At 39.7% G+C, this 288,358-nt stretch overlaps 2 protein-coding genes across 7 annotated transcripts; one reads left to right on the forward strand and one right to left on the reverse strand.

The window, feature by feature from the left end:
• Positions 1-14,965: 14,965 nt before the first annotated feature.
• JMJD1C (jumonji domain containing 1C) lies at positions 14,966-190,316 on the forward strand. 6 transcript variants are annotated; one of them, XM_058842034.1, is made up of 27 exons: positions 14,970-15,414; positions 79,596-79,760; positions 133,170-133,283; positions 150,225-150,330; positions 155,047-155,171; positions 156,434-156,577; positions 156,695-156,887; positions 156,975-157,924; positions 158,540-158,638; positions 161,688-161,860; positions 162,178-164,354; positions 167,071-167,272; positions 169,023-169,237; positions 170,177-170,329; positions 173,114-173,203; positions 174,494-174,621; positions 174,793-175,006; positions 176,364-176,578; positions 176,851-177,129; positions 177,484-177,652; positions 178,047-178,137; positions 178,245-178,375; positions 179,465-179,587; positions 180,618-180,757; positions 182,979-183,155; positions 188,930-189,061; positions 189,416-190,316. In XM_058842034.1, exons 1-27 carry the CDS (start codon positions 15,274-15,276, stop codon positions 189,503-189,505), a joined length of 6,936 nt encoding a protein of 2,311 aa, XP_058698017.1. In that variant the 5' UTR covers positions 14,970-15,273; the 3' UTR covers positions 189,506-190,316. The 6 variants fall into 6 exon arrangements, with proteins under 6 accessions (XP_058698016.1, XP_058698017.1, XP_058698018.1 ...); XM_058842033.1 differs by having other exon boundaries at positions 14,966-15,414; positions 156,975-158,638; XM_058842037.1 differs by lacking the exons at positions 14,970-15,414; positions 79,596-79,760 and adding an exon at positions 127,936-128,041 and having other exon boundaries at positions 156,975-158,638.
• Positions 190,317-190,413: 97 nt separating this feature from the next.
• Positions 190,414-218,018, reverse strand: NRBF2 (nuclear receptor binding factor 2). The gene is made up of 4 exons (XM_058842040.1): positions 217,873-218,018; positions 207,030-207,114; positions 199,150-199,190; positions 190,414-198,078 (listed from the first exon to the last, which is right to left on the reverse strand). Exons 1-4 carry the CDS (start codon positions 217,924-217,926, stop codon positions 197,362-197,364), a joined length of 897 nt encoding a protein of 298 aa, XP_058698023.1. The 5' UTR covers positions 217,927-218,018; the 3' UTR covers positions 190,414-197,361.
• Positions 218,019-288,358: the final 70,340 nt, after the last annotated feature.

Below are 288,358 nucleotides of genomic sequence, written 5' to 3' on the forward strand. Positions count from 1 at the left end.
CAACCTATTAGGATTTTTTTTCTTAACGGAAATGTGACCTAAAGCGGAAGGGGAAAGTTTAGAACAGCTCAATCTGCGACTTTCTCCTGGCATCAGTCATATGTCCATCTTACTTTATTGCTTCCATTTGGAGTTGAAAGGATATAAAATGCGGTCCCCACAAGGGCAAGCTGCGGCAACAGAGGAGCTCATTTCCAGGCCAAGAGACTCCTATGAAGCTGCTCTGCTGTACCTGACACTTCCTTGCTTCTGTATTGATAAGCTAGAGACAGAAATGTCTGACATGTATTACATATGGCCCTTCAAACATTACTCTGTAGATAAGTGTAACCATAGCAGTACATCCCACTAAGGCAGTCCAGTGGAGAGATTTATATAGTTATTTCTCCCATGTTCCCAAGTAGAGTGGCATTATAGCCATTAACTTGTTCAAAAGCTTCACCTGAATGATTCAGTAAATATACACCTCCCTCATGACAGAAGACCCATTTTAAATTATGAGCTACACATAATCTGGCATCTGATGATCCACTCTCTGGGATTTCAAATCTCTATACAGAGATGGACACCAAAGTCATATTATGCCTTCCTGTCTGGGTAGTATCATCTTAGCTATATTCCATCACTACTTGTGATGCGTCACATTTAATAATTATAGCAATCTGTTGGAGATTGTTTTTAAATACACTTTCTGCTTTTGATGTTTCTGATCCCTATGGAAAGCTTATGTTACTTTATTGTCTGCTGACTAAGCTCATGTGCACACCAGCTGCATTTTATCAGGGAACAATGATTGCCTTTTGAACCAGCTAATAGATTTTACTTAAAATGAAGAGGAGATATACCTTCTTTGGCAACACATAGAATGTTGTTCAGCTCAACATCTATTTGTAGAATGTCATAATCTCCAGCTAAACAATGCTTGTTCAACATTGCCACCAGCCCAAAGCAGGTGGAAAAAATATGTCTTAGAAACAGAAAGGATGCCAAGCTTTTCTGCTGCATAAGGAAACAGGGATCACCCTGTGTCATTTGGACAGATGTCTTGTCCTATCTGTTCCTGAAGCTTTTCAATAGCAATTACACACCTTTTCTTAGCTACGTTTGCTAGTCCTTCATTATCCTACTGGGAAGCTTTTCCTTGTATCAAAGTTAACCTGAGTCAGGGAGCATTCGGCTGTTTTTATCCTGCCTCCCCAAGTATGGAAGGAAAAGTGTTAATTTCCTTTGCAGCAACTTCAAAAACTAAACCCAGTATTTAAGTTATCAAAACTTCCATTGGATAAAGAATTCCTTATGAGATATTTTCGTGTCCTTTTGATTTCTTGTCTTACCCAGCTTTCTTGAAATGCAAAGCCCAAACCCATACACAGAGCTTGAGAGGAGCATAATCAGCACCAAGAGCTGAAAGACTACATTGTACATTATCCGTCAAATCAAAAGGCTGCCAGAAAAGGACACTAGGCTATCAGGTGTCCCTTTTCTCCTTTCAGGGCAGCACAACACAATTAGCTGGGAGATATATTCAGGGGAACCTCTGCTGTGAGGCAGGATGACAATTCCTATGTACAACCCCAAATTAGCCTTTATCCAGCTGATCCCACTATGCCTTCCTTTCTCATTCCAAGACGGTTGTAGTCAAAACTGCTGACCAACAGTTAATGCATTTAAGGAAGCTGTTTTATTAAACAATATCCTGATTTGTTTTTCCCTTGGAGCTATGCTTTCTGTCTTCTCATTACTTGGGTTCTTTTATTCCCAAGAAATGTCATTTCTCTGCATTCTCCCCTGAATTGGGGAAAATCTCTAGATTTTAAAACTGGAAAGGAATATCAAATCATTTCATCCAACATAAACCCAAGACACAGAATCATTAATTCATGTATCATGTCAGATAACCTTTGTTTCCTAGAAGCAGTGCTGCCTACAAAAGATAATGATTTGAGGGCATCAGAACATTGAAATTTTTTTAAAATTTTCATCAGTAAATTGTTTTCCCCTCTAGAAAACTAGGCCCATGCTTCTAAACTTTGAATTTGCCTTTAGTTTCCAGTTTAGCCATAGTTTCCTCCTATGCTTTAAGTGATAGAGATGCCTTTCACGCTTAGTAGGTCTCCACGAGGATTTATGCATGCATAAGTCACATTTCAACCTCTTGATAAATTAAACTGCAAGTTTCTTTGAATGTTTTTTTTTTCAGTCCCTAAATGCTGTATGGTTGATTTCTAGCTCTAACCCCAAATTTGTCCAGCATTTTCATATACTGAATTTTGTAACCAGATTTCTGTTAACTTTACAAACTGTCTATTTGAGCGGTATAAGATAATAAATCTGCAACCCTCTTTTGTTCTCATTAACAGAGAAAACAAAATTTTCTTGGGTGCTCATATTCAGTTGTTTGTCCTCTGATCCAGTCACTTTCCTTGCATGCTGCTTCTCAAACTGCTGGCTATCAGTCTGAATGTTTTGTTGATGTCTGTTCTTGGAGGGCTCACCTAACACAGGAAAAATTACTTTCCTTTCAAAAAGCTCAGGTTATTAAACACTTCCACAAGGATGCTGTTCTCCCTTACTGGAAGTTAAGAGAGTTAGCACAAAGTTTCCCAAGATTCTTCAGGCAAAGGGGAAGGGGAATGGACCACAAAGGCATGGCTGCATAGGAACACCCATGTCTCCTCACTCCTGCAAGCAGAAGGACATCTCCTGTTGTGCTGGCTGCCCTCCCTTCCTTCCCATCTCTGACAAAGCCTCCCAGGCTTGTCCTGAGGTGCAAAATAAAAGCAGGTTTCTATAATATATATCACAATCATACAGAGTGTGGATTAGATCAACAGTGACAGGATCAACAGCCCTTATATGGTATCTAACTTTCAATTTGCAAAGCTTCTAGAGTCAGCATTCATTTCCACCCTGCAAGAAACAAGCACTTGCTTCTTGCTGTAAAGAGTGAGTCAAAAGGGAACTGAAGAAAATAAAGATTACATAGAAAAAGAAGTTGTCACTTCTATTTGCTTTCTTGTTCAACATTGCCAAAACCAGCAGATCAAAATTTCTCTTAGTCCATAGGTCCCTACACAGAAACCATTTGTTTCTGCCTCAAAAGTATTTTTCCCATATTCTGTGGCAAGGAAGTCACTCTTTAGTTTTCTCCTGTTATTTGAGTAGAACATTGTAAGCTAACAGAATACATTTCTGTGTAGTCTGGTATCCTTAGAATACAAGTGCAAGCTGTTTAATACATCAGCAGTAATTGTCAAAGGTTTGAAGCCTCTCTGGGGAGCATCAGGCTTTTTTGCACACAAATTTTGTGCACTGCTAGAAATCTCTATCAATGTGTATTACTACCCACTCAGAAGGCAGCCTGAAGAAGTGTCTCTCATACTCAAAACTCTACCACCTTTGCTTTCCAATAGCTTTTTAGTTCTTGGGAAAGTTAAATGTGAGAAAAATAGCACAGACAGTCCTTCAGCCTGTTTAGACATTCTGGATACTCCATGTTTAATAGCCTGGTATAGCATAGTTGGACTATAGCAGTGGAAAGTGATGAAGGCAGGAAAAACAATAGGCAGAGCTTCTGGTTTAACAGGCATAAATAAGCTGTGTCTGTAGCTGCTCTGAGGTGATAGTCTGGAGGAGGCTAGGAAACAATCATCCACTTTATGTCAAGGATATTCTGTCTAAGCAAGTCAGAGCTTTGCTTTTTTGCGTATCCCTTGTCTCCCAGAAGTTGCTAGAAATAACTGTTAGACACAAAAATTTACACAAAAAGCACTGTCCTGCAAGTCAAAAATGAGAATCAGTAGCTGGTTTGTTCTGGCTTCCTTTCACACAATATTTATGTAAGGACACAATTCTTCCACATATTCTTTTTTCATCCTCTCTCACATGTTTTAGAAATTAATCCATCAAGATACATGAAACCTGAATTTTAAAAATACTGACAAAACTAAAGTGCCATCTAAAATTCAGGAACCTCAGAAGCTGATCTCTGGAGTACTTAGAACCACAAATTGCACAAATGATGGATGCTTCTCAATTAAATGATCACCAATTGTTGATCAGCTGAATTAAAAAACCAAGTCGCCTTTATGGTCTTGAGTGGCTTTAGTGTTTGTGGTTGACCCACTGGGTTCATAGGCATAAACAAGTACTCAAGTTTCACCATCCTTTGCATGGAACAAGTCTTGTAGCTTATGCAAATGCTGTAAGACATGAATACCTTCCCTCACTTGATTTCCCTGCAGATGAGTTGCATCACAGCTGTGAGCACCACTAAATTTCTCTTGAATCAATTAGTTCAGTCTTCAGTTGGTTCAGCAGTTATCAAATTCAGACCCCTTTTTTGTGTAAAGAAAATTAACTTAAGCAACATGAAACACAAGTGTTAAATTGCTGGGTTGTAACTTAAGAGAGCTTAAAGCAGTTTAGGATGCAAGAAAGTTGGAGTCAACACAAGGCTCTGAGGTGGTGCTTATTGCAATCATTTGCTTGAAATTCCAATCCATCTTTCCACTGACATTAAGTGCAAACAAGAAAGACAGTGGATTTGCATTACATTTGTGCATAAGAGAGTCACAAATTACAGATTTAATAGTCGTTTAAGGCCTCCTTCTGGAAAGGGAACAGCTCTCACCAGCCCAGCCATGCAGGCTGGCTTACCACCTGCCTTGGACCTTGACCCTTCTGAATCATGCCAGCATTGTGTGCAGTCAAGTCTGGTTTAAGTAAATAACCACTAGGATTACAGAGCCATCAGACATGGCTTGATGGCCATTTCTGACATCCATGTTAATGCAGTGCTTTTAAATACAGACCAGACCATGCTGGGGAATATTCTGCATAAAACATTCTCATTAAAATTACAATTGCAGCTTGATGTTTTGTAATTTGGGGTCATCTTTTTAAGATATGGTCAAATAATTAATATTTACAGGTAGCTATTGCTGCAACTAAGCAATACCAAAACAAAGTTCTGGGAACATTGTTTTGATTAAAAGTGAAAAGATGAAAGGGAGGGGGGAAATAGAGGACCAAGAGAAGAAGATGTATCTTCAGTTACTTTAATTTTGCCTTTCAGTTACTTTAATTTACTTTCAGCTACTTTAATTTTGCCTTATTTAAGTTATTTCTAATATTTAAGCTAATAATTATTTTGGTCTCATACTCTGAAAGTAAGATCAGTATCTAAATATAGAAAGGGTGGCACAGTACTCCTGCTGGGACCCAGTACGTTCTTGGTTTAGGACTCAACAGCAAGAGCAAGCCCATCTTCAGAGCAGTTACTGAGAGGCAGGTCTTCTGCAGACTTGAACAGTGTGTTCCATAGTGCATGGAACCACCTGCACATACCTTTCTAAAATTTCGTCAGCAGGTCTTGTATTATGAGCATTTTTTAATATTAAAAAACTGCACATGCTAAAGTGGACTGTTCCTTTGGATTCCTGCATATTATCCTACAAAACAGTATGGGACAGGATCAGATAAGTTCCTGTATAGGTAAAAATTCAAAAATACTAATTTCTCTGAGTAGAAGCTTCAGGTGCAAAAGTCATATGCAACAGGAAAATAATGATACGAAGTGTGATTGAGCATCAATTGCCCTGGGAACAACAGCAGTGCAGATACCTGCAACTACTGAGGACTAAGCACATCTTTCTCCACTAATCCTTTTCAAAATTTTTTTCCTAATTCAGTCATGTTTACTGTCAGTGGTGCTTCAGCTGCAGAGTACATGCTTTTTTGAGTTTTATCTGTAATTAGGACTTGCCTCAGTAAGAAAAACATCTCCCTGATTTGTACACTAGAGTAGTTGGTGCTTGCATTCAGAGAGTCTATTTACTGAAGACAAAAGAGTTTCCTGTTGGCTGAACTTCAGCCAACTGGGAAAGAAGAACCAATTTCTGCTTCTACCTTTTCCAGTAGGCACTACAGGAGCAATAGCAAGGATACAAATGTAGGAAGCAAGTCCCAGCACTTCTGGGATGGGAATCCATGGACGATAACTTAGGGAGATAGAGGACAGAGAATTGGATTCCTTTGGTGCCACAAAGTCAATAATGAATGTGTAGTATATACTGGGTACTAATCAGGGTGTTATTTATACAAATAGCAGTGATTACTAGAATATTTTTTCAAAGACAAAATAGAGGAGCCGTCTTTTCGCAGTGGTGCCTAGGGAAAGGACAAGAGGCAATGACCACAAGCTGAAGTACAGGAAAATCCACTTGAACTTAAAACCTTCTTCCACTAAGATGGATTGCCCAAAGAGACTCAAGTCTCCAGCCTTGAAGAAATGTTTAAAACTTGGCTGGACATGTCCCTGAGAAGCCTGCTGTAAGTAGCCTTGCTCTGAGTGGGGAGGGGTCAGACTAGACAATGTCCCGAGGTTCCTTCCAGCCTCAACTAGTTCATGACTCCAAGACAACCTTCTAATTCAATTAAATGACATAACAGCCAAACACAATCTTAAATCCAAGAAGATACACAAGTCCCTTCTCATCTTTATGTTTGTGCTTTTTCAGATTGTCATTATAAGATGCAATATTTCATTACAGTTCTTGCAGTAAGGGCAGACTTAAATCAATTCCCTTTATAGGGCAAATTTTGAATGTAGCCTGAACAAATGTGACAGATAAACCCTGGAACACTTCTAATGAGAACAGTAAATTAATCAAAGAATTTACTGAGTAGAAAATTTGTGATAGTTTTAATTCAGATAGCAGTGCCAGGAAAAATACAAAAGTACCACTGCTTGATCATCACAGAATCAGTAACATAATTTGTTTACACTCTGTGCCAGGCAACACTATAAAATATTAGGACCTAACCCTTACCAAAGAGATCAATATAAGCTAAAATAATAGCTATTACTGAATGGCAGAACACAGTTGACACTAATTTGTTAGATTTTCCTGATACAGAAATTCAACAAGACAGGCAGCTGGAATACAGGAAAGAAACCTGTGTGTCAATTTTGAGCCAATTGGCAGACAATTTGCTGGCAGGAAGAAAGAACTAGCATCACATAAAAATATTAATCAGACAAGTTTGTTGAAGAGTGCTTACCACATGATAAGAAGTGTTACTGTTTTAGACAAAACTGGCAAACAATGATACTTGGTGAGATAAAGATATAGGGGAAATAATACAGTTGCATTAATAAAACACAAAGCAATTAGGAAAGCAGAGTAGTAAGTGAGGTTGAGAAAGGATGTTACAGAAATTTCAAAAAGAAAAGGTAACTAATTTTTTTTTCCTAAGCCATTAAGAACTTTTCTTTCTACTTCAGTTTCAGAAAGGCCCAATCATCTTCCTGTTAATATTTTTTCTTCCCCAGACAGGCATAAGTAATGTTGTCATATTCCCCACCTACACTTTAATGGTAGCTGAAGTCAGCTGTTTCTTACCCCAGCTTTAGACCTTTCCTAAACCCCAGAGTCTCCCATTTTCTTTTTATTATGCATATTGTAGAGCAGCATTGTGAACTATTTCCTTACCATAAGCATCACCTGTTTTAGTTATGTCAGGATAAGCAATACCAACATCCAAGTAATTTCAGTCCAAAGCTGCTGTTAGCAGGAGCCCCTGCTTTTGAAGAGGGCACACCCCAGCACAAATGATAGAGAAGCCAAAGGTTCCGATGGAAGAAGCTTCCTGCTCTGCAGCACCTTTAATAGGTTTTTTTAAAAAAATATGTAAGAGGGTTTTTTTAAAAAATTAAGAAATTTAGATACAAAATATTAATAAGATTATAGAACTTCTGGTCCAAGTACTTCAGTACACTATGTGTGGGGTGTTATGAAGACCTTTAACAACTCAGGACGCAGAAGACTCTATCCAGATGCATTTTCCCTTCTTTTATCTTTACTACACAGTATCCTAGTGATCTCCAGTGAGGATAAGAGCTCAACCCACCTCCCCGTTAATTCAAAGAAGATCTGTAAGTTTATTTCAGCATTGAATATATCCTGCTCTTTTTATCAGTAAGAGTATCTACTCATAAAACAGTCTACTTAAACACCTTTCATCCAACACAGAAATTCCTCTACAATATTCTGGGAAAGTTTAGTACATGTTAAAACTAAGACAGAAGTCTGACATAGAAGCACTAACTGCCTTCACATAGCTGTTTGGGTTTCCAGGGATTTTCTTTTTAGTGTTATCTTCTAGCCTTCAAAAGCCACTTATTGTAAAAACACAGAGATAGCAACAGCTAAGTATTTAGCATTAGGTAAAAATTCTCACACACTAGAGAACCCACAAAGCTGGCATGTCAGGAGCCGACATGAGAGAAGCCTATATTTCTATACACTCAGATATCTCTCTAGTCAATGCTACCCCAGCAGCAGAAAATATCTTATTGACTGGCCTTTATACAGCTTAGGTGGTGTGAGTGGGAAAGATGCACCACTGGACATAAAGGTTCATGGGAATGTGATTAATTAATTTTAAGGGTGATTGATTTCAGGTTTTATGTGTGAGTGATTGACAGGAGAAAGGAGCATTGTAGCTGGGAGCAGCTTAAAGGCAGGCCCTTTCAGGAGAACCATCAGCACTGCTGAGGCTACTCAGGCTCAGGTAAGCTCGATCTCTTCTGGTGTTTTGTTCTGTAGGTGGATCCCCTCAACTAAACAAAAAAAAGTTGTTCTCAGTTCTTGTGCTCTCATCTAGGCATTACAGTGTATGTTGTGGGAGAGCTGTTGTGGGCTGACTGATATGCCTAAAGCTCAGTCTGATTTTTGAGAAGTACCAAGCCTCAAGCTCACATCAGCTGCTGGCATCAGCACCAAGATTAAAAGCAGGAAAGAAACTTGAGTGGAAAACTAACACTGCTAGAAGCGCCACAAAATCGTTACACCACTGCTGCTGTGCATTATCCTTGCTCTTAATGCTTTCACCTGGGTTGAGTGACCAATAGAAATGGCATCTTCCATTTGTGTCTTGAAGTTTTCCTCCAAGTAAAGTTGTCTCACCTGTTTTCCTCCAAATAAATTCAAAGAAGTTGTTTTACATGGAGACATTATCTGATAAGGCCAAAGCAGATCCATGCAGTTTCACCTTAGGAATTAGGTCCATAAGTATTCAAGGAAAGGTGAAGACTGAGAACCTTATTATCTCTATTCCCCCACCCTCTGAATTTGACCTCTACAGGGTGTAAACCCATCAGGAGTGGGACAGACTGTTTGATACCAAGGTCTAGTGCTGGTCTAATGATGCTTTACCTTCAGGCTGCACTTAAACACTTACTGCAGAAAACAGTGGCAGCTGTTGAAGGTGGTGCCATCCCCAGCTGGAGGGAGGTGGCCAACCCCAGAGCAGGGTCAAGAGGTGAGCACATCTCAGCAGCTCCAGGTCTCAGCAGAACCTGCCCCTGCAGCTTCACTGGGCTGAGCTGGCCGACTGTGTATTTAAAGCAGATGTGGGGTACCCAGGAGTTCTGTTTGCTGACTCAGGTGTAAGGCAGTGGTTAAGAGTGGCAGGAAATGGGGACCAGGGGTTGTATAGGGATGGTTTGATATCTTAAGATGTCAGCAACTTCTGAGGAAGAGAACATACTGAAGGTGCTATCTCAGCTGGAACAGAAAGAAATGTTGGAATTGGGATATGTTGCAGTCAGCAACCTCAGGATCTCGTCCAGGGAAGCCGCAGGATTCTGGGGACCAGCATGAAACACCAACGAGACGGGCTCCCGGTTCACGAAACCATTTATTCAGCATGGGAACAAACTCAGGTCCAGAACAGAGAGCTCTGAACAGAGGCACAGCAGGGGTTTTTGAGGGACAGAACCGAGGGTTTACACCTTTGAGGGTGGAGTTCAGGGTCAGGGACCATTAGAAACACACCAAGGGAGAACCCCCCAGGGACTCAAACCCAATCAGAACTCCTGGGCCGCCCTTCACAAGGGGTTTGGGGTGGGACAATGTAACTCTTTGTCTCCTTGCTGCCACAGGGATATGCTGTATTCATCTGTTCTAGGCTATAAATTGACTGTGAAACATCACATGGAGGCTCAGTAGTGGTCCTTGCTGTTGTCAGCATTGATGGGGTGGCACCTTGTGAATGACAATATTTTCTTTTGCGGATATGGTTGGAGTGATTCACAAATGCAGTAAGCTTAAATCTTCCTCCTTTGTGTGCTGTAGCAACAGCTAGGATGGAATTAAAGAAGTCCTGAAGTGGAGGTGCTATATTCACCTACAGTGTAAATAGAGCAGTAAATTTGCAGCCTTTTTACAGCTGTGAAAGCCAAGACACAGGAGAAGATTAGGAATTGACAGACCCGGACAGAGAGTAACTGTAGACAGTTGGAGATCCAATAAATCATCATACAGGATGTTAGTGGTAGAGCTGAGGAGGTAATGCCCCAAACCACAACTTTTACTCTTATGCATCTTTGCACTTCCAGGTGTTTAATGCAGCTTTTGCATCTACATAAAATAGCTGTCTTTAAAGAATCATACTTTCCCACTGATTCTATGTCCCATTCAGTGTTGAATGACTGCCTCACCACTCAAATAATTGTGCTTTCAAGGAGGATGCATTAAAAAAAGTCCATGGACTCTCTGTAGAAGATAGACAATTGGAAATCAAAAGCTGGCTTTTTATGTTTGATGAAAAATTTGTTTTCTGTTGGCTATGAATTTTAAAGTTACGAAACTCTTATATCGGTGATGGAGAGAGATGGGGACAACTGAGTAGTGATCAGAATCCGAATTTACTGTGAGCTACATATGCTTATACACCATTCTAGGAAGGCTAATAAGTTTTTACTACAATGATTGGGTTAAACATCATACAAACATACATTTTTGCAGCATCTCGTCTGTTTGATTCAATCTTCTTCTCTGTCACCAGACTGATCCAATCTTCTTGCAGTCTTCCAAGCTCTGTTTGTTTTTGCCAAGGCATCCTGATTATCATATCTCTTATGCTAATCAGGTCCAAAGTCCTTTCTGACTTTGCCGTACTCTTAAACCAACCTGTTAAATGTAAATTCTTAATTTTCTGCTGCTGAACATTGGAAAACACTAAATGAGACTTTCCAGATTTCCAAGGAATTATGAATTTGATAATTTGATTTGGAAACTGATGCTACCTCCAAAGGAAAGATAAGATAGATTTTGAAGTATATAGCACATATTTTAGAAAGAATTAGTTCAATATTAATTCTGCTTAAGAGCTGTGACACTGAAAAGTCCTTTTGTCTTTCTCAATTTTTCTTCCTGTAAAATGGAAATTATAATTTCTAAATGTTGCATTTATCTGTATGGAGAAGGTGAAATTACAACTAGTACAGGCTGTGCTTCATTTCAATCTGGAAGTTAGAAAAAGCTGTCAGTAGATATCTTGATTTTGCACTTAACCAATGTGTATATGTTCAGGGAGTAAAAAGTGTGTTTATCCACAATTTCCCAAGAGAAGTTCTCCTTCCCTGGGGCTTAGTCTACAGCTCTTTTGCTTTATTTATTTATTTATTTATTTATTTATTTATTTATTTATTTAGGGGGGGGTGGGGGGCACTTCTCCAGCCTGAAGATGTCAGCTCTATTTTGTTGTTGCCTGTTGTTGCTCTATTTTGTTGTTGCATACGGCTCTGAGCGTTGCTCCTGAGCTTGAACAGGATGATTCTTCTGGTGTTTTCAGAGTAGTAATCTACAAGAGGCTTCCTTATGCCACTTTCTTCAGAAGATGCATCAGTTAATAACATCCCTAATTTTTCAATCCTGTGAATTTTGGTGCTTCGAATTTTCAGTTCAAATATTCCTTAATATTTATCAAAGAAATAAGGGAGGTGTTGCTTTGAAAGGGGAGTTAATATATTTGAGTTAATATATCTGCAAAGACTTCTGAAAAAGAAGTCTTTGTGGAGTGTGATAAGACACAGACTGTTTAAAAAGTTAGTGTCCAAGCTATTTTCAGGCCTTGGTGCACAGCATGTAATGGTTTGACAAGACAGGTGTCTGCTTAAGGAAGGCAGAAACCTCCCTTGAAATGGAAAAAAACCCCAAAATAATTGTAACCCCCCCTGTTGCACTATATTAGGAACGGTGAAAGTAATGACACAGACTCTCTGGCCTGGTTGCACAAGAGAGCAAGTTTTGTTTTTCCAGATCTCCTTTTATAGACAGTTACGAGAGAGTCTGACAAGGCAAAACTCTCATTGGTCATTAAACCAACATATCACCATCACTGGACAATTAGGAACAACACCCCTTGACTGTTTCTTACAAGTAAACAAAATGACAAACAACACCTGCAAGGGTTGTTTTCCTTTTCTAAGGATTGTTTGAATTCTTCCTTATGATTTCCCAGGCCAGAGTTGAGAAAGTTGTGTGACTTAGTTTCACACAGGCTCAAGCTAATGCCTGAAGCTAAAAATCTCTTATTTGACCACTGTCAGTTCCCACACCCCCACCCTTCCAAATTATTATAATCTTGAAATCAAGGTGCTCGCAGGCAAAGATATGGGAATAGGAATAACAGTTCTTTACTAAGGAAATTAAAATAAAAATGCAGTGGAACAAACAAATTAAAAAAAAAAACCAACAAAACAACCCAACAAAAAACCCCAAAAACCACCACTGACAGAGTCAGAATACAACCTGACATCCTGTTGGTCAGGGTGTTGGTAGAAGTCCGATTAAATGGTGGCTGCAGTCCTCCTGGAGTGACATATGTGGTTCTGTTGAAATAATGATCTTGCAGAAGGATGCAGTCCTCCTCCAAGGTCCAGTAGTGTAGATGGGTCCAGTCTCTCCTCTGGGAATTAAGTGGAGAACTTCCTGTGGTGTTCTGAGTATCTGATGATATACAGGTATAAACGCTTGGTTCCTCCCTCTGGCTGGAGCATTTCACAATGGGATGATGTAATTTCATCAGTCCTGCAGTGAGACTGAATGGCCCATTAACAGAAGATATCCTCCTGGAGGGAGGATGGGTTGTGGAAGAGATAAAGAACACTGCCCCACCTGGTTTTAACAGATGGTAATAGAATACATACCTTTGGTTACAGCTTGCATTGCAACTCAAAACCCAGCACCATGACTTTGTTTTGTTGAAGACAGAGATTCTGAGTTGATTTATCCCTATCTTGAGCCATATTTCTACCATTTCACAGAGAAACAAGGAGAGAAGGAAGCAGCAAAGAAGAAATGGATAAGTGGAGAGGCCAAGAAAATAGATTGCTGGGGGTGGAAAATGTTCAGCAACCTGTGGGTCTTGTATACTGATCCACCTGAATATAGTCATGCTGTGGTAATGCCATGTTTACATTTTAAGAGTTTTTCCTTCACGATACAGTTAATATTTATTTAGCTAGTTTTGTAACTTCTCCTGATACTCTTTATGGAAAACTGCCCTGTACTTCCATAATTTTTATTCTTTCTGCGAGACTGCAGTACACTTTTGTTGGTTGTAGCATTATCTTAGAACTTGAATGAAAATCTCATTTAGTTCAAATGCACTATGATTGTTTCTGCAGCTTCTAAAGAGCACACCTCCATCCATTCCAGCCTGGGATGCCAGGCATCTATACAGGTTCTAGTATAATTGTTATGTCTTGTAAATTATTCTAATCCTGTGAACAAACTTGCCATGGTGAATGATGAATTGATTTTTTTGTTTGTTTGTTTTCTGTTAATTAACTTCTCTTGTACCAGAAGTTATTTGTTCCACTAAAATATACAGGAATGTGGGAAGTTAGCACTCTTGATTTATGGCTTTTGCCTCATAATCTGTTTTTCAAAAATGCACTATTCAAATTTGCTTTTAGTGCTAGATGAGAGATCATTAACCCACTCTCTTGAGGGCAAGCATATCAGTAAAGGCAGGCAGTTCAGGAAAGCTACACCTCCAGATAACATGAAGGAAAAACTCTTAAAATGCAAACATGGCATTACCACAGCATGACTATGGGATCCATGGAAAGAACAGCAAACCAATAGCAGCTGCTACAGAATATGGTTGCATGGCTTCATCAGGTGTTGCAGCCCAAGCTCTCAGCTGAAGCCCCTGTGAGTCTCTGAGCTGACTTCTTAGATATCCACTGTTTGCTAGCCTTCAACAGAATTCAAGTGTCTTCTAGGTCGGAAGTGTTTTGTCTCTAAAAGTCTCTGAGAGACTAAACTGAAATTACATTCCCAGGGATTTCTGTAGTCTTTGCAGTAGGGAAAGGTGGATGGGTTGGATGGGTAGTGCTGTTGTCGAACTCCCCAACAAACTGACTTTAGGAGTGAAGGCGCTGCAGATGGCAGACCTGGTCCTGGCTCTCCCAAACCCTGGAGGGCTGGGACATCTGCATGCTGGTGCCTGGCTCTTGGGATACCCTTGCCAGCCTGGGCTCTCAGAGAATCACGGAATGGGTCAGGCTCGAAGGGACCACAGGGGGGAATCTGGTCCAACCTCCCTGCTCAGCAGGGTTGTCCTAAACGACATGGCACAGGGTTTTGTCCAGACAGTTCTTCAGTATCTCTAGTGAGAGAGACTCTGCACCCTCTCTGGGCAATCTGTTCCAGTGTCATTCGCAGGGTGAAGAAGTTCTTTCTCTTCTTCTAGTGGAACTTCCAGTGCATCACAACACCTTGCTTCGTGTCCTATTGTCTGGTGCAGCCGGGAAGAGCCTGGTTCCATCTTACCGGTACCCCGCTTTCACACATTTATATACATTAATGAGCTCTCGGAGTGGTGCGCCTTAAGTAGGGTGTGGGCGAACCCGCTGAGAACGGACAGCTGCTTCTCCCACCGAGGGGAAACACCCCGGAGAGGCTGTGCCCGAACTCCCGCAGTGGCAGCGGAGGCAGGGAGTGGGTACCCCGCCAGTGTCAGATCATCGCGGAGCTGCTCTCGGGAGGCGCAGGGGCGGCAGAGGTCGACGGGACGAGCCCCCTCGGGGTCCCGATGCCAGCCCAGCGGCCGCGGACTCTTTGCCAGAGGACGCGAGCCCCGCTCTTCCTGGCGGAGGGAGACGTCGCGCGGCGTCGGTCTCCATGGCAGTGGGGCTGCGTGGGCGGAGTGGTCGGGGCCGCAGCGCGGCGGGCGGGCGCGCGAGCGAGAGAGGGAGGGAGAAGGTGAGGGAGGGAGCGCTCGCCCCCGGCCCGCCCCTACCCCTCGTTCAGTGTTTCTGTCGGGCGGCGGCGGCGCGGCTGAGGGGATCCCACCCTCCCGCCACTGTGAGTCCGAGAGCCCCGCGCCCGTCCCCGCCCCACGCCCGCCATGCGCGGCCCCTAGAGCAGCAGGCTCAGCGGCTGGTGCGGTGCCTGCGCGGCGGCGGCGGCAATGGCGGTGGAGACTCGGCCGGAGCTGGTGGGGAAGCGGTTCCTGTGCCTCGGCGGCGAGGAACCGCCGGAGAGCGGGCGCTGGCGGGCTGGGGTCATCCGCGCCGTGTCCCAGCGGGACTCGCACAGCCCCGACCTGGCGGTAAGAGCCGCGGCTCGGGCCGGGCCGGGGGCTGCGGCGGGGGGCGGCGGGCCCGGCGCGACATAGCCCCGTGCCCGGCCGGGCACAATGACGTAGAGCCGAGGGTCACGGCTGGTGCCAGGCGCGGTTCCTCGCGGCGTGTGCGGCCGCGGTGAGAGAAGGCCGGTGCCTGGCCTGGCCGACGAGGGACAATCAGGCTGCCCCTGGAGTAGCAGGGGAGAATGCGGCTGATCCAGAGGAATGCAGAAACTGCTGCCGCGTAGCACTGTCCGACTGGATCCAACGCGGTGATGGTGAACGTTGTTATTAAAAGAATGTCATTGTTTCCCTTCCTTTCATGCCTGCTGTCACTGTTTTCCTAAGGGGTGTTGGAATGTGCGTGTAGGTTAGCGAAGGAGCCAGGATATGCTCTGTCGTGCTCAGACACACTCTCTATGTAGGGGGGGAAACACGGCCAGGATTTCCTTGGGTTGGTGTTCTGAATGCATAATCTGTAAAATGGAGTTTTATTGTGCTGCTCGGATTTGGTTGTTATATTGTTCGTGAATTCCGCAGTGAAAGGAGTGCTGTGCTACCTCCGTGGTTGTCTCCTTCCATGTTTTTATGTTACTTAATGCTTCTGAAAGCACATTTAAAAATATCACGACTGTGTAAATGGGCATTACGTAGGCTGAAAAAAGGAATCACCGGACTGCGCTGGGCAATCCATATTGCTGCTGGGAAGGGGGAGACGTTCACAGCTCGACACTGATCTGGGTGGAATGTTGTCTTTTTTACAAACTCATCAGGCAAACAATTGTCTGGTACTAGAGACTGTAGATTGCTTAGTTTGAGAAGTGTGAATCACAGAATTAAGTACTCTTGTTTTCATTCATCCCAGACTTCAAGCTTTGTTTCAAAAACAGAAAGTGGACTTGAGATGCGACTTTTTTTTCTATATTCTGGGTTAATTTTCTTGGTGGATCTTAAAAAAAATTATTTATTTATTTATTTAGAGCATGTTGTTCTGGATTTTTTTCCATTCTCCAGCTATAATTCAAGAAGCTCTTGAATTCAAGTTCATAATTCAAGTTCATGCTCTTCTTTATGAAATGTTTTGTGTTTTCAGCCTTTGACTGTATGTCAAAATTGTCTAGAATGCTTTATTTTTATTTGAATGTTGTTTTGGATGTTATTCTTGCAGGGTAGACTCTAGAATCTGTATACAATTATGGAAGCCCTGTGTAAGGTTTAAGGAGGTATTTACTAACATTTACAAGTCAGAGCCATAATTTGTAAACTTTAGGGGCAGAGCTGACATAAAGAAAGGCATTTCAGGGGCTGTGTCTGTTATGTTAAATGAAAGATGCATGCTGCTAATTGTAAAAACTTGCTCCTCTTCTTGACTTTGGTGCCTGTTTTTCTCTTCAGATGCTCTTTAGTTACAATTCTTGATAATTTAAGGAAGAACTGTCATGTTACAGATGTTTTCTGAGGCAGGATGACTAAGGGTGTGCTTATGTGTCATATTGAAGCACCATTTGGATAGATCCAAACTACCTGAGAAGCAGGATGGATGCTTCAGCTGCACTTCAGCCTGGGTGCAGTGCAGTGCTAACGTGGCCATATTTCTTCTGGTGTTCAAGATAGCTGCACAGCAGCTGCATTATGCTATGTACATGCACTTCTAGTCACCTATGAGTGCTGGAAGCCTGGGAAGGTTTTGAAAATAATTTCTAGGTCTGAAGAGTTCCGCAGTAGTACTTTACTGGAACATCATTGCCGTCTTTAAAGTGCAGCATTTAGGGTTTGTGTTATGTATTCTCTGGCCCCAAAGCACAAAGAAGTGGATTGAGGAAAAAAATGATAAGGTTTCTTTAAGCAACAGGTAGTTTCTGTAGGTTAGACTCTCTTTCTGCATTTATAATTAACATTAACTTCTTGTTAGTCAGTATTTGCTAATGTGATTATCCTTCCCCCTGCCCCCAGGAAAATACAAGGACATTTTTCTGTTAGCCCTGTTCTATGTGTGCTATTCTAGCTGGAGTAACTACTGCTCTTATCCTTCCATGGCTTTTGTTTTGAGGTGTGCCATCCCTATAAATATCTCCAGACCCTTCTGCTCCCTGTCACTTGAGTGAAGTGGAATTCTTGTTGACAGTTTAATTGCTGCCCACAGAGTGCAGTATAAAAATGTTGAAATTGACTTTTTGTCAATTTTGTGTTTTCCTGGTCCCACAAGAGTGGGATGGAAGAGTGGGAAATGGAAAATCTGCCCTGAACCACAGGACAGGAGGAGGGCAGCAGTGGGCATTTTCAATGTGAATTGCAGCTGGTTGTAACTGAGTTACCTCCTAATCTTGGTTTCAAAGGAAGTACTATTTGCATTGACTTTGTGTCGTTTCTTCCTGAGTAAGTGTGAACCCCCCAGTCAATTTCAACCAGTTTAAGAACAGAGAGGGGTTTGAGAAAGACTTCCTTCCCCTAGTCTGTGAAAGTTGACATCTGAGAACCCTCTCCCCAAAAAACCATAAAGGCAAGGAGGTCATGGCATTTGGTGTTCTCCTGGAAGTGAAGAGGCGATCTCCAGCTGGCCAGCCAGCATGCACCCAGCTTCAAACCAGCTACAGCATATGCTGTCTTTTGTAGCACCATTCAGAGATAGGTGGTGGAACAAGAAGACGTGACAAAGAGCTGGGTGTTAATGAACGTGTGAGAGCAAGCCTCTGTGTGAGTATGGGAATATATGGACAAATGGGGAGTTTTATGTGGTGCATGAGTTCAAGGAGACATGGGTAAAGTTAGAGGCAACTGATGTAATTAAAGTTAAGTGGTCACAGGGCTTATAGGAGCAGATCTGGAGGAAACTGAGTTTCATTAGTTCTGCTGTAAACAGAACTAGTCATTAAATCAGGAACTCTGGACTTGAAGGCTGGACTAGCTGCTCTCCACCTTTGAGCAGGGAAATCAAGAGGCCAGTTTTTGTATGCTGCTAAATTTGTTTAATGACGGTATTTTTATAGCTAAATTATTGGTTATTTTCATAGCTAAAATTATTGTCCTGTTAGGAAAGTGTAGGAAAGAACTCAATTGTATGATATTTTCTTCCTGCTATGTCTCCCCTATTCCATGAAAGTATATTTAATATACTTTTATATTTTATATTTTTTGGTATACTTTTTCAGCTTCACACCAAGTGTTGTTAGAGGAAACTGGGAGATCTATTTTTCCTTCCTTCTAACTGCCTGGAAAAGCTTGCCTGCTGATCTGATTACAGTGATAACTGGGCAAATAAAGAAATGGCCAGGAGGAGAGAGGTGGAGTCAATGCCATATGATCTCCCTGGTCTTTACTGTCCCATAAGAATTGATTACTGGGCCACAGGTTGCAAAACTTTGACATGGTGATGAAAGAGAAAATGGAAGTAGACTTTTAAACGTACAATGTGCAACTCATAATAAAGAAATCTCATTAATTTTAAAATACTGAAATCTGTAATTTGTAAGTATTGATGCGTTAATTTTTCCATCATAAAGCACATGGTTTAGAAGACAGGATAAAAATTGAGTTCGTAGTCTAATGCATTATGATAGGCAGACTAACATCTAATAATTGTGCATAGGGAAATATACTGTGACAATAAATCACCATATCAGATACTCTTCATAAAAGCCTAAATACTAATGATAGTTTGAAGCAGTTGTGTGATTTTTATTTACAATAAAATCAGTAAGATATAGTGGTGTAAACAATATATTAATACTTTTGGCGAATTGGAGTTTTTGGTATTTCATATTTGGTAGTTTACAAACAGGGAATTGTTAAAAATTCAGTAAGTCTGGTAAAACCATTTGAAGAGAATATCAGGAGATTGTGTATCTGTTTTAATTGAGTTTGCCTCCACTTAAAAGTAAAATGGAAATTCGCAAAATGTAATGAAAACTTACCACTACTGTGTTACATTTAATATAAAAATAATTTTAAATAACTTTTGATAATTAGAAAACAAAAGATATTTTAGACAAGTGCTCCATACACTGATTAGTTTCTCACTAAATTATGAAGTTAAATTTGCATTCATTGTGTGTGGAGCTGCTTTTACCTAGTCTTTTTAGAAATTGTAATTATTTTCATGCTTCTGCATTCTCAAAGTTTCTGAATGTAATCTGGCTTTGTCATAGAGGCACAGAATTGCACTTCTGTAGGTTGCATTTGGTTTCTGCCATATACTGATTTTTAGTGCTGTCTGTTGCATGTTCTCTATTCTCCTTTAGCTAAGATAGTATTATAAGGAGAAAGTGCATGGGTTAATCTTTTGAACACATTTGATCTGGTCTGTTTAAAAACCAAATTTCTATTTTTATTCCTTATTTTAGAAGTACATGCTCTGCAGCTTTGACTTGTTAGCCTTGACATAAACTGGAAGACACAGAAAAATTTTCAGTGAAATTATTGTAGAAAGCAAATAAATATGCTTTAGACTAGTTGTGCACAGCTTGTTGGTGGTTAATGGAATTTAAAAATTCAATATGTTTCTGTACTAGCATCTGGATTAATGATGAAGAGCATGTTGTTGGTGAGGATCCTGTCATGTTATTTACTTCAGCTATTTCAGATGACACTAAAGACATGCCAGAGTTTATCACATCACTGTCACCTTTGAATGAAGGAATTTTGTAGGATGTGTTTTATGTATGTTTTGAATCTGGTTTGAAAGGAGTGGGAGAAGCTCAGTGTGACAGGGATTTGGACAATTTTCAGTTGTTTCTGGTATTCTGTATCAGTACTGATGCTAACAAGAGTCCCGTAAGTTTGGTGCATGTCAGCTGGGCAGTGTTTTCTTGGCTAAGCAGTAAAGAAAACTTCCTCTTTCCTTTGGTGTTTCTAGTAAGGTTAAGCTTGTCATGCTGTGTCTGTGAATGTCACCCCATCTGTCTTCCAGAGATAGTTCAGGAAGGAGTATCTCTCTTTCATAGTAATTTGACAAAAAGTTCAAACAGAGGAGTGTTCCTATGAAATTGACTGCAAGGATCCAGTGCTTTATACTCTGCCCTTCCCTCTTCACTTCTTTTACTAAAAGAAACCTGTCTATGATGTAGATCAATAAGTCAATGTACCTGCACTGATGGATTTTGAGTAAAGTTTGTTTGAATGTCAAGATTGGAAAGAGTTCAGGTGTCCTGAGCTAGGGATGAATCATTTAATTAATTTACTACCTAGTTGCCAAGTAAGCAACAGTGAGCAAAGTATGAAAAAATAAAGGGTTTGTCCTATAGTTAAATGTTCCAGGATGCTCTTAGGAAGAGGTAGGAGATATTTTCTTAATAAAAAAAAATTGCTTTTGCCTTTTATATGTTTTGCATATAAATACTGTATTATTCCACATTTGTGTTACCTCAGATTTTTCTTTTTCTGGAACTTTGTGTGAATCTTGGGAGCTGTCTCAAAGCATGGTATAGCCATCATAAAAAGTTGTAAAGAATGAGCAACTCTTTTATAAGAAGATATTTTTCTTGTGCACCTTCCAGGATCTCTAAACTTGCTTGAGAACAGCAGAACTGTTATTTAATATCAAATGGAATGAATTTTAAAAGTGGTACTTGGGAAATTTGGTCAAAAAATCAACTCAGCCTTCTTCTAATACTACTGTCAGTGAATAGAGATAGAACTATAGAGATGCTTCATTCCATCAGTGATCTTGAATCTCTGCTGGGGTTAGGCTTGACTTTACCATTCAGCTGGACTTGGTAAACTGCTTTTGCTTATGCTGAAAAGAAGTAATCATCTGAGAAGTTCATCTGAAGTTGGCAGCATGTGTTTGTCTCTGAAGAGACACCTCTGTGACATGCTGCTAATGCCCACTTTTGGGCTCTGAGCATTGACATCCCATGTTGCTTCAGGGGAGGGTTTCCCTCCTCACCCTGCTAGGTAGGGACTGAGACCTACACTGCATGTAACCAGCTTGTTCTTGGAAACTGGTGGAGAATTCTAAGCTGAATTAATGCTATATTGCATCATTATATTGATTCCTCCAGAAAATTACTATTGTTAGTTGATATTATACCTGTGCACCACTGATTTTCATGTTATAAGGCAAAATCAGAGCAGGGGATCCAGAGAAATCTCCAGGATTTTGCTGTGTTTTGCTTTCTTGTAATTTTCTTTAAAATATTATTTTACTTAAAACAGCTGTTGCTACGCTTGAGAATTAAGTGGAATTAAGCAACTCGATTTGCTCCTGAAGAATTTACTTTCATGTGCATACAGCAACTGGCTTTGAGCTAATTCATGTACTCTGTCCAGAGCTTCATGGGCACAAAAGATGTAGGATGAGCATTAAAAGCATCTAGCTTGATCCTCCAGTAGCAACATTTTTAGAAGTTTTGGAGACTGTGGTTCCACAGACATTTCTCTTGGTGGCACTGCTGGCTTAATTTTTTTTTAACCCAGAGCAGTTTCCTGATCCATTCACCGTATGGCACTTCACGCAGTTGTACTGAGACTGAGGAGGTGATATGGGATCAGTCTGAGGGTAGGAGCAGCTTAAGGTGCAACTGTGTCCAGGAGAAATGTCTCCTGAATGAAGTTGAAAACTGACTTAAATACCTCTGAGTATTACTTATTCACATAGTATGACTAATTTCTTCTTTCAGCTGAATAAAGAAATAAATGTTCACAATAACGCATGACATGATCATTTGGTGTCTGCTGATGCAAGACTTACTTACAAAAGCAAGTTTTGGAAGAATAGATGTGAAACTAAATGCTCTGAGGGAAACCTAAGCATCTCTGTGTTAAAATGCATAAACCTCTGATGACTCAGTAAAGTTTACTTGTAGTACTTCTGCATCAACGAAGATCTTTTGGGTGTTCTGAACAGCATTATAACTGATGCAGATGTTGAAATGATTGCAGCCAGGTTTCACTGCAGGTAACTCAAGTAGACACTGCTGACTTATTATTTGGGTTGGGTCACTATGGTTTTAGTTTTTTGCTAATGGAACAGGGCTCTTCAATCAAATGATGGTTTAAAATCTGAATTTTGATTGCTCTGTGAAAAAGGGAGCACTTGCTGAGTCATTGCCAGGTGGTCCAAGTCAAATTTCTTCAGTCTTTCCTGTCTGGTGAGGAGGGACTGGAAAAGCTGTGTTTTGGAGGAGTGTTGATAAGGACAATTAATTTTGAAACATTCCTCCAGTTGATTTCCTTATTTTTTTTTTCTTTTCTTGGCTTCTCTTCTTTCCTGAAACATGGAATGTAAATTTACTACCTATCAAAAACAAAGCAAGCAGCCCAAAAGCGAAAGTCAAGCAGACAGAGAAACTTGTTGGAGTAATAATAGAAAATATGTGATCTAAACTGTTCAGTCAATATAGAAAATCTTGGAGAAGGAAAATTAGGAAACAGTATTGAAGTCTTTGCCTGGAGTTTGTCATTAATCTGTACTTTTAATTGCACCTTAATTCTTCCTACAACATAACTTGAAGACTTCAGTTTTTCAGCCTTGGTCTTCTTGACCAGGAGAAAAACTCCCATCAGCCTCCAGCAGCTTTAACTTCCTTAGGTGTTTCCCTTTGTTCTTTAAATGCCAATCCATCACAATCACAGACAGGATCAAGTATGGACAATCAAGACATGGTGCAAGTAGCTTTTAGAGGGGAGGTTAATGAGTTTTAGGCTGTAGACCCATGGTGAGATTTAAAGAGTTAGAAACTAACAGTGGTCTAGCTGCCAACATTTTAGTTAAAAATACAAAAGCTGATATAGTTGAGGCCTGAACGGAATGAGGTACTGTGGTCTTCAGAGCAGTTGTGATGCTTTGCTGTGACACCTCTACAATTCTGGCTTATGGCTGCACTTCTTCCGTGTTTTGTTTATAGCTCTTCATAGGGACTTCATCCAGCAGAGTTCATTGAGATTTGTAGCCCTTCCTGGATTTCTCATAAAGAAATTAGTGGGAAATAATTTTGAATCTTTGTGAACTTCTCAAAATTCTGTGACAAAGAAGGGTCAGGCTTTAGCTGTGCATCATATTCAGGATTCCCTTCTGCAGTTTCAGATATGCTTTGGTCCCTGCGTTGTGCAGTACAAGTCCACAGTCACCCCTTGTTTGCCATTCATGATTTTTTTCTTTATTTTCATTATTTTTGCTTGGCACTCAAGATTTTATTAGCTCTGCTCTGTGACTTCATATTTGTCTCCTGGAGCTTATAAATGTGTCAATTGTCCTTCACTGTTTCTTAACCCAAGGGAAAGGGACGTATCTGTTCTGTCAATCCCCTTCCAACCCAGTCCAAATAAAAGTTTCTTTCAACTACATTATTCCAAAGAGTGCAGTTGTTTGCTTGTCTTAAATGGCTATCTACACCAAGATGTGTATCTTCACAAGATTCCCTTTCTGCAGGTTGCTCTGAACAGATTTAATTTAATACTGTTGAGTTATTTTTTATTTCCTTCAGGAGATAAGGTAACATTATGAGTTTTAAATAAAAAAAGAATAATTTATTTCTTCACTGGAGTATACAGTTGATTTTTCTTTTCAGTTTTGGTAACAAAATTGTCTATTGCAGATGTATTTACGTTTAGTATCCCGAGATGTTGGTCAAACCTTGGTGGTAATCTATTTATTAGCAATTAAGCAGTGAGTAAGGGTTAAAAAAATGTGGAGGTGATAATGAAATATTTCTGGCTTGCTAATGGCTAATTCAGGTTTGCTGTCCTAAATACACCTGAACCTCCTGTATTTGTCGTATTTTAAAATTTGTATGTAGGTCAGAATGTGATATGTGAATATTTTTAGAGAATGTCTTGGTCACTTCTCAGTTAAATAGATAGGTTTGTTTTAATTATCAGGGTACTTGTCTTCTGCGTGATCTTTTAAAAGATTTGAGTCAACATTTAAAAGGAATGAGTCAACATTTTGTCTAACTTAAAGGAAGTTCAACTTTTTTTATAAATAGAAAATGTTTCAAGTGCTTTGTTACTTTGTAGTATTTTTTCCTTTAAAGTTTGTAGTGGAAATTAATCCATTTATTTTGTTACTGATTGCTTTTAACAAGATTTCAATTTAGTGAGTCAGGCCTAAGACTATAGAAAATGAAAATCTTGTTTAATAAGTAATTCAGTGACTAACTTTATAATTCCATCAGATGGTTTATTTTAAAACTGAATGTACTATTTTAGTAGATGATTGTAAAGATTTTTGTATTTAAAATTAAAAGATTTAGCTTTCTGTTGATGCTGAGAAAAATGGCTCACTGATACTGCTTAATTTGGTTTGTTTTTTGTTTTCTTTTTTTTTTTTTAGTTCTGTAATATTGCCTTTTTAGGTAAAGTGAGATGTCTGTGTATACTTTGGCATATTTTTCCCTGTCAAAGTTTTTTTAACAGGAAGTTTTCTGATATATGGGTTTTTTTAATTTTTTTTTTTATTTTAACATTTCAATGCATTTGAGGATGGCTCATGTTTCAATAACATGGCAAAATTGATTGCAGCTCAATGGCTTATTTTCAAATGTGATACATAGAATACAAGTGTTAAGTTCTCCCACGTATCACTTTTCTGCTAGAATAATTACAGAACTTACCAGGGCTCTGCACTTGGTTCCTCTTAAATGGAGGAAGTTGGTATATCCAGAGGGTTCTTAGGTTTGCTGGCTGAGGTAAAAGGACTGCCATTCAGTACCCTCTTAGGTTCTTTTCTAAGATGTGTTTTGTATTATGGTAACTACCCATTTCCAGGTACTTGGAATCTGTGTTCCAAGAATGTTTAGTGGTGTAGTTGAAAGTGTTTAAGCCTTCAGTTGACATAACCAGTTAGTTCTGTGTCTGTGTTTTTCCTTTATTTTATACAGAAGTCTGGTTTTGGTCTTGGTCTGCACTTTAGGAGCTGTCTTTAGTTAAGAGGACAATGTAAAGTCATACAGAATGGCCCTTGGAAATCTTAGGATTGAGTTAGCTAGTGTTTGGAGGCATGAAATAATGGAAAATAACATCTTTTTCCTTCCCTTTTTTTTTTTTTTTTCCCTGAAAACTTTTTTATCAGTTCTTGAGTTTTCTTTAATAAGGACTTTATGAAAAGACTGGACAAGCACATACAGAAACTAGAAGTAGAAGGTATGGGTCAGTCAACAGAGGAGGCAAGGAAAGAAGAGAGGACTCTGATTATTTGAATGCAGATACCCATGTGTAGTTTGATGTAAATTGACAAAAGGAAGGCATCTGTTCCTGGAGGGCTTCTGGCTGCTCTGGGTCCATTCTCTAGCACAAAGAAATATTAAGGAATTTGTAAATAAGGAAAGTCTAAATGTTAAAGTTTAGTACCTGAATTGATAGCTTTACTCAAACCTAGCTCAGGAAAGAAGGAAGTCTCAAAAAGCATTGATTATTTAAGGTCAGAGCAGAGACATGAAACTGGTTTTGCTGTGTAATTAATTACAGCTTGGGCCAGTTCTTGTTCCTAAAGCTGTCAGTTTGGTATTTCTTATGTCAGTTGTGGAATTGAGAGTTTTTTTGTGGCTGTTCTTAATTGCTTTGTTTACTTCTCTTTCCAGGACTTTGCTGTATCTGCTTGCTATTTGTCAGCTCTTGGATGCAAAGGGAGACTCAGTTGTAACATAGCAGTCATGTACTATACTTCCTTGGCACTGCATGTATAAGACAGAGAGCCTGAGCTCAAACCTCACTTAGAGTTGCAGGGTTTCTGGGATAGAGAACTGCAGGCTGGTATCTAAGTACCATGGATAATAACATAGCAGCATAATTCTGGGGGTTAGGAAAGTTTCTGGAAACTTAGGTCTTGGAAACTGCTTCCCGAAAACACATTGTGATGGAGGAAGATAGTGCCTGATACTGTGGTAGGTTTTGACTACCTGTGGCGCACAGAAAAGCGGTTCTGAGTGTGTCTGTGCTAATGCACACAAATTTTCTGTGAATATGTGCTGCTGCTTGATTGACTTTCCTTTCAGCTGATTTTTTTAATCTCAGATTTTAAGTAAAGCTGCTGTTGAATTCTATTAGTTATTAGTATGAGAGCTCAAACAGGCAGGTAGCCTTGAAAGGGATTAATTTATCAGATGTCTGGTAAAGTGGAAACTCTTTCTGAAGCTTTATCCAGCTTCATACTATTCAACTGTGATTTTATTGTCTGAACCAGTGGGGCTAGAGAATTAAGCTTTTTCTTCAGTGTGGAGAAGTTGGTGGTTTTTTCCCTTTAGGTCTTAGAGGACAGTGATGTCTAACTTAAATATGTGTTTTGCTGAAAGCTACTTTTAATTAATGCTAGGTGTTTATTTCCCCACATCAGTATTCCATACCTTTCATTATTGCGCCTGTCAGCTGGGCAGTGGCAGCATGAGGTTTGGAACTGCAGGCCTGCCTATCGGGCAAGGAGCCAGCTCACAATCGGTAGTGTATGGATTTGCAATCACTGGTTTTGCAAGCCTCATAAGAAATTCATTTGTGGGCAGAAACATCTAGATCCTCTGAAATTTGTCAGCAGCTGAAAGTTAATAAGTAAATCTTGACTGGAAAACATGCTTAAATATATATATATATATATATATGAAACAATAGTAGAAAGTAATAAATTTGTGTGGTAATGATATATTGCCTACTAATATTGACATTTATGGTGATAAAAATGAGGTATATAATAAGAAAATAGATATATCCACTTTGCAACAGAATTTGGAAATTGCTGCTCTACTACTTGTGCAATGGACTGTGTAGGCCTTTGCTGTGTTTTATTTGCATTGCTGATTGGGAGAGGAGAGCTAAGGGGTGGGGTTTGTGGTCTATGACACTTGTACTGGTGAAAGGTGGTGTGGGGAGCAGTAATGATAGACTAGGGGCGGTAGTGCTGTTAAGTTGTGCTTTGAAGTCTATTTCTCTATTGGTTGGTTGCTTCTGTGTAATCCTTTTATCTGTTTTCCAACACTACTGACATTATTTAAAATGGAAAGTACTTACTCAGATACTCTAATAAAAGATTTTACTAACAATCTGAAAGAAAATTAAGTCCTGCTTTAGCAGTCATGCTAAACAGGTTAGCACTTTGAAAGGAGGTTGGTCTGTGATACTGGTTGGAGCTTGCCATGATCTATAACTTAAAGTGTATGTGCATTATGGGAAATGCACTCCTGGGGAAAAGAATACAATTAAAATTTTTCTACAGGTTGTAATGTATAAAAGTAATTTGCAAAGAAATATTTAAACACTTTCATAGAACACTTAATATCACAGTCGTTGCAACTAGAAGGCATTGTTGATGTGCTTTGAAATGAGCGCTGTTTAATAATGTCCGCATGCATCTTGCTGTGTTCTCTGTTTTTTTCTTACCTTCTAATTTTAGAAATATCAAATCAAGGTAGCCAGCATGAGAAAATTGACAATGGAAAGTGTTATTGTAGTGGTTTAGATTTGCCAATTTCGTTTCCTGGCCAACGCACGAAATAAATGTCGTGGTTTTAAAGCAGTAACTAAAAAATCACTAGAAAACTTACTTATTTCTTGCTGTGAGATATGGATTAGAACAAGAGCAAAACAGGCTTAAAACTTAAAAGGAATAAAGAAAGTCTATTAACAAAAACTGTAAGAATAAGAAAACTAGAATAAAACCTCCAGAAAACCCTTTTCTCCCCCACTACCCAACTATTTCCTTGTTCACATGACAACATAGGGACAAAAAAACTTTGGTGTTTAAAGCAGTCCCAATTTGTGCTAGAGTCTTTTCATCAGTCTTTGTAGAGAAACAGAAGTCTTCTTCTGCTAATCTATGGAGTTTTTCACAAAAAAACTATTTTTCTTCATAGCTTTCTATTTCTCTGATGCCAGCTGCCCGAAAATTCTGCCATCAGTTCTCTCCTCCCATTTCACACCACTCTGAGGTGTGTATGGGTCAAATGAGTCTAGGGATGTCATTTTTAAGGATGAGTTATTCAAAGGCAAAAGTTCTCTTCATCTGTTTTTGTGAGCCCCCCTGGAAACAGGAGTGTTCTCTTTGCCTCTCAAAGGCCACAAATCTTCAACTATTACTTCTCCCTCTCTGTTCCACTATCTCACAGTATCACAACCACTTCACCATTTGCTTAAATCTACACTTTGAAATACCCTATTCTCCCCAATATACTCTGTCATGAATTAACGGAGTTTTTTTTTTTTCAGAACACTATTGTCCATCTCCATAGCTTTAACAGAAAAATATTTCAGCTTATTAAAGCATCTCCTTATTCTCTACCTCTTCTGAGGCTTAATTCCTTTCTTCACTATCTTTGATAGTTTATAGGGTCTCTTTACATGTTGATTACTCTCTCTTTCTCTCTCTGGAAAAAAGGATTAATCTGCAAGTCTCGTCTTGGTAATGAAAGGGTTAAAATCTTGCCCAGGCCTGGTAGCTGCTTCTGTTATCTCTGCCAGAGCAGTGGCTGGAGCTGTCTGCGATGGCCTCTCCTTACTTGGCAGTCTCTGGTAAAACTCAGCAGCGGCAGAAACTGCAGCCGAGCCGGGGGAACCGGCCTGACCCGGCCTGGGCCTGCTCGCCTCCCCCCCGACTCCCCTCCGCAGCCTTGTCTGGTCTGGTGGAGGGGAGGAGGAGGCTGAGCCAGAGCCTGTTACCTCTTCAAAAGCCGGAAACCAAAGAGAACAAGAAATTCCTGGACTTTTATCTTAAAGTAGGTGTTCACAGGTTGATCTCACTTTTCAATGGTTAAAACTGCCACCAGTTCTCAGAAATGGCCAGTCATTGGTCAAGAGAAAAAACTCCCATCAGCCTCCAGCAGTTTCAACTTCCCTAGCTCCCAAAGCTATCTTAAAGGTAAAGTCACCTCAGGACAGTTATGGCAGGAGAAGGTGTCTTAAAATAGAATATTAGAGTGAGATATTTCTGAATACATGAGTGAAAATTGACACTGCTTTTAATCTTCTTTCATCCTGTGCAAAGCACTCAATCTTGTTTAGCACCAAAGCACCAAGTCCTGTTTAGCATTTCTTGTACCCTACCTACCCCAATGATGAGCTATATTTTAATTTCTCCTTAGACCATATCTCTTCATTGCATCTTTCTATGGTTGGAGTACTTCAGGATTCTTATAATCATCTTGGCCTGTCCTCACAGTTGGAAGACTCCAGTAAACCTCCCTTCCCTCAGGAAATAAGATATAGTTAGCTAACAAATAACTTTTATTGTGAATATCAAACTTACTGAAATTACTGATTTCTTGTCGTCCTAATTAGGAACGGCAGAAAGAACGACACGGACTCTCAAGGGAGTCAGAACAGGAGAGAATCTCTAGTTTATTGCTTCAGCCATGTTATATAGACTAGTTCGTGGAATGTACAGAAAGGAAACTCTTATTGGTTAGTAAAGTGCTACATTACCATCATTGGTCAGTGGGGTTCACCACCCCTCTGACCCTCTCCTGCAAGGAAAACACGGGAACAGACAAACAGCACCTGCAGGCTGTTTTCTGTCTTTGAGGATTGTTTTGAATCCTCCCATGAATTTCCCAGGCTAGCTTCTCAGGCAGGGCTGGCAGGCCATGGGGCCTGCAGCTTGCTCCAAAGCTAGCCTGCACAGATTTCTCATTAAAAAGTAAAAGACATAAAAGTTGCTTCTGGTAATGGTAGATGGTTACACAGGACTGTTGGCTCTTTGCTTCTGTGGGCAGTAAATTGATTTAGTAGTGGCATATTTTTGCTGAAGATGACCTGGTGGGTTGGGGGTGGTTAACTTCAAAAATGGACTTCTGCATATGTCATTTTGTTTGTCTGAAGATAAGATTGAGATGTTCCAGGGTAAATAGACTGTGTATCACATGACAAAACTTTGGCCAAGTGTCAGTTTTGGAATTGCTGAGATTACAGTTTCTGTATCCATGTATGTCTGTTTACTTTGTAGGACACTCTTTGACAAGACCTTACTGTGGTAGATGCTGTGCAAAGGCAGAGCTAGAATTGTCACTGCTACAGAGTTTCTGAAATACGAAATGACAAGGAGCTGAGATGAGGTTATAATGATGTATTGTTTGCATCCTGCAGCCTAATCTTTGGGAAATCTTTTGACAGAGGAGAGTAGGAGACATTTTTGAGGTGTATAGCAAAGTAGCTCTACTGGAGTTTCTCAGCTGTCTGTCAAACATGAAGGATAGCCAGGGATAAAACTCCAATATGGCAGATTGGAATGGAATTTTCCTTTTTTCCTTTCCCTTTCTCTTTCCCTCTCCTCTTTCTATTGAGAAACCACTCAGACTATTCAGCCTAGTCTTCATAGAAGTATGGTGAACGTCATATATTTCTATCTTTAGCACACTTTTATAGGGTTTTACAGGGTCCACGGGCTAAGCAAGTTACTATTGGCCAATACATATTGGTTTACATTCTTCCTGCTGTACACAAGGGTACTGTTTTTCTTTCATTCTCTCTGCTTCAGAAGAGTTTCAAGGACTTTAGCCTTTAATATCACCACTTATACCAAAGGCTGGTTTGTGCAGACAGGCTTTTACTAAAATATAAAATATTCACTACAATTCCCCCTTTCTCTTTTTGCACAAGCCAGGCTTTGGATGCGACTCGTTCTACACCTCTATGAAGACAAGATACCATACAACTTAAAACCACTATCTCAATTAACATCATAAGTAAAATCCGTCCCCTTTCTAGCACAAGAGACCCTAACCATCCAGTGATGCCCCAGCTGGTGAACCAACTTTCAGTGGGGTCACTGTCTTCTTTCAGGGCATGTAACCCATTCTGTAGCTGTTGTAGTTGCTTGTGGATGGAAACTGAATGATCAGTAAGATTCAAACAGCACATGCCTTCAAACTCCTCACAACCATGTTCTTGTGCTAAGAGCAAGAAGTCAATTGCAGCTCGATTTTGTAATACTGCATGGCATACACTACTCACATCAGCTGAAAGTTCACTTAACATTGTTGATGTTAAGTTCAATTCTTTCTTGGTCCAACAATTGAGCCTTTTTAGAGTTGACAAGCTTTTAGCCACAGCTACTCCTGGAGTAAAAAGGGAGGCTAGCCATACTATACCACGACTCCAAAAGTTTGGGTCTCTAACATCATCACATTGTCATTCATCTAGGCTTCGCTTTGAACGTTTGATGTTTTTCACTTTATCAGCTATATTCAGCAATTGATGTAAGTTTGGATGGAACAAAGTAAGTTTCCCAAGATAACAGGGTCCTCCATGTGGACTAGCAGGAGTTCCATTCCATGCTCTATCTCCACAGATTAGGAATATTGAACTAGGTAATCGCCTTGGTAATCGTTTTATGAGATTGCAACGTTAATAAAAAGCTATACTTTCAGTGTTAGTAATGAGATCAAGGATAGGGTTAACTGTAGCCCAGTGTTGCATTACTTTGTTGGAGTGGCTTTTTGTCAGGGGTTCAAATATTATCCATCCACCTGAGGTGTTGGTGGAACCTAACAAATCTAATTCTTCTGGGGGCCCTATGGTAACATTAAGAACTTGGATAATTTTTGCTTGCCAGCAGGCTTCAAGTTGTCTTGACGTCAAGCCAACAGTGCGATTGCACTCTCATAACATTGCCAACTGATTCAATTGAATTTCATTGCTATGCTAACTAAACTTTTAGATGTTTGAGGATCCCATTCAGGGACCCCTATGAGACAGGTGCAAAAAGGATCTCCAGCTGTGGCTAGGCTTAGACACATTGATTTTTGGCCTGTCAAGTGTGCCAGAGTGACCCATATGTTCTGTCACTTTTGGATGTTAGTCAGCAGACAGTTCGTAGGAACTATACCCAGTAAAATTACCATAAGCAGTTTGTTCCATGCAAATGACACCATGCTTGCAGAATCACAGTTAAGGTTTTAACGTTAAATGAACTTTCAAATATGCTTACACTAACTCTTGAAGGGGGAATACTTACACCTTATACTAATGTCTTTACTAAAGTTACCAATAACCTACAAATAACAATTACTACACAAACTAAAACTCTTTATCTTAAACTATTATCTAACTACTTTTAACATACGTGCTCTGGTATATATGCAATCTAAGCGTGAAAGCAATTTGCTTAAAGGGTAAAATACAGTTACAATTTGCTTTTATATACAGTTAGATCGAGTCTCTATACTCTCTTGATCTTCTACAAAATTCTTCTTACAAACAGACTATGATTTAATGCGATTCAGTCTTAGAACGTTCGCTGCTCCTGTGATGTAAACTGGCAGCTGATCAGTGACTGATAGAAGGCATCAATGTTTAGGTTATTCTTCACATACTTCTAATTCTTAAAACAGAAGATAACTGAAAAAAAATTGGTAGAGACACAACATCATAATAACAACATAAAATTTCTGTTGGGAAACTGTCTGTATAGTTTTCAGACACAACTGTGTCCTGACAGCTCCATTTCTGATCTTGTCTGGAGTACCAAGGTTGTGTGGCGACTTCTCTGTTCACTGGATCTCATGTTTTCAGAGAGTCTGGTCAGATGAACAGGCGACCTTTTTGAACCTGTCAACAAAACATAGACACTTCTCCCCTTGAAGTTAATGAATCATTTTGGCTTAGCTGTGGTACATTGCACTAATCAAATGCTTTTAGGGCATCAATTTCCCCTTTTTTTAAAAAAAAAAAAATAAAATGAGATGTACTTCTGTCATACACATCAATATCAACAGAAAACCATACACACAATGAATAGAAACCCTATGGCAGTTAAAAATCAATCAAATAATAACCATTATTAACAACATATGTAATATAGAACTGCCATTAACCACTAAAACACTGCACCAGCATCCCATAGTTTGCAAACAAACAAAAAAAAAAAAATCAGTGAAGGATTGGATAACCACCTCTGGAAATGATTCTCCAAGTCCACTTCAAAATTGATCCAGCTGTCATATTAATAGCATCAAATTGCTAAGCCAAAAAGTGACTCAAATACTGATTTGGTGCAAAAACCATCTGGATCTGTTGGCAAACATTCCGTCCAGGTAAAGTCAAGGCTTGGCCAGGGCCTTAGGCTTTAAACTGGAAAGATGCCTCTTAACTAATTTTCAAAGCAAGGTTCTCAATAGTAGCAGCTATGAGATGCTTACAGCACAGCAAACTGTTGAAATGCATTTGTACAAGCAAATGATCAGAAGCCTTAGGCAAGTGACCAATTAAACCATTCAGCAGTTGGTGCTGAAGCCTCTCCCATGGCAGCTGACCCTCAGCAATGGTACATTTTCTTGGAATTCTGGAAACACTGAAAAATAATAAAGGTATAAAAACCAAAAACTGCAGAGATTGCAACAAACAATAGAATTCCTGGTGAAATTAAGGGTGTCACAGACTGCTTTCACCTCTATCCACAAGCAGGTTCATCAGTGTTCTATCACAGCTGTTTCAGTTGTAGTTATCTTCAGCTCTCTAGGAAAAATAACTATACTTTACAGTTTCCAGTAAAACAAAACAATTTAAACAATATTTAAACCTGATAAAAATTATAACAAAAGGAAATAACAAAACTTAACATTAAAAGAATATCAATTATAAAACTTAACTTAAAAACATTCAAACTTGAACATAATAAAACTTAACTTTGCTTAATTCTATTAACACTTAATCTATATCAAATAAAAGCATAACTTAGTCTTACTCTATTATTACAAAAAGGCAATTGAAAGTTTGGCATATACTTTTTAAACACAATATAACAGTAACATGGATTCACTATAAAGATTATAAAAATATAACAAATACATCACAATTCTATGTCATCTGGCTTTGAGAATAACCCACAATAACTGCAAATGTTACTAAAAATACTTATTCATAACAGGAATTTGCCTAGTATATGCCTAAATTGGTTAGAATTTTAAAGTGCAGTTTTTCTAGAGAAAAACCACAACAACACACAGTTTGGCAAGTTGTCATTCAGCATTTGTATCACTTTTCAGAAACATCAAGTCCAATTTTTAATTAAAATCTGAAGTCTAAATTGGTATATATATGCTGTTATACATGTTTTTTGTAACAAAAGGAGTCACATTGTAATTATCTTGTTAAAATTGTGGAAAAAACAAGAAAATAGGCAATATATGCTTTAACTTAACTTTGTCTTGTACAGTAAAGTTCTCCTAGCTAATTATTTTTTAAACCTTAAATCTCTTTTGTAGATAACATTAATTGGAAGGTTGTTTTCTTAGTAGCTGTAAATTATTCAATATTTTAACATTAAGTTTTAAAACTAATTATTGCAAGGTAACTTTTACTTCTGTTAATATTCACCTTAAACACCTCTTAAAAAGGGGCTTTTTGAACTTTCAAAGAATTGCAATAATTTCTCTACTAAAACTCTAAAGAACTGCAACTACATAAATTCATAATTACTTAAGACACAAAATTATCCCTAAAAGGGTGTATAAAAACATTTTAGAAAACAAATAAATCATGACTATAACAAACTGGGTACTATCCTGGTGCTTTTCCTTAGAGAGGGAGTGAACTGCCCACTTTGCTGCTGCTCTCTGCTGCTGTTATCTCTAGAAGGTTTGAGTAATGTCTCCGTCATCCCCCACATACTCTAGCAGAGAGGAAAAACGGAGAGAAAAAAACCTCACAAAGTTAACTTTAACAAATGCAGTTCTTTCTCTCAATATTTCTCTCGTTGTTCACAGATAGAGGAAAAAGGGCACGATTTTACAAAAGCAGGTGATGTTACACGAAAAGTCTCTCAGGGCCAGGTGGTAACAACGGTGACCATTGCAGCTTGTCAACTTTTAATTACAGTGATGAATTTTAAACTAGATACCATATAGTTAGCAATTTCGTGGCCATTTTGTCTCTCTTTGAAGCAGTCTGAGCCTCCTGTTTCTGCTCAGCTGCTTCTGTAATTGCTGATATTTGTCCAGCATGGCGCCTTGGAGCTTCTGCACTGCCTCTGCCCTGGGGGTGCCTTTGTTCTCTGGGCACACCTCAGTGCTCCCCCATGTGCCCCTGGTTCGGGTGGAAACCAGTCTGGCTTCTCTTCTTCCAGGGCAGTAAAGTTGGAACTTAGATAAGATTGTAGTGTTAAAAGTGTCTCCAAAGGTGGAGCAGATGGTTCAGGACGCATCATGTCCTGCAGCTGTTGAACTGACTCTGCTTGCTGCTTCGGTGTTTGCTGCAGAGCTGCTTTCTTCTTTTTTTCTTCTCTCTGACTCTCCCTCCCTCTCTCCAAGGGTGGCATAGGCAGGAATGCTCACCCAGCAGTGGGAGATAGAGACGGCTGCTTTGACGCAGGTAGAATTACGGGGCTCACAGCCTCAGCATATCTCGCTTTCCTGTTCTTTAAGGTATTAATTACAATCTGCCAAGTTGGACTGAGAGACAGTGTCCTTGATTCTCCCTGTAATCGTTTTCTTCCACAAATCCCCCATATCTTTCAATTCTTCATCTGCAAAAAGCAGTGGGGGCACTGCAAGGTGCCCGTGTTCTTTAGCCCATACAACGAGCCTTTCCAGGTCCTTTTCCCTGATTGCTTCACCTCGTTTAACAGTAATACTCAGAAGCAGTTTTTTTGCCACTGCAAATTCAACCTCCATGTTGGCGGCGCACGGTGGGGGGAGGGTTGCGACCCCTCACTTACTCCTCCACAGTCGGTCTCCCCCAGCAACCTGACTCCTTTTTCCGCGTCTCACCGCGCCACGTCTCACCACACTCAGGTCGCCTACCTGGTACTGATCTGTGTCCGCGGCTTCCCACGCCCAGATCCGCTCCACCGGCTCCACCACTGAATCCCCTCAGCCTGTGAGAGGTCCCTGTTCGGGCAGCAGATATTGATAAATCACTCAGACTAGCCTAGTCTTCATAGAAGTATGGCAAATGTCGTTTATTTCTATCTTTAGCACACTTTTATAGGGTTTTACAGGGTCTGCGGGCTAAGCAAGTTACTATTGGCCAATACATATTGGTTTACATTCTTCCTGGTGTACACAAGGGTATTGTTTTTCTTTCATTCTCTCTTCTTCAGAAGAGTTTCAAGGACTTTAGCCTATTTTCCCTCAGCACAGAGAATTTATTTTTCATTTCTAATACATTTCTTTTGTTTCTGTGGTATCAGCTCAGGAAATAACTTTTGAAATGGATTAAACTTGTGACTTTTGAACTGTATGCACATAATTTGTGGTCTAGGAAACTAAGTGGTAAGTGGAGCAAGGTATTTCTAATGAAAATTTAAGTGAATACTGATCTCAAAGTTTGAATGCTGAATGCTACCTTTTCAATCCTAAAGGCTTTGGAATCACTTTATTTGAATTTTTTTCTGATAATTTAGTAGGCCCACCATCATTGACATCTTGATGACAGAGGTTGGTGGCTACTAGAGTTGCCAGCAGACTTTTTCATATATCACTTGTGATGCTAGTTTTATGTGTTTTATGTTATAGATTAAGCCCTTGGTTTTGACTTTATTGTAGAGATTTTAATAATTGGGAGTGACAGAGGAGTTGAGTAATAATCAAATTAACCTGGATTGCCTAAACATGTAACAGCTGAGATCCTTTTTCTGTGATGAGCTGACTTGATTTGTCAAGATGTCAAATTGGTCACAAGCCAAGCTAATCAGGTTGGTGGTTGCATTAAGAAAAGTAGAAGTGCTCCATATGTTCTGATCTGTATTCATTCAGTTTTGCCTAACAAAATTTTAGGTGTCAAGTAGGGTTTGTGACACCCCCTTGTTTTAACATTTCTAACCTGTAAAAGTTGTAAAATACGTGAAATCTGGACTGTGCTGTTATTGAATGCCCTCATGATCTAGTTCTTAATTCTTCCACAAGAGGACAGGCTTAGGGAGATGCTACAGGAAGAAGAAACACTGATGTGCTTGCAGTTCTCTGTGACTTTATGCTTCTTGAATTGAGAGTATTTATCCTAATTTGATAAATTTGGAACTACTATGAATATTTTATATTGACCAAGTTATTGGAACACTTTACTCTGTGAACATATTGGTTTAGTTTAATGGGAAGGAGGAGGTGGAGGTGTCTAGGGAAAATAGGCAGGAACAGAAAGAATTTTGTGTCTTGGCAAAAAATTTGAGTGCTGTTAAGCCAGTGACTTTGTCATCCATCATCCATCCCTTGTGTTTTGTTTTTTTTTTCCTTACTTTGCTTTTTTTGGGCTTCTTTATTTTAATTAAGCCTATAGGACCTCTGTTGTAAAAGATTTTTAAATTCTTCCTCCCCCCCCCCCCCCCCCCTTTTCAGGTCCCACTTACAAGTGTGGCTTGTAATAATTCAAGCATTCGGACTGAGATGTAGGAGTCCTGAAAATTGGTGTGCCTCAGAAAATCAACATAGCCTTAAGTATCACCACAGTATGTTAAAATAGACATTCTCTAGACTTTTTTCTCTATCTTTTTCTCATTGTGCTTAAAGAAAAATAGGAAATCAATGTTGTTACAGATTCCATAAAAAATAATCTAAAGTATCAGTCAGTAAACAAGGTAAAGCCAGTAGGTGATGAACAGTACTTATGATGGGTCACAGGGCTTTGTCAAAGAGCACAGTCAGAGGAATTGCATGTATGAATAAGTACTGTTGCAGCATCTAGAGGTAGATGTGCTGAACTGTGAGAGCAAAACTTAGTTCTGTAACTAAACTAAATTTCTACTTCAGTGCTCAGACATTTGGTTAAGTTTTTGTGCCTTATGATGGGAGGGAGACTGCCTTTTTAAGGTAAAACCTTGGTGCATGTGCAGCTTATCCTGTGCTTATGGTATGTATATATATAGTAGGCTGTCAGTTAAAAGGGCTAGTGAGAAGGGAGGTCATCTAGATTTAGCAAACATGTTAAGAAAAAATAGGAACTCTGGAAAGATAGGCCTTATTGTGTGACTGTATTATATAGGCAAACCAAGTTTCAAAGATAGAGATACCATTATTAAATGTTTTGCTGTAGGTGATGAGTGAAAAAACTAGATGTGCTTTTCATCATCTGAGTCTTTGAAATAAAAGCAGTGGGGTTGAGGGGATGGGGGGAGGGAGTGAAAGAAGTGCTAAAATAAGTTTATTCTGGAGACGAAAAAAAAAAGTTGGTTGTTTGGAACATGAGGAGTGGAGTAAAATTACTGGATTTATGGCACTTTACTGAGTTTATGATTTTTGATGTTCACTGAAGTTTCTCCCTAGGCTCAGTTCTCCAAATAAGTTTTGTAGGCTTCCCTTGTGGATAAAAGCAGAGAGGGCCGAGTTTGTTACTTGCTGAAGGATGTCTTGCTCTGGCAGCTGAATATTTCTGTCCTTTGTAAATGTCTCTTTAATGAGCTCCACTACTGCTGCAGCTATTTAGCTTCCACTTCCATTAGGCATTTAGTGCATTGGATGCGGAATGTTACATTCTGGAAAGTGCAGGTGCAAGATCCCAGGATTTGGATACCTGTGTTGCAGAATGTGTTTACTGTGGTGGCATTAGATGTGCTGGCAAGCCATTGTCTGGTGCTAATGTAGCTGCTAAGCATTGAGACGGAAGTCAGCTTAGTATTTTGTGTAAAAGACAACCCTCTAAAACAAAACTGTAAACTGATTCAGGATCTTCTGTTCTAAATAGTAATCTGTTTATTCACCATGGGTCTTCCTCACAGTTTAACCTGTTGTGCATTGGGTGGGAATCCTAACAAACCATAGGTTGCACTAACTTGTAGGTTTGAATGTTCAGGTGTTGCTTGTGTTTGCATTCACAGATCACTCTGACCAACTTGTGTCTAATGTTTGCTTAGCTGGTCTTTGCCCACCTTTCTTCCAGAGTCGGTTTTGCTAATGTGACAATGAGCTAATGAATCTGTTGCCAGTTAAGTACCAAGACTCTTGAGTTTACTTAGGCAAATGAACTGCTGCACTCCAGATACAAGGCAGCTGCAGATCCTGTATAATTGGCAATTGCTGGTAAATACTGTTCTGGTCTATTGATGAACCTAATCACAGAAAGGAAAACACAGGTTTCTTACATTAGAAATGGCTATTTACCTGTCAGTTCAGTATATAGCACAGCAAAATTCTGAACTGCGGTGTTCAGGACTCCTGGCAATAAAAAGTAATCCATTTAGATAATCTAGTAATAATCATCTCTTGAATAATTGAGGCTGTGAAGCTTTGTTGTAGGTTGTCTAGCTGGGTTTTCGAAGCACATTTAATGCAAGCATATTTTCCAGAAAGGACATTTAGGCTTGATTTGAAGGTTCTGAGTAGAGAGTCCATTGTCCTTTGTTAGTGGTTAATCATTGTTGTTAAAATACTATTGAATTTCCTATTCAGAGAAGCACAACAGGGTGAATTTCAAGTCCTGTGATTCCCCTCGCACTGCTCTGCCACCTGATACTAAAATTGTCTAACACTTTTGTCATTCTCACATTTAGTTCTTGAGCAGAAGCCTTAACAGACTGAAAAGTCCATGAGATCTTGGAATCCTCTAGTGGTGTCCAGAGGCAAGCTTTGAATGCAAACCAGCTGAATTTTCAAGTGAATAATGTGGCACATTTGTTTAAGTACAAAGTTTTTTGAAAGATACAAAGCGTCTATGATCATTGCTTGGCTTGGTTTTCAATCAGCAGTGTTTAGCATAGCTGAGAACTAATGGAAAAGATCTGTAGCCAGTTGGAAAGAAACTCAGTTCCCCTGTTCATCTGGGCACTGTATTCCCCAAACTAGAGCTTATACATGAGGCAGAACAACTTTATGAAGATAAAATGTACATTTTTGCTGTGAAACTTCCTGTTGCCCAGTCTGCATAATTAATTACTTGGGGATATAAATTTATTGGCATTCTGCTAATGAGAAGCTGTCTGGTGTAGCATTAGGTTTTTATCATGCAAGAAAGTCTCAGATCCTGCCAGCACAGACAGCATTATCACTGTCTTCTCAGCAGATGATTTGTTTGGGTTATGCAAATATGCTTTGCCTTCACAAACAGCAAAGGAGAAGAGAATCACATACCAAAGCAGTTTCTATGAAACTTCAGTACCTACCTATTACCTATGTAAAAAACTTGGGAGCTGCTGACTGTGCAGACACTTTAATGATAAGAAATATTTGTTCATTATTTTAGGCAGAGAATAAAAAGAAGTAAATATAAAATTTTGCAGAAACCCTAGTTGTGACTTTGTCATAGTGGCCTATTAGTATCTAGCATTTTTCTGTGAAGTATTTCCTGATAATATTTGCAAGTTAGAGTCAGATTCTTCTGTCTTTGTTAGTAATTTGATTATATGTGACTAAACGGATTGTCCTGCCTCTTTTCAGTAGCTTTTCAGCACTTTTCTGCATCCTCCTTTCTTTTTTAGCATGCTTCTAAAAATATAAATCTCTGAGATAGATGCAGTACTTAACTTCAGTCCCAGAAAATGCTGGGTAAAATGATTTTCTTGTTTTTGATCTCAGATGTTCTTCATAGTTTCACTGAAGGAGTAAGCATTCACTGTCTCTTGCTATGGCAAGGTGCTGTAAATCATTGATGTCTTCTGGTCTCCTGTCTCTCTGAAAGTTGGGCCTAGGATTCCTGATGGGTTTTAGACTCGTTGGGAATGTTTACCAGCATGCTCAACTCCAAGTGTAAGGGAAAAAACAGTACTATCTTAAGCACTTTGAGAAGTTGCAGTTTTTCTTCTGGAAAAAGAAATTATAGTAAGCTGTGCTGGTTCCTTAGCCTGAGAAAGAACTTTGTGGGAGTTTTTGATTTGTTTGGGATTTTGTATTTTTTTAATATATATTTATTAACACTTACTTTGTTCCTAGGATTTTCACTTTTGTTTCCAGAGATAGTTAATTTCTACATCCAAATCCACAAAATTTTTGACATATTAATTTAATTAATAATTTAAATTAAATAAAAATTTAACATAAATAAGCAAGCTAAAATTGTTAGTATCTTTTTTATGTGGTTGTGACTCCAGATTTATTATCTTTCTTGATCTACTTCTGTTCTAGAAAGTGGACCATCTGTTGCAGTTTTTGTTGTAGAACTGCCCTGATTGGCTGTCCATCCTGACTTTTCATATAATTGCTTCTCTACATGTGCTTTATTTCTGTATCTTCAACATATTTCTTATATGAGTTACTTTGAAACCATTGTAAATTTGTGAATGAATTGTGAATTTAAGAACTTCAGAAAAAATCTTATGTTAATGGTTATTTACCTCATTTTTTTCCATCTTTGTGGAAACACCTATTTGTCTGGGCAGCTTTCTCCACTTTGAGAGGCTTGACAGACCAAGATCAGCTGTGATCAAATAGACACTTTTTCTAAAATACATTCCAAACTACAAAATCCACCTCACTTGAGAAAGGAGAGAATGTAACTGGTGAGGTCCAGAACTAGGGCTGGATTTCTTCCTTAGCTCCTTGTTGCTCTGTGGAGCCTGAGTGGGGTGACAGCAGGGTCACAGGACTGCACAACTTCAGTGCTGTGAACCAACTGCAGGAAGGATGGATGTGGTGAGGTGAATAGGGGAGCTTGAGTACTAAAATGGCTGCATCTCCCCTTCCTGGAGCATCCTCACTTTGCTTCAGCACAGATGTTTTCATCCCAATTTGCTCTTTCCTCATCTCACAGCTCTGATACCCCTGGCATTGCTTATCCTATACTCTGACAGTAGCACTAGTGTGATCCAGCCTTTCACCCTGGAGATGGTCTTCCCTGTTTTCCTTTAGCCTTTTGTCCTCCTGTCAGTCTGAAAAACAGCAGTGACTCTGTATTTCAGCAAGGAAGAATGCACCTGAAAGGTCACATCAATACACTTTGAAATGTCTGGATGGGAAAAAAGTAGGATTAGCTGAATTGATTTGTTTAGATGTGCATAGAGGGTTCCACCTAAGCCACTAGGGTACTGAAAGTAAAAAAAATAACAAAGCAAACCGTCCCCAGCCCCAGTTGGTACTCAGTCTCTCTGCTGTACCTTGCTTATTAATTATAGTATGAACTGCTTACTGGTTGCCAGTTCTCTGAAGTGAGGTGCAAAGAAGTTGCATTGTCTTGGCATAAGAGGCTGGCTTTCACAGGACTCCTCCCAGAGGAAACTTAATCATAAATTCACTTCCTCCTAGTGAAGGAACTTTGTTAGGTATGTATGATGTGCATTTCTTCTCTCTCCCCAGTGGTATTGCACACTCAGATCTTATGCTTTATTAAATAGCATCTGTAAATCGTTTGGCATAAAACATCCTCCTTTAGAAATAACTACTTTTAAAATGAAATGTTTAACTAGAAGAAATCTTTATAAATTTTTGAACTGCTATCAGCATTAGAAGTATAGTATTGCTGGAACCGTGTGCTCTGATCTTCATATAAATGTATGAATTTCTTACTGAAAGAGAACTGTGGCTGGTATAATATACCATTATACTGCAGTATAATGGTCTCAAATGCAGTTGTGATTTAGTAGGCTGTACCAGATTTCAAGCTGTCTGCATTGCAGCCTTTTTGTTATTAATAGTTAATAGCCCTCTGTCTGTAAGCAGATCCTTGCTTTCAGCCTTCCCTCCCCCCTCTATCCTTAGGATCTGATGTTTTTTCCTCTTAACTTGGAGTGGGGAATGGGTACAATTGCTGTCAGAGCTATCAGGGCTGTTTTGTAGGTAGTCTGGACAGATTTTGCTGGAGAACAATGCGAGGTGCCCTGTCTCAGGTTTGCTAGGCTTGCCTTGGCTGTAGGCATGCTTATCATCCACACACTGATTGTCTTGCATGGCAGTGCAGTACACTGGCTTTAGCCTGCTGATGACCCTGGATTATGTTCTTGTTCGTGACATGTCTGCAGCAAGTGCAAGGTTCCAATTATATTTGCCTTCAGGCGGTTCTCAAGAGATGGTGGGAGGAGGAGAGGGCAGGAAGAAGAGAAATAATTTGTTTAATTTAGAAAAGACTTCGGACAGACCGTTTCAGGGAAGAAATCTGAATTTCTAGTGTAATCCTCATCTCAGACTTATAAATCACAAGTACAAATAAATTCAAAATTTGAGACTGCCTCTTGGGTTATGATTTTTTGTTGGTTTTTTTTTTGTTTGTTTTGTTTTTCTTCCCTTCACAAAATAAAGTCTGTTAAAGTGATCTGGTTTTGTTTTAAGGATAATTTAAGGTGACACTACTGTTGCCGCTGAAGATGAATAGATCACACAGACACAGGTTGAGGTGTGGTGAAAAGAAAATAAGAGTTTATTTTTCCTCCCAGGATTTATAGGCTTCTGACCATGGCCAGGGATTGGATGGTCAGGATAACACTTTCTCACTGCACTGGCCATGAGAGATGTCCATCACAAGATGTGTAACAGAAAGAATGTACACATATCTATGTTTACAGTTACTGTCCTGGGAAAGTCTTTAGAAAACCATGTCAGCAAGCTCAGAAGCTGAGTTTTCAGGGCGACACACTACCTCGCTGAAACAAACACAATTTTCATGTCTAGTACTTTGGAAACAAATAAGACAACAACAAACTCTGAACTGGAGCTCAGAAAATGTTTTATTTTGCCATGTTTTTTTTCTTTTTGCAGATTAAATAATGTCACCAAAAGTGCTTGGCTAGTTATTGGGGGTTAGGTGTCCTTTTTATAGTTCTGGCTTGCCCGCGGAATTTTTACCCATTAGTTTCAGGGACAACCTAACTGTGGGTACTTGGTGGGTGCTTGACAAAAGACAAAGAGTTTGGCCGGGCCCAGGGGAGGAAGGGGGGCAGGAAAAAGGAGGGTGGAGACAGTTTGGCGGGCTTTCTTCAGCTTCGGAGAAAGACATTTTGGGTGCGGAGCTGTTGTGGTGGAGAGAAGGGAATTTCGCCATCACCCAGACAGAGCTGCTGCTGCTTCTCCTTCTTCCCTCTTTGTTGGTGGCCTCACACCCCCTGTCCTGCCGGGACGTGTGGCAGTGCCAGGCACTGCTGAGGAGCTGCTGATCCACCTCAGCCACCAGCCCAGTATCTTTGCTCATCCCTGCTTTTCCAGCCGACTGTTCCTCAGAGCCCTGCAGGAGCACCGGGACTGACTGCCCAAAGGGGTTTGTGAAACAAAGCCTCTCCTCCTTCCGGTCTCAGCAGAGAAAGCTGTCACAGGGTCCCTGGTTCTGTTTTCTTGCTAATGCTGTAGTTATTGTTGTTTGTTTGCCTTGTTATATTAGTAAAGAACTGTTATTCCTATCCCCAGATCTCTGCCTGAAAGCCCCTTGATTTCAGAATTATAATAATTCAGAGGGAGGGGGTCTACGTTCTTTCATTCCAAGGGAGGCTCCTGCCCTCCCTAGCAGACACCTGTCTTCTAGAACCGAGACACTAGTACATTCTCTTTCATAACCTCTCTGCTTGCCTGTTATCTCTTCCGTTTCGATTAACTTCAGCTTTGCTACTGCTTTTACTGATAAGCAATCTCTTTCAAGACCCGGGGACAGAGAAGGCTGAACTCTTCACACTGCAGTGAATGGGTGATATTGTGCCAAATTCATGACAACATAAACTATAATTGAGCCATCAGTGAGACTTTGGAAGTGTCTATTCATAGCTTGTTAATGCAAATATACGTTGACGAAAAAAGACATGGTGTTTTCAGTTACAGCAACAGTTCTACAAGCTTAGTTTGTAATTTCAGTTAGATGATTTTCCTAGTAAAAATCTTCAAAGCAGCTTGTGAAGAGAAGACTTTCCAAAACTTTGGAACCAGTTGGTCATAACTTTCTTGTTAGTGTTCAGGTGACTGATGTAGTTGCTTATTTGCATTTTGAAAACTAATTCAAGTGGAAAGATACTTGATTTTTCATTTTCAAAATATTTTTGTTCTTATACCCAGAAGCAATGCAAAATAGTGGCAGACACCCTGTGCATGGGAGGTTTGGCAAGTTTTCATTAAGAGCACCCATGAAGAACTGAGTGTAGAGTCTTAATGTCCTTGTGGTGTTCACAAGGGCATAGAAGGCACTTTAATCTGTCAGTATGTCTTGCAGTTCTTGGGCAGAGAGTTGGAGTGAACTTGTTGTGTCTTATATCGGGAAGGTTTATTCCTATAAACTGTGGCTACAGCAAGTGGTGTTTCATGTGCTTTTATGTCAACAGCTAGAAACAGCTCTCTGGTGTGTGACTGTGTTATGGTTTGGCATTTTCACTTCAGAAGAGATATCTCTATCACTGGTTTAGGGCAAATTTGGGAGAAAACCTCCAGTGGGGCTCTCCCCGGGAAGCGAACCTACGTGGCCCTTTTCTCCCAGTCCCCAACTGGTTCGGGAAGAGATTCCTCTGAGAGAAGTGGAAAAAACCTGTTTATTTCACAGGCACAGCACTACCCAGCACAAAAATGAACGATATCAAATTACAAAACCTCTCCCTGTTCAGAAGAGATGACAAACTACAGAGGGTCTCTTTCCTGTTATCAGTCCCTCTGGCGCTGGAAAATGCCGCTGCCCAGGCTGGGCTCCGGGTAGTCCACGGGTGCAAGCTCCCGGTGCTCCCCTGAGTCCCCAGTCCAGAGCAGGTTCGATTTGTTTCAGAAAAAGGGAAAGAAAACAGTCCAGGAAGACCTCTCTGCTTCGGCTAGTTGGAAAGCCAAGGCGATCTGTGTCTTGTTGTCTGTCTGTGCTGTAGTCAAAACTCCCAATGCTTGGGGAGCAAGTACAGTCTCTGATAACAGACTCGGTGCTTCTTTTCCACTCACTTTTACTCTTAGATGAAATTTTAAGAATACAAAACCTGTGTCTGGGTTAGGTGGACGAATGGGGATACAATTTAACATCATAATCAACCCAGGACAGGGCCCCAATAAAGCAACAAGATGTCTCTGAAACTTCATTGCCTCTCTATTTCAAAATACATAAATTTCATTAAGGTGTTCTGTGAATGATACACTGAATGCTGTCAGTGGTCAGAACATTTGGGTGTCACTTAAAATAGATAAACAATAATGAGGTGTAACCACTTTCCTTATTGAGGATTTATACACTGTTACTCTTGCTGAGCAGACCTCCACCTTTTATTAGGATACTCAAAGTTCAGAGGCAGGTTTCAAAGGGAATGTATGCAGAAGGCTCAGGAGCCTTCCGTGCTAAGGTACCTCAAAGGGGAATACAAATGAAAGAATTCAGATTGTCCCAGAAAGCCTATTAAACTTGAACCCAGGTATCTATAACCAGCATATCCATTCCAGGGCAGTGGAACTTTCAGAAACATCAAGATGTTCTGTAGAAAGGGGGTTGTGACCAGTGATTTGATGGCTTTAATGGATACCATTCATTATCAGTTTTTTGCAGTCAGTGATTCTCTTTGCTTTAAGGGGAGACAACCAACCTTAAAAATGTTATGAATTCTATCCCAAGGACAAAGGAATAAAAGACCTCCTAGTTGAGGTTGCATCTTGCATTGGCTAAGACAAAGAAAACATGATCCTATGTGCTATTTTATGTGCTTTGATGTTGCAGACTCAGTGTTACAGTCACAGTGTATTTGGAATTGCTAGCAGTGCATTAGCTTGTGACTTGTGTCCTAATCTAAATTGACTTCATTCAGCAACAAGGACATGAAGCTGTTTTTTTTACTTTGAGCTGCTTTAATTGGTGTAACAGCTCTCCATACTTCAGATTTTGATGTGTGGCAAAAAAGTAATCTGCTTTTCTAGCTTGACCTTTACCTATAGCAGTCCTCTACCGATATCACTGCTTTTGTGAGCTTTCAGGCAAGGCAATATGAGGCTAATGGTATTCCGTCACTTAGGGGTTGTGGCTTGAGGGAGCCTGTGCCAGTAGAAAATCTGGGGAAACTTACATTCATGCATGTTGGATGTAATAAGATGAGATGGGAAAGAAGCTTCACTGAAGATAGGTTAACAAAAAAGAAAGGGGAGAAAATGCCTGCTGATTTTCAAGTTTGCAGTGCTGTGTTGAGCAATAACTGTGCAGCTAAGTGACTCAAGTTAGAATATACCTTGCTCTTTATTTTCCTTGATATTCTTTCAGGAGAGGAAGATCTTTAAATGCCTCTTGTTTGTACAGGTTTTAAACCAGATTTCTGCCTGTAGCTTCTAAAGCAGATTTTTTATGGTTCCCTCAAAGATGACTAGTAACCAAGACTGTTCACTTGTTCTCTGCTGTGCCCCCAGTAGAAGGAGTGGTATCAGTGAAGTAAAGCAGGTGGTTAATGCAAGTTGTTTCTTAGCCTTTTCCTGACAGAGATCTCAACGTGCAGATAACTGCTGTGCTAGATAGGAAATGTTAAATAGAGGACTTTGAAAAACTATTAAAAAGAGCCAATAATCTTTAAATTCTTCTAGAAATGCAGCAATTTTCTCCACTGCAGTAGTCAGCAACCCAAATGCCTTATTAGTACCTTTCAATCACCAACTTAAAATAGAGTAATTTTATGATGAAAGACGATATTTTAAAGCCTGCCAAAGATCTGTGGGCCACATTATCTTCTGTTTCCACATATTCACACTGTGCTAACCACATAAATTGGTTACCTTCCAAGAGGATTAAGTACTCCAATTCTCTCTAGCAGTCATGGCAATTAAAAATTAAAACAATAATGCATAAGAAGTTTGATCTCATGGGCAGATGGATACCAATATTTATTTTTTTTTTCTCTTTTCCTACCCCCTCTTATTTTCTAGGTAGAACAGTTTAATATTAAGTTGTACTGTCAAAATTCACTGGGGAAACCTTCACCAGTGTCGTGGTTTTAAACTAGTAACAAAAATTACTTATTTTTTGTTGTAAGATATGGATTAAAATAAGAGTAAAACAGGCTTAAAACTTAAAAGGAATAAAGACAGTTTATTAACAAACTATTAGAATAAGAATACCAAAATAAACTTTCAGAAAACACTTTTACTTCTTACTACTCAATTATTTCTTTGTACACATAACAACATAGAGACAAAAAATTTTAGAATCTTGGTGGTCAAAAACAGTCTCAATTTCTAGAGTCTTTTCATCAGTCCCTGTAGAGAAACAGAAGTCTCTTTCTGCTAATCTATGGAGTTTCTAGAGTCTACTCCTCCCATCCCACACTATTCTGAGGTGTGCATGGGTCAAATGAGTCTAGGGATGTTATTTTTAAGGATAAGTTATTCAAAGGTAGAAATCTTCTTCATTTGCTTCTGTGAGCCTTCCTGGAAAACAGCCATCTCCTTGGCTCCTTTAAGGCTTCAAAATCCTCACTTCACTCGTAAGTTCCAGCAACTCACAGTATTACAACCACTCTTTTCTCTAAAGTCCACACTTTGAATACTCTAGTCCTCCCATATTCTAGTCATGAATTAAAGGAGTCTTTTAAACTATTATTGTCCATCTCCATAGCTGTAACAGAAAGACCTTTCAGCAGCAAGCATCTTCTTTTTCTCTCTTTCTTATTTAAACTTAACTCTTTTCTTCACTGTTTTTGGTGGTTTTATGATGTCTTACATGTTAATTGTCTCTCTTTCTCTGTCTTTTCTAAGAAAAAGGGGTAATCTGTTTGTTGATCCAGGTAGTAAAAGAATTAAAAGCTTTAGAAAGCTGCAAGAGTTCACGGTGTCAGGTTTCAGTTCAGCAGCAGCAGTAACTGAGCAGCTCTGCTTTCTTTTCCTCCCCCCCCCTTCGTCTTCTGCGGCCTTATCCGGCCGAGGGGGGGGGGAAAGGGAGGATACGACAGAGCCTTGTTACCTTCTCAAAAGCCGGAAACCAAAGAGAATGAGAGAGCTCTGAGTGTACTTCTTAAGGGGGTGTTTACAAGTTGAATTCACTTTTTAATGGTCAGATCTGCTGTCAATTCTTGGAAATGACTGATAATTGGTCAGGAGGAAAAACTCCCATCAGCCACCAGTAGCTTCAACTGCCCCTCTTTTTACTCTGTCTTAAAGGTGAAGCTACCCCATGACAACCAGTTCTTTTGTCAAACCAACAGGGAGCTTGACAGCAAACTTTGCTAGATTGTTCTGTGTAACAGTTAATGGCTGTAGCAATGCTTCGGTCTCTTTGTGTTGCAGATACTGGTGTTACAGATTTCCGACTGAAACTTTTCCGAAAGAAACTTGGCTGTTTCTTGAGGGATTCTAGGTGATAATGCAATAGCTCTACTTTGAACAAATTTTCACTGAGTGCAAAAACAGGGAAAATTGTGTTATGGTTTACAGACTCAAATACTTCACTTATTGCACATCTCTGTGGTTAAACAGTTCGCAAAATTTTATGAGCTGTCTTTTGGTAGTGAAGTCTGTAGATGTAGTTATCTATTGACATGAGGATGCCTGAAATATCCCTAGTCAGAAAACAGAGGAATTTGTGATTTTTTTTTTTTCTGTAGAGATTTGTGGGTCAGTGTTACAAGGTTAAATCAGGCTGTCTCAGGCCATAATTTTCTGCAGCAGTTGTGGTGTTCCAGAAAGTGAAAGATTTCCATCAGAACACGTTTCAAATGCAAATCTATTTGTTAAGCTTACAAAGCCGCCCACAGCTAGCACTAAATAGATGTCGTTGCCTGCATTCAGTTTTGTGTGTATGTGATACTGCTCACAAGGGTTGCATTGGTGCATCACCCTTTTTTTAAAATGGCAAATATAAGACAGGTTGTTTCTCAATGGTGAACAAAGTGAGAAGACATTTGTCTCAGAAATATATTCACTCTTGCATTACCTGACAGTCATTCAGTCAGTGATTACTAACTTTCACATGGGCTGTTTTGAAAACAACTACTTGTAAACATGAGGATCCTTCTATCAGATTCTATGTGGAAAACAGATGTTCTGAGAAACAGCTGGGTTAAGTCAGTGTTACATGAAAAGGGAGACAAGTACCTTGTCCAAAGCAGTCCAGGCTGGGAATGGTTGGTTGTAAATCTGCAACATTTTGTGGCTGTAGTGATTGACAAATTAGGCAGTCTTCTTTGTGGCAGAACCTCTGGTTCATAAAATAGGAGTGTTCTAAGCCTGCTGCCCATCAAATGAGTAATTCCTTGAGTAGGTCAGCTGCTTCTAGAGAGGCCTGTTTCTGGCAGGAGAAAAGCCCAGTGTTGGTTGTGGATCTTGGCTTAACTGTTGTGTGTCGCCCTGAAAACTCAGCTTCTGAGCTTGCTGACATGGTTTTCTAAAGACTTTCCCAGGACAGTAACTGTAAACAGAGATATGTGTACATTCTTTCTGTTACACATCTTGTGATGGGCATCTCTCATGGCCAGTGCAGTGAGAAAGTGTTATCCTGACCACCCAATCCCTGGCTGTGGTCAGGAGCCTATAAATCCTGGAGGGAAAAATAAACCTCGCTCTTTCTTTCACCACACCTTGACCTGTGTCCGTGTGATCTATTCATCTTCAGCAGCAACAGTTGTGCACTTCTCTTATGTGTCTGTTAAACACCCAGGTAATCTCGTTAGTTCTGGCACAGCCTCACTGGTTTTGTTTATCAGACCTTTTACAGCAAGGTTACAGAATTTTTTTTTGATGGAGTAGCAATCACACTTAAGATTTCTCAAGTTGTCTTTGAACCTCTTTCTTCAGTCCAAAGTGTCTGCCTCTTGCTTGTCAGAATGAAGCAGAGTGATATAGTCTGATTTTTTAAAATGCTCGGTTTGTGTGGAGCAGGATCTGCTTAAAGCCTAAATTGTTTTGTTTCTTTTGGTTGTAGGAGGAGTAGTTTTTGGCACATACTACTAAAGTGGATTAGAAATGGAGGCATAACAAAGGATGATATCAATAAATACTCCACTGTATAGTGGAAGTTATTCAACTGGGTCTCAAACTGTCTTAATAACTTATTTTAGTGAGGTCCCTGTTGTGAGGAGTTGGAGAGAGGCTACGTGGTCTTTGTGTATGTGCTAACCAAACAATGTGCTGATGGAAATACTAAGAACAGATGCAATGAGAATTGCCTCTGATCTTTCAGATGAATTTTTAGCTTCCATCTCCTACACGACCAAGCTGCTAAGTAAGAGTCACATGCATGGATACTTGAGCAAAAAGCTGTTGCTTAATATAACAATTGTGCTTAGAAATGTTCTGTATTTGTTGATCCAGCAATTTGCCCTCTGCTCATGCAGCTCAGTTTTATTTGCAGTGGGGCCCATGTGGGTTGCCTTGACCCTTCTGTGCTTCAGCCTGTGAGCTGAGGACAGGGAGAGTGCTTGTGTGACCCCCTATCGGAGGCTGCTGAGGAGATTTGCCAGGACTTAGATCTAAAGCATACATGTGTTATATGCAGGATCCGTAGTTACAAAATAACTGGAATTGTAGTTATTACTTTCGCATAACTTTGGGGTGACTATAATGTGGTAAATGCTTTTGCCAGAGATGAAGCAGACACAGATTTTTATTTCAGTATTTAAGTAGATTTACTGAAACTGTAGAATCATCCTTATGATTTAATGTAATTTTTTTAGATAATTCTAGAATATGAATTCAGTATAAGTGTACCTGAAAAAACCTCCTGCAACTGATATTCTTTAGTGCAATAAAATAATGTTCTTGCTGTCTTTGTGGTGTTACTCAAGAAGTTTAAGCTCACTTGGACAAGGAATTATGGTCTGCTTTCTGGAGGTTTTCTAGTAGAAGTGGTAGACAGCATTGTTCACAAATTTGATGGCAAACATCTTCAAAGTTCTATTGGTAGGGAAGTAAAAAGCCTAATGAACCTTTAACTATAGTTGTTTATATTCTTCACTTGTAGAACTGCGTTTTCTCACCTTCTCAATGTTGGCAAGCATTTTCAAAAGAAAAGAGTGTTACTATATTGAATCCTTTTTTATGATGTCTGCATGATCCAGTTCTTTCCAATTACATTTGAATATGCAGTTTTACAGTAATATGTCATTCAAGTATGGTGGGTTTAACTTGCTTCCCTGACTTAAATAATTCTTGCCTTTCACATGCAAAACCTATTTCTCTTTACTGCTTGAATACTCCATCTTCTAGCATGAGCTTTCCAAAGTGTGTTTAATTCCTTCCACTTAAAAAAAGAATTAATCAATATTTTTCTGGTCATGTAGGCATATATTTTGTTCCTGTTGACTGCTGTTGCATGCCGTTGTTGATTCTTAGCAGCAGGAAAATGGAATTAATCAGCAGAGTCTCTTTTCAGACTTTGCTCTCAGCTGTTAGGTATGGTAGTTTGCAGACTAATGCAGTGATGTTCTGCCTTCAAAATGCTATCTTCTAACAGTAAATTCCATTTCTTCATCATAAACCTATTGCTGTTACGGATTTTTTTGTTCTCGGGGACAAAGTTGATTGGTAGTTTCTCTCTGGCCCATTTAAATGTTGGAAGAAACTGGATGCCCTGTTCTTGCCATTTTGGCAATCTCACAGAAGGGCTAAATTACACAGCAGGTCCCGGCTTGCCAGTTGTATGAAAATAACTTTGTGCACAGATAAATCAACAAGCTCTGTAGTATTTTTGTACCTAGTCCTGCTGGGCAGGTACAGTATTCCTTTTGAAGAAGAAAGCTTGCCATGTTACCAAGTTTGCTGTTTTTCCTTGCTTTTTGAATTTTTGATTTTCTCAGACAACATGCTTTTTAAACCATTTCAAAATGTTTTAGTATGCTGTATCTGAAGGGGGAAGGAAGTAACTTGATTTGTGTGTATATATATAGATGGAGGTGACCTGGCAGCAGCTAGCTGTTTGATGTTTTAGCTTTTACAAGATGTCTTTTATTTGTTTTTCCTGAAAGACTTAAAAACCCTACTCTCAAATGTGGGAGTTGGAGTTTTGGTGTTTATTGTTGTTGAAGTTTTTTCTTCCCTGAGGAAGTTTTTAATTCATTACCTTTATTGTGCTCAGTTTGCTCTTGGCAGTATATCAGAACAATGGACTGTGATCACTTTGGAAATGCCTCTGTCACCAGTGTTGGTGCAGCACACAAGGGCTCTTGGTTCCAGCTGACCCCCAGCAGCTGTCAAGTTAACATGCTACACCACTGATGAGTGTTCTACTGCTTGAATTCCTTGTGGGATCAATGTCGCTGTTGGTTGGCAAGACTTCTTGCCTGCTTGAAAAGTCAGACTTGAATTTTATTGGGTAGAGGAGCCTGTGAGAGATTGGGGAAGATGCTTAAAATACTGCTTATATGTATGACTTTGTATAGATTTTTGCTGTTTTACAGTGGTTGGATTCTTCTCAAAGAAGGGTATTTGAAGTAAGTTTGTGCCTCCCTGGCCGTGTACAGTCATCTATCCACCCAGGAGCTTCTTTTCCTAGTGTATTTTTATATGTTATTGCTGCTTAGATGTCCCCCTTAAAATGATTAATAATATGTAGCATAGTCACATACTTGAGGAGAAGAAAAGGTTTTTTTTTCACCTCAGTTGTCAGAAATGTAATTTTCAAGGTCTGCTCTCTAAAAGTGTATGGGTGTGTGGCCAAGACTTTCTCAAGAATGCAGAGGAACCTTGTTCTTTCCTGCTCTATAAATGTTAACATGGGTAGATGGGAGGCAGTTACTAGTAGTAGTAGATACACTATCCTGAGAAATGGTTATATAGTAAAAGAAAGGATTTAGAACTGTAGTGCTGAGATTTTTCACTTTTATTTATCTATTTTTATAGGCACTGCAGTTTGTAGTAGCACAGTTTGAAGTAAGGACTGCACAGTGTAGTAGATACTGGATGTCTAAGAGTGTGTACGTTGTCTGGTGTTGTTGCTTTAAGACTATTATGTATAATAAGAACCATTCCATCTCTCCATGATTAAAGTAGAAAATTGGAAAAGTTTCTAGATTTCATTGGGGAAAAAACATCTGTATCTGAAGAATCTGTTGTGCATGTCTGTCTTGATAGACAAGAATTTCCTCTTCTGTAACATTTAGATTCACTGTGCCTGCCCCTTCTCCTCCAGCTCTATCAGTTTCTTTTTCTGGTAGTTTTGGAGGGCTGTGTTGGTGGGCACATCTAACCATGTCCTTTAAGGGCAAAGGTCTCCAGCAGTTTGCTTTATTAAGTTTATGTATTGTTTGTTTGGTTTTTTTCTTCCAGACTGGCATTAGGACAGATGCAAAGAAAATTGTGACGGGGTGTAGAAGCTTAAGCATTTCCATAATTTTGCCTTGTTTTTCTGCCCATTTGTGCTGATGTTTGATTCCCTTGACCATTTACAATGCCATATATGTTGCATGAAACTACGGTAACTAAAGACAGAGAATTCAGTGAAAGCTGATGTTTAATAAATGAATGAGAGTCCAGATTAACACTTTGCATATAAAGGCACAGGGAGCTTAGCAAGTGATGATTTAATTTGGTCAGAAACCTGTTGTGCAGACATGTATGTTCTTAAGCCCCAGCATGTGCTGTCACATCCCCAATGTCAAGGCCAGATAAAGCTGCAGGATGGTGGTGTGGAGGTAAGATCACAGCATAAGAGAGGAAGAAGCTTTAGCATGTAGTAAGATATTGGAATGTGTTATGGGAGGAAACTCAATTTTGCAACTCCTAGGGAATTCAGAGTAATACAATGAAAGTATATGTGGGAACATAAGAAACCGCACAGTTGTTTTCTGCTTCTCGAGGAAAAATGTTCTAAAAATACAAAACAAAAACCATAAGAAGGCCGTGAGTGATGTGAAAGATGTCTCTTATCAGTTACTGTTATTCAGTACAATGAAGCAAGATCAAATTCCTGAAGCAGTTTATCTATATTATATGGTGTGGAGAATGAGATTTTTAATTTTTTTTTTTAACATATCTGCACCCAGGTAATGTTCAAAATTGCACTGCCACAGATTTTCTTGTTTCTCAATACAAAACTTGTGTCTCAAGTTTTACTATTGAAACATCACAGTTTCATGAGAGACTTCAGGGTATGTTGAAGACTTTGTGAAATTTGTTCATGCTTCCTGAAGTCTTTGCTATCAGGTGATGGCAAAATCATTTTTCAATGTATGGTAGTATAAACTGAGGAGACTAAACAAAATTAAATGAGCATAGTCCCTTCTATATAGTGTAGCATTCTGCAGCCGCAGGATCATGTCCAGGGAGGCTGCAGTTGCTGGTGGCCAGCATGGGACTCCAACAAGATGGGCTTCTGCCCGGAAACCATTTATTCAACACAGAAACGAACTCAGCTTAAATCCAGAGACCGAGAGCATAAAACTGAGGCAGGGTGGTGGTTTTTACTGGACAGAACTAGGGTGGAGTTTAAGGTCAGGGACTAATAGGAATAGAGCAAGGGAGAAACCCCAGGGGCACAGAACCAATCCGAACATCCCGGCCTGCCACCCCACGAGGGTCCAGGGTGGGGCAACTCTTTCCGCACTCACAGGGCCCATTCCCTGAGGCAGAGGGATGGAATTTACACTTCCTGGGCTTTAAAGCCTCGCCTCTCACTTTAACAATGCTTATTTTAAACTGAATCTTTGGCTCCCTGCTCCCGGGCACCTCACAATATAGAGTATTGTTTTTGTTAGATCTTCAGTGCTTTCTCTTGCAGGTGGAAGGGAAATTTAAATATTTAATTTGATTTGTGTAAGAATTAAAGGCTTGGAATTTGTCCATAGCTTGTGCATAGCTTGTCAGGCTTGAGCTATGCACAAACGGAAGCCAGGCAAGCCTTCCAATGCAGCATTCATTGTTGTCAGTGGTATACCTTAGTATTTGCATTTGTGCCTTTATTTCTATCAAGTGTTGAATGCTATTTGGGAAGGTAGGCTTGAAACATCAGAGGAAAGTTTTCTAGACAAAGCCTTGAAGTGCTAATCATTGGGACTTATTTCTTTTTTCCTGTCTTTTCCACACATTCAAATTTAGCTGACCATAATGATGCTCATTTCTCTCAGCTCATTTCTTCAGTGAAATTGTACTGGCAGGCTAGCTGAGAGATGGATTTAATAAGAAATTGATTACAGTTCATAGGATTATGTGATGTAGTTCTGAGAAGTTTTTAAATGCTACCTGGGTATTTAAAGAAATATGGAACGATGCTAATTCTGGGAGACAAGAATAAAGGAAGCCTTCTTGTCAGAGTTGGTAATTGCAATACTCTTGCCAGTCCGTCAAATAATCCTGAATGTGCTTGCATTTCTAGAATAAGGGAATTGCCACCATACCAGAAATGTTTGGGTACTGCACACATACAGGATGAACAGCAGTGAATTGAAAAGAGATACAAACAGGGTATCTTGGGGCTGTTTGAGTGCTTCCCCTTTATTTTCTGGGGATCAAGCACTCAAGTAGGAGAACCAAAGCATCTGTACAAGTAAGTAGCTGTTGCCATCTTGAATTTTTCTCTTTTAGTCTTTTAGTGAGAGTCTGGGTAAGAGATCTGGAATATCCGTCAGCCACTGGGTTGCAGGGGGTAGATCTCTAATTCTTGGATTTGATCACTAATAGGTTGTGAGTATAAGGGTTGAGTATAATTTGGTATATTAAGTGTAAGTTACACTCATTCAAAAAATGTCTTAAAAGATTTTAATGTTTTTTAGGTTGTACCATAGCCATAGCTAGGGTGTATGTCAGCTGTGGTGAACCTCTTGGATGTTGGTTAACTTGTCACTTGTATAATTTGTTGGCCCTGCAGAGTATGTGAATTACTGGTCACATAATGATGCCAGAGCAGCAATGAGATCTGACACTGCAGGCTTACGTATGGTGAAACTTTTTCCTTACGATAAACATGGATTTATTGCATTTGTGCATCTGTTGTAAAAATACTCTTTGTACTGTGTGAACTGTACAGATTGATAATTTAATTTTTTGATCTGTGTAAGCAGATGATGTTACACTAATCCCATTTTATCTCCGGTGAAATAAGAGGCACCATGTGTATGATGGAAGTTTGGCTGTATCTGTTGGTGTTCATGTTGCAAGTACATGTTTGCTTTCTGGATTTTCCCCAGCTGTTGGACATGCAGTGTGGACTTTCTCTTAGTTCCCTTGGTAGTTTGGGGACTCTGGCTTTTGTTTCTTTTTTTTTTTCCCATTCTGATCTTTTGTCTTCTGAAGGAGCAAATTGGTCCAATTGTTACTTTATATGACATGCTTGATTAACTTTACAGACTGCTGCCTTTGCTGACAGTTCAATTAGGAATCCATGTGTTTGTGTGCTCCCAGATCAGAGTGCAATTATGCTTTCTAAATTGATTTTGAATTTTTGATTGAGTTTGATACTTCAGTTAAATTTTCTTACAACTGCCTATTCACATCCTTGCAAGTGAGGAGAGGAGGGAGTATTGCCAAGTGCTACATGCAAGAATATTTCATGAAACAAAATCTATTAAATTAGCTGGCTGCCTAGTATGCTTCTCAAAATTTTCAAGGAGGTATGAAACTAAAGTGCAAAACTCCTGCAGGTGTCTTTAGCTTTAATTTTATTTTGCACTGGAACAACAAAGATTATAAAACAATATGAAAGCAATTAAAGACTACAGATTGTAGCACTAGAATGTCAGGAAATGGTAATGCTCTGTTAACTCAGCAGAATAATACTACCTTGCCACACTTTGTAGCTCTATGCATTGCAGATCTTAATGACTACTAAGTTAAGGCAGATAGTTTCATTGGTATTTTAGGATGGGGGAAAAATGTAATCATCACACAAACAACTGGAATACTAAAACCATAAACTTCCTAATTGTATTTTAAATAGACAATTGCATAGCAATTTTTAACAAATTTTGAGAGAAGTGGAATTACCTGTGTCTGCTGTTAAAGTCTGCATTTCTCCATCTGTGCAGTTAATTATGATAAACACAATTAATGATATTTTAAGTGTCTAAAGGTTGTTTTGTAAGTCTTCCTTGTTTTGTCCATGTGTCAGTGTTCCTCCAAGCCCCAGTCTTCCCCAGTCTTCCCCCAGTAAAATGCTTCCTTTGATTCTGAATGAGTGACTTGACTTCAGTCTTTATGTAGTTCCCTTCTGGCAATTTCTTTGATTTGACCCATCTTTCACACTTCACATAGTCAGCATTCTTATCCGGTTTTCATGCAAAAGAAAATCCCTAATGAGTGAATCTGTGTTAAATAAATAAAGTAGACTTCTAATAGTCAGTGGGTCAGACTGACTGGCATGTGATAGCTTTTTTATGCATTCTGGAGCTACAAAGCAGCTGGAGAATACAGAGCTGATTCAAACAGATTTATAGCTGCTTTGCCTCACTCAGGGCAGCAAGACCTGCAGTTTATTTTCATTATTGATACTTTATGAAGTCTTGAATTTTGTCTTCCTTATTCCACCCCCCTCCCCCCCCCCCCCCCCCCCCCCCTTCAACTACATATCTATTTCTCCTTTCTGTGTCCATCTGGTAGATAAATTCAGATGCAGCAGCTCTGAGGATGTTTAGGACTGAGATTAATTTTTAATGAAAGGATCCTAAAAGTGCATTTCCCCCCATTGTGCCTGTAACTTCTCATTTTTCTGTCTGTCTGAAGCCACAACTGCCTGAACAAAGATGGTACTACTTGCCTTCTGTTTTTGCTACTGGGAATGAAAGTGGCTTCTTATCAGTAGGGATATAGATGATGGCTTTGAGAAAGAATGAAGGCAAAGTAAGTTCTTCTTTGCTGAGAGGTAGTCTATGGCATCTATCCTTCTGAGAGTGTGAGTAAATGGCAGCTGTTGTGGAAAAACGGCAGTTGTTTTAAAAGGTTCTCTGGAGAGCATTATTATTCTTCATTCTCTCAAGAGCCATGGGAGAAAATTACTGCTAAATCTAAACTTTTCTCTATTTCACTAAATAAACTGTAAGATGCTAATCTTAAATATACATGCATGGAGATGATTTGGGGAGCAATTCTGGTAGCACATATTTAAAGAACTTTTTACATCCTTTGAACTAGTGAACTTTTGAAAATTTTTTTTAAAAAATCCATTCAGTACTGAATGAATAAGTGCTGTAATTCCGTAGGGGATCGTCATAGTTATGCATGACTAGAAGCTTTAAATCTTAGATTTAAGTACTGAATTCCTTCCCAACTATTTGAAGCCAGGGTAGTGGATATCTAATGGTGACCTACTTAAGCTTTCCTTGGGTTGGTCACTCACTACATAGCTCTTGTGGAAGCAGTATTTAGGCAGCTTTTTCCCCTTTTTTCTCTCTACAACTGAGGTGCAAGGTTACATTGTGATTGAGGATTACTGACTACTTAAATAATTTGCTGCTCAGTGGATTCTCTAGAAGCAGCATGAGTGGGTCGCATTAGAATAAAGCAGAGCAAGCTGACAAGTCTGTGTGTACTGCAGTGCAGAGCAGATATACTTGAGCTTGATTTAAGCTGTTGTAGCCACGGTAACACAGAGTTCAAAGTAAATGCTTTGGCAGTTGGCCTGCACTCATAAAACTGGTCTTTACAGATCCTCTAGCTCTCCTCTAATATCCCTCTTCCTCCTTTGTTGGATAATGTCCAAGCTGTTCATTCAGCCAGTAAAGGTAGTGTAGGTGCAGTTTACGTTTATCAGGCATTACAGGCACTTAATTTACTCTTTTGTGGGGTAATACTCTGTCATCAGAAAGTCCCTGGAACTGGCACCCTCTCTGAGGTAGAGGTGGACATTCGTGTCCTGGAAAGCTGAAGAAATTAACCCTCTTCAGTATCTTTCCCAAAAGTAAATCCTGTTGAATGTTACTAATACAGTTCAATTTCAGAAGTGAGATGTCCTATCTTCTGTAGAAGTGTAAGTAATAGGAATGCCAGACCAATATTCTTCTACACACATGTGTGCGGAGATGTGAACTAATGTAAGCACTTTGGGTTCATGTATGTATATATTCTATGTTCCCATCTGGCCAGGCTGCTTCTTGAGTACAGTATTTTTGAAAATATAATCTGTATTCAAGTATATCAATGCTGTTGCTAATGCTTACATATAAAAGCACCCAAATTCTTCAATCTGTCATTGATCTGTGATCCTTACAAAGATTTACCATTGGTAAGCGTATTGCTGCATCTTCCCTTATGAGTGATAACACTGCTTCTAAATATCATTTGAAGAAATCCCTTTATAATGGTGACTTGTACACACCTGCTGAAAGAAACACAGAAACTTATTGGTCCTTGCGCTCTTCCCTGAAGCATCGCATACAGATGTTTGTTCATTTTCTTGGCATCTCTTGAATGGAGAATTGGTTGAATGGTTGAAAGAAGATAGCTGGATACTGATAGGGCTGGGGCTGCCTTCCATTTTTTGAAATGTGACAAAACTCTATACCCCTAAGTGTCCCACAAAAATGGGATCACCCCAGACACTAACAGCTAGATCAGACAGGAACCAATCAGGAAAAAAAGATTGCTCAAAGGAGCTGAGTGCATTTTTCAAAGAGTAAGTTGAACTGATACAGAGAAATAACTGTCTCCTTGAAATATTCCTGTGTCCTATTGCTGTTCAGCTTTAATTAGGCAATAAGAATAAGAATAAACCCAAAACAACTAACAGAGAGTCTTTTATTTGAGAAATGTATTTAAATTCAGTTTTAATAATTTAATTTTTGTGCCTTGGATAATATTAAGTTTTATCATACCATTGAAACTTTCTGGTAGCTGTCTGTAGAAGCAGACTGTACTTCCATTGTTTTGCTGGTTCTGCTGCTAAACAGACCTTTCCAGTGAGCCTGGTCCTGCTGTGGGAATGCTGGTCCCTTTATCCATGCCTCACTGTATATGTCTGCTGTACAGCCCTCTCCCTTCACACAGGACCACATCTTCTCCGACCCACAGGTTGTCCTGATTCCTGGTCTGGTGCTTCTGTTTGGATTTGCCAAGGGAGTGGTCCCTCTGTAAGGAGTGTGGTGCCCCTTGGGTGCTGGACTTTGGACCATTTGGTAGGTCTGTCCTAGTTGTTGCAAGTAGGATGGGGGATCAGGAGCTAGCTGAGCGCCACTAGGCTTATTTTAGAAAAGAAGCTTAAATTTGTATTTTGAAGATCATTTAGTGACATATAATTAACATAAAATAATGCCCTGAGTTGTGTCAGATTGCTTTGTTACTGGCCCTTCTCTTCTGTGTGCAGAAGGTTTTACTTGTAAATCAATACCAGATTATCCATTTATAAATATAACATTTTATGTGTAAAAATAGAACAAGCTCAGTTTCAGCAGTGTTGGAATTGATCACTTATTTCTTCTGTGTGGACTCTTGCTAAAGCACTGGTTTTATGATGTGATAAGCTGTTGAAATAAAGAGCATGTTGTTTTCAGCAGGAGCCAATAATTTCCTAATCTGCTAGGATATTTGGATTATATTTTTGAGGTTGTTTAGTAAGGATTTTAGGGCAGAACTTTATGATTTCAGGCTGTTTTTTAACTCTGAGATCTGTTTTTTACAACTCTGGGGGGGGGGGGGGGGGGGCTGTTGTTTAAGTCACTGAGTTGAAACAAAGGCACCAATTTTGTCAATATTCAGCCCCCTTTTTTTCCCCTCTTCATAATGTTTCTTTGTATGTGGTGTCAGCTGCTCACTGTTTAACCATGTGGAAAAATGGGCTGGCATTAAGTAACTGGGTTCTGCTCTAAAATGCAAAACTAGAATAAATCTTAACAGCCACTGCCAGGTAGACAGTATGTGGTGATGGGAGCAAAGACTTTGCTGGTAGTGTTTTGGAAGACTTCAGGCTGAGTTTCTTTGCTTATGTAAAACAGTGGTCTTTGTTTGGCACTTCCAATGGTGCTGGGACTGTTGTGTAGCTTCATTGATTGGTTCCATGTAGTGGAAATCTGACCTTTAGCAGATGTTTGAGAAACTGCCAGTGTTCAGAGTGATGAACAGACTAGACAGTTTTTTCCTTATGTTGATGAGAACTTCCATTAGATTAGTAACATGTGTGACAATGTTAAGCTTTTAAATTATTAGTAAACTTTCTGAAACAAGGCAGATTTTCCTGCAGTATAGAGCTGTATCAAATAATTTATTTTCTTATATGCATCATTTGGGTTATTGGTTAGCTAATGGAAATATCTTGATAAGTAAGTAATATTTTGATAAGTAATATTTTGACTGTAAGTGGTGTGGGTTTTTTCTTTTTGTAATAAAGACATTTAGATTTTAAGTAAGTTTTAGTTTGACTGTATTTTTCTAAAAAGGTCAGCATTAACTGATGCTGTTATAGTTTGGGATAAATGCTTTCAAAGAAAAAAGAACAAGCTTAAATGGGCTGGGGAGGGGGAGGCAGCAGTGAAACATATCCCATCTGGAGCATTTGGCTTCGAACAGGATGTTGCATGACTCCATGTGAAGTCTGCTCTCACGAACAGTATCCTAAGCAATGCATGAGATTCAGCTGCTTAGTGGTGGGAGTTTAGCATGAAATGAGGTCTGTTTTCTCAAACTCCAACAGTTAAGAACTACAGGAAAGAGGTGGGACTTAATAAGAGATTTATGTGTTGAATAACTCAACAACACCAGCATTTGCCAGATTAAACCCTTTCCTGCAGGTGCTGGTTTTTCTCAGATGTCTACAATTGTTTTTCAGTGTGATGCATTTGGAAAGAATAATTATTTAAAGGATTAGAGGTTTAAAATTAGAACAATACAATTGCCAAGTTGTCTATTTCTGGTTCTAAATTTAAAAATCAAATAATTGCAAGAGGATTGATCTTGTCTTGGCATTAGATATCCTGTATACATGTGTGCTTTTTAAAAAATTTTTGACTGGGTGGAGTTGCAAAATTTTTTTCATCATTTTGGGTGCAGAAAACACATTAAGGAAATAAACTGTATTGAGAGCAAGGGGTAGTCTTGACAACCACTCCTGCTAGTGTGGACTCTTGGGCAGCATGTATCCTGTGAAAAGATGTGGTAGGTGTTGTTTTGTTTGTTTGTTGTTGTTTTGCTTTTCTTTTTTTTTAACGTGAGTATTAGGAGGGAAGGGTAAGAGAAGCCACACACATTACAAAGCCTTACAAATCTTTGCCTTTTGCTCTCAGTGCTCAAGAACACTGAATATTTCAAGTGCTGTAGAACTTGTCAGGTATGTCTCTTTATTTTATGATTCCTATGAATTTGTGCCAAAATTCCTTGGTAGCTCATTTTGTTATCTAATAATCTATCTACCAAATCAGATGAAGTTTTTTTTGTGCTATAGCTAATATTCTGATTCTATTTTATAAGCAAAACTAGCAAAGCTGTCCCTGCATGTATGCAGCACATTTAATGTTGCTTCTGAGCCTGATCTAAACATGAGGTAGTGGGAGATGGTGGAACTAAACTGAGTTGATTCCCTGAGTGGGTGAAGTATTTGTTCATCTGGTTCATCAGTGGTGATCTTCCCACCCTGAGAGGGAGACTTAAGAAAATATGTTTTAGCTGTGGCATCCTTTTTTTTTTTTTTTTTTTTTTTTTTTTTTAAGTGCAATGACTGGGAAGTAAAGGCTCTTGATCTTACTGGATTTGTGGGAAGTGAAATGCATGGCAGAAAAACATGGCTATTTTTCCCCCCTTTGGCCCTCGCCATGCAATTAATTTTCATACATGCACTGAATAAAAATATTGGTATATGTACTTGTCTGAAATGCTGGCAACTGTTGTCTACTCAAAGTATATCAAAGTTGCAAGATTGCAGGTTTCAGCTGTTCTTAAAACTCTTCATAATAATGATATGTGACTTATTTGTATTACAGTGACATAACAATCAAGAAGCTGTAAAGAATCCAATAATGAGCATTACTTTCAAAAGTATTTATTGCATATTTCTTTAATTTATCACAGTATTAATGTTTGTTGACTGTAGGAGACAGACCTCTCTGTCTTGCATTTTTGTCTTGAATGCTAAATGGACTTTTTCACATGAGTTCCTTTCTTATGCACAGTAAGTTGATTGCAGCAGAAGGTATATTTTACATACAATTCACAAGGAAATGAAACTGACTTTTAGAAATAACATCCAGATTTTAAACAGCTTATAGAGAGAAGCAGAAGGCATTTTGTAGAGCAAGGTAGAAACCCTAGTTGTCATTCCCTGATATGTTTTGAAAACAGATTCACTTCTTTATCACTGTCAATGAAAACTGCAGTTTTCTGATACCACAAATAGTTCTGTAGCTGATGACTATAGTTGAAAATATAATCTTACAGTGTATTCATTTTCCTGAAGGGAACACTCATGTCCATTAACTTGAACAGTAATTTTGTTCCTCATTCCCTAAGAGAATGGGAACAAATGTGACGTGACTGTGCTCTATCTTGTCTTGCACTGATTTATCCTAATATAGCAAAATTGTCAAATTCTTCACTGCAGGAAGGCTGAGTTGCTTGAGGTACGTGTGGAAGTCATTGAGGCACTACCTAATTTCCTGATGTCTTTCCAAAAATCTTGTCTGTCTTCTGTGTAACTGTAGGCACACAATCAATTGCAGTTCGTGGGATGGTTTTATTTTCAAGATGTTTTCTGATTCAGAGAGCTTGGAGTAGATAAAGTTGTGCTAACATTTGTTACAAAAAAGGACTTGGTTACATTCATACTTTTTTTTTAAAGATTCTGAGCATAAGTGATTATTGGAATTCAAGGAGCTCCTCAGAAAATAAACTTGCAAATACAGATGGGTACTGAAATATTGAAGGACCCCTGACCTGTTCACCAATCTTCACAGAAGTAATTGTGAATGCTGTTTATTTCTATCTTTAGCACACCTTTTATAGGGTTCTACAGGGTCTGCAGGCAGAGCAAGCTACTATTGGCTAACACACACAGTTTGCATTTTTTCTCTTACACACAAGGATATTGTTTTACTTTACTCTCTCTTCTGCATGAAGGTTTCAAGGACTTTAGCCTTTAATATCACGACTTATGTCAAAGGCTGGTTTGTGCATACAGGCCTTTACTAATATATAAAATATAGCAACACTGAAAACTTGGGGGAAGTTGTCCCTCATTTTTTGTGTATAGAAATGGTTGATTCAGGGGATACAAAAAACTGTATCTCAGTTTTAAATAAGCAAGATGATAGTGGGGAAGTAAAGGGGAAAAAAGAGGAAGTAAAGAGTACCAGTCCTCATTTTGTAGTACATTTATTTTATGTATCATTTCTAGCATTAAAAGCTGTCTTGGACATACAGTAAACCTTGTTTTGCTCCAGAAACTTGAACAGATTATGAGAAAATCATGTACAATTCTGAATTAATTTTTTTTTTATTCTCTTCTGTGCAGCATTTTCAATTGCAGGGAGGATTTTTTTAAATCCCAGTCACAGCCCTTATAGTTACAGTCTATAAAACCATTGTGCATAAACAAACTTTTTTTAAAAAAATTTTTCAACACAATCTTCTTTAAAATGCCATTTATTCAAAAATATTATCCTTGCTATTTTGACAATGAGTGTCTGATTTTTTCACTAGTAAGTAACCAAGAGATGGCTAATGCAGTAATTAAGGTGATCAGTTTGGTTCATTAGGCAGCTTCTGATGTATACTCATTGCCAATATTTTGTTCTTATGTCTTTACTTCTGTCCTTAAGCAGTAAAGGTTTGATCGTGTTATCTGATAGACCTGTTCTTCTGTTGGTCTTACCAATGGATCTATTGTTCCTCCTTTGGAAAGATCTTTGAAAGGAATTACTAGGGGAGCTGAAAATACATAATATTTCATTGTCTTCACTTTTTTGAGTTGAAGTACATTGGATATTTTTAGGACAATTTCTAATTAACAAAAGATATGCTATAAGCTTTAAAAGAATCATGCAATTAAGGTAAAAATCAAACATTTCTCTGTAGTTTGAATGATTGTGATAGTGAAATAAGTTAGTTAATACTCAAGATGTAAAAGGTTAAATGACCTCACATTTTTGATAAATTTTCTTGGACAAAAAGTTATGTTAGTTGACAGAGCAAAAGTCTCTCTTATGAATAACACTAGTAGACAAACACATTGAAAGAATTTTCATATATGTATCTTGAGTGATTTCTGTAACCTTAAGTGATTTTCACCCCTGTTTTCCTGAAGCTTTTCTGCATCAGTAATTCTGTTTATTTGAAGCCATTCCTCCTGAGCTGTAGCCTTAGCAGCTGCAACAACAAAGTGAACAGTTGTTCAGAGGAGCTCGTCTTTGTAGTTCTATGATCCAGTGCAATTTGTCTTGTAACACCTCAGTTGCACCTAAGAACCCACCAACATTCAATCTGCAATACATTCAGTGTCATGTAAACATAATCTCATTTCCCAAGGAATTTGTGGTCAGAGGAGGCAACACAGGGCTGAATTGGTTGTACTCTTGGTCTAGAGAATGGATATGAAGCACAGACATTGCGACTTGTTTGCTGTCATGGAATGAGGGCAGAACCTTCCAACTCAGTATCAGTGACTGAAGTTTTTTATTTGTTTTGGTTTTTTTTTTTAAAAAAAGCTAAACATAAACCAATTACTATTAAAATACTTTTGAAATACATTGACAGAAGATGAGTGCTTTATTAAGTTGGGACCAGACTGTCCACATTGCTAATGTCTTCATTCTGATGTAAACCATCTCCTTAAGACTGCAAAATTGAAAAGATTATTTCCTATATTACTTATCATGCTGCTGTATTTCTGAATAGTTCACCTATTATTTATAGAGGTGTAATTTTTTTTTGCTCAGACATTTAGATATCTGTGACTCAGGAGTGGCCATTATGGCAAAGAGGAAATTGAGGATGTGGATTAAGACAGTCTGAAACACCAGGAAGCCGTGGTTACATTTCCTCTTCTGCTCCCAAAATGTTGCTTAACTTTGGCAGGATGTTTTCTGATATCATGTTTGCTCACATATGCCACCAGTGAGCATAATCTTAATCTCCTCTGGCCTTTTAGTAATTGTTGGAGATATATCAGTTCAGAGTTGAATGAATTTTGATCCCAGTTTATGGACATTTATGCACTAGCAAACTGTGTACTGTAATGACCCAGTTCTTCTCTGTAAAATCTAGCCTTGCAGTTTGGTATCAGATGGAAAAATAAAAGAAGATCATGTAGACCTTAAAAGTCTGTATATTAATCCTTTGAAGCTTCAACCTCTTGAGTACAGATCTTATTTTTCTGTCTAATGCTTCACTTAACCTATAGGAAAGAAGTTGACCTGGGTGTCATGGAGTTACTTTACCTTTAAGGAAAGTTGGAGTTGCTGGGGACTGCCTGGAGTCTTTTCTCCTGACCAATTATCGGTCATTGCTGAGAATTTACAGCAGTTTTAGCCATTGAAAAGTGGGATCAACTTGTGAACCCCACCTTAAAGTATAAAACCAGAACTCTCTTGTTCTCTTTATTTCTTGGCTGTGAAAGGTAACAGAGCTCCGGCTGGCCTCCGGTTCCCTGCCCAGGCCAAGCGGCCGGGCGGGGGCCGGGCTGGGCCTGCCGTTCTCCCGGCCGGGAGATGGGGCCTGCGGGGGGCTTGCCCCGAGCCAAGCCGGGCTGGGCCGGTTCCTGGCTTGGCTGCAGGTTTTGCTGTGATGGAATTTACCAGAAACTGACGAGTAAAGAAGGAGAGGGGCTCTGGGCCTGCAGCAAGCAGAGACGGTGACCACGCTCTCCAGAGCAGCTATGAAGAACTTTCCATCGCAGACAGCTCCAGCTCTGTTCAGCAGAGATCACCGAACCATCTACAAAAGCTTGGGCAGGATTTTAACTCTTTCTTATCCAGATGAGACTTGCGGATTAATCTTTTTATCCAGAGAGAGAAAAGGAGAGTGATCAACATGAAAAGAGACTTTATAAACTACTAGTGGCAAGAAAGAAAAGAAGCTTCAAGAAAGGTAGAGAATTAAGAAGATGCTTTAATTAAGCTGAAATATCTTTCTGTTAAAACTATGGGGATGGACAATAAAGTCCTGAAAAGAACTCCTTTAATTCATGATGGAGTATGGGGAGGAATAGAGTGTTCAAAGTGTAAATTTGAGTAAAAAGTAGAGTAATTATGGTATAGTGAAGTGCTGGGAGATTTGAAGCCTTGAGAGGCAATGAGAAAACTGTTTTCTAGTGAAGCTCACAGAAACAGATAAAGAATACTTTTTGCCTTTGAATAACTTATCCTTAAAAATGCTATCCCCAAACTCATGACCCATAACACACCTCAGGGTGATGTGAGATGGGAGGAGTGGGCTCTGGTAACAGCAGCTCTGGGCAGCTGATATCAGGGAAACGGAAAACTATAACAAAAATAGTTTTCTTGTGAGAAACTCCATAAATTAACAGAAAGGAACTTCTGTTTCTCTACACAGACTGGTGAAGGGACTGTAGAAGGAATTAGGACTGTTTAAACCATCAAAGTTCTAAAGTTTCTGTCTCTGTTGTCATGTGAACAAAAGAATAGTGGGCAGTAAGAAATGAAAAGGTTTTTCTGGAAGTTTATTCTGGTGTTCTTATTCTTGTAGTTTGTCAATAAACTTTCTTTATTCCTTTTAAGTTTTACGCCTGTTTTGCTCTTGTTTTAATCCATATCTCACAAAAAGAAATAAGTAATTTTTTTTTCCCCTTTTGTTAATTACTGGTTTAAAACCACAACACTGGGTAAATTTTGTTTATGAATCTTTTATTAGCAGGTGTCTTCAACTTTTTCGTTACATCAGGAAAATTATATGTGAGTCTTTTTCAGTGAGTGATGATTCTCCAGTGTGAAAAACTAGACAAGTGTAAAGGAAACAGAGATGTAGTATTGAAAGATGACATGTAGAGGAGGTTGAAACTAAAAGGCTGGAGTGGTAGTATGAAGCTGAGTCTTAAACAACAAAACAGCAAATCAGCTTGTGAGATAGCACTGAATGCAGTCACAACACTACAAGAGAATACTATAATTATTCAGATTTCAAAAAAAAAAAAAATAGAACTTGAACAAAACAGCCAAAGTCAAATATCTCTGCATCTTAGCTAGGAGGAACTTAGAAGCTGTCGTTATTGTTCTCCTTTGAGGTGGTTTTTCCAGGACCAGGAGAAACAGTTTGCAGTGTGGTTATAGATAGCATGTGAAGTGTAGGAAGGAAGACAGCAAATTACTGTTAAAACTGTAACATGTTCTTCTCTAATTAGAGACAAAGCTTTAAAGTAATTGATACAGTACACTAACGTCCCTACTCAAATATCCTAGTCCTCTTATAATGGAAAAAAGGCCTGGAAAATATCTCCAAAGATTTTAGCAGATGATCAATGAAGTAGATAAATATTTCACTAACATTTTGTCGTGCTTCAGAAGATTGATTATTGTTACTATTACTGCTATTTTCTCATCTGCTTGCTGAGATTTGTTTGTTTGACTTATTGCCTAAGGTAAACAGTCTTGATTACAAGAGCAAATACTGTATTGTCAGAATACAGAAAATTACCATTTTGTAACTGACAACAATGTATAAAAATTCCAGTATGCTGTCTCTTTTTGGTTGCTGAATTTTTCTCTTGGTTTCCTGGTTACTCTTGGAATAGTCCTCCATAGTTCTCTTAATTCCTGTAAGATGACTTGAGTTTGTCTCCTGGATTTTTTTCTGTTGTTATGAGCTAGGCCTTGAGAAAATGTCTCCAGTACAAACAAAATCTACTGGCCAGCTTCCTCTGGTGATTTGTCACTATGCTAAGTATTTGCTGGTATCTTTCTGATATCTCTGGCTTTATCTGACAAAAAAGAAATTATTTATGAGCCCACTCCTGGTTTGTTTGTCTTGTTGTGTGGAAGAGGATGTGGGCATGCAGAGCAGTTGAGAGGCACTTGGCCTTTCCAAGCCTGGATTTCAAAGTATGAGTATGAAAAGTTCATCTCAAAATCTTGCTTTTCTTTTACAGTCTCTCTTCTGTTTCACTTAAAATAAAGATTTGCTGTTCCAAAGTACATTGTTTAATCAGTGTCTGCACTGTGGATTTGGGAGGATGCCACTTTTTCTAACAGCATACATATCAGGTTGAACCTCTGTCTGGGTAGATGCTCATAAGTACTTTTAGGTCCTTAGTCAGAGTTAGTCCTTAGTCAGGGTCAATCCTTTGAAACTTGGAAAGATGGCTGTTTTGGCTCCTCATCTATTTAAGATGGCTGATTGGATTGTCTTGGTAGAAATACGGAAGGTCCTGTGCTTTTAGTACTTCTCTTGATTCCCTTTAGCAGTGCGTCAGGTTTGGACTATTCAGCTGGAGTGAGACATCAGAAAAACTCAAGTAACTGTAGCTTCTTGCTAATGTCCTGATCATCTCCAAAGTGCCAGCTTTTTGCATTAAGACTGTGTATTTAGACTCTCAGGAGGACTGAAGTTGAGCTGTTTCCCTGCGAGTGGCTTTTCAGCCATACCTTGCTAGGTAAAGCAGCAGCCAGGTTGTTTGGTTAAGTTTCCTGCTTCAGGAGAGGCAGATTTCTGTTTCTATCTCAGATTGGGAACGAGGAACAATAGCAATTGATGACTTCTGACTAGGATGTGACCTTATTCCTTTCACCATTCACTTTAATTCAACCTCTTGGAGTGCATTGTGGTTGCTGATGGCCAGGTGGACAAGCTTTGTCTTCATTAATAAACCATTACATTGTAAAAATTTACTTAAATCTATTAATAGTTAGTGTTTTAAATAGTCTGACAGTTATTTTTTGTTGGTTTTAGTTGTATCTTCAAATGATAAATATATGCAGTCTAAAGTCAGCATAATCTTTCTAAAATTGAAATTTAACAATAATGTTTCCTTATTAAGTGACAAGTGTTGGTCTTTTTAGTATGACATTACTAATGTTAGTATAAGCACAGATTAATTGCTCTTAACAAGTCATCTAAATCATGGAAGTTTTTAAATAGGCTTTTAGTTTACCTTATTTAAAATCACATCTGATTTGAAAACAAAAATCTATTTTTAAATTACATGTGTAGGTTTCTATAGTATGTGTGCTTCCTAACTGCTGTTTTTAGACATGATCATTTAGAAATCTAGGTATAGTAAAAGTTTCCTATGTTGTGTAATAGTGAAAAGAATTAGATTTTTTTCAAGCCTGAAGGGTCAGGAGGTTTTTGTGTGATGTGCTTATTTTACCTAGTTATGATTCAATATGCTGTGATTTCTTAAAATAGTAAGTTCTATTTCTCACCTGGGATAAGTAATTCAGTACATTTCTGGAATTTAAACATCTTTCAAATGGGTCTACTTGACTTTGGTTTCTTTGTAAGTCTAGTAGAGTCATGATTTAATTTCTGGTTTGCGTGTCACTTCACTTTGCTGTTAAGATCTGAATTTGGAAAAAGATTTGCAAAATAGGTATGCCGAATGTCCTGGGATGACTTTATGATACTGGTATCCCCAATCACCTGGTTTATGGTATATATTAAGTTCTACACCTTTAAGGCTGGCTCTGAGAGCAAGAGAGGGGGAAGAAGCAGCGCGCAGTTTGTGTTGAAAGAAAACATCACTCCCACACATCCCGCTCCTGGACTGTGGTGTCTGCAGCACGGACAGACAGCAGGACAGAGCTTCTCTTTGGATTTTACTTAGTTTTAGCTAGCTGAGGCAGAGGAGTTCCCTGGACCTTTGTTTCTTCACTTTTTTCTTTGATCTGTGCAAACCTGCTCTGGACTGAACACCCAGCCAAACCCCGGGAGCTCACGCCTTTGGCCCACCGGGGCCTGGGCCTCGGCACTTTCCAGCGCCGAAAGGACTGATAAGAACCTGAGCAAGCCGAGCTACACCACATGAAAAGGACTTTTCTTCCTAGATTTGCCATCCTATCGAACAGCGAGAGGTTTTATTATTTAATATTATTCAATTTCTGTTAAATAAACAGCTTTTTCCACTTCTCTCCAAGGAATTTTTTTCCTTTTCCCGGACCAGTTGGTGAAGAGGGGTCATTTCCCTGGGGAAACCCCCATGTAGAGTTTTCCTCCCTAATTTGCCCTGAACTAGGACACCAAATAATTTAAACACAGTGATTTAAATAGCTTGTAAAGTAAAACTTGGCACTCCCATAGATTATCTTTTTATCAAAGAGAAGGGTTTTTTTTGAGAAATTAATTTAAAAATCACATACAAGAAGTATGGGTGTTTTTTTCCTTTCATTTCAATGTAGATCATATTTTCTTCAGCTTTCTCTTCAGAATATGCATTTTAAATTATGGGATGAAAGTCACATACTTGTGTTAGATAGTTTTCTTTATTTTCAAGGATGGTATTGGGACATGCAAGTAGGATGCTTTATTTATTCTGTCATCTTCTCTGCAATCTCTACATCATGCTCTATGTGATGTGATGGTTGCTTAGCAATCCAAGCTACAGACTGCAGCAATAGTACCGGTATTTTTCTTCAGTTTTGCAACTCTTTTTTTCTGCATTTTTCTTCTGCAGAGGCTACTTTACTGTCTGTGTTCAGGCATGCATTTTGGGGAATGAAGAATTAAGGTTTGAAAATAGACCATTAAATGTACATGTTGATAGTTTCTTACCCTGTAATGTACCCTGAGACTACTGTTTTCTGGAAATAAATAATTGTTTTTGTTTCAAGTGTTCTCTGTATTGGTAGGATGTTTATTTTTTTAAAGCTTAATAGAAGAAAGCTACTTGGAAAATCCATGTTTATTGGAGCATTTATTTGCTACATCTGGCCCTGTTCCCTTCTGCACACGGCATATGTCTTCCAGTGAGTGGGTACCTCTGCTTTATTCAGAAGCCTGTTGAGAGAGCTGGGTTGTCTTCATTATTCTGCCATCTCTGAATTCTGTTGAGCAATGTTGGTAGTAAAAGTGTGGCCTCAGATTGAGCGTGTCTGTCACTGTGTGATTCAAGCAATGACACAGGCTCATCTATAGTTTTATAAATTTTGAGCAGATGATCCTGAGGCTGCAGATTGTATTCTTCCCGCAGTAATGAGAGTAGTGTTTTTGAAGGTATTGTCTCCTTGCATTTCAGTGGAGCTGTAGCTGGATGGTGTTATGTGTGGTCTTTCAGTGGGAGGAAGTAAGTCTTGGTGCTTTTGTGTTGGACAGATCTGGAATTGTTTAGGGAAAAAAAAAAAATAGAAAAAGGAAAAAAAAAAAAAAAGGGGGTTTCCAAGCAGTTGGGAATCCTGAAGCAACAGAGACTTAATACTCTGCAGATAATGAACCAGCCTCCCTTTTTGTAGACTTCAGCTTTCCATCTTATGATTGAGGACCACTGCTGGGATACTACACCTATTCAATTTTCTTTTGAATAAACAGAGAATTTAAGTCTTCAGAATTATCAGTATAATGCTTCATGGTAGTACAGTATATCAAACAGGATTTAATCTTTGAGGAGTTGTCTATTTGTGATTTCCACAGCTCATCTGAAAGTAGCAGGACTTTCTCTTCTTATTTAATAGAAAACTAAATCTTCAGCCCTTGAATTTGTTACTTCTTGCAAACTCCACAAATAATCAAAAGAGATAAGCAGATTTGAATATTTGTTCAAACATTTTCATGTTTTAAGAGCTGAAATAGCATAAAATAACTCACACTACTAATTTGTCCCATCTTCTAAGGAGCTTTCAGTGTTAATGTCTAAAACATCTGATTCTACAGCTTTTTTTTCTAGTGCTAGAGAGTTAGAGATAGGGCTCTTGCATTTTACAGGCAAGCTATTACGTTCCTTAAATTGTGGAGTACTGATTTTGTCAAGAAAATTTCAGGTCTTCTACAGACTCTCCATGGTATTGTATCTACTCACCCTGGCTAAAAAAATACATGGTACATTTAGTACTTATTGTCAAAACTATGTACTTTCTTGACTGCAAATATAAGTGAATGAACACATCTGATCTGCAGTAAAAATGCTGTCTGCTTTTAAGAATACATGGAGGCAATAAGCCTCATCTTTTAATACTAAAGTACTTGCTAGTTAAAGACCAATCTATTGCCATTATTTCATTGGTTTCAGTTGCTTTTAGGCTATATGGGTAACGCCAATGTATTTTAAAATGCTTTTTTAAAGTGCTGTTTTTATTGTAGAGTGACTGTGAAAGGGTAATATAAAAGACTGAGGAAATTCTGTTAACAAAAAGCAACATTGCAAGCCTTTTATTAAGGAAAATTCCCTACCTCTGCCTTTTGTTGCTATTTCACCACTTTTCCATGTGGAAATGGGTAGGACTTGCCTAACAGAGTAATAATTTTCCTTTGTTAAGCTGTTTTGCTTTATAGTAACTTGTGCTTTGATTGCATTTGATTGGGTTAAGATGTATTTAGAATGACTTGACTGCTGGGTAATGCCATGAAAGAAACAGTTTGTAAAAACCTGAGAAGTCAAGGATATTTGGAACAGGATGGGAAGATTAAGTTTTAGAAAAGCACTCTTACTGTCTCCATTCCCTATGTAATTACAACTAGCCTTAGTTTATACCAGCTAGATGATTCACAATCACATCGATCTCAATCAGGAGATGGACAAAATTTTCAGAGTCTAGTACTTTCTTTTAATTTTCAGCTGTGTACTATGTTGAGAAAGCAGACCAGAGCTGAGCAAGGTGTCAGAGTTGTCCAGGGTTCAGAACTCCGGAAACATTCCCACCAATTTCAAACCCCTATCCCTGCCATTGATGGTTCAGTGTGGGATCCTTGGACTCGTCACCTCCATCCACCTCTGTGGGCAGCAGCAGCAGATACTGCCTCCTCCCTTGGCTGCCTGGATTTTACTTCCTGTAGGTAGATTTTCTTTCAAAAACAAGAAACTCCCAGAACTCTTGTTACTTGGCCAAGAATAAGCCTTTCTTAAGCATCCCATAGAACGGTTGTTCCCCAGAACTAAAATTTGCAGGTTACAATTAACATTGGGGAATAAGGGAAGAACTAATTTGGCCTTGTATTTTGAATTTTGCTGACATCTTGTAATGTAGTTTCTGATTCTTTTAGTTACGATGTATAACTTGGAGGTGTCAAACATAAAATTTTTGTTTTCCTTCACTGATGGTATCATGGACTGTAAAAGCTAAATACACTTCCTGTTGTAAAAATACTTTATTTATTGCCACTGGAACACGTTTTTCTATAGCTGTGTGTCTTTTAAGTAAATTTCTGTTAAATTACATATGAGGTTTACATTTGTGTATTCACTTGACCATGCATCACAAGGTTGGAAAATTGACAGCTATTTTTTAAATCTTGATTTTATGCTGAGAGGTCTAGGTCTATCTTAAGATGCATAAGAAGTTTGAATTGCATAGATAATTTTTACCATCTGAGTTTGGAGTTCTCAACACTTATAATTTGCTTATAAAGTATACATGTGTAATAATGGAACATGGCATAATATTCTCTCTCTTTTAATATAAAAGTGTCATGAGTGAAACTCAGATGCACTCTGAGGCTCACTTTGAAGATAGCAGGGAAACTGATGTTGATGAAAGACAATTTAATATTGTACAGAAGTAGTGTTTTCTTGGCCCTATTGAAAACATCTTCAGAAAGGTTGCTTATATTTTTTTCTTCCTAGAAAGAACTTTCCTAGAAGTAAACGTTTTGTTAACAATTATTAGGTGATAAAGGGGAAACTGTGCTCTCTTCCCTTAGGAGAGCAAACAGAACTTGGATAACAATGCACTCAAGTAGTTTTAAAAAGTGGATGATGCATGGACTATACTTTTTAACATTTTAAGTAAAATTTTTTGGAAGTCAACATTGCTTTCATGACAGTTCTAAAGAGTTTCAGAATTTGTTTGGTCAGGTGTATTTATTTGGAGCAGAAATGACTGGAAAACTCTGGATCACAGCACTGCATGTAGAGAATTTCACCATGATTGTTGTGTTTGGGCTTTGAAGTAACAATATTTTGTTGCAATTGCTTGGCTGACTCCACTGGAAATAAATTTGTTGTCTTGCTTTCCTTGGAAAAGCATGTTAAAAGCTTATGCTCCTTCCTGTTGGAAAATAGCAATGAGTTACAAAATTAGCACATTAATGCCAATTATAAATATAATATCACTCCAGTGGGAAATTCTCTTTTTATTCAAGAGAATGCATACATGGTGTGAAGACTTCAGCTACTCTGGGCACACAAACATATAATCTCTATTCACAAATAGCTGACAAGGCAAGGAAGAAAAATTTGGCTGAAAAGTCTCAAAATCAACATTCATTCTTAGGGAGGCAAATGTAGAGTTTCTTGCTGTATAGAGTTCTGTCAGTGGAGCTAAAAAAGATTAAATATTTTTAGGCTTTGCACTCCTTAGAGGGTCTAACTTTGGCTCTACATTTTATTTTGCTGGTATAAGTTGCTGGATTGCTTCCTTTCCTCATCTTTTCCCCTTTTTACTCCCTTTCATAAATTGTGCTGTTTGAGATAGTGCTCGTCTCTGTGTGGGAGGTCAGTGTAAAGAGAAAGGGGAAGCCTCTATTCTTCAGAGGCTACTGTTGCCTTAGAAAAATTAATTTTCCAGCCAAGGAGAGAATAGGCAATGACTGGGAAATGCATTTTGTCTCTCTTGCTTCTGCTTTTCAAAAATAAACTTTAAAAAGCCAGCAGATAGTTAACAGTCTTGTCATGGAAACCTGAAAATGGTGGAAGCTGGCAGAAGTAATTCCCAAGTATTGTGTGTGCATCGTACTAGAGGCAGAATATGGTGCCCTGAACAATGGCAGACTGGCTCTGTGCCACACTCCATATTCTACTTTTCTTGGAACTGCTCCTTTGAAGATCTAATTAGATGGTGCCAGGATACTCTGAAAATAGCTCAACAATAACTCCCACTGTTGCTGCACCAGATTTTGGTTTATTTGGGGTGCAAAACTTGCACACAAACATTAGGTTGTATCACAGCTATCCACAAGTTTAGGCCAGTGTCCAGAAGATACAGTATTTTTTAGTGTGGCTGTTTCTAAACTACTAACTCTCTTTTAGACTTACCTGTGTCTTTCAAAAATATTTATTCACTTGATTCCCCATGCCTCCTATTTTTTAAAATCTACTGTTGTGTGAAGTCTGGTGCTGAACCTCCTAACACCTTGCTATAGACTACCCAAGTTAAGTATCTTTCCAGATACTAAAACAAAATTATTTGACCAATCTGAAATGGAGTGGAATTTGCAGGATGAGAGACCAGGAGGAAGGTGAATTTAGAGAATGATTTTTAACTGTACTGTCACTGAAGTTTTTCTTTACAATTGATCAAATGACAGAATTCAGAAATAAATGTTTCTCCAGAAGGCTTCAAAGTAGCTACAAATACAAGATAATGAATGCTGCTAGAATGGTTTTGGATATGATGTGCTTTCTTGCCAGTGTTTTAAAGTTTTACTCTGTTTACTGTTAACTGTTCCTGTTAATTCTTTTGATTAAGAAATGAATACTCTGCAACTTTATTACATGTTTTAGAATTAATCTCTAGAAATTAAGTTATTAAAAAGTGGATTTTTAAAGTGAAAATAGTTTTTACTTCTGTTTTCTACTTGCTTTGTTAGAATAAATGGCTATAGCTGTAGTAATTAACAGTGGACGTGAGAGGATTCTTGATCTTATGCTTTAAAGACAGAAGGGAAAAGGAAAGTGTGTGGGAATGGAGCGGTGTCCTAGTTTAGGGCAAATTAGGAAGGAAAACTCCAAATGGGGATTTCCCCAGGGAAATGCCCCTCCCCACCTTCTGGTCCGGGAAAAGGAAAAAAAAAATTTCCTTGGAGAGAAGTGGAAAAAGCTGTTTATTTAACAGAAATGGAGGAATATTAAATAATAAAACCTCTTGCTGTTCGATGGGATGGCAAATCTAGGAAGAAAAGTCCTTTTCATGTGGTGTAGCTCGGCTCGCTCAGGTTCTTATCGGTCCCTCCGGCGCTGGAAAGTGCCGAGGCCCAGGCCCCGGTGGGCCACAGGTGTGAGCTCCCGGGGTTTGGCTGGGTGTTCAGTCCAGAGCAGGCTTGCACAGATCCAAGAAAAAAGGGGAAAAACAAAGGTCCAGGGAACTCCTCTGCCTCAGCTAGCTAAAGCTAACTAAAAGCCAGAGAGAAGCTCTGTCCTGCTGTCTGTCCGTGCTGCAGACACCACAGTCCAGGAGCGGGATGTGGGGGAGTGATGTTTTTCTTTAACACAAACTGTGCGCTGCTTCTTCCCCCTCTCTTGCTCTCAGAGCCAGTCTTAAAGGTGCAGAACTTAATATATAATATAAACCAGATGACTGGGGATACCAGTATCATAAAGTCACCCTAGGACAAGTGGGAATAATATGGGTTAAAAGTATCTGTGGGGGAAAACTGGAATGATGAATTTGGGTATAGGAGTGAGAAGTGGCTTGGTGGAAATTTGTGTTCTCAGAATGGAGAAAGACAAGATGAGGAGATGCACTGTGTAGTACATATTTGAAAGTGTGAGACAGAAAGTCTAGACAAGAAAGTATGTTGTAGGCCTAAAATTAATCAGAGTTAAAAGAGAAGAATATTTCTGTGACAGTGATATCAAGTTCTCAGAAGTGGATAAAGGATGAAACCCCAGTTTTGGAAATTGCCCTGGGTGTGGCTGAGAGCTGAAGTTCAGAAGAGTGGGAAAGCATCCCTCCTTCTCCACTTAGTGTAACAAACCATGACTTTTTTTGTATTTTGCCAGCTGATTTTTCTTATGAAATTTCTCATAATTGCAAAAAGAGAACAACTTACTATGTTGAGGGTTTTTTTTTTTTTTAATTTAAAATAAATTCTGTAATTTTGAAATGTAATGGGTTTAGCAGAGTTGTATTTGGTAATGCAGATAGCTTTTGGACAGCTTTGAGATCCCTCTGCTCTGCACAAGAGGAGACAAAAGGTTTGGTGTTTTTAAATTAGTAGTTTAGTGAATGCAACTCAGGAAAGAAGGTTCAGCTGTTCTGTGTTGGGGAGGGACAGGGATGGCACAAGATCAAATAGTGAAAAACTGGCTCCACATTAATCTAGCTGGAAACAAAACGTGGTATTATTGTTGATTACAGGAGGATAGAAACTGCAAGAAACTGAGCTGCTTCTGTGAGCTGGTGTATGTTGGACTTGCTTATAGTAGCAAGGTCTGCAGGTTCAGGATGTCCTTTCTGGTGCTGTTCCAACTGACTTCTTCTTCCTTTAAAACCATTTCATTGGTTGGTTGATTTGTATAACATGACATGTATTTGAACTGCTGAAAATTAGAAGTATTCTTAATATTTACTGATTATGTAGATAGCTGTATGTATTACTTGAATGCTACTATTAAATACTTAGTGTAATGTTTTTTGTTCATGTGATATGACACCCAATATTAGTGGTAATGTTTTAGTAAATGTAACTCTATTCAGCACAAATGGACTGCCAAGAAAACTGTCTTTTGTGGTGCAGAAACTGATTATATAATTCCAAAACCATAGCATTAAAATGGGTAATAAAAAAAATCTTGCATTAAATTTTTTAATGTATGCATTGAAAAGTGTGTATATGAACATATGTTGTGTATGTGTAATAATGTATGGCCTTTCCTTTCTTAAATTTCCCCAGGTATATGTGGAATTTGATGACCTTGAATGGGAAAAGCGAGAATGGGTTAAAGTTTATGAAGATTTTGCAACCTTCTTGGTGGAGTACCAGCTGGTGTGGGCAAAAAGAAAGGACCCAAGCCAGACTCAGGGATCAAAGATCAAACAAATTCAATGGCCTGCATTGGTAAGATACCTTAACAATTGCATTTACGAAAGCATTTAATTCTCTTTAATTCTGTCCTTAAGAAACTGTCTAAGTTCAGTGATGGTGGGAAATGGTGAGCGTGGAGGGGGAGAAGGGTAAGAAAAGGATAAGAAAAAACTAGTAAAGCATTATTATGTTGGAGGGGTGGAGTGATGCGATAATAGTCACTCATCTTCGTTTTTGAATCAACCTAAAGCACTGCAAAAGTCTTCTCTGTGCAACATAATAGGATTAATGTCACTTTACATAGTCAAAGCATCTTACAAATATAAACTTAACAGTAACACATCTTACTGCTCTGGGGAGGATTGAAATCCCTTAAGCTTGTGATACCCTCAGCTTCCACAAAGAAGGTATCTGAAATTCAGGTCAGAGTTCAGAAAGATGAGAAAGATGAAAGAAGATTAATCAAGTAAGTGGTAACTGTTTGCCTGGTTTATGAGGTGATACTTGTGACTCTGTTCTTTCTGGATTGGTGCCCAAGCATTCAAAGCTTTTGAGATAACTGCTAGGAGGCTGTGCGGATTTGTGGCATATCTTTAGATATATCTGATGAGAAAATCTAAAAAGCAATAAAGATGTATGCCTTTTTTCTCCAAAGAAACTAGTAATGCTATCAAAGACTTCAGAAGAGCCAAACAGACATGAGATTTTGGGAACCTACCATATTGTACGGTTTTGCTTTGTATACAGTTCCTCACAGACTGGTGGGTAAAAGGGGACTCCAACGAATTTGTGAAAATGGTGAAGGGAAATCTTAGATATATTTGATTATAAGCTTAATATCTCTAGCTTTACACTGGTTTTTTTAGATATTTACAGTCATAATGAATTTAGATTATGCTCTTTTTTCCTCTGGCTTTTGCCGTATCTGTTTCCTTTCAATATGTTCTTCATATTCTTGTCTCTGAGCATCTGATGGATTTTTTTGGAATGCTGTTGTGGGATAATTTTTTGAACCTGTGGTGGGAACAGTCATACTGAAGGTCATGAAGCGATCTGGTCAAAAAAGCCATGGATGATTTGGGATGGACTTACTCCTCTTCAGTTAATATTCCTACTTGACTCAGCTTGTATGTTTGTGCTAATGTACTTGAGTAAAGCAAGCTAACTTTCTGGATGTACAGGCTGAGTCATATATATGCTTGTACAGACAAGTTAGTATATATCCTTGAGCAAGAATTTTTAGTTTTAGGGAGCTATGTCATTTGCTCTTTGAAGCCACCCATCTCTCCTTTGTTGAGATGGGTATTTTTTAAAATCTGATAAAAACTTAGTATCTAAGCACTCTGCTGTTTTACATGCTTTTAATCTCACCCTGTAGGATAGATTTCTATAAAATATTCTAGTCTGGCTGCTGATCCTGTCCATAAGTTGATATATATTTGCTAATGTGTGAAAGTATTTTTGTTGAACCTTTCTCCTAGCAGACTTTTTTTTCAAACTTCTGCTGGTCCAGCAAAATGCAGAAACTTTTTCTTCCATCTCTATTTTATCAATTCCTGTATTTTTTTTTCAATGTTTACATTCTTGAGGCAGCTGATAGGCATGAGAAGGAAGATTTTCAAAAGATCTGCCTTCTGCTTTTACAGTTAAAAAAATTGAAATTGTATGGTCTGAAGTGAGGATCAAATAACTTGTCAGGTCATAGTTTTCAGATGTTCAGGATGACAAGTTCTCAGCATTTGTACTTAGGCTGCCTACAGATTTTCTAGCAATTATTTCCTGAATCAAACCCTCTAGTCATCCATTCCAGAAAAAACATATTTGAGGAAAAGTACAGATACAAGATATTGGCTGTAGTTAGAGCAGATTCCTTCCGCAGAGACCTACCAAGGTTTTGCTCTGTATCCATAGTGACTCTGAGCACATCATGGCATGGGGTACAGTGAGGGTGCTCAAACTAGCATGGAACTTTTGGGTTTTGTTGCCAGACTTTCAAAACCCTGTGGTGGATTACAGTGGATTAGCTCTGTGAAGGTTTGTGATGGTGAGTTTGGGGGGGGGGCAGGGGGAAGGGGGTTGTCTGTTTATTTTCCAAAACAAGACTTAGTAAAATTAAGAAAATATGAAAAAGACTTGATTTGCCAGTAGTAGGAATATTTTCACTTTCATGTGAAATCCTAAGTGTGGATGTGTTAATATGCACATTTTGAAAAAGCTGCGTCTTGATGTAGCCTTTAAAGGAAAAGTCTCAAGCATTCCCATGCATGTGAATGATATTGAAAAAGAATCATACCAAAATGGAAGTTTTTGGTACAGCTTTATTTTGGATGCTAATGTAAATGCAGCAAATAAATATTTTAGAATATTTTATGTAGTATTTCTCTAGGATGTTTGCCTTCAGTGGAGTGAATGAAAACTGCTTGTTTATTTAGATGGTTCTTATCACCTTCTCTTCTACTTTGACTAATGTACCATGTATTTACTGTATGGTATTCAAACCTGATCAGAAGAAAAGGTCTGCAATTGCTGTGGGGCTTTCTGTGGGTAGTTATCAGTCTAGTGTCCGAGTACTTCAAAATTACTGATTGCTTTCATCACTCAGCTGTGTGATATGATGTAATCTCCACTTTATGGATGAAATTTCTAGAATGCAAGTTGTTGACAAATGTTGCTATTTTAAAATGCCTGAATACCTGAGGTGTAGCTATTCCTGAAAGCATAGCATCCATTGACCTTGTGTAACTATACTTTAAAATTTTAGGCTTTAAGATTTATAGTCAGGCTGACAAAGGGAGGAGATGGGAAGTACTGTCTCTTTCTCCTTGTTTAGAAACTCAGTAACAGGAGAGGGGTAGACTATCACCTGAATTCAGTTGCTCTCATTTGGAGATTATATTTTTTTAAGCAAAGTTCCTGCTTTAGGTCAAGAGTTGGCTGTAAATGAACCTGGACCCTGATAACAAGCTTCATTGTGATGGCTTTGAATGGATACTTATGCTACTGTGCCAGGCTGAGAAGGAGGGAGAAACTGTAGGTGCCTCAGGTTGTATTCATGCTGTAATCAAATGCTTTTTCTTCTTGTGAGATTATTTCCTGGGAGCCCTAGAGGACTTGGCTGCCTAGCTGGTATAATTGGAAATCACCCTGCATGTGAGGTGTTTGCAATCATAGAAGAAAAGACTGTCAAGAAGCCTAAAGAAATGGCAATAGTGATAAGCAATGTTCGTGTATGTGTAGCCTGGATATTGGGGAAGAGGATGTTTGATAAACAGTGCTTGTTGTTTTCCTTAAAGTAATAGAGATGCTTTAGAGATGTTAATGCATGAGAAAACTTCTTGGCTGAAGTGTTAGCATAGGGAAAAATGTATGGATTTTAAAAAAAAGTGTAGGTAAGTGGAAGTGAGTGGTGTATGGCCTTCCCACATTAATGGATTTTAATAAGTAGTCAAGATAAAGTGTTGAAATTGAAGGCATCAGTTTGGGTTGGTTAATAAGGGGGATTCATGTCACAAAGATAGAAAAATATGGGAGTGATAGGCTCAAAGTGATGGGTTAGGGGAATCACCAGTACTTCAAAAATGAGGCAGCATTAGGTTTTGAATTTCTCAGAAATAACTTTGCAGCAATAGACATGATGAATAAAATTTTTTGACCTGTAGGTAGACAAAGAATTGCTGAATTTTTGGGAGAGTAAATTAATTTACCTATGTAGCAATAGTTTGGATACTATGATGTTGGGGGTTCAGTTTGGTTTTTTTTTTTTTTTTTGTACTTATGGGTTTTTTTCCCATAAGTTATTAGGAAATTAACTATTGGGCACTTATGAGTACTTCAGAAAAACAAGAGTAGCAAAACTCAGAGGGGAAGGGGATACCTGGAAATTTGAACAGGCAAAAAAAAACCAAAACGGGAGTGGGGGAGCTGCGGGGAGCCCTCGCTTCTGGGTTTCGGAGGAGGATAGATAGGCAAGCTGTTACTTAGAAGAGAATTCCCTGTCACCACCGGAGCCCCCATTCGGTACTGCTTCGTCCTTTCTATGGGTGAGCTTTTGCTCGTAAGAGCAACCATTGGACTGAGACCTTATTGCCAACTACCTCCCTAAACGAGAGAACTATCCTCATCTGCTCGAGTGCCCGGGATCTTGGGCTCGCCACTCTGCCCTGCTGGGAGCCAGGATGCCGCTAACCCATCCCTGTTGCTCTTCGGCGCTGCTCCGAGCTTTCGCTGCACTGTAGCTACCCTGCCTGCCGAGACGTCCCGTGCTTCCAGCCACAGCTCTGGAGTTTCTGATACATCTTGTCTACCACCCTGGGTTTTGGGGTTTTTTTCCCTCATTCCTGCCGGCCCAGCTTGCTGTTTCCGTAAGTCCTGCTGGAACACGGGGATCACCTACCCCAGGGAGGTTTGTGAAAAAAAGCCTCTGTCCTATCCCTTTCCCTTCTCCGCTGTGCCACCATTACCGCGTGCTCCCCGAACCCGCGCCACAGCGCCCCCTGCAGCCGCAGGGGAATCACCGCACCTGCCCTATCCACAGGGAGTCACCAGCGCCCCTGTCGGCTGTGCCCGGAACTGCACCAAAGGAGAACGTGCCTGCGGCTGGAACGACTGAGTTCCTGTTGTTTGCTGTTAATACTGTAATTGTTGTTTGTTTGTTTTATTATACATACTAGTAAAGAACTGTTATTCCTATCCCCATATCTTTTCCTGAGAGCCTCTTTGATTTTAAAATTGTAATTATTCGGAGAGAAGAAGTTGATATTTTTCATTCCAAGGGATGCTTCTACCCTCCCTAACAGTCATATGTTGTAAGACATATGATGTTAGAGATCAGTGATAAAATCATGCATGTGATATAATTCAGTCTGAAGTCTTAAGAATATGGTTGTATCCCCTCAGCAGCTAAGAAGGGAGATGGAAGTATGTGTGTGGGCAGGGCAACAAATTGGAGCCAAGGTTTTAATATGGACTGAACAGAATGCTTCTGTGAGCACTCAGTTTGAATTTAATTACTGCTTCTCTAATTGCACATTAAGATATCTAGAAATAAAACATAGAAGGAAATAAAGAAATGACAAAGGATAGAGGCAGCTAGAGACATTTTAGAGACTATTAGAATAATGTGCAGGAAAAATTTTAAGGTTAGACTTACTAGCAGAGGACAGTATGGTAGAAGCATAGATAGCAGTTCACTTTTTTTCACAGCATCAACTGTACATGTTTTAGGCATAGGAAAGTGTGAGTTGAGTGTCTTTTTCTTAATAATTTTGTTTAGGAAGAGGGTTTTGGAAACCTGAATAATATACTGAAAAAAAAATTTATTATTGAAGGTCTACAGATAGAAATGAAAGAAAGACATTTCAGACAGGCATTTTAAGAAGCATGTTCCATCATCTTGAAAAGAAAGTAAGGAAAGAAGAATAATGGAAAATTCAGTTATGATTAAATGAGCTTAAGGTTGATAGTTACAGCAAGATTGTACTTTCAGGTAAAGGACCTAGAACACAAGAGGTTGGAAAGAAAAGGAATGGATTTGGATATAGAGAAAAGTGAATTCATTGAATGAGAGCACGCATGAGAAACTTCTGCAACAAGAAAGGAAGAGGCTGTTGTAGAACAGAAAAGGACAACTATTATCTTATTTTGGCTTTTTTCTTTTGGAAGAAACCGGTGGTCTTGTGCAGGGTAGATATCAAAGGAGGAAATAGTTTGACTCGGTGATGAAAACCAGGACTGGAGAACGGTACATTTAGCTGGCAGGGCAGAGCTGGGTGCCTGGGATGATGTCCTGAGGTGACTTTATGATGTTTGTATCCTCAGTCTTGTTTTGTGAAGTATGTTACCTTTTTTAATACCTGTAAACCAACCAGTGGTGCATGTGAATTCAGTATGAATCCATATATAATAAATCAGAAGAAACTGTAGTAGTTTGTTGCTCTGAATATGAAGACAGTGCTTCATTAGCTTTACAGTACTTGCCTTGTCAAACCAACAGATTTGCCCTTAGTCTCAACTAATACTGAGGTCTGCAGTAACTATCACTCCCAGTTTTGGGGCTGGTATACAGCAAGAACTGGTTCTCCTGCAATTTTGTGTTTCTGAGGAATATATAGATAAAAGCTAAAATACATTTCCATGAGGAGATCCTGAATATGCATGTCTTTTAAGGTAGGGAGGCTGGAAGAACAATTCAACCTCCCCCCTGCCCCAGTAACAAAAAGAGCATGTCCCTCTTTCTTGGAACAAGTGAAATCATTGCTAAACCAGTGGCTTGAGAACAGTCTTTCCTGTCTTTATGTATGGCTCTGAAAGAATATAGAGTTTTAGCCACACTTATAGAAAAAAACAGGGACAAGAGTGAATCTTCACTGGCAATGATGAACCCTTTTCCATTGTGAGAATCTGGAGCTGACGTACAATGGCCAGTGCCAGTGGCACATGCAGGACTGTGGGCCTTCAGTCTGATTGTCATGCTAATGATGAGGTCATGTTGCAGAAGAACAAGATGAGGTTTGTTTTGGGTGGTAGTAGATGTGTTAGATGTGAATGAGCCCAGTATGTTCATGTGCTGACTTCGTGTTAGGGCATTTGGTAGTAAAGTACATGAGGAGAAGCATTCCTGGACACATAGAAGAGAAGACTTGTGCTCTGACCTTATGTAGCCCTTTCTATCCTCCCTCTCTTCCCCTCTGTCCCAGCTGTCAATTGCAGAATCCCTTTGCTTGACTGCATTTTGCTTCAGCTGGCTTGATTGTGTTGGATTATGAAGCAAATACTTTTAAAGTGCAAGTTTATTGGCATTTGTGTCATGATTAAAGAAGAAAGTGTACAGTTTGTACAACAAGCTTCTACAGGGCTTCCAGAGGGTCTTGAGACAAATTCTTTATTTTTCAGCATAATGGAAAGTAGAACAGGTTCCCTGTTCATTTCTGTTTATTCTGTGATACACTACCACTTTTTCACTTTCCCAAGGATTTGTTTTCTTCTTTGTCTTGATGATCTAATTATAGCATTTCTGAGTAGGTTTCTCTTTTATATGTTGATCCCATGGCACAGATTGATCCCTGTCATAATCAGGAGCTTCTATAGATATTGCTGATGTTCCCCCTGCATATTCAGTTACTTCATTGCAGCCTGTTCTCCCTGCACAATGAAAAATAGAGGTATGCACTGCCAGATACTATGATTAAATCCTCAGCAGACACTCAAAATACTCCAGCAGTAAAAAGAAATTAATTCACAAAGGATTACTGTGTATATGGAAAGTAAGGCAAAGAGAAGACTTGGTTTTCTGAGTCCTAAAAATAAGTAAAAACTTTGAGGATATTTCAAATTTGAGGGGAGGAAATGCTGTAGCTTCCAGGGAAAGCAATCAAAAACTAATAGTGTTTTTTTCAGGTACTCCATTCTCTGCATCGAAATTCTAGTGCTTGTATCTCTTGGTAATATGGGGTAAAGATAACATATATGCTGTAGAGGAGAAAATGCATGGAAGCTGTTAGCTTCTTGGAAAACTTTAAGAGTTTGGGGAAGAGAAAATTTAAGTAACTGACTCAGCAGAGCATAAATGACCCGATTTTTGCTTCATTGTGAAAGACAGTAATATGCAGAAACAGCACTTGGAGATGGTTCAAAGATTACTTTGTTGCCAAGTACATTACTGTAATATTCCCACAGAACATAAATGTCTCAAGCAGTACCACATTCTGCCTGTGTACTTTGTCACTCGCTTCTTTTAAACTACTGCTTACTGGGAGTCAGTGCTTTCCATGCAACCTTCTAGGGAAAGGCCATTGCCTTCCCAGGACATGCCCCAAATGAAGAGTAACAAACTGGAATCTACCTCCACAGATGCTTTGTTATGAAATATGGGTGTTGCCCTGTGGCTTCCCACTCTGGAAATGAGTGATAGGATGGAAAGCCTCACTGCAGCGCTGTTTTCTATGTGACCCTGGTGCTTTCTGTGCACTTTACTTACTGCACTGGTTGTTTCAAAGTTTTTTTCTCTTGAGATATTGGCTAATGGCAGGCTTCCTTTTTGCTTTCTTGTTAAGCTTGCTCTTGTAAGCAAGCACTGCCTATGCTTTTTTTGTGTGAAAGGATTTAGTTTTGTAAAAGCATGCTTACATATATAAAATAAATTAAATACTTTTTTGTAGCTAAGTGCTGTCCTAAGAATAGTTCTAAATGTTAATTTCATTTATAGAAGTTACAGAATTCCAAACAAACTGAGTATTTTCTGGACGTCAACAGTAACCACAACTCATGTTGATCATACTTGCCTGGGAGTTGGCATTTTGGCAGCTCATCTAGAGAAATCTGCTTTAGTATGTCAGGCATCCTGGATGTCTTTGTACCTCAGGTTCTTTCCTGCTAGTAAAGCACTTCTTGTTTTCCAAGGGTTGTGCCAGTTGAAAAACCTTAGATATGGTTTAGCATCCTCTGTCCTCAGCTGTAACTGAGCGATACGCTCAGTTGAGTATGCCTCTGTCTCTTGCACCTGTTTCAAAGTCAAATAGCAGTGAAATGCTGGTGATGATTTACATGTCTTTCTGTAAAAGACAGATATAAAGCATCTTGAGTTTCCGTATTCAAGCTTGGCACTTGAAGCAGAGTAGCTGAAGCCGCAGCTGCAGGGTGACTGCTTGCCTATTGGTATTTTTAACTGTTGCTGAAACCTAGACTGGTTTGGTTATACTCATGTTGACAGCCCAGTCAGCTAGACTGGAGTTAGTGTATCTGAACTGTGTTCGCACTTCAGCTCCAGTGTTGACCTACTGCACTGCTTCTTTGTGTAGAAGAGCCACGAGGTATGGTGGATTCTCTGGAATTCACTGGAAAGTCTTAAGTATTTGATTTCTTATTTTTTGAATTGAATTTGAATTGAATTGAATTTTGAATTGAATTGAATTTGAAAAAAAACCTCACTTGTGCTGAAGAAAAATTACTTTGTAGCTGTCTAGATCATCTGCACTTCTTAAATTGAATTAGAAAGATCAGCTCTACTTTGGAGATACCACAGTGAGCAGGATAATGGCTTGTGGATGAAGGTGGTTATTTCAGCACAGTGTTGTGGAAATTCAGCTTCCAGAGCTTGAGCTTTGGAAAATGAATGTATATCTCCACCAGACTCATCACTCTCAGTCTTACTTGTTGCTGTTTATACAAATTATGACTTAGAGATCTATATATTATATATATGTGTGTAAGTGTGTATTTATAGATCATGTGTATGGAGATCTACACACAAACAGAATATTTTTCTCTATATGTTAAAAACATTTTAAAAAGCCTATCTTCTGAACTATACCTGTTGAGAGTCTGTACAGTGAGGGAGAGATGTCAGCATGGTACTTGTCCTCCATCCCAACAGTGGCTGTCTAGAGTGAGGAAAGCTGTGCCAGAAGACTTCCATCCCCAGATACTGCTCAGTGTTTCTCTTGAGATGGCAGGAGGAGTAGCTGGGTTTTACACCTGTGAAATCTACTTAGCAGCTAATTTTGAAAGCCACCTACTCTTCAAACCTCCACTGCTGTTTCTGTGCATTAATAACTTGTCAGCTGTGCAATACTAAAGCACTGCTATCATCATGTTTACTTGAGTAAGATAAGTTATTAGAATTTTACGAGTTTTGTGATCTTCTTTCCCAGAATTCCAGCAGTTTCTTCTGTCCTTAACAGTGAATACAATGATGTGTTGTATAAAGTCTCAATATCCAACTTACATATATAGGTAGTGTGGAAAACCCACCCAAAATATGAAGGACTTTTTCTGTAAATGGTACTTCAGTAGGTTACAGGACTGTGTGGATACATAAGGCCTGGTACATTCCTGTTCCTCCCATTCTCATAGAGCTGAGACATTGGCGCTTCAGGTGAAATTCATGTCTCAATAAAGTAAAAATGTTGCAGTCAGGACCAGACACTGTGTTTTCCTAGTTTAGGAAAAAGTTCTGTATTTTTCAAATGAAGGAGGCTTTTTTTGTATTCCTAAGAAAGTGTATCCTTCATCTCCTCCTTAATTTTGGTTGTTGACATACAAACAAGGCAACTGTTGCTGTATAGGTCTTTCACTGATGCTGAAAGGGCCATGGTGTTACGTCCCCTTTTTGGCACTGTGGCTTAAACCTACCTCAGTCTCAGATCCAGAATCTCTGTCCCCTCCATTACACAAATTATTCCTTTAGTTTGCACTAAGCCCTTGTGAACTAAGCAGTTCACATATATACGAGAATGAAGTGCTCTTCTTTATTTCCATTATGCATTGTCTGTACTTGAATTGTATTGATCATTTCTGATTTATTATATGTTTTTTTGCTTCATTTTGTCATTCTCAGGGCTCTGCTTTTCAAAACAATTTTGAAATGAGATGTTGCTAGTTACTTGCCATTAACAGAAATTTCTTCTGCTGGCGGATGTTGCAGGCCTTTAGTTATGCTAAAACAGGCTAAATCAAATACTTGCAGAAAAAAGTCGTAAGTACTAAAGCATTATAAATGGGCTGTCAGTGGTATATTTATCATGAGCAGTCTTTTTCATACATGGCAGGTTCTTGAGGATGGGAAAAGACAAATTTTCACAACAACCTCATACACTGCTGAAGTTGTGCTAGCAACAGTTTGATGTTTTACATCTTGTATGTTTGTTTTTTAAATTTATCTTAACAGCTAAGGAGAAAACTGAACATAGGAAAGTTCAGGAACAGACTGTCAGCTTGAAGTATTTAACTTAAGCACGAGGAGAGCAGCTCAGTGGAATCTGTATTTTGTATTTTTAGCACCATAAACTTTCTGCCAACTTTATTTTGTAGCAAAATGACTATCACGATTTTTTTGAAAAACAAACCCTGAAGTAGTAAACCCCCAAGGTCCTCTATTCCTGACTTCACTGTCACAAGAGAGGTCTCCTGAAGTACTTCCCAGTTCTTTCCAGGTGCATTTTTGTATAGGAACACGTTACTTTCTGAACTTTGTGTCGCACCATTTATGTTGGCATGGATATGATCAGCGTTTCTGAAGCCCTTCTTGGATTTGGTGGCTCTGCAGTTGCCCCAGCTGGGCAGCAGGTATGGAAATGTTGGTTGGCTGCAGGTCATATCACTCATGATGACTACTAAGATGTAGTTACTGCCTAATCACAGATTACCTGGAATTGTGAGGTAGTACTGATGAGGAGAGAAGGATAAAGGAGAAGGCTGCTGGAGGCACAGGTTGGTATCTTCTGCTGAGTAATTTTCCTATCCTCACTTAAATATTCATGTAAATGGGGGAAGGACGTACAGTGAAACCTTGGTTTGGGATTGGTTTTTTCCCCCAACTTATCTTTACTTCCTTGCAGTAAAGCCTAAGGTTACTTGAAGAATAGTTATTGTTAAGTCTTGGAGGTATTGTATCTTATTTAATGTGCACTGCATATCTAAAGCATTGTTGCATACACTATCTTTAATACCAGAAGGTGAATCAGTATTAAGAACTATAAATTTAGGGCTATATAAAGTCTTGGGGAACCAAAACAAATTCAGGAAAGTATTTATTAGGCTGATTTTGTAAGCAATCAAAATAGACTCCTATTGATCAGGGAATTGATCTTTGTTTGAAAGTAATACCCTTTTGCAGTAATTAATACTTTACTAGAGAAATATGGCAGACGTCATCTAACCTTGAATAAGTCTGACTTATTTACAAATAAGTGAATTATTAACACAATTAATGATATAGTGTTTATTTTTTGTCAACCAATTCTCAGAAGGTCCACCAGTCATTTTTTACAAAAAGTATTTGGGTTTTTTGTCTTTTATTAGCTGCTTCTGTGTTCCATTTTGACTGCTTTATGGAAAAGTCTCGGTCTATTAGTTAGCCGATTTTTTAATAGATCTGCATAAGAAAAAAATTATTCTTACGTATAATGCATCATTCCAAAAAAATCCTGACTATTTTAATTTGAAATTTCTCATCAATTTTGAGTCTAGGACGTTGAGTAACTACCTCATTTCTTTTAATAAATGATGCAAAATTATATTTCTCTTCTTGGCTCTGTTTTCAGATGGCTTTGAAAAATTCTTATACTGAGATTTTACATGCATATACTGAGTTGCTGTAAACAGTATTAGTACCAGCACAATAGGAATAAACTACTGATTCATAAGGCTGATTGTGAGTGGATAGATGTTGTTGGAATCACTGAAACATTTAGATGCATCCTGAAATAAGCTGAATAGTGCTTCTTACCATTGGCTGATATATTTAGTTATTTTGAAAGTATTACAAAACTTTATATTAATATAAATAGAGCCAAAATCTCTTTATGTGTTCTACAGAATTTTTGCATTTGAGTGTAACCAGCTTTTTAGGGAACTATGTTCCCATGTGTTTTGGTGTATTTGCTGGAATAGGATGATCTTTGTAGGTCACTTCCAACTCAGCATATTCTGTGATCCTATGATTCAATGTTTTGTAAGGCTTCAGTGTTCAGTAAGGCTTTCCCAAGCTAAAGCCCATTGGTTTTGTTTCCAGAATTTCTATTTGTCCACATATGCTCTTGCTTGTAGTAGTACTTTTACTATTCTAAATGACAGTACTTTTAGTACTTTTAGTCCTTTAGTCCAAATTATTCATTAAACTTTTTTATTGCTTCTAAATTTAAAATCAACTCTTTTTTTCCACATCATGATTACAGAAAGTGCTACAGAAATGACAGTATATTTTTGTAGCTTACAGAAAGGAGAGTTTGAAGATGCACCATAAGATGTTTCCTTTCAGGAATCTTGTTAGTAGTGCATTGTACATGATTGCAGAGTACATGAGGAAGCATGAACACCTCTGTAAACTGACTGTATGATGTTGCTGGAATCAGATGCTTTACTGAAGTTTGAAGCAAGATGCTAATCCTTTTAATCCTGAAGAATGGGCATTGCTACCCCCCATCCCCCCTGTTTGGAACTATCTCCTGTTAGATTACTTAGGACAGACCTATTTGATTCTGTTTTATTTCCTGGGTAAGACACATTTACAAGGTAGTTTGAGATTTGGTAATGAATTGTTTATTGGCAAGTAGAGTGATAGGCATTTGTGTGCAGTCATCTTCTAAGATTCCTGGTCCAGCTTGCTCAGGAGCAGTACTTGAGGCAGTTATGGACAATTATGGAGGAATTACATTAAGTCAGAGATGTCTTTTAGAACTCTGTCATCTTGAAAATAACGTAAAACTAAAATAAAATGTGTGCATTTATTTATTGATGTTTTTCTACTGTCTAGTAAGATGCTGTTCTGTGGAATAAAGCAGTTATGGATTTGAAATCGCATCAGAACTTTCAGTGAACTTCTCGTCAAACTGGTGTCGGGCCGTCACCTAGACAGGCAGAATTGTATGAATCTCCATGAAGTGCCATCAGCTTTGCTGGTCAAGGTAGCTGCAGGCAGCAGCAATATCTGATCAGTCAGGACTCTGGTGCACTTGCAGCAGAGAAATGTGTATGGCTGGATTTGCAGGTGGAGGGATCATGGATGGTTTTTATAAGCCTGACTAATACATGCAATATACAGAGAACCTGCTGTGACTCTGCCATTTTATCTCCACCAAAATGCAGTCAGGTGGAAGTGCAGCTCTGATGTATGTCTGAATATTTGTGTTTCCTTTAAACTTGGATAATCTCAGATGAGTTTTTGTTAGGGAAGAATTTATACAGCTTTCATACGGTCTCTTACTAATGCGTCTGATTTTTTTTGTCCTTTATATATATGAAACCTGTATCTTGGAAGTTAATCAACCTATGTAAGTGCTGTGTATACATACTGCTAGAAGGTTATGCTTCAGGGGGGCTTGATGGCATTCTTTATTGATCATATGGTTTTTCTATGCCAAGCTATTTTCCTGTGTTACTATCAAAATACCCAGTGAACTGTAATTAATCACATTTTTTCACACAGTTCTGAAATTACTGCCAGAGCCTTAGAATGCAGTTTTCAACATCTTTGGCTGATGAAATTGCACAATCTTTTAATGACAGATGTACTTGGAGTTCCTTCAGTACAAATGACATTATTTGCACATATAGGATTGTATGGTAGATTATTTATTAGAACAACCAGTGCACTTTTTATTGTGTGTTTTAAACCCTCCTCTGAGTATCTAACCTAAGCTTCCTCTCACAATGACAAAATGACTGGTGTCATATCCTTAAGTGTTGCAAATGCACATACAATGTAGAAATGAAAGCAGGAAGGGCAACCATTCCATGCATTCCAGGCAGTGAAAGTTGGTGCTATTGGGTGTCATTTGACTGCTCCTGTGTTTGCCTGCTTTTGGGGATAGTGTGCATGATATCTCACCTGCCCAGAACACTGGAAAGCTGTAAGCTGTTTTGTGTCTGTACCATGTCTTTCTGTTAGCATTATTTTAATTAAATATTGGATAGTAGGGAAGACAGACTAGCTTTTTCTCTGTTTTTACAGGATTCTAACCAATATCCCTTTTATATGTTAATGGTATTGTACCATGTGTTTTAGTATATGTGTTTACAGTGAGACAGAGATGGGTTTGGTTTTTTTTAATCTATGTAATTTAACTGTATAAAAAAAGTAGAGGTCTGTTACTTGGCCATTGGATATTTCTGGCACAATGACACTATGAAAGGTAGTTATTTTCTATCAGGGAGCTGATTCTCTTTAACATATATGTACCTTTTTTTACTGGTGTTAACCAGAGTCTTAGTGTCTCCATTGTAAGTTTAAAACTCTAGCTGCAGCTTGCTTTCTTGGTACAGTCTCAGTATAGATTTTTCAACTAATGTCATCCAGATTTTTGTTGGTTGCCTTTTGAGTTTGGCTTTGAAATGAACTAAAAGATCTGTTTATCTGCATAAATGAGAGATGAAGATGGGAGACAACAAGAAAGTCATTGTGAGATTTATAAAACACAAATACTGTTGTTATGTTGGCCAGCAATGACATTTTGATTATAAAAAGTAAATGGAGAAAACCCAGTAATCGTTTATATCAAGTTTCTTATGGAAAATAAGTCATTAAGCCAAAGCAGATAATTGCTTCTCCCTTGAAATTCTGTTTTCAACTGTGATCCAAAATTGTGAGAAGCCAAAGAATATTGGTAACCATGTATGTATGTAAACACAGTAATATTTATTTATCAGAAATTGAGCCTTATTTTCCATTTCCAAGACAGGCATGAGATGGTGGATATGAATTACCCACAGATTAACTGTAATAAGTAAGGCTAACAAGACTGGAGTTTGTTTTTAAAGTAGTATTGCATTTAAACACCCTTCCCATTAGAGTAGTGAAAATAATAATAATAAAAAAAATCCTTATGTAAAATGATTTTCAATCCTGTACATTTTCAATTTTTGCAATTCTTGGCCACAGGTTTTATCATTATCTTCAAGTCGTTTGTTGTGCACAGAGTTGTTTGGGTTTCCTTAATGCGAGGTTTTGGGTGTCGCATGTCAGAGACTGTAGCTTGGATCCACCTTCACTGAATCTCCCAATGCCCTCCCCCATCCTCGTTGACTTTGATGAGTTCATCAGACCATATTTTTGTCTCTTCTGCCTTGCAGACAAAACCTATGCTCTCTTTGTTCTGTACATTTTACTTCTCATTGAACTGTCCTGCACATTAGTTACCCTCTGAGGGAATCGGTTAGCAAATAGGAGGAGTTGTGGAGGGGGGGAAATAATGTAGTTCCTGTCTGCAATCAAGTGATGAAATTCATTAGCTAAAATTTCTTTTTCATACTGTATGTTAAGAAAGGCCAGAATTCTACCTCATGGACATTGACTCAGTAGTGCTTGGCTTTGAGATTAACAAGGCAGATCTCATTAATTTTTTCAGATTCATGAAGCAATGATTTGCAGCCTGTTCATAGTTCTCATAGCTTTCAACCATGAACTCTGGAATTATAATTTTATTATTGAGAAGTCATTCTCTTGAGTAGTTTTGTGAGAAGAGATGAGTTCAGTTATGATTTCTTATGATTCAGAGGTACAGAAATAGTAAAAAAGACTTATTTTTCCCCCAATATTTCTGATTTCCAATTTTGGTAAGATTTTAGCAGTCATGCAAAAAAAGTGGCTGTATGTTGCTCTATAACTCCTTCATTTGTCTGCTGGGATTGCTGCTCACCTGAGGAAGGATCCACTACTTCTTTTGCCTCCAGGATGTGCTGCATGTTTTGAGATAGGAGGTTGTATCTCACTGTTTGAAAGGGGATACCACCAGTAACAGGATAGGCATAAAAGCAATGGAGTTGTCTACTTAAACTGCTTGTCTTTGGTTCCAAGCTATGACTGGAGCCTAGTTTAGCTCTCTGGTGCTGTTTACAAGCAGTGTTGGTTCTTCTAGATCTGTCTGAGGGACTTGCGCTGGGATGGAGGCTGCTAGCAGAGGAGAAAAGGGATTGTGGAATTCATCAACAAAGAACAAAAAAAACATGTGTGTGGGGGGAACTGGGGAGAGAATGCTCTGTACTTGTGCTATTTACCACTTCTTCAGGTTGTTTCGGCTTTTTTCTTCTGTTTCAGCATCAGATTTTGTCTGTATTGAATCTGTGAACACAAAAGACTCAGTCTCCAGCTGTTGCTGGTTTGCTCTTTTCCCACAGTTGCCAGAATGAGGTATAAACTAAAACATAGCTTCCTCAGGTAAGTGACTGCCAGAATATAAGGTCATCATCTTCCAAATTTGGAGAACTGTTGCAAGAGCTCACTGGTGTCAAAAGGGGGAGTATTTGTTCTCCCTGTTCTTTGCTCTGAAGGTGGTTCAAATATCCAGTGGTAACGGCTGTCTCCATTTTCCCTCTGAAAGAAGAATTACTGCTGCCACAGAAGACTTCAGAACAGAACAGGATGAATTCCAGTAGGTTTTTCCTTTTGCTTCCTTGTAGTGATATTTTCATGTTGTCTTTTTTTGCCATTTTTGGAGGGAAGAACAGGAGAGAATCCCTTGCCTTGATTTCAGGCAGTGGGTTGAATAGAGGAGAGGATACTGAAAGAAGTACGTATGTTTGTTTGTGCAGAGCCCCAGATTATCAGTGATGTACAGTTTTCATCAAAGCTCTGGGAAAAAAAGCTGAAAGCGGGAAACCTCCCTCACCGCTTCTGCATAACGGACTAGAGTGATGGTCACAGGCAGAGCAATGTTATCATTTCACAAATGCATCACAGTATAATCCAGGTTTGAGGAATAACTGTTCCCTTTTCTGTGATGCCTATAAAACTCCTCACTTTAGACACATGATCAACTCCATTCTCCTCTTCATCATCTTGTTTTCTTCCTCATTTTGCCAGCTCTTGTGCAAGGATCCGTTTAACAAGACTGATGACTGTAGAGATGTCATCTCAGCCAGATTGGAGATGATTCTTCATGTAACACAGAGAAAGCTTTTCATTCCCAGCCACACAGCCTCTCCTGAAGTGCCTTTAGAAGAGGCTAACCAGATTTCTTAGGAAATGCCCAGATGTATTTAACAGCCTTGTGACGAGTTTATTCCTGTGGCCATAACAGATAAAAGTGCTCCTCAGGACCACATTTTTGAATCCTGTGCCCATAGTTTGGTTTTCCAGGGCAGTGTACAGAACACGCTCCTTGAGGTCAGGTCCAAGGCTCAGAGTTACAAACACCTTGTTCTGTGCCATGTCCTGGTTGCTACAGCTTTGTCTTAAAAACAGTTCTTAGAACTCTTCTCCTTAAAGATTTTTCACTAGTTTCAAAACTTCCCTCCTAAAAGTGCTCCCTTTGTGGAATCTCTGGTTCTGCAGCTTGCTAACAATTTAGCTTCAGTAACCTTAATTTTGTAAAGAAATTTGAAACCAAAATAGTCTAGACAAAAGAAAGAAAAAGAAGTTGATATACAAATGCAGACACAACATGTGTTAATGTGCCATTTGTTCCTTTTCTCTTACTTCCTTTACAATGCCTGAGAGCCAATATTTCTTCACTGTCCTGGAGCCTCGATCCCCTCTTTTGCTCTTGAGCTGTGTTTTCATGGAGCTGGTACCTGTCTCCTGCATAGGATGCCTGTCCCTTTTATATATATGTACTTTCCATGTGAGTCAGTTCAAGGACAGTGGAATGAGAGCTTTGTGGTTTTTGTGAAGTACAGCATTATTAATGAGAATCTCCTTTATGCAATCTTTGTTTTTCTCAGAGGACAGGATGTTTGATTTGTTCAGTTCCTCTCCACAGCTCCCTTTGGAATTTGAAAGCCATGTTCCCATATTGTCTGTACGTGGTCAGTCACAGCAGTTCACAGGATACATGGGATGCAGTTGCCTCCAGGAAATGCTTCTCTGGAGTGATGAAGGGCACATTTGCATGAGACAACTTGTGTTCAGTCACCTGACAATGGTACAGTCACCACTGCTAAAATGCAGGGCTTTCCCATGTCTGGTCATGTGCCTTTGCTGTTTTGTCTGGCTGGTAAGGAGGGTGCTGGAGGGCCTTCAGTGAAAGGAAGTGGGTTGTGGCTTGTTGAACAACTCTTCTGTTGCTCTCCTTGTCCCTACGAAGCTGGAGAAGCTGGCAGAGACTCTCACTTGTTGTGAGTCACAGGTGGCTGTGCTGTGCTGTTCTTGGGTATTGCCAGGATGGGAGCTGACTCCTCACAAAATCCCATTTGGGTGCAATCCCCAACACGCTGTGCTGACATGTCACAGGAATGAGTAACATCTTTGAGAAGAGCATTCCCAGGAGCTTCTAAGAACTTAAGTACTACCACAAAGCCTATTATGCTCCTAGGATGCTGAAGATGATTTTCAAGCCTCTTGTTCATCTCAGTTTGAGAGATAAAGGATCATGATTTGAATGGGAGGAAAATAAGTTACTTGATGAGCATAAGCAACTCTCACAAATACATTATAAAGGTGAAATATTGGCAGTTTATGTGTTTTTAGTGGGAAAACCATTGGAAATTGATATTTATTACAGTATGCAGGCTGTCTTAATTTGCAAAGTTGTCATTAATTGATGCATATAGAGGCACAAAAAGACTCTTTGAAGTAAATGCCAAAATCACATGATGACTTAACACATCTTGAATTTATGGAGCCCAAACTGGGGAAAGGGATCAAAAAACTAGAAGGATACAGATATGTAAATAAATAGGTATTTCTGTTTATCAAGTCATGGAGTGCAGAAGACCTGTATGTCTTGGTCATACAGTTGGCATGATCCTTTAATAATGACCGACTGAAAAAAAGAATAGATCTAAATTTATATTCATGGATTATGGCATGGATTTCAAGTATCACTGAACAAAATTGTAGCCACATGAAACGCACACACAATTACTTGTTGATCTCCACATTAAGAACAATCTCAAAATTTATTTCATGATGCAGTTGTTTATTGCGTTACTAGAACCCCTCCTCAATTTATGTCACTGAAAACTGCAAGTTAAATTCCTTGATAGTGAAACCTTTTAAATCTAGGCAGCAAGATCAATTCTTCTGGTTTGAGAGTCTGTATTATACCATAGGAAGGGACTAATTCATCATATATAAAAATATCAGCAGATGAAAACACTTGGTTTAACACACAGATTTGTTCTTTCTTGAAGTAAAAAAAAAATGAGTTAGGAAATGCTTTTCTCCCTGGATTACAGTATTTTCTTGAAAAATAGTGCGAATGATAGGTAAGCCTGTAACAGCTATTTTGGAGGTGGTAATGAGCATTGGAAATTAATGCATTTTTCATTATTTATTTATAGCACTGTAGGTCAATGGAGTCAATAGTGTATATTTTATTGTAGAACCACATCCTGTCTGGTTGAAAAGGATGGGATTATTAGCCAACTCTGTGACTTTTTTGTCAAGACAGGAACTGCTTCATGTCATGCTGTCTGACAACATTGCTCAAAAGCTCTTCTGTCACATCTCCTCCTTTCTTCCAAAGGCACTGGCTCCTTTTCTGAGGAATAGAGATTAATGTTAGATTCTCTCAAATCTGAAGGTGTTTTTTGGACATGCTTTTAATGACTTTTAATGTCAGTGTTTCACCACAGTCTGCTAATTAACAACCAACTACTATTATTATTCTGTAATACCATTTGATGCAAAACTATGGCTTAAATTTATCTTACTTTGGTGTCAGGCTGTTTCTTTTTGGGTGCTTCCATGGTCAAACTGACTGTGTGTTTGTACTAAAGATGGTAAATTTGTAACATCCTTACTGAGGTTGAAAGGCAGGTTGCTATACACAGATATTATTATCATACCAGATTATTTGCATGTAATGTTCAAAGAAGAGCAGACTTAGAATTTACTGTCTGCTAATGTTGATCTGTTCTTTTGATTTTGGCACTGTGCTGTGTATGAATCATATTTAATGGCACAGGGAAGGCACTGTACTCAGCAAGAGAATGAGGCCATATGCATCTGTTTGAGTCAGCAGCCAGTGCATTCTGCTGCAGCTCCGGTCAGAACAGTCTGGAGGTTATTTGAGGGGACAGTGATGGTGGTGCCTTCTTCACTCATCACCAATCTACAGGATGACACATGACTCTAGTGCAGACCTCTGGGTGATTGTAAGAAAGTGATTTAAAATTAAAAAAGCAAGTGGCATTACTTGAAAATAAAAAGATTTCTGGTTATACAGAGGGAAAAAAAGAGCCCTATAATCTAAGTAAGTCATATTTCTGGGTATTGAGGGTCTGCAGGTGGTAAGATTTCCTTAATGTGCTCAAGGTCTAGCCACTCCATTTCTGTAGATCTTGCATTTTCTTTATATAAAAACAAATCTGGATGATAGATTCCTAATACTGGATCTGAACTTACTGCTTGAGCTGACTAAATTCATATTCATTAAGATATGTTCGTTAAACATAAAGCCAGAATTTTGGAGAAAGCATAAATGTGAAATTAATTATGAAATTAGTTCTGGTTGTGGCCACCTCTGCTGTACAAATCTATGAAAAACAATGCAAGTGTCAGTTCATCCCCATTCCACATAACCATTATGGGAAAACCTATGAGCAGCTGAACGAGAAGGACTGTAATTTCTCTTGTTAAAGTGGTAAGAATGGTGAAAGCAGAAAGAGGCCAACTGGGATTAACTATAAAAGGCATACTTCCTTTCAGAACTAAAAATAAAACCTGTGAATTCTGAGTACCAAAGCTTGTCTACCAGATAATTATGACACTAATTTACATAGTCTTTTATCTCCTTCTAGGGACTGGTCTTCTCTTAAAAACCCTTCCAGCTTTTGTGGTTGCCTTGCAGCATAGGTTTTCAGGCTTCTTAGCTCAAAAGACATCTGACAACGTAGGTTGATTTTAAGCAAGGTCTTGTGGGTTTGTGTTGTGTGGCACCCTGCCAGGGATTTCTTGTGCCTCCATTACGGGGAGGAAGAGAGCTCTGAGCAGAACAGCACTTGGTATTAAGTTGTGGAAGCTGAAGAAGATCCTCATCTCTCAGGCTGTCATTTTGTTTTAGAAAAGAGAGTGTTTTAGAGTAGGCAAATACATGTAGTTCCGGACAGGGGCCCCCATGCCTGCTGTTCTTCCATTCACTTAATTTGCCTAGTAAATGAAATATGAAAGTTCAAATTAGCATTGTGAGCTCTGTGGGGTCACTGTGCTCCCACATGATGGAGATTCTTTAATACCAGTCTCCATTTTGAGTTTAGGAGATCACAGACCAAAAGACTCTTACTTTTAAAGCCATTGCTCAGGTTGTAAAGTCGGCCATTGAAAAACTGGAAGACACTGTTTTGCTATATGTGGATGAATCTGGAGATGTAAATAGTCTGTTCCTGAACTTCAGAATTTTGTTTCATTTTGGCTGAATAAAAATATAATTAAAGCTGCATACGTAATGAAAGGATGACAGTATCTATGCCCAATATTCTTTCTCAGTCATCTCAAAATGTACAGTGGATAGATGATCCACCAGTTTTTCTGTCAATGGTGAAAGATGGTCCTTACCTGAGGGCTATGGATATGTGTTTTCCATAATTTTCAAACTCTTGAGTATTTTTAAAATTTTACATTATGTAGATGATGTATTCTTCTTTCTGCCCATTATCCTGCACACAGTTATGAGAATTGCCCAGAATATGCTTATTCCTAAAAACTGAAAAGTTTACTTAATAGCTAGGCTGGGTAAAAGACAAATGTAAAAGTTAATTTTGCTGGAGTTCTGCAAAATACCATGGTGGAGTATGTCAGAGAGCTTTATATGAGTTGTAATTTAATAACTGTAGCTGAGACATAGTTGGTTGAAGTATTTCACATATCATAGAATTTAGAGCGCCTTGTAGTTGTTCTGCATAAAAGTACTTTAAAATATTCAGAAGATAGATTTTGACTATATTTTTGCACTCCAAAAAAAAAAGCCAGCTGAGCAGGTAGCATCATTACACATGATATATTAAATGTTATTCAGGAATGGAATTCTTCTGTTCCATCACTGGTGCTATAAAAACAGAAGTGGTCAGTTATCTTTTTAATATAAGCATCACTTTTTTAATGTTTACTTTAGGTCAAGAGTCACATAAGGCTTATTCCTAGTACTCCTCAAATATAATTTCTGCTCTACTTTCCAATGCCCAAAATAGTTTTCCAGTTCAAAGCCATTAATTATGAAGATGGATATACCTTGTTGTCATCCTTTATATCAATAATTCCATATTCAGATGAAACTGAAATCAGGCTAATTGAATTTTTTTATGCCAGTATAGTAGAGGTCAAGCACATTTTTAAACTCTGAAAAGAAAAAATGTTTTTATTTATACTAAAAGCCATTTTTGGAGAATCAACTACAGTATTGTCTTGGTTTGAGACAAACTGGGAGGAAATGTCCCAAAATGAACATGTCCTCTAATAGAAGGCAGATTTCAGCAACCCCTCCCTCATGCAGATTCGTGAAAGAATTTCTGGAGGAAAGTGAAAAACACCTGTTTACTTAACAAGCAGGGTGCTCCCAGGCATGAGAAAGAATGAATAATGTTAAATAATAAAACCTGTTGCTGTAGATTCAGAGTCCTTTCTGTAGGTGTGGGTCAGCTCAGGCTCACCGGGATCTGGAGCTGGCATCCAGGCCCGTGTAGGGGAGCCCTTGGTGACGTTCTGGTGTTCCGGCCCAGAGAAAAGCTGAACAGTTCCAGAAGAAGAAACCACGGTCGCAGGAAAAACTTCATGCCTCATCTAGCTAAAAAACTAGCTTTAAAAAGTAAAGAAAAACTCTGTGTCTCTCCCTAGAGAAAAAAAAGCCAAGAGAGCTGAAAAAGACCAGCAAGTTATCTGTGTTTTGAACACAGCTGCCAAAAGAATTCCACTGCTTCCCTCCCCTTTTTGAACTTAAAGCTACAGGACTCATGCCTATGCACAAAGCAAACAATAGTGGATAAAGAACCATACAGTCACCCCAGGACAAGTATGTATGATTCCCTTTCTGATCTGAAAGGGATTTGTTAATAGATAGTGGGATGTGGTTGCCATTAAGAATGTACTCTTACAGCTAGAACCTTATAAATGGCTATTGAGAAACCACTCAGACTATTCACTGAGCTCTCGTGGAGGTATAGCGAATATCGTTTATTTCTATCTTTAGCCCACTTTTATAGGGTCCGACAGGGTCCGCGGGCTTAACAAGCTACTACTGGCTAATACATATTGTTTACATTCTTTCCCCAGAATACAAGGCTATTGTTTTTTCTTTCATTCTCGCTGCTTTAGGAGAGTTTCAAGGACATTACCTTTAATATTGTCGCTTATACCAAAGGCTAGCTTGTGCAGACAGGCTTTTACTAAAATCTCATGCTTTTACTCTGTTAAAATGTTTTCCTACAAATGGCTGTCTATAAATGTTCAGAAAAACTTTATCTTCCTTGTCTGAAGTGTATAGGGGTCCTTTGTATGATCTTGAAAATAATATCAGTATATCTTTCTTCTGCTCAGTCTGCGTTTTTACAATCTGCTTTGTTGGCAAATGTCCTGTTGAATAGCCTCAGGAGATATTTTCAAGCAAAGCTCACCCAAGACAATGATTCAAAATGCTGTTGTGGTGTCTGTGCAGGGACACCAAGGTGAGATTTATCAGCCCACAAAGAGTTTGTAAAATAAAGTAACAGAAATGGAAAAGGTATGACTCTCTAGTAAAAGGTATGGATTTCTGATGGTCTAAAGGTACTATATTCTTGCAATTTCCTTGTTGTTTCACCTTTTGATACTCTCCCTATAGGCCTTGTCTTGCTAAAGCTGGGGGCTTTATTTTGTCTGTAAGACTATGAAAAATTTACAGCAAATTTAAATAAAGTTTTTGTATGGCAAAAATAATTTTAGCATTTTTGAGATGTATCAAATAAATGCATCAAAAGTGTTTACCTCAGCCATCTTTTTCAATTATGACAGTAAGAAAGAAATCAAATCCATTACTATAGCCTTCTTTCTCAAATACGAGTTTTTACAAATGCAGGCTTGTTTTAGGACCCTGGAGTAACACTGACAACTTAAAATGTTTTGTTACTCTGGCTCATACCCACCTCCCAAGTGAAGCAGATATTTATTTAGTACAGGTGTTGACAGTGTCAAACACTAATGGAAATATACTATTCTGGTAGATCAGCTGTTAATCTAAAATAACATGTTAGTAATTTCAATTTTTTATGATCTTGGAATTCCATGAAATGAAGAAATTCCTTTTTCAAACTCTCTACCTTTATGTAAACCTCTCTGTGAGGCTCTCTGTCCTGGTTTAGGGCAAATTTGGGAGGATACCTCCAAAGGTGTCCCTCTAGAAAGCAAATTCAAGTGGCCCCTCCCCCTACCAGTTCATGAGACATAAATCTCCTTTGAGAAAAGAGGAAAAAACGGTTTATTTAATAAGCTAAGTATTCACAAACATGAGAAAATTAATAATAATAGAAAATGGAACCTTTTGTTGTTCTGAAGAGATGGCAAATTCAGAGAGAGTCCTTTTCCATGGGGTGTAGCTCGGCTTGCTCAGTCTCTTGTCACTCCCTCTTGCATTGGAAAATACCCTGTTCCAGGCCCTGGTGGGCCACAGGCATAAGCTCCTGATGTTTTTCTGGGTTTTTGATCCAGAGCAGGGCTGTTCAGTCCCACAAAATGAAAACCCACACTCCAGGGAACTTCTCTGCCTCAGCTAGCTAGAAAAAAACTAACTAAAAGCAAAGGAGAGCTTTTTCCTGCTGTGTGCTGCAGACAATATGCACCAAGAGAAAGGGAATTCTGGGGGAGTAAGAATGAAGCTTCTGCACACACAAACTGTGTGCCACTGCTTCCCCATCCCTTCACTCTTGGATCTAATTTTAAAGGTGCAGAACTTATTTCTGGGCTAAACAGACAAATGGGGATACAATTCACCATCATAAAGTCACCCCAGGAGACTCTTTCATTCAGAAATGCATTGGTGGCAATTAAAAAATATTACTTATATAATAGGCTATGACTAGCCCTCTAAAAGAGGTGTCTAAATTCTCACTTGAAGTTTATCAAGTGTTTTAGCATCATTCTAAAGAGCAGGTAGTGGTTACATGTCCTCAGTTGACCTTAACCATGCCTTGCCTTTTCCATCTTAGTTTTAGCTATAGTGATCTGCTGAATAACAGCAAACAGTGGAAAAAGACTAAGCGTAAGAACAAAACAGAACTTAAAATCGTGTTCCAGTAGAAACTAACAGTGCATGTCTACCTGGCATAGCAAATGCAGGTTGTCTTAAGGCTTGTGTAGTAGAACTGTAAAAGGAAAGAAGGCCAGAAGAAAATATTATTGTCAGGACTATTAAACAGGCTTGTGTTCTTTGGCTTGGAAGTGGGGGCTGCCTTTTGTATGGCCATGAATGCTGGTAAGGGAGCACATGAGAAATGAAGTACCTTGAAGTACCAACGGATGCCTCGTGAAACATGGGAGCAGCAGGTTCACAACAAGCAAAAGGAAGTACTTTATCAGCAAAGGGAATGATAGTTACTGCCATGGTGCCCTTGCTGCTGAATGATGTGTTCATTGATATGGTAAGTGGTTATGGTGACTCAGGGAGAGGATGATGAAATAGGATGCAGACTCTAGCTCAGGAAGTAAGTCCATAAACCACTGTTTGCCAGGAGCTGCTGGATCATTTTGGGTGTCCCTTTCAGGTTTCAAGGAGGGGAAGAGTGTGTGTTTGGGAATTGCTGAGACCAGATAGTGACCTGGTGTGACCTAGTATCACTGCTCATAGTCTTGTGAGATAAGAGATGGGAATAATAGCAGTTAGCAGTTTTGTCTGCTATGATACACTACTTGGACAAGATTTTGTCAGTTTCTTTGGAAAATACTTCTTTTTTTCCCTTTTAGGTTTTTGATTTCTTTTTCCTTTTAACATCCTTTGACATGGTCTAGTGAGCTCTGTGTGTGGTCAGAGGGGGAATTATGCTGTTTCATTTTGATATGCCTTTTCCAAGTCTTTCCACCCTCTTGGAAGTTTCTCTTAATGTCCTTTTGTGCTTGTGCATTAAAGTGAACAACTCTTTGCAGTGATTTCATCCTCAATGAAGACAGGACAGATGATGCTAACAGCACAAATTAGTGAAGCTGTAAAGTAAAATTTCTCTACCTTTCTAATTTTTTGTCCTTCCCCTTACTAGCATGAAAAGTCAATTAGCATTGCTTCAGTAGCTGCCTGGGTTGTAAATTCGCACTGCTCTTCCCAGCCCCTCTCAGGACCATCCCAGCTTTAATTCCATAGCATTAGCTGCCAATCATGGCCATGGGTATTTGTCAGCCTAAAGTATTTCATACCCAGGACTTCAAAGCATGTCATGGGTCTGAGAGTGGCTTTCTGATAAATAAAAGTCTCATCCAAATCTTCTGACCAGTTAGAAGTATACTTTACCAGGAAAAAATAACAAACCCATACAACAAGACAACATAATCCATAGTTTCCAGTTTGTTAGTTTCCTGGTTTTCGCAGGAAATACATGTAATCCATATGTTTGGATATGGTTTATTTTGGGCTTTGGAAATGCGAGGTAACTTTTCTGGCCTGCATTAGTCTATGCAAAAAAAAACCCACACACAACAAACCCAAACAATAAAGCTGTTACTGAGGTTTGGCTTCAAAGTTGTCATTCTCAGCCAGTGCTGAGGGCTACCAGTACATGTGAGACAGAGATAAACCTGGTGTTTCACCAGCTCTCTGTTGGCCTTGAACACACAGAGCCTTGTCAGCTCTGGGCACTGCCTGTGAAACAGTTTTTGCTTAGAACATACAATTATCCAGTGCTGCTCTGCCTGCCCTAAACAGAAAAATGCAGCTACTTGAAGTTCCTGCCATCAGTTAACAGACATGTACAATCATCTGTTCTGCAACCACCAGAAAAAGCAAAAGAATTAGTGAAGCTTCCAGATGAAGGAGGTACCAGCTAACCTCATCAGCACAGCAGCTGGAACAAAGCCTTTCCAAAAAGAAGATTTGAAATCTCAGTGCTGAGAGAATTAATATAAGAAAGCAATTATTACTTTTGCAAAAAATGCAAAATTAAGGTTAGTTAGTAATGGTACTGCCACAATACTTGTGTAAGTTGTTTTTAAAGAATGGTAGCACATGATCTCTTTATGTACACTTGGCAGTTTTTTTCAGTCTCAGGTGGGTATAAGGTACAAATCCAGAGAGGTTTATATGGAGCTCTTAACATGAGCCCCAAGCTGTATCCGGTGCTAGAAGCTGGGCTGTACAATTCCTCTGTGGATCTGCAGGCTACTTCAGTGCATGCACTGGGATCAGCACTGGATAAACTATACCAGACACCTAAAATTTTACATATACAGTAAGTAAGCATCCACCTGGCATGCTTTGTGATTTCTGATAGTAGTGTGGATGCTGTGATAGCAACTCTGCATGTTGAGACCTGCGATTAAATGCTGCTTTTTTTGTCAGCCCCACCTGGGTTGCTTTTGTCAGTCAGAACAGTTCTCATGTTTGAGGTTTCTCAGCTGGGGTGATTATCTTGGTGTGATTGGAAGAGGTTACTCTAAATCTAGAGAAATGTGAAGGGCTGATGCAGGTAGCGCTTTGATCTGCTTCCTCACACCTGCAGTTTTGAGGAAAGCAGAATTATTTTTTTTTCTTTATTAATTCTGGGAAAAAACACTCAAACCTCGTGTTTGGAAATGAAGTCCTAAATTGTGACGTGAAGGTAACAAATACAGAGACATCTGCTTGCTGCTTCTGAGAACCTGTAAGAGCAACCATATACTGCCTTAAAGAGTAAATGCCAACACACGTGACTTCTCAGGGAGACTTGCCAGCACCAGTCCCAACAGAATACTTGTAGGGAAAAGAAGGGTGCAGTTGCTTACCAAAGGTTGCAGTTGCAGTCTATCCCAAGACTTCTGGCCTTGTCATAAGGTTAAGATTTCCTCACATCAAAAGTATGCTAGTGAAAAGGCTGTGAATTTTTGCTACCTGCAAACAAAGGAGGGTGTTTAACATAAGTGTCCCATGATGCCATCTCTGCTTCTGTAGGAGAGAAACACACTTGCTAAGACAGTTTTAGGAACCTGGAGCAGCTTGTGACCCTGTGGGGATAAACTACAGCATCAGGGACCAGCTCTGACATAGGCAATGCCCACTGGAGCAGGTGATGTAGAGCAGCACAGTGATGTCCTCAATGCATGCTCTGGGCATTTTCTCTGGACTGCTGTTGTCTCATCTTCCAGGTGGGAGCTCCCAGTGGCAGTGGAGCTTCTCAGGAGCTTGGTGTGGATATTCTGTGGGTGCATGGCTTGTGTTCTCAGGGTGAAGTGTGAGGTTTTGTTCCTGACTATGCTCTGACACCAAACTAGCAAGGTCTCACATACCTGACTGCAGCTCCTCCAGTCTGGCTTTGGGGGATTGTAAATACGTTGGCTACATAAGCCAGCTGCTGCTGCTGCCTTTGCATCATTTGCAACTCCGATGCAAAGAGTTGAATTTTATTGACAGACTCTTGCCAATACATCACCATTGGTTGAAATCACTTTTGATTAAGAAAGTAGAAAACCTACAGTTAAGGGAAATCTGACAGAGAAGTTAGTTTCTTTCCAATTTATTCTCATACAAATATATTTACAATCTAAACTTTGTTGTGTAGGGTATGTGAAAAAAAAATAAAAATCCTGTTGCATCTTTCCAGACCTATGTCAGTCCAGTTTTTTGTATAGGAGTATATAATTTTCTGAAAAGCATCTAATCATACTTAATATTCTTCAGTGTAACCTATCTTTTTTTCCTTACCTATTATGGGGGGAGAAAAGAGCCACTCATGCACATTCCTGAGTTTTAGCTAGCTAAATTGACACTATAACACAATAGGCCTTTTATTAAAATAGAAAAAAAATTTGAAGTGCATGGATCTTCTGCATAGTTTTTACTTACTTCAAGCACTGAAAATGTAGTATTTACTGTAACTTGGTGTAACCTAGAAGAAAACTTATTATGGAATGATTTAATTTTAAAAAATAAATGTAATTATTAATTTAGTAAGATTTGATTTGCCCCATTTCACTTCTTTTCTTTCTAAATACAAGAATTTGAGCACTCAGTTAACAAATATTAATGCTTCTAAAGTTGATGGTCATACAGGCTACACTTTTAGAGTGGGAAAAACTATGGTCATTTCACATGTCCCAGTCTGGTAACTGTTGCTAAAACAGACTGTCCATGGGAAATCCTTTTGCAAAACTTGATATAAATATCTGTTTTGCTGCCCTCCACTGAAAACTGTTCAGACTCCAGGGTTGACGGTTGATACCCTCTAAAAGTCAGTACACTGTGCTGTGGAAAAATATACTTAATGTTCTAAAGCAATAATTACAGTCAGTTGTAACAACATGGTAGAGATCTAAGTAGCTTTAACTATTATTTGAGAAGTGGATTTAAATTAGTAAAGCAGACCAGATGGATTAGACTATCAATCATTGTTAAATTGTTGAGGCTGACACAGAAATGCACATTTTGGCAAAACAAACTGTTCCTAAACCAGAGAGATGTCTGATGGACACTTTTAGGGAGAGGTTGTTTAGTCAAGCATTCCCTTTGCCACTGGAGTGTAGTTTTGATGCTGACATAGAAGATATGAGAGAGAAGTTCATCTTCCTAGTTCTGAGTGAAGGAGCAAGGGAAAGTCCTCTGAAGCAGATGGAAGGAGACCTTGAAACTAGGCTTTCCATTTCTAACACAGGCACTCCTCTCCTCCACTGCCTTCTTGGGCAACAGGCAGAAAAACAGGCAATTCAGTAAATACCAGAGGCACAGAAATTGTCATGAAACAGACTGAAATTGTTTAATATGCTAGCAGATCTCTTTCTTCTAATACATAAAGTGTGAAGGAATCCAGACCATATTAGAGTTCAGAATAGTCCCCACCCCAGTCCATCCCAGGGGGCACGGAGGAAAGCTCAGAAGTAAGTGCTTAAAGGACTCTTTGGCACATAATCTGGTTTGATTGCTCTTAATAATCTCTATACTGGACTCACCTATCAGCAAGCAGAAATTTGATTATTGCCCATGATTTTTAATTCCTAGTGATAGGCAAAATATATTCAAATATATTTATTTGAGCTGCATCCTTTAGGAAGCATTCATAAGCATCAACCTTTTGCACACAGCATTCTCCTCTTGAATGAGAGTTTGGTTTCAAAAATGTTACTGAGGAACAAAAAAAAAGTTAATCTGTTGCATTTTGACGACTGCAGAGGAGGTAGCCTGTGAGTATCCTGTGAGTATTAAGGAAGGCGTGTTCCAGTATGGAGCACTGGTGAAAAGAGTGCTGACACTCCACAGTTACTGTGGTCTGACTGGCTTCTGCTTTAGCCACGCTGCCACAAAGAGGCATGTGGAACACTGGGTGCCTCTACCCTCTGCTTCTTGCCCCAAGTCAGGTTATGGTCTTCCTTTTGTGTCACAATACCTACAACAGCAAAGTTTGCATGGGAAAAAAATATTTAAAAATGTATATATATACATATACACATATATTTTTCTCATCCTCATAAAGCTACAAGCTACTGTGATCCTCAAAATGCAGTTTTTAGCCCAGTGCTGAGGGTTCTCAGGTTGGAAAAGTAAGACTGTGCAGCAGAATGTCAATTCCAATAAAGGATACATTTCATATTATAAAGACTATTACAATCAAGAGTTCAGTGGGGTGTGTCTGTGCATCACAGAGAAAACACTTCTGAAAAGAAATCCTAATTTTTTGCATCTGAGAAGTAGGACTGCAAGGTATTACCAGACCAGACAACAAACCAAAGGGCTTTCCCTTCTTCTTGAAAATGGTAGAAAATTTCTCTTGGAAAGGTCATAAATAAAAAGCTGATAATGGAATGAATAGCTTTGTCCTTTTAATTTCTTTAAAGATCTAGAACTCAGCTAGTTAAGCTTCACTTTCCAATTTCAGTACACCTCCGATCTTCTACCAATTAGTTTTAATGTTGATTTGATAATTACATTTAGATACACATTATCATTACATATAAATTTCTTTGATTGCATTCTTTTGTCACTTGTATTCAGGAGCTTCTGCACCAACTTCCTATGAGTTCTTTTGCCCTTCAACAGAAGCACATTACTATCCTCAAAAGAAAGGTGGTACTTCTAAATATACAAACCTAATTTAGATTCTGCTGTGACAACTAAGGGTCCATTTCTTTTTCATTACAATGAGGAGGTATTTATTGCTGAAGTCCATTGATAATGTTACTTACGTCATCGTTTAGCTTGAAGGCCGACAAAAAGTCGCCAGTATGGGGGTTTCTTTTATTATTAAAACTACTGTTAGAGCCACTTAGTACAAAGCATATTTACTTCTGCTGAAATAGACGCAAACCTGTGGATGTATTTTTCCTTACCCCGTTTCTTTTCAGGACTAGTAATCTTACAGAGACAGTCGGGTACAACTGAGTTTTAGAGAAACGTAGAGAGTTTCAGAGGCTGAGAGAGAGAAATGAAGCATTTCTCTGCAAGTGTGCCTGAATGATTTTGTCATATGAGAAGGTAGTTCCAAATAGTAAAATAACTCTGCTTCTTTCTCAAAATGTTCTTAGCTCTTACATTCATTGGAAAACATCACACTTCATTTTTTCTGTACTAGAACAGGTTGTGGGGTGGGGATGTGGGGTGGCAGGATGCAGGAAAGGTGTTGTTTTTTGTTTTTTATAGGCCAAATGGCTATGTTATTCACAGCTGGGATTTTTGACCAGAATGGGTCATTTATTTTATAGATTCTCCTGAAGTACTTCAATTTGCAGTGTGATAGCACTATGCAGTTGTGGGGGGAAGGGAGGAAATATCCTAGAGATTTAGTGCTTCCTCTGTTGTCTAGTTCTATTTGTGAGTTGTGATCTGAAATAGCTTTCTTTCAGAGAAAAATAAAAATCTGTCAGTGAGAGTTACTTGTCTGTTTCCTCAGTACCTGGCTTATGTAAAGCTTGGTCTTGTTAGTTTGGGGTTGAGGAAGAGAGTAAAGTTCTTACAAACATTTTACAGATATGAGACCATAAAGACCAAAGGGAGGCTTTGTTTTTAAACTTCCATCCATTGCTTATGTCTTTAAGCTCAAGTTGAGGATTTCTTAAATAGGAGTAAACCCCCACCCCCCCAACTTTTGAATACTTCTAGATTTGAAGCTATTATCTGATTTATTGATAGTTTTGTGTCAGTTATTCCTGGCTAGCTGGGCCAAAACAAGAGTAATTTAATTTAAATAATAAATTGAAATACTGTTACAAAAAATTGAACACAAGCAGGAGAGTTATTTAAAAATGACTAATTACTACACTAAGTTGAAAGGCAAAAAAAAAGACAGTGTTCTCATCCTCACATATGTAGTGTCTTGCAAGTGGCAAAAAGTACTCAGAAGTAACACAGGCCAAGAAAAAGAGAAAGGTATTGAGCAGAACAGTGTATGAAGAGAGTGCCTGGATGATTTCTGCTTTGACACTGTTGTGAACAGGTAGAAATAAAATGCCACTCCTTCCAGTCAGTTTGGTCTTGGGGGGATCCCTGAAGGATACCTGTTTTAAATGATGGCGAGAAGGGATTGAGGTAGACAGAAGCTTAATCCCTCTTAGTACTCAAGCATTTTACAGAGCAAAGTGCTTTTTTCCACATCAGTTGGCTGGCTGTTTTTGTGCCCCAGGTACAAAAGAAGCAGTAAGTTGTCTTTGTAAAAAAACCAAGGAACGTTGCCTGGGGTTTCAAGGTGTGCTTCCAAAGGGGATGTATGGTGGTAGTACACAGAGCTTTTTATTCTTGTTAATCCATTGCCAGCTGTTTTGTGTGTTCATTCTTTCTCAACCACTTGGTGGTTCTTTCCCTACCCTCATGCTGTCTCCTCTGCTTTTGTCTCCCATTTATTTTAGTGCTGGGTGCCAGCAATGGGGAGCACCCTTTGTCCTGATCTCTAAGACCATAACCCTCAGTAATCAGGAACAGTGATTTATAGGAATGGAAATAGCACCTTGCTTGCAAGCATTTTACTGTCAGATATCTGTGAACTTTTATTTTTTTTTAAGGCCTCTAACTGCCAAATTTGGATAGACTTCCATTGGCATAACCAAAGCAGACATCTTTGACACATCCAGTTTGTTATAAAGCACTGAGCTTATAGCAGAGGTCATCAAAGCCAGCACAGCACCCTCTCCTGAGGAATTGGGAAGCAAATCTTGTTTCTTGAGGACCAGCGACAAGTGTTTGATTTGAATGTAATTTATGGATAGCATTTGAACTTGAGTATGAAGTTCCTGCTGCTATCCACAGCTGAACTAAATGAAGGGCTGAAGTTCCTTTAGACAAGAGGTTTCAAAAGTCAAGTAGCTGATAAGTAGTTGCTGTGTAACTGGTAAGTATATCAAGGGAGTTTAGTGTGTGTCTTTTTTAACGCAGGGACTTGAAACAAAGGAGAGTTAATAAGCAAGGAAAGGGTGCAGGAAACCTGAAAAATGGCAGATTTAATAAAGATGACTAAATATAGTATGCATGAAATTAGTCATACAGTTCAAAAGTGAAGAGGAAAAAAAGCCAGAAAAGCAGGGAGGCTCAAGATGCAATTGGCAACGAGGCTAGGACTTAAACAAGATCCAAGAATTAAGGGAAGGCTGAGGAACTGCAGATCCCTTGGTGGGACTTTTGATGTTGCTGAATGGGAAGATAAGGAGGAATGAGAAAGCTGAGAAAGATCCTGAAAAGGATTTGAGTGGGGGTGGGAAGGAAAGACTCCATCATTAGCCTTCATGATAGGGTAAACGACAGTAGATTTTCTCCCATGGTGGACTACAGATATGCATACCATCCTGGAGAAGGCAGAGCTCTGACAATCCTAAGTGGAAGTATGGTACCTGGTGGAGAGAGCACTGAGGAGATAAGTCATAGGGAGTCTCAAATCCCAAGTACCTAGAAAAACTGCCTTTGGAAAAAGTGGTTAGTGCAATGGCTGGGAACTTGTGTTAGGAAAATCTTCGACCAGCAATGCAACCTCCATTCCGACCTCAGTTTGTAGGAGAGAGCTGTTGGGTAAATGTTGTTTCTTTCTTGGCATATGGAAAAGTGCCAGTGGGTAGAAGACTAGTACCAACTGAGAAGGAAAAGAGTTCCAAAATTAAGGAAAATTACTGTGAGGCATTGCAGCAAGGGAAAAATTTCCATTGGATAATGGTATGTGATTATTAAGAAATAACTGAAATATTGAGAGCCTGGACAACAAAATGGAGAAATCTGAGCTTCTCATAGAGGTCAGCATATAAAACACATAAGTATCAGAAGGTTGGCAGAATGTTCTTACTAGCTGGACTAGGTGTGTTTAAAATGCTTTGTGCTGTTCAGAAATAACTGAACAAAAGGAGAATTTTTGCAGTAGTAATTATATAGTGGACTAGAAAGAAGGCTTTTGTGTAAAAAGGTTAGACTGAAATCAGTTTGGCTGAAAATCACTCTGGAAAAAGATGACAGAGCAATGAATCTGTGTTGGCCCCGGGGTTAGACTCAAATAGGGGTAGGGATCTTTTTATGTAGTGTTGTTAGATAAATTCTGCCTTATTATCAGGTGGCTTACTTTCCCAGGGGGAGAGAAGTGATAGGGCCAAGGTACTCCTGGATTTGATTGCTGGCAAGTTTCTTCCTCAAACTAGTCACTGAATCAACAGGAAGAAAGTGTTACTTTAGCCTTCGCTTTGAAAAGCAACGAGGATATTATAGAAAATAATTTTGGATTGAGTATTCAGTTCCCCTTTATGCTTTATCATCTGCCCAAAGAGCTGGCTTCCCCCTCTCTGCCCCTCTGTCTAGCTCATCTGAGCAGTCATGCAGCCAAGGCATGAGTTACATCAGCGAGATGACTCCAGTGGGAATGAGTCAGTCAGATAGGGGGGTGAGTTCCGATGGATCAGGCCTCCAGAGAGGTGGAGCCGCTGCTTGGGGCTGGTGAGGCAGTCTGGCATTTTGAGTCAGTGGCAGCTTACAGATGAAGTAGAACATAAAATTGCACCCTTAGTAATCATGATTCAGTTTAAAATACGTGAAAAAAAATATAGAGAAGTTGGTTTGGAAGTCTAGGTTTTGAATCTTAGGGGCAAATTTAAATAAGCAAAACTGGTCACAGGTGTAAGGAACCTCAGGACTCAATTTCTGGAACTTACAGGTTTGTAAAGCTTGCCTGGAAACTGAGTCCTCAGTGAAGAGTTATCCTGGTCTGTAGTTCAAAATGATGAATAGTCAGCCTGAGAATATATAGGATGACTAATGCAGGAATCCTACAAGCAGTGTGGAGGAGAAAGGCAGAGGGGGGAAAAGAGCACAGGACAACATAATTTAGGTTTGTTTCTAAAAATTAAACTTGATCTTGCAAATGATGTGAAAGCAAACAAAAATAAGGTTTTGTATGGTGAGAAGGATAGAGAATAGCTATAATACAGAAATAAAACATTAAATATTTTTGGCTTAATATTCAGTAAGGATAATGATAAATAGAGGCAAATACAAGATGTTTGAGAATAAGAGAATGGAAATTGCTACAACCAGAGGGAGCTTAGGGATTGTAAAATACTAAGAGACCAAGAGAAATTTGCATCTCACGATTAGGAAAAAATTAGTGTTGATTGTAATTATTTTAGCTAGTTTCGCCCTCAGGGTGATACCAAACATTGGAGAAAGCAGTACAAACTTGAAGAGGGAGAGAGGAAGAATCAGACAAGCAATTAAATGCCCATCAGTCTATCCTCATAATATGTAAAACTTTGGAAGGCATTGTGGCCTGTGAGTGGGGAGCAGTCAAGGATTTGGGAGATTAAAGAAAACAAAGTAAACTACAATATATCTGCTTCAGAGAGTGAATTTTATTGACTTTATGCTTGTCTTTGGGAAGAATTAATCTTCAAGACAAGGAAGGCCATTCTATGACATTCAGGCCAGGCATGATCTTCCAGAACCTTTTCTAAGGTCCACAGGTAAATCTTCCTGTCTAGCTCCACCAGTGGGAACATGGAGGCTGGGATCAGTGCAGACAGGGAAAGATGGTGCCTCGCAGCTCTCAGGAGCACCGGAATACTGCTGCCAGGGAGTGAGGTCTTGAGAGTCTTTTTGCCTTGCAGCCCTCCCAGGAACAATGGTTTGTTGCTGTTGAGAGAAGCCATGAAATGGATGATGTTGGGCAGAGAGGTACGTGGCATAATAAATGCAGACTTAAATATATTATTAATTTGGCTATGTGTTTCTAAATGCTGTCTTATTTGAGAGAGGTAAGTGATTTGGCAGGTACTCTAGAATCGTACAACTGAAAAAGATCTCGAGATCATCTAATCTAAATTAAGACAGTTAAAACTTGTTGTGTCTGCTGTAGAGATTAATAAATTATTCCTTGCAGCATCCTGTTTTCATAACTGGAGACACACCCAGCTGTTCTCCACTCCCAGTCTCTTCAGTCTGTATTAATCTATGGTATTTTCCAAAACTATGTTCATTTTATGGTACATACCTCGCTTGAAGAGTAATATCCAGAACTCTGCTCACTTTATAGTACTATAACTGAAGCTTTATGAATGCTGAACACAGGTTGTACAAACATTTATATGTTCATGCATAATATTGTTTATATTTTACATTGTTTATATTTTATTTATATTTTATTTGTTTCTATTTTTGTTTATATTTTTACAGCATGATACTGTTAACTCAGTCCATAAATTAAACCTAACCCCTCTTTTTCTACGGAATTCTTCCTTAGCCACTCAGTATTTTTGCTGTTGACTTCTGCTTAGATGAAGTGTTTTGCATGTCATCTTTTTTCTCAGACCACTTGTCTTTCTGTCCTCTAATATAATTTGCAGTCCCATCAATCTAGTTGGTTGTCAATTTAATAAATTTAGTCTCTGTTCCATGATCTGGGTCACTAATAAATATAGTAAGACCAGACCCAGAGTAGGTGACTTTGGGAATTGCATTCTACATACATATTTTGACAGATAGTTAGTAGTGATTTCTGAATGTTTGGATATGTGGTGGTTGTTTTGTTTTGTTTGGGTTTTTGTTTTATTTTCTTTTGAATTGTTTTGTTTCATTTATTCCTTCTTTTTTCTTGATATGCACCTACATTAGTTTCATTAGGGTCTAATGTGTTTAGCTTGCACACGTGAGTATCTTAGAAGGCAAACTATCAGGATATAGATCTGCTTCTCAATCCTGTTCTTCTATTTGGTAAGGAAATTTGCTTTGACATTTTTGATTTAATCCTGCCTTTTACTCATGGTTTTGTATTACTTAAAGTCTTCACAAATAGACTCATTATAGCTACGGTCTGTTTCCTCCCTCTGCCCTTAATCCTGGTCTACTCTTACCATCAGCACCTTGACATGCTATATCATGGACCCACCTGAATAAAAACTTTGGTTGGCTTTGTTGTGAGGCAAGAAAATGTAATTAATATCATTCATCAAAATTTTTGTAATGCATTTCATAGTATGTCAAGCAATGAACAATCAGAGGAAGACTGGGATTAGTAGCGTGAAAAGTAAATTAGGTAGGAATGAGTTTATAAGATGTTTATAAGATGTGAGTTTATAAGATGTTGGCTATGTGGTAATGAAACAGGTGGAGTGTTGTGGTGAAATAGTTTTGTCTGCCAATAACTGTTAGCACATTTTAGGAATGACTTGCTTCATGTTTTTACTAAAATGTTTGGACTAATTGATTACATTTGATTAAAGTCCTACATGGTGCAGAATAGGAGAGGCCCTTAACACAGAGGATGAGGGATTTTTATGCAACTAAAATGGAATATTCTTGAGAAATAAAGTAATAAAAATGGAACAAAATGTCACTGCATAAAAAAGAAGGTGGTGGATTTGGGAGCAGATGGCAAATGTAGACAAAAGCTAAACCAGCAGAAACACTGGCAAGGAGAAGGTTTGAGCCTTCTGGCCAGTCAGAGGAGGACTGTGAACCGGCTGTGTGATGTCAAGCTGATCACAGGTGTGACTGTGGGATGTGTGAGAACAGAGGCATGCTTGTGTCCCCCTGAAGCTGCCTCTGGGAGCCCTTTTACAATAAGACACATAATTCTGCTCATCCATGCTGGAGAAAGATAATTTGAAGCCAAACGGGATACCGGGTGGGAGGATGAGCATAACCAGAGCACAGAATACAAACTAACATGAGAGACTACATGGAAGTAGAAAATGTAGGTTAGTAACACTGCTATGTATACTAGTATGGGAGGGATAAGGGAATGTAAACACCACTTTAAATAGAACTTGGAGATAAATACTGGTAAATAGATCCTGGAGGTAATATACTATACAAATGGATCCAGAAGATCCCAAATTCACAATACAGATCTGAGACATTACTTGGAAAAAATGCAGGATAATGCATTGCTTCTTTCAAAAATACCAGTAAGTTTGAACTTAGAAAAACATTTCACATTCAGTAGAAAACTTCTGAGCGAGATATGTTTGTGTGACCTTTCAGAGACACTAGAGAAAGGAGATGAACAAGATCTGGATCATTTTGATTTTATCTTTAAACTCACAGCTGTCACAGTTTGAAGATAAGTGAATTTATAAAAAGCAGAAAACTTGTTATCTCAGAGAGAAGTACTTTGAACACCATCTGTCCTGTGTTTTCCTGAACAGAATAAAAAGTGTTTGTCCATCAAGTTTGCTACTGGACAAGCATGTAGGGCAGATGTAAGAATCTAAAAATAGCATTGGGGGGGAGGGAGAAAATCCATTATGATATCTAGGTTATTTTCTAATTTGTTCACTAGATAGACTGATGGTGTTTCAACATTATTTCAGCATTATCCTGATGCTCGGATATATTGATTAAAACCCTGTTTATTCCATCAGACTTTTTATTATCAAATGTAAACTTTTAACCTCGCTTTCTTAGTGGCTTATGCTTATAAGGGTTTTCTATTTCAGAAGTTATCCCAAGCCTTTAATGCTGTAGATTCAGGAATCAAACCAGTGTATTAGCAAGTGTATCTGTGTAGGAGGTCTGACAGATTTAAGGATAATTATAAAATAATCATAGCAGGAGAAAATACTGCTCAAGAAGGTTAAAATACATTTCTGTGTTGTCTGACACTTGATTGTTTCTCTCCGTCACAGAGGTGAGGTGAACAGTCTGGTGTTTTTATTTGAGAGCATTATCTCAGTAAGATGGAGTTTTTATAAAGATGATCAAAACACAATGCACCACTGTTGCTGAATACTGAAGTCTTAGTGTTTGGAAATATGAAAATACTACTTTTAGGATACCCTTATGGGTAAAGTGTACAATGTTTAGAATATTAAAAAAAAAGATGTATTGCAAAACACAGACCAATATTCCAGTATGACCTTACTCCCAACAAGCTGGGACTAAGAGCAAAGAAGCACTGAGTCCAAAATGAGTAATCCTCCGTGAATGGCCTTTCCCTATTGTGGGAATCCATAGACAGACAGATAGCCTGAAGAATTGGCAAATGGGGTTCCTGCTTTTCTGGAGACAGTGTAAGTGGAAAAGGAGGAAGGAATAGAAGTTGAAGCCTTTTAACTATTCACCAACACCCCTGGACTGCCCTCTTCCTCTCCAGAGTATCTTGCAGATTGAATGTGTTTATTCTACAACTCTTTCTGTGTCTCACAAATAGTGAAATGCACTGCTGTCAGTAAAAGGGAGTACTCCTGGAGGAGTGGCCTTGAGGAGTCTTTTGCTTCTCAGAAACTTTATCTAAATTTATGTACAACAACTTTATTCATATAACATGAAGTAGGTATTTCCCTTTCAGCTTCTATGATATGTGTTCTTTTCAAATACTGCTCTCTGTTCTTATATTTTTTTCAGTATTTTTTTTCTTCACCTTCTACATGTTTTTGAGGCTTTTGTTATTGCAAATAGCTCCAAACAGGAGCTTCTCTTTAATGCATCCAGCTGTTTTAAGAGCCAGTTCTACTCTCTGTAGAGACTTAACTGAGTTGTCCCAGCCTTCTACTCAAGTGACCATTTTATAGCATGGTGTCAAGAATACGTTGCATGCCTTGGGTGTGGCATCAGGCATATAGGGAGCATTTGATGTTACAAGAATCCTGTGGGGATATAGGAATGGAAAATACCAGCACGGGTGTGTGCTCACCACTGCCATAAAAGAGGAAGTGATGCCTGGAGTGAGACTCCCTCAGAACCACACCCTGATCTGCCTGAGATGGAGCCAGTGGCTTGTTTCCAGGAGGCGTCCCTGGACCAAAGGGTCTGCCAGCAGACTGAGCAATCAAGGAGCCTCAACCTCCATGGGAAGCTGAGCTTTCTATGGTAAGGATGCTCTCGAGTTGTCTTGGTGAAGAGCAAGTAGAAAAATGTAAAATAAAATACAGTGCATTTAAAAAACAGGAAGATGACTAAGCTGGTGAATAAGATGCTCTAGACAAAGGACAGGGAGTGGCAGGGCAGAGGGGCTGAAAAAACAGCAGAATTGGGAAAAAAACCCAGTGCTCTGGAAATCTAAGTTAACAAATATGTAGGGGATAAGATTGAAGAAGGTGAGGAAGGTATTTAAGTTCTGGGGAATAAGAACAGAAAGGGACCTTATGAAAGCTAGATCCAGGTGACTCAGGAAACAAGATGAGCTTCTGAGAGGAAGTGTGGAATGTAGTCTGAGAGGAACAGGAAGTAGTAGGAAGGTGAAAGGTGGACTCCTCTTCTGTAATGGATTTCAGTTAGTGGGAAGAATGAGAGAGACATGACAGTGCTGCTGAATCAGAAGGGCAGAAATTCAGTGGGTGTTTAGAAGCCTGAAACTGGTTTTCTTAATAAGGTTGTTTTTCTGGAGGTGAGGCTGGAAGGACGCTAGGTAAATGAATGTTACATCCAGTAAGATATAGGGGAAAAGAATGTAAGAACATTGTAAATGTTGCTGATAGGGTTGGAAGAAGAAAGTAAAGCCAAAAAATGGGTTGGACAGAGTTTGCCATCACTGTGATGGAAGCAAGAAGGCTGAAAAAGCATGAATACTGCAAAACATAGATGGCACCCAGGGTAAAAAGGGTTGGATGAATATTGCAGATGGAATGTGGGCAAGAACATTATGAACTTGAAGCTATTCTGCTTGCTTTATAGAAGACAGAATCTGTCACAAGGTTAAATAATGTTATGGCACATTACCGTGACACTTGAAAACTCACATGAAAATCCAGAATTCCCTTGTCCAATGAATTGTACAACAAGCACAGAATGAAAAGGGTTCCTTTCTGGACAAAATTAAAATCTGAGAGTGAGTCAAGGGCAGATGACACATAGAGACAGGAGGTAGAAAATATAAGGCATTTCCTATGAGGGAAGATGAGGCTTCCATCAAGCAGTGCCCAAGCCAATGTCAAGGTTTTAGAGGTCAATACAGCAGGCAGAGTTTTAAGGAGAAAATGGAAATATGCCAGTGAATCAGCTTTGCTAGTGCTGCCAGTAAATTGTTCCTGAAACTGGTAAGTGAGTGATATCAGGATTGGAAGATGCTGTATCAGAAAGTGCAGTGTGATGTGATGTGATGTGATGTGATGTGATGTGATGTGATGTGATGTGATGTGATGTGATGTGATGTGGCTGCTGAGGGAAGGAGTGCAGAGTGGGCTAGGAGTGCTTGTGACAGCATTTTGCATGGTTTGAACATGTGTGCATTTATTAAGGCCAGAATGAAATGCAGAATGAATATAGGCTGGTGGTCTGAACTATGGGGCTGGGTAGAAAAATGTGGTTTATAAATTTTGTTAGAAAGACCTGCACCCAGAAGTGAGAGAGAGCAGGTCACACATAAGGTGACATTGATGTTACTCAATTTGAGTGGCAAGGGTCCCAGCATTTTTGCTCAATTAATGAGGGAAGGATCTTAGGAAAACACAAGTCTGTTACAGTGATGTTTGGCTTAAAATGAGACATCCACAAAGTGATGCCTGAGAGACTGCTCAATATTTTGTATTTGAACATAAATCTGGAGTTAGAGCACTGTCCAGCAAATAAGAAAACTCATACAATGCTATTGACTACAATGATGATGATTTTTTTTCAGGCCATGCATCTGGTTTTTCTTTTACCATGATTATTGGTCTCCTGTTGCAGAAGGGACACTGATTCAGCCACAGATACAGCACCAGATCACTAACAGGGCTTATTCCTAGAGTTGTGTTTACACTACTGGTATGATGAAGTAGATGGGGATGAAGTAATGGGGAAAATTGCACAGTCATGATGACACATGCAGCTTTAAACCCCATGATGCCTGCCCAAGGAAGGACAAAATTTGTTTTAAAAGGTGATTGAAAAGATAGAAACCATATTTTAAATTGGATTGATTTGAAATATACTGTAAAATCAGTTAACACTGATCTGGACTGTATTAACTGTACTGTGTTGCAGCGGCCTCAGGGAGACAAAGAGTTACATTGTCCCACCCCAAACCCCTTGTGAAGGGCGGCCCAGGAGTTCTGATTGGGTTTGAGTCCCTGGGGGGTTCTCCCTTGGTGTGTTTCTAATGGTCCCTGACCCTGAACTCCACCCTCAAAGGTGTAAACCCTGGGTTCTGTCCCTCAAAAACCCCTGCTGTGCCTCTGTTCGGGGCTCTCTGTTCTGGACCTGGGTTTGTTCTCATGCTGAATAAATGGTTTCATGAACCGGGAGCCCGTCTCGTTGGTGTTTCATGCTGGTCCCCAGAACCCTGCAGCTTCCCTGGACGAGATCCTGAGGTTGCAGACTGCAACAGTACTGTTGCATGTGTTCCTTCATGTACACTCTTGTCTTCAGCTTCTCTGTCTTGAAAAATTGCTTAAGATAGCCTGGTGAAGTTTTTGCGTGTCTGATTTGCCCACTTCAATAACCAAAAAAGGAGAGTTAAATGAAGAATTTGCCAAATTAACCTGAAAGCCAGTTACTGCATTTCACATGTTGCAGTTCCAGTAGTAATGATTGTTTCACACACATTAATTTATCCTTTGGACTTTGGCTTCTGAACTTAAGTACAGGGTCTGTCTGGAGGCAGGTCAGCCTGCCAAGGCTTTCCCCCAGAGAAATGTGCTCTGAGGGAGCTGTGATAAACTTATCTCAATCTTCTCCTGGAGAGATACCCCTTAGATGGGACCATCCTCCTTGTCATGGTGAGGTATCCCACCATGCTTGGTGACTATGTTGATCCTTTGTAACCCATTGCTTTTCCCCCCTGGTACCACCTGGCTTTCCCCCATAAAAACCCCAGCTTCTGCCCAGTTCAGGAGGGAGTTGTTGTCCCTGGCTACCCTTTGCAGAGCTGCTGGATAATAAAGGCTGTCTCTGTGGAATTGCCACACGATGCTCCTGTTTCTCTCTCTCTGAGTCAGCCCGGGATAACCTAGTAAGCAGAGCTGAAATCACTGAGCTGAAATCACTTGCAGTTGCAGGCTGCCCTTTGCTGAGGTTACACAGTAGCCAGGGATCACCAGAGGCCCCCGGAAGGCTGTCTCTTGCGGGACCACTCTCTCTGGGAAAGTCGTGGCATCCCAGGTCAGACCAATGGACCTGGCTCAGCCACCACTGGTCTGAACTCGATGGGTTTCACAAATGCATAATGAGAAAGTGAATTTCTCCACTAACATGAGGCTGATCATAGCTCTGCCCTTACATTGTATTATTTCTGCAGGAAATACCTGCAGGACTATCACTATGAAACAGTTCTGCTTGCTAAGCAAATGTGGAGCAGCACAGACAGGAAGAAGATAAGTAGAAAAAATGCTAATTTAAATTCTGAAGACCGATTTAACTAACCTTCATTTGTTTTAAAGTTTAAACATTTGCTTATTTGCAATATTTGCATGCATTCTTTCGTGCCCCACAGCACTGCACAGGTGGGTTTCTCTGGCATGGTGTGAAGAAGGAGCACGGTTTGCAGTTCAAGGGGTTCACTGCCTGTAAGAGATGAAAGGAGGTCACAGCAGAATGTCTGATCCATGTATGCTGTCGCTTCCCGAGTGCCAGTGCGGCATTCCCGGTGGCTGTAGCTCCCATCAGGGTGGTGGCACAGGGCCTGGGTGCTGGCTGCTTGCCAGCCCTCAAGTGCAAGGGCTGCAGCTGCCACCGGCCCCTGCCCGCTCAGCCAGTGCCGCTCCACTGAAAAACCTGCCAGGCTCCTAAAGGGGAAAAATAGAGGGGGAAAAAAAAGAGCAGCTCTTGCACAACTGTGCCAGCACAACCTGGTGTGCCTTCCATCTCAAAGCAAACAAAAAACAAAATGAAAATCTCCAGCGAAGGACAGCAAAGCCATCCACCACCTGGAATTTTTCATGCAATCACTAGAAATACAAAACCTGCGGTATTGCTATCTTCACATGCGTGGCCTGAGCCTGGGCTGTGCTGCAGCGCTGCGGGGAAGTTACAACTGCGATTTTAGGAAGGGAATGTTTGTGTTTTTCCATTGATTTTCATCATTATCTGTAGTTCTAGCGATTATCTGCAAAAGAGGGCACGCTGTGTTACCAGTGATACATGTATCCTGTGGCAGTGAGCCAAGCCAGTAATTGAAGGTCAGGGATTGTTTGTCCAGTGCAGTTCAGTGTGCTGTCTGATTCCATAGGGGACTGGCAATGAGAAAGAACAAAGGCAGCTCTGTTCTGCAAGCTTATAGTATGGCTTGTTTGAGAGAGTTCAGGCCAAATTGTGAGAAGAAGCAAACAATAGTGGAAAACAGTGCTAAAATAATGTGACTACTAAATAAGCCTTTTTAAAGCATAGTATTTTGCAAATGTCAAAACCAGGCTTGGATAGACACTAATTTTTAAAATTCTTATTTAAAAATTGATTAGTATTTTTACATGGCAAATCTCTGTTTTGTTAAGGATGCACACCTATATATTGTAGTAAATTTTGTAAGTAGTAATGATATAAATGTAATTTTATGTTGCCTTAGTATACTTAACATTAACAATTGTACCAGTAGCAACTTCCTTGTTTTTTTTTAACTTCAAAAAGGTGTTTTACCATTTAGTGGATTTTTCTTGAGGATGTCTTTAAGTGAAACTCTTGGAAATAGAGTTGCTGAGTTAGTATTCCATGCATAGCTGGTGCAGCTTGAGAATTTTTAGCAAAATCTCTCTTTGGTAATGAATTGGTTGTGCTGGGCCTGGGTATTAATATTCTTTGTTACTAAGTCGCAGTCTATTAATAAAGCTTTGTCCAAACAGACAAACTTGCCTGTCCTCCAGACTGTCTTGTGATTTGTATTTTAATAGCGTGTGTCTTGGATATTAAGGATTGCTTGCTTTGACAGTTGCACTACATACCACACAGCTATCACAGCACCATTAGTTCAAGAGTAACATAAACTATGTTGTACTTCGTAATAGGCATTTTTCATTTGTTTGCCATTTCTGAAATAGCTATTAAGTGTCTGGGCTCTTAAGAAAAATGATAAAGCCTAAAACTGTATTAGAAAGGTGGAAATCTGGTACTGGAAGTAGTATGTCTTTGGGATGCTCAGTACTTCTTGGAGGTAATCTAAAATGTGCTTTAGAAGTTAAATTTAAGATCATACAAGTACAGAATTAAGTTTGGAAAAAATACTTTATTGATTACTTTGCAAAGTCTGAGTTACAAGATATTTTCTTGTGTCAGCTATTACTGAGCGGTCAAGTTTTATTTTTTAGAGGTGATGAGGCCTCTGAAGTATCAAGTCTGTGAAAGACTGTCCTGCTCACTTAACAAATGGCTCTGTTGCTGTTGGGTGACAAGTAACAAGGCACACTTCCACTTTTGAGGGGGAACAACAGTGCAAACTGCAGCCCCAAACCTGAAATAAGGTTGTATTTTAGTCTCTGCTACTGCATGACCTCTCTCAGTACTGGTGAATGTAACCGAGGTGTTATTCCCCCCTACTCAGTGAAAGGTGGTCTGGAGAAAAAGGAAGTGAAAGGAAATCAGGTCAGAATGGTGTCACCAAGATGTTAATTTTTTTCTCTGGAGATAAGGCAGTGCAGCACTACCATGGCATGGATGGGGCAAGGAGGTGTGTTTTGGGGGAACCAAGGAGGTTAATGAGCTGTGTTCTGCTGGTGGTGAGCCCTGAGTGGATCTGGTGATGGTTTGTGGCAGGGGTGCCAGAAACCAGAGGAGCAACTATCCAGTCTGGGTGGTCAGGAATAGATGGAGGCTGCTGAAGGCAGTGCTTCCTCCTTGCAGGCTTGCTGCCATATAAGGCTGCTTAGCTGTCTTGAGCCACCCAGGATGGAAGACCACTTAAAAAGGAAAATCAATACAATAAACTGCCTCTGCTAGTATCCTTCCAAGCAAAATCCAGGAGTCTTGCAGTTACGTGGTTTGAACATAGGCCGGGTAGTGCACAAACGCCATGTACAAGTAGCCTGGTTCCTGCCCTTGCTTGAATGCATGCAGTGTCACAATCTGTTATGGAAGAAAACCAGTTTGCTGGAGAAAAGCCTGCGGTGGGTAGAGAGCCTTCCAGTTCAACTTTAACTTAGCTGTACCTGAGTATTTTATTTCAGGGCTTAGTATGTTATAGCATTCCAGTACACCTTTAAACTTACCTCATTTGGAATAATTCGAGAACAGAGATGTAGTCATGCATTGATTTCCCATTATTATTCTACTTTCTTGGCAAATGACACGCCTTGTATTTTTTCCATGAAGTGAAAAATGTACAGTTGTTTATGTTTAAAGAGTTTGGGGAAAACAAATGTCTCTCTCGCAACCTCCTTTGTTATTATTCTTTTTTTTTCTTACCATCTATGTGTATGTGAGCTGAACTCAGGGAGTATATTGCAGGTGTTTCTGCTAAATTTCTGTCTGGAAACCATTTTCTCATTACAAAGTGTCCCCTGAACTTTTTCCCCCTGGACTATGCAGATGAAGTTTCCATGTGAACTGTAAACAGCTAGTTAGTGACATCAACTTGTGTTGGAAAGTGGGAAAACAAGTGGGGATTTTTTGGGGTTTTTTGGGTTTTTTGTTCGTTTTTGTTTTGTTTTTGTTGTTGCTATTGTTTCTTTGGGGGGGGGGGGGGAAGTCGTCAGGGAGAAAAGAACTTGTATACTAAAAATGAGAGAATTGTGCTTGAAAAGTTTTCCACGAGTTCCCGGGCTGTGAGCCCCCGCTGAGCACAGTGTGCTGTTGCTGAAGGCTTTGGGCTGCGCAGCCCCCCGCCCTCTGCTCCGGCTGCTCCTGGACCCAAACCAGGCCCTGAGCTCATGCCTGACCCACCCTTCCTTTGTATTACTTTTTTTTTTTTTTCCCTCGGTTGAATGTGGACGAGCTGCAGCCCTCGCTTGCTAACTTTCCAAAGCCCAACCGCGGCTGGGACAGGGAACAGCTTTCCAAGCCCGGGCTCGGCTTCGCGGGGGGAGGAAGCACTGAGGCTGTAAACGAAGTTCGAGGCTCTGGCGCGGAGCAGCGGCAGCAGGACGCTCTTGGCCCCTGAGTGCCTCGGCCGCGCTCCCGATCCACCGCCACACGTGTCGCGGGACTCCGCCCCCGCGGGACGTGGCCGCGGGCTGCGCCTGTCAAGCGCCACCTCTTCCCGCGGCGTGCTCTCCTCACCCGACGCTCAACTCGGTGTTCCCCACCCGGCTCCTCCCGCTCCGGCACCGCGCACTGCGCGCTCGCCCTTATGTAAGCGGCGGCAGCAGTAGCGCGCCATGACCCAGCAGCGGGGACGCGCCGGGGACTCCGCAGAACGCACAGCTGTCCGATAGTCTGCGCTGGCCCCACAAAGGGTAGGCGGTGGGTCGTCGTCGTCGTCCTCCTCCTCCTCCGGTCCTGCAGTCTCCACCCCTGGCACGGCCGCCCGGCCCGACCCGACCCGGAAGCGGCGAAGCGAGAACCATTTTCCTTGTGAGTTCAAAGGCAGAGGCGGGCGCGGAGGTCCTGCGGGCTGGGCCGCGGGGCGAGGTGCATATTTGGCCGACGGGGAGTGGGACAGTCCACCGCTGTGATTCGGGGGGGCACCTCCGCGGCTTCCCCCTCCCCCGGGAGACGTACCCGTGCGGACACTTTAACTTTGCGACGGGCGCCTTTGTTTGCCTTCCAAGGCCGCTGAGGCAGAACGGGCCGCATCCCCTGCCCGCGAGACTGTGGCGGCCCTGAGCCCCTCTCTGTTTTATCCCCACGGAGAGCGGAGTGGCGCACGTGACGAACGGGCTCCCGCGGGGGCGCGCGCGGCGCGGTGCGCCGCCAGCGACAGCGGCTTTGTGCGCGGCCCGGCGGGGACGAGAGCGCGGCGGCCCCGGGACAACGTGAGTACCGGACATCTGCACCCGCGGAGGCGCGCAGGGCGGCCTGCGCCCCTCTGAAAACGGGAGGGAGTTCAGAAAAAAAAAAAAAAAAGAGGTTTTGTGCGGTTTTTTTCCTTTTTTCGGTTAAGTTTCTGCCGTTGAGGCGGGGTGCGGGAGCGGCAGGACTCGGTGCCGGCCGTTAACGGCATGGACCCCGCCGTTAGAACAGCCGTGGGCGCCGTTGGTGCGCCCTGCCGTGCGGCAGCTCCAGCGGGCAGCAGGCCCGGCTGGCGCTGCCTTCTCCCCGCGTCCAGACGGGTACTTCCTTTTGCTCCCCCCGGCAAAGGTCTGCCAGAGTTCCGCCCGGAATCACGCCTTGGCTGCAAACGGGCAACGACAATCCGTAGGGATTGCAGGCAGGGTAGTCCGAGAATGAGGAAGCCCCGTGCTCGATTTTAATGTCAGGTTTGCTTTGTCGGTAGTCCGCTCTTTTCCACTTGGTGATTCTGCCTTTGAGTACAAACCATGGCAACAAACAGCCCTTGGAAGAGAACTACAGCTGTTTTGAATGATTAAGTGTCATAATGAAAAGGTGCCGGTGTTTGCGCTATTGCAGACTAAACAGCAAGGCTAGAAAATATCATGTGGAAAAGAAAACTGACTAGCACATAAAAATTAGGTTTAAATGGTCTTTTCAATTTTTGTGCTTTAAAGTGGAAGTATAGAGTGTAGATGTTCTAGTGTAAGAATAGCTTTCTAAATTACATTATTAACTCTTTAAATTTCTATTTGGTTTACGGCATAAATTTCTCTAAATTTACTTTTTAAGAAGGCTCACTGTGGTACATGTGCATAGTAGGATGTGCTTTTGTGGTATGCAGAATAGACTGGAGGCACAGAGTACCCAGTTAAGCAGGCTGTGAGCTCCAGCGAGGCAGCTGAGGTACGTGCAGGATGAGCCGGGCAGCAGCTGCGAGCTCAGCTGTAACCTGAGCATTTGCTGCATTAAGCCTTCTGGGTGTCACAGCCTGGCAGCGCCTAGGCTGCAGCAGTCGAGGTGTGGCTGCTCCTGGAGCCCTGGCCAGTGCCAGGGAACTGCCTGCGTGTATGCTGGAGGCAGATTACCACCACTCCAGCTGCTTTAATTGCACTAGGCAGAGGTAAAAATGCACTATGTGCTTGCTTGCTACTGCTTTCTTGGGAAAGTGGGTCCTGTGATTGCTGTGAGGGTTTTGGAAAGATAAATAAAGACATGACTTGTGTTATTGGGCGTTAGAAAAGGCAGTCACTGAGTAATCTGCTGTATTGGTATTTGGTGAATGCTATTTAATAGTTTTGTGACTGTTTGCTGTGAAATGATGGTAATTTATGTCTTCTAAAAATTATTTGAATTTCCAGAAAGTCCAGAATCCAATTCTCAAGCTCAGTGCTGTGCCATCTGCCTCTTGTAGGCAGGTTATTTCTGGCATGAGCTGGGATAAAATTATGGTGAAGGGGTAGAGTAAGATACACACTTTATTCAGCATCAGGGAACGTGATAGCAAAGTAGCCAAAGGGAGTGTGTGTCTGTCTGTGTGTGTGTGTTCATAGAGCTCCCTTTGGCTAAGCAGAGAAATCTGCTGGGGGAAAAAGTGGATTTTTTTTTTTTTCTAAGCAATCAGAACAGTGGTAAAGACAGATGTCACTTAAAACTGAGTGCTTGAGTCCTTTGCTTAGTTGTGGTCTTTGGGGAATTGGGTTAATATATAAAGCTTCCTTTTACAAGCTACAGGTTTGAAAGGGAGATTTTCATTTACAGAGATTTAGTTCTTCTTCATTTCTGCCAGTATGCTTGGTTGTCCCTAAAGCTGTCTTCCACTTTGGGAATGGAGAGAGGGAGCATTTGCAAGGAGTTCTTCCTCTGAAAATCTGCAAGGAGCTTGTTGGACCTTCTTTTATCTATTTTCATGTCATTGCATGCCTTGTATGTTTACCTCTAATAGCCGACTCTTGCCTGTCGTGCTCTTAGTCTGTTTTTCTTTGTGCATATGATATGTCGTGTGAAATTCAGATACGTCTTCCGTTTAAAATTTTTCAAATCCCTAACCTGTCCCAGTTTGGGTAGCTCCTTGGTGGCCTGCCTATCTCATGGAACTGATGGAGTCTGGACTTTGTTTTTCCAAGAGGGTGTTTATTTAAGGGTGGTGTTTTGTTGTTCTTTGATAGTGGAAATATTTTTCAGTATGTCTGAAAAAATCTCAAGTTGTGTGCAGCTCATGAGCTGTCTGCATAGGAGGAGGTGTGTGATGTGACATGGTTTTGCTTTATTTATTTACATATTTTTCCTCTGTGCTTGTGGGATAGCGTGCGTCCTCCACATGAGTGTTTCGGGGGCGTTGACCTGTCTAGAGACATAAATCTATGAAAGTAAGGGAGAAGGCATTACATTTCTCTTCTCAGAATAATCTCACAGATCCATATTTGGAACTAGTTCTTTTAATATCAGTAGGAAGATAAACCAGTGGCTCACATGTACCTTGATCTGTAGTGTTATCTGAATCCTGAATGATAACTGCTAGCCACATTCCACACAGTTTCACTTCAGCTAATGATGTGGTATGTCCTGTTGTTTGTAGTTGGAAGCTCATTTCTTGACCTGAATAATAGCTCAAAAAGTTAGAAAGAAAGCAGTGTGTAATATGTAGAAGAGTGTGAGGGAGGACATGGAGGCAGATTAAGAGCTGAAAGGCTACAATATTGTCTTTTTCAAAGAAAAGTTTGTATGCTTGTGAGTTTATACACTCAACACTTAGCAATTCCACGATGTGAACTCCACTCTCTCTTAACCATTAGCAAAACAAGATCCATTATAGGGAAGTGATGCAAGAGCAAAGGCCTTTTCTTGGCTATTAGAGGTTAAATAATTATTTACTATTTGGACTCTGTAGTTGGAGTATTATCATATAGTCTTGCTCCTCCAGCCCTTTCATCTAGTTACCTTTTGTAGAGATGGTTGACTGGTGGAGAGGTTTGGCTTTTTTTCCTTCCTTGTCTGAGAAAGAGTAGCAGCTAAAGTGAAACATTAAATAAAATGGAAACAAGAATGCTATGCTTTCAGTCAGAACACTTGAGGAGTTTGATAGATTTATTAGAAAATATAATGTATTTCTCATGAAGTATTCCCTCATTTGTTTGGTAAGTGCCAAAGCTGGAGCTCCAGAGACACTTGGGTTATATTTATCCTTATCACGAGGCAACACCTTTGAAAGTAGGTAATGAAGCCTGAAAAAAACCTTGAGTGCCCTCTTACTAGCTGCTTTCAGACTGGCTGAGGGCAGGTCCCTGACTCTGCTGCTGCCCCTCTTAGTGGCTTTTTGATTGCTTCGTGCCTCAGTTTCCCCATCTGTAACTAGGTCACGGTGATCCTGCCTTCCCCTTGTAAGTACTTGGGGTCTGTTGCTGCAGGATGTTGCATGTGAGCTGTGATAGCAGCATTTTACAGATATTGGTGTAGCATTTGCACACAAAGAGTGTTCCATGTGGTTTGACCTGCCCTTGTTTCTCCTCTTTGTCTTTTTCTCCTGCATTTTAAATTTAGACTCGGTCTCAAAGGGCTTTTTCCTTTTCCTGTTTTCCCTCATTACCATTTTTTTGTCCTGCAAAATAACTTTCCTCTCATTTTTTGTCCCTCCATGTTTTTTTCCCCTAGCATCCTGCATGTTCTTTCTGGCAGTCATTTCTTTTGTTCACCAGTGTCTTCCTCTTGCTATTCCTGTCTGTCCTCAGAGCAGCATTTCTCTCCCCTCCATCCGCTGGGATTTCCTTTTCACCTGACTCATCCCCAGTAGGTACATCCCCGCTCAGTCATGCTCTCTCTGTGCTTGTGTTCCGGGAAACCCAGCCAGCAGGGAAGGGGACCGCCTCTTGTACCCTCTCAGGGGAGATCCCCTGGAGTCATGGCGCCCTCCCTGCTTGCCTGCTGCATCCTGCTGTGCCTGGATAAGAGCAGGGGGTTTGGAGACGGTACGACGGTGTCGGGGAGCCTCTGACTTCCTGCTCCCTTTCTCTGTGCCTGGCTTTTGCAGCAGAGCTGGGAGATTTCTTGCTTCCTCCAGCAGCGAGGGTCATCAGCACCTTGTTGCTTTCCCAGCACACTGGGTGACTCAGGGAACCTCCTGCCACTGCTGTGAAATGCCCGTGCCGGTGCTGTGAGCTCAGAAGGCGTTGTGCTGGAGCAGCCGGTTGCTGCAGGGAGGAGCGGCTGCGGGGGCGGCAGGAGCAGAGTCAGAACAGTTCAGAGATGGGCAGGGAAATGATATGGTTGACTTGAGGCAAGGTGAATGATTTCAGAACAGGAAGGGGGGGAGGGATTTCTCTGCAGTCTGCTTCCACTTGAGCTGTCCTTAGTATAATCACTGCTGCGCTAGCTGGTCCTGCAGGCAGGGAGAGAGGATCTGCGGGCTGAGCTGTGTATTTAGGATGGAATGGTGTTCCTGTCCTTTGAGCTTCTGTGGTAAACAATCTTGCTTAAGCATGGTGAAGGAAAAGAAGAATGTACGGTGTAGTTCTTATTTTTTTTAGCTGGTTTTCCAACGGCACAAAGGAAAAAAACCGACATAACACAAAATCTTCCTTTCTTTTATAACTATTAACTGTTACTCTGTTTTGGCTTGTTTTGATGGAAGAATATATATGTATTTACACAGTTTTGGGGGTTGATGTGCTGAAGATTTTTTCAGTTTCCTAATTTTCTCTTTTTCCCTTGATAGACATTCAAGCCCGTGGTTGGAAAAAGTGTATACAATTCAATTACTGCAGTAGAATTCCTTGTGGACAAACAGCTGGATTTCGTAACTGAAGATAGTGCCTTTCAGCTCTATCAGGTAAGGAATTTGACTAGTGTATAAGTACCATTCATTTAACTTACTTAAAAGCCATGATTTTACTGTTGTTAAAGTGCATTTCATGTTCAAGTTCTGTGTTAAAGGAAAAATTTCCTATTGGTTATTGGCAGAGATTGTACCTTGTTTTGTGAAAGATTATATATATGATTCTAGTTAGTCTGATCATGTCAAGGAGTACTGTGCCATGAATATTACTGTAGCACCTTCAGTATTTTGACCCCTTTAAAGGTTAACCAGTACGATTAATTGTAGAGCAGATAGAAGATAGTATCCCTCCTTCTGAAGCTTTCATTTCCAGATCTTTGCATGATTACAGTGATATTCCACTTAACTGATTTTTGGTTCTCTTGGAAAATGAAAGCAGAAAATGTTAATTTCTTCAAAAATAAACACTTTTCTTACTGTTATTTTTAAGCCTGCTAAAATTTCCAGTATCCTTGATTTTAGTGCCACTCCATTAATTTGAAACACATTAATATATTAATGTGTGTGTATTTAAAGAACAGGAGAATTAGTGTTTCTCCTCCTCCTTCAGAAGAAAGTCCGAAAATCTCTTTTGTGACAAATAGAAAAGTACTTCAACTTGTGCTGCACTGATTGCAATTAAAATAGCCATAAATTCTTCCTTATGGCTTGGATGGTATACTGGCGATAAAATATATCTTATTTTATAAGAAATAGTACTTAGAGGCTTGGAATAACAGATGGCCCTGAATTAATGCTATGTAATTTTGTCCTGACACCCTCTCTTCCCTCCTGCTTCACCAAGATGTTTTTTTTTTACCAGTGCCAAATATATAGCTAGAAAAAGAGTAGATGAGAGAGAATCCTAGGGAAAGGAGAGGGAGGTTCAGTTCATGGAAGGGCTGGTGTTTTTATGTGTCTGTGGTAGGGAAGCCAAATGAGTTGAACATTTCTCATCAGGGTGAGGTTGCATGTTATGACTCGAGCAGCTAGAACAGCTTGGCTGTGCCACAGACAGCAGTTCCCACTATCAGACCCCACACTAGTGCCTTCAGTCCTCTAAATCAGCACAGCCTTGATTTTTGAACATGGGAGGGGGCAGACACAATGCGGGGGAAAAGACTGTGATGTTGATGAGCTGATCTGGATTAGCTCAGGGTGCATCCAGTGCTGTGGCTTCTTCTATGGAGGGGGTCAGGATGACGCAACACAGAGTGGGATATCCTCCTTTGGCAGCAGCGACCTCTTAAATCAGCTGAGCAGTGAGGTGTAAATTCACCCTCAGAGTCCAAGCCACTATCTTCCAGATTCATTTTACAAAGCAAATAATGGTGCTAGTATCTGTCCTTTGCCTGAAGTCTGTCAAGATCATGTGTCTGATAATGCTCATTCCAGTAACAGTAATCGATCTCCTTTTGGCATTGGATCATTTCTGATCTGAACAAAGCAAACTGAACATGGGAGGACTGCCTTTTGTTAAGCAATGCTATTGCCAAGCAGTGAAATAGCAATGTTCTATGTATTTTAGGCTCTTCAAAGAATATTGACTGATAGAGCATTAGACTTCTAAGCACCTTAATTTGGGAAGGTGCATTCAGGTTGAAGGTGCCATTTTTAAAAATATGTCCTAAGAACAGCTGGCTTCATACTATCTTGATCGGGAATACTGAATGCTAATACTGAAATTAGCAGTATGTGCTAATTTCAGTTCTCAAAGACATATTCACCAAAAACTGCTACAAAGCAGTAGCTTGTCAAAAATAGTTCCAGAGATAAGCTTGGTCTCCCTAACTGTTGGCCTCTGGTTTTGACACATAGAAGGCAATTCTATGTAAGATCAGGGTGTTTCCTCCTCTCATGGAGCAAATACTTACCTATTGAAACCTGAGATGGACCCTGTTGATCTGTATCCATCATGATTAGTTTGGTGACAAGGGACTTAAATTGTTTATTTTAACATTACAAGAAGTTTGCTGACAGATTCCTTTAAGTACTAAGGCACACAGAATTTTCATTTTAACTGGATATTGCTTCAATATTGAGTGTAGTAACATAAAACAGCATTGTGCACACTGATGGATAACGCAAAATTCCTTTATTTGAATGACTATAAAAAGCTTGAGAAATGTTTTTCATAGGAATATCTCTTTGTAGGGCTAGCAATATCTCAGTGCCAAGTTTTACAAGTTAAAGCACAGACAAGAGCTTTACTGAATGATAATGTATTCAAGAGACGAGAAACTATATGTACTAACAGTATGTTAGACAGAAATATTAGCTTTATTACTGAAACTTATTTTCTGCTCAAAGAAACCTGAAGTGGGAGCATTGTTTGTATTCATTTTGTGTGCTATTTTTTGTTAATGCTGAAAATCACATTTCTAGCCATTAGTCATTTAATGTAAGGTAGTTTGTACTTGTATATTTTTTCTGAAAGATCCCCCTTTTCTTTGGCCTCTGTTTTCTTTGCCATAATACCTGGTCCTAGATAAATCTTCACTGAATTTCCTATTACTATCTGCTTTGCAAAAAAAAAAAGGCTTTTTTGCTCCCTTGTTTAGTCTGTAATAGCATTGATTTGCTTGTGAGCAGAACACTGAACTGAGGAATCATTCTTTGTAGGGATGAGTTAACTTTGAGTCTTCTGAAACACGTTTAGCTTTTTGTTTAAGCTCTCATAGCTGCACATTTTCAATGTGAAGTCCTTTAGAGACCATGGTGACCTAAACACTTTTTTATTGCATTTTGCTGTTAGTGCCTAAAATTCCAGCATCTTCCTGCCAAAACAAACAAAGTTTGAATTTGTGTGGGAAGACTCCATTTCACTTCAGATCCAATTCTTAACTATTAATTTTTCCCATCGTTACATAGACTCATAATACTGGTAATGGGCAGCAGGGGAGTATTTGGTACAAATTCTGCTCACATCATTCTGATCAAGAAACAGTAGTGTTTCACATAACTATTGGGCCAAAAGGCTTCATGAATAAGGTGCTGCTGTCCAGTGTAAAGGTGACAACTGCTCAAAGCAAAGAAAACAGCACACTTGGCACCCTTTCAGACTTGGCAGGAAAAACAAAGTTTGAGTAGGCAAAGAACTAAATTAACAGAAGTGGTTCTTCCAGAACAAGATTAAAGAGACTTTGGCAGGACTTCTGGGGAATCGTGACCCATGCATTCCCATGCCATGTCTGCTCTTTGCATAAATAAACATGTTTGAGTTAAGAGATTCAACGACCTTGCTATGGGCTAGATTAATATCATTATTAAAAGTAGGGTATGCAGCTGCATTATATGAGCCTCCTACTTCCATGTCTTCACAAGGTTTGCTGTACCAATTATAACACTTGCCAGTGAATTTGTTCTTTACTATTAAATGTGCATGTGGTTCTTCTTTTGCCTTATGTGTGTTCTGCTTAGAATCCTGCCCTTCTCTATAGAAATGGCTTGGATTCTGTATGTGTGGTGCCATAAACACCAACCTACAACTTGTTTCCGGTGGCTTTTATCTCTGTGGCTTCATGGAGGATGTAAACTGCATTATTCTGTGTGAAACTTGTGTGTGACTGAGTGACTCATTCATTAATCTGGGATGGTCAGACCATTTAGTCATGTAGTTCTTTTTATGGTGGTGATGAGGGGATCTTGAGGATAAAAGCAGATGTGAACATTTGCTGTGGTACTTTGCTTAGCAATGGAATGAAAATTCTGTCCTTTGTAGGAAATAATAGACATAAAGTTTACAACGTGAATTTTTTATGTCAAATTAGTATCTGTAGGAAGTGTAATCCTGAAATGGACATGTAAGTTAGGCCCTTAATGTGAATTCCACTTTGCATTCATAATATATCATGTATGTTCTTAATCATGTATGTGTTTAAAAACTCACAAGTGTAGTGGGTTTAATGATGGCTCTTGGTATAGTCTGAAAATGAACACTTCTTCCAAAAAGCTGTTTTAAGGAAAAATTACAGTTAAGTCGACACATACAAATGTGACCTAAATCACATACTTTGGACTGAAATGGTTTTCTGTAGTAAGTTATTTATACTGTTCTGTGACATCTATGTGTGTCTGTTTTGTGGTACACATGTTTAGGCAGCAGCAAAGCAAATCATACCTTAATTTATTTAAGCACTGTCGTTTACTTGAAGGACTATAGATGGGGATGTGAAGGATTAAAGCCCAGCTTATGGTATGTGTTGACTTCATCAGAATGGTGTTTTTGCCCTGGGTGATGTTTGGCAGTGCCCATCAAAGACACTGTTGGGCTGAAGTGTGTGATTCTGCTGTTGCTGGCTGAAGCAGCTGGAGTCAACTGCATTGTACTTCAGACAAGCAAATGAGAATAACAAAAACTGCTTTATATCTTGTTTTTTCATAGTAAAATATGCTTGTGGAAAAATCTGAAAAGACTGCTTTGCCTGAAGCACTGAGTGCATTTCAGCTGTGTATCTGGGTCAGGCGAAGCAAGGGTACATGATTGATTATAAACTTCCAAATATGTACATACTGTGTGTGATAACGTATTTCCAAAGAATTTCTGAGCACACAGCACTGGAGCAAATGTGCACAGTGGAGGCAGGACAGAATTCAAATGACGTTCCTTCACATTCATTACACTTCCTGCAAAGGGTATTTTACCACTGAGGGAGAAAAGTGGAAGGGTGTGCAGTCTTCAAAAAGTACATTTGCTAATTTGGTTAAAAAAAAAAAAAAAAGTCCTGCCAAGAATGAACATTTATGGTGAAATTTCTCTTCAGGCCTTACACACCCCTTCAAAACTTTTTTTTTTTACTGGAAGACAAGCCTGATTGCTTTAGTGTTTCAAAATGGTACAGTCTGCCTGTCTACCTCTGTGATGAAGGTTGCAGATGTAAAGATAGGGCAATGAGAAATCCCTCGTGGGAGGTGTTGCATGAACAGTGATAGGCACCGGTACTTTGCTCTTTTTCTAAATGTGTGTGGCACGTCTGAATGCTGGCAGATCAAATGTCTAATATGCCTTAAAGATTGTTGAAATAATAAACTTTCTCACTAATCATGGTTGGTACATCAGAAACCTAATATGCAACTTATGTTGTTCTATTACAAATTCAAGTCATATATGCCATTAAGAAAGACTTGAGTGAAAGGGCATGGGCAGCTCCACTGTTCTGTTTTTCTGTTCATTATGGGCAGACATTGGATATTTCAGACCTGGATGCCTTTGGGTTCCATGACTTGTTTGCTTGTAAGAGCAAGTAAGCTGGACTTGTGTAGTAATGACATGTGCATATAAAAAATTCTTTAAACATCTTTAAAGATAGGCTTTAAACAGGGCTAAAATAGTATTTTTCTGTTTGTATTTTAAGCACCCCATAATTACATGTGCACTCATCTTTCAGACTTCTTTTACTTTAAGCTTCAGGCTTAAAAATAACTACTGTGGCTGAAAATTGCTTTTCCCATAAACTTGAACCTTCATTGATGAGGCAGGCAGGAGCTTTTGGGGCTGGTCCCACCCTTTGAGGTTGCCAGCAGCAGCTCTGGAACTCCAGGTGCTGGCCACAGAACCCATGTGCTCCCCTCCTGCTTTCGGTTCCTCCACAGGCAGCCTAGGCACACACAGCTTTCTGCATCTATAACTCCTCTCCTCTCAGTGTTGTGCTGTAGAACTGTCTTGATTCTTTGCCGTGTCTGTGGACCACCCATGAGGAGTCCAGCTGGCTTCCCTGGCAGCCTTCTAAAGAGTGATGGTCTAAACAGCTTGTTACTGACACATCTAAGTTTAAGCGTACAACTCCAACATGTGGGGAAGCAAAAAGCTGCGTCCAGCTAGAAGTGGGTCAGATGACTCATACCAGTCCTCACTCCCAGTAAAACGTGCAGGGCAGAAGAGTTTCATTGGAGTGCTTGCAAAAGAAGAGGGAGGAATGAGGGAGGAGGGATTGGTGCCTTCCATTTGTAGAGTCAGAGGGACATGTTATATATATAATATCATCTGCCCTAAGCTTGTATTTGTGCAACTCTTTGATAAAGAGCTTCTTGTTTGAGAACTACCTTTCTTTTCTCAAAAGAGGTAGAATAAAATGCCACCTTCCTTGATCTGTGAAGAAGTAAGAGCTTCAATCACTTTTTTTGTCTCTTTCAGCAAGGTTTGACACAGGAGTGGAGTTCTTCAGATCTGACAAGCCTTACAGAAGTGAGCGGGGGTGGGGGCATCAAGTCAGCAGGAGGGTAACATAGCTGCCCACAAGTATTGTGAGATGAGATGAGAGGGAGTTCAGGAGCTGAAGCTGTGGGAAGATACACCAGAAGGAAGGGGGGGAAAGAGTTGCAAGATCCTTGGGATAAGCTGAGCTATCCCATTGATAAGCTACTACAATGCAGATGACACTCAAATCCATAGGAAAACAGTTTTCCTTTCTCTCTCATATTCTTCCTACAATTTCTGAAAAACCAGTCAGTACTATTATTTGATTTTATTAATCCTACTCCAGGAGGTAGTATTTAAGTAAGTAGTTAAAAGTTTGGGTTTCAGAATGGAAGAGATGGAATCTGCTTCTTCTTTGAAGATGATTATCAAATCTTTTGACTGAAGTATTTTGGTACTTTTGAAAAGTCATGCTTGGGATTATGGAGTTTAAAAATCCATCCAGTGTTTCTGGGTAAAAATTTCCTGTGTTTGATCACAAGTGATTAATTCTTCACCAGTAAAAACCCATGGAAAATACCACTCAGTAGTAAGTGAAGGAATCCTAATTCTTGTTTCTGTGTCCTTAAAATTTCCATTTCATCTATTAAAAATGAAAGTTTAAAGTATTTTTCTTACGTGGTGGTCTTGACCAACTCTGCTTCTGTAATCCAGACTCCTAGTCAGCTCCTAGAGAGATCTGTTTCACATTATAACCAGTTGCTGCTTTGCCCCTGAGCAGGAAGAGGGTAGGCATTCTTGGATTTCAGGTAGGGAGAAACTTGAGTTTCATGAAAATGTGTTCTTACCCAAATTAAGCCTTATCTGGACAGGATAAACACAATACCTAATTTTCTGAAATGCTCATGGGTTTCTTTGCTTTTGTTCATCCCTTGGATACAATGTCCATTTGTTCTGGCTGCTACTCTAGACCTTTTTCTTACAGAATGTATTTTTGAAACTGCAATTTGTAGTTTGGGGGTTACTGCTTCATGGGAACTGCTCCACAGCCTTCAGCAAGCTGCAATTAGTAGAGGTTGAGAGCTATAGCAGTTCCAGGTCTGTGTATCTAATTCTTTTTCCAGGCCAGACATCTGGGGAGAAGCTCAAGTAATTTTATACTAAGTTGAATTTTTAAATTTGAAATTTTAAAATTAAAACCAAGTATGAATCTTGCTATTTTCTTAGATGTTGGAATAATTTACTGAGGGCTTGTGGAGGCCTTGATGTGTACAGAGCATTATTTTTAACAACATACTAGTAATTACAGTTATAAAGTCTTTTTACTACTATTTGTAAACACTGACACCCCCCTTCAATCTAGCAAACATTTCCTGTGTTTTGAATGGAATTAAAATCAGCTATTCTCATTCTTCTCCTGTAACCTCTTCTACTTGAGTGTATCTGCTAGTATTATTGAGGGTAGTATTTTAGTGTTTTTGCTGAGCAAGTGAGTTTGAATCATAGTAATTTCTGTGCATCTCACTAATAATTAATTTTTTTTTTAATTTTAGTTGTGAATTTTAAGCATGCAGTTTGGAAATTCTATTTCAAGCATAGAGGCAGGGGTTTTACCCCATTTGAATGTTTTCTTCCCTTTTGTTGTCTTCTTATCACCATGTCACATCATTTTGGTATATAGCAGATAAAATCAGGTTAAAGCAGGTTTCAGAATGCATAAGACTTGGTGGCTAAATGACGGTGCTTGACAGGCTTGAGCTTTTCTCTTCTTTTTTTTTTTTTTCTTCACCAAGTGATGTTGTTCCATTTTGAATTATGTCTTCAATAGAAATTTTTTGTTTCTGCATGCTACAAGATTTATCTGTGAAAAAATACTGTGAAATAGAAGATTATTGTATCAATTTTAAACTCTGAATGACTTCCCTAAGTTTACCCCAGAGAATTTATTGCAGTAATAACTGAAACATCCCTGTTTTCTGATTAGCAATTAAATCTTTCCTCTTAGCAAGACTGTTATTCATCAGTTCTATAAAAGGCATATCCACAGCTTTCTCCAGAGTTGCAGGGCTGTAGTGTTCATCCAGCTATGATGTATGTTCCAGCGGGTCAGATCTGTTATTTATAGGGAAAATTTCTAAAATGGCTCCAGCAGGTCATAATGGAGCTCTCTACAGGAAAAAAAGACAGTGCTGCCTCAAATCCTATTAGAAATTAACTTTGAAAAATTTTCTTCAAATACAGTGGTGCTTTTAAGATGTGAGAAAACTTAGTTTTATCTTGATCTATTTTCATAATACCAACGTGTTGGCCAACGTGTATGTATTTGTATTCTTAGAAACACAATATCAAATAAATCCCTGAAAGCCACTTGAAAATAAAAAATTAATGTAATTCAGTGGACTAAAGCACACTGGGTTTCAAGAACATTTGGATGGGATCTGATGTAAAAGTTAAAATATTTTTATTATTTGTAGGGATTTGTTTTCTGCCCGTAATCCTCATGAGTTACAGAGAAAAGGAGCTGGCAAGTTATATGTTTCCAGAGTTCCTGTTGGGTAAATAGGATTGAGGACGTATTTAGAAGAAACTAGGTAGCTGTGTGATTACTGTTGGTAATCTAAGCTGGTGGTAGTTCACATTCCAGAGCTGGGAGTCATTCACAAGAGTGATACACTGATGGATATCTCCAGGAGGTGGTGTTGATTCTAGAATCTGTCATACTGACACAGTTTTCTGCAGTTTTCTTCTGCAGAACTGAATTGAGAGGCCTTTGCTCTTCACTTCCTTCAGTAAGCTCTCAGTTACCAGTAGTCTTCTCAAGGAATGTTGTATTGCTGTGTAATGCAACTTCTAAAAGATTCAATGGAGGTGACTACCATGTCCCAAGAGATGACCTGCCCGGTCAGTCATTTTTTGTGGTGCTACACAGCCTTCCAACTGCTACTGCCAGCTGCCACAGATAACCTCTGCTGTCCCTAATGCAAGGAAGATGTGTCTATTGTAAAGTGGTCAGTGTCTGAGCAGGCCTCATGTCTTTGCTTGATTTCTGATTGCATCAGACTGCCTTTCTAGCAGCCCAGTAATCCAGACAACTAGTGATCAACAGAATGTACTTTCTTTTTTGCTTAAAGATGCCTTCATCCGTACTTCTTGTCTTTCAGCTGATGTGATTTGGGTCTTGTTGGATGCCTTCTGAAAGCTGTTCACAGGGTGTCTGGTTCTCAGTTTAAATTTTGGTATCAATGGACAAAAGAGATTTCTTCAATTTACTTACTTGTCTCCTTGTTAGCATCAATTTCATTTGGCTTATTGCTTGCTTCAGGGAAATGTCTGCACTTTGAGGTTTCTTTCCCCATAGTGGCAGTGAGTTGCTTAGTGACTCAGAGGCTTGTTCCAGTATAGCCACATGATTGTGTGGCTTAGGACCAGTACTCCCTCCCTGTTTCTCTTACAATTAGAAAAAAGAAAATGCCAAATTAGTACAAGTTGCATATTGCTGAGATGGTGGTGATAAATATGTGGAGCCTGCCATGAGGAAGTGGAAGGAAATGTGATTCAGTGGAAAATGAAAGAAAAGCAAATGTGTGGCTGTGTCATCAAAATGAGAGAGAAGGTGGACATGGACTAGTGTAGTTCATTTGACCTTTATTTGTCTGTATGTGTGAGAATGTAAGTGTTCTAGATGGAAGCTGAAAGCCCCTCTGTTTCATGGATAGGAGCTACTTTTTTGGAGAAGTCTTAGATGCTAAAAGATACCTGACTTTGGGGGAAGAGTTTGCTTTCCTCACACAGATTGTCCTAGCTGCTCAGAGAGAGTAACATAGTTTGTCAGCATAAGGGTCATCTACTTTTTAAAATCTCTATTTTCAAGTGCAAGACTATTGCAGATGTCACTAGAACAGTTTTTAGGCTGGTTTTTGACAATATTTCTCTAGACCAGGTTTGGTTTTGCTTATCCATTCGTTGTTGCTTACTTTCCTGCTGGATGTTTATCCTGTCCATGTTCATGCTGCTCTGATTTCGCCTCTGCTTTCCCATACCAGATTGTCATCTACAGATAGAAGAATAATAAACTGACTTGTAAGTTTTACACCATGCCCATTTCACCTGAGGTATTGATAGTTTTATAAGAAGGCAGATACCTCTGTTGATTTTTGTGTTAGTAAGTTAAAATCGTGGAGAATATTAGACTACAAGTCAGATTTTTTTTTCCTCCCTGTATATTTATGTTCTTAATGCAGGTATATCAGTTACACCTCCAGAACTGAACAAATCAATGTAATGATGTAACTTCAAGCCTGAAATCAGAACTTGGAGAAGTGTATGTAGCCTTGACCCCCTGATTCTCAAACCTGATAATTAAAATTTTAAAATCAGTTTCAACTCTTGAGGTAAAATGAGGAAGGGAGTAGGAGTATGTGGGGAGAAGTATTATGCATAGGGAAGAGTGGTGAGCAGTAGAAAAATCGTTGATAGCTTTTCCTGAGAAATGTTAACTTTACTGACAGTTGGAAAATCACTAAATTTGTATTCCTCATCCCTTTTCCCCTTGTAATTTTAACTTCCTACTTACAGAAACATAGTTGTTCCTATTATACACTGAAAATAACCCCTAATCTTTAAATGTATGTGGTCTGAAATATCTATAAACATTTGTCCTTGGAACAGTGCATTCAGAGCTTCTTGCTGGGTGGGGATTAGTTATCCCAATTGTCTGTCCTGGACCCTGCATGCAGAGCTGGGGTCATTGCCCATCCCTGCTTTCCCCGTGTGGCTGTGCCTCTGTGCACATGTAAGTAGGGCTGACCTTGGCTCGACTTTGTTTCTGGTTTAGGGGTCAGGGTTGTGCCTTCAAGCTTGACTTAACTGGTTCAGATGTAGCCCAGCAGCTGCTGGGTTTGAATGAGGTAAATTGTGACTGTGCGCTCAGAACAGCAGAAAATAGGTCAAGTGTGGGTTGGGTTTACATAGAAAGCGCTAGCGTCGCCTGGTAAGCCTAAGCCTCTTCTCTCAGCTCAGACAAAGCCGTTTAAGGTAAACTGTGAAGTTACAGACTCCCCAAAAAACTTTCTAGTCTTTCTAGCTTTCCAGCCTTGGTGTTTGTGGGTGGCATTGCCCTCTATGAGAAGAATGGAGCAGGAGGGAGGTTACCCTGGTTGGGTTGGTGTGTTCCCCAGTGCAGTCCCCCTGGAAAGGCATTGCTGGTCCGGCTGTGTGGTGCAGCACAACCCTGCAGTGCCTCTCTGACCTCCTGCCCACCAGCTGCAGTGGCATGGCAGCTGGGGTAGCCTTTCACTTGTCAGAGAGAAATCAGAAATATGCTGTTTACCAGTGGTTTATGCATGCTGTGTGTTTAGAAAGAAGGAGCAGGAGATCTGTATTTAGTGATTTTGGTAATTTCCCTCCTAAGTTCTGGTGTGGTCTGTGTGGCAGCTGCAGTGCCTGCCTGGTAATACCCTCAGGGGTGTCAGTTGCTGCCAGTTTTTTTGTGTTTTAGGTAGATTCTTATCTTTTACCACTGGAAAAAAAGTGGTAGCAGGGCAGAGGGATACTACCAGTTCATAGGTGATGTTCTTGTTGTGATCTTTGGTATTCTGCCTGTCTGCATTTTGTGTGCATTTTCTCACTCTGATGTCAAGCAGGACAATGTTAAGATTGAAGGTTTGTTAAAAATTACAGTCAGTGAAAGAGATTACAGATAAGTGATAGAATCACATATGTCAGGTGACATCGGTGAAAGATGAAGGAAAAAGAAAAGGATTTTGTTGGTTTGGAAGAAATGAAAGTTAGGGGAGAGAGTTGTACAGACCTGCTTTCAAATGAGGGATAAAAATGAGGCATGAATGTGTTTGAGGCTTGGTGCAGGTACAATATTAAATCTCTTTTTATGGGAGAAAATAATCTAAAAATGGCATTAATGAACTAGTATAAATTCTCAGCAGTTTCAGTTTTAAAAAGTGCTTTTTGCTGCTACCGTTCTTCTCTCTAAAGACTTCCGGCAATCAGTAGGGAAATGTTGGCTTGTTTTCACACTGAAGTTCTCATACCTAATTTCTATGCAGCTGAAGTTCAGGGCAGTTGTACAAATGATTTGCTGTAAAATGAAAAAAAAATGGTTGGGGGGTTAATTTTATAGAAGCTAATATTCATTTATGAAACAGGATCAAAACTGAAAGTTCCGGACACGTGGCTCTCTGAGGTTTTCTTTTGCACTATTTGAAATTAAATGTGATCCCTTTGCCATTAAAGTCCTGACAAAATGCCTATTTCAATGTGCAGTGCACACTGTGTAAATATTGTAAACAGGACTGTCAAGTTGGTTATGTATTAGTTTTTGTCTAATTCGTGTCCTAAATTATCAGAAAACCTCTAAGCAGCGAGAGGAAGCTATAGTTAATTAAGCCACAGATGGTGAGGACTAATGTGGTGTTGACCTTTGTGAGGACTGCAAAATCTACTTAGTCTTTCTCTGGAAAACACTAGCTGAAATGAGTTCCTGCTGATACTAGAAAGATGTCCTTGATGCATGAAGCCAAATGCAGAAACACCATGACCAAGAAGGAGCTTTCCCAATTGAAGGTTTGCAGGTTCTTAATGTATGAGGTGTGTTGAGATGTAGTCTTCAGGGCTCTGATTCAAGCCTTTTAAATGTCAGAAGCCACTGTTTTTCTAGGACTGGATTACCTGGAATGCATATTGTCAGTTCTTCTCTTTTTCACTGACAGTGGAGTGTTGACAGCTGACCAGAATGTGAGTACCCTCCCATAAGCAGCATACAGGCTGTGTGACTGGGGGTAGGAGCAGCTACTGGAATCCACTTTTTTGTTCCTCTTTGCTCCAGGGTTTCATCTCTTGATGAACTCATTTTTTCCCCTCAAGTTTCTGAACAATGACTTGGAAGAGTATTTTAAAATGGTGAGGAAATGTGTTTCTTCATTAGTTCAGGTCTTGTGGAGGAGGTAGCTGTGGAAATATGTAGGTCTTCCTACCACAGTAATACCTGTCTGCAAAAGGAACTTCTGGTCATTTGAGACTTTCAGAGCACTTTGTATGGTCTTTGGGCAATGTGTAGGTTCAGCACGTCTGGAGATAGCTCTCAGTGTTGTGGACAGTATTTTTTTGTGGGTGCAGAGTGAGTAGGATTTTCTCACTGGGATTTTGACTTGTGCTTCTGTGAGTACTACCTGGAAATTCCTGTTTGATCTCAAAGGAATTTTGACACGTAACAGGTGATCTAAGCAGTTGTTTGCCTGTGACTCTGAATGATAAATTATTTTTGTCTGAAAAAACCTTTGAAAATGCTTCTCTGAATAAAAATTTCTCCTTCCTGGTTAGACCAGTGTGATATCTTAATCTGATGGTGTGGTCTGTGGTTTCAACCTGCTTTTATCGTTTTGCACAAGGATAAAGAACTCAGAAAAGCACAGCATCTCTTTGATACTGGGGGAAATGTCATTCTCTGTTCTTCTCAGGACTTCCTTGGAGTTGAACATATCCCAGCAGGAGAGAATGATCACCTAGACAGACATGCAGCTGACTCAGTTCTTTGGGTAATTAAGCATAAAGTCCAGTCCACCAGAAGTAAATTCCTGTTTTGATCTAGAAAGAAGGAAGAATATCAGCAAAGATGTAAAAAACTTGTCAGAGATTGTCAAGCTTCTGGTAGTCACATTGCCTCATGTGACTGTTTGCTGGAAGGGCAGGAGGGGTTATCTCAACCATATTTTTCTAGCTCATAGGCCCTTTGTCTTCTTCCCAGAGTTGCATATAGTCATTTGTGGAGCAAGGGGCACTGCCACTTGAAGCACATAAAGAGCTTCCTACAGTAGATTTGAAGAAAAATATAACAGTGCCCTTTGATTTGCATCCTGATTTGCGTAAGGATTTCAAACCAGTATTAATATCCTTCTGGAGGATGTATTCCAGGACTTGCAGAAAAACTAGTCTAGGAGACTTACTAGACTTACTTTTGTTTGTAAAATTTCTTTCAAATGAGGAAAAGTCTGGAGGAAAATCCTGCCGGGCATTTAAATCTGGAGGTTAGTCTGTCAATCGTGCTGCATCAACTAAGAAGAAGAGGAAAATTGAGGGTTACAACTGCCAAGGTACAAATCTATAGAGAGCAGTTTTTCCTTGAACAGTATAAACACAGGGTAAGGAAAAGAACTGGGAACAGACTCATGTTTGTCTTCAGTGCTAAACTAGGGAAGAGACTGCAAGTCATCAGTCTTGCCTGTTGTCCTCTCCCTGCTTTTGCCAGAGTTTATGATGTGTGCTGAAACAGTGTGATTAAGGCCACTGCTTTAAATTATTAGGCAATTAATTTCCTGGGTTTTAAATACTCAGATTTAAGACTAAAGATGGAAAAAGGTAAGTCATGGCACACACATTTTAAAATAAATTGATGTACACAAAAGTATAGAATTTTTGAGATTACAGAAACTTGCTCTATTAGTATCTTCCCCTTACCCTGTGATTGATATGCTAAATGTGTATTATGTCTATATTTAGAAACTCTGGGTTCTCTTTGATATCGTCCACATAATCCCAGTTACCCCTGCACACAGTTTGTGTAATGGGTCCTTGACCTATGTTGGGCCATTATAGCTCATCTTTGAGCTTGTCTTTCTCCAAGGGTGAGGAGATAAATACAAAATGGGATTTGCAGTCTCCTTTTCTAAGTGTTCACATGGAGCACTCTCAGTCAAAGATGCTGATGTCATGCATCTGAATAGGAGATAGAGGTTCAAATGTACTATATGTAGGATGGACATACCTTCATTGTCAAGTTCAAAGAAGGCCAAGATGCTTAGGAAGGATGTGAAATCTAAAAAGAAGCACCAGTGTGTGTTGCCTTCGGGAAACAAATCAAAAGTGTTTTAAGATGACTAAGACTCAAAAACGTTGTGTAAAGAACTCATGAAAATAGTATAATGTTAAAGAGTAACAGGTTTGATTTCATTGTACTTAATGTGTATCATCTCAAAATGAAGATACAAATTTTCTTAGATGGGATTGAAGAGATTACTCTAAATGTTCAAGATCAAAATGTATAAATGCACATTAACTACATTTGTAAGTCAGCCAAATTCAGTATTCCAGTCCTCCATCTGTTGCTTAGATCCAGTGCATGTGGATCTGAGAGGGGAAATTTTTGGTGCAGGAATATCTTGCATTGGCTGTGAAAGAGAATGCATGGGAAGGAGGACAGATTGATCATCACACAGCTCCAGTACCAGGATCTGTTGTGTTCCTCTGGCAAATAATTCCCTCTTTCCGGTGGTGATGGTGTTTCTGTATGTAGGATCATTGCAGAAGTGGTCTACACATGTAGACAGAGTAGCTAATACTCTTTTTTAAACTGCTTTGGGAGAGGCCATCCTTGAATAAATTTTATTTGTGACCCTCTTGTGCCTCTGGTAATGTTAGCAGCATACTTATCTGCTTGGTACTTTGAACCTTGTGGTAGAGGTCCTGTTGATCTTCCTTTGCTTTCACTTCGTTCCAATTTACATGTATTAAAATGGTCACCTTTACCATTTCTTCAATCCAAGGCCATATCCCTAGTAAAAGCATAAGGGTCGAGAGAGTAATTTTTTCTAATAACCAAAGCATTGATACATTCTCCATGGTGGAGCACAGCAGATCTCCAGGTGTCAGGAAGTGAATTTTGAATTGAAAATAGGTATCCTGTGATCAGTGGGTTAACAGGAATTATCTCATCCAAATGATTAGAGAGAAATTGCTTGTGTCCCTGGAGACCCTGGCAGCAATGGGGGATTCACGGGGTGTTACTTGTATCTTTGTGTTCTGTGGCTGGAGCTCTTCATAATAAATTGTGAAACATCAAGGAACTTCTTGGAGATCAAGGAAAGAAATTGCTTGATCTCAGCTGCAGTACTGATAAAACATTGAAAATTGTGTATGTGGGGAATTGCACTCATTATTTTAGCTGTCTGAAGTTCTCTTGGTATAAATGAATGTTGCTGATGTTCATGGATTTCCAAGGCCATCTTCTGTGTGAGGAGCCACCAGGCTTTTTTTCTTTGCCACAGCCTCAAAGACAGAAATAGTTTGTTCTGAAGTAGAGAAATAGGTGTTCTAGGAGTCCAGAGACAAATGGTGGTTCTTAAGCCATGCTTGCAAGGATATGAACCAGATTCTGTGCCTATTTTTTTTGCTGTTAGAAGGACAGAACCACTTAATATATCTTAATTTCCCAGATTATATCCCACCAAATACTGGAAAATAGTCTTTTCCAGGAGAACTGATTGTAGTAAAAGTTAAAACATGTCCTATTTGAAACTACTAATTAACAAAGGCCAACATATTTGAAAATCAGCAATGGTGTTTCTCTCAGAATGCTTGTTTCTCTTAAAATACTGCTTATGTGTTACGTTTGTAGGTTTGATATCTGTGTTTACGCTCAACATGTCCATATTACATTTTACAGATATGGAAAACATATTTTTTTAAAAAATTAGTAATTATTCAAACAATTCTTTGTGCATACCTATGAACATCTTAAGTCTTTAGAGGGCATTTTTAGCTTGTAGTTAGACAGTATGAAAGTGTGATCCTATTAATAGCTTACAAGTCTAGCCACATGTGGGATCTGTCATATTGTGTTCCCAAGAAATAACTTCTAGCACTATGCTGCACTTTAAAGTTTTTTCTAAAAATAGCACAGGGATTTGTAGGCAATCAATAAAATTAGCCTCTAACCACTTAATACTGTATTTTAAAATACATCTAGGAAAATAAACAAAAATGTTACAAGTAAACATAACATATGGTTCTTTTTTTAATCTCTACTTTAGGACGACGTAGACAGTCTAAACCCAGTTCTCAGGGATAACCCGCAGTTACATGAGGAGGTAAAAGCCTGGGTAAAGGAACAAAAGGTTCAGGAGATTTTTATGCAAGGTAATTATGTGGGAAATTGTGTTATTTACATTCTGTGTTAGCTAGTTTGAAGGCCATTACTTGTGTGGGACTCATCCCATAGCATTTGTGATATAATGGACAATATTTTTATTTAACTTGGAAGGGGGTTTTTTTGGAACGATTTGTTAATACAAGAAAATAAGACTGTAAGCAGCTGTTGGTGATTGCTTTAGACTGTTCTTAACTTATTTGTTGTTTTAGTGATTACAGCAAAAGCCAAATATCATTAGTTGGAATGTAGATATTTTATAACATTTGTTGTGAAAATAAGTGTGTCTGAATGGTATTCACACACATTTTGGCATGTTTACAACTGTTCTGTGCTCTGTTAGTGTTACTGTTATGTGTGATAACTTCTCCGATACCTGTCTGTGCTTGTAGTTCTTCACAGTTCTGTCACAGATGAAAAATACTTTCAGATCCCCACCCTATGCTCTCTCCTTCTGACTGAAAAGTTCTTTTCAAATCAGTTATAATTTGTAACTGTTCTAGTTCTGGAAGGTTGCAGAAAAAGCTGTGTGCAATAATATTTATGCTGTAGATACAAGTTACAAGAAAACTAGTATGAAGTTAAAGTTAAAGAAATTGTTTTGGTTCCATCTTGCTGATAGCGGAAATACTGTATGCATTTGCAGTGTATTCATTAAGTTTCAGGAAGCTTTGCACAGGAGTTCCTATTACTAGGAGGCAGAAACCAGCCTCTGCAGACCTGGGCTACAGTTTCCAGGAAAGCAGTTTCAGAACAAAAATGCTTAATTAGTCATTTTGTAAATGAAGATTAGGAGGGAAGATGTAAATAATCAGATATTTTAAGAATGGTTTCCTTGCTGTCTGGTCTCTTTGATAAAACCAAGATCAGAAGATGAAAGGAATATGGTAAGTATAATACTGAACTTAGAGTAAAAACACTTCAGTCTTTCCTTCTGTGGAGTTTCTCATTTGGCCAGATATGATTCTTACGAGTCACAGAAAAAGGATGCTGACAAAACAAACATGTCGAATTGTGTAGATAGTTGGTATGCTGGTGTTAGTCATTTTAGATTTTACTTTTGATATCATCAGATGCAATACAAGTTCATAGTCTTGATGAAATTTGCAGACAAAACTGGATTGAGAGTTGATGCAAAATCAGATCATGGCTATATAAAAAGAAAACTGAAATTGAGCTTGTTTATTGTATTTCATTACAGTAACAACAATAAGACTATTTGTAAAAGCCTTTGTGTACACTGGTACAGAATCAATAGTTGAGCAAAGCTCCAGCAGTATCGAAATAGTCGTCTAAATGAGACTGCTAGCCCATCACCCACACAACTCCCTCTCATCATTCCAGGAATTGTATTTTTGTCTTTGTAGATATAGTGCACAAATGAAGAGTAATATAGATTATAAGATGGATTTCATGCCAGTGTCCTTGGAGGCTAGGTGTCCTCATGTAAGGCAGAAGCTTCAGATCCACTTGTACCCCTGATGTGATGTTGACCTTAGGAGACATATGCTTCCTCACTAAGGCCTTTGGCAGTGCCCCCACCTCAGCCCCATGGGATGGTGGTCAGCCAGCAGAGACTGCTGTCATGTTCTCTCAAACATAATCTGCTTCTGGTCACGCAGACTTTACGTTGGCACAAACCTTCCAGTGGCTTACAGGCAGCCCTCTGACAGTGCTAGCTGCTGTAGTCTATAGTCATGTTCTCTTACTTTTTTCCTCCTCTCTCTTCTCTGGTTTGCTTCGCCTTCTCCATTACCATTTTCTCATTCCCTGCAATTTAAGCTATGTTTTTGATTCTGCCTTGTCTAGATGCAATTGCTAAGGTTATTACTACATTCTTGTATTTTATCCTCTACAACATTTTTGGTATCCATCTTTTTCCTTGTTTCCTTGTTTTCTGTGATGCTGAAACCTTTATATCATACAGTATTTTCTACTTTAACTCTTTCAGTTAAAACACAGTTTATCTGAAGAAAGAGGAGGGTCAGATAGAAGCGTTAAAGTCTGCTTCCAAATATTTGGAAAGAAACATGCCGATTTGAGGGGGGAGAAGTTTAGTCAAAACCAGTAAAATTATTTACAAGAATGAAGCTAAAGGAAAAAAATAGGCCCGTTTAACTTTTCCTTTGGGTGGCAGTTACAGCAGCATGCTTTGCAGTAAAGATTGTAGCTTTGGCAGGAAAGTAGTTTGTTCCTTGCTTAATAAAAAATGAAACTCCTCCCAAACTTGGCCAAGTTGAAAGCTTTTGGGACAAATAAAACTGGTTTAATGAACATAGTGAAGTGTCTTTGATTTTTAACAATTAAAATATTTGATTTCTTTCTTCTGATTAGATATTTTATCATTACAATCTCAGGCTGTATGTATCCTTTTGAAACACCAAATGTGCTTCAGCTCTGAACATATTTTCTCATAGCACTGCACAGGCTGTTCTAACTATGTGTAGCTGGCGTGATTCAGCCAGGGACTGGAGACAAAGCCAGGCTTTTCCTGTAATGGCTGCTTGGGGCTGGGCTGGAGCTGAGCTGGTCTGTGTTGTGTGACTGCAGTTTAATCTTTCTCCTTCTTCCTGTCACACCATCAGCATGTAAGAAAAAGCCCAACGCACTGTTTTTAAAGGTAGATAGACTCTCTTTTAAAAATAGATTGTGTAGCAGCTGGGATGAAGGATGGACACAGATTAGAACAAAGCGTAAGAAGAAAGAAATTGGCACTTGGGTCAGTGTTGGGGGAGTATGGGAAAAGCTGGAAGCTGTTGGAGAAGGAAGGATGGAGCACGTAAGCTGAGAAGATGGGGAAAGGACCTAGAAGCTTCTAGCCTCTTGTCATAGTAATGCTAAAATGAGACAAGAAGCTGGGGAGATGCTGGTTCTGCTTATGCAAGAGACTGAAAATAATTACATAGTTAGCAATAGGATGCAGGAGAGGAGGAGCTTGAAAGGTAGGAATGGCAAATTTGCATGAAGAGACACAGGCAGAATTTTACTGAGACTGTCTGAATAAGGCAGAGCTTTGGAACAGCCATTAAAGTTTGAGGTGTGGAGAATGTGGATGGGTCAGGCACTCAGAAGTGTGGGAGCTGAGCTGGAGGTGTTTTGCAGGGGGCATAGAAGGTTGGAGAGAAGCCATTAGGAAGTGTGTCCCCGTGGGAACCATATCTGGTCCAAGACCAGAAATGTGAGACATAAACTTGTAGATTCTTCCTCTTTTTCTGTCTTTATATACCTGTGCTTAGCAGTGCCTCTCCTGGCACACTTCTGGCCCTTGTCTGTGCTGCTGGAAACACTCCAGACATGAGTTAAGACTGGTGACTCTGGGGGTTAAGGAGGTCTCAGGGTTTCAGTTGTGCCATGAATGATGCGAATAGGGGTAAGAAGGCTGCCATGATGTGATGTTTCTCTTCCCAGCTGGTTTTAAAAATGAGCAAAAACCATGCAAAACACCTGCAAAAAGTATTAAAAGAGGCCACTTGGAAATTACCAAATAATTACCACTTTTGCACTTCTCTTGATCTCTCAAGTGTTGACATTAAAAACAGTCCTTACAGTAGCACACTGTCACATGCAGAGGGTATAATAGACCCTCTGGTCTAAAGGTATAAAGTGTGGTACTAAATATTTTTTACTAGAGAAAGCTGTCACTTGTGAGGTCCCTGGCCTGTTTGCTGCAGATATTTGAGCTCGGTTAATATACTGGGCAGGGCTTGGAAAAACTGATCTTTAGGAAAGACGGGAATTCTGGCTTAGCCTGTGTGGTTCAGCACCTGGGCAGTCTTAAATCACTTAAATTAGGCTGTTTGTAGGTTGTCACTGACTGTTTTTTCCTCCCTTGCTATTTGCTGGACCTGGGGTTTGATTGTGGAAGTTGCAAAACCCACACAGTTGGAACTGAACTTGGTGGCAGTGTTGCTTGATCATACAAAATGCGATATAAACACCAAATGCAATGAAACTGAAGAGTTCCAGTGATCAAGTGAGACACTGAGTATGAATAAAACTGTTAAATCTTGATTTCTGGGTCTTGAAACAAACTGTAAAATAGGTACTGTATCGTAATAGCTCCCCATCTCCATGGGCTTTTGGAGGTGAATTAAACTGAGCTTTGCAAAATCTGTGAGGTTTCTTAGGATTTGGTATGTCTGAAAACAGGAGCTGAAGTCTTCATAGCGTGTGTGTGCTTGAATGTTCTGTGTGGCCATAGCAGTCATGGGATCATTCCACTGCCTTTCTGCTTGCTGTAATGGAGAGAAACTCTGTGGTCACTTATGGGAAAGACTTGGCAGATGCAGAGCTTAACCACCAAGATGTAAGTCTTTTAGCCAGCAAAGCAGCTAGGCATGTGACTTGCCTGTTAAATAGCTTCTGTATAACCTGCTGCTGCCACTTTCTAGCTTTTCAGATTATTTTTCTGTGGTTGCTGTTTGTAAGCAGGAATTTTCCCATCACGTGTCATCATGGTTGCAGAAAGATTTAGTTAGATAAGAAAATTGTATGTTGAAAATGTTACCAGAATTAACTTTAAAGCATATTTATATGGACCATTTGCATTTCAGAATGTCTTCCTGAATCTGTGGTTAGCTGTCCATGCCATGTGCACTATATATTTGCTGTGAAGCTTGGAAAAAAAGCAGGAAAATCATATATGCCTTTTTTTCTTTTTTTTGGGGCATTCCTCAGTGGCTTTTTTATTTCTTCCCCTTCCAAAGGTCCATACTCCTTAAATGGTTATAGGGTGAGAGTGTACAGACAGGATTCTGCCACCCAGTGGTTCACTGGCATCATCACTCACCATGATCTCTTCACCCGCACTATGGTGGTTATGAATGACCAGGTGAGTTGATGGATGATACTCAGAAAACAAGCTGCAAAGCTTGTCTCATAAGCTATGCCTTGGGAAGTTCTAATTTTTGTTGGTAGCACTCAGAAACACAGCAAGTTGGTTCAATTCCAGCAGATTGAGGGTATCACTGCACTGAAACTACAGTAAAACTGTGCTGGGCTATCAGTTAAATCCCCCTGAAGATGAGCATTTGTGCAGTGATATGATTAATAACAGTCCTATAGTTTATTCTAATGTTGCTATTTCACTAGTGAAGTCTTTGAAGTGAAACAATCCAGTTTGAAGAACTGGTCTTCCCTGTCTGCTGAGAATTTCTTTTCACAAGAATGAAATCTTTCAGCACTGCAGTAATGGTTACTTTTTCTGAGCACTTGAAATAGTCACATCCTGAAATTTATTGAATTAAGCATTTACTGCAGCCATCATTTGTATGTGCTGTGGTGGATTTTAGTTTTATTTTGGAATTTGATGCTACAAAAAGAGTTACTGGTACTTTTAATGGCGGTAATGAGTTCTATTTCAGGAGAGTAGAGTAATGACTCAACAGTAATAGAGTGAATGACCCATCTGCCTTGAAATGACTGACAAAATCATGTGTGACAATAAAAATTTAAGACTAGTCTATTACTCAGATAAATTCTTTCCCTTAATTTGCTCAAATTCATAATATTCCCTAAATGTTATTTTTTTCACTTTGTGCCATATCCTTTGAAGATCTGGTTAGCATTTCCTACTTTATGAAGTATTTCTCACTAGTAACACTAAGTTCTAGAGTTGTTCTTTCCAGTCATTTTGGTTCTCTTCTTGTAACAGTTCTGCTTCTGTTGAAACCAGTACTATAATGTGCTTCTGCCATATAATTTATAGTATATTAAAATAATTTTATAAAATATTTGATTATTGTAATTACTACTTCGGGTTTATTCTATGAATAGCTCGTTAAATCTCAAATTTGCTGCTCAGTGAAGGGGGAAGGAATGGATGGTGGGATACTTTTTGCTTTTTAAAAATTTTTTTTTTTGCAATGACATGTAAAGACACATTTGCTTTGGTTTGACAGTGTTCCCAGCATTTATTGTGTCGTATGTCACTTATGCTTGTCAGGATTAAGTAGGCTTTTCTCTGATTAGTCCTTAGCACACAAAATAGACTGGTGAACGCTAGTACAGAAAATGCAGATTAGGCATTGTCTGAACATCTGTGGATTGTTACTTTTTCTTTTCTCTTTTTTCTTTCTTTTTTACATAAACCAGGTGTTAGAACCTCAGAATGTTGATCCTTCTATGGTTCAGATGACCTTTCTAGATGATGTTGTTCACTCTTTGTTGAAAGGTGAAAACATTGGCATCACTTCACGCCGACGGTCTCGTTCCAACCAGAACAGCAACGCAGTTCACGTAGATACATTTATCTTTTTACCTAAGTATTTTCGTATATTGCAAATGTTAAAAATACATGTTTAAAGACACTAATTAACACTGCATTTAAGTCCATTAATAACAAATTATTTTTAGGGTCATTATACACGTGCACAAGCAAATAGTCCCAGACCAGCAATGAATTCCCAAACTGCAGCACCAAGACAGAATTCTCACCAGCACCAGCAGCAGAGGAATACTCGGCCAAATAAGAGGAAAGGCTCTGATAGCAGTGTGCCTGATGAAGAGAAGATGAAAGATGAAAGATACGATCATATAGGTCGAGGAGGTAAAAGTGGTTAATGGAAAGGGAGGGAGAACTTCCTAAAACTGTATTAGACTGCAAATCTGATAGATGTGTTTTTATCTTTCACAGAAAACCCCAAAACCAAAAATAAACACTTTCTTAGTAAAAGAAGAAAACCTGAAGATGATGAAAAAAAACTAAATATGAAGAGACTGCGGACAGACAATATCTCAGATTATTCTGAGAGCAGTGACTCGGAGATTTCAAATAAAAGATTAACAGATTCATCCTCGGAGCAAAATTCAGAAAATGAGTTAAAAAGCAAGAACTCTTCAAAGATAAATGGAGAAGAAGGAAAATCCCAAACTACTGAGGGAGTAGAACAGACACTAACAGATAGACAGTCTCCATGGGATGAAGTACAGCAGGATAAAAACCATGAAGAGACAGAAAGACTGAAGTTGTCAGTCTTGGATCATCAGGAAAAATCTTCGCTCCATGCAGCGGAGCAGCCGACGCTTTATGAGCAGACTGCCAAGGATCCACCTTTTCAAGAGAGTAATGCAGAAAAGCATCATACAGTGGAGTTAAAAAATGAGCAATTTTTACCCAGACCTCCTACTCCTAAGTGTGTTGTTGACATTACTAATAAAAACAACTCTGAAAAGGAGAACCACGATAATTCTGCAACTACCTTTGGTTTGCAAACTGTTCAGAAAATAGAATCTCACAGCAGTGATTTAAAGCAGCAATTTGCAAATGCAAATTTCCTTGAAGCAAGAAAACAGGAAGCTGATCAAAGTTGGGTTAGCAGTGTTGATAAAATGGATTTGATACAACCTGGGGTTGTAAAAACATTACCAGTAAATGAACACTTAAATTCTGAAAAAATGCAGTATGGCTCATTTATGTCTTCGTTAAAGGTAGCTTCTCTAGCAGAAGAGAGTAAACTGCGTAAACAAAGTCCAGTCCCTGATTCTGTGAAGTCAAAATCTAGTGCTTCAGTTGATCATCCTAAAACAAAGTCACCTGATGTTAAGCCTAAATTCACCCAATCTTCTGATACTGTGAAGTCTAAGGTTAGTTCCCAAAATAGCCATGCTACTGGATTAACAAGGTTAGCCAATAAAACTGATCATGATTTGCCTAGGTCTAGTTTTCATCCAGTTCCAGCTAGAGTTAGTGCTCTAGAAGCTACTAAGAGTCCTCTTATCATTGACAAGAATGAACATTTCACAGTATACAGGGACCCCACTCTGATTGGACAAGAAACAGGAACTAATCACATTTCACCTTACTTGCATCAGCATAATTATCCTCTGCATTCCTCATCCCACCGAACCTGTTTAAATCCAAATGCACATCATCCTGCATTAACTGGTTCATCCCATCTGCTCGCTGGGTCTTCAGCTCAGACTCCCTTGTCTGCTATTAACACTCACCCCCTTAGTAGCGCATCTCATCACTCTGTTCATCACCCTCATCTACTTCCCACAGTGTTGCCCGGAGTGCCTGCTGCCTCCTTGCTGGGTGCCCACCCGCGACTAGAGACTGCTCATGCTAGCAGCTTAAGCCATTTGGCATTAGCACACCAGCAGCAGCAACAGATGTTACACCAGTCTCCACATCTTCTTGGACAAGCTCATCCTTCTGCTTCCTATAATCAGCTAGGGCTTTATCCAATTATTTGGCAGTATCCAAATGGAACACATGCTTACTCAGGACTTGGTCTGCCCTCCTCCAAATGGGTCCACCCAGAAACTCCTGTTAATGCAGAGGCTTCCTTGAGAAGGGTAAGTTAAAATCCTTTCTTAATGATGTATATTTAGCTGGGCTTGGTGTCTCCCAGCAGTGATTTTCTTGGTGCAGATGTGGAGTTTACTGTGATGGTGGGTTATTTGATCAGGTAGAGAACTAGGAATGAAAGTACAGCGGTAACCATTGTCTCATGGTGCATGTGTGTAGGGAGTTTATCCAGACCTTGATTTCCTAAGAATTCTAAAGAAAGATGAAATGTTGGATTTTAATTTATGACTAAAAGTGAGGTCAGCCACTTTGTTTGGGAACTCAAGGTCACGTATTTACAGGGTAAATATTTGCTACCTCGAACTGTGTACCATTGTGTAAGTGAAATATTAGGATAGGTGGGACAGTCATCTTCATAGTGAAGTTTTGTGGATGCTCACTCAGTAATGGTGAAAGATGGAGAGGGAAGAGTACTAAATCCAGTGGGAAGTTCTGAAGATAAATACTCTGCGTTTATAAATGTTTCATGCACACTGTACACCCATTTCTCTTGTCTTTATACCTATCTGTGTACCCTTTTCTTGGTGTGTCATTTTCTCCCCTTCTGTTTCTGTTGACACACATCCCTGTCTTCCCATCTGCTTTCTGCTTCTCTGCATTCAAGTCAGGGTGATTCCTCTGTTGGTTTGCTGAGTGTAACCACTGAAGTCTCAGAAGAAATGGTTTGTGATTTTCGGCCTAGTGCCCAGTGTGGCAATGGAGTTCGGCAGGCAGACATGGCAGTTACAGGAAAAGTTTTCTTAGCTCCTGAAGGCTTGGGATATATGGCATGCTATATATGCAGGCACCTCACAAGAATAGCGTAAGATGAAGTGTGTGTAGTGCAGACAGAAACTTTGGAGAGCTTGCCAGCTTCAATTAAACCACCACTGAATATTGTGCATACTGATCTTTAGAGGCTTTCAACTTGGCCTAATTTGGGCAGATTTTCACAGAGACCACAAAAGGCATGTCATTGACAGTGGTCCTTTTGCCAAATTGTAAGCTTTTGTGTCAAAGCTTGGTATTTTGAATGGTTAGAAAGATACTTTATTTTTTTTTCATCATGAGGAAGGCTGTTCCTCCCCAGATTGATTCTTAAAAGAAAGCCAAACATTGTGGCTAAGTCTTTTCCAAAACAGTCTGAGTTGGCCTTGTAATATGAAGTGAGTTTGATCTAAAATTTGATAAGATCAAAATACAGCAGTGAAGAAAAGCCTAAGAGAAAAAGATAGGTGGGTTTATCTTTTTGTGTTGCTGCCTGCTCCACCCCAGAAGTCCATTTTAAAAGAACTTAAGACTGACGTTGTTTTCACTTTGGCTGCCTGAAGAATGCAGCCCTGCATACTGCGGCACGTAGGTTTTTAATTATGTTGATATGTGGCAGTTGTCTTGTGGTGACTTGTCTTCTGGCTCTCACACTGAAGGCCTTTTTTAAATAGACCTTAGAAACCCGGAATGGGCGTTTCCAGGGTCGGTTTGTGTGGATGCCACAATCACAGAAAGGGATCTGTGTTTCAGCTGTAAGAGCAGCAGCAGCAGCCACCCTTGGCTTAGGGCTGAGCCTTGTCTCTGAGCTGAGGGAGGTGTGCCCTGAGCCCACCTTTCCCTACTGTCCTTGGGTGGCTGTGGCAGCTCCCACATTTGGGTGGACAGTAGATGGTGGCAGCTGGAGTCACAAAAGTTGTTTGAGCAACTCTTGGTACTCAGGCAGATGTTCCCCAGCTCCTCTAAGTATAAGGTGATGGGCCTTCTTTGCATAATACTTTAATACAGCTTACAGGCTGTTGGTGGGAACTCGACACAGCATGGGAACTCCTGGCCTAGGAGACGTGCACAAACACAAGTGGCTGCCTTAAATATTCAAAAACATAGAAACTATAACTTCAAAGCTGTAGCACTTGCAGATCTATTCTGTGCTGTGTGCAGGTGTCATGAGAGCTCTTGGCTCCCCTTCTGCTGCAGCAGTTCCCAACTGGAGTTGCCAATTCTAGAGAGAAGGATAGGGATGGACTGGTAAGGGGTGTAGGGAGGGGAAGAAGGTAGGGATGGACAAGCACCACAAGGCTTTGGGGTGCTCACAAAAGCTCACTCTTGCCCCCAGTCCCTTCTTGGCTTGTCCCCAGCTCTTGACCCGCACTTGAACGGGTGTCCTGCTTTTCCACTCTGCTGTGTGCACTTCTTGTAAGCAGGTCTCCTAAGCAGAGGAGAGAGAGAGAAGAGGACAAGAGGAGAGAGCGAGCTGTTCCTGGTCTTTTCTGCAGACTGTTATACAAGTTTCAGTAAAGATAAGAAAACAGAGACTTAATGAAGTAGTAGATTAAAAAGTAGTTTCATAGATTTACCTGTGTATCTAAACAAGGCCCACCTTTGGAGTGTTTAGATATACAGCATAAAATTAATTGACTGTGTGTTTGCCATGCTGCACACTATGGCAAGGGTATACATTTATCGTTTTAATAGTGTGGTGATGATGATCAAGCCAAATAAAAATGCCTGACTAAATAAAGCAGATTAATCAGGATTATCATACTTAATCATTTGATTGGGGCAGGAGAGGAACAATCCAGGAAAGAGATACTTACATCCCTTTTATTGAGATTTGTCATAAGGCTGGAGATAAAATTGCTTCCAGAAATATCACGCCATATATGTATTTAAAGAAATCTTGCAATTCTTTGAAGAGGTAATGGTCTTTTTACTGGTAACTGAATTTAAGTGTTGTCAGGTTGTCATTGGTTTGTTAATTTTGATGAGCTGCAGATGCTGTTCTAGAATTAACTGCTTATCCTGAGTACTTGAAAATTAAATGGTTATAAGAATGCTTCTGAAATGTGTAAACTGTTTTGTATGCTGGAAGTCTAGGGGAAGTACAATCGTGTTTTAGTTGGTCAAAAAAAGTGACTTAAAATGTTAGATTTTATTTTCTGTCTGTGATTTGATACTGAAATACATTACTTCACTTTGATAATTGGTAGGACTTGGTAGAGTTACCCTTGTGGTCCCATGATTATTTTGAAATCTGATTTTATTTGTTGTTTTGGTTGGCGCTAACAGAATACTCCCAGCCCCTGGTTACACCAGCCCACCCCAGTGACCTCAGCTGACAGCCTTGGTTTACGGAGTCATATTCCCGTGAGACCATCCAGTGCAGATCCCCTTCGGCCTCTCAAACTGACAACGCATTCCAGCCCACCTTTGTCCAAAAGTATTGTAGAGCATCGCAAAGAGTAAGTTTGCTGTTGAACTCTGTGTATGAGGGTACATTTCAGCAAGTGATGTTGCCTTTTAGCTTCCTTTTAATTTGTTTGTAGATGTGGATGCCTGTGCGGGTCACAGGCTTGTCATTGTGTTGCCTTGTTGACTTGGTATGATACTTGAGTTCATGAGTCATTTGAAGACTACTGAAAGTTGTACTTAATATAGAGAAAAGTTTATTTTGTGTTAATAGATAACTTCGTTCAGGGCATGGGAAGAAAGGTCTTCTGTCTAGCATGTTGTACTACATTCAGGCTAACCTGTGTTTGCTCAACCTTTCTTCAAACAGAGAACTGGAGAGGAAAGTGTTTGTTGAACCTTTGCGTTCTGTTGCCACTGCACCAGTGAAGAGTGAACTAGAGCAGAGCAGAATGCAGACAGCAAAGGAGAGCCATCTGCACAGGCATTATGCAGATCCAGTGTTGAACCAGCTGCCAAGGCCATCACAGGAGACTGGGGAGCGACTGAGCAAATACAAAGAAGAACACAGACAGATACTCCAAGAAAGTATTGAAGTTGCTCCTTTTACAGCAAAAATAAAGGCACTGGAGGGAGAGAGAGAGAACTACTCCAGGGTAACATCCTTATCTTCAAGTCCCAAAAGCCATTCAGTGAAATATGACAAAGATGCTGAATGCTCTGTGTCGGAACTGTATAAAATGAAACATTCAGTTCCACAGAGTTTGCCACAGAGTAACTATTTCACTACCTTGTCTAACAGTGTAGTAAATGAACCACCGAGATCATACCCATCAAAGGAAGCTTCGGGTGTATGTGTTGATAAGCAAACTAATTGTCCTTCAACAGCAGCTAGTCCTCAGGCTCTCCCCTCCTACATTTCTTCCCTTTCAAAACCGCCACCTTTAATTAAGCACCAGCCAGAGAGCGAAGGCTCTACAAGCAAGATACCTGAGCAGCTTTCACAGTCGGTGCAGTCTCACTCTGTAAATTCTTTCAGAAATGACAGCAGGAGCCCCACTCAGTTGTCAGTCTCATCTTCAAATACACTCCGGAGTATGCCTGCCTTGCATAGGGCCCCTGTGTTTCACCCTCCTGTGCACCAGAACCTGGAGAAAAAGGAGAGCAGCTATAGCAGCCTTTCACCTCCAACTCTAACCCCTGTTCAACCTGTTAATGCTGGTGGTGGCAAAATACAGGAGTTGCAGAAACCGCCAACTTTAGTACCTGAGCCCAAGGAAGCCCAAACTGTTTACAAGGGCACTTCTGAACAGAATTTATCAGAAATGTGGAAGTCTAATAATGCCCCAAATAATGAAAAAGTGGATTGGCACAGTGAAAGAATGAGTGGAAAGTCACAGTCCGCTACAGCATCTGTTATTGTGCATCCTCCTTGTAGCACAAAATACGAGAATGTACCAGTAATGCAGTCTGCTTCCAAAGATCAAGTTAGTGAGAGATCTTCAGCTGTGACAAATCTAGCAGATTGCCTGAAAACACTGCCAAATATGAACTCAGACAGTGCTCGCACACGGTACGAAAAGAAATTTGCAGTTGTCTCGCAAGGCAGTATTCCTCATGCTGTCACCCCTACCACAACAATCATCTGCAGCACCAAAATGGATGTCACTGCATCAGCAGCAATGACAACCAGTGTGTCAAGCCAGGGGAGCTCTGAAGTGACTTACTCAGTCTCGAGCACAGTGTCCTGCACACTGCTGGAGTCCACAGCTCCAAGAGCGGCCAGCCATGCGGCGGCACAGTTCCAGGAGTGCAAGGTCAGCACTCTAGCTCCAGTTACATCTGCTGCTGGCAGCACAGGCAATGCTGCTCAGCCCAGCTCGGGATTCTCCACCTCTACTGACTTTGTCCATTTGAAAAAGCACAAGGCAGCATTGGCTGCAGCTCAGTTTAAAAGTAGTAACACCACTGAGACAGAGTTCAACTCTGCGAAAAATCAGACGTTTTCAACCTCTCTCTCCCTAGACAGTGCTATAGTCTGTAATACAATAAACAAAGCGAACTCTGTAGGCAGTGGGCAAACTTCCCAGACGAGTCAGCCAAACTACCACACTAAACTGAAAAAGGCCTGGCTAACAAGGCATTCAGAAGAAGATAAAAACACTAATAAAAAAGAGAATTCAGGGAACAGTGTTTCAGAAATTGTTAAGCCGTGTACTGTCAATTTAATAGCTTCTACATCAAATGATTTGCAAAATAATATAGATGCCAAAATCTTGGCAGATAAGTTTGTAAAGGAAGATAAGCACCCAAGGAGAAAAGGAAAACGAGCTTATGAGTCTGGCTCTGAAAGTGGTGACTCTGATGAAAGTGAGAGCAAGTCAGAGCAAAGGACTAAACGGCAGCCCAAGCCAACTTATAAAAAGAAACAAAATGATTTGCAGAAAAAAAAGGGTGATACTGAGGAAGAAGTGAAACCAAATGGTGTTCTTAGCAGGAGCGCCAAAGAAAAGAACAAGCTGAAGTTGCAGAGTGGCAGTAACAGCAGTGAGTATATTAATCTGATTTGGAAGACATAGAAGCTTGTGAAGTCCAACACTGTTAATCCTGGCGGGTTTGTCATTTACAATAGATGGAAAAAGAGCTAAAAAACATGCCTGTGTAAATGAGTAGGTCCAGATTTATCTGTCTTGAGGCCATTTTAATTATCCTGGTGTAAGAAAAAGAGCATTTTGTATAGCTATGTTAACAGACTGGTTCTTGGCCTAAAAATGAGCAGTAAACCATCTTGTTTATGCTGTCCATCAGAATTGAGCAGGCTGGTGCATATAGTTGTGCCACTAGTATTGAGATATATATACATATGTCTATAACACATATGTGTACATAGACATATATATGTATATAACATATATATATGTTAGATATATATACATATGTATATAACATATATGTGTACATAGACATATATGTGTATATAACATATACATATACATATGTTGGGGGGTTTTTATTTTGAGATCTAATGCATTTATTTTTAGAGCACTGCTGGAGGGAAAGATTCTTTTATTGAGCTCTAATTCATCCTTTGATCAGAAAGCCAGAGGCAGTTCTTTGAGAGCCTGATGCCACTCAGTTATGTTTTGGTTAATTTAATGAAAGGTTTAAGGGAGCATAATTTCACACTCCTAACTAGCATGTGTAGTACATGGTGTTAACATCCCTCTTGTTTAAGGAATAAAAAAATTTAGGGAAATACAAATTTCCATTTAAATGCAATACTGTAATGTGTGGCAGATTGTAACTAGATTAATCTGAAAAGAAAAACTGGTCTGCGAGCATAAGAGATTTTATTTGAAAACTTGCCTTATTTTTTATCCCAATTTATTCTTCTCCAAGGATTCTTCTTTGTCTGGTTAAGTATAAGAGCGTATACCATTAAATTACTTATTTAATATTATATAAGAATTTTTAAGTACAGGTAGCAAGAAAATGAGCAGTACTGCCTGTAATTACATTCTGTAGCTTTTCACTGTCTGGTGTATAAAGTTACTTTTCTGGTATCTGAGAGTCCTTGATCCCTGAATTGTACTGGGAGCTGAAAGTGCTGTGGTCTCTCTGAAGTACTCTGGATATTTGGTCCACTTGTAATAGTATTGCTTTTCCTTTCTGCTTCCAAGTAAAGGGAAGATCAAGGCAAACATGTCTGTAAAATCTTTTTCAGCTTCCCTTGTTAAAGTAAATTGTAAATACATACATTTAACATGTTAAGTGTCTATGGCTTTTCTGTTGTTGCAAAGGATTTTTTTGTGGTTAATTTCTGCAAGAGAGCTGGTCAGACATTTTTCTTTCAAAAAGAACTTTCCACAGAGATTTCACAAAATCACAGTCAACCTTGAGGAGCTTTCAGGAAAGATGATGTTCCCTTGGAACAGCTGCCTGAGTTCTCTGTAGGTGGCTGGAGGTAACTTAACTATGCTTCACGGTCTGGGGCTCAGTGGCAGTTTTGTAGCATGGGTGGTATGTAGATTCCAAACGAGTTGAACAGTGCCTGTCCTGATGCCGTTTTAGAAAACCCCCTGGGAGCTTGTGTGCTAGCCAGAGCGCTCAGAGCTCCAAGCTGTGAGGCTCCTTCCTGTAAAGCAAGGCATTTCACAGCCCTGCAAGTGCTGGGGGTCTTCCAAGTGCCTATTCACAGAGCTTGAAGTCTAGCAGCTCCCAGATGACACCCAGGATCTTTGCTTTCAAAGCAGAAAACATTGTTTTGGACTAGTAAACCTGTTCTTGGGCCTTTTTTACTCTTCAGGTTTTAATCCAGTTACTGTAATGCCTTGGGTGAGTATGGAATGTGGTTTCTAGACCAAGAACTGAGGCATAGGCAGTCTTGTCACTTGGAAAGTTTGTACTTTGCATCTCTGGCAAAATACCAATCTGAACCCAGGTACCAAGTCCAAAGTTAGCACCCTGACCCTTTTATCATCCTGCATCAGATCCCTGTTTGCAGGAAATGAACTTTCAAGAGTAGTGGTAGATGAAATGACAGATCTCTGTCTGCAGATAAGAGTGCTGTGACATTCAAGACTCCTTAAAATGAAAGCTTGGTTAAATAACAACAGGGTTCAGTTTTATAGTTCAATAGTTCAGTAGACTTGCTCCTAATGTTTCTTGGTGTCAGATCTGCTGACTTCAGTATCGAAAACAGAATTATACTGCTTGGCCTTGTGAAACCAACAAACCAGACCGGGTATAAATAGATTCTGTGAATGTAGCTGCTATTCTGTAGTCATATCTGTAACCTTCAAAAAAAAAAGTTTTGGAGGAGCTGGAATTTGGTTTTAGGTTTGTTTTTTTTAAGCTCTGCTTTTATTCATTAAACTGTGGCCTTTTTTGCCTACGCCTTCACTTGAAACAGAGTTCAAACCTAACTTTCTTGCAGTATTGTATGTCTTTTTTTTTGTAAGAATGAGATTCTGAAGATGGTTTTAGTAGAATATCCGGTGAATAATACACCTAAATATTATGGAAAATGTAGTGTCTTGGGAGCTTAGCAGTTACTTAATTGTGCTTGTGCCTGTGTAAGTTTAATTGGTACCTCTGATTTTTTAACTTTGGTGCTGACAGGCAGGCAAGTGGAAATAAAAATGGAATATGTTATGCAGATAAGACATGTACCAGAAAAAAATGTTGACTGCTGACTCTCCTGACTGTGATCTGTGAGGAAGCAGTGCCCGTACCTCATCTGAAACTCTCCTTACTTTTGCAGCTGGTATACCTCGCTCAGTGTTAAAAGATTGGCGCAAAGTAAAGAAGCTGAAGCAAACGGGAGAGTCCTTTTTGCAGGATGATTCTTGTTCTGAAATAGGACCAAATTTGCAAAAATGCAGAGAATGTAGGTTAATAAGAAGTAAGAAAGGAGAAGAACCAACTCACTCACCAGTATTTTGTAGATTTTACTACTTTCGGCGGTAAGTATGCCTGGTTTCCTGGTAACGTGATGCTTCAGCTTTTAAAAATGATGCTGACAAAGGACTGGCATACTTGAAAGCATACCTGATTTTTCTGTCTCAGTCCATCTGATAAAATACAGCATCTATTTTAACAGTATTTACATATGCATTTCTTTTGTGGATTGACTTCTTCGCTGTTAAAGCTTTTATAGCAAAGGCATCAGAACATCTGCCTGGTGTACCTTAGTTTGAGTACCTTACCTTACCTGCCTGGTGTACCTTACCAAGCAGAAAATACAGCATATTACCGTTACACAGGCATCTCATATTTGAAGTGGAATTTTTCAAAAGGCAAGCTTCAAATTTTCTGGAAAATTTGTACAACAGCAGAGTTGCACTTATTTGTAACTGTTCTTATGCCAGTATATGGTGAGAATTTGCTCAGTGTTCTCTGGGAATTTTCTGAGGACAGAGAGGAGATGTGACCTCCTTTCTTGCCATTAATGACCCATCAATGAAAATTCAAAAGGAAGATGTTTTCCTGGGGTGCAGGAAGGGCCAAGAAAGGGTAAAATAGCTTCAGTATGTGTATGGATTATGCTGTCAATATTAATCCAACTTGTTTTCAACAAGAAACTGTTCCCTAAATGGAGTTTAATTTTTTATAAGGAATCTTCACTTAGAAGACTTGATAGATCTGTGAGGAATTGTTTCTGGATTGGACTCTGAATACCTTCTCTGTAAGAGTATTTGCTTCCACATTTGGCAAAGTTGGAATTTTACTGGGTTTTTTTTTTTCCCCTTGTACAAAGGAGAGAACATAAACGTTTGCCAACATATTTAAAAACTAGTATGGAATTAAAAAACTTGAATGTTTTTATTATATTGTGGTAAATTTTACAGAAGTTTAATTTCATTGTGTTTAGATAGTGGGGCTTGAATATCAAAAGATGTTTACAATTCTTTTGGAAACTGTTGTTGTTTTGGAAGCTGAAAGTTGATAATTTCATCTTTTTAATTTGAATACATATCTAAATGTTATTTTTTTATACTTCTAAATTCAGGACTGTTTTGCTGGCATAAATTCCTTAACTGTTATAATCACATCTGTATAATCACTTATCCTGTTTTGGATAAGATGGAATGATTAATTGTTACTGCTTAAAAATAGGGTAAGTATAGCCAGGGTTAGTGAAACAACCCTGGGTAGGCTAACAGGAAAGTCTTTTAAAGGTCAGAGTGTAGTGGTACAAAAACGTGAGCTTCTATTGGTGATTTGTTCTGCCTAGAAAAATTTAAACACAATGTTTTAACTCCTGTTTTCTCAGTATGAGAGCAGTATTATACAGAAATCTATAAAATATAAGTCAAAGTGTGTGACTGCTGTCACAGACATTCCAAAATTTGAAAGTGAGGAAGGAAGGTAGGTGGAACCAAACTTTGACCAAAATAAAAAAGAAAAAAAGAATTATTCTGTCTGCAATTTTAAAGGAGTAATAAATGCTAGAGAGAGAATGATGAGTGAACAGAGTGCAAAAAAGTTCCTAAAAGGTCAGTTTCAGTTTTGATACTTTTTTATTTATCATTTTAGAACTATTTTCATCAGTATGTCAGGATTTATTTTAAAATTTAAAAAGGATGTAGGATGATAAGGTGAAAAGACAACTTCCATGTTGTAAGATTTAAGCAGCAAGGTAAAGTAGTAACTAAAATGGAAGTCACAGACTATAATGATACATGCAGTCAAACTACCTGTTTTCATTTTCAGGTTGTCTTTTAGTAAGAACGGAGTGGTTAGGATAGATGGTTTCTCCTCTCCTGATCAGTATGATGATGAAGCGCTGAGTTTATGGACACATGAAAATTATGAAGATGAAGAGCTGGACCTAGAAACTTCTAAATACATTCTGGATATCATAGGGGATAAATTTTGTCAGTTGGTAACATCTGAGAAAACAGCCATGTCCTGGGTGAAAAAAGATGGTAAGGAACCCTCAAAGCTCTCAAGTGTTCTGCAGTTTTTCTTGGATGATCACTGCTTCCTTTTGCATAGGTCTTTTCCCCTGGCTGTTGGATTTTCCTCGGCTGTTCATGGACATGCTGGAAGGGTTCCTTCCTCAGTGGGCTAGCCTAATCCCCCTCCCTGTTCTGGAGGCTGTCCTGGGCCGGGGCTAGGCTCCTGCTGGCTTTGGAGTAGCCTCCATTCCCAGCCTGGCCTCCGGCTCTCCAGCCAGAGCAGCCAGCTCCCAGCCAAGGCCTGTGGCTGGAGCCAGATACTGACTATTGCCAACAAATGGTATGTTTCTGATGTGTCTCCTTCCCAAAACAAAGGAGGAGAGTGGAGCAGCATAGGCCATGCAGAGCATGTGCTAACACTGTCATCTCCTTCCCACCAAAGCCACTGTTCATCCTTCTGGCCCACAGCAGATGGTAGCTCTACTAATTCCAGGCTGTATGAGGAAGAAGTAGAGCAGAGAAAACACATACTAGTCAGGTCTCCTGAACCAGCACCTCCCTCCCCTCCTGCCAGCTGTCCAGCTTGCTGGTTTGGCTGTCCTTTAAATCAGACATGTCCTGTGGGCAGTCAGGTGAAAAACCCTCTTAAGTGCGTGGGGTTAGAAGTGTATGCTAAAAGAGTTCTCCATGCTTGCAGCAGTATCTTTTCTGTATTACTTCATACTGTATTCAGTTTTCTGAATGCTTTATTTCTTTGTTATGTGTTGATAGTAGCACTGAAGGGGATGCTGTGTAATGGAACTAAGGGGGTAGCTCTTGATGGCCTGTTCATGAAGGATCACTCTCCTCCCTCAGAACTCAGTTGTGTCTGAGGGGAAACCTAGAATGCCTAATCTATAAAGACTGTTCATTCTGTGCTTTGCATTTAAACTTCAGTCCTTTTATTTTGCTTATTTTGTATTTCAGCCAAAATTGCATGGAAGAGAGCAGTGAGAGGAGTCCGTGAGATGTGTGATGCATGTGAAGCCACATTATTTAACATTCATTGGGTCTGCCAAAAATGTGGATTTGTGGTCTGCCTGGACTGTTACAAAGCAAAGGAAAGAAAAAGTTCTAGAGGTCAGTTATTTGTGAACTAGAGTATTGTAACTATAAGCTGTTTAGTCTCATTATTTGCAGAGCTGCTGATCCACCAAGAACTGTCTTTCTGTAAAGTGTTAAATTACTTCTTGTGTATATTGGTTTCTCTTAGATACTTTTTCCCTTCTTTTTTGTCAGTAGATATAGAAACAGTCATTCAGAAAGCACCTGCTGTGTGGCTATTTTAGCTCTTTGTCTGTGTTTCAGTCCTGTGTGGATTGTTGTGGATTGCTTGTGCCTTGCCCCTCAGGGTTAAATCTTGTTCTTCAGTTGTGAGACTGGTGCTCAGTCACAGCTCCTTCTTTATGGTAACTCACTATTGTTAAGACTTGCCTTGATTTGAATGCTTTCTGGAGTCCTCCCTTCAGAAGTGGCTTGTCATACTGACGTAACATCCTATTTTGTAGTTCTATCATAAAAAAGAAAAATATTAAGAAAAATACTTCAGATAGTATTTAAAATGAACCTTAATGGAAGTTTCACAATCCATAAGCCTACACATATATGTGGTTTATTCTATGCTGTAATGGAAATACCTGCTTTAGTCTGGAGAGAGAGAAGTATAACAGGACTGACTTGCAAACCTCTGATTTCTGGGTGACCCAACTGGGTTGCAGTTGAAAAGAAGAATGACTTGGAGGATTGATCCGGGCTTGGAGCCCTCAGCTGTGACACTTGTGTGCATGCTGCTGGGTGGAATGCATTGCCTTCCCTGGGAGGCAGGCATCGTGCCCTAGCACAGTTCTGTGGTCAAATCCTGTGCCAGGAACTGATTCAAGTATAATGCTGTTTTGAAAAGCCATTCCATGTTTTTTGTAGCCACGTAACGTCACAGATGTGAAACGTTAGTAAAATAAAGTTTAACTATTAGGTGGCAAAGCTTTGCCAAATAGAGAGTCTCACCCACTTTGTCCCTGGCTTGCAGTGACAAGCCTCCTACACTGAAGTGTTTAGGGAGTGAATGTCAGTGTTTTCTCGCACTGAGAACAGTTGTTAATGCTTTAATGCTGGAGACTGCTTCTTCAGGAGCTCTTCACTGGCTGAAGTCTGTATGTGCGTCTGTCTGACGTGGCTTGGGATATACGCCAAACATCATTTACTCTGGTGGGAACACACAGAGGCTTTTTTAAATATGTGTTAACCAGCCAGGAAAGTTTTAGTAAAATGTCTTAGAAGTTTGAACAAGCAGTATAAAGAAGTAGGCTTCTCTAGTTTTGCTACAGGGAGGACTTTCTCCTTTCTGTTGATTGCAATTTTATGTGTGAGAGCAGCGGTACAACAGCTTCCCTCACCATGGCTTAATTACTAATGATGCTGTAGGATTTGTGTGAACTGTGTTGCTTCTTTAGCACCCTCTTAAAAAACATTCAGAATGACCCAGCCATCTGTATATAATAGGACTTTATATTACACCATTTTTCCTGGAACCGGTAGTTGTTTTTACAGTTGCTGAATGTAATAGAGAGTCCCCTGATTTTTTCCTGCTTCAGCAGGAATGTTAGAGGTTTAAATATTCCAGATTCAGATACTTATCGATGACTTACCCCTTTACTGCACGAGTGAATGAATATGCAACCATTGTTTCCATCAGACAGTTCATGGCACCATCAAGTGGGATCGCATGTTACGACATTTCTGTGAGAAAATAGATTAAGTAGATACATACTGTTCTGTTGTCTTGATTTATTTATGTTTGTGACCAGTTGGATATTTAGATGTTTTAAATGCTGCAAAAAACTACTGAATAGCTTATAAATTTAATACTTATCTGAAGGAATGTTTGAAACATTGTGTACCTACTACAGTGTAAAAAAAAAAATGCCTCAAATGTGTTGAACATTTCCTTTGGTGTGTTTCTTAGTTTAAATTGCTGGAGTGAGCAAACTAGTAAAAGGCTTGGAAAAATGTCTTAAAATTGGCAGTTTAGTGGACAGGACACAAGACTGGGGATTGAGAGAGAATTTGTGTTCTTTCTGCCCCAAAATCACATGGCAGGTTGGTGACCAGTTCCTTGGTCAGATACTTTTTGTTCTCATTCTTCTTGTGTGTTCTCTTTACACCACATATTTTGGGAGAATCTTCCTTCTTTTAGAACTTTTTAGAAAGCCTCTCTTGCCTACCAGTTAGGCTCTCTCTGCTGGCATAAATGATTTTCAGCCAGAACATAGAGACTTGGGGTTTCATGGTTGCTTTAATATGACATATATTACTGTGATGCAACTTCCCTCTCCTTTGTGCCACCAGTACCACTGGTGTAGCTGCATGGTAAGCTGAATCAGAGAGATGATTAGGTTAGGAGTTCATCTTCTTGGCTTGTCTGGCAAACTCTGGTTGAAAACAGATGCTTCCAGTTGGAGTATGGATTGTGTCAAATTAGATGAACCGTACAATTGCAACCTAATTATGTCTCTTTTCCATGGCTGGATTCATCAATGGAGGTTCATGGCCTTAATAGCAGGTGTAAAGGATTTCAGCCTGTGTTAAATTGGCAACTCACTAAATGTGGTAAGGGGAATACACTTTGAAATTTGGAGGTAATTTGCAAGGGCTTTTGTTACAGATGCAGCTATTTCAGATTTCAGTGGTGTTAAAACTCTGTTCGTTAATGTGAAAAGCAGCTGTGTTGTATGCATCACACTGGATACCCAGACAGAAGGCCTGTATGTGCAGAGAAATGTATTTAACCAAAATCAGTCTGAAAGACCTTAGCTCTGTCTGTGTGCAACATAAGGGAAGTAAAACATTGGCAATACTATTTTGCAGATAAGGAGTTGTATGCCTGGATGAAGTGTGTGAAGGGGCAGCCTCATGATCACAAGCACCTGATGCCAACGCAGATTATTCCAGGCTCTGGTAAGACCTTATGTGAACAAACAGAAGCTTTTTTTTCCCAGGCCTTTCTGTGAAGAGCAGCCAGAGTTGTTTCTTGACACTTCTCATTCTCCATTTAAAAACCTGGGAATTGGGTTAAATCGCTGCAAGAAAGCAAGTGGTTCTGGGCAGTTGCCAGCACTGAGCACGGATGATAAGAGGACTGTGCTGACAGATTTGTTAAGGGGAGTTTTGGGGACAGGCAGTGAAGAAATTGAGGACCTTTTTTGTGATGGATTTGTATTTTTTTCAGGGCAGAATAAAACAATCAGAATGTACTTAATAAATCTGACATTAGCTGTTAGAAGAAAACCTTTAAATAGTACCATTGAGGCAATAGATTTTTGGGGATTTGTTTTTTACTGTTGTCTGTTTCATACCCAAAAAAGAAAAGAAATGTTTTGGTTTAGATGATTGCGCAAAATGCAGTGAATGAACTTGTGATAATTGAAAAACTAAGCAGGAATTATAAAACTAGCTAGATTCAGAATTCTGCTTACAACCAAGTAAGTTCTCTGAAGCAGTACCATTATATGTAGTGTGAAGGTATGGTGTAGTGATTGTTAGCACAAAATTTCTGTCAGCATTGATACAGACCAGAAAAGAGAAAACTGAAATGTGCCTTTAAACATACTAAGTAAATTCCCAGGTTATTTTAAGCTGAAAACACAGAACCAGTCATTATTCTATGGGTTGTTGTAGGTAAGTTCAGGTAGAAATTAAGGCTGGGTAGATTTCATAACAAATTCAAATTGACATTTCCCAGGTGTTCTAGACTGAAACTGGTTTTAATTTTAAATTGTGAAAGTGGACCACTCGTCTGGAAATAGCACAATGAAGCCTGCCTACTTAACCTCAATTTTGTTCTTCTGTGCATACACATTACCAAACAGCCTTCATTTCTATGCTCACATACTGATTTTTTTTGTCAAGACATAGCTCACTTCAGTCTGTAGCTGATGGTTTAATTGAATGAAGCAATGATATACCCATTGAACAATGAGAAGCAGATAATTAATGACTTGCCTGATGTGTGCCATGCAATGGGAATGCCCACTAAAGCTTAAATTATTCAGAAGAGTAGTGTGCAATTACTTAATTTAATGTCTCTCTGCACAAGCTTAAAGATAATCTGGGCAGTCATTTTGGAGTAGTTTTGAGTGGTAAATTCAGCATTTTTAATAGTTTAAAATGTCACAGTGTGTGTGTGTTGTAAAGAGGGTCACAGAATGATTGACAGCTACTGATGTTTTTCTTCTTAATTGTCTTTAGTTTTGACAGATCTTTTAGATGCTATGCACAATATTAGAGAAAAATTTGAAATTAAATCCCACTGTCAGTGCACCACCAAGCAGAGCATACAAGCTGGCAAGCTCCCTGCAGTGAATGGTGTGTCTCAGGTGAGTCTAAAATACTGCATCTTGTTGAAGTGTTCTGATCCTGGTGGATTTTCGTATTTAAATAGTACAAGTTGTGTTTTAGTGTGCTTATGTGGGGGTTAAATGCTACCCATGTCTTTGAAATACCTTGTAGTGAAGCTATGTAGTTAAAAATAAATTTGTTCTTTACAGGTTTTGCAGAATGTCCTTAACCACAGTAATAAAATTTCTCTGTGTATGCCTGAGTCTCAACAGCAGAATACTCCTCAAAAGTCTGAGACAAATGGTAATGCAAGTCCAATGAGTGATGTGAGCACAGAGAGCAAGTTAACACCGCCTGAATCTCAGTCCCCACTGCATTGGCTGGCTGATCTTGCAGAGCAAAAAGCCAGAGAAGAAAAAAAAGGTACATATTTGAAGTTGTCATATCATGTCTATGACTTTGGGGGCACTACTGGTATGTTGCAGATGACACTAAGCTGGGAGCATCTGTTGGAAGCTGTGTCGATCTGTTGGAAGATAGGAGGGCTGTGCAGAGACCTGGAATGGTTGGATAGATGGGCAGAGTCCAATAAGATGAAGTTTAACAAGCCCAAGTGTTGAATCCCGCCTTTTGGCCGCAGTCACCCCCTGCAGTGTTATAGGCTGGGGATGGTGTGGCTGGACAGTGCCCAAGCAGAAAGGAACTGGGAGTACTGGTGGCAGCTGGCTGAACGTGAGCCAGCAGCATTGGCCAAAAAGCCAATGGCATCCTGGTCTGGATCAGGAATTGTGTGGCCAGCAGGAGCAGGGAGGTCATTCTTCCCCTGTATCTGGCACTGGTGAGGCCACAGCTGGAGTTCTGTGTCCAGTTCTGGGCCCCTCAGTTGAGGAAAGACTTTGAGACGCTTGAGTGTGTCCAGAGGAGGGCAACCAGGCTGGTGAGGGGCTGGGAACACAAACCCTGTGAGGAATGGCTGAGGGAGCTGGGGTTGTTTATCCTGGAGAAAAGGAGACTCAGAGGTGACTTTACCACTCTCTATAACTTCCTGAAAGGTGGCTGCAGTCAGGTGGGGGTTGGTCTCTTTCTCCAGTCAGCAACTGACAGAACGAGAGGACACAGTCTCAAGCTGCATCAAGGGAAATATAGGTTGGATATTAGGAAAAAGTTTTTTATGGAAAGGGTCTGTGAAGTACTGGAATTGTCCACCTGGGGAAGGTGGTGGAGTCACCATCCCTGGATGTGTTTAAAAAAAGATTGGATGTGGCAATCAGTGACATGGTTTAGTTGAGGTTAGTCAGGGCATGGGTTGAACTTGTTCTTAAAGGTCTCTTCCAGCCCAGTGATTCTGTGTGATTCTGTAATTGAATTAATAGTAAAAAATCCACCATTTGCTGTTCACAAAAAAGAAAAGACAATGTTCCTTTCTCTACTGATTCCAACCTTGGAACTACAGTGCCTTTCCCTGATGGCATCAGAATCCATCACCAGAAGATCCACTGGTGAAATGTGTGTGGAAGTATTTCCAGATACAGCATCTCTCACTTGAGACAGGTATTCACTCAGCTGCATGTCTGAGATGCTGAGGAAGGTCTTTGCTTGGTCACACTGTTTCACTGTGTTCTGAAGGATGTAGTTCATCCTCTGGTGTGTTTCCAGGTGAATAAAGCACTAGTGCTGCATAACCTGTTAACACCAGTAGGAAATGCAGGATATTGGTGCTGTTCCTGTGTGTGCATCATGATACAACAGTGTAAACATGCAATGATTATTTCTGTTTTAGAGAACAAAGAATGTCCTTCTGGAAAACATTCAAAGGAAGGGAAGGACCAGGATAATTTGGAGTCCCCAAACTGTAAAAGTTCCCCTCCTGCATCCCAGAACAATGAGCAGGGCTCAACCTTACGAGATCTGTTAACTACAACAGCAGGCAAACTGCGTCTGGGTTCTACAGATGCTGGCATTGCCTTTGCTCCAGTTTACTCTACAGGAACAGTGGTAAGTATTTACAGGATGCACAGTTTTTCTCTTAAGATTTGAAAATCTCTATCAATCTGTTCTAGCATGTTACAGTTAGAGCAGTCTTACAGGTGTATTGCTTTAAATACTCATGCATAATTAAAACTTCATATGCACACACACATATTAATGTTTTATTTGGTTTTGTATATGGTGATAATAGATACAACATCAGAAATGTTATTCTCTTTCAAAAGGAATTGCATTAAGTTGCTTTTATATTGTTTAAGCATATACTTGTTATCTAACAGAGTGGCAAGAGTGGAAGGACTATGCCAAACATTCTTGATGACATAATTGCTTCAGTAGTAGAAAACAAGATTCCACCAAATAGAGCACCAAAGATAAATATAAAATCTGAAATAAAAGACGAGCCAAAAGATGATAAAAAACCTATTCAGGATGACTGCAGTAAACAGTACAGTGATATCCAGTATTCGTGGATCTGTGATAAGCATGTTCTGTGGCTCAGAGATCATAAAAACAGCAACAACTGGAAGCTCTTCAAAGAATGCTGGAAACAAGGAAGGGTAGGTATTGAGCAGGTTGGTTGGCAAAGTGACATTGGAATGAGCTCTGGGGAGTTGTGTATTGAAGGACAGAAATGCCTAACTCCATGTTTGAAACTGGGGGCAAAGAAAGGTTGTCAGGTATAGCCCACAGATGAACCTTCTGTAGTTAAACTTGAGTTTAATGATAAATAAGACACTTCTGTTGCGGAGTTTCAGATTCCAAAAAGAGGTGACGCCTTTTGATATGAGTGCTGAAGGCCAAGGTCTTCCATTTGTGTTCCAGACACATTTGTATGCCAGTTCAGTTAATTTTTCCACCTGAGAAAGGATAAGTACTGATTTTAAAAAACTATTTTATTTTATTCTTTACAGCCTGTTTTAGTATCCGGTATGCATAAAAAAATGAATTTCAGCCTGTGGAAAGCAGAGTCAATCAGTCTGGATTTTGGAAACCAGCAAGCTGATATCTTGAATTGCAAGGACAGTATAATTTCAAACACCAATGTCAAGGAGTTTTGGGATGGTTTTGAAGATGTTTCAAGTAGGTTCCTTAAAATTTATTATGGTATTGATTCTGAACATGATCAGTGTTAGAAACTGCAGTTAAAAATTATCATTATGGATCTTGAGGCTTTGAAGAAACTTTAAAAAGAAACTTCTAGGTAATCTGTTTCCAGAGAATGTGATGGAAAGTTGCATTTTTTATTTCTGCAGAATTAAGGATGTGCTATTATACTAGCTAGGTCTGACTAAGAAGCTAGACAAATGTCCTTCTTACTTAACTATTTGAGTTTGGTTAGTATCATTCTTGAAATCAGCTGTCTCCTGTTTATGCATGAAATTTTGATTCTTGGCAAGTTTAATGTTTATCTTTTCATTTAATAAAGTAAAATGCCCACAGTATATTAGTTTTTAGTTATTTCTGTTACTTACAGAACGTCAGAAAGTAAAAAATGGAGAAACAGCTCTACTAAAACTGAAAGACTGGCCTTCTGGTGAAGATTTCAAGGCCATGATGCCAGCAAGGTATTTTGAGTTTAATATTATACGTTCTTAAGTCAGTATTTTTCTATTTTCTCTCTCTACATAATGGCACAAATTCAATTATATTATTTTTTTCTTTTGACCTCCAGATATGAGGACTTATTAAAAAGTTTACCCTTGCCTGAATATTGTAGTCCAGAAGGAAAACTAAACTTGGCTTCTCATCTGCCAGGATTTTTTGTCCGTCCAGATTTGGGACCCAGACTATGCAGTGCATATGGTGAGTTTGCCCTGCAAGTGCAGCAGTTACCTCTTCCCTTAAACTTGTAGAATATCACACATTACAATGCTTGATAGAAAGCTGAGCTTTCTTGAAGGATAATTGTTCACTGATTGTAGGGGAAATACTGACTGACTTAGGTGTTTAACAGTACGTGCACCTGGGCCATGAGAATCTCATTGCTTCTCCATTCCTTTCCATCTTTTCTTATGCTGTTACAGTCTTCTGAAGCATATAAATGGTTAATTGCTTCTACACAGTGATAGATATGTGACAAAATACTTCATGAGATATTATTGTGTTCATAATTTTGGTCATAAATGAATCTCATCATATTTCTCATAATTTTTTTTGTGTGCTTTACACTCAAAAACCTGTTTAGAAAAGGTTGATTCCCTCAGACACTTCCTGTCTGCTCCTTCTTTTGCAAAGAATTTTGTTCAATTCTGTTTTACAAATTACCATAATAGGACAAGAAATAAGTAGTAATTTGTGACACAGTGGCTTTGGTTTTAAAAGTTCTCCAGATATCCTGTGAAAGAAGCATATTAACAATAGTGGTAATGGCATGGGTCTGAGAACTGTGTCATTAATGCTACTCTGAGGTAATACTGCTCTATGGTGTAGTGTTCCAGAATGTCCTTTTTGACTTAAGAATATTCGTTTCCACTTCTTAAAACTAAAATTAATTTTCCTCCTTGGGTGTTATTTTGATTAAGAACTCTATTACAGCCAGACATAAAAGTGACAGATCTGATAACTTTGTGTATTTATCGTACTTGTACTCTGCCCTGAACAACCTGAAGGGCTGAAGAAGAATGGAACATAGTGGTCAGGAAATGTCTCTGACTATTCTGCTGAAACATTTTGTTCTGACTCAAATGCTGTGTAGGGACAAGTACCTGGGCTAAGGAAGAATCTCAAGGACTCTGGTAACAAAGCAATGTTTCCTTGTTTAGCAGGTGAACCAAAAATGTTTTTGTCTATCTCAGTGATACCAAGTATACTTCAGAAATTTCTTCTCTGTTGTTGCATGTTCTGATTTGAATATGCAATACAAACAAATCTTAATTTTATCTTGTCACATAGGTGTGGCTGCTACTAAAGACCATGACATAGGAACCACAAATCTCCATATTGAAGTTTCTGATGTCGTTAACATCCTTGTTTATGTTGGCATAGCCAGAGGAAATGGAGTACTTTCCAAATCAGGTAACGTGAAGCTCACTCACTGTAAGAGGTGTAGATGGACTGAACGTTCTGCCCTTCTAACATTGACATTGTTCTTCGGAAGGCAGCGAAAGTTATCTGTAAGAACTTGCTTACAGCTGGGAGGTTGTTTGTTTCAAGGCTTTGCACACACATTAGTTCTATACAAAATACACTGCAGTGCATGAATTATGAAAAGATACTTCAGACTCTTTCCACTTTTTTTGCCATTATGTATGTTTGATGCACCATTCCTGTGCTGAGACTGGCATAGCTGATGGAAGTGCAGGGTGAAGGATTTTCTCTGGAAGCTGTGCTGGTTCTAGCAGTTATGTCAGGATGTTGTATTAGCCAAACCTTCTATTTATGCTGCTTGTTCTAGATACGTTGTGCTTACTCTATTGAATTTGGGCTGTAATGTAATTTTTCAGTACTGGAGAGGTTAGATTGGTGTATGTTAGTCGTCTCTGTGAAGGTTATTGCTTATGTGAAACAGTCTTTAAATCACTGAAATAGTTTTGTTTCTTTGCTCTTTTTCTTTTGTCCTCTTATTCCATAATCAGTAAATGTAGATTTTGGGTGTGACTAATAGAGCTGCAGTAAGGCTTGTCTTTCATTTGCTTTGTTTTCACTTGTGTATACACTGAATTAATAGCAGCAAATTTGAGCATCCTGGGAGAGCTCTGGCTGCAACAACAGCATGCTAAGCACTGTTTGTGCTGACTGCAGGAAAACACTAATTCATTTTTTCATTTTTTGGTACCAGCCCTGCTTGTTTATTTCAGGTAGGAGATTGTGTTCTGTTGAATTCAGGAAATGTGAAAAAGTTTAAAAATTAAACGTATTTTTAAGATATCCATTGCATTCATGTTCTAGTAACAAGTTACTGAACAGAAGGATCACCTGGTGGCTTCTGTTGTATTCAGCAAACTTTTATCTGCTCAGTCTCATACAAGAAATTTGAAAAGAAGGTATTTAGTTTCAATGTTTTTTCTCCTTCTCACATTAAAAGAATATCTTTGTTGAACCTTAGGAGTTTTGAAGAAGTTGGAAGAAGAGGATTTGGATGATCTTTTAAGGAAGCGGTTGAAAGATTCAAGTGAATTACCTGGTGCTTTATGGCACATTTATGCTGGCAAAGATGCTGACAAGATCCGAGAGTTTCTTCAAAAGGTTAGATTTATTACACATAATTTATAAATATAATCTAAGTAATTGACAAATCCAAGGGGGCTGGCAAAAAGCACAAACTCCATCTCGATGTTAGAGAAAATTCATTCTTTTATAGTACATAAAATAAATTAGACTTGACCTGCTGCATCACCAACAAATAAAATATGTAACGTGTGTTCACTTTGTAAGAGTGACAGGTAGTCTGTAACTGGAGGCTCAGGAGGGCATGGAAATCTACTCTTGCCTTGCTCTAATACAAAAAATAATTTGTGGGATGATGTTTTTCTGTCACTGATCCATTATTGTATTATTGCTGCTGAACTTTTTGTGAATTTTCCCATGCCAGATCCCCTGACCTCACCACCCAGTGGCCACCAATCTTTCCCAGGACTCTGTCACATCAGTCAGCGCAAGGAATGTGGCTGGGCTCTTGGTGAAGGTGGAAGCAGTGGGATAACGTCCCCAAGGTGGCAAACTTACCTGGCTGTGTTGCAGAACATCCTTCAGTGGCATGTGATCAATAGGTTAGAGCCACATCAGAACCTTTCAGGTTATTACCTAGGATGAGTATCCGTCAATGCATTAAATGTAGGGATACCATCTTGGAAGCAGTTTTCTGTGCCTTGTCTTTAGCACATTTTTGTGTTCTGGAAGGTGGCCTTGATAGATGACACAGAAATACCAAAGTATCACTGAAGTGATTGCTCAAGTCGATGTCTTTACTGTCTTCTTCTTTGAGGAGAGATCAGATGAGTTTTAACTGGCTGCAGCAAAGGGGTCCATAAACAAACTTGAGGCCAAAGGCTCTGCTGTGAGCAGGAAAAGCCTAAGAAATTTAGCAGTGAATATTCCCTTGGACAATAAAGCAGTGTTTCTTTACCAGGGCAGCTGTCCTCCAGTGACTCAAACATTTGCTCTTTGGCTGCCTGAACTATGGGGGAAAATGAGAACTGGTAAATAAAACGAAGCTAATTCAAGGAGATTACGAATTGTACAGCAGGACTTTTTTGTTCATTCAAAAAGTAGATGCTTATAAATTAGGTGGTGGCTTTTCAGTTAAAAGAAGAGTTATGAATGAAGTCACAGATGCAAAAGAATAGATGGACATAGGGAGTGTTCAGCATTTCCTCTCTCAGAGCACTTATGAAACTATTGTGAATAGCTGTGAAACTATTTGAGCAGCAGGTTTAAAACAGAAGCATTTAGGATGCTGTGTAAAGAACTTTGTCATATGCTACCACAGTTTGCTCTGGTATCCCAAATGAGTTGTGTAGCCTTGTATTTTAGGAGTGGTGGTATTTGGGAGATATTGAATTGGAGATTAATTGATGGGTAAGCATTGGGACTGCTTTGCTGCTGGCAAGATAAAATCTCAGTATCTTGTTAGAAGGGTGATAATATTCAAGGAGAGTTTCAAGGTCTGCATCACATAATTACATTTATTTAATAAATAAAAACAAAAGAATTCTATGTTTTTAGTGGCATACTTGTTTCATGACTCATGACAGTTGCATTAGGTCTGTGTTCTTTATATGGAATTACTTTTTTCTTTTAGTGACTAGGATTGATTGAGTAGCAGTTGATTAAGAGTAGTATTTGTTCCCCTGTGGCTCACTTGATGAGAAATGCTTGTGCAATTCCATTTACCAGTCTCAGGAAATATTTTTATGTGTTCATCATTTTTTCTGAATACCTTCATAGGATGGTATGAAAGCAGCTTCTTATCCCAGCATGGCTGAAGTTGGAAGGGGCCCCTTGAGGTCTCTCTGTCCAGTCCTGTGCTCAAGCAGAGTCACCACTAGTTTCCCAGGACTACAACCCTTGGCTTTATTGGCTGTTTTTTTTTCCTGAGCTAAGGTAGTGATGTTGTGTGTCTGTGTCAAAATTGAAGAAGTTAGTAAGCCCGAGAATTGGCAGTATAGGAACTCCTGAGCTCAGATTTTATTTTCTGGATGAAAGAAGTCACACAGAGAGCATGTTGCTTATTAATTGATTATTGTGCCAAGTTATTTAAACCTCTGCATTTTGGAGTGAGAGCGCTGCAGATGTATTCAGTTCAGTGAGACTTCTCAGATCCTTCAGGGTCTGTCACTAGCTGGAGTTCTTGTTTGGGTATTGGGAACTGAATGGTGTTGATTGGCGAGGTGGGTATACGTAAAATTAATCAGCAAAACGTTTGATTCTTTTGGAAGTTATTTGGCATCTTTTCTGTACTTAACAGATAGCAAAGGAGCAAGGCCTAGAAGTTTTACCGGAGCATGATCCAATCCGTGATCAGAGTTGGTATGTGAACAAAAAACTTCGCCAAAGACTTTTTGAAGAATATGGAGTAAAAACCTGCACAGTTATTCAGTTCCTTGGTGATGCTATTATTCTACCAGCAGGAGCACTTCATCAGGTAATGTACCTTAGGTTAAAGCCATACAGGATTAAATAGCACATTTGCTGTAAAATAACTTTTTTCCAAAGATAGGGATACATCTCAATTACATTTTATTTTTTTATTAGTATCTATTAGCATGTAGGAATGTAAAATAAGGTAAATCTGCTGGTGTAGTGTGGAGGCTCTGGAGCCAAAGGCAGTGATGGTGTGGAAGGAGGTCTCTAAGGTGTAAAGTTAAAGCATAAAAGGAAGGTTTTCCCCCATATAAAAGTAGAAGGAAAAAGCTTTTCGCATAATTCTTTGCACCACCAGTTCTCTGTACCCCAGTTATATGTACCCAGTTGGCCTGTGGGCTGTCCCTTCCCTTTTTTTACCTTCTGTGTCTGTTCCTTAGAAAGTTCTCCCTTCCCTGTTTCCCCACTGGCCCCAGTTTGCTGCAATCCTCTGCCCCTGTTATCCCATTGGCTCTCCCTCTCCATGACCCCGCCTATGCACTTTACCCTGTTCCTATTGAACTCTGACCCTCGGAGCCACCCCCTCAAACCCATATATATCCCTGCACCCTGCACTGGTCCCTGTCTTTGTTGCTGGACCACTTCAGTGTGTGGCTGCAATAAACCCCACTGGAATTCCATACAGTGACCCTTCCTAGCTCTCCGTGGCGTGCTTATGAGTGTGTGCATGGTGGGAGTGTGATTGTAGCCTGCCCAGACTCCTTCCTCTCTGGATGTGCTTTTGGGAAGGTATGACCATCTCCACCCAATGCTACAGTGTTTGAATTGTTTGAATACCTTCATTGAATGACTTAAGTCATTAATTTGGCATTCATTAAATTGAATGCCTTAAGTATTAGTTCCTTTTTTGCTTTACAATTACAAATGAACAAACCATTATTAACTGTTGTTTTCCACTTTCCATTTCTGTAGCAAATTTCTAAACAGAGTCTAGTTATGGCAGAGTCAGGTTACTAATTTTTTTCTTCTAAGCCAGAAGTTAACCTAATCAAGGAGGGGCAGCAAGAGCAGCTTGAGCAGGTAAAAACATATGGACATCAGGTGTCACTGTTTTTGTCTTTAGCCATAGAAGACTTATAGTGGATGTTCTGGTGTTTCTGTAAGAGATATTTGGTTGTTTTCCCATGCCACATTTAAGTTCCTTTTAAATACAGAAGGTATATCAATCACTAGGAGTCATCATTGCCTTTCCAGCAGCTTTTCTTACTATGAGAAGGAGTGATACCACCTTTGCAGGAGCTGAGCAGATCTAATCTATTCCCTAGCTGGGTAAGAAAAGTATCCTCAGTGGGGCATTCTGGAGAAACAGGATGAATTTATATTAGTCAGCTTCAGTTGACCCCTGGCACAAAGGGTTTGTTACTGCCTTTAGGCCTTTTTTTTCCCTCACAAAAACTCTGGTGCACCTTGGTGAAAAGAGGAAGAAAGCTCAGTTGTTTAGGTGAGGTTCTTTGGGCCATTATAGATTTCTTTCTTTCCTGCTTCAGCAGGAAATGGCTTGCTGTCTTGCCAGCTGTCAAGCACCGCTAATGAGGTCGCTGACTGTCAAGGAATGAGGAGCAACCGCACCCTGCAGTTGTGTTGAAGATCAATCATTGATCTCCCTGTGGGTTCGAGTGAGGCCAAGCCTTTCTGAAGAAGGTGCTGTTTAGTTTCCAATCTGCAGATCAGCTTCCAGCTGTGGCAGAGGGGAAGCAATGCATCACCATGTTGCTGTGGCCAGGACAGTGGGGTTTTCTCTGAAAAATTGACTGGGGTGCAGTAATAATAAGTTCTGTCCATCCATGCTCTGTCTGTTGGTGAGGCAGTAGAAGCAACTGGTGCCTTATCTGGACTAGGCTTCTCCTCATCTCACTGAGTTTCTGGGTGGGTTTGATGTGGTGGTACATAGCTCTGCATGGTCTATGTGCATTTGTTTTCTGGCACAGGAAAGAAAAAAGCCCAGACAGCCACAAATAGACCTTGGTGACCCAAACCTAGGAGGGTGTAGGTTGCCTTCCCACATACAATGACTCGGGACTTGGTGGTGTTTCACAAATGTGGAGGAACATCTGACATTGCTGGTGTTCTTGGCTCTTGTTAGTCTAAAGAGGTTAGCACTCCTAGAGTCATGTACTGCATCCTCCAGCAGCCTTACTCTGATGTCATGAAACAAGAGAAATATATCCCAGATAGAAGAGTGGAAAGGGAAACCAGGGGAAATATCAAATGTACTCAGAAATCCGTTCTGTATAACATGTGCCGTTACATAAAGGCATACAGAATATAAAACATGAAGTAGTGGGACTGTTCCAGGCTTCCCTGTATTTCATATGATTAAGGACCAAAACTAAGACCACTCTTATCTTTATCACCTTGGCTTTAAACTGCAGATTGTGTTTGAAGTGGTAATGTTCTAGCTTCTGGCGCTAAGGAGTTAATAACATGGTGTTTTTAAACCTTAGTGGGTGAAGCTGAGAACCTTTTCATCTTGAGTTAGAAGTTCCTGTGAATCTGCCACGTAGGAGGAAATAAAAGCAGCGTGTTCTTTCATGTGTGTGCATAGTGCTCTCTCTGTACAGAGGCGTAAATACTGACCTTAAGGATCACCAGCAACACTTCAGAGATACAAAGCACATTTAAAAACTGAAAAATAAGTCTGCACAAGAATACATATCATGTTAAGTTTACACATTAAGTGTTTCAGGTTTACATGCACATGTTGAACCTTTTAATTATTAAATCTGGGTGAGAGTTGATGCTAAATTAGGTGGCAAATTAACATTTTTATTTGCTCATGAGTAATGTTGCGGAACAGAAGAAATCAGACTGAAGGCTGGAGCTAGGGAGCCTGGCTGCCTGTGGTTACTGTGTAAGTGTAGTTCTGATACTTCCATTCTGGAGCCAGTTAGGATTGTTGGCACACTGCTGCTTTTGACATGCTCATCTAGAATTTACTGCCCTAATCTGGAGGAGGTTGTGTGTATTTCTTCTGTATATTGTTTTTCCATCTTCCCCAGTTTGATGGTTTCATGTCTTGCTTTTAAAGTAACTTCTTCTTAGCATTTCATGGCAGCATATAGCATTCCTTTTGCTTCCCAGCTTTCTCCCCCTCTCTGTGTACTTGCAGACAGCAGTCACATCCTTCTTGTGATGACTGCAGCAGGCAAAGTCAGACTGTTCCTGGGTAGGATGGGAGGGACAGGCTGTCCTGTGAGCTGTAAGGGGCAGGGCAGCCTTGTCAGTTCCTCTTGTAGAGGGAATTGTTCTCTCAGGAGGAGAATCCAGAAATAGGTACAGGTTTGGACCAGTGACCTCTGCAGATGCTTCCCTGAATGCTCTGTGAGGGGCATCTCCTTTCTTCTTGGCTGTACAGGTTGGGAGCTCAGCCGTGTTCTTATCTTGCTAATGGCTGGGCCTTGTTCCCTCTGTGGCACCTGTGACAGGGAGCCCCTGAGCTCTCCTTGGAACTTTCTCAGCTAAAAAAGGGTCTTGGTACTGTTCTTTTGAAAGATTTACTCTTTCTACTGCTCCACTGTGGGTTATGCTGTATCACAGACATCTCTAGGGATGGCCTCCCTGGTTTTAACTTGGTTGCTCCAAATTGGTAAAATATTTTAACTAAAAATTAAAAGCTAGAAATACTGGAGTCAGTGATTGAAATGTGGAAGTTATTATAATGTTGTTTTTTATAGGGGCATTATCTTGATTTAACAGCAGAATTATATATTGTAAAATAACATACTTGGAGGTAATATGACCTCCTGGCAGTGTTTCAATAAGGATTGTAGGATAAGGGTCTGGGCTTTGCATATGCAGAGCTCTCTCAGAGCTCAGCCTTGCAGGAAGTGGCTGATACTGCGGCCATCAGGATGGCTGGGTGGCCCTTTCTTCCCTGCCCATTTACCTTTCCCTGTCCCAGCCGAAGTCTGAGGCTTTTCCAGCACTGCAGCTGCCTTCTGGGCCCTGCTGGAAAAAGTCTGCTCTGTGTGGGCTCGGTGTGAAGCTGTTCTCAGTTCAGCTGGAAGTGGCACAGTCGTGGGAGTGCTGCACTCCTCGTCCCACAAACCCCAGGGGAATTGTTGCTAAACGTTTTTATGTGTGTGTCACTGCATCAGCTTGTGATATAAATATTATAAATAGAACTGCTTGGAGGCTGTCAGCAGGGCATTCCCATGCTAAGTACTGGGCCAGCCAGGTAAAATCTGTCCCTGCAAACTTTCACACAGGGACAGAAAGGGAGGGAAAAGAAGGTTTAAGGCACAGCATAATTAAAGGTCTGAGGGAAGCAAATGTTTCCTATTCTGCCATGGAGGGATATCGAGTAAGTAAAATCTTTTCTTAGTGAGGAGAAAGTGAATGAGTGCTGTGAGATTTGCATTGTCTGGCAAGGAAAACATTGGCAGGTAGAGACTTGAAAGAGGTGGTAAGTCTGTGAAGGAGGAGAGGGGGGTGGAGCTGCCAGCTGCACAATGCAGAGGAGCCTCATCTCAAGCTGTAGGAAATTCCGTGGTGGAAACCTTATGGTGGCACTTCTGCAGCTGCTGCCTCACCCCTGGATTTCTGCAAATTGTGTGGCATCAACAAAACCTCATGTCCAGAATTACTTCTGTTTTGATTAATTCTCAGGAGGGACCAGGACTGCTTTCTTCCTGATGATGAGCCATCAAAAACCCTGTGTGCTACATGACTGCTGGGTGTAACCTGCTGGGATTTCAGCTGTAGGTGGGGGGAGCTGCTGTGTAAAATCAGACTTGGGCAGAGGTTTTGAAGACCTCTGACATTGAAAAGTAATTTTTTAAGTAAGTCCTGTGTCCTCAACTGTGTAGACCCCGTGGTTTATTTGAATGTTAGGTACCATAATGGAGATTTTAGAGTATGCCTTTAGAAACTCTGGATTTCTAGATTTCACTTTAAAATGCACAGATCTCCATTTATCCTTAGCAGGGTGGGATGGGGTGTTTGCTGGGATGGCTGAGGTTCTGCCTCCCCACCCCCAGGTTTTAGGAATTAAAATTGACGTTACACAGCTTCTGTGAGGAGCTGTTGGATTTTGGGGTAGAAAGGGTTTTGACATGCTGAATTACAAATTGCAGTGTAGTTTGTAAGGGTTTAGGGGTGAAAACGCAAATGTTTCTGAAGGGTGTGAACTGGAGTTAGTAGTTGGGTCACAGTGAGGAAGCAATTCCTTTGCCCTGTCCTCCAGGTATGACCTGGGTAGTAGGAGATGGTGTCCGTTCCTCAGTAGTTATCTCATGCCAGTAAGAAGAAATGTTCAGAGAAAGAATGTTCCCCCTACTTCTCAGCCTCCCCCTTTCTGTGTTCATGATTGTTTCTTTCAAGTATTTCCACTGGCAGTTCCTTTTCTGTGAATGTGATAGCTTCCAGCAGGTATGTGTGTGGCCAGAGGAACCAAGTCCTTCAGGGCAGGGCTGCTCCCAAGTGGGGGTCAACAGATCCAGTGCCTGCACAGAGCTGGGGAGGCTGTGGTGGCAGCAGCAGTGCCCATGCAGCTGCTGAAAGGAAGAACAACACATCAGAGTGAAAATAATGCCAGAGCTGACTGCAGGAAGTGCCGGTGCACAGGCAGCTGTGCAGTGTTCAAAGTGTGCCTTTTGGCAGAAGCCAACTTAGATAGTCAAACACATAAGACCAATGTAATTGCTCTCTACCCATAAAGATCCCCGTTAGTCTGATAAAGCTGTTATTAAGGGATATCAAGACCCACTCTTTTCTCAGGTACCTCTGCCAAAGAATAACCCCAAATACTAATTATCAGTCTCTTCTTTTGGATAGGTGCAAAATTTTCACAGCTGCGTTCAAGTAACGGAAGACTTTGTGTCTCCAGAACATCTTGTACAGTCATTTCGTTTAACACAGGAGCTGAGGCTGTCAAAGGAAGAAATCAATTACGATGATAAATTGCAGGTAGGAAATAAATGCTGCTCTGGAAGCAGCTAGGAAGGCAGGGCGTGCTCAGGCTTATTGAAATGCCAAGCAGTGCGTGGAGTTACTTCCTTGCTGCTGTTCACACAGAATAACAATGAGCAGCAGCATGAATACCAGGGCTCTAAATGACTCTCCCTTGAGCTGCTTATTTTATTTCACATTACATTTTACATTTTAAAATATATTTTAAAATATGTAAAAAGCTGTTGCTTTTGCACGGGCTTGATGAAGCCTTTCTTTTTTTTCCATCCACTAAGCTTTGAGCTTAGTCCTAATCTTTGCAGAGTTCCTCAGGTCGTAGGCCTTAATAAAATCTGTTCCATGTTGTTGCAGGTTAAAAATATCTTGTATCATGCAGTTAAAGAAATGGTGAGAGCTTTGAAGATTCACGAAGATGAAATGGAAGATATGGATGAGAACTGAGCACACTCTGCTTTTTAGAGGCAGCATCACCTCAGAGGTTATCTCACCTGATCTATGAACAAGTATACACAATTTAAGCTTCACAAACCATCAGTGCCAAGAAAACAGTCATCATGTTTTCTTGTTAGTGACACTGCGACAGTAAGAGCTTGATATCACAGCCACTGTGATTCCATGTTCCACTTGCAAACAGTTGAGCGGCATTCTGCTGTCTGTATTATAATGTACATGAAGTTTATGAAATGTCAAAGATTTAAGATGATGTATTTATTTTTGGAAAAAACTACAAAATTCTATGCTATATTGTTGATCAGATGTAAATGTGACTTGTACAGTTTGCTAAAATAATTCAGATCTTTTTCACTACATTGAGACAGTTACTGTGACAGTAGGACACAAACACCAGCTATTGCCTGCATTTGGGATCTTGCTGAGTCCGCACAGCAGTCATGTCATAATCTGAAAATTACTGCCAAATAATTGTAAACTTTGTAAAATATAAAGTATATAAAGTAGATATTAAATACAAACACTTCAGTATTTTATTGAAGCTATTCAGTGTACAATTAAACGTTTTCAAAAGGTGTAATTTATTTAAAAATTGTCTCATTTTGGTAAAATTTATGTGAACTTTTAAAGCTTAAATATTAAACTTAATATGCTATGTAAATATATACATATATACATTCAATGATGTATTTTTTTAAAACATTGGCTTGCTTTAATTTGTTAAAAGTGCAAGTGTTACACATGCTTTGTACATTGAAGTTGAAAAGGATTTTACATTTTCCATTAAAATGACTTTGTCAGATGTGGTGGTGTCGCGTTTATTTGTGCCGCTGGTGCTGCCCTCTGCGGGCCGCAGCCGGGACTGCGGCCACGGCGCTGGCAGGAGCCTCTGCCACTCCTTCCCTTTAGGAATCAGCAGCTGCACTGCGGGAACGGGAAAGGCGTTTCGATAGAATGATTGATTATTTCTTAACAACTTTCCTTTAATAGTTGAAGTAATACTACAAAATAGCTGATGTTACAAAAAATACACGTTTATGTTTTTTTATTCAATAATGATAAATGTTAGGAGTTGAGCAAAATTCAAGGTTTTGGAGTGAGTTTTAATGCTTCAGAAGAAGTGTGCTTTAAGTTACTAAAACTATTCAAATACTTAGATTATTAAATGTTAGGCAGAGCCTGTGGCCAACTCATGAGGTGTCCAAAAGGGGATAGTAATTAGCCTGGTTACAGTAATGAGCCTCGTTACTGCTCCCAGTCTGACACATCTGACTGGGTTTGGGGTCACCAAAAACCCCAAGCCACATGTAAGTTACCTTTCAAAATAATGAAGCACAAAAGCAATTTCTCATTCTGAAAGAAAATATTTAGGTGGCTTGAAAACTTAAAATTTGTCAAGTTGCAGAGATATACCAGGGAGTTAATGGTGCTGTACTTACCAATTGCTTCTTAGCTTTCTACCCTGTCCCATCCATTGTTATCTTTATTATTCCCTGTAGCATTAGAGCATTGGCTGAAAGTGCAGGATCTGCCAGTGTACATTTGCTTAATGAGAAGTGGATCCTAGTTCTACATACTTTTATTTTTTAGGTTCAGGATTTAAGTATTTCCTTCTTCAGTTGAGTTTTTGTGAGGTAGTTGTAATGGATGTGAAATACCTGGAGGCTGCTGAAATTATTATTCCTGCTGCACAGACTCCCATTTCCCCTTGGTTCTTTTCCTGCAGCCAAGAGCAGTTGATGGGCCTAGGCCATGGCTGCTGCTACTGCTCACCCCTGTGCTGGTGTGTCTTGGCAGCTGAATGAGGGGGCAGGGGTTGGTGTCCCCCAAGTTACTGTCCCAAAGTGTCATGTTACCATGTCTGCCCTGGCCAAAGTCATGGGTTTTTCTCCTCTACCTCTTCTCTAATGCATCCAGGTGGATATGGGGCAACAGCTGTACAGCTGACAGCACCTCTGCCTCGAGGTCTGAGCTTTGGTACCAGCCTTTCGACCCTACTGACAGATGCCCCTGCCACCCCAGAGTGCTTAAAAGACCTGGGCAGGGATCCCTGGCACTTGCCTATCAGGCAAAAGATGTTCTTCCCTCCTTAGGGGGAACTGGGAGAGTGACTGAAAAGTGCCAGGAGTTCTTAAGTACTCCAAATACTACTAAAAGAAAATTTTTTTGGAGTAAGTACTTGGTGTAGCACATTCTGCTTACTCAGTAGCTTAAGGTTTCTGGCTCTGTCACAATGAAGCCAAGCCCCCTGCTCCCCTACAGGAAATGAGAGCAGGAAGTGGGGTTGGTGTTGTGCTTGTGGCTGTGAGCATGACGTGAGGTATCCATAGCTAATGTCTGACATAAGAGAGGGGTTTGTTGGAAGGTGTTCTGTTTTCAGGTTAGTTTTTCCCTCTTGACCTTGAGGTGTTACTGGGCATGTTTTCCCCATCTTACTTCGCTAAAGACTCTTGGGGTTTTCTGCTCTACAATCTCAACTATTTTAATACAGCCGAAAGTATTCAGTGAGATCAGCTGAAGAAGCTGTTTGTGTGCAGGAATGCTGTCAGCTGCTAGAACATGGATATGAAATACTGTGTGTCATCTTTTGCCATGTTCCTGCTTAGCACAAGCTCTGTCTTTGCTTTGCTCTCCGTGAAACTCCTCCTTCCTCCTTTTCCTTTCCTGTCCTTCAAAAGATCACTCTCAAGTCATCAAAACTGTGAACTGTGCTCCCCACAACCCCTCCTTCCCCCCTTTCCAGCTCCTTATCATCATCTCCATCCAGCCTCAGCACTGCTGTACAGTAAATGCCACAGTAAATGGCCACAGCAGTTTCTTTCCTGTTGTAACTGTAGAGGTACCTAATGAAGAATAAGTTTTTAGCAAAGAACGAAGCAGGACTGTGATGACCTCAAGTATTTCAGTAGATGGTTGCTGTGTTTATGGTTTAGCAGAAACAGAAGTTGCTGGAATTGCTGCAGGGAAATGGTGGTCTCTGTTATGGAGGTCAGATGCAGGGGTATAGAACAGTCTGATTTGCAAATCTATTTATTCTACTCCCCCAGCTTCATGCAAGTTGCTCAAATATGTGTGTAGGCCAGTGCCCATCTGATCAGCACTACATTCTCATGCTCTCTGATCTTTTTGGTAGGTGGTAATTTTGTTTGTACTCTCTCCTGTGACATCCTGTCAAGCTCTCTCCTGCTCTCACAGCTGACAGGCTTTCCTGCCGTATGCCTGTAACTGGGAATTTTCCTTCCTTCCTCCTTCCACAGCTGCCATTGCCTGTTCTGCTGCTTTCCAGAGCAGGATGTTAGTGCTCTCCCCCACATCTGTGCTGGATGAGCTGCCTCACACTATTGAGATTCCTGGAGTGGGGCTTGCTGTGCTTTCCCCTCCTAACCCCCAGCTTTGCCTCAAACAATGTCAGCTCTGCATTTTGCTCCTGCATTCTAGACTTTGACCTGTGCTTTTTTTGGCTAGAGAGCTGTGTCTTCTTCCTGCTGTGGTGTTGCCATGGTCCGTGTGCCCCAGCTGGCAGCAGAGCACACAGTGGCATGGTGGGGGTCCTCAGATGCAGTGGCCACCACCATGTTCTTTTTTTCCCCTCTCAGTGGAGTGGCCCAGGAAAAGGCCCAAGGAGCAAATGCCCTGTGCCAGCAGCACACACAACCAAACCTCTGTACTTTTTTCATTTGTTCTCATCAGTTTTGAAAAGGAAGTCACCATCTGTGAATAGCTGGTAGGCAAATCTTGCCTCATAGCTAACTGAAGATGTGATTCACCTGATTTGTGTGCAAACAGTTCCATTTTAAACATGGGTCTTTCAAAATGCAGGTGGGAGACTCAGGGATTTTTGCTGTTACGTTTCAAAGTGAACATTTCTTGTACCTTCCAACCATACCAGGGCTATATATTCTTGTCCCAGGTGCCTGTTTCTTTTTCCAGTCCCTGGGTCTGCGCTGCCTTAGCAAAAATAGAGAGTAGGGTTTACTAGCTCTGAAGCAGGAAATCCTGTATTTTCACAGCTCTAAGGATTTTATATTGTTTGATCTCAATAATACCTTAAGTCCTGCAGCAAATGGGCCTGCGGGAACACTTCAAATGATTAGAAGACAAAAGCCCTGAGCAAGTCGAAGTTACTTCTGGTAAAACAAACGAGAGAGAAAGGAGGTGGAGGTGGCCTCTTGATTCTTTAGGGAACAGTGAACTTTTTATACAATTGAACTCCACAGTCCTCATCCTTGGGCAGGAAGGTGTGGCAAATAATGTCCAGCCTGTACCTGGCCTGTGGCAGCTGCTGCTCTGATTGCTTTGGAAAAGTTTGTTTTCTCCTCTCCTTTTAGCTCAGCTCTTTGCTTCGCTCTCTGTGAAACTCCTCCTTCCTTTTCCTTTCCTGTCCTTCGAAAGATCACACCTCAGGAGTCATGATGTTAGCCATTTGTTTGTCTTCATGTACAGAGCTGGGTTGGAAGGGCTCTCAAAAGATCCAACCTTTTGTGGGAAAGGGAGTCTAGATGAGGTGTAGTTCCTGTCACTGAAAGCAGGTCACCAGGAACTGCAGATGGCTGAAGAGCTGCTGCTGAGAGAACAATAGGAGTAAGTTCACTACCAGAGTTCCTGAACATGGAGATGCTCTCAGAGTAAGCAGTCACAAAATCCCTTTTTTCCCCTTTTAATAAAAGCAAAATGTAAAACCAACATTTCTGTATTTTGGTTTTAGCCATCATTTTAAGTAGCAACTGGTAATAGTGAACTCTGCACATTTTATTCTCAAGGGATTCCGCACTGCTTCCCTTTCTTTGGTTTCTCTTTCTGTGGTGATACAGCCAGATTGGATAACTGCAGTTTCTTTCAGCATAGCCTATGCTGGCAGTATTCAACACGGCCAGTATTTCCGTGTGCCAAGACAACAGTGGTTTCTGTGGTTAAAGCAAAATCTATGAATAGAACTCAGTGTCTAGATGTGTATTTAAAATTGGTTCTTAGTGAGACACAGTGAGAAATAATGGACCACAGGATTCTTTAATTCTGTCCATTATAAAGCAATGTAGCCCAGACTCACCACCTCTGGGAATGTTTCTGTGTGCTGTGCTGGCTTTGGTGATGCGCCGTGTGACAGCCAGTGACTTAGTGCTTTGTTGTTGCTGCTAAAGCTCTCTGAACACTGGTTCTGCAATCCTGCACCACACCTCTTCCTTTACTCTCTCCAGGCCTGGACATTGAGCCCATCAGTTTGGTGATGAAAAAAGTGAGGGCATGGTCATACAGGGAAGAGGTCTCCGTGGCTCAGCAGGGCCCAAGCTGGGTGCCAGGCTCCCACCAGTTAGCGGCTGGCGGCAGCCAAAGGCTGCAGCGAGCAGAGCACGATCCAGCCAGACACCAGATGCCTGCTGGTGCACTGCGAAACCATGCCTGGCCACACCCGTTTGGAAGTTCAGTAACTTAACAGAGTTTTGAATTGATATGACACAAATTAATTGCTGACAGCCATGGGAGAAGGATTTCCTTAGGTTTATTGCTATGATTCTGTAAAACCTGTCCTCTAGTGGTGAGTATTCTTGGTACAACCTACCTTTCTTCCAATGCAGTAATTGCTTAACTCTAGATTCAGACCGAAGAAATCCTTACTTAAAAAAATTCAGCATTACTCATGATAGTGGAACACGCCTTACTGCCTGGAGCTGGGATTCAGCAGCATGTGTTGAGTAGGCAGACTGCAAGAACAAACATTTGCATTGCAGGAGAGAGAGAAGTTTGAACACCACTTTCAAAAGTGGCAGTATGGAGTTTTGCCCCTACTTGGCCATCCCTTCCCACAGAGAAGCATCTTCTTTCAGATCTGGTGTTTTGTTTACGCAGCTACACATCAAGGGACAGTTTAGACTTCAAATCAAGAAGGTAGAGCTTGCAATTCCCATGTTCCAACCTTTGAGGAATCTTCTTCAGATTCTTCAACAGACCTAAACATTGCTTCCTTTTCCTATAGCTGCCATTTTCAGACGCCACCACCATGTCTGTCTTGTAGCTAACAACCCTGAGCTACCACCCCACTACTGGCATGAGGTAGGTGCTTAAATAATTTTATTTCCATCTTGTGAGCACATGCTATTTTCTTTGCTTTACTTAAATGACTAGAAACACTGTGCTCCTCTGCCTTGTTACCTGGAATAGTCAGCCAGGCAGGGGCCAGCAGAGACTGGGACTTGCCCTTTGGTAGGAGCAGTGAGCTTGGCCTGACCTGGAACAGGTTACCTCATCACAGCTGAATGGGGCTATTTGCTAAACTGCTCCAGCTGAAAAATAACTTTTTTATTTCCCCAGCAAGATTAGATTCCAGCTACAGTTCAGCATAAGGCACCTCTTCTAATGAACCTGTCTTACCTCTCTTTCTATAGACTTTTTCTAACCTCCAGCCCATATGCTCCTTCAAGCACAGAAGAAGCCAGGTATACACACGTAAGGGGAGAATTTGCACAGCAGTAGGGTGTTCTTGCTGCACTTCCAAGTCTATTCTGGAAGAAAAATGCACTCTTAGAAAGCAAGCTTACCTTTTAACAGCAGAATAACTTTAAATGACATAGCTTGCAATACTGAACACTTCACTAATCAGTAACAGCAGAATGTAATTAATGCCTCCACTACACAGTGGAACACCCCTTGGGAGCCCCAGCTGGGCTTCAGGGCAGGGGCTGAGCCATGCTGGAAGGGACAAGTGTGAGGAGCCTGCATGGCCCTGCTCAGACCCAGCATCCTCAGGGGATCCACACAATGCTGCTTAGACACAGCACCCTCAGCACTGTTCCTATGGCTCCTGCTGGGCTGTGCCCCAGCAAATCCATGGAGCTGTTCCGCTGACGCTCCAGCGCTCTGCAGTTCTGGAACCTGGCTGTCAGCCAGGTCACTTCACAGGTAGGCAAGGCCCTCTGAATTCATCACAGCTTTCTTGAAGTTGCTCGATGATGAACATGGAAGCTCATCTGTAGGTGTATCCTCACACTTAGTACAAGTAGTAATTTCTTCTTTGTACTTGGCCACATTTGTACAGATGTAACAGACAGTGTCAAAATACCTTGGTTTTTATTTTCCTATCCTTTTTGAATCAGGTTAAGCTGTAAACAATATATTTTTCAATCAAATACTGTCAGCTATAATTACTTCCATTCATGCATCACTGAAAACAAAAAGGGTATTTTACCTTAAGTATAGATTTTTCATTTTAAACCATGTCACTTTATACAGAAACCAATAGCTAGATTCACTTCACCCTGATTAGTTATGTAAACAGATAACCCCCCGCAAAAACCCCTCATCAACAGAACAAATAAGTTGGTTCCTTCGTAGAATGGAAATTAAAATCTCTTCAACTTGAGGTTAACATGGTCAGGAATATAGAGTGTGGCACATAAATCCATCTAGGAGGTGTATAAATTACACTGTGTCTGAATTAACAGTTATGCATAATGAAATGCACAGTTTAAATTCATGCTAGAAAGCATTTTTCAATATTAAATGGCAGCCAACTGGCTACCATAACAGTTAGGTTCTGCACCATCATTTATGGCATTATAGATAACTATTACATATAGCATACTTAAAAACCCTAAAGGATTGTGTTACTTGAAACATTCTCCAGGCAGTTGTTTGGTTTGAAACATTGGGAGTAAGCTCGCTCTCTTATACCAATTATGGTACCTTTAACTTCCATGAAGTAAATCAGATATGATGTGTATTTCACAGTAACAAAGTTGCTTAATGCCTGTTCTCTGACAGTAGCATTGTTTCCACCCTCAGACCACCACTGTCCTGGTGGCTTTCCCTTTTCTCAAATCTGGTTTAACTACACTGAGCACTTTTCCTGGTTTTTAACTATTCATCAGTCCTTTCAGTATATCATCAGAGAGTTCCAGCATTGGGAGTTCAGGGGATGGGATGTCCAGGGGGGGAAGGTTGGGTATTGGAATGTCCTTTGCCTTCCCAGCAGTTGTTGCAAACTTCTGCCAAGTTGCAGCTGAAGAAGCAGATTCTGAGTTCTGCTGCAGACCCCACAACTCTGACTTCTCAACAAAGTCAGTGTCTACATCCAACTCCCTGTCTACTGGAGATTTTTGGAGTCTAGCTCTTTCTGCTTTTAACTGCTTATTCTCTCTCCTTAATCTCTCATTTTCAGATACAAGAGATTCTATAAGCTGCTTCAAATCTGCAATTTTGGTTGCCTGCTCTTCTATTATTGTTTTGTCATCTTTTGGTGCTTTACTCCCAATACATGCTTCTACTGGCTCCTTTTTTTTCTGAAGCAGAAATAAAAGTGTATCTGGGTCCCTGTCAAAGACACCCTGAATATCCTGTGAATGTTTCTCTGTGGAAGAGCTGTATTTCTGAGCAACAGGAACCAGTACATTTTGATCATCAGAGTCTTCAGCAGATGGCTTGTAAGAAGTCTGAAGATGTGCGGCTACTTCCTTGTCAGCACTCTGCTGGGCTTTCAGCTTTTCCTCCCTCTTTGCCCTCTTCCATCTCTCCTGGATGAGCAGTAACTGTTTCATATGACTATCCCTTTGTAATTCCAGTGATAGCTGAGCCTGAGTAAGAACAAGATTAAACAATTTAGTTGGTGATCCCTAATACCACCCAAATATTCACACACATTGAATTACATGTGTGTAAATATTTACATAAACAGCATCACCACATGCCCATGGGGGGGTGCTTTTTCTATTCAGACATTAAATCCAACAGGAAGTGCTCTCTGCTTGTATGGTGCAACAGATTCAGATATGTCAATTTTATCATAACTACTGGTCTTTTTGTTTGTAAGTCACTGACCAGGCTGCAATATCTCTGGGCAGAGGCACCAGGAGTTTAACTGACCTATGACCAACACCAAGAAGGAAGGGATTCACTTGGCACCCACTGGCTAAACAATGCAAGCTTTTGTATGCTTCTATGATGGTATCTGTGTAGACATATCAGTAACACCCAAAATGAAGCAGCAAATTGCTCCAAGGCCAGGTATGGTCCCAAATGATTCAGCCATTTTTAATGAAGGTGGTGGCGGTTATTAACTCACCTAGGTGAAAGATCATTTTTCTACCAGAATGACCCATTGGAGCAAAACCAGATGTCTGATCTCCAAGGGTTATTTGATTTCATAATATTGGCTAAATTCAAAGCCTGCTGGTACAAAAGTGCTGAGCAGACTACACTACTACATTCACAGATAAACTCTGTGCAATGAATAAGAAAAAGTGTCAGGGCTGTTTTTATATGGATCCCCTAGTCAAGATGCATTAAACCAAAATGACACACTGTAGATGAGATGCTTGAGTTTTTGTCTCAGCAAAATACTAAGTGCCTCACAGATAAAGTTAAATATGACACTAGTTTTGTCACCTACTTGAAGATGTCCGGCAAATTAGAAAGTTGGAGACCCTAGGTTAAGATTTCTCTTGACCTTGTTCCACATAAATTTGGAAAAACTATCTAGGAAGATTGCTATTACCACACTTGTGAAACTCATGGTGCAGTCGCCAAAGGTTCAGAAAATTTTGCAGAGGCTAATGCCAAGGAGGGGTGTGGTCAGACACAATGGGACACATGGGCACACCACAAGGTTGTGGCTGGTTCTGGCATCCGCTGCGTTCTGGTCTTACCTGCTCCGACTGGGTCAGCTTCATCGCATCTGTAAGATACCCTGCAGGACAGAACATCCATCAGCACTTACAGCACAGCTGAAAAACTTGAATGCTTCTACAAAAGCTAAGAAAGCCTTCAGGCCTGTGTGCTCAATCCCCACAAAAAGGCAGCAGTCTAAAGGCAAAGTATCTACCAAGTTACAGTGGGCTGGAAACATCTGCTGTTTTTCAGAAGTCTGAAAAAATTACTGTAAGACCTTGTAATACACTACACCCTTCCCATGGTATCCTGTTGGCTTGGGTCACTCCAGTTTGTTCTTAAAACAAGCAGCAATTTCCAAAAAGACTTTGAGCATATTTTACTAGTGCTGAAAATGACAATGTATGAGAAATTCACAACCAAATTTGGAATGATGCAAGACAATGATATAGAACGAACAGACAAAGAAAAGCAAGAAACATTCAGTGTATTTTTGGGTTTTGTCTTAGTATATTAAGATAAAAGCATTTTAGAATGTAAGTACAATCCCTCATCACTATGAGTAGTCATAAATACCAAAGAAACTATTAGTTTTTCACTTTATGGTGTTTTCTAGTATTTATGAATGTAGCAAGAACGCCTGGTATCTAGGTTACCATGTTCAGAGCAGCCACTGTGTCTCCACACAAGCCTTGTCACTGATTGTTTCACCAGTTAACACCTCCTTTCTTCTTCTGCCAAGTAGCTGCACATTGTCAGAGAGTTGGGGGACTCCAACACAAAAAATTAAGCAGGACTATTTAAGTGGACAGGTAAATGCACAGAGGAGAGGCTGTCCCTGCAGTGTCAAGGTCTGTGACGCAATCTGATGTTTTGCTTGAGTTCTGGGGAGCTCATCACCTGTTCTTAGCTGCTTTGATGCAGACATTAGGAAAGGGAAGTTTTGTAAGCAAACATTTGTCTTTTACCAACAGAGAAAGCACTGTGCCTATGAAAACAGCAAGGAAAATGCAAAGTATAAAGTGAAACTGGCTTAAAGCAGGTACACAACTTCAGTCTGTGCTTAGCACAAGGTATTGGCTTCATGTTCAGTCAAGAACTGCCATCACAGTGATAATCACCCCCAATCTAAACAACTTTGGAAATGTCTGACTTTAGCTGCTCATTGTTTTCAAATGTTTTCATATGTTTTCAAAAGGGTTCTTGATCTGGACTGAAAAACAAACTCACATTTTAAAAATAAAAATTTTGCAAGTAACTAGACATTCTACTTACACAGAATCACAGAATCTGCTGAGTTGGAAGGGACCAGCATGACCATCAAGGCCAACTCCTGGTCCTGTACAGGACACCCCAAGAATCCCATGTGCCCAAGAGTGCTGCCCAAACAGTTCTTGAACTCAAGACAGGCTTGGTGCATGCAAATCTAGAAATTGATTTTAAGAGCTGAAATGTGAGTTGTGACAGCCACAGCTGGCCTATGGCTGCACAGATAATTTGGCCCTGACAGACACTTACTCAACCAGCTAGCTCATTAGCTCGTTAGAAGTAAAAAAGTCCCTAAACATGTTATTGATAGGCTTCAAGTTCAAACAGGGTACCACAGCCAATCCCTTTGAAGCACAGATGCACCCATATCATTGGCCAGTGAGCTAGGTGGAGTTTAGATCTTTACCCAATCATGAGTCTGAGAACAGGAAATCTGAAAGCCCTATAAAACATGGTGCTGGAGAACAAAATCCAGCTGTTGCTGCATGAACACAGTGTGTGCTTGCTGCTTGCCTGACCCTGAAACTGCAACAATTGGTGATGCCAATGTGATCCTACAGCTGCTTCAGAAAGAGTGAGGAGAGAGGCGGGGTAGCAGGGAATAGCTGCCTGCAGCCTTCGAGCTGTTAAAAGTGGTGATCAGAGCCGTGGGGCAGCCTGGAGAGCTGCCTGCAACCTTTGAGTTGCGAAGTCCCGGCAGAGAAGAGCAGCATGGAGAGCTGCCTGCAGCCTTTAGGGCTGCTTAGAGGAACAGCATGGAGAGCTGTCTTTGTTCTGGACTCCCTGTAAATAGAAAAAGCCACCAGGAACATGGGAGTGGGGTGTTTGACACCAGAGGACCCCCTCCTGCAGGTATGGACTGTTTTTCAAAAGAAAAGAGGGATAGAATATGACCAACAGGCTCTACTAGCCCTAATAGTGTGGTGTGTGAGCCACGGATTGGATGGGACTGAAGGGACCGCCCTGGACTTAACAACTAGGGAGTGGCTGGACAGTATATATTTACAGCAGCCTCCATGGATGACGAGACTGCCGTCAATGTTATAAATCTATAGAGGCTTGTGCTGGACTTATTACAACAGCTAAAAAATGAGATGGATACGAGGACGGCAGAAAGGACATTGCAGGCACTGCTTACTGAGATGAGCAGCATGAACAGTGCACCAGGGGAGGCAGCAGGAGGCATGGATGCCAAGCTGGGCAGTAGGGATTCCGCACAGCCACGCTATATTTATAGCTTTATAGCAGCACTGGACTTTGCTAGCTGCATAGTTCCCATGGCAACAGAGCACCCTACAGTTCCAGCTGCACCTGCGCAGACCACAAGCATGCCACTGGAGATGGAGCAGCTCCTAGGACAAACATGGATAAAAGACATAACATACACCAGACATGCCATTGCCACTGCTGCTGCTGAGTCCGTGTGGCACTGTAGCTTCCTGTCTGACCCAGCCAAACTGAGCCGCCATCTTGGGGGAACACTGAACAGCCGCCATGCTGGCACAGACAGAGCTGGGGGGCCGTGCTCTTCTCCACCTTTCACACAACATAGCTTTGCTCTCACAGGTACTGCCACTGCTGCTCGGGAGGGGGATGGCACGTACCCAGTCCACAATGCTCCTGCCACCACTGCTGGCAGCTGGTGCTGCTGCCGTGGTTTCCGCCCAGCCGGCACCACTGCTGTGGTCCCTGAGACTGGGGTATCCTTCCAGCCAGTCACCACCGGCAAGCAAGTGCTGCAGCTGTGGTGTCTGTCCTTGCCAGGGTCGCTGCCATGGCCCCCTGTGGCCAGGTGGTGGGTGCTCTGAAAGCAAAGCCCCTTTCAACAGAGCAGAGTTGCACTCCTACCATAACTCAAACCCAGCACCGCCGCCTTCCAACTGTGCTGCGTAGCGACCATGGCTGAGGTCTCTCCTGCCGTGATGAGGGGGGTGTGGCAGACCAGCCAGGTGGATTAAAAGGATACTGAAACCCAGGAGTAGTGGGCAGGGGTGTCCCGGCCACCACAGCCTCCACAGCTACTCGCTGTGGCAGTGCAGAAGCCCAGCGGGTGGGGCGAGGCTAAGGGAACTACCCACAGAATTAAGACATATTAAAAGGCTCGTCTATTAAAGTCTCTGAACATCATACACAATAGAAAGTTTTTATAAAAGCAAGTAACCATTCTGATATTGGTTTCTGTGTGTGTCTTCTAACTGGTTTGATTCTCATGATAACTCGCAGTACTAAATCATTTTCAAATATACCTTAAATTTCAGTTATACTTCAGGATTACAGTTTAACTTAATAATTCTCTCCCATAAAGAACTCACAGTAATTTTCCAAGTTGTTTTTACCCTCAAAAAAAGGAAAAAACTAAGGTGTTTTGTTGTAGTCCATCAGGGCAAGGGGTTGGCAAGGGACTTTGCTTCAGGCCCTGAGAAGAATCTCCTTTAGTTAGGAGATGCCCCCTGAAAAGTTATACGTAAATGTGGCCAGAAAGTTCTATAGTTTCTTTGTTATCATTGGTTAAGATTTTATGCATTATTTTACACATTCCAAGTCCCCAGTTTTTATTGGTCCCTTTCCCACAGACTCCACCCCTACCTTAGTTCGTATAAATTGCTGTAATCCCCTGGTCCTCGCCTTTCTAGTGCACCACATATATACCTTGCTCACATTCTCGGTCATTGTTGCAGTTTGTTATTTTCTCCTTATTAAAGTGCTTTTGTTTCAGATCACTAAATCATGCCCGCTCCTCATTTTATCTCACCAACTAAGGGACCTTCACACTGACATCCTGAGGAAGCACCCAGTTGTCTAATCCATGCATGGGCTGCTACAGTATTTGTTATCCTCTCTCTAAAATTTTACCATTTCAGTTATGAGATTTCCAAAACTAAAATTAACTTTTGTTCCCAGTACACACATTTTGTTCAAGGATAGGAGTTGCTGACTCATTTTAATTTATTTAAGAATTAATACATCTATAGTAACCCAGCTAGAGTTGCAGGATAAAGCTCTAAAGCTTAGAAAGTTATTGAGGAAACACCAGAAGGGAATCTACTGAATGTGCTTTTAAGACAAAGACCTTTTTATAAAACATAGTAAGACTGGAATGCTTTCCCTGACTTCCCATAGTAAATTGCTTCCAAAAAAGACTCATATCATACATGTGCTCAGTGTTCATAATAATATTTATCTAAACTTTACCCCTAATATTTGACTAGACATGCTTTGTGATAACTCTAGATAATGGTAACATGACACTTTTATCACCTTCAATTTGATGACCTTTTCTATTATATTTATGCAATTCATATATCTGGTGTTCTTGAATGTCTTATAAAATTCTTAGTATTTCAAACTTATAAATCAAAACACAAGACACACAAGATTGTTGAATTTTACCTTCCATCAACATAACAGAAATGTTCAGCATAGAGGAAAACTGGATCCTGAATTTATTACAATATTGACATCTCTAGTTTGCACTGTCTAGAATTTTAGTAAGGAAGACACTAGCATGTTACTTTAAAATAAATTTTTTGCTAAGAAGTGGAGGTGATGCCTTTATTCTAACCATATTGCTAATACCTCCAACCACAATATTTTAAGGAAAATACACATATGCTTTTCATTGCTTTATAGAATTTTCTTTGACATAATTTTATTTCTCTGAAACTTAGCTTGTGGGCCTCTGGGTATGTTCTAAGAGTCTTGTTGAATTTGCTTCAAAGATATTTCAAACAGTAGGAGTAACTACCATTTTTGCATTTCATTTGGACATAACTCCTAACCCACTCATTTCTTTAAAATATGATTTAAGTTATACAAATGAATGTTATTGTTTTAAGTCTACAACTATTATCCAAAATTGAGCTCTGCAAAATGAATTATCCTAGAAGTGCTAATTTAACAATCTTAACAACTGCAGCCAAAACAGATGCTTCATATTCACTTATTTAATAAGGTACCATCAATTAAGGTAAACTGGTATTATCCACACTATGTTTTTTGGTATTGTGACTTTACGAAGGAATTCTATAAATATAACTGAACCAAGCAGAGAAGCCTTCACAGAAAAAAATTACTTATGACTTTACTTAAATACCTCAAAAGTCAAATACTTTAAAGATATGACAAACACAAGGATGAGTCATTCTCAGGATGTGACCTATAAAACCTAACTAAAACACAGAATATTTCCTTTAATAATTCATAATTGGTCTGGTAAATAGTACTTTCAAAAGCAGTTACATACCTCAGTGTGATGGATTAGCATTTAAGAAAACAAATGGAAACACCTAAGGAAGTTTGGGCTGCTGGAGGCTGCTGGGAGTTTTTCTCCTGGCCAATAACTGGCCATTTCTGAGAATTGACAGTAGTTCTGACCACAACCTGTGAACACCAGCTTAAGACCTAAACCCGGGAATTTCTTTGTCTCTTTGTTTTCCGGCTGGTCCCACTCCCCTGCAGCCTTGTCTGGCCTAGGAGGGGGGGCTGAGCCAGACTCAAGCAGCTCCCAGGCAGGAGGGATGAAGACTGTGGGGTGGCAGGAGCCCCTTCCCAGAGGGGCTGAGCCCCTCGGAGGGCTTGCGGAGACTTCTACAGCGGGCCTGCCAGGCCAGGCCAGTCCCTGGCTCGACTGCAGTTTTTGCCACTGCTGAGTTTCACCAGAGACTGCTGAATAAGGAGAGAGAAAGCCATTGACCTGCAGTGGGCTGAGACAGTGACTACACTCTCCAAAGCAGCCATGAAAAAAAAATCTTCCATCGCAAACAGCTCCAGTTGCTGCTCTGGCAGAGATCACAGAACCATCTACAAAGCCTTGGCAAGATTTTAACTCTTTCACTACCCAGGTGAGACTTGCAGATTAATCCTTTTTTTTCCAGAGAGAGAAGAAGAGAGAGAGTGATGAACATGTAAAGAGACAACATAAACTATCAAAGACAGTGAAGAAATTAAGCTTCAGATGGGGGAGAGAAATAAGGAGATGCTTTAATAAGCTGAAATATTCTTTTGCTAAAACTATGGAGATAGACAATAGTGTTCTGAAAAAACTGTAATTCATGACAGAGTATATTGGAGGGAATAGGGTATTTCAAAGTGTGGATTTAAGCAAATGGTGAAGTAGTTGTGATCCTATGAGATGCTGGAACAGAAAAAGAGAAGTGATAATTGTTGAAGATTTATGGCCTTTAAGAGGCAAAGAGAAAACTTCTGATTCCAGAGATGTTCACAGAAACAGATGAAGAGAACTTCTGCCTTTGAATAACTCATCCCTAAAATGGCACCCGTAGATTTATGACCTATAACACACCTCAGAGTAGTGTGAAATAGGAGAGAACTGATGGCAGAGTTTTCTGGGCGGCTGGCATCAGAAAAATAGAAAGCCATGAGAAAAATGGTTTTCTTGTAAAAAACTCCATAGATTAGCAGAAGAGAACTTCTTTTTCTCTACAAAGACTGATGAAAAGACTATAGCAAAGTTGAGACTATTTAACCACTAGGTTTCTTTGTCTCTATGTTGTCATGTAAACAAGAGAATAGTTGTGTGGTAGAGAAAAAGGGTTTCTGGAAGTTTTATTCTGGTTTCTTATTCTTGTAGTTTTATTAATAAAATTTCTTTATTCCTTTTAAGTTTTAAGCCTGTTTTGCTCTTCTTCTAATCCACATCTCACAGCAAGAAATTGGTAAGTTTTCTAGTGATTTTTTAGTTAATGCTTTAAAACCACGACACTCAAGTAAACATAAAATGACTCCTACTGCTCTAAGGTGTGTTACACCACAGTAGTATTCCCTACAAAGCACCTTAAAATATATTCCTTTTAAACAGAAAAGGGGGAATGCGTGGTGCTATCTATACCCTAAATCACTTGACACTATTAGAAGGATTTTATATACTTAAAGAGATAAGACTTAAGGATTTTTATCTATTTAAGAATATGAGTCAAAAAACACAAACTGGACAAGTTGTATTCCCTGTTGGTTGCTTTTCCCACAGTTCTGAGGTTGAATTGTTTCTTGTTTATAGAGTTAAGTTGTAAAGTTGTAACTTCCAAGTAATGAGACTGCAGCATGTCAATATGAGAATGTTGATAATCCTGCCTGACAGCTCCTGGGAATGAACGTAACATCTTCAATGATATGTGGAATGCATCACTGGCTGAGAGAGGCTAGGCTGGTCAAGTTTAGTAGAATCATATGTGTCATCTTGCTGTCCTGTCATTCTAGCTGCAAAGAGCCCTTGCAGAAGGATGACAGAGAACACTTTGCATTTTTAATAAAACAGCGAGGGGGTACTGTGACAGCCATAGCTGCCTTATGGCTGCACAGATAATTTGGCCCTGACTAACACTTACTCAACCAGTTAGCTTATTAGCTCATTAGTAGTAAAAACCTTGCCAAATATGTTATTGATAGGCTGATTCCAAGTTCAAACAGGGTACCACAGCCAATCCCTTTGAAGCACAGATGCACCCATATCATTGGCCAGTGAGTTAGGTAGAGTTTAGATCTTTAACCAATCATGAGTGTAAGAACAGAAAATTTGAAAGCCCTATAAAACGGGGTGCCCAAGAATAAAATCTGGTTGTTGCAGCATGAACACAGTGTGTGCTTGTTGTTTGCCTGTCCCTGAAATTGCAACAAGAAATAACCAACTCACCAGCAGCTTTTCTGTGACAAGAAATCGCTTCTTCATATTCCCCTGCTGCCAACAAGCGGTCTGCTTTTCTGCTTTGCTGGTGAGCCTTAAAATTAAAAAAAGAACATTTCATCAATGAGGGTCAACAGATAAACAGTTATACCTGTCTTAAAAGTAACCAGTATATCTGAAAAACCTGCACTGATTCCTGTTCTCAGGCTTTTAGGCTCAGCTCTTCACTCCCTTCCAAGCTTTGTAATTGGACTTCTTTAATACTACTTTGCAAGAGTCTGTACTGGTAAGAACAGAAGTTTGTTAATGCAGCAAAACTGGTGTGTACACAAGAAAATACTTTTGAAGTTATTCTTCAGAAAGCACATATTCTCCTTTCTAGGTAGGCATGTACCACAGTCACGTAAAAAGAACATTAGGCCAAAAGACGTTAATGAGAAGTTGTAAGTATTTTGGACCAATTTACCTGACAGAACACAAGTTATTTGAATTGTGTTACATCTTACAGTTGATTTGACATTTTCTGCTGCCCCATGCTAAAGACACTTTGCCTCATGTCAAGTAACATGCTTTTTTTTGTCTGTCTGCAGCTTAGACCAATTAATGGTAGCAGCACCATTAACTGGTCTAAGCACAGCCATAGTTAAAAGTATCAAAGTCGTGTTGCTGTACAACAGTTAAATCTATACTACTATTTGTAAACCACTAATGTAAACCACCAACACATACTAAGGTTGTTGCTGAAAGCATTTGATGCAAATATTTGTGAGTGAGAAACCACTGCATAACCAGCACTGCAACATTTATGAAAGCAAGTCTTTTTTGTCATAACTACAAGACTTGGATTTTCTGGCACTTCCTCCAAGACAAGCTGTGTAATGTGAAAGGCTACAAGCACTAGCTGGTGAGACTGTCCAATACACACACTGCTCAGGACTTCTTTACTATATGTTGAGCTTGAAGTAAACAGACATCAGGTAATGATACCTACACAGTACTGATATTAACATCCATTTAAAATACAAGTCCCAAAATGCAGGCCAGTTTGTCATTTTTGCCTGCCAAGTGGAGTTATGCCCTACAGTATTATAGTAAGTTCAGTTTTCTACCAGAATCTTAGCAGCTCTGACACCACAGAAGAGAATGACTTGTACAGAAAACACCTGTTTGGGCAACAGCTGTTCTTAAGCGGTCCCTGACAGTTACATCACTCCATGAAGACATCTGGCTTTCTTAAAACTGATTTCATATGCTAATATGAAAAACCTAAAACAGAATTCCTTGATTCTTGACAAGAAATATTCTTTGCTGTATTCTTTCTTTCTCACCTTCACTGAACCCTCAGAGCATTATCAGCATTTCCCACTTCTTCTACCCTCAGGTTCAACAATCTCAGAAAAGGAACTGTTTTCCTATTGCAATATCTGTTTTATGGCCTTTTTCTATGGACTCCTACAAATGACATATGCCAGAAAGATAATTATTTCCCATTGATATGAACAAACAGTATCAGCACAGATAGAGCCATCTACTTGGTTATTCCTGGCAGCTTGTCCCATTACAAGTTAGCTGTGTCATGGACATAGAAACACCTGAGCTAGTTCTTTGCAAAATAATTTTTCAGTAAATTAGTATTGATACAGCTGCTTCTGCAAACTGCATGGGCAGGTCTTAAAAAACACAGGGGAAGAGGAAACAGAATAGCCAGAGACAGAATAGCTAAGATGGCAATTCAACAAGTCAGAGGACAAGTTCCATTTACTAGTTTCTATATATAAGAATCTGAGTCCCATTTGTAATTTCTCTCTCCAACACCATTGTTTTCAAAGATTATTATTCATGTTTTAAACTGCTGGAGTATGATCAAATCACTAAAGCACATGCAGAACATCTGAGGACATTCAGTTCTTATTTGATTGAGAAATTAAATTATTTTCATTCTCAATTAACTTGCAGTGAAGCTGAAGAGAGTGAAGAAGTTGGACTAATAAGTCTGAACTGTGAATAAAATTAGGAAAGCAACAGTCCATAGATGCAGGCAAAAACAAAACCTAAGGTCCTCTGATGACAAGGTCACAATGCCTTTCTTGCTCTTACATCAAAATACACGTATCAGGCCATCTTACTCTGATGTAACAGACTTCCCAATGGAAACAACAGGAGTCAAATCAGAAAAAAAGTAAGTTTTAAGCACAGCCCTCTTTGAGAAAACTAGTTGTTTTGCAATCAGTCATAGGCAAGGAATTACTCTTTTCCCATCTTTTCCTGACAGGTTGATAAGAAAATACTTGCTCATTTATTCTAACCCATGTTTATTCCAATTAATTGACTGTGGAAGGACCAAGGAATTTCTCCCACTTTCACAGTAGCTTATTTATCAACAAGCAATTTGAAGAAATTAGTGGTGCTGTTTCCTAGCAGCAAGTTGTGAAGCTGCAACAGAAGTATTTGGATGCTTACTAGCCATTATCAAGGATGAGCTTCTACATCTTGTCTACTCTGATGGCTTCTAGTGCTCAGTTACACTCAGCCATGCAGCTTCCAACTATTGTTAGCATATCAATTTTGAACTCACAGTGGCCTGTATCCCATTATAAAACCAGCAATGGAAGAACTGTTGCTCCTCTGTCATAAAGAGAAGATTACTCGCAAGTTTATCCTTGGTCTGATGACATGCTAGAAGGTATTTACACAACAGCTCTGGAGCTGAAATGCTGGCTCCCAGCAGATTCAAGCAGTATTGCTTTGACTTTGGTCTTGCTTCTGTCATTACAGAAACACCTGCTGCTTGACTGTGGTGGGTTTATAGATCTGATTTCTCTTTCCTCTTCACTTGTGGTGCTGGAAATTAATGTAGGATGAGGTGTAAGAATAATTATAATTTAACAAGCTATAGAAATGAAAAGGGGAAGCAGGTTGACAACTACTTTCAGATGTCCCTCCCAATCCTCATGAGCAAGAACTCCCAGTAGGCAAATGGACAGATGTAACAACTTGACTCTTGTAAAAGGAAGCAGGTGTGAGTGAAGGATGGCTAAGCTAAAAAGTTTCCTCACCTTGCTCCAATATATTTGGCTCTTAGGGGAGTGGTGTAAGCCTTACTGTGTGACTTGAAGCACTCGGGACTAGCTGCAGAAGGTAAGACAGAATTTTTCCACACACTTTCTAAATGCAGTTGAAATGTTGAGGGATGACACTTGCTTTAGTAAGTTTGTACTGCTGTTCTAGGGGAGTGTTCTTATTTGATCTTTCTACCTGAATAGCCCAAATCATTGCCTATGTAATCTCTGAACAGCAGAATAAACCCCAATCAAACAATCCTCTAGAACAGCAATAAGTCTCCTCTTTACCCATACCTTTCTTTAACCAAAATTTAACACTCCACTTCTTTGTTAGTCTTTTTGTTTTCTTCCCACTATAGACTAGATAATGATGTGACTTCAGGTGGTGAGAAATGAAGCCATAATGCTGTTCCCTCAAAGGAAAAAAACAAATGTTTTCTTTCTAGACAGCATACTGCTAAAATTTAAAGGACTATCACAGTATGATCCTGGCTCAGGCTGCTGGGATAAGGAGGGAAAGCTGCTACTCTCCATACAATTCTAGTTGATAGCTAGCTGCTGTGGAAAGAAGCGTAACAGGGAAAAACCTGTTTGATTCAACAGTATTTCTAAAAGGCAGATATAGTACTACTCATTTTCAAATAGAATAGGCCTACTAACCTCTCCTAAGAGCAGTCATTTGCAACAGTGCTCCTGTAGCTGAGAGAGGTATGTTTTGTTTTTCCTCTCTTCGACTAATGGGGACAGCTCTTCACTGGACAAAGCCTTGCACGAGATGCTAAGCTTACAGCTTTCCTTGTGTATTACAAAGGACTCACCAGAAAATGATGCATTTAAATGTGATTATGGAGCTTGAATTACAGTGCTTTACTTAAAATTACAAAGTCAGGGAAAATCCAGCTGCTAAAATGATGTGGCCTGATGAAAGCTTAACTGCAAAGAAGTTTCTGTTTGTAAATGTTTTAAGTGAATCCACTGTTTGATGCTGCTATCATCTATTTTATATTATAGACTGTGCATGCCAGGTATTCTTGCCAGAAAAGATTAATACCAGTGCTCTCTTACTGCTGAAAACAAAGAGGAAGGTTTTTATGAGAAATGAAGAATTTATTTTAGGATTTGTTTCCTTAAGGATATAGATCTGATTTCTATTTTGAACAGTCAAAGTACACACTGCATTGCTTCTCTATTATCCAGAAGAGTGCTCAGTGTTTTTCATGTGGGTGTTTACAGCAGCAGGCCACAAAGGGAGGGATGAGGTGGTGCACAGTGGTTCTCCCCTCCCCACACCCACTTTGTCAGAGGCTACACCTTTAGAAGCCTCTTTCAAATCCATTCTTTCCAGGAAATAGCAAATTTAGAAAGGTTTGAATGTGTATGTCCTCATATAGAGTGAAAAAATGTAATTAAGATAAAATACAAGTGCAAAACTTGATCTGAGAGGTCCAAAAATAAACTGTGGCCATCTATTTAGTCAAAAAAGTACAACCTTGATCAGGGTGACTATGGAAAATTCTTGTATTTACTGGCAGCTGCACTAAAAATAAAAATAATAAGGAGCAATACTGTAACTTATGCTAAATAATGAGAATATATTTGCAGTAAAACTAAAGAAATAGTAACTTTGCCAAGTAGCTTTACCAAGAGAAGCAAGCCCCCCCCATTTTTAAATACTTGTATTCTGTAGAGAAAGATGACTAAAGATCAACAAAAAAAGTGGCAGAACCCATTGTGGCTGTTCAACCAAGACCACTAGACACATGTCAGCTCAATTTTCTGTTTTTGAAAGCCTGTATTTAATCAGGTTGATAGAACAATGACTCAAGTATGTAAATTATAGATCAGTGTTTCTATAAAACAAAACAAGTATGTGACACTACCATGAGAAAGTTAATGTTGAGAATACAGACTCCTCACTCACTTTGTATTGAATTGTAAGGATGTTAAAGTTCAACTTGCATGAAAGCAATAGCATTAAACTTCAAATATATAGGCAGACAAACAACCAGTTGTTTAGGTAACCCCTGTAACAGATTGAATAGCTCTAATTGACTACATGTGTGTTCCCAACCTATTCCAAGTTTCAAATAAAATGGTTAGTCTGAGTTCTTCACTATGCAAATGCAATTAAAAGCTCAGGAATGAACCCAGCTTGCATTCATACTGCTCAGGTTAGGTGGAGTCTTCAAAACCCCATACAGGCAGAGCTGCAGCCCTCTCTGAGATCACCTACACCTTCATTAAGGCATGGTATTCTTTTACCTACTGCATAGTCAAATCAACCTCATTTGGTTCTTTTTCATCCATTTAGTATGATAAAACCACTAATGCTTCAACTTGTTTTTCAGAGCCATTTTCAGACTCACAGAATGAATTAGGTTGGAAAAGACAGTGAGATGGAGTTCAACCTGTGACTGAACACCACTGTGTCAACTAGACCATAGCACAGAGTGTCATGTCTAGTGTTTCCTTATCCAGGGACAGTGACTCCACCACCTCCACAGGGCATTTTGTGTGCCTACAGTTCTCAGCTGCTCTGGCAATGCTCTTGTCCCCATATATGTGTCACAGCTGGTACCAGACAAGTTGTGCTAACTGCAGGTTACAACTCAAGTGAGAACCGTTCCATTGCTCTGATAAATAAAACCATTCTGGGCTTCTTATTTACCCCTAAACCACAAGACTCGAGCTGTTACAGCAACTGAGATACCTCTCAATAGGAGCATCTGAACCATTACAACAAATTGTCCAGTAGACAAACTTCTAAGTGCCATAATTTCAAAACAAGTGGAGCAGAAAGGCTTCAGCTGTGCCTTCAGTCTGTCTCACTAAGCTTCTCTGAGAGGGCTTCACTTGTGTCTTTAAAACTGCTGGTCATGCTTATTCAGAGCTGAACTCTGTGGCTTGATAACAGGAATGTAATGCCAGTGTGACACAGCAGAAAGGCACTGCTGGTAGGTACCCAAACAGCACAAGCACAGTGAGGAAATAATACCTGTCAACCACCCATCACTTAGCTAATTACATTCTTAACTGGGAGCTGCTGAAAATTGTTTTATGTGCCACAAGGAACAGTTTTGTGTTGTTCTTTTACAGCAGTTACATGCCTGCACACAACATTGTACAGCTTTTCCAAGGTGGCTATTACTGATCTGGCTGTTCAGCTGAGTATCCGATGCACCTCCAGTCACTTTCCTCAGATATGCTACTGTCTCTGTGGATTCACACCTTTCAGTTCTCCCACCACTGTGGTAAAAACAGACTTTGTGTTAGGCATGTCTGTCTAGTGATAGACATGCCCTTTTGTTACCGTAGAAGCTTGCTCTCTCTAATTTGAGTTCAGAAATGAGAGCATCTGCCTTTTTTTTTTGGTTTCATTTTACACTGGAAGATCAAGTATAGCAGCTGTCAGGTTAAGACTGAAAAAAAAAAAAAAAATAAAGAAAACAAATGGGGTCCCATGGATGTTTCTGTAGATTAACATAATATTCCTGGTTTTCCAATTAAAATAACAGAAGTGCAGGCTGGCATTGTCTCAAACACATTAGCATGTGTGGCTTAAATTTTTTGGTCTCTAATGAACTTTCATATCTGTTTTCTATTTTCACCTCCTACACTTCCATATTGCATATTTATTCTGCTTGTTACCTGGATGTAGTATTACCTCACTTCGAAATAATTCATTAAAATAAACCATTAATTGGCTTGCACTGGAATGGCTGCTACCGATGACTAGCAGCATTAATATTAAAACCTTTCATTGTATGAGGTTCTTGGAATACACATTTTGCACTATTCTCACTCCAGCTACTGGCCTGTGCTTTCTGGTTTTCACTAAAACAGCAGCTCTTCAAGCTTGCTCCTTTATGCTTCAGGAAACTCAGAGGTGATAGTCACCAGATTTTGGACTGTATTTCATTATAAACCATACAAATACTACTACCTTGCAGGAAGAATACAAGGTAGATGTGGTATGGCTCCTTAGCTACAGGACAATACTGAGCTGTTAAAAGTACAATCTGTAGAATTATGAAGTCCTGCGTGTCAAACTCTGTTTACGGAGCAATCTCTAGTCTCTTCCTGAGGTCAATACTATTTGTTTCACTTTTACTGTGTTACTTCCAAGCTTCTGATGGTCAGCAGTGTGTGGTTGTGCTTCTTAACTTGTAACTTTTGCTCCTACACTAAGGGTAAAATTATGGCTGGATGAGAGATAAAAATTCTTTGCCTAAATCAGATGGCAGTAGGAACTGCCCCTACAGCAAGCAGCAGAGAAGCTCTCAAGATGCTTTGTAAAAACATGCAGTGTTCATAGACTTATCTTCATGCTTTTACAGCGTAAGTTTTAGTTTGTAGAAAGTCTGTTGAGATGTTTTTGGGTCTGGATTATGTGTGAAATAAGTAATCAGCTGGGCTAGGTACCTGTTATATGGCTGCCTTCTTGTGCAGGGACTGCAGTTAGCTCACGCTGGTTTTAAGTTCCATGGCACAACCTAAAAGCTTTATTTGTGAGGTTGAAGAAGACTCAGTTCCATAAAGATATAATTTTAGGGAAATATATCTTTCAGAAGTTTTATAAAAAGAGCATAATTGAAGCTAGGGAAATATAAGATATGGCAGTAAAGTGTAAGGGGTGGGGTGTGATTTTCTGTTGTTGGGGGTTTTTTTCGGTTGTTTGGATTTTTTGTGGTCAGACAAACTGGCCAGCAAAATCAGGGCAGTATCCATGCTTCCCAGTAACTAAGACTAGATGCTCCAATCCACAATTAATGGACAATTTTTACAAGACAAAGCAAGATTCAAGTACTGTGGTAAATTCTAATGAAAAGCCTTAACTGATGAAAAATTAGTTTTGTGAAAATTGGCAAGCTGTGATATATTGGAAGAGGGAAAATATCTCGTGTTTAAGCCATTGATAGCAGTTAAATAGAAGTAATAATTACTGTATCCAAAATAATATTTTAGTTTATGTGTTGGGTAATTTGGTGTCTTTGGCTGGTTTTCCTTTTTTTTTTGGTAGCTTTATTTTCTTCACTGGCATATTTGGAAAAAGTTGTGCTTTTCCAATTCACAGGAACTAGATTTAGGTAAGAAAATAAATTTATGGGAAAAGAGAGTGCAATAAGTATCAAAAACTTAAGTGAACATTCTTATTTTGGAGGTTGGCACCTTCCCTGAATGTTGTTGTCAATCTGAAGCTCCACAGCAGAGAGGGGTTGTGAACAGAAGAGCTTTGCAAAACTCTAGTTACTCCTTCCTGTTCATGTCCTTGTAAAAATATAGGCATGTTCTAACCATGGTACCATACCCATTCAACCCTCTTACGATAAAGTGTTTCCATGGTGCTTGACACAACCTGAAGGACATGTCACTTTTCTGTAAATGATGATCCATGACTACATTGCACAGCAGTTTCAAGGAAAGTTTTTGTATTTCAGGACACTCTCAGACAAAAGGAACATATTCACAGGCAAATTCATAATTTTGTGTATGAAAGCATGTAAAGCAGCTCTTTCTCCTGTATCATCCATTACACAGAAGTGTCTTGACACTTGTCAGCTTGGAGACAGACAGGCACAGTAACTGCACACTCCTGTTGTAGTCGCAAGGTCATAAAGCAGGCTTTAGTCACAGTCGTGTCACTCCTACAATCCTTCTAAGTGGTCTCAGTAAGAAACATTACTGACTAGTGAAATTACCAAAAAAGTTGCAACTTTCAGAAATTTACTAGTGAATATATAATTATAATATTCTCTTTAGAATCTGATTACTCATTATTACACTAATGTCCTAGGGTAACTTTATGATGTGTGTATCCCCAGTCACCTGTTCTGTTTATGCTGGATATTAAGTTCTGCACCTTTAAGACCAGTAACATGAGCAAAGGTGGGCAGGGGGAAAGAAGCACGAAGTTTGTTTTCAGAAACTGTACTTGTTCCCACACATTCCCGCTCCTGGACTGTGTTGTCTGCAGCACAGACAGCGGGAGAGAGCTCTCCTTTGCTTTTTAGTTATTTAAGGGTTTTTTTTTTTTTTCAGCTAGCTGAGGCAGAGAAGTTCCCCAGACTGTGGCTTTTCTTCTTCTTGGAACTAATTAGCCCTGCTCTGGACTGAAAACCCAGCAAAACACCAGGAGCTCATGCCTGTGGCCCCACTGGGGCCCAGGACGCAGCATTTTCCAGTGCAGGTGGGACTGATAAGCAGGAGGGACTGAGTGAGCCGAGCTACACCCCATGACAAGGACTTTCTGAATTTGCCATCTCTTCAGAATAGCGAGAGGTTTTATTTTTTAATATTATTTATTATGTTTGTGAATACTTTGCTTGTAAAATAGTTTTTTCTACCTTTCTCCAAGGAACTATTTTATTGAACCAGTAAGGGGAGAGGCCGCTTGAATCTGCTTTCTAGAGGGACCTCTTTGGAAGTTTCCTCCCAAATTTGCCCTAAACCAGAACTAGATCTACTTTTTAAAAGGCTTTTACAGTATCTGTGAAAGAGTTTAGTTTATCCCTCCTGTATTAACATGCTGTAAGTTTGCCTGACTTTAACCCTATGACAGCAACTGGTTACAAGGGATTTCCTATTTCCTGCTGTTCTTTATTTAGTCTTTCAGTTGACAGAGTAAAAAGTGAGACAGTATGATGCTGACATACCCAGAGTGGTTCTGCACCATTGTGGAACCTACAGATCTAAACAGACCATCTTCCTACTACACTATCAGCTGCAATTCCATGGGTGGTCTGCAATGACAGTTGTATAAGTCTTCCTGAAACTAGGGAGAGCAATCTAGAAAATACCTGACTGACCCTGTAGGCAAGGATGTGTCAAGGTTGACACCATCCTGGCATAAATAATCTTTGATTAAAACCTAAACTGACAAAAGTCTCTGAGGTTTGCATGGCAATGTCTAAACAATTCCTGGATCAAACTCATTCCTGGAAGCTGTATTCCCAGTGTGCTGCCTCTGGCTAACTGGACTGCTGGACTGCTTGTTTTCTAAAAGAATGATCTGTGTATCACCACATAGCTATGATACAGCTTTGGTAAAACCCACAAGGCAGCAGAGAATTAACTCTTCTTGACCTAGATCTAGTCTATGGGACAGAGACCTGCCAAATTAGACTGTTTAACATCTGATTAGCATTTGTGAGGAAGCGTTTTTCAGACCATCTGTGTTTCAGTTCAGGTTCCTTAGAAATTTAATCTAAGCAGAGCAATTTAAGAGATTTAAGGTTTTAAAGCATTTCACCTTCTGAAATTAAAGGAAGCACTTAGCCAGTACTAGGCCCTGGCAAGCCTCTAAATCTCTTGAAACTCTCATGGTATGGCCTGTGTCATCTAGACGTTTCCTCTAGACACTTCCTTCTTAAACTTCCCTTGTCCCTCGCTTTTGCCACGCGATGTCCCCGCACACCCTTCCAATCTAAACATACCACGACAAGCACCCCTGGGCAGTTCCCCTCTCGCCGCGCTCCTGGGCACGGAGCAGCGTTGTCTCCGGCGGGACCGGGGAGAGGGGGTCCCCTTCTCTCCTCCAAGCCGCCTCCGGCGCGGGACGACCGCTGGGCCCCGCTCCCGTCCGGCCAGGGCCTGACACCTGAGCAGGTGTTTAGGAGGAAAGAACAGCGGCAAGAGCCCCTTCTCCTGTTCAGGTCGCGTCTCTCCGCCCGGTTACCTAGGGGTAGGAGCCAAGACGTGTCTCCCTCTCCCTGCTGTCTGCGCGGCGGGAGCAGCGGCGGCACACGGCAGACGCGACGCGCCCCCCCTTCCCCTCCACTCCCCGCGCTCACCAGGTTGAGGGGGCCCTCCATCACTTCCATGGGCGGCGGGGGCTGTGGGCACATGGGCGAGGGGTGCTGGCCGGTGCCCGCGGCCCGGCCCGGCGCGTCCCGGCCCCAGCGCGGATTGTAAACACGGCGGCCGCTTCCGCCCTGCCCGCGAGAGCCGGGCGCCGCCTCGCGAGACTACGGGGCCGCGTCGCCGGGGCAACGGGCACCGCGCGCGCTTCCCGCCCTGAGGGCAGGACGGGGTGTTTGTTGGGGCGTCAGGAATAGAGAGGGGTTTTGTTCGCCATTCCCATAAGAGCGTGCCAGTCAGCGAGGGTGAAGAAAAATAAAGGCAAGCATCACCTTCCTTGCTTCTTGGAGAAGTTAAACCCTAAAATGGTGAAGAAAAAAATAAGAGAAAAGGAAATCTTAGAATCATAGGATATGCTGAGTTGGAAGGGACCCATCAGGATCATTTAAGTCCAATTCCTGGCCCTGCACAGGACACTCTTAAGAATCACACCATGTGCCCAAGAGCTTTGTCCAAATGCTCCTTGAGCTCTGTCAAGTTTGGGGCTGTGACCACTTCCCTGGGGAGCCTCTTCCAGTGCCTGACCACCCTCTGGTGGAAGACTTTTCCTGACATCCAACCTAAACCTCCCCTAACTCAGCTTCATGCCATTTTCTCGAGTCCTGTCACTGGTCATGAGAGTGAAGAGATGAATGTCTGCTCCTCTGTTTCCTCTCATAAGGATGTTGCAGACCACAATGAAAGCCCCCTTTTGTCTCCTGCAGGCTAAACAGACCAAGTGACCTCAGCCACTCCTTGGGTATTGCTGCTTATGATCTTGATTTAAAGTATTTCAGCATTAATGGTTGTTCTGTAAGGATAATTAGTCTTACAGAGAGATTTCTAATCTGAGTTTGTGGCCTTGTAAGCACATTTATCTCAACTTTAGTGTGGCTTTTGACAATTTCCTGTAACATCACTGTATAGGAAGTGTGAAAAACGAGGTTCACATAATTTTTATAGAATTTAAAAGTTTAATAAAAAAGAAAATTAGAAGAAAAAAAAAAGTATACAGATATGGCCGGGTGTCTCTGCATTCAGCCAAGAGAGCACCCCTTACTGACAAAGGATTGTCCCTTAAAAACAGAATCCTACTGTAAATCCATAAATTCTCATACATATTCATACATTCTTCTTAGGATCTTTGGTGTTCTTCTGTTTAGTTTTCTCTTGCCCCCTTCCCAATAGATTACTCCTCTTAGCGCCATCGAGATTTACATTCCCTGATACCAGAAATGCAATAAATTCCACCCCCAGAGTTCTGGTCACTGCTGTCTTCATCTGGATAAGATAGTTTACAAAAGAAAAAAAAAAAGGTCTCCAGCTATCTTTTTCAGTCTTTAGGTTATACAAACAAAAGGAGTTTTTGTTTTAATGCTATGTCATAGCTTAACATATATGTATTATACCACTATTTCTAAGTTTCATTAAAAGCAGAAATAAAGACTATATTATTACAGCTAAATTTTCTAATCTTATACATATAATATTCATTATAATACTTGCGAAAAACCAGTAATATGATATGCATTTATAACAGAAGTGATGAAGTATGATCTAGATAAACAGACACAGAGATGGACTGAAAACTGGACGAGCTGCCAGGCTCAGGGGGCTTGCTTTCATTAGGATCAGTGGGAAAGTTCCACTGGTGTCCAGTGACCAGTGACATACCCCAAGATATGATGCTGGGTACATTATTTAATGCCTTCATTATAAGTATTACTTAATGTCTTGTGCCACCCTCCTGCATGGAAGACGTTAAGTAATACTGCTAATGAGCCTGTTAGGGCCTGCTAAGGGGAAGAATGGGGTTTCTGTGGGGAAAAGTGCCCCCAGCATGGTCCATAGAGGTTCTTAGTGCAGCACCAGTTAAATAAGTCCCTTTTACAATACAGCACGGAGAGGATGTAAAGAAACACACATGAAAATATGAATGTCTGGTCAAAACCCTGCCTAGGAATAAGTGACGTGGCTCTAAAAGTATAAGAAATAGTTGCAACATATTCTGTGCAGTATCAAGCCAGGTCTTTAATAGGTATCAAGAGGCTATAATTCAAAATAATGGAGGTAAGCCAATATAAGGCTGAAACTGGTATGTAAAATTTATGTATAGTTGTACATGGACACCAGAAGCTAGCTGCTATACTGTCAATCTAAATCTCTGCACCCAGTCACTGCAACACAGAAAATTTAAATCTAGTGTAAAGACCAGAACTGGGTGAGTTTAACTGAAATGCTTTAAAAAGAGAACTATCTTGCTTGCCTTTTGGCTATATTCTTGCTATTTTTCTTGGAGTTCAAGTTACTGTGATAGCTCTTTCTTCCAGGGGGGCTCATAGATGGGAATAGAGCAAAATGTGAGGTAATAAAAAAGGCTATGCTACTAAATGCTTCTATCCCATGGGACCTTTAAAAATACTTTAAAATTTCCAGGTAGAGGCTTAAGGGACAGATACCAAGGCCTATGATGAGGGGAGAGTGGGATTCCTGTTGGGAAAAGTTCCCCCAGCAGAATCATGAAGCAGTAAATGTGCAAGGGCTCCTCATGGCTTTTCATTGCAGGAATTGGAGTGCATGGAAAGAGGTGACAATGGCAATGGTACTGAAATTGCCATATCACCATGTATGTGCTAACAGTAGGGTCGATTCTCCCACATAACAAGTGATAGAATAAGAGGAAATGGCCTCAAATTGTGACCAGGGAGGTTTTGATTTGATATTAGGAAAAATGTATTCACTGAAAGGGCTGTCAGGCATCTGGTACAAGCTCCCCAGGGTAGTGATGGAATAGCAGTCCTTGTAACTATTCAAAAAAACTTGTAGATGTAGTACTTAAAGTTTAATGGTGTGTTGCTGTTGGACACGATGTAGAAGTGTAGGTTCAATGCAGCACACCAGAACAAGTTGCTAGGAAAAGAGCCTTTATTCTCTGAACTTTTCAGCTTTTATAGGGTTTTACGCTACAGGTTTAACATGATTGGTCAAGGGAACACCACCTCTTGTCCCATTGGTGGGACAAGAGAAAAACACACTATCTACAGTTATACAGAACTGTTTTGAGAAAGTAAAATGGTTTATAAATATTGTCCTTGAGCAAGAGAGCTCCCAAGAAACATTCCCTTGGGAACAGATCAGCCACTGACAAGCTGTAATTCTCTCAGGTTCAGAGAAAATCAGGTCCACAATGGTGGACTTGGCAGATTTAAATTAATGTTTGGACTTGACCTTTTCCAGCCTCAATGATTCTGTGACTAATTATTCTAAATATACTGTTTTGAAAGAGACCAGTAAAGCAGGGCAGTGAACAGGATGAGAGTCGTGGTCCACACAGCTTTGTTTTGTGAAGACCAGAGAAGAAATGTGTGATAGAGGGATTGTGTGTAACTTTGTCAGGTGGAACAAAACGTGGCATGGGTTCATATAATAGTCTGAAAGGGGAAAGAAGGCAAGAAAAAAAGGGAAGAGAGAAAAGAAGGTAGGGCTGAAGCTGAGACATCCAGAAGATAAGAAGTGAAAAAGCTAATTAGCAGCAAGTGAAGTCCAGACTTCCCTTTATGCCCTTTGTAGCTGCAATCCTTAGACATGAGAGGCATCTGTGGGTCTCTGGGGCCACATGATGACCAGATGGCCTGATACGACATAGCTCTCAACTATGCCTGTACTGTAGGAGCTAGCTCTGCAACATGGGGGTTCTGGGAGGATTTTCCTTCTAACATATATGGTTAGACAAGATAGTCTCTCTGGCAAGGAGCTTCCCAAAGACACTTTGCTAGTTTCCTTTTTCATTTGCAAGAGTTTATCTATCACTTGGTTTCATTATATATCAGCAAGTCAGATCCCATGTAGTCCAGGGGGGTTTTGATCTAGAGCCCTCCTATTGATTGAATAGGAGATAGATGAAGTTGTCCTGTAACAGTTGTTAAAAGCATAGGTTGGCCTGGGTGAGGGAGAAAGGTCAGTTGGAACTTCGCTGTCAGCACTTACACTCAGACATGAGACAGTAAAATGGAATTGTTTCATTGTACTGAACCATTGTGTTTCCCTTCCTTTTAGCTCATGGACACACTCATGAAAAAGTAATATTTAGCTCTTATGTGTAGGAGCATGGTACACATTTTGACCATCCCACTTGGTCACTGTACCTCTTCTACAGTGAGAAGCCCTTCTCTAATCCTTAGCCCTTTGCAGCCTGGCCTTTTTCTCTCTTCTGGTAGTGCTACAAAGGAAAAAGCTTGCCAAAGGTCTTTGCATTTAAGCACAAAACTTGGTTGCTCAGATGTTAATGAAGTTACACTGAATTAAATGTGTCACAATTTACTTATTTTCTTGCATCTAAACATCAGACCTTACACTTAGCCAGCTGATTATCCTTTTCCATACTGCATTAATCTGGAGGAAGATGTTGATAATCTTGTTAAATACTATATAGGATGAGATTTTTGATACCCTGACAGTTAAATTGCATACTGTCAAACTGTTATTTCTAGCCCCTTTACTAACTTTTTTTCCCCCTTCTTTTGTGATAGAACTGGAGATTTTAATTTATTTATTTATTTATTTATTGAAACTGTATTCGTGATCTGTTTGTGTATAATTTTAAGTTTTGCATAAAATATTTGATTCAGGTGACAGGCAATTGCATAGCTGTTTTTTTCTGTGTGTTTATCAGTTATCCGTAAGTCATACCAATTTGCTAAAACAGATCATTAGGTCAAACACTTGTATTAATCAAACAAACTAGTTCTGAGAAATGTTTTCCATAACTCCTGCTACTGGCTGAGGAAAGACAATTTAATTTATTGGGTTTTAAGAGACAGTCAATGTTCATTTCGAGACACATTATCTTCAATGGAAAAAAAGAGTAAAATGTTGTGTCAATTTACCACTTGTGGAATGGGAGCTAAAGGATTAAAGGATATATAATCAACAGAATAAAGGTTCTAGGGGCTGTGTTGTTGAGTCAAGACAGTGTGTGGATAGATAGTATGTTTTGGCTTTAACAAAATGAAAATATCATTGTCCTCTGGTCCTTCAAGAAGCATCATGTTGCAGTGTCCTGAGGCAGCTGCAGAAAGCAAGAAAACCTGTAACCTCATCTTTGTAAAGTTAGCTTAATGATGTTATTGCTGCTTTAAAAAATTTTAAATTTATATGGAAGTTTTTCTTTACTTAGAGAATAGTCTTGGGGCATTTTGTGGATTTTTGTCCAAAGTACCAAGATCCTGGAGTGCTGAATGTCACATATTCATTCCAGATGGCATGCCAACCTCCACTGCACTGGATTGAAAATGGCTACTGTTTTCTGACAGTCTACACAGTTTATCCAAAAGACAAAAAGTTGCCCTCTGGAGAAAACAGAACCATAGTAAATACATTATCTGCAAATTTATCAATGAATGCAGATTGATTATTTCTTTTCATTACCACCCTTTCTGTGTTTTGCATGTTTTGCTCCTCCCAAGGGACTGCATGGAACAGCATGTTGACTATAAGTATAAATTAAATGCTTGTCTAAAAGGAGACCTATTAAAATGTAATCCTGGGCATGATGTGCCTGTCAGCAGGAAGCTTCCTAAAATACCCGGTGCTTTAAGGGTGGAATTTTAGAGTAGGAGGGAAGTGTAGAATTGCTATTTACCTGTCTGATGCTGCTTTTGACACACATGATGAACCAGCTTTATTTGACTGTCACCTCCTTAGGAGGCAGAATTCCTCGGCCCACACTTTGCTTAGCATTGACTACTTCTTTATTTTCTCTTTGTGTCTTTGCATTTTATCCGGACTGTGCATTTTCAGTGAAGCTCCAGTTAAAGACAGGCTTCTCAGTCATGGCATTGTAGGAGGGCCCACAGAGCCTCCCACACAGTGCCTTCCTCAAAGAGAAATAGGATGTCTGTTTCTTTGAAGAAGCACTTTTGAAACAAAAGGGATTCCCCTATGCCTCTGACAATTTTTTTCCCACCATACATGTACAGAGCCACCAAACTGATGAGCCTCCTTCCATTTGTCAGATTTTTCAGAATAACCAGATTTTAGGATTTCCCCCTGGATATGCTGTGTCTCTTTGGGTTGCCTCTGGGGAATGCCTGAGAGGAGCTGTGGGCAAGGTAATGGATGAAGGAGGGCTTTGACAACTGGGACTGAAGGAACTTCATTCAGAGAACTGGGAGGTTCAGGACAGTGAAATCTTGAAGAAGGTATAAATTAATCAAAACCTTTTTCAGTCACCTTTACCCCTTTTGTGTCTATTTGGATTTTTCCTTCTCAAGGTCCCCAGAGACCTTTTCCTTTATGATTACATGTGGTCAGCAATAAGAACCAAAAGAACAAATCATTAAAATGGGCCAAAACCTTTCAATTGCAATGCTTTGGCATGAGAATTTTGTCTCTGAAAGAACTTGAGCACAGCTTAAAAGACAGCAACCACAGTTTGGCACTTTTCTTTGCTACCAGAGTAACTGCCAGAATTTGAAATCAGTCAAATTTGCAGGGAGGAAAAAACTGGTGAGTTAAAAAGCAAGAATACAACAAGACCACATCTGAATACATTTCCATTTGTCTATACATAGACCATTTATTGAGAAAGATAAGAAAAACTAAATTTTCATAATCCTGATTATATGCAGAGGATTGACCCAGATGCATGATTTTAGCTGTATTTATTATATTTAAACACAATGTATGCCTTCACATGTATTTACTGAAATGAGGATCCACAGTCACTTAAATGCCTCTTAAATATTCCTGTTTCAAAAAGAAACTGTTGGATTCATGCATACTAAGAAGTAATGTGTATGACTGTGGTGTTCTAGAATTAATTAGGTGTCTTATTTTAGTTTTAGAATCAAAAAGATATTTTCTCATTGCTTGCAGAATAAAATAGTTAAATTCTCTGCTTAGATCTGAAAGTAGTTTTGCCCGCAGCAATCACACTAATATTTTCTTTATAGCTCATTCTCTCTGTAAGCCTTATGCTGATTTCATTAGGCTTTAGATCAGGTTCCAAGTAACTAATTATATTTATATGTGATTTCTTTGCTCAGAACAACTGATTTAGTTAAAGGAGTTGGTGGGAATGGTGAAAGGTTAAGTATTCCTTTGCATGACTTTGTCCAGGAGCAAGAGACCATGAAAACTGTGTTCATAAACCCTCAGTATTAAGCTGAGCAGCAACCTTTCTGTTTTCAGTATTTTGTGAGAGCATAGTGATGAGCAGTTGATATACTGTCTTTTTCTTTTATATTGACTAGGGTGATATATTTTTGGCATCAAAAATGGGGTCAAAAAGAACTGGCCATCTGAAAGTGATGGGAAGTCAAAATGTGTGGATTTACATGCTTTACACATATGCTTCATTGCCCCAAGTCTCCTCCTAACATTTCTTAATACATTTTCTGTCATACAGATCTGTTGTAAAGCTACCACCCTCCCTTTCATCACTTTTTCACCCTTGCCACAAATCTCCTCTCTCCTATAACCCACAGGCCTGCCCCTATTTCCTCAACTCAGACCTGCTGCTCCACTCATGCTCATCTTTGAAAGGGCCTGAGCTGCATCTGTGCTTCTGTTACTGTCTTCCTAAGTGTGGCCACACATAGCTGAATAATGCTTCTCTCAGCTGGCCCTATCCACAAATGTAAAGGACCCTTTCAGCTTTGGCTTCTAGGATTTAAAACGCTTGGACAAAAGTAGGTTTGTTAAGCAGCTTTAATTTGGTAAAAGATGTTAAGGTTCTGTTCTTGCATCACCAGCACCGATTCTCTTTCTCTAAACTGGCTCTCTTTTCCTAACTCCACAGCTGTGTTTCTCTGGACATTGAAGAACATTATTGCTTTCCTTGCCCTTAGAAATCGACACATTTTCAACATACAGTGAACATCACATATCCAGAGTGCTCAGTCAAAAATTTTCTGTATTCTTTTGTTTTTCCTCTCTGAGACTGTAATGCAAAGAAATAGGCCCATCTCAAGTTGACTTTCTGACAAAAGGTCTGGTATTTGACACAACCCTAGATTAAAAAGCTATGTTGGGTCATTAAATGCTGGATCTTGTTAACATTCTAGTGGAAGCCTGCAGAATTTTGAAGGCCTGAGCCCATAACATCATGCTTTGATCTGAAGTTTACTGAGAACCTTGAGTTACCTTTTTTTTTTTTTTCCTGGTATGTTTCCATTCCTGAGAAAAGCAAGAGCTGCAAGACTGAGTAATATATACTCATTCAATTAATCAATTGAGAGGGAATCAAACCTTTCCAGGCAATTTCATTTGAAGTGTCTGCACTCTATATTGCATGAGATGCCAACACCAGTGGAAGTTTGCCTGAGGTAAGAGCTGTGGGTTTGGATGTATTCTTCCATTTTTATTAGGCCTAACACTCACAGGAATTGTGTGCTTTTCAATCTTGTAACTATACAAAACTTATCTGGGTATGGAGGAAGATAACTTAGTGAATTGCTTTCATTATTCTCATAACTGTTCACATTAGGTTTTATGAGCTAGTCACAAACCCACTTTTATAGCAAGAAGGTGTTTAACTGAAATCCTTGTGCCATACATCTGACCAGTAATAAACTAGTAGCTCAACTGAGCTACCAAGATACATCATTACTGCATGGTCCTTCCCAGTTGGTCCTTAATTTCATGGTATCCATTTAAGCATTTTAATTTCTTTTTCTACCTTTGTTATTTGTATGCTTTTCTTTGAAATCCTTTATATGGAATGACTTCTAGCAAAAAGCAAGTTGTCAAAAAAATTCCAGCTAAGCACGTTAAATATTTATTGCTCTTAATATTCAGAGTATAGCTGCATAATTTAGTAGTATTTCTTTGCAGTGCCATAGCACTGAGATTTCCCATGCAGGTAAACATAATACAAGTCAGTTTTACACCCCTCATAATCTTTCGAGACAAGGGAAGGGATTGAAAGTGAGATCAGGGCATGAGGAAGCAAACAGCATTTTGGAAAGGTCTTGTGGCAAGTACTATGCAATGCATTCATTTGTGAATACAATTAATTATGCAGTTAAGCAGGACTTGCATGCTACTTCACATAATCCAAATTAGATCCAGTAGTGTCTGATATCTTGGCGTAAGAGTCTACCAAAAAGATGGTAATATGACAAGACTGTCTGTCTTTTATTTTTATATATAAGGTACAAACAAATGAAAGAAGAGACCTGTTTAGTCTGTACCATGGGACCGAAATTCTATGCAAGAATAGTCAGATCATTACACTGAAAGTTTTGAATTAGCATCTCAGACTATGTATTTCTAGGATCTCTAAATTCTTTGGAATAAGTTTTTTCAGAACAGGTTAATATTTGAAATATTTCGTTGCAATCTTTTAGCTAGTAGTCCCTCCAGTATGGTTTTTAGGATTTATCGTTTAGCTTCCAAAGGGTCACTTAACTCTCAAGAGAAGGAGTTTTACTCTGGATAAGTAACTTGTTTGTTATAAAAAGTAATGCTTAAAATCGTAAGTTGAATCTTTCAGTTATGGGAGTGGGAAGATAGATATTCAAGGCAGATGTGGGACAACATAAGCAGATTCCATCTGAAATTTTACTAGAGTGGGAAATGTAATTAGATGAGTACAATTAGGTCTCTCTCAGCTTCAAACAGAGCAGTGAAAAGACAGTTCAGTGGTTTATTTCCTGTTTGTTAAAAATACAATATAGAATTATGGCCAAATATGAGTACCAAATTTTCATACGAACATGTTAACTACTGGTGTAAAGCTGAAAAGAAAGCTGCTATCTGCAGCATTCTGGTGTTCCAGTATGAAACCATCTTACATTTGTAGCTCTAAGCTGTGAATATGAACCCCAATCTGTCTCTCTGTGCACCTCCTGCAAAGCCACAAAAGTGTAATTTAGGTAAAAATGAACAGACCAAGTGAATTCCATGTGCCTGACACTCTGCTGCTCAAGTCAGAGCTAGGTTTTAAATAAACTAGGCTAATTTTTCCCAGCTGCAGTGGGAAATAAGGTTTCTTTTCCCTACACAGGTGATCATCTTTTGGTAAAGGCCCTTGTGCAGAGTGTATGTTAATCCATGCTTTTTAAAGAATGAAATGACTTGCAGTATAAAAATCCAAAGCATTCCTATCAGTTACAGACACTTGAATACTGTTGATGGATCTAATATTCAACCTTTGGCTGGAAGGCAATTTTAAAAGAACCAACTAGTTGAACTTGAGATACTTCTATTTCCTCATAAGATTTACTTCTCCTCCTTAATCTGTAACTCCATAGTGAGTTTCTCTAACCATCAATACAACAGTACAGCAATATTGCCTCATCAGTCATGATTTACTTAATGTTTTCTGAATTTAGTAATATTTGATTAAAATTTAATGTGAACATATCATATCATGCCACATATATTATTGCATCCATTAATCAGGTAGCCATAATAATGAAATGTCAGAAGATTGGATGAAAAAGGAGCTGAAGTCTTTGATATATGTTTGGCATGGGTTTGTGAGTGATTAACGAAAATATATCCAGTCAATTGTGTAAAGCCTCATTAATATACATTTACAATCATCTATGTACTGTATCATCAGATATTTTTAACCTTAGTTAGACTTGATTTTTTAATTTAGTGAATGACACTAACTATTAATAATCCTGAAAAATATATAGTATTCTATTAACTCTCATAATGCCAGAATGATTCATAATGTGTCCTAATGCTTTTGTAGTAAACTATGTACTAAAAATATGGTCAGAGTTAATGGATCAATTTTGCTAAAGGTGGAATAACAAATGCTTTATGCATGGCTCTATAAACTTCAAATTGCACAATTGTATTAAAATAAATATAAGTTGGTATTTCCATCTACTTTTTTAATATGCAAAATTATATATGATCTAATACAGCAAAGCGTCTACTCCAGTTTGGTAGAGGAAATATTGATAACAGTAACACCTAACACCTGAGTTCATACTCATAAGTATTTTGTTAAACGTATGAAGACTTTCTAGATTAAAAAAAATCCAAACCAAAGTTGAAATCCTTAGGTTTCAATTCATGAAAAAGGATTAGGACATGTTCTCCAGGTAAACTTTGAGAAACATGTCATTGTTTTCTTGGTATTTGTGAAAAGAAACAATTCAAGCAATATACCTACAGCCTGTATCCATGTAGGGAGCTCTTTATTGTGTGATGGATCTTACTGTGGCAGTTTGTCATGGCAGGAGTGCACATGTGGCTCTTGAGTCATGTGTGTTCTTGCACTCAGGGCTGGACACAGAATGGATCAGAACACATGTGCTTTGTTGGTAACAATGCTGAATGTTCCCAATGACTTGCAGTGTGCATCTCCCTGTATATGACATGGAGCATGCTTGCATTGTGTCCTGGAGGTACCTGTTGAAAATTTGCAGCTGTTATACAGCTTATATTTGTTCTCAAATCTTCTCTCGCTTTTGTTGAGACTATATTCATATATATATGAAAACTTTTTAGTTTTCACATATCGATTACTGTGAATCATAGAGAACACAATCATTTTTTTCACTGAAGCTGTACATAGTAAGTTAGACTACAACTTCAGAAAACATATCTCTTCAGAATAGTTTCAGAACAGTGTTGCTATTCGTCTTTTAACATGGCCTGTGATTTTGAAGTATGTTTGATTAGAAGCTGGATGCTGATCTCTAAACTGAAATACTAGCTCTCAGGAAGGCTGCTTGGAGATCACTATTGTGTGGTATTGATCTGTATAAGCACTGTACAATTTATTGGCATCAAGTTTATATTTTTATCCCACAATATCTTGTCTTCAGCTGATTTAAGGGTGCTTTCTTCTGTAGTGTCTAGTGGGCAAAAGCTGATAGCAGTGTTTGGATACTTGGGTAACAGCTTAGTTCTGAGCAAGGCAGAGGAGTGTGCCCATTAATCTAATGATAAAAGGCATTAAAAACAGTCAGACCAGGATCTATGAGTCTTTTAAACTAAATTCACCCAAAATGAGCCTATGTAGCTGCATCTGGTACCTGTTCTGTTAAGAAATATGAAATTAGGAATTGAAGGAAAAATTGAAGCTGGTTACTACCAATTTAGTAAAAATGTATTTGCAAACAGTCTTATTGAACACTATACAGAGTCTGCTTACTTGGAGATTGATAGAGACATAAGTAAAATGATTATTATTCAGCCTAAATATACAATGATCCAGCTGTGCTGGCAATATTTTTAATACATGCTTTATAAAAAAAAAATAATTATGTGAATGCACATCATGTGTGATGTATCATGTTGCATTACTTATTTTACACCACCTAGTTCACATACTGCCTTTGGTACCAATAGTCTCAGCATATATTTTGAGTGTGCAGACTGGCGAGGAAGAAAAACACATTTTGTACTTTCATTATGTACCTGTGAAGAAGAATTAAGAAGACACATGGTGCAGAATTCTTTCTTGGACTTAGGTAGACTTTTGAATATTAATTTTCTTCTGAGCTCCTGTCAGTGAGAGTAACCATAACTCATTTTCTGTGGCTCTTAATTCTGCCCGTGAGAGGGTAGGGATAGTCATTTTCTTTGTAGTTGAAGGCAGGAACAGCATCATAACAAATAATGACTTTAGGTTAAGTCTAAATGGATGAAGTGAAATTGCAGTTGTCCTTCAAAATTAAAAACTGTAGGACAAAAAAATGCAGAAAATATGATCTAAACTAACATTACTTTCAGCTTTTGTTGAGTGCTCTTCTATCCTAGGACCTGTTAAGGCTTGCAAATGCTAAGGCAATGGATGCTAAAACATTTATGTTAAGCAGTTATTTGTTCACTTTTTTACAGGTAGGGAAATCAGAAATGTAGGATACAAGTCTTTTGTACAGGTAGCAATAATAGAACAGGGGGTTGTACCCCAGAGACCTATGGTTGACTTTTAGACACTACAGTTCATCACTGAAGCAACACATTGAATATAATATACATTCCCAATCTTTTTAGTAAAGCAGACTCCTTTCCTACACATTCACAGATCTCATATAGGCAAAAACCCATCAGAGATTTGGTGATTTTAAACAGTGTTTCCTCTTTTCATCTTTAGTTATAGCTGGGCAAATGGTGTCAAGATATCGAAAGCCGTGGATGGGAACTCCTAAGAGTCTGTAGAAAGATTCTATTTTGGTAATCCTTTTAGATGAAAGGCATGAGAAGAAGTTGTCTTTGAGAATGTGACAACTGCTGCAGAGCACAAAGTTATTTTCTCCTAGTGGCATCTGTTTTTCAGGAGAGAAAAATACTGAGATTATGCTACAGCCTGAAGCTCTAGCATGTTGATGAGGTAGAAGGAGTCCAAATAAATTAACTATTGTCAGACTCTGATTCCAGTGACTGGGATTTTATGTGGTTGGGGAAAAAATGATCATACATATTTGGAAAATTGTAGTCTGTAGTCCTTTGGCAAGAAGGAAAGTGAGCAGATCAGAACCTGTTCTCATGTCATTGAAGTATTTGAGGACTTGCCTTCTGCTGAGATGGGAGAGAACTTTCTGCAAAATTAAAAGTGTTTGTTACATCTATCTAAAATGTGTAACCCTGTTCTTGATATAAGAAGATTGGCATGGCTACAATCTGCTCTTCTGGCCTAGGGAGGCCTGAATCTAGCAGTTAAAGGAGGTTATTTTCAGGAATGAACTCTGACAGTTCCTTGAGTTTATGTTGCTGAATTATGCAAATATTGATGTGGGACTTGAGAAAAAAGAGCAATGAGAATTTGCCAGTGATAATGTCCTTGCCCTGTCTTTCTGCAGCTGTCTCTGATATGATGACTGAAGTACTGCAAATACTTTTAGTTACTCCTTAATATTATGGGTGCAAAAAAGGGAGGGGTGATTGTTTGCAGCTGACTGCATCTTGGAAGTTGAGAATTACTTGCTCGTGTTCATGCTTCTGTGTTTTTATATTCATATCCAGCATCTCTCTGATGGGCTTATGAGAATGATGGGGAAATGCCTTTTACACTAAGATTTGGATATGAAGGTGAACTTTGAGTTTGGAATTTCCAATTTTATGGACTTACACCTTTTCAGCATGGTATTGGAGAACCTAGTGGTGCTTTAAGCATAGGTTCTCCTCACTCTTGCAACTAACTGGGAGATGAACTGCATGCATCCTAGGTCTTTGTGTGCAGCATAGGTAGGGCTTAAGGTAGGTGCTGTAGAGCTTTAGTTAGTTTATGTGGAAATGAGGGTGCTGCTCGGTGTAAGGTTTCTTAGCAGAGAGTGATTTAGTTGAGATAACTGGTAGATAACAATTCGCTGAGAGACAGCCATTGAGAAATTTCTCTCTTCTGCAGAAACACATAGCCACTCAGTAGAGATACATCTGTGCAGCTCTGAGCTGAGTTACAGTACCTGAAATTTCAAATGACAAAAGAATCTTGCTGTCAGACCGTCTCCACTGAGCTGCTGATACAAAGGGCTGTGGGAGGCGAGTAGGAACACCAAAGCATCCCCAATTGTTCTCAGATAGCTTTTCACAGAAAGGTCTTCCCAGAGGTTGCTGCATAGAAAGCACAACCCACACATCATAGTTATTCATTCGTTCAGTTTAAGAGGCTTGTTTTTCACAGATGTGCTCTTCCTGTTTGGCATTTTTAACTGAGGATTGTTGTCAGTTGTAGAAAAGTGTCATCCAATTATTAACTGAGATTTTCAGCTGATTCATGGACACCTTTGTTAACTACAGCATAAAAAGGAATGTGGTTGAGTGTGAAATGTAGATTAAGCCATATTTCTACCCCAGTATATTGTACTACTCGGGAAGGGTGAAAAAGAAACCTTAATTAACAGCTATGCAAAAATTCCCTCCCCACTTTATATCAAATAAAACTAGTAAAGAAAATAGAAGATAATTTCTAATGTTAGCCTGTATTATTCATGTGGAGCCTATATATAGAGATGTACATATATGGATTTTAAAATAATTAGCCAAAACTGCTGTACATGGTAAGTTAACTAAACAATTAGTATGTTTGAATAAGGCTTTCATGTCAGAAAATTTGCCAGACATTCTAAGAAAGGAGAAGAGAAAGAAATTAATTATCTCAGAATAATGGGACCAGAACCTTTAATGTCTATATAACAGATAATTTGTGGAGCTTTTAGTAATGTGATCTTGAAAGTTTTTATTTCTATGTTAATGCTACAGCCAAGTAGGATAATCACAGATAAGCAGCTGTTTATTGTTTTTCCAGGGAATAATGATCACATATGTGTTATTTGTGTCTCAGTTTTTTTCAGTATATACTTATCATCTCATGCCTAGCTTTAGAAAAAACATGTAGATAAAAAAAAAAAATAGCAAAAATATCTTTTGAAAGTGATTTAAAAATAGTACTTCATACCAAAGTGCAACTGTGAAAATACTACTGAGTTTCCACGGTAGCTTCCTTTTGGCATATGGATTAAATGTGCTCTCTAATGGTCCTAGTCACATCTGTATCTTGCTGGGTACTCCATCTCTAGGAATTTACACTCTTCAGAAACAACATCAGATGTGAATTTGGCTGCTTGTCAGAAGCCTATCCTTGCTTAAGCTTCCCTAGATCACAGGGAGTTTTTAAAAATCAAGGATATTTTTTAAACACATGAGTATTCTCCTAAAAATTGATAAGCACATATATGGGGAATAAAACAGACAGCACAATGGAACTGATGAAGGTGCCTAGTATCTTAGGCCTAATCAAACAGAAACCATGGGAGAGACAGACATGGATAACTGCTCCCTGAGGTAGAAGTGACCAAGAGATATGTTGTGAAACTTTGTAAGGATTAGCAGGTAACTGATGTAATGAAAAATGTGTAACCAATGGAAAATTGTTACCAAAAATAAAACCCTATATAAATGCCATACAAGTAAAATCCTATATAAAAGCCTTGTATACTCAATAAAATTGGCTTCTGATCTCAACTTGGATGTCCCTGTCTCTCAATTGCTGATAGACGTAGAAAACATTAACTATTAAAACAAGAAGGCTGTATAACAGCATTTGCTGATATGTTTGCAGCAGAGTGAGAACCCAACACATACCACTTGAAAGTTGGTTTACTAAATTAAGTGTAAAATAACTATTCTGAATTATCTAATTGCCTTTTCGTTGTCAAGGTTTTATTTTATTATTGCAAGATTCTTTTTAAACCTACAATCAAGGATCTAATTTCTGGTATCTGAGCATTGGCAACACATTGGAGAGAAACATCCAAAGGGGAATCAAATTTATTCACTCTGAAAATTACAGCTGTATTTAACATTGAGTGTTCTGGTATTTTAGAAGCCTTTTTCAGTGAAGTTATGACTAAAACACCACAAAATCAGTTTTAGTGGTATTGATATGTGTTCATTTGGAAAGAATGAGTGGAAGAGGGAAGAGACATCTGGATTGTGTTACTTCTGCAAAGAAAATATGTACCCATATGTACCCTCCATCATAAGGCAGAATGAAGCACCAGAGTGATTTTTCTGATGCTATGCAAATTGTGGTTGTCCCCAGCACATTCAGTTTTTGTTCTGAGACATGATTTTTAAGATCATCTTCACTCTTCACTACTAGATACAGACATTCCACATGAGGTTACTCTCCTTCAAGATTCTGAAGACAACTTGGCTCACTTAGGCTGAGATTACAGGAATGTGGGTTGTATTCTTCCTGGCAGTGGCCCCCAGCTAGTGACCTCCTGTCTGTGCTGGGGAAGAAGGGCACTAGCAATGTGCCCTCCCAGTCAGCCCTCCCATTACCCAGAGTGAGGTATTATTATTATGCTTCCTTCCCAAATGTCCACAATATGTGTCTGGGTATCATACCAATGTAGTGTAAGGAAATAGTCCAGGTGTGCTCTCATGCCTTCAGCCCACAAACAGGATGGACATGGGACTCCTCACCCTCAAATCAAAATATAAGAACTCTCTTTACATTAGCTTTTCTCACAACGACTTTCCTAAATGTGCAACAGGGAGCCCTGAAGCAGCCTGTCTCCTCATCCCTTTTGAAAGCTACCTCCTTAAAGGATCACCTCATAATGGATACTGATTTCCTGTTTGATCTTGGTGAGCCTCAGTTTCACACTAAATTGAACAAATGCCTCAGGGGCCACCACAGAAACACTAGTGATGAGGGAATATTAGTGCATACCTGGATTCCTTCACAGTATCTGCTCTGTAGTTAAACACCTTAAACTACCCTTGGAAATTATTCTGCCTATATTCAAAAGTGGTAGCTTAGCAACTGTGGGGTTTTGTTGTTGTTGTTTGGGTTTTTGTTTTTGTGTTTTGTTTTTTTTGGGGGTTTTTTTGTTTGTTTGTTTATTGGGTTTTTTTTAAAACCAAACAGTAAAGGAAGTTAGTTCTAATCCTCTTGAGGGTGCTGTTTATTAAAATTTCTACCATGGAAATTAGACAGTATCTTCCTCTTTCCCAAAACAATTCTCAACTGATTGTAACAGAAACATATCTTTTAGCTGAGGTGACAGAAATAGATGTTAGAGACAGTAAACAACGTTGGGTTTTTTCCCCAGAAAACTAGAAAATATATGAGGTTTGTTAGTTAAATAATGGCTTTATGAGGTTAGATAAGAGAGGATACAGGATTTCTAAGTGCTCTATGTAAAGGGTCAAGAGCCCATAATGAGAATTAGAGTGCCTTGTAAATGTGTGGCAGTCACAGCATCAAGATTAAATTGCTTGAGTAATTGATTGAGCATGGAATTGCTCAATCAGCAGCGTAGTAACAGGGAGTTGATGTTCTTAATTCCATTCTGGACTTCGCTTTTCTGTGAATGGTAAGGGTTGAATTCCATGGGAAGTGATCTGCTTGTAGGCTATGTTACTGGAGTAGGGGAACTAGATGAACGAGAATGGGCATTTTGGATTTGACTATCTTAGGTGCCCACCTTAGAAAAAGAAAGTGATATGGTTTGTTGGTTTGGGTTTTTCTTTCCCCGATGAATATGTATGTTCTCTCTTGCTCTTTTTAATATTAAATGTCTTAATATAAAACTCCTCTGCACAGTGTAGGCATCTAAATGTCAATCCATTGAAGAACATCCTGTCATAGTACCCTTGACTTCAAAAATGCTTCTGGGTTTGGGGGAAGTACACAAAAAACTACAAATAAAGCTGAGTCTGTGCTTTACTGTGATGCACCCTGAGATGTTTCCTGTGCAGACAAATTTGTACTTGGTTATGTATATTGAAATTTGTAATTTCACACCTGAATTTATGATATTGAGTAATTTTCACTATATGTGCAAGGTATTTAGAAATGTATTCTGTTAATGATTCCTTTCATATTTGAGACATTGAAGCCAGTTAGAAGTCCTTGTGTGTTTTTTGTATGTTTGAGATGTTACTGATCCTGGAACAGCACAATTTGGTCAGTTAATCACTGTTTTTTATATCCTCCTTCTTTTTATAGTGTTTTATTGCTGTTCTTTGGGGAAAGATAGGATAGAATTGAGGTACAGACTGTGGGACATGTGCAGAACGCCATGGCAGCCCAGAGAAGCACATGGCAGCACAGAGAAGCTTGTCTCCACCTGACTAGAGCAGGAGAAGGTACCATGTGGCAGACTCCTATGGAGAGGAGCCTGCTGGAAGCTAACAGACCCCTGAATAGTGGGTGATCATCCCATACAGGGACATTAAGAAAGCAAGTTGCTGATATGGTAATGTGTGATAGGTGACTTAGTAAGAATTGCCATATAGGGAAATACTGTTTCTTGAGGAAGTGTATCAAACCAGCTTGTTTCTTTGAATAAACGATTCAGATTCCCCGCCAGTCTGAGTCCACATCTCAGTCATTTACAGTGTTCCCTGTTGCAGACATTATCCATCGAAATTCAGATTACTTACCATACTGTTATCATTGCTTCTTCACACTTGTTTTGCACCCATTTGCTTTAGGTTATTTGCAGAATGATTTAGGGAAGGAAATGCCAGAATAAAAGAAGTGGGAGAAAAAGCAATGCTCAGTGGTTCCTCTTGACCACTTTAAATTGAGATAATTGCAATAATCATATCTATAGTAAGTATGCTAAATATTTGTAGTAGGTTAAAATTATAAAATTGCTATAACTATCTGTTGATAGCTGAGCTGAGTCCAAATGTATAGTAATAACCTTGTTATTCTGAAAGCTTCTCTTGTACCTATGGTGCCCCTTTTCCCTCCACAACGCTAACAATGTGCATCCAGTGTCAATCCAGACGGGGTTTTGGACAAAAGTTAAAATAAGGGTAGCTGTGGTACTGAGATAGATGTGCAGGTGCACACAGAAATGCAGCTGTAACACAGGATATGGTAGCACACTCAGACAGCTAACCATTGCTCCCTGGACAGTGGCAGACCCTACCCAGCTCCAGATACTCACACCCGTGGCAGGCCAAGGCACAAAAACTGTTTCATTGAGAGGACTTGACAGTCTCTGGGCTGGGAGGTGAGGAAGTGCACTAGAGGGCTCCCAGAGAGTTTCTTTCAGCTCTTGTCAAATTGTTGAATTGTGGTGCCACACTTGCGTGTGTGTGCCATAAAAATATAGAGTGTGAAGCATTGAAGGCTCTGGCAAAATACCTGTGCTGGTCTTGCTGTATGTTGTGCTCTGAGGCCAAGACCTCACAGGGGATTCATGTCTCTAACTCATCACCTGAAGGAGTGTAGCTCATAGTGCATAAATTCCTGGAGTGTTACCATCTTGCAGCTCTGCAGATAGAGCAGGAGACAGTGTGGCATGATTCTATGGCAGGGTGCAGTATCCAGAGGAACCGTATGAGAGAATACACTTCACAGCTTCAGTGGAAGAGGACAGTCCCTTGTATTGTGTGACCTGGCAAATGACCCACTGCATTTACTGGTGCTTAACTTTAGGTGCTTATATAGATACTAATGTTGCTATGAATACTCCAAAATAGTGTTGAAACTTCTTAGCATTTCAAGTTCATGTTGCTTAACTAACCCCGTGCAAAACCATGCCCAGGGAAAATTTATTCTAAATCTCCCATGTCCAAATTCCAGATCTGAGTGAAAATAATTACACAATTTCATGCAAATGTTTTGGATTTAAATGGATTTTTACAGTGAAGCCTTGCAATTATTATAAAGTAACTATTATAAACTAACACTTTTTAAACTAATTTGCTAACAGAAGTAATACATTGGCTATTGCTTCAGAATCAGAAAATGAATCAGAGGTCATGGTTTCTGAAGGGCTTTGCTGAAGCTCAAGAACCATGTTCCATTTGAATTGGGAAGAAGCTGGTATCAGGTACCCTCACTTGAAAAGAGTCATTGAACCACCCACCACTCAGCAGAACAAGGATATCTGGCTGTGTATTGCCAAGATGGAAGAAGAGAAATCTCTTCTCTCTCCCTTGGCAATGGTTTATGGCCTTACCTGGAACAGGCTCTTCCATTTGAACATCTCCATAGCCAAATGCTAAATGAGAGCACAAGATTAAAGCAGAAATTTTGCTCTTCCATCTCAAGAGTCAATCTGTCATCTTCACAGCTTGTTTTCATAATACAAGCATAAGTGAAATTTTGTAAATGCTTTTCATTTCAATAATTAGAAGTTTATGTAGGTGAAGGAAAGACATTTTTAATAGTTTTGCTTTTAAGGCTGGGAAGGGGGGATGTCTTGGTTTGGAAGACAGGTGTCTTGTTAGGGAGGGCGGGAGTCTCCCTTGGAATGAAAATGTAGACCCCCTCCTTCCGAATTATTATAATTTTGAAATCAAGGGGCTCTCAGGCAGAGATCTGGGGATAGGAATAGCAGTTCTTTAATAGTATGTGTAACAAGGCACACAAACAACAATAACTACAGCATTAACAACAGAAGAGAACCAGGGACCCATGACAGCCTTCTCAGCCAAGGAGGGAAAGGATGGAGGAGAGGCTTTGCTTCACAAACCCCCTCAGGCAGTGAGTCCCAGTGCTCCTGCAGGAATCGGTGGAACAGCTGGCTGGAACAGCAGGAATGAGCAAAGATCGTGGGTCGGTGGCTGAGGTGTATCAGCAGCTCTGCAGCGGTGACTGGCACTGCCACATGTCCTGGCAGGACAGGGGGTGCGAGACGCACCAACGGAGAAAGAGAAGAAGAAGGAGAAGGAGAAGAAGGAGAAAGAAGAAAGAAGTAGTAGTAGTAGTAGTAGTGGTAGTAGTAGTAGTAGTAGTAGTAATAGTTCTGCCTGGGTGGTGGCAAATTTCCTCCTCCCAGCCACAACAGCTCCCAGCAAGTTCTGCTCTGAAGCTGAAGAAACCAGCTACATAGGTGTAGAAATGCTAGATAGGTTGGTTGTGCCTCGTGTCTGTGAATTTCCAATGGTAGCACTGCAAATGGTAGCCCCCAGCTGCCCCAGCCCTCCCTTTTTCCTGCCCCTCTTCCTTCCTGGGCCCAGCCGAACTCTTTGTGTTTCTCAAGCACCCACAAAGTAACAGCAATCAGATTTCTCCTCCACTGATTGGTAAAAATTCCAAAGGGAGACAGAACAAAAGAAAGGACACTTAGCCCTCAACAGGGGAATATGCCAGAAGTCAAATGGGTGGAATTTTTGTGTGAGTAAAAGAGACATGAAGGATTTGATGGTTCAGCCTTATCAATGTTACAAAACATGGGGTAGGTGCTTGTAGTAGATGCAAACAGCATTAACTCAGTAAAGATCAAGTAATTTTTTAAGGGGATGTGAAGTAGTGTAAATATGACCGAGAACCACATATTCCTCTCAAACATTTGAACTTCAGAAGACTGCATTAAACTGTATTACATACACTTACAGGGCAAAGTGAACTTCATTACTGAAAAGTATCTTGGCTGTCTATCTCAGAAATTACCTAAGTCAGCCTTGAATTTATCATATAAATATTGCTTAAGAAAAAAACATGTGCAATGTAATAAAAATGTTCTATCTAAAACCACACACTGAATTAAAAAAGAAAAGGTTTGTGTCCTTGAAGAGGCTGTGAACAGAAAACTTCACAAATTCTTGTGTTTAACATTACTTTTTAATATCTTTGCATTAAAAATGAATGATTACTTTTTAATATTTCTTGTAGCCAACTATCCCCTACTGTATAGATAAATTTCTTGTATGATTTTATTATATGCTCAATAATAGTACCTATAAGCTCAGATTTCTTTTGAATATAAATGATTGGAAACAATATCTACCCTAAAGCATCTTTAATGTCATTATAGATGGGTAGGAGTAAATTAAGCGGTATTTAGCCACCAAAGTCTTTAATTTCATTGCATTTGAGTAGGAGTTAGACATTATGAGGTCCAATTAAAAAAGTCACTAATGTTTTTACATCTGAGTAGGAGTAAATTAAACAAAATCACTCCTGTGCTGCTAATATAATTTTAATTGAATGTCATTCAGTTTCTAACTGCTGTTACAACACAGTAGATAATGAGTCAAGCTCAACAAATCATCTGAGCACCAGGTACCATGGCTACTAGGGGTGAGGGCAGAGTTTAGTGTTGGAGAGGAATGATAGCAGACCTGACATCTCTTGGTTGATGAGACCTATGTTCATCTAAAAATATCATCCTAACAAGAGCTAATCTAGCAAGGATGCAAGCCAGGTCATTAATTCTAGTGTTCAGACAAAAAAAAAAAAAAAGGCAAAAAAGGGGCATTTATCCAGAAGGTGTGATTTACAGAGTGAATGCTAGAAAGATTAATTCTGTTTATTCAACCATATTAATAACTCATTTTTTTATTTAATGTTAATGTTGATGATGAGACAATGGTGAAACAATACTAGATGATATATATATTTACATACATGACAATAAAAAATCATATCCTATCACAAGCGTTATTTTTTTATCTGTAACAGATAATATTGCATTTTCCTCATACATGGAAATCTTTTCACTTCAGTAAATAGCAGGTTTAAGACAAGCTATGGCACTTTGTATGGCGACAGTTAAGGAGACTAGAGTGAAAAATACCCTTCATTGTAACTCAAATTACTATAAAACAGTAGATATTTTGCCCTAAAAGCAGTTCAAGCTGTTACACAATGCTAGGCTTCCATCTGGAAAAACTGCAGGGTTTTCAACTTACTATTTATTTGTGAGCTGTTCTGATGTTGCTGAATGTGTATGTGTTTTACTGCTGAGAGCAAATACTCCTTTAAATTGTGTGTGCAACACCAAGCGACTAGGGTCTCCTGATGGAAGCTCAGTCCTTGATCCAAACTCAGGCTAGGTGTTGGCTTCAGGAATAATCACACACTTGTGTATAGTCACACAGTTTCATTTGTCCTATGTGATATGTGTGGCTCTGGTCTCTCTGCAGGAAACAGTGAAGTCAAAGGGCCACTAGGGTCTATGTGTTTACATGTATCTGGTACTACTTCTTGCTCATGTTCATAAAGTCTCATCAAGTATCTCTTGGCTATGTACTCAAAATCATAGAGAGGGGAAACTTGCAGTTCTGACTGTTTGTTTCTTTTGTATGAGAAATCTGGAGGAAGATAGCAGATACCATAGACGACCTGTCTTTTCTGTTACCCCTCTGAAAGACTGAGGCCCCTTCAAAAGCTTTGATCCATGTACCTTGTTCTTCCTCCAAGGGTAGGGAAAAAGAACAAAGTCAGTGCTGCTGGACAGGGAAAGCAACTGCAGAACTACAAAAGGTCTTTCCTCAAGGCTCTGAGGATACCCTGTTGTAAAAGGATAGATTGCATGTAGCCACAGCAGCACCCTTTTCCTCAGGACTTCTACAAATCCAGTCTCCAGATAACAGAATGTACCAAGGCAGCAGAGTTGCCACAGGAGAGATATCTTGTGCCTTTCCAGGATGGACTTCCCTATATTCTCCATCTTAAAGGTTAGTTACTTAGCCCAGGCACTGCTAGGTAGATTTGAGGTATATTCCAACAACGTCCTTTCTGCCATATATCATTCCCCAATTTTTGCAGAGAGCAGCATGGGTCTGAGGAGGTAATTGTAGAACTTCAGAGGTAGGATAGGAAAGTTACAATTCCTTCTTGGCTAGAAGGACAGATTTCCCATTGCCAAGGACACTGTCTTTCCAAATACGATGCTTTGACAAAAATGTCAATTGTCAAATTCTGCTTCTTCCTAGGTATTTCTCATACTTAATTGTGAGATTCTCCATATACTCTCTCAACTACAACATGCTATGTGTCACTGTGTAGTTCTGCTTTTACTTTCGTTGCAATAAATGGATGTCTGATAAGCCATTTTGGACAACTTGAAATAAGTGAGTGAACTAAAAAAACTGTCAGTGGATGTAAAGAGAGAGGCAATCCAGTAGATTCTGGTGAACTTCTCAAATGAAAGGCTGGAGTTTGGGTCAGAAAGAGAAAGAAGATGGGAGGTAAAATTGTCCATTAAGTAGGTTCTGCTTTTAGAGCTGATTTTCAAATAAGCAAATATAAGCAGAAATTCCTGCTTGGGATTCAAGTCTGGCTACTTTTTGTATTCACCTTCCATGATGTGGAACACCAAAGAGCCCCAGTGCTGAATTTTGGTTCAGTATTCCCAGCAGTCAAGACAATGAGTTTTGTGAATTGAGACTTAAAGCTCTCATGCAGGGTGTGTGAAGAAAAGTTTGAGATTGAGTGTGGGCTAAACTCTCTGTGTAGATGTATTGTTTCAAACATGCTCTGGGAAATATGGAATTATATTGTTACTTGGGGCAACAATGATGAAATGTTTTGACATAACTTTTTGTCTTCTCTGTGTAGATTGCACTGGAACATGTTACAGCTTGTTTTAACTAATGTGCTACATAGGTTGGTTGTGTCTTGTGTCTGTGAAATTCCAATCGTAGCACTGCAAAAATAATTACTAACAAAACTCTTACAGCATTTACTTGGGAAACTCCAAAGAAACTTAACAACTTCTGTTATGTCAAGCTACTTAAATGGGCTGGAATTTAGTTATTGAAAGGCGAGTATATAGACTTCACTTTGGAATACCTTCTTAATGTCCTGCCTGTGCCTAAGTGGCAATTTGTGAAACATTTTACATCTGCACATGAAGTTGTTCCACTTGATCTCTGTGTCTGTTAATCACAGAACAACAAAACTTCTTCAAGTGGTCTAAAGACTACTAATTCAGTATTAAAATATGTCATAGTTTTAAAGCATTAGCTAAAAAATCACTAGAAAACATACTAATTTCTTGCTGTGAGATATGGATTAGGAGAAGGGCAAAACAGGCTTAAAACTTAAAAGGAATAAAGAAAGTTTATTAACAAAACTATAAGAATATGAAAACCAGAATAAAACCCCTTTTTCCCCCACCACCCAACCATTCCCTTGTTTAACTGACAAGATAGAGAAAAAAACTGGTGGTTAAAAACAGTCTCAACTTTGCTATAGTCTTTTCATCAGTCTTTGTAGAGAAAAAGAAGTTCTCTTTTGTTAATCTATGTAGTTTTTCACAAGAAAACCATTTTCTCATGGCTTTCTATTCCTCTGATGCCAGCTGCCCGGAAAACTCTGCCATCAGTTCTCTCCTCCCATTTCACACCACTCTGAGGTGAGTTCATGGGCCATAGGTCAAGGGGTGTCCTTTTAAGGATGAGTTATTCAAAGACAAAAGTTCTCTTCATCTGTCTCTGTCTCATCTCTGGAATCAGGAGTTTTCTCTTTGTCTCTTAAGGGCCACAAATCTTCAACAACTATCACTTCTCTTTTTCTGTTCCAGCATCTCATAGGATCACAACCACTTCATCATTTACTCAGATTTATCAATTAATTACTTTTGCTCAGATCCACACTTTGAAATATTCCATGCCCCCCAAAATACTCTTTCATGGATTAAAGGAGTTTTTCCAGAACATTATTGTCCATCTCCATAACTTTAACAAAAGAATATTTCAGCCTATTAAGACATCTGCTTATTTCTCTCCCTATTTGGAGCTTAATTCCTTTCCTCACTGTCTTTGATAGTTTATGTTGTTTCTTTACATGTTGATCACTCTCTTCTCCTCTCTCTGGAAGAAGGATTAATCTGCAAGTCTCATCTGCCTAGTGAAAGGGTTAAACTCTTGCCCAGGCCTTGTGGATGGTCCCGTGATCTCTGCCGGGGCACCAGCTGGAGCTGTCTTCAGACAGGAAGATTTTCAGTGGCTGCTCTGGGGAGTGTGGCCACTCTCTCATCATGCTGCAGGTCAAGAGCCTTCCCTCCGCTTACTCGGCAGTCTCTGGTGAAACCCAGCAGCCGCAGAAAACTGCAGCTGAGCCGGGGACCAGCCTGGCTTGGCAGCCCTGCTGTACAAGGCCCAGCGAGCCCTGCGAGGGGTCTCCACCTTTGAGGGTGGAGTTCAGGGTCAGGGACCACTAGAAACACACCAAGGGAGAACCCCGCAGGGACTCAAACCCAATTAGAGCACCTGGGCCGCCCTTCACAGGGGGTGTGGGGTGGGACAATGTAACTCTTTGTCTCCCTGAGGCCGCTGCCACAATAACTTACATAGGAGAGTACATACCTATACTTGTAGTTATTTCCTCTGATAGCATCTCAACTTTCACAGTCTGTGTACCTGTGTGATAAACATGAATAGATACTAGCAAAGGGACATCACAGCACAAATACCCTTTTCCTTTTTATGAGGTTTAGGTACACTCATTCAAACCATTAAAAGCTTAGTTCAGGCAGTCAACAACTTGAAAGAAATGTAGATGTCAGAACGGATTTCAAAATTTAGTCTTCCCATGTACAAAACATGAGACTTAACTGTTCTGTCATCCAGGTGGAATGTGTTTGTTAATCCCTGGTAGAAACCAAGTACAATGCATTGCTTTTAACATCTTGTTCTGAGTATCCTGAGTATGTTTAGAAAATGTTGATGCCAGCTGGCAGATTGCTGGTGAGGGTGAATGCATGAGGCTGCTGCTCTTGCAATGTCATTGGTGCTCCACAGTTACTTCATCCATTGTTCTAATTTCTGTAATTCAAGAGAGTTGTTCTACATGCACCTTCACTTCAGTTTGCCAGGAGTGCTTTTCTTCATCAAACCTCACCTTTGGTGCAAATTTTTATTGCAAGATTTAAAAAAATATTTGCATTGAATCAAATTCATGCAACTAGTTTCTTTTTTTTCCCCCTTTACTAATTGCTTTTACGTTAGTCTCACTAATCCATAAGTGCCAGCAGTCTCTGAGATATTGGATCTCATTTCATTTCCAAAGAAGCAGAAGAGAGCTAAAACAAGAAAATGTCACAGCATAAACAGACAACAGAAGGGAAGAAAAAACTAGATAAAACAGTTTCTTACCCTCCTACTTTGCATTCATTCACTCAGCCATATCACATGTAACATCAGAACATTCTCATCTTTTGAAACTTACTTATCACTCAAGAAGAGTGACAAGTTGATCTCCCTTCATATACACAATTGTGCAAACGTCAGAAAGCCTGAGGAGAGAGGATTGTCGTCCTGCACAGTAACTATTACATGTTTAAAGGTTAGTAGAGGCAGTCAACATTATTTCAGCATTTTTCCCCAGAAATGAGAGTATAAATCAAAAATGGTTTGTTTGGTTTTTGGTTTTGTTTGGTTTTGTTTTAAGAATGATTTTTAGCATAGTATTTGTTTAAAAATAATGCAGAACAAAAACCTTGGAACTATAGAAATATTTCTCTGGATTGTTGTTTTTTTTAAAGTTACATTTTTAGTCCAAGTGACTTTTAATTTAGGAATTTAAATTGATTTTAAAAAAAATGGAAGTGAAATGTTTAAAAAATCTTGAAGTACTTTGGTTGATTTAATCAGTGTTGTATCTGGATCTCCATTTTTGGAAAGTTTAATCTTTTTATTCTTATTCCGTTATGTTGTAAAAATGAGGTCATATTGAAGAAACTTGAGTATTATGATTTGTGCCACTGAGAGGAAGAGTTAATACTCTGACTTGAAATTATATTACCCCGTTTACTTGAACAGATAGCAAAAAAATATAAGATTTTTCACAATTTCTATCTAGATAATAGGAATACTTGGTTAAAAAAATCTTAGGTTATGTATATAGGGAATTTCACTGAGAAGAGAGCAAAGAATCAGAAGATAATTTCCTTGTTTAATCACAAGCCCCTTTCAGCCAGTGCTACCTCAAAACTTTTATCTTTTTGAAATGTTTTTCCATTAGCTTCCCAGGTTAGCAGATTTGGATTTGCTCTTAAAAAGTGAGATAAGCTTTATTGTGTCTTACTGGTCAAGTTAAACAATGATCTATTTTATCCATCCCAATCATAGTTAGCCTAACCCTGCAGTTATGTGATAGCCTAGGTTAAAACATGTAGCTGAGGATCACCATTTTGAAGTATAATATTTATTTAACTTTGACAAACGCACTGGGACACTTAGACTTCTCATTTCAATCCTTGCCTTTTATAAATCAATATTAGTAGCAATCATTTTACAGTTAAAAAGCTGTGCTTTTCAAAACAAAAAGATTCTATTCAAAACCAAATGTGAAGTAAAAAATGTAAGATGTCCATTTTAGAAATTAAGTACTGCAAATTTCATGATTGAAATTTTGTGTTGTTTTCATTCAAAAAATATGTCAAGATTTTGGCATTTTGCTTACAATTGAGACAGAAACTGTTTTAAAATCTTATATTCTCACAAAATGGAGAAAAAATTATTTTGGGTAAAAATACAGACATAAAGATAACTCTTTATCTGGACATTCATCTTTGAACAATTGTGGAGAAGCTATTTGGCTCACACCTGCTTGAGGCTTACCATATCCACTGTTGCTTTTCACGCTTTCCAAGCTGTTTTTCAAAATAATGCTTGCATAGAGAAGTATTCTGTTGCCTGAAATGATTGTATGAGCTGAAGAGAAATGGCAAAATCAGCTGCTGCACAAAATTTCAGAAGTGAAAACTCAGCACTGTTGCTGATAAAGCCAAAGGTAATACCAGAGTATAAGAAGTGTTTCTCATAGTATAATTTTGAAGGTAGTTATCTGAGTGGATCTATAAATTGAAGAGTTTTTGCCTATTGTGGACATAGATTCCTTGTAGCAGAAAATTATTTTTTAGTCAAACTGTTAACACAATACAAACCTGCTTGAAGCATCATAACTGAGGAGAATTTCTAAGCACGTGCATAAGGGAACATACTTATGTTCACAAGCCTTTGCTCTTATGGAGAGAAGCCAGCTGTGGTGTAGTGCTAATGTAGGCTTATTTTCCTCATATCAATGGAAATAATACCCAAGAGAAGTACTCTGCCTTTTAATTTCTCTTGATGATTGCCTACGTGATGGGCAGAATGCCAGCTCTCTTTCCTCCAACTCCCAAATCTATGGTCCCCACACAGCTCTGTCACATAACAGTCTGTCATAGACAGGATTAGGCCATCTTTTTTTGTTTATCTTCACCAGCAAGAAGATGTTTAAAAGCCCCTCAGCCCACAGGCTGTCATACCAACAGTCAACCTCATCCTCATCTTGCTACTCTGACTGGAGGGTTGGACTTGTGGTCATCCTACAGCAGATGCAAAACAGCAGATGAACATAGTGGACATCTTTATTGCTAGAGTAAGAGGAAAAAAGACTGCTCCTCCAAAAAGCTGAATGTTTACCTTATACCTGAGAGCTGTTCAGGGCATTTAGTCCCTCACGGGAACATTGCAAATCCAGCCAGGTAGTTAATATTGCAAATATTTTTAAGCGGGTCTGCTGAAAATGATGGTTATTTATACAGTAAATAAATAACTGAGAGGCTTGCTGTTTTAAGTTTGGAGCATATTTTATGGTGCAATGGTTTCTGACAAGCAATGTGAAAAAATGCTAAATTGAAAAAGACAATAATATATGGAAGCGCACAAATGTGGCTGTCAGTGGCAGCAATTTGTTCTTTCTTGTTTGCTACCCAGCCACCTCTCATTATGTTATTCTTCATGTCTTAAAGTCAACCAATTCCAGGAACTAATCAATACCAGGGAAATCCTTTTGTCTTCTTCTAAGGCATAGCATGTAAAGAAAGCTCAGTCAATATGTCTTTTAATAACATCTGATGCAAATGCCTGGATTTCCTTCATGTTCTGTAATTAATTGAGCTCTTTGCCACCCACAATGTATAGTTGTTCCCCTCTATATTCTCTTTTGGCCTAATTGTCATTTGTTTTTCTGTTCGATTTGTGTTTAGCTTTTTTTTTCTTTCTTTCTTTCTTTCTTTTTTATTTTCCTTAATGGTGTTGGATGTGCTTTGTACTAAGTTTTATCTTCCTATGCTTTTGCTTCTAAATGTCAGCATAATTTTTCTGCCTTATAATATCGGAGAAGTTATAACCATCAATCAATCCAACAGAAAAGCAGAAAAGATTAGATACCATTTATCTGTATTGGTTGCCCATTGTAATGACCCAGTGGACAACATGAGCAGATAATCTGTTGCTTTGATGGAAACTAATTATTCTTAAGAGTGACAGCATCGAAATAGCTTTTGTGACATTGTTTTAAAAATGATGACTACCTGGTTATTGCTAGTGTAAGACTGCAATTTCTATGCTGTTTTCCCTGTATAAGCAGCAGGAAACATAGATTTTTTTCTTTCTTTCCTTTTTTTTTTAAAGGAAAGAACCCTATTTGCAGAGACAAAAAATATCTGACATTCCATGTAAAATGCCTATTAAATTTAATACAGAAAACACTGCTCTAGCTGCTGAAAAGTAAAAGTGCATTGCCATCTTATTTCTATCACATGTAGTTGATCTTGTTGTTCTGTGAATATGAAGCCTTTTTTATTTTGACAGCTAATGGTTCTGCTAGTGTACTGTGCTGGCATTCCACCTCTTGAAAAGAAAGTTTGCTGAAGCTAAACATATATTTCTAATTGAATGTTGGAACTCAAAGCAAGTGATACAGTTTAAAATAGCTGCTTCCATCCTTTCCAGGCACATGTAAATCACACAACTTTTACTCTGTGTCAGTGAAAGGACTGGGGGCAAAAAAAGGAAAAACTTCCAAGAACTTCTTTAAGACTTGCCTGTATGAGGACTTGGTTAAATGGCAAGATTCTTCAGTGTGTCTGGAAATTTAGTACATGCAAGCCATTGTTGACTAAGGAAGCATGAGAAAAGAGTATGGGGAATGGGGTCTCCTCACTCCTACAGAGTCTTTGACCTCAGATCCTTATGCAGTTGCAGGGCTGTGGGTGTGCCACATATCTGGTGGGCAGTGTTTGCCTGGCAGGTGCCACATGCCTTGGCCAGACAGGAGCTTCTTGTGTCTCCTACAACTGCTGCTAAGCTTGTGGAACTGCTGGTCTTTGGGGCAAAGTGAGCAGGTGAGGTGCTGTTTGTTTTGCTTTCAGTTTTTTTGGGTGTGACCTGGGCAGCCACAGGGCTGGTGCTGTGCCTGCTCCCAGAGGTGTGCGATGGGTAGCTGGAGATGGCGCTGTTTTTATCTCTGTTGTCTGGCAAATTATTGACATGTCTGGGAGGAGAAGAGCAAGATCCCTGTCTTTCTAAAGAAATTGAGGGATATACTAAGTTAAGAAAGTTCAACTGATTCTCCCTAGGCAGATGAGTGCTTTTTCAGTAGTGTCATTTTATTTCTCTGCACTGTGGGATGTCTGGACAGGCTACCTAGCCTGGTCAAAACACCACCTTGGCCAATTGGTCAGCTCTGATGTGATCTAATCTCACTTGGGACATTGTAAATCAAGATATTAGTTCCACCATCCTGCAAACCCACGCAACTGGGATCATGGAGCTTGGGCCTCTGCCCAGCACTAAGTGCAGATCACCACCAAAGGTCTGTGCTCTTCTGTGGTCCTCGGCAGTTCCACCACAATTTGAAACGGCTGAAGAAATTTGAAGGCTTTGACGCAATATCAAGCCTTGGTTGCTGCACCCTCCTCTTGGTGCTTTTTTGGGGGGGTGGGAAAAGAAAACTCAGAGGTCAGAAGAACTGGCTGACTAATTTGAAAAATTAAAACTTATGCATACTGTGAATACTGTAATATCCTGTACTAGTCTAGATTTGTTTTCATGGGCACTAATGAAAATTTCTCACTTATATAATTGTTTGGAGTTGGGAACAAGCAGTAAATATATAGACTGCTAATGAACAAATAACCTAAAATAACTTAAATTCATAAAATTATCCATAGCAGAGCACCTAGAAATCCTTCTGAAGCACCTGAGAATTATGTTGTGATGCTATTTCAAGATGGAAAGAGTCAATGGTAAAGAAGATTTCAGGTGGTTCAGTGAACACAGCACATTGAAAATACATATTTTAAGCATTACTCTTAGTTAAATGTCTTCTGCAGACAGTTCTCTGCTATTAAGTCCAGTCCACCTCACCTTTTCTTCCAAAAGTGTCTCTTCTTCCCTCTGCAAAAGTAGCATAAACCTATGGACTGAAGAATTTTCCTAATTGCTAGAAACTGGTTTTGCATTAATTCTCATCAAGGTTTGCTTTAATCCTGCTTATGTATTTTATTAGCCATACACTCAGTAGAGACATCTCTACACACATCTCAAGTGTGTGCACGTGTGTGTGTATGCATTTTAAAAAAATTCTCACAGAAATTCCACCATCTCTTCCTATGCTTTTCTTATTCTTAAATTGCATGTGTAATCAGCCCTTTTTAAATTACAGAAAACTATCTGACTATCTGTCATCTTCTACACAGCATTTCAGATCTTTCAAAAGTGTCCATCTTAGCATCACTGAAAGAAAAAAACAAAACCCTGATGTTAAGAACTGAGAAGTTAATGGTTAATCAATGGTGTCTGGTCCCCATCCATGGGACATCTTGTAGAACAATCAAGCCTTGCTCTGTCATAGTCAAGCAGTGACTGCTTATGCATCCTATGAGACATGAGGCACTAGGGATGAAGATGGAACACCTCAGTAGCTAATTAAACAAGGCAACTTACAACTAAAGTACATGCCTGCCTAAATAGGCTGGAGTACAGAATCAGTCAAGCTGATCTGTCTTTAAGTGCTTTGCACCCTTCACTGTACGTGGTTGAACATTAACATCCCAAATTTGCTGATTTTCACCAATATCCTGCCACATACAGAGAACTTGCTGAAAGGAAGCTGGTATTTTTTGTAAAGCTCCTTGAAGCATTATCCTAAAAAGACATCAATCTTCACTGTTTCAAAGAAAGAACACAAGATGTTTTAAGCATTTTGAAGGCAAAATGCACTGTCTGTACTTTCTTATTTCCCTTCTACTACTTCCTTGCTCACTGGGATGTATGTTTTTATAAGAATTCAGAAAAGGCATATCATAAAGAAAATGAAGGAACAATAACAAAGCAAGTTCTCTGCTCTTCCCTGTTCATAGATTTTCTAACTTTGTCTATGGCTGAGCCTTCTAAAATTATTTTGTCCATGCATTTCAAGGGTCACCAGGACTTCTTTCCAAAGAGTCAGTGAAGAAAGTAATGCAAAATAAAAGCAGGAATAAATAGAGGAGAAAAGTGTTTCCTCAAAGCATTTTATCTTCTTCTGATCCTGTCTGGATCAAAAGAAACATATATGCAAAATCTAAAGGAAATAAGCAAAATATTTGTTGGAAGTATACATTAAAAAAGGATGGGGAGAGCTGATAAACAATACAGATGTGGAAGAAGGAATGTGAAGAAAAGCAGTAGCAAGAAGCTACTGCTACTGAGGCTGTGAATAACAATCTGAGTGAGGACAGCAGAGATTACAGAGTGGTATTCTAAAAAACCTGCGGAAAAGTCTGTGCTGTAACAGAAAGATGTCAATGTAGAGAAAATATATTTAGCAAATTTGGTAATAGTTACTGAAATAGAGCTGCAAATGAAATTTTCCTTTCTTTAGAAAAGGTTGCACCTTTAGAATAAATTATCTCCTTAAACTTATGTGTTGACCCTGGGTAAAGAACTGTGCAGAGCAATTGGAATAGACAATACTGGGGCTCAAGACTCTTAGATGATTTTTATAGGAAGCTCAATTCTTGTTAAGAGTTAGTAGTCCTCAAAGTAACTGGAGATTTTGGAAGATTTGGGATGAACACCTAATTGACGAACTTTGTTGAGAATTAGTATTGACTGTAGCAGTGAAAGAGTAGGAATAGTTTTGAGTGGAAGATTTTGGCCATCTATTGTGAGTGATGTGAATTTTAAGGGATAAAAACAGTTAACATAAAAATTGTGCAGATTGCTGGTTATAGTGTACGGGTAGTTGTCACAAGGAACTGTTTTATGTGGTGGAGGAATGGAACAAATATGGCAGGATAGAAGTGCAAAAATTGTAAGTTTGCACACTTTTGTACCAGTGTTCCTAGAAAATACCAGCAATACGGGCAGGTAAAAGTTCTGAAAGTTCATAAGTAAGACTGGGACCAAATCCTTTCTTCAAAAAGGGTTTAGGTCACAGAAGGATCCGCGTTGTCTGAGCTGAAATCAGGATGTCTTATATAGAATACAGAACTAGTGCTTGATCAGGGGCTGGGCTCCAAGCCTTGTTGAAAGTGTTGTAATATAGCTCAGATGCACACTTTTCTCTGTCCCCTTTTGCAAAGCAGCTTAAATAGGAAAGCTGGAAATTGCCTTTACTGTTGAGAAGGTGGGGTGATAGAGGCTTCTCTAATACAGCTGAACACATTTCAACTATTTGGCAATTGCAATCACAATGTGATTGTGCACATTATTACAGCAAAATCACCAAATCCACCTCAGGTGCTGAGCAGGAGTGTACAGAAGGAATAGTCTCTGCATTGTTTGTTGCTGAAACACACTCTGAGTAAGTCATTCTGTGAGCACTTTGACAAGATGTCAGTTCTATAATGATGGAAGTTCCTGGATGTTTCTGCCCCCAAGAAATTACTTTGGATTTGTTTACATGTCTTAGCCCTCAAATGTCTATTTCTATGTATTTTTTTTTTCAAAGCTAAGATTTTTTCATGCTACATTTGAGACATTTTATAGAAAATGGTAGGAAAATGGAAAGCTAAATTGTACTAGACTATAAGCCAAGGAAGTATACTATAAAATTACTGACATGGGCTGGAGTCTGGAAGTGCAGATGCATCCTTACAATAACTTTCATCTTAATTGTCTGTTATCCATTAAATCAGAGAGAAAATGCAAATTTCCATGAGATCAGACTTAATTTATATTCTGTGTAGCTGAAGTTTTATGTGTTTTATGAATGTTTTCCCCTACAAAAAATGCCTTTTGTGGTATAGAAAATATTCACAGCCCTTTTCAGATACAAGGAGATATTCCTGCTTTCAGTACAGTAATTCAAAATAGAAAATGTTCTAAATTAATCCGAAGCTAAAATAAAAGCATCAGGGATTTGATTTACCCCAGTAATTCCCCTTATCCTCTCTTTTCACTAATGAGAAGGGAGAGGGGAGGGGAATCGCAAAAGCAGAAAACCAAAGCATCAAAACTTTTTTAAAATTCAGTTTGTTTCAAATCCTCTTTCATACCTGTGCTAGACTCCTAAAATTAAAAAAACTCTGAAAGTAAGTGGAAAATGTTTTACTCCTACTAACATTTGAACTTTGCTACTTGTTTCTTCCAAAACAAAACTGGCAGAAGACTGTCCAAGAAAAAGTACTTTTCAAATCAGGTGACATATCAGCTGTGGTTTCAAAGGCAGTAAGGTGCTTAATGGCCCCATATCTCCTGGCATATGTGAAGATTCACCTAATCATTCTGCATTACTGTAAATAACTGCCCAAACCATGATTAATAGAGAATTTGTTCCTAAGGCTTAATCTTAAAGCACTTGCAATACAAATGCTGTAAGAAAAAGTGATGTCCCAATTGTACACTGGAGCTCAGTTTTGGTCTGAATACTGAATGTGCAGAGTTTGGCTAATAGCAGTCAAAGTTTTCTCGTTATGTGGATATGCACTGAAACACCTAAAGTAACCCTGGACTAAAACAATTAGAAGTGGAATCAGCAGAATACTGCAAGACAATATTTCATTTCCTGAAAATGTTTTTCCAGCTAATAAACATCTGCCAGAAAAGACTCCATTGGGGGTAAAAGCATCTAAAAGTACAGAAAATTTAAAGTATTCTTCCATGTTGCTAATGACTTGGTCAACTGAGAGTGTGAAACACAGCTCATCTTTGTTTGTTGTTAGGCAAAACATGCTTGATTCCTAAGTACAAAAAATATGAGCTTTTGATATCACTAGTTAGTCTAATTGACTCATCTGAGTCCTGTTTGAGCCCTATGATTCATCATTTTTCAAATTAGTAGGGACATAGGTAGGATAATATGTGGGTATAATCAGTAAAACATTTACGATGCTTTTCACTGTAATGGATTATCCTGTCATTTACAGTATCTCTTACTTCTGCTATTATCAAGGCTTCATATCCCAATCAAAATCTTCATTAGTTCATTCTTGAGGAAGGTGCCCCTCTGCATTGCTGCTGACAGCTGAAGGAAGTGTGTCAGTTTGCTGTGCAGAGCATTATTTCCTTGAAGATGGCAGCTCACTTTAGCATAGATGTCCTTCTGCTACACAGGAGATACTTAAGTGTCAAGCGTTTTCTGGCCATCCATCTTCTTTGGCTATTCCACCCACCCATGCTCAAGCCACATCCACCAGTGCTGCTGCCCCTCTCTGCCTTCCCTTTGTCATCATGTCACTGTCAGTTGTTCAGTTTATTCAGTGATTAATCATCATTTGGAAGGTTCTGCTGGGAGTAAACAGAAAAGGGGGTATTTCTGCAGGTGGTTTCTCTCTGATTAGTTAAAGCTACAATGGCTGGCTGCTGAGTCTTTGTTTCGGCTTCTTCTGAAGATTGCATAGGATTTTTCCTTACCAGAATCTAACTGGGCTGGTAACTGTGGGCCTGCCTTGGGTGTCCTACTGGTGAATACTGAGATGTAGGTCTGTCAGGCTCAGTGGATTTGTTCCACTTCAACAGAGAAATCAGCTCTTTTGCAGAGATTGTTGGAGGATTTTTGTGAAGAGTCCTTTGCTGTGTCCAGACTAACCCTGTTACAGCTTTAGCAGCAGAGCTTTTCACTATTCATTCAGAAACACCTGCCTGGCTGCTTTTTGCATAAAGGATAAAATGTTGCCTGGAAGATGAGGGAAATTCACTTTCTCATGCTTTCTTTGTATGTGCACCAACTATTTGATGAAATCAAGTAATAATAATTTTTAATAACCTTTGAGAAGTGAGAATGATAAAATTCAAAACTGTGGAAAATGAGGGAGATCTTTTAAACTTTGCTTGTGTCTTCTGCACAATGGCCCAAATGCATCTAATAAAGCATGGTTGATTTTGCACCTCTTTGGGTCACATGAAGTCATATAAATTCCATATATTCTCTTTACTTCTGTATTCCTTGACAATCATAATTTACTGAACCTTATGCTCAGAATGGCTGATGATAGCAACAGCTATGCCATGGTTCCAGATCTGTTAGCTTGCCTGAGTACTAAATTGCTCTTCATATTTCTCTTGCAGATTATTATTTCCTTTTATGCTACAGCAGCTTTTAATGTCATCAAAATGAGACAAAATGAATAAGATATGTGTGGGACGATGAAGCAGTGGTCACTCAAAGTATCCTGCTGTTTACTCTGGCTGCAGAGTTTATAGTCCCTCCCACAAGGCAGCTAGCACTGGGCTATGATTTCAGTACTTGCATTATTTGTAATTCACAGCCTTCAGTCATGAAATGACAAACTCTGAGCAGTCAGGTAAACACAGCAGCTGTATTCTGACAGGCAGACTCATGAATGTGATGGGGTAGCTCTGAGTGACACGGTGAAAGGATTCGGGATTTGCATGTTTACTGTTTGTTTTATTATATGCATAAGAAAGGGTGGATGAGCGGGTAGCTGTGGGTGGAAAAAGCTTGAAGCGCTGTGCAGCTAGACTTACTGAAACCTGAAGAAGATGCATCAGTAGCTTAGGTGGTTGTATGTTTAACTAAAAGCATTCTCTATTTTTGTGCAAAGGGAAGGCCTTCTTTTGGTGTTTTTGACCAAATCACTATGCGAAGGGCTCTGCTCTACCCCTTCTCCATCTGTAGGAAGTGAGAGACAAGAAGTCCCAGGCAAGCAAATAGCAGTGGTGGATGGGATAGCTTTGAGAAGAGTTTTGTCATGCAGACCTGCTATTCTAGCTCTACTGGGTACAGCCATAGTGAGCATTCCTCTGCCTGGAATGATTCTCCGGGGGTGTTTCGAAGAGCAAAAAAGCAGCCTGCATGCCCTTTATTGTCCTAAGGCCTAAGCTAGGACATTGCGGGGGAGGGAAGAGGGATAAGACGGGCCAGCAGTCACATGTATAAGTCTGTACACAGTCCTGTGCCCCAAGTATGCGGGCATGGGTGGTAGGTAATGTGCCAACAACTGCTGCTCTAAGCTGTACCAGCAGCTCATCAATTCTGCTGAAACAGTGAGTCAAATGAAGGGGGGAAAAAAAGAAAAAGCAATCTTAAAAATCATTAAGATTTTGAAAACAAGATGTTTGAGTTTATTTGCCCATACTTCTCACCAAGGCTAAATTTGCTACATAGCAGCATGAAAAAAATGGGAATGGACTTTTCCAGAACCAAATGCCTCTAAGAGGGAGCAGCACCTTGTGGTAAAGCACCAAAATCCACATGGCTTTTAATATCAATACAAGACCTGATAATATCATTAGCTATTGCTATCAGAGGGCTCACTCACCTGTTTGCATATGCAGAGCCCTCTTAGAGTTTGTGTCTGTGAAGAGCTCCCAGGGTACCTCCACAGATGGGGATTGTACATATGCCAAAGGGAACCTTTTGGCTTTTGCAAACTTGCATAATTGTTCAGCCCAAAACACAAGCCTTGGACTAAAAGCCAAGCAGGAGGAAACCTTAAGAGTCAGGTCTTGACAATCAGTAAGACTTTTCTTCCAGGAGTTGCCAGAGTCACATCGAGAAGGAGCCTTCTTTGGCAGTTCCAGTCTTGGGCCTTCTTTGCCTTTTGCATTATCAGAAAAATCTGTCTATCAAACACTTGCCACTCACAGTATTCATGTTTTTCCAGTTAATAATTGACTTGTGCTATACCCCCAGCTGTTTTAGAGTCACTTGCAACTGCTGTTTATTGTAGTACACAAATTAATAAAATATCAATAAAAAGGCCTAGATAGTAATGAAACTTCATAGAGACTTAGAACAAAGTACTGTAGGAAACACTTATACTTTTAGAGCTCATGTGAGTTCTTCAGATAAAGTTTGCAAAGTTGGCTACAGTTAGTTTTTCATGAAATATAAGGAAACAACAAAGATTGTGGCATGGTGTAGCTATCACAGGACTCCTCACCCTTCTAGTGCTTCCCCTCCCTTGTCATCCCATGGTCAGCATGGAGGAGAAGTGGTCAGCAAAAGGCAGGAGCCAGGGACACTGGGAATACAAGGGACCTTTCCTCTTTGGAGCAGTAGGCATCTTCTCTTTCTCTGCCAATGCAAGAGCCTTCAGGAGTTGTAGCCAAAAGTCATCCTGGCTTTTGGGGTCACCATCAGCCTATCAGCATGGGGTGCATTCACTTCTGCTGCACCCAGTTCTGTGCTTGGTCCTCCACCCCAGGACCAGACAGTCCCTGCAGCCTCAGGAGCTGACACAAAAACAATGACTGATTAATGTTTTTGTGTTGGATAATTTGCAACATTAACATTTTCCTTTTATGATTATTTTGTTTACTCAAATTCTACTTAGTGCATCATAAAACAATGTGAAGGTGTCTTCACCCTATTGTAATGATTATTGTCTTTTTACCAAGTTACACAATCAGGTGGACTTTGTACACAAGGAGAGGTTTTACATTTTCAGTAAAAGGTAGGTTAATTTAAAAAAACATGCCAATTAAGTTGGTGTGTCGTCCATAAAAGGTATGTAATTTGCCAAGGTTTTATTTGAAAAATAATATTATGTTTCTGATTGAAGATGATACTGTGGAATTTTTTAAAGGTCTGATTTAAAAGAAAACCACTTAAAAACATAGAAATGAGGTACCAGGGAAAGAGACCTCTCTATCAGCAAAGCAAGCTGACTAAAGCAGCAGATACTAACTTAAAAAAATAGAATATTATTATTACATTAAATACACAAAGTATTCAGACTCTGGCATATGTCAGAGAACCTGTACATACTGAGGGATTTCAAAAGTTTCTGGTTTTGTTTTTTGATGTTTTCGTGAACTGATTAATGCTGTTAATATGCCTGGTATTGTACAGTGAGCTCTACCGTGTTGATAATAGCACCGCCCCCTCAATATAAGGACTATACTAAATCAACATATTAGTGCAGGTGATATGGCATCCTATTTTTACACAAATCAAATATGCACCCTGATCCATCTATTAGATGCTTTTCCTCAGACCTCCTGTCACTGAAGCCATTTGGGGAATGGGGTTTGATGCTGTGATTAATTCTAGTTCGAGCAGCTATTTTTGGTGTTTGGATTATTTCCTATAATGCAGAGCCCAAGACTTCACTCAGATGAAATCTGATCTGGTCACATGTGATCTGTATCTGAAGGATACTGGAATAGTAAAGGAGTGTCATACTTCAAAATAGAAGAAAAGCCATGGATTCTAGTCCCCTCAATTTTTAAACATATTTAAAACAAATTATTTTGCACACACACACATGCATCTAAAATATGTAGAAGAATATTTTTATGTGTTTTTGTCAGCCTGGTGGGTGTGTTTTAGATATTGAGAACCAAATAGTAGCATTCAAATTATATCCTATCCCTCCTATATTGGTGTGCTTTTTGAAAATCAGATCTTTTTAGAAAGAGGGTTTAACTGGCTTTGTCTAGATAGATCTCATGCGTTGACTTTTTGCCACAAAAAGTGGCAGTGGTTCAACACTGCAGCTACATTGTGGAGGAACTGAGAGTACTTAATCCTCTCGCCTCTTACTCTCAACCAAATTATACATTGTAAATGGGACTGAGTTTTTTACAAATGGGAACATCTCAATCAATATACTGAAAAAGAATTCATTTATTAATATTTTACTTCAAGGATAATTCCCACCCACCCCCCCAGTTATTTTTATTGTTTCTAGCAATATATTTTATGATCATAAACCCTAAGAGAGCTTATTAATGCATATCGTGTGCATCAGTATATAAATAGCTTCTACTTAGTGTAGTAGTCAGACAATGTTTGTGGGCTGGAGCAGGCAAATAATGTTGTCTTTATTCATTCTTACACTCTCACTGCTCTCAAAGTTTATACTTCTGTGTTCTTCCCATTCATGCAATTTTGAGTCTGATGATGATGGAAAGTACAACTTTTTGTTTCTTAAATAAAATAATTAAGGAAAACAATTGGTTCACTAAGTATTGTTAATTATATGATACTGGAATTTTTAATGGAAGTATGATATGGATAAAAGTACAAGGCTTGTTAATTAAGTGCAGTTATTTTCAGAGAACAAGAGAACAATGCAACATAAATGTGTGTACAAAAATGTGTCCCAGAAAAGATTTGCAAATGTGTTTATTTGTGAGGAATAGGAAGCGTATTTAGCTGAGCCCATGGAAGACTTTGAACTGCATGAAGGACTGTTTCTATGTAATAGAAATACTTCTATTATAAAAGTGTTTCTATTGTATAGAAATACTCCTCATGCAGTCCAATAACTACTTCTTCCTATAATGATGAAAAGGAAAACACACACAGTGACGAGCATCTCCTTTCTGGCCCAGTAAAACCAATGAAAGTTTTTCAGTCAAAATAATATCCAAATGGAAAACAGATTTTTTTTTTTTTCAAGATTATATTTTCCTTCTATAAAGGATGCAGATTTTGGTGGAAAATTTTAATTAAATGTAAGAATTTCAGCACCGTGGGTTTGTGGGGTTTGTTTTTTTTTTAATCAGAATCCCTAATTACACATCTAAGACATGATTTCACTAATTTGCCCCTTTCCCTCTATAATGACTTTTCAATGTACCTGTCTCCTCAGACTTCAGAAAAAAAGACAGAATATGAAATTATTTCTCATTCTGCAAATCTTAGAGGTTGATGGCAGTAAAAAAAGTATTTTTGCCTCTCTAAGCCTAATGTCCAGCTTCTAGGCAAGATCCCTACCCAAACTAGACTGGACTGCAATGGTTAAGTATCTAGAATAAATGAAATCTAATAAAATTGAGATAATTACCCAGTTAACTAAGAATTATTCATATGAATATATATTCCAGCTTGAAATACTGTCCCTTAGCTGATAAAATGTTTTATAGCAATGATCATAAAACCACGTCATTTCCTTTGTTTATATTCTTTTTGAGCTTTGAGAATACACTCCAGAGATCTTGAATTGTGTCTCCTGAAATGACAAACCTACACAATTCAAGTGTTGTCATACAATAGGTGTATGAAAGAACGGAAATCTCACAGATCCTGCTGGCAGCATGATGGCAATTGCGTTGGCTGGAGGTGTGAACGTTCCTGCTGGAGCTCTTGCACTGGAATGCAGCAGATGAACAGCTGCCCTTCTAGCTCTGCAGCACATTCAGCCTGCTGAAATCGCTGTCACATAAAACACTGAGAGAAAAGAGCACATAAGCACTATTTCAGCTAGAAAGAACAGGAAGATGTGTTTCCCATTGTAACTATAAAAAGTACTTGAATATTTATGTGGGATTTATGATCATGTCTATGAGTGGGGCGATTTATATAGATTATTTACTGTACATAAAGATAGGAGAATACCCCAATATTCCATTATGTTAATTATTCCTCCACAGGCATCCATTATGCAGTTCATTTTCCAATTAATCTTTACTGTCAAACAAATGTTATTCTCCTTCTCCATTCCCAGTAGTAATTTCCATCCTATGAATCAGTTTTGTAATGGGTGAATTAATGAAATTATGTTAGGTGATTTTGTTGCCTATATATATTGTATAACGGCAACTGGGAATCTTGCTATTTAAGAATGACTGTTTACAAAAAGAAAAGAAGTACAGCAGTCTTCAAAAATATGGTTTTTGTGGCAGATTATAACCAAGATGCATGTCAGAAAGAGGCAAAATGGGAGATAAAGAAATGGAAGTGGTTTGTTGTTTCTCCTTTGTTCTCTTCCCCATTTTAGACTTTTAGTGTGGCCCCTCCCCAAGGCTTCCTAAAGAAGCTGAACTGTGAAAGGTGCAAGCTCCTCGCATGGATAAAGAAGTTGATTAAAGGTAGAAAACAAGGAGCAAGAATAAATTATTAGGTTGGTCAATGAAGAGACATCACAGGAGAGTCCTTTGGGAATGAGTGCTAGTCCTGGGCTGTTCTACATCTTGATAGATAATCACTTGTAAGGTGGGTGGTGGTATAGTGATAGTATTCACTAATGTGAAATTATTAGGACAGTTAACTAAAGATATTGAAAGAATAAAGGTTTTAAAAGGTATCTATAGAACAGTTTCATCCTGTAGAATGTCTAGGAAATTAAAGAGGTGGATGACATTCAGTACAGATTAAATTAAAATACACAGGGAAAACACCTGATGCTGTATGCACAGTAATGGGCTCTGAACTGCTTACTGTCATGATGGCATTATTACAGCTCTTGAAAACATTTAATCGGTGCTCAGTGGCAGACAAAGCCCACACAAAATTAGGAAAAAAAGCAGGGAACAAGATAGAAAAACACTTTGATCATTGCGGTTAACCATGAGTGCAGTTGAACAGCTAGAACTTCTCTCCACAGAAGAGAGGAAATTGAGGAAGAGATTATAGAAAGTTGTAAAATTACTGAAAAAAAATGAATTGGGAATTACTGTTCCTAGTCTCCTATGCAATGCCCAGGAGCCATTAAAAAACCCCTCAGGCTGTAGACTGAAAACAGGCAAAAGAAGTAGCTTCTTCCCACAGCATGCAATTAAACTCTGGAAGTCACCACCATGGGATGCTGTGGATTGTTACAGGCTTACGTGGTCTAAAAGCAATTAGAAAAATCAATGGAGGAAAAATCAATCTACTAAGTGCAAATGTGCCCTGCCTAGCTTAGGACACTGCTATATAAATATATATATATATGTATATGTATATCTACCCTGTCTTACCTTCTTTCTGACTCTCTGCCACTGGGTGTGGCAGGGGCACATGATTGTTAACACCTGACTCAGGGTGATTGCTGCTGGCAGGTGGTGGGTACAGGCAGGAAGGTGAAAGAAGTAGGTTGCCTATCCTCAGAGCTCTGGAGGTCCAATTACAACATGTAGCATAGAGCTAAAATGTAAGACAACTTCCTGATATACTTTCAGAAATGAAGTGGTGATTTTGAGAAAAGAAATGGAATAAGATACAGTGAGAAGGGAACTGAGAATTGAGAAGGTTGAGAACCATCTTGACTATTGATGTTGGCTTTTGCAAGGTGTGTGTGTCACTGCATTTTCACAGAGTTATCTGTTTGAGGCATGTGAAAATTGCTGCTGCAAAGAGCTGAGGTGGGTCATCACCTGCCATGGGGACTATGGCAGGGCTTAGAGCCAGGAGCACCTCACCTCCTGTTCTGCACAGACAATCCTCAACAAGAAGCTGACTTGTCAGGTCTTTTTGCGTGGAGATAGGACTGACTTCTATGAGCACAGTTTGAGTTTGCAGTCATATTGCCTATAAAACCCCATGTGAGTGGAGGTTTGCAAGGCTGGATCCACAAAGAGCCTGGTGGACTTTGGTTATATTCTTATCTGTTTAGGTAAGGATTACTTCATTTTATTTGTTTATATTTGCCTTATGAAGAACAAGAGTTTTGCTTTAGTCTTTGAAGAAGAATGCAAATAGGTGGAGAATGTATTTTTTACATATTGAGTATCTGGTGGCTTAAAGGTTGAGGTCAGTTGCATAACTTGAGAGCTGTATGTCTTGATGTACTGAACAGTTAAAAAGAAGTCATTGTTTTCTGATCTTACTTTTTTTTGGTATTTTTATCTTTTTTTGTTTGCCTTTTTGTTTGTTTTTGGGGTTTTTTTGTTTGTTTGTATTGGTTATTTTTTTAAAGTAAAATTCAAATTTGAAATATCTTTTGATCAATACTTTGAAGTAGTGTAGCTCCCAGAGGTGGATAATCTTGATGCTAATTTACTATACAACAATGTGTGTTATTAAAGCACATCTGAATGATTCATCCAGTGAATGAAGAAAAATTATTCCACATTATTATTGATGAGTTAATCAAGATAGCCATGTCAACTTTCTTTTGTCCATTAGTGTGAACAGTATTTCACAATCATCATGATAAGAGCCAAATGTTAATGGCTGAGGTAATCAGACTCTAATGAAGAGCATTGAAAAGTCCTCTCTTTAAATAGTTTACAGTTTTCCTAATCACTGGAGTGGTCAGTTGGTCCCATGATTCTTCATATTTCATAATGTATTTCACTATCAGCTTCTTGTTTTAATTTACTTTTTCTTTCTTCAGAAGGTGAGTGAGAAAAAAAGTAATAAACATAAAACTGTGTAATAGCAAAGCAAATAAAACTGGTTTTGTATCATGAATACTTTCTAAAAGAAAAATATTTTACATCTGGAATTACAGGTATCTGGGAGCTTCCTTCTGTCTTTAATTCATATAATTCTTTTGTTGAAAATAATCACTGTAATTTTTAAGAGCTCAGCACAAGCTTAAACCTCATCCAGCAGACAAAGACCAGTTTTGGGGAAGAATATTTTAACTGCTATCTGTGTTTCCCAAGTAGTATGCGTGTGATCTACAAATAGGGCCTTCAGTTTGTGTGACTGATCCTGTGAGTAAATTTACTCAAGTGGTTTTTCAGGTTCTATGTCTTTCTCTTTGCTTGTATACCTTTCTCTCTCTGTAGTATCTGAGACTGTTCTTTGAAAGTATGTTTTCTCCTTGAATGTAACATTTTAAAAATTAATAAAAATTAATATAATAATGTTTCATTTTAGGGCAACAACCTTGCCAAAGTGCTCATAGTTCTGACTGGTCCACAAAATATCCATCTAGCTTCCTCCTTCTTTTCCCAAGGGATGAAACTTTCTAGCACCATCTAATAGAATGGAGACTACCAGCCTAAAAGATCAAAAGCCGCTAAACTGGAGCCACAAGAATGTCCTACATCACTGCAGTGGTAGTAGATAGCAATTAAAAGGGAAAAAGTAAACTTGGCCTGGGGAAAAATGCCTTTCTGACTCTAGTGTTTCTTTCCAGCTCTCTTCCCTGGACAAAAACCTTACTATCCGTAAGTGTTTGATTTGATGGACTGCTCTGAAGGCTAGAAGGAGTAACTTGAATAGTTCAGTTACTCACAGTTTGTAAAGTAGGACAAACACAATGTTATTTTGCTGTGCCACATATCTGCACCAATTCTGAAGACATTTGGACCAGAACGTGGCATCATTGAGTCATTCCTCAGGCTGCCAGGGACCAAGCACCAGCCAGGAAACAACTTTCCATCAGCAGGCCTAAACATGGCTATTTGGCAGGAGATGTTGAACCTGAGCTTGCACAAGGCTGAGGTGTCAGGGCAGAAGGCAGGAACCTGCTGCTGGTACTGTCAGATACATGTCCCAGTCATTTGCCCTTGAGGGGTACTGTTGGGCAGGAATACAAAATCTCTAAGTGTTTAGATCCTGCCCAGGCTACAAGGAGGCAACTAACAAATTTTTTGTGTAAAATATTTTATCTGTTTTTCAGACTAAATTCTTCAGGAATGTTCTTGGAAATCTGGGGGGAATAGTAGTTTCTGGGGATGCATAAACATGCCAGTAATCACAGGAGCTGTTTGCTGTGGCTCTTATCTACTCCAACAACCTGAGATAGTAGAGATGGTGTCAAATGAGAAGTGAGAAGGAAGATCGGACAAGGTGTGAGAAGCCCCCCTATGCAGATAGTAAATGTACACTGTATTTAGCATGTCTTACTCTTCCTTCCCTAAAGAGACCCTCTTGGATTGTTCAGATTACCAGACCTGTATTGGAGGTCACAAACATGCTAACAAAAAAGAGAGGCAAACATTTATTTTTAAATTGTTCTAAACTATCTTAGATGTGTATACACCAGCATGATTTGAAGAAGGCTAGAGGGAAGATGGTATTTTTCCTTCTAGGGGGCTTATCAGTAACAACTTTTCTTTTCATGTTTTGTTAGCTTCTATTGGTAAGCTGAATTTGCCAGAATTCAGAACTTGTTCAGAATTACTCTTATGCTGGGTACTGCAGGTTTTGGAAAGTGAATTTCATAACTAGTTCTCATTTAATATCCTGAAATGACATGTTCAAAACATAGGATATGGCCTTTCCCAGAGTCTGGTGGGAGTGAAAATCAGATCTGGACCCAAATCCAGTAGTTTAACACATCTGTACTGGAAAGAGAATATTATATTTTCATTATATAATTGTTTGACATACTTGTATGCTGTATACTGAAGACTAAGCCTCTTACGCTGCTTTGTGAAAGGTAAACTTGGGATGAACTGCCTTAATGGTAATTTCCTGAGATTTAATCTTGATCCTATCACACTACTTATTCTTTCTCATTTACATACTGTGTATTTTTTTTTTTATATAAACACCATTATGTTATATAAGCTATTAGTAGGCTACTCAAATGATCATCTGGGTAAGCTTTTGTATCCTTTTTATCTGTTCTTCTTTGCATTATCTGACCTTAAGAAAAATACAATTAAAGTACATTTTAAGCTGTACATAAATTATCTTAAATGAACTGTTTACTATATGACATTTATATGCAGTGTGAGTTACTTATGCATGTGACAGGACATTGAGACCTTTTTTATATCAGGCGTATAATATCACATTTATGTTAAGTGTTCACCTGCCACTGGTGGCCCTGTAAGACCTTGGATGTTTGATTTACAGGCTACAATCAAATTTCTTGCCTATTGCTGTGCTGTTGATGGTTTTACTCTCATAAACTCTTGTTATCTGAGATATTTTTTTGTGAACTTAGTCAGAGATGCACCATGATGCTGAATTCTACTGTATCTCTGTGAGCTGGTAATTTCCACCTATTCATAGGCCCATCTGGTTCCTTTGGAGACTGCTGCCTTTGATTGAACCAAAGCTTTACTTTTACACAATATAGTATAGTTTGTGTAAATGTATATATTGTTCAGCTCTCATGCACTTAGGAATCAATTAGTAAGTAGCAAAGGCATATCTTACCTCAGGAAAGGAGGTGAGGCAGCAATGGTGTAGAGCAGCAGCCTGATGCCATACTCCTCCTGCAAGTTCAGCACCCTGAGCTGTAAGAATAGAAAGCAGGTCTTCAGCTTCTGAGAGAAAGTGCAGCCCAGGAGATAAGGCAAGCCTGCACAGAGTATTTCATGCCCATTCTCTGCAACCCCATTTTTTATCTTCATGCATATTCCTTCTTTGTTTGGAACCGTACTGTTCTGTTACATATCTACTCAAACATGGCACATAAGCAGCTGTCTGTAGAGCAGCCTGAGACTGAATGTGTATGTGAGAAAGAGGTAAAATAAGGTAGGTGAAAGCCCTCCCCAAGCTTTTTGGACCACTCCAGTATCTTTCAAAGGCATTAAAATCATGTTTACAAAGTGGAACATCTTATTCCTGTCTTTGGGGCTTCTATCATCAAGGTGCTTTCTAAAAAACACACAGAATGCAATATTGGATTTTTATATTTTTTCTGTTATTTTTGTGCTTGGCTTGGCACATGTTCCTATGTACCCATTCAGTTTGCTTCCATGCATCTTCTGCAGATACTAATATGCAGCATAGAGTCCTTGTAAGCATGTTGGCTCCCATTTATAGGGTGTTCTCATTTCTCCTGCTCCACCACTTCAAAACCATTCACAAAAGGGGGTACAGTGATGCCCAGATCTCAGAACTCACAGAATGGGAAACTTCATACTTAGAGGACTGTCTTTGCTACAGCCAAATCCTCTGCCAATTTTCTTTGGATGTGATGACACTAGAGCTTGCTGTAATTGAGAAATATGTTCTGTCAAATGATTTAGTGGTGTTTTTTTATTTTTTTCCTCCAAAGGTTCCTAATTTTTTTTCCAAAACAAGAAGGTAACTGGTACAGGGAGTACCACTGACCATCAAAGCATTTGTGCTTCATGGACTTACCTGATAGTTGATGTTCATATGTCTTTGCTGCTTTGATTCAAGCAAATACTGGGATTGAATCTGGTTAATTAACAGGACAGAGTCAATGTGAAGACCCATTGCAACAGAGATAGAGAGAGAGAATTCTTATTTGCAGGATAGTTTCTCACAGTCTGGTTGCAGAGAAACACTTTCCCTCCTTTAACTGTGTGGGTCATGAGGTAAATAGTTCAGTGGTGATTAATTTGTTGATTTTTTACACTGGCTTGTTTTCCAAAAGAATTCCTAAGAAGGCAACAGAATTGTCATTTATCCTGTTCCCATCACAGCCTTCTAGCTAAATTTTTCAGAAGTACCTGGGTAAGCTGTTTTTCATTCCTGAAGTTCTGTTCAATTACTTTTGTTGTGGATTGACACTAGCCAAATGCCAGGCAAAAGTTGTTTGCTTACCCTCTCCTGCTACAGTTGGGCAGAAGAGAGGGGGAAAAAAATTAATGAAGAACATGAGTTAAGGACTGGGAGAAAAACACTCTAAGGGCAAAACAGGTTCAAATTCAAAGGTATAAAGTAAATTTATTATTAACAGAGTCAGAGGAGGATAATGAGAAGTAGAATAAGCCTTTAAAAAATCTTTTTCACCCCCAGCCCCTCCCTCCTTCCCACCAACAGCACAGGGAGACAGGGCATGGGGGTTTTCATCAGTTCATCACTCAAGACCTTTTTCCATTTGCTCAGGGAGAAGTCTTTTTTCTGCTATGCTGTGGGATCTCTCCCAGGGGCAAGCAGTTGTCCCAGAACTGTTGCATGGGTCACTTGTCCATGGGATGTAATCTTTCAAGGATAGACTGCTCTAGTTGGAAAGCAAGGGCTATCTCTATCTCTGGAAGCAGGGGCCCTGTCTCTATTCAGGACCCCCAGTAGACCACAGCTTTTTCTAGCATCCATGCACTCTGGCATGAGCACTTTTCCCATGGGCTGCAAGTAGATCTCTGCATCCCCCATTGACTTCATCCATTACAAGGGGACAGTTTGTTTCACTATAGTTCTCACTATACCTGCAGAGGAATCTCTGATGCCTCTGAGAGGCTACCTGGAACAGAGCCTAGACAGTGAAAAAGGAATAAACTAGTATTTATTAAAATTACCTTCAAAGCATACACCTTGGGCAGTACAAGAGCCCGGCCGCAGCACCACCCAAGGTGGACTCTGGGTCATGAGTTTTTATACTTTTATAAGTTTTGGTCCATTTGCATATTTGGGCTAATTGTCCAATTACACCTTCAGGTTCTCAAGTCCCATCCTCCCAGTTTGCTCTCCTCAATTCACTGTTGTTTATACTTTTTGGGCCTGAAGCTGCAATGGTGCTCTCAGGCTGGAAAAGGACTGTTTTGTTTAACTGAACTTTAAAAAGAACTTGCTAACATTTTATATGAAGTTCAGAGTTATATACTAATGCAGTATAGAATCTGGAAAATATGAAAGCTGAAACTTAAGGCATCATCTTGACTTTGATGGTTGAAGCACCTCCTCCCCTTCCTTCTTTTCCACTGACCTTGGTGCCTCCATGTTGTTTTCTCTTACATGTTGTTTTCTCTCACTTCTTACATGTCCTCTTCTCTGACTCGAAGAAAAGCTGCTGCTTTAGGTTGCCAACAAGTATGCTAGTAGCATTGCCAAAAAGTTCTGAAACAATAAAATCATGGACAAAGGACTTTCTAACTACTTAAAGTTATAAAGTAGTATGCTTTATTATGGCCAGGCAACATGCTGGAATCATCTTTCAAGAATGTGCACGCCCCGCACTGTCCCTTATTTTCTATTTATTCCCCAAAGTATTACATATACATATGATTACACAATATGTCTGTACATATTCATTGCCTGACTCCACCTGCTCTTGTCTCATATGGTAATGAGCTCCACGCCCCTTTGGGCATGCTCAGTTCTTCTTTTAAAATGGGTCTGACGTCTTTTTAATGAAATCTTTCTTTTACTTGGGCTTGATCTTTTCAGCTGTGTCCTGTTGGCAGCCCTCCTGGTTCTCTTGGACACAGTTCAGATCCCTTGCTTGTAGGTGTAGAAATGGTCTTTTTATTCACAGTAGTCTATTCTTTATGTCTTCTACAAACACAACTTAAGACAAGTAAATTATCTATATCCTTGGACTATTAATTTTATTTTGGCAATTGTTGACTACTTTACATTTTTTCTACAAACAAAAGGTATGTAGCCTTGCTTTTAACTAACTACACCTAGTAATCACTAACTACTTATGTTGCTCCTACCTTAAATTTTCGTATGTTTCTTTTACCTTGAATTTTTTTAAGTTGCTCCTATTCTAGTTAAAATCTAAATTTCCTAATTTTCTTAACTCAGTTCCACTAATTCAAATATTCTTGAAAGAGCCCGCAATGCTGAGAAGTTGATCTCTTCTAGATTCCACATCAGGGAATTGCTTGCCATGTTTCTGCCCCACTGCTGCTGAGCAGGCAGCAGCAGTGCTGGGGCTATTTAACACCTCTCTTGGTGTGGGGCACCAGGAAGGAGAGGCTGCTGCCACCCCTGTCCTTCTGCCTGTGGCACAGCTGGGTAGGGGTGGCCAGGCAGACAAGGCTCACCACAGGTGGCACTGGGATGGCAGCTGCCATGGCAGCATATCACCATGGGCCACGCTGGCATGGCATTGGCCATGGTGGTGGCCACAGTGCCTCCCCACCCCTGGGGAAGAAACTGTGCATGCATTGTCTTGATTTTCTTCTTAAATGTGTCACCACAGAGCTATTACAAACCTCTCAAATTGGGCCAGCACTGTGTCTGTCTTCAGAGCCACCAGGGATTGGCTCTGTCAGACATTGTGGGACCTCATAGCTTCTCACAGAAGCTACCCTTGTGGGCCTCCCACTAGCAAAAATCAGGCTGTGCCAAATCAACATACACATCTGTTGACTCCTGCAGATTTTCATCTGGCAAATCTCCATGTACAATCAAAGAAGCAGTGCCTGTGCCTAAATTAAGTGACCAAAGCAGGGCTCTCAGCATCCATACAGGTGACTTAGCAGGATCATTAACTGATGTCAGTATTCTTCATACTGTTACTGGAAATACCACATTTTGTGCTAATTGTGCATAGCTAAAGAGGTTTCTGGGTTTAACTATTGTTGGAGTAACATCCAGAAGAAGTGCATTTAGGCAAAAGTTCCTAATCTGTATCCTTGAATCTACCCTGCCAGCATCTTGAGTTTATGGCAGGTGTGTGTTATAGGACTGGACCAATTGCTGGTATGCTGTTTTACCATAAAGGTATTGGTCTCCCTTTGCCTGGCAATAGGATATTTTCCATTTTTTCAAGGTAAATGCAGGAGGTTGGCCTTGCTGAGACTGCTACATGGGGACATCAGTGGCAAAGTTTGTCAGTGAATCCTGAAGATGAGCAGTGTTGGGAAACCAAGCAATCAACTGTCTCTTAATTTCAGAAAATTGTTCCAAGTTTGTTGTTGTTCTCCACTGCAGAGAATTAATTAGTTATGAAGTGAAATGCTTGAAAGGGTTATTTTGGGACTTATAAAATCTGTATAAAACCAAATAGGAATGATTCAATTGTTTATATAAAAAACTTCTTCCAGGAATATTTAATCCCTTTATTACAGTTCTCACTATTTCCTACATCTCTGCTTAGGGAAAATAGACTGCTAAAATAATAGTTTTAAATCTTCTTCACTACCCCTTCCTTTAAATTTCTTTTTATTATGTGATTGCTTAGTTCTATGAACACAGCATTTTAACAACATGACACTGTCTTCCAAATACAGCTTTGCTGAGGGATGTCTTTTCTGACAGTTGATATTTGGGTTTGTTGCTCCTTTGGCCCCTCCCTTTAGAGCTCTGGGTGTGTTCTGCCAGCTTTGGGTAAAAGAAGTGTGTTTGTATGTGTGCATGAGTGTACATGCAGGAAGATGGATTATCCTTTTTGGTACTGCTGTGTCAGTATAATGGGGTTTTGTAATGGGTTTCATTGATAAAATAAATGCCTCCTATTTGATAACAAATACTGCAGTGTATTTTAAACTTGCAATTTAAGACACCATGTTTTATTAATAAAAAAATATTGGATTCTAATTCTCTAGAGTTAGGTTTTAATAAGATGATACAGCTTTTCTCTTCAATGACAGCTACTCTATTTTATTGTTAGGTACTTATCTACATTTTAAAACAAACTGAATACAAAGGTTTTGAACAAGAAAGAAATAGCAAGGTAGCTACCAAAATATCATTTATTACTCTGTTTTTAAGCAGGTAACTTTTTGAAAGGCTATATTCTTGAGTCTCCAAAATATTTAAGATGCTGTCATGTGAACTCCTGTGAAAGAAGGAAGACAGAGAACTAAAGTGCCTCATTCTTATAATGTGAAACGAAGTTTGTGGGTGGACTTTTCACAGAGCTGCATTATGCTTTGTCTCCATGTGACACGCTGGTTAAATGGACAGGATGAGCCTTTGTAGTTTTGCAATGTTCCAGTGTTCTTTAGCACATAAGAAGAGTGCAGTACTGGTACAGCTGTTGAAAACTTTGTTTGGGGCAAGACAGAAAATGCTGCATCATAATTCTGAATCTGAGTTTTGAAGATGCTTCTGGCAAAATGAAACACTCCCTTTCCTTAAAAACATGATTACCTCTAATCCTTGTTTTGTGATGCTGCAGATGGAGATAGTACTAAGCATCTATTAGCATTTCAGATACGAAGGGCTACGGTTGAAGTTTTGATCTTTTATGTTCTCTGAGGATCTCTGAAGAGTATTTTTGGCCTGGGGGTTTTATACAACCCTGTTTTCTGAGAAGTGCTGAGTTCCCATTTACTTTCTTTGCTGAGGGTGGGGTTCTGAAAGCCACTGCTGAAAAGCTCAGTTGTAAGTTGTCTTTTTGAAGTAGTTGCATTTTAAATGCTTAGTGGGCTTGAAGTATTCTAATTTTTCTGGTAATTATAAGCACCATCTTTGAATAGTAGCTGAGAGGAGACTCACTAACAACACTTTTCACACTCACTCCCCAACTCATGTAAAATCTCATGGCCCAGGGGAGCAGAGCTGTTCTTCAGTGCTGATCTGGACACTAACCTCATACATTAGGAAGGAAGGGTTTGGCCTGAACTGAGAACTGGAGATGTTTTCTAGAAGGCTGGATTGTATAAACCAATAAGGAGATGTTATCTGTTGCAGCTGCCACCTTGCATGAGGTGCTCCCGTGAGTTTTTGCTGTAGAGTCCCAAAGAGCCATGCAGGGGGAGCAAACTGAAGTGCCAAGAGGATGTCAATTATGTCCTCACCTGAGTGGTTTCAGATGTCCTGTAAAACCCATACAAAAATGTTAGGATTCATCTGATACCATCTCACATTCCTTGCCCAGTTTTTGGAGTGGGGAAATACCACTGTGGAATTTTAACCCTGATTTGGCAAAGTCTAGATGTTTGTCTGGTACTTCTGTGCTGGTGATTTTGAAATTTTCTGTACACTGAGAGACCTGTTTTCTGCATACCTGCAGGTTTTATCATGATCACTGAAATTCAGTGTAAGAGGACAAATCTGTCCTTGCTATAATTTTTGTTTTTATTCATGGTTGCTTGGTTTAGGAAGCAGCTATCATGGAACAGGGTGAAAATATCAATTGGCATGTAGATCACATGTGAAAGCAGTATTTCATACATGTAATTCATCTGCTGGATGTATATAAATATGGGACTCAGGAGATAGTTTCTATTGCACTGGCTGCTGCATAAAAGATTAAAGCTTGGAGCAGTTTGTTTAATTCAACTGTAGCAGAGTTTGCTGCTAGTATGTGACCAGAGGCACAAAAGAGGGTCTTCAGAATGTGTGAACAGCGGGGCAGTGGGGGCAGCTTCACAAAGGTCAGAGCAAAGAGCCCATCCCAGCTGGGGGGGGGAAGTGATTTCCCTGCAAGAGACAGCAAATGCTGCTTTCAGCATATGTGAGGCTCTTATTTGCTTATGATGTGACAGTACAAAAGACATTCAAAATTAGTTAATATATTCATTCTTTTTTTTTTCTTTTTTTTTTCTTTTTTTTTTTTTGGTGACTCCCTGTCATTACTGAAAACGAATATCTTTCCCAAAATTAAAATATTGCATGGACTATCAATATTCTAGTGTATGTTTTCATGTTGATAATGTAGAAGGGGGTTGCTAGAAGAGAACTTCCTGTAATTAAGTAGTTTATATATATGGTAATTTTCAGAAAAATTAACTGAATAATCTCAGGATATTTCAGGGTGCATATTATGAAATTACATATTGTACTGTCCTACCATATCAATATTTGTTATTAACGGAAATCTTAAAAAACACCTCCCCCCAAATCATGATTATTCAATAATTTTACCAGTTAATTTCGTCACATCTGTGTATTTGATTTTTTCCTTACAATCAGAAAACAGTGCATACGAAAACTCTCTTGGTCCTTTTATCTTTGCACAGAGTAACATGGAATGATCTCAGCATTTCCATACAAGCAGCAAAATCTGCTCATTCTAGTTTCAGACTTGTGTTCTGGCCCAACAGGTACTGGATTGTATGCTAAGGTTCTATTACTGTCAATTGTAAGTTTATAATCTTTAAAGCATCTCTTTTCTAACAGAAATTAACTCCTTGGACAGGATTTGTAAAGTTATTGAGGTTCCTGAAATGAAGATAATCTCTAGCTGGGACTTTTAAAATATGAATTAGGACTCCCATACACTTCTGAGAATCAGGTTACTACATTACTTGCATTTTAGGCCAAATGAGCCTTCATGTCTTGAGGATGGCATTTAGGAAATGTTGTCATTTGGAGGTGTGTGCAAAAGTATGTACATATTTTGCTGAGTAAGACCAGCCTTTAAAACTTGTGTTTTAGTGTTTTGTGTCCTTTGGCTGAACAGACCATGCTTTCAACTCTGGGGGATGTGTGTGCCTGGCTGAATTTCAATTCCATGTTTCCTGAATATGCAGGCTTTATGCAGAAAACGGTGAATGTTACTCCTAGCACCAATGTATGAAAGGAAGGTTGTATTACAAGCTGCCTGATGTGTCACCCAAAGTCCCTTAAAGTAACCACTCTGCTGTTGAGCCTGAGCTCACCTCAACTTCATAAGCAAGCAGCTTTAGACTCTGTGTTTTTATCTTGTCCTGAACAGTCTGAGGTTATCGCTCAGACTAGCATGTAAAGACCTATATAAATGCTAAATATTCCAAAAAGTCTGTCTTTGTGGGCATCCTTGTTCCTTGCTGAAAAATAAAATAATGCCATTAACATATTTTATAGAAAAGTAGCCCATCTTTGTTTTGGTTTTTTTCCACCTACTTCCTTCTCAGTCATGAGAAACAAATCAACCTTTTGATGACCAAGGTGTGTTTACAGGTGATACATATTATGGTTTTGGAGTTCTTGGCATTGCCAGGACAAGAGGTTTAGGATCATTACCAGCTTTAAGGTTCATCTCTGGAGCAAAAAATTTCTCTGCAAAGTTGCTGTTGCAGTATTTTTAAAGCAATTGAACTATTCTAGCCTCGTGTTGGGATTAGGAGTAAGGCTTAAATTTCTCTTTCTCTCATTTTTATATAATTTGGGAATATTTAGGGTTGGATATACTGCCATTGGAACTTTGCAGTCAGCATTTCATCACAAAGGTATTCACTGTTAGATGACAACTTAGATCTGATTGGGAAGCGCATTGCACCCATCAAAGTGACAATGTATTTGTTACAATTCATCTTAATGGAAAGTCCTCAGTACAAGAAGATGAGCAGCTTCATGGCTGAGACGTGTTTAGTATCACAATGCACATGCAGGCAGCACCCACTGTGCAGCATGGACCACATCCAGAGTGTCACCCTGGAGCTGCTCTGACTCAGGTGAAAATGCAGTGTGGTAGAGCATCCCTGCTGCCATGCAACAGCATCCAGCTTCCAGCAGGTCCACCTTCTCCCTTGACTGAAGGAGTCTGGCCTGACAGCACATGCAATGACAGTACCAATTTTATATAATGCACAAACAAAGAACACCTACTCAAATATGCCAGCTAATTGAATGGAGATACAACTATTGAAACACTGAACTGGGAATTCTGATTTACTTGTATGAAGATAATTTGTACATCAAATTTACATTGATGTACAATACATTATCATTAATACATTATCAATCCATCACAACCCTTGGATGGATATTTATTTGTAAGGCTGGGAGCATTCCTAAGGAAGTATCAAATGGGACAAATGCTGAACCATTTATAAAATCTTGATAGTAGTGGTGAGAGATAAAGAAGCACCCTTGTTGGTAGAGACACAACTGGGTGCCTGCTTTTGTGTTTTTAGAAAAGAAACAAGCAAACAAACTGTGTAGGGTAAAATAAAAATCATAGTGGTAGAAAGATTCAGCAGAAAACCTGACATTCTTCTAGCGTTCAAGAGAACTTGTAACAATAAATGTTCTTCTGCAGCGTGTCAACCATCTAGGGTGTTCAGATCAGCAGTGGTAAGATTCATGATCCTGAAAGAAAATTTATAATCATGACAAAAATGAAATGAAATCCAATTTCCCCCTTTTTGTGTATTTTATCTTGAACTGTATCTTATGTGACAGAACTGCAATTAATATCTCTTGAAAAACAGAAGGATTGTTAAATTGGCCTTGTTATGGTTGCTGAGGTGCTGTGTGCTGCTGAAAGGGATACCCCCATTATCTGTGTTTGACACATACTCCTAATCAACCAGGCCAATTCTGCTTTATCAAACGTCTGTCACATGAGTGGAGATAATATTTATTCTGACTTGTACTGGTGTAAAAAATGAAGATTGCATTGGCAGATACACAACCCTCTGTCAGAACTGGTCATGCAGAGCATTTGTTGAGGTGTTCCCTTTCTGCATAGATGATTCCAAATATAGCCCACTTCACCTTTCACCTCTGGGGATCCAGGTCATTCTGGTTCTTTAAAACCTCTTCTATTGAGGATTATTTATGAAATGAAATCTCACAGCAGGAAGTGTCAAAGGGCAAGATTAATATCAACTCTGCAATTTCCTCCACAATTTATTGATGAAAAAAAAATCCATCAGCCTTACATATCCAGCTTGCTTTGAAAACTTGTTACCAACATATATATATTCTCCATTCTGAGAGGTCTTAATATGTGTCACAATTACCTCATGTGCTGAAAATTTTCTGAACACCCAGTTTTGCTTCATATTGATACTCAGTTTATCAGGGGCAATATTTTTTTCTGTTTACAGAACTGCTCATAGGAAATGGATGAGTATTAACAGGGGTGATAGTGTTGCAGCCCATTTGGCTTAGCAACACTAATACACTAACTCAAGGCTTAAGAACATCACCTGTAAAAGGCTTGAACAGATACTTTCATACTATTACAGTGTCAAGTGCTCAAAAGAAACATTTGTAGCCGCAATGCAGCCTCATATGTTTGCTTGAAAAACCACCTGCCCCAAACCATAATCCAAATGCTCTCTTATTTACATGTAAGAAATTTTGGATAAGAAGCAAGATCCATACAAATTGCATATATATGTGTGTGTGTGTGTATGTGTGTATGTAGGTATAACCTATACAAATGCTAGACATATTTTTGATTCTTCATTCTTTTCCTTGTATACTTACAGTGTCTCTAACAGAAGAAGGATGTTTCCTCGTCTCCAGTAATACAAAGCATTTTATGATTTGAGGGAATATATAGGAACTGGGAGGAAGAGTAATTGACAGTGCTTATGCTAAATGTTGGAATGATGCTGCAACATCCTGTCCAGGACTGATTGCTGGAAGAATGTCAGAAAATTAAGGCAGAAGGGTGTTGTTTTCTATGCAAGTCATTATTTGGTTTTGGTTTTTTTATTATTATCATTTTTCTTTTCAGCAGTAAAATTTATTGGATTATCAGGAAACTGAGAGAACATTGACCTGCATTTTGCAACAGACCTCTTGCTGCAGCAGTGCTAATATCTACCAGTATTGGCAGCTACTTCAGACACTGAAGCCAGGAGAACACAAGTATCCTTCCTCCCCAGAAAGAGGTATGGGAATGTGCTTGCTGCAGAAGTTGCCCTCACATCAAGGAGGAACGTGAGGAGTTGTAAAGGTGCTGAGCCTAATGGAAAGCGGATACTGTCCTACAAGTGCCTGGAAAAGGTTTTGCAACAGAGTCCTTATGAGCGCAGCTTTGTGCCAGAACCCTTGGCCTCCCCCTTCCTTTTGTTTTGGGGCTGATGGCTGAAATGCTGGATGTCCAGGAATCAGATGATTTCCCCGTCACTATTCTGTTCCTGGAAAAGCTGCTTCTGCTAATAAGGGCATTATGTTTCTGATTTGCTTCTCTATGCAGAAAAGCTCCTATCGGGACCGTAATTCAGAAGACAACATTTGTCTTCTTCTCCAAGAGATGATTTGAATCAGTGAACTGATGCCAAAAGATTGGGAGTCCTTTATTTGCTGTTGAGAAGACAACTTCCCTTTTTTCTTTCTTTCTTCCTCTTCTAAGGCAAAAAGCTCTTTAGTATTTCTCTCATCCCACACAGAATGATGAGGGAATAGCTGTATTTTACAAATAAACAGAGACAGAACACTGCATTAGAAAGACTTCAGTCTGATTGTTCTTAGGTACAGTGTTCAGAATGTTGAAATATCATATGGAGACATCATATTTTGAATCAGTCACAACTTGGAAAATATTAATACAGTTTTCAGTCAAAACATCTAAAACAGATGAAGCTAAAACAAAATGAGGTTTCTGATCATGTAGATAATAATCTTTCCTTTTTTGCACACTCATCTTCCATGAGCTCCCAGTACTGTGTCTACTTCTAACATCATGTATCTTGATGCATAATTAATGATTTAGTATAATACCATGTTTGTTTATTCATGTCTTCTTCAGAATTATTAGATGAAATATCCTGAAAGTTAGTGTTGGAAAGAGAAAGTATGGAGCTAAGTTTTTAATGAGTAATTTGTTGTGAAGTTGATGCTTTTGCAGACATGGATCATCAGTTAAATAACATGACTACAGACAACAAAATGATCCTGGTGGGGTATACTGTGCCCTCTGAAACATAACTAGTTCCATTTGCACAAAGTTCTTGCAGGTTTGTAGAGCTTCTGCCTTGTACTTGCAATGATCTGCTTGTCAGCTGCACTGTGGCAGTCTGGGGCAGCAGAATCTCCCCAGGCGTTGCTGCACTGGGAGTAGTCAACACATACAGCTTATGTTGAGTGGGGGGAACTGCTCCTGCCTTCGGTAGGGCTTGGAGCCAGACAGACTTCTTAGTTATTTGCAGTACTCAGAGGTGACACCAACATGAACTGGAGTTTGCATGGATTCTCAGAGCACAGTTCTGCTTTCAAATTTTCATTAGTTTTTGTTGCATAAGGTCTTAAGCATTTTGCAAGATGCAGCAGAAAGGATGCAGAAATGTGTAGCCATGTTTCCTGCAATAAGTCTCTCCCACTGTACTGGACTGAGGTCTCAAGAGGAAAGTCCAAGAATTGATAATGGCTGGGAATAATTCAGTTACACAAGACTGAGCAAATGCTGAGAAAGTTGTAATTCCAAGCATGGTCTGATGCAAAAGGTTGATGTACTATAGGTGCTTCTCAACATAATTAGCAAACAATAGTGGCTAAATTCTTTCCTGTGAGTCTTCCTAATCTGAAGGAAAGAATGGAAAGAAAAAACTTGCATATGCAAAACTCAGAGATGTATATTATTCCAATACAGTGGAGCTAAAAATACAACTTTAAGTGTTTAAAGAAAGATAACCCTTTAAAGAGTCTTTCATTTGGAGATCTCACAAACTAGAGAAATGGAAGTTAAGAAGTCTCTGCTTGCACTGAGAGCTGATTTCGTGAGGTCAGTGATATTTGGGTCAGTTTTAGCTGATGGTGAGGCGTCTCAGCATTTTGTTAAAACAATTTAATGGAACCAAATTATGTGGTTTATCTGCAAATACTGAAGTGAAGTATTTGTATTTTGAATGTGAGACTGTAGGAGTCAGACTGGTATTTTGCCAGAAAATGCAATTTTGGGGAATTCCGTGGAAATTACAAGAGATTATAAACAGAAGCTGACTAGCAAAAGGTATGAAATTCAATGCCTTTGTCAACTGAAATATACTTATTTAAGAAATACTATAGATGTCAACAACTGAAGAGTGCAGGGAGTGTAAAAGTAACTCCTGTTTATCCTTTAATCCTCCTTAATTTCCTTCTGATCAATCTAAGTATCAAGATGACTGATTTCTAACTGCACCCAGCAAAAAAGTGATTTGTTTCTTTTTACCCTTTAAATTTTAAGCCTGGTGTGGATTTCTAGAATGGAATGTCTTTATGGAAATTAGCTATGCCAATGGACATAGAATTTTTGAAGGATGGAAGTCAAAGAAGTTAGATTTCAATGCAGTACCTTATCCAAATATTCCCCACAGGTAGCTATGTATTCAGCTGACTACTGCTAAATTAATAGCTCTCCTGGAAACACTGTCCTTATACTTCAAAATATCAGAAATGCTTTCTGTTTTAATTCCTTATATATAAGGAAAAGCAGAATGGGATTCCAATAGGAATAGGACAAGAAAATGGGATGCACATGTGTGAGAAGTTTAACATATGTATAAGTGTTCAAAGTACTGCAGCCTGTACTAATAAAGATTACAGATTTTTAAATTTTCAATTACTTTTTCACTCTGAATGGTTGTTGAATGGCTTTCTAATCTTATTTGGAAATATATTTTCTTTTAGAGTTTATACAGTGTTTCAGACTGCACAAAATACACAATTCTTAGTTGTAGAGCAGAGAACAAGTCATTATGCTGGAAAACTACTGTCTGCCTGAGTTTTCTCCCAGTTTCTCTTAGCTATTACAGACAGCTTGAAACACCTTCTTTTTCTGCACTTATGCCTATCTTGCATGTGTATTGTGTATCCTATAGATCATATTATATTAAAACAGTATGGCAGTTAAAAGTAATTGTGGCAATGTATCAAAGTTATTTCAGGAGTAACCTGGTATTCAATTTTCTATTAATAGGCAGTATTTTTATAATAAGTTGTTGTTTTGGTTTTGGTTTTTCAGTGGTTTATTTTGTTTTATTTTTGTGGGGTTTTTTTGTTTGTATGTTTTTTGCAGTTTTTTTGTTTTCTGTTTTTTTTTTTTTTTTCTGGCAGTCGTTATTCATCAAAAATTGTGATGAATTGTGAAAGATTTTTGTGTGTCTCCAAAAGGGTAGCTCAGTGCTTTTTTATTGGCTCTAGGCCTAAACTTCAGCAAGTGTGTGATCAAGTATACTAGAAAAATCCTTTGTCCATTGCTAAAGCTTATGAAATTATAGATCAAAAGAGTTTTCCTATCTTACAAGGACTGTGGTACCATTCATGGGCTGAAAATGACTGTCAAAGTAATGAAACAACTACTGTTGTCAGAGAAAGATTAAAAGCAGCAGCTGGATTGTACACAGTCAACTTGAAAATCTTTCTCCGGGAAGGTAGATTCTTTAGAAAACTATCTGGCTTTTCAGTTGATATGCCATGACTGGCAGCCCCATAAAATGGCTACTGACACAGGAACTTACAAAAGAAAGAACTCCTTTTTTCCCCTATAAAGAGTGTATTCTGCTTCTTGCCTTCTCCCAGATTGGACTCTGCATTTGGAAGTGAGATGTAATGCAAGTGTCATGGCGATGACGGCTGCCAGCCTTTGTTTTATCCAATTTACCTATACTAGGTTTTTTTCTGAAATCATTCCTGCTGTCAGTTTTCTGCAGCTTGTGTTTTAACTTATGCTCATTTTACTGTTTTCATTTTGTTCCTTGAGTTCATCTGTACATTTTGCAATTCTCCTTAAATTCAGTATATTGCCACATATATTTTCATGTTATTTTTCCAAGATCATAATCCCCTGGAACAGTACTAAATACATTTAATCTCCATTCAGATTCTACCATTATCCCTAGTATAGAGGAGTGAATATTTTTAATTATCTCCATACTTCTAGCCATCCTGCTCCTCAAATCAGCATGTGTGCAATCTTTGAAACTTTATTTATGCAAGGTCAACATTAATGATTTCATTAATTACTTCCTTTGTTTCCATTTAATTATCTCTCTTATTTCTAGCCATCCAGACTTTCTTGTTCTTTTGAATGAAGGAAATTATCTTTGTATCACAAGATTTGGCTATCTGCCTTCCACTTGGTAGTTTTTCCCAGATTGTAGTTGTCTTTGGGGTTTTCTTTCCTGATACCTTTTTGATTTATACTTATTTCTTAATGGTATATTTCTCACTACATAACATTAACTTGGAGAGTAGTTTATCTTTGTTACATCCTGACAACACCATTGAAAATGAACCCAACCTTTTCCTCTCTGCTTTCTGATTCCAGTACTCCTCGTGCAATAATTTTGGGCTTCATATTCCCCTGTGAGCATTGCTGGACCTCTCCTCACATCTGCTTGGCCAGATTTTCAAATATAAGACCTGTTTGTGTTGTTTTCCCTCAGGATTATGTGCAATGGAGATAGGAAATAGCTTTGTTTCACCATATCCTATTTTCCATGCACTGGTCTTAAAACCATTTATGTGTTTGGCTTTTGTGGATCTAAGAATGCTTTTGTGTTGCATAATTGGTTACATCTCAAAGTCACTGGTGGTGGCCATGTCAGACCTGCAGCATGCTCGGAGCAAATACAAGATCCTCTCGCCCATTCACATGCTGGGCTCAGCACACACTGCCCCAGCTTCATGTAAGGTCAGCAGTGTTCTTCTAATCTGTGATGAGGATGGAAAACTTCATCTGAGAGCCAAAACCTATTGTTCCTTCTGATCTTTTTTCAGTGCCCTGCCTGAGAAACACAAGCTTCCACAGTAGGTGACAGTTTCAGAAGGAATGATGTTCAGGAGAGCTGCTGAGCAGGAGAGGTGCTGGAGGCAGCCTCTGGCACAACGGCAGGCACTGATCCACCTCCTCACCAGTCATCCTGCTTAAAACTCCTTTACCCAAATATAGAAACACACTCTCTGAGTGCCTTTAGCTTGTCTTGGGGCTCAACCACTAACAGCAGCACCAAGCCTCACCCTTGCTGACCGTGGACCTTGAAAAAGAAAAGAACAGTATCTGATGTTTTTTCAAATCTTTCTGAAGGAGAAATAAGATAAAAGCAAAGCTCTTTGTGACTGATTTTTATTTTTTTTCCCTCACTATTTACTTGAAAGGCAGTGGGTTAGAATTAACGCATTTTTGCTGCAGAGGAAACGTGTGGGACGTTGGCTACAAGCCAGTAGCCACTAACAGCCCTGCTGCACCAGGAATACTTGAATGAAGTGGGCGTCAACCTTGGGAGAGCAGGCATTTGGTAACAGACTACCTCCATCAGAGGAAAACCTCTTCATTGGGATTCAAGAAGTAAAAATATTTAATGGAGATAAACTGGTTTGGTAGCTTCTTCCGAGGGACAGTGAAAATGGAAGAATTACCATCCAGTCTGGAAGATCATCCTCTAAGCTTCTGTGTTTGTCAGGTCCCATTCATCCTGCAGAGAAGAGATCCATACAGTTGCTGACTCTTCTGACAGTATTAAAGTTTCATCTTCCAGTTCTGCTTCCTCAACACTAAGAATGATGAAATAACATCCAGAGCTTTCAGCCAGTCTGTGCTGTCGACAGTCTTCTAGTTTTTTTTTTTCCAAAACCAGAATAAAAATCTGTGGTGTGTTAAATGCCTCTATAAAATATAATTTATTCAGACACTCATTCTTCTTGTGTCCAGCTAGATATCCACTGGGAAAAATAAAAGTAATTTCTAGAGTTTCTTTGTATCACTAAATTATGAATCTGAATGATCAAATAGAATACTCCCAGTGTTATCATTGTTATTTGTCCTAGTTAAACTATCTTGCTGACTCAGTCACCAGTGCTATCCAGTCAAAATATGAGCACATTTCCTTTGAATCAAGTCCATCATCACAATATGACATCTATGAAACTGTTTCTCTTTCCACCTCGAGTAATGTGGTGGGTAAGCAACAGATTTTTTTTTTTTTGTCCAAAACTGCAAATCTTCTTCTCAGTATGTGTAATGGAAAGATTTCCATCTTATTTGTGACATCACTGAATTATTAGAAAGTAATACATTCATTTTTTTCAAACAGGGAAATGACAATGGAAAAAGTGAAGAAAGCATTTTGTCTAAATTTTGGCACAAAAGTGGACATGAAAAGACTGAATGGCTAGAATGGACCATCCCAAATATTTTAAAAGGCTATTCTTCTTGTAGAGAAAATAAAGAGATCCTGGATAAGTGACAAAACTACATCTGTTTAAATCTAAATGTTTACGTGGTAATAACAATTTAGATTTTGGATGCAATTGTGTGTGTTGGCTCAAACATGTCTGGTCTAATAACACTGAGGTTACAGAAAGCTAGGGGATCTATGACAGCTAGGTGACATGGAAGAAAAATAAGTGAATTTGAGCAGGGTTTGGGAAAACTAGATCCATAAACTGGAGGACGTCTACCAAAGCAAGTAGTTTTACTGTGGGTAATAGCTTTGTGTTGACAATCGGTTTCAAATTCTGGTCTTGGAAATTACCTGTACAAGGTATTTGTGGGCAGTTGATTTGCAATGTCCTACCCCTTGGGCAGAAAACCAGGGGCAGGGAGAAACAGTTTTAATGCCTCAGGACTGCATAGTTCTGGCAAACTGGAAATCAGCAACCAATCAACAGAGCAAGTCTGGGTGGGTTAATGGCTAGGAGTCAAGCCTGAAAGATTAGGGAGAGAAATGTACTTGCTATAGCAAAACTAATTGTTGGACTTAAAATTGTGGAGGAAGCCCAGTCTTCTGATAGGCATCCTCCCTGGAGATAAGACAAAACTGCCTAGTCATGGTGACTGAGCTGTGGACCCCTTTCTGCCTCAGGACATCATGTTATCTCCCTGTTAACTATTGGTCATCTTATCCCCATCTCAGGCCATTGGTCCCCTTCCCAATTCTTCCCTTCCCCATAAAAAACCCAGCTTTTACCCAGTTCAGTGGTTAGATCATCACTGGCCCCCTTCACTGAAGCCTGCATTAAAGACGTTCTGTGGAACGCCATATGATCTTCTTGTCTCTTGTCTGCGTCGGCTGGGGAAACCCCTGAAGGGACCTGGCTGGGCTGAACAGAGCTGATCACAGAGCAGAAATCACCTTCTAGAAGAGCTGGTCACTTGAAGCCTTTGCCTGTGCTCCTAAGGGTTACCCCTGGCTGGAGACTGCCTGGAAACCCCGGATGGTGGCTCTACCCCGGAAGGTCTATCTGGGCTTGTTGCTGGCAGAAGCTGGGGGTCGGACAGGCCCCCAGGACCCAGCCACGACAAAGTGGCACCCGAACAGCTCCTGGACTCTTCAGCTGAAGCCCAGGAAATCAGAGCATCATCCCGCAGAGCAGCCTCGGGACTGAAAGCGCTGTTTGAATCGTCACCCCGCCGAAGATACCCTCTGTGTTCTAACACAGAGTATCTGACGAGGCAGTTCCAACACCCTCGCATTCACCACCTGGGAGAAGAAGCCCGAGGACTAGAATAAAAAGCCGACCACCCAGCCAGCATTTTATTTTGATCCGACCAGCTGAATATTGTGCATTAACCCAGCTTTTTCTGTGCAATACTTTATTTCCTTTAGGTCTTTTTAGGGTTTTTTTTTCTCTTTTTTCTGCTGGGTTGGGACTTGGACTACTAGTATGGGGTTAAAGCTACGAAAGTTTCAGCGATCCCACACAGAGAAAGACCTATATTCCCAAATTCTACAATTCCTATCTGCTAACAATTTCTCTTTCTCTAAAGGAAATCTCTCTAACCTAAAAGCATTTGTTCATTGGCTCTCTCAGCATTTTCCAAACTTTAACGGGGACACTATCTATCTCAACTCTTTCTGGGATAGTGTTGGGACCAAAATCTATGCCTGTCAAGCTAACGGAGATTTTTCTGTTACACGTTTTATTCCCCCGTTTCACATTGTAACTAAAACTGTAGAAAAAACCCCTTCTCACTTCAAAACCTCTCTTTCCAACCCCCATCGCTCTGATGTAGACTTGCTCCCCCATATACAATTGCAAATGACCCTGACTCTGACTCGGACCTAAAACTTGCGAAACCGGTTTTTCCATGTCGACCCCCTTCCACTGTCTGTCTCCCTGCTCCCTCCGGGGCCAGTGTCAGCCTCCCCTTCCCCTCCAGGCACACTCCTCAGTGCCACCCCCCACCCCGCTTCCAGGACCGGAGAGCCGGGGATCCGCCCCGCTTCCAGGACCGGAGAGCCGGGGATCCGCCCCGCTCCCGCTGGGAGCCGCCCCCTCCTCCCCCGCCCCGCTTCCTGGGGCAGGGAGAGTAGGACCCGCTTCACACCCACCCAAACCCCTTCCCCTGGCACTACTCACCACATGCAACTCTGACCCTTCCGACCCTGCCCCTCCCCTCACCCCCGCTGTGTACCCTGCTTTCCAACACCCCACCGCATCCTGTCCCTATCCCTACTCCGCGCTGCCGTGTATTGCGAACCCCTCCATTCCCCCATGTCTCCCGGAGCACTCCCCCCCACAGGCGGCTGCCTCGCCACCCCCAGCGGCGGCACTGTGGGAGTGGGGTGGGGCAGCACCCCTTCCTGGCATTCCCGCACCTCTGCCGCCAACTCTCCGGCGCCCGTGGCTACCCCTGTCCCGCCTGCAGCCACCCCTGTCCCGCCTGCAGCCACCCCTGTCCCGCCTGCAGCCACCCCCGTCCCTCCCGCGCCTCCCCCCTGCAGCGGCCACCCTCCCCAACGTGGCTTCTGCCACCGCAGGCACAAGTTCCGCCACTGTAACCGCACAAAACCCTGCACCCGGCATTGCCAAGACCTGTGCCTGCCACATAGCTGGCGGCGTCGGAGCTGCCACTCTGCTGCACCCCTCCCGCGGCCGGACTGTGCCCCGCTGGCCCTCTGTCGCTTCGCTCCAGGCACTCTTGGAGCCCTCAAAGACACATCGCATGCCCTTCATTCTCTACTGAGAATGACAGTGATACCAACACAACTGTGATTCAGATGAAAATGACACCTGGATAATAAACAAATTCAAGCCACTCAGGCAAGGGAATGGGAATTAGCCCAAAACATATCTGCCTTTCCACTAACTTATAAAAAAGGTAATAATGGTGCAACAGAGTGCTGTGGCAGTCTAACAAAGAACTTAGAGACCTTCGCAAAATAGCCAAAGAACATGGACAAGGAACACATCTTTTTAGAAATTGTCTTGAAGCCATTTTCTCTGCGCATATCTTAGTACCACATGATGTCAAAAGTATTGTTCAATGCCTCCTTTCCCCTGCTGAATATATGCTATGGGAAAGGCATTGGAAAAGGCAATTAAAAACATTATCTGACAAATATTCTAAAGATGCAAATAGGCAAAATTTTACTGTTGAGCAGTTAGCAAGAGAAAATGACTTTAAAAACCCCTCAGAACAAGATAACACTTTACCTGAGGAAACACTGCAAGACATGGCTATTGCAGCAAAAATATCATTGCTCCTCACTCCAGATGACTCTATTCCCAGTCTACATTTTGCTAATATCAAACAAGAGGTAGATGAGACTTTTATCAAATTTGTGAATAGATTAAAGGATGCTTTGGAAAAACAAATAGAGAGTAGAGAGGCACAAAAATAACTTTTGCATAAACTAGCTATAAAGAATGCTAATGAACGATATAAAACTATTCTGAGGGCTTTACCCTTGGACACAGAACGTACCATTGAATGAATGGTAGAAAGCTGTACACACAATTGCCCAGGCGGTTGCAAAAGGCATCGTTGAAGGCATTTCTGGAGCATTGGCAGTGGTAACTTCCAGAGATAATGCTTGCTGTTTCAATTGTGGGGAATTTTGACACTTTATAAAGGACTGCCCAGAGAGGTCACCCACTCGAGACCCCCACACTGGCTACCAAAGGCCCCAGAGACCGCAGTGATACCAGCAGCATTCGGGAAACTCCCAGCACAGCACAATAAGGCCTCACATGCAGACAACAAATCAAAAGCCATCCCACTCTGTCCCAACTGTGAGATTCACATTAGCCAGGACCAGGAAGGTGGGAAGCATCACACAGCATCATCCCAGGAGATCCCAAGCCACATGAGGAGGATCCAACATATGGAAACATTCCGATGGGAACCAGGTGCCAGCTGGTAACTGCATTGTCCATTGACTTTACAGATGAAAATGTTTACTGTGTTCCCACAGGAAAGCATGGACCAAAAGATGGTCCTTGGGACATCCTAATTACAGGTGACACTTTCCATGGTCCAAAGGAAATTTTTGTTTTTCCAGAAGTACAAACAGTGTATCCTGGACAAGAAATCTTTGTCCAGCTGTGCTGCATGGACACACACACCCTTTTACCTTTCACAGGGAACCCCAATTGCACAAGTTTTCTACTCCCACCAAACTGCAAGTAATGGCTTCCCCTCAACCCCACAATAATGTGGGCACAGACTGTGGGCCCAAATAAGCCTGCCATCGAGTGTGACTTATTCTGCAAGGGAGAGAAGATCTACTTGTGGCAGCGGCCTCAGAGAGACAAAGAGTTAACATTGTTCCACCCCAAACCCCCTGTGAAGGCCGGCCCAGGTGTTCTGATTGGGTTTGTGTCCCTGGGGGGTTCTCCCTTGGTGTGTTTCTAATGGTCCCTGACCCTGAACTCCACCCTCAAAGGTGTAAACCCTCGGTTCTGTCCCTCAAAAACCCCTGCTGTGCCTCTGTTCAGAGCTCTCTGTTCTGGACCTGAGTTTGTTCCCATGCTGAATAAATGGTTTCGTGAACCGGGAGCCCGTCTCGTTGGTGTTTCATGCTGGTCCCCAGAATCCTGCTGCTTCCCTGGACGAGATCCTGAGGTTGCTGACTGCAACATCTACTGACTAGGGATGCTGGACACAGGCTCAGATGTGACCATCATCTCCCGCTTGGAGTGGCCAGCAAACTGGGAACTGCAGCCTGTGGCAGGCATGATTTCAGGGATTGGTTGAGCCACAGTGTCTATGCACAGCAAGTGGAATGTCATTGTCAAAGGACCTGAAGGCAGCTGGCAACCATCCAGCCATTCGTGGTAAGGGCCCCCATCACCCTATGGGGTAGGGACCTTCTATCCCAGTGTGGGGCTTCCTTAAGCATTCCCAGCCGGAATTTCTGACTGGGGCCACTGAGGATTGTACGCTGCCATCTACTCCTCGGCTCACCTGGAAACATGAGGACCTGGTCTGGGTTGAGCAGTGGCCCCTCTCAAAGGTGAAATTGCACACATTACAAGACATAGTTGAAGAGCAGCTTGCCAAAGGCCACAATATTGAG

Source organism: Poecile atricapillus, chromosome 6, assembly GCF_030490865.1.
Source record: "Poecile atricapillus isolate bPoeAtr1 chromosome 6, bPoeAtr1.hap1, whole genome shotgun sequence".
Lineage (NCBI taxonomy): Eukaryota > Metazoa > Chordata > Aves > Passeriformes > Paridae > Poecile > Poecile atricapillus.

Excerpts from the sequence above, each read along its gene's own strand:
- NRBF2 (XM_058842040.1), bottom strand. The coding sequence starts at position 217,926 with ATGTGCCCACAGCCCCCGCCGCCCATGGAAGTGATGGAGGGCCCCCTC. Across the intron at positions 207,115-217,872 it reads TGGAGGGCCCCCTCAACCTG|GCTCACCAGCAAAGCAGAAA; the intron begins GTGAGCGCGGGG and ends TTTAATTTTAAG. Across the intron at positions 198,079-199,149 it reads AGCTGACCCAGTCGGAGCAG|GCTCAGCTATCACTGGAATT; the intron begins GTAAGACCAGAA and ends GTTCTTACTCAG.
- JMJD1C (XM_058842033.1), top strand. The coding sequence starts at position 15,274 with ATGGCGGTGGAGACTCGGCCGGAGCTGGTGGGGAAGCGGTTCCTGTGC. Across the intron at positions 156,578-156,694 it reads AGAACAGCAACGCAGTTCAC|GGTCATTATACACGTGCACA; the intron begins GTAGATACATTT and ends AATTATTTTTAG. Across the intron at positions 180,758-182,978 it reads TCCGAGAGTTTCTTCAAAAG|ATAGCAAAGGAGCAAGGCCT; the intron begins GTTAGATTTATT and ends TGTACTTAACAG.